Here is a 270,439-nt window from a genome sequence, read left to right as displayed (position 1 = left end):
GGAGGATAATGTTGCTCTGCTGTCGTGAATTGCACAGAGCTTTTATCATATAATGCAGACTGTGTTGTGGGGCTATTGGGTAAAAGCTGTGGGATTTGGCACAACAGAAGGAAAGAACAAAAGATGACAGAAAAGGCAAATGAAGGTTACAGTTTTTGTTAATTAACTTCCTCCCTGGCCTTTACTTTCACTCCTGCCAGCAAGCCCATTCCTGCTTTGTCCATAAAGCCCCGTAGTCACAGGTGACTGATCCTGGGGGGAGTTTATGTTACATTTAAGATAAACATAATGCCACAGGTAAAGCCAGAGGTAATGAGTTTGGAACCACTCCCAGAGCAGCTGGGTAAGGGAAGACTGAGAAAACTGGGGTAGTTCAGCCTGGAGAAGAGAAGGCTTGGAGTGAGCTAATTGTGACTTTCTTGTACATGAGAGGAGCCTACAAGAAAGATGGAGAGAGATTCTTTTATTTTTGTCTGGAGTGATGGGACGAGAGGGGATGGCTTCAAACTGAGAGTAGGCTTAGACTGAATATTACAAAGAAAAAATGTGGTGAGGCCCTGGCACAGATTTCCCAGAGAATTTGTGGCTGCCCCAGACCAGGCTGGAAAGGTGACCCTGCCAACGGCAGAGGATGAGCTTTAAAATCCTTCCCACCCAAACCATTCCGTGACTCTTTGATCACGCCAGCACCGCCACCATGATCACCACTACCCCGTGTCCCCAGGGGTCATATCCGTGGGTTTTCTGTCAGGGATGTGACTCCAGAGGCGGGAGCGGCGGGAAGGCGCCGCCGCCGCTCCCCTCAGCTCCCCTCAGCCCTCAGGGCCGCGCGCCAGCGGTGCCGCAGCCTCTGGCGCCCCCTGTCGGCCCGCGCCGCGCTCCCCTCACGGATCGATCCCGCTCCATTACCCGGGGCCGAACCTCGGGGTTTTAGAGCAGGTTCACCAAATTGTCAATTAAGTGCAAATCAATCCCCGGCCATTTATCACTGTGTTAATCCGCCCGCGCGCTGCGAGGCGAGAAATCGATCTGCTCGTGTCACCGGGGAGCAATCGCGGCGCGCTGGCAGCCCGGCAGCTGCCGGATCAGGGCGACCGCGGAAATTTATAATCCCGGAGAAAAATTGCGGCTCGCCAAGAGGCACATTAGGAACTCGGGGAAGTTGAGTGTGGGCAGGGGGAAGGGGCTGTGACAAAGAGGTTGTGTGGGGAGACCCGGCTCTCGAGGGGTCCTGCCGGGGGACTCGGGCCTGAGGAGCTGCTGATTTATCAAGGACATAAATAAAGATTATTGTTAACTCGGATCAATGCCTTAATACGAGGCTTTGGGGGAATGGCCCGTTCACCCTGCAGGGTGGGTGCAGATGTCCTCCAGTGTTTGGCTCCAGTCCTGGGAATCTCAAAGGGGAGCAACAAAATCTCTTCTGCCAAGTAACAAGCGACAGGAGCAGAGGAAACAGCCTCAGGTTGTGCCGGGGAAGGTTTAGGTTGGATATCAGGAAAAAGCTCTCTGTGGAAAGTGTTGGCACAGGGTGCCCAGGGAAGCAGTGGAGTCACCATTCCTGGCAGCGGTCCTGGACTCTTCCAGGGATGGGGCAGCCAGAGCTTCCTCTGGGCAACCTGTGCAGGGCCTCGCCACCCTCACGGGGAAGAATTTCTTTCTAATATCTCATCTGAACCTGTTCTCTTTCAGTTTGAAGCCATTCCTTCTTGTCCTGTCACTACACGCTCTTATGGGAAGTCCCTCTCCATCTTCCTTGTAGGCTGTCTTCATGTACATTTGGGCTTGATGATCTTAGAGGTCTTTTCCAACCTTAACAATTCCACGCTTCTTTGCCCATCATGGCTGTTTTTTAAAATGCTCCCAGAAAATTCCTCACTCCACATTTGAGAGGAAATAACACATCTCCATTATCTTACATGGATCTCCCAGAATTGCTGGAAAGGGCGTCCAAATGCCTTCCCTGGAGGTTTGCCAGAGGTCAGCGTGGGCAGAGCCTGCTCTGGAAAAGCCCACCAAGAGAAGTGACTCTTGGGGAGCTCATTTCTTGAGCTTTCTTTAGGGTCTTACTGAATGCAAAGCCTGAAATCATAAGCGCAAGCCAAGAGCTGGGGAATTAAAATGGTGATGTGGCTGTTAGCTTAAAGAGGTGAAGAGTTATTTCCTCTGGAAAAGAAGGGCTGTGCTGGACAACAGCCTGTAACTCCAGGGACGCAGCATCCTGGGCTGCCACTGCCACAGGATTTTGGGGTGGTGATTTCTCATTTCATAACTTCCTCTGGCTGCTTTTGGGAGCTGTCATTGCTTCTCACTGGAAGTGTGGAGAGATGAAACTGTGCTGGGTTCCCTTGGTGCGATACTGGGAATAAAAGAGCAACTCAGCTTGTAAAGGGAAATTGAAGCAGACAAGAGAAAGTGTAGTGAACCCTTGAGGTTTTCATTCCTTTAGTCTGACTGAAAAATCCTCCCTTTTATTTTCTTCATGGTTGTGTGAAGGTCAAGAAGTTTGGTTCGAGACTCGGATCAATAACTAAAAACCAAAACTCTGGTTTAAAATTTTACATGAGTTTTCAGTGCTGTGTTTCAATATAAACCAGACTGAAAATTGTCATTGTGTGTCTCAGTTTGTTCCCTGCCAGGACCATAATTGGGTAGGCACAGCTTTCTTGCAGAAAGGAAATCTATGTCCAATCAGGATTTGTATTTTTTGGCAATGCCAGCAATCTGGTCATAGATTAAAAAAAAAAAAATCTACTGATTATATTATTGAACTGTTTAGAAACTCCTATATTTCAGCTAAAGAAAAAAGTATTTGCTGGCTTCTTCTGACATTCAGGTGCTCTTTATCCATAATGCTGTGTAGTTCTTTGAGTTAAATGGGAGGAAGGCAGAGTAATGTGGATCTTCTCACTCCCAGTGACTTTCATTAGAACAAAAAAAAAAAAATATTGAAAAGGAATCAACCCATGTTTGTGTGTATTATATTTTTCTTGCAAAATCTGCTAAAATATCAGAATCAAGTTGGTTGGTCTTGGTTCCCAGATTAAGGAATTAAAGATCGACTAAACTCTTCTCAAGCACTTAAGAAAACGAACCATCTGTATAAGAATCTAGGACAGATTACACTTAACCTTATTCTGAAGCAAGAGATTAAGATGAGAACAGCTACTGTAATTAAGATGCTGCAGATGCTGTTCACTAAATATGCAGCAAAGGAGATCCTGGATGCTTGTGCTGCAAGAGAGTGAAAAATAACACAGGGTCTCTTCTGAAAAAGCCTCAATATTTTGTGAAAACTGTCCCACTCCAATCATTCTTGACTGAACCTGTTAAATTTTCTCAGCTGTGCTAGTGATTCACTGCTGGGGTCTCTACCCATGGGCTGTGGGGATGCTCCCCACTAAGTCTTTAAAACCAGGCCAGGTGTCTGTTGGAAGGTTGTTCTCTTGCCCCACTACTGCAAAAGCTTTTGGAAAAGGGTTTTATTCCTCTTGTGGGAGGCCAAAGGAAATGGGCAGGCTGTGCCATCCCAGATTTACAGTTTATTTTGGGATTCCCAGCTACAACAGGTCCTTATCTCGCCTTTTTCTGGGCAAAATTTACAATTTATAATAGGGACTGTGACTCAGGAGTAAGGAGGTCTTGGAACTAAGGTGGGAAGAAGGTTGGGTTGAGTTTTTTTGAGTTTCTTTTAGGGTTTTTTCTTTGTTTTCAATTTTTAAAGGTTATCCTGAAACCTTTCTTGAAAGTAAAGTAAATAATCAAATGACAGTATGAAATACTGTGTGGCCTGTATAGAATCTGTTTACCTTCTATTTTCCTGGACAAAAGGATTCCTTGCTGACGCCTGCAAGAACTCCAGGCTCCTCCTAACTGCACAGACTGCGAGCACACGGATATTGCCAAATCAGGGATTTTTCATGGATACCCACTCAAGCCATTTCCTGTGTGACCTTTGTATCTGGTAGCTAATGAAAGAATTTTGGCTACTCTGCCTCTTGGACAGAGCTGAAATACCAGAGCATCAATCTAACTGGCCTTGAGAAAACCACCAGCTGGGATCTGGTTCCTGTTGGGAAGCCCAGGCCTGGAAGTGAGCAGATCATTCCCAAGTGCTCATCTGTAAATCGTGCTGTAACTCATCAGTCTGGTGTTTAATGAAGTGTTTATTGAACAGCAAGCTTCCAAATTGTGCCAGTAAGAGACAACTAAATCCCGAGCAGTATTCTAGCAACTGGAACTCCCAAATGAGCCAGGAAGTAGAAATAAAACCAGGGTGTTTTTAAAAAACTTATTTACCTGCAGAGATCTAAGTATTAGCAGTAAGAATTTTCTTTTACTGTCCAAGTGGGAGATTTTTATTAAAAAAGAGAAATGACACCGAGGTGTTCCCTGAAGGAACTGAAGTTATTTGGCCACCCTGCCTGTGTTTTGTGGACCTTTCCTATTCCAAAAACCTCACCTGAAAAGAGGGGGAAACACCCTCAAAATATTATCTATACTTAATAGAAAGCAACACATTTGAAAGTGCTCCAGAAATCAGTTGTACATTATTTAAAAAGGGAAGAGTATTGCTGCTTTCCTTGGGTCTCACTCTTCTTGCCTATCAGATTATTATTTTTTTTTCCCCTGGGATGGCGGGGAGTTGCTTAAAATGAAAAATTGATCCCGATGAACAGCTGAAAACTGGTTTGCATAAGTCACAGTTATTATTCAGATGTTACAATGCAAGGCAGTGAGACCCATGAATACTTGCATGGAAGCATTTAAATATAAAAGCTTAGTACTTCCAACCCCAAACAATCCCTGCAGCCTGCCAACAAACGAGAATCTTACTGGAATACACATAAATCATCTTGTTTCTGACAAATCCTGAAGAAGCAGGGGGAGGGAGAACAGAATCCCTTGCTAATTCCCCCAAGCTGTTGTTTATTGAAATTAGGCAGCAAGGATAAACTATAGCTGGATCAATAATTATCTGTCTAATATAATCAAGTGCCTCCTATGAGAGTCTGTCGGTAAGCACAACTTCCTGCCAAAGCCTGGGACGATGTTTCATGCAAAGAGCTGTCGGGCGGTTCCAATGACGGGAATGCCAACTAGGGTCGTCCCGCTGGATGGCCGCGGTTCAGGAGAGGGACGCTGCCCTCAGTCTGTGCTGCAGCTTCTGCAGCTACTGCTCATTGTTTGCCCCGTGCCAGCACCGTGTAGGTGCAGCACCAACAGGTAGAGCTTGATGGACTCACAGGCTGCAAATCCCGCAGCAGGTTTGGCACTGGAGCGAGGCAGGAGTGGACAATCCCGTCATGTAACACAAAATGCCCACTTTTTAAAATGTGTTTTTTTTTGTTGTGTTCCTTCGGTTCAGTCCATTCTTTCTCCAAGTCTGAATTCTCCTGCCACCACCTAACTTTCTTGTCCTTGGAGGGGTAGAGTTGAGGACCTGTTCCCATGAGCGACTGGGTGCTCTGAAGGAGACTGACTCCATCTGTAGAGGAACAGGGAGTGCAGCTGCAAATCCTGGAGCACACTTAACCAGCACTTCTATTGAAACAAATGAACTGGGAGACAGAAATAAGCAGGAGACATTTCCGGTAGTGGGAAAATGAAGGGCAGAATCCATTTTGCCATATTCAAAGCCCTGTTGCTTGAAACAACCCTCTTTACCCTTCAGATGATGGTTGCTAAGACTGCAGAAATTCCTGTGATTAGATACCTGTACAGACAGAGCTAATTGCAACTCTGTGATGAGGATGAAAGCAGAAAAGTATTCTGGTTGTTTTCTCCTTCTCTAAACTGCTTTTAACATTCATCAAGAGGTTCCTTGCATTTTTCTGATTTTTAGGCTTCCTACTTGAAGTTTCACATCTGAGCATTATTTTGACAGACAGCCCACTTACACTGTGAATTAGGCATTTACAAGTGACTTTCTTCTGTTTCCACAGTTCAGCTGCAGAATATTAAAGGCTTGTAGGTGTTACTGATAGTCATATATTGCAGCAATAATGTGTCCTACTGCGATGAACGTCGCTGCAGAATTCATCAGATCCATGAAAAATAGTTCCACGTGCACGAGTGTGGAAGTTCACTGCAGTGCTTGTGCCTGGCCTGTGTCAGCAATAGCCATAGATCACTCCATGACACTGCTGAATGCTTCCCCACATCCATATGAAAATGTCTCCCTGAAATGGAATTCACAATTTTGGACCCTCCTCGACACCCCCACAGGTACATATGTTCCTGGAGTGACTTAATGTATGTTCTTGTGATAGGCACGGCCTTATCTTTATACATTCATTTAAGAGACTCTTTCCTGCCTGTTCTCAGCTTGGCTTGGAGTGTGGTGCAGGGCTGGAAATATCCAGAAGTTTGGGGTTATTATAGGTATTCTTATCTTCTTTGAAATTTTTTGTTTCACATAAATCAAAGATAATACACAATGATAATAAAAAGAAATACAGAGGCAAGTGGTTGGTGTTAGCTGCAGATGTAGCCACTCACTAGGTCCAGTCAGAGCTATGTGATTAAAAGCTTTTATGACTAATAACAGTAGCTATGAAGGGTCTCCCCTGTTGGAAAGGCCGCTTTTAATGCAGATATGCTTTCCCCAGAGAGCTTGTTGCAGACATTTAGACGTTACTAAAAGCAATAAGCAAATATATCTCTGTAACACATCCTCTTCAGTATTTGTGTTTCAGCTGGCAAAATAAAACCTGGTGTTCAGAAAAGGGATCCTTAAAATCTGTCAAGAATAGGAGAGTTTAATGCCTGAGCAGATAAAATCAGCTCCCAGCCTGTGAGATCTGCCTCCTCAGAAACTGCCTGCCAGGTGAGCGTGAGAAACATTTAATGTTTTGATGCTCCATGGCTACTTTCTGATCTAATTTTACACTTAGATGAGCAAGTTGAGCTGCTTTGAATTTAGCCAAGTAATTTAAATCATATTTTGTGGCCCCTTTTCTTCTGTACAGGTGTTGGGTAAAAGCTGGGATCCAGATCTGTGTGGAACAGGACAGGCACAGCTGTGGCCTGAATAAATCAGTAGGGGAGGTGTGGATGTCACCTGTGCTTTTTCACACTTTTCTTTATCATTTAGCTTTACTTAACAGGAGCTCTAGCAATAAAGGGCTAATCAACTTTTGATAGGCACCTATGATTAAAAATTAATTCAAATGTTCATTATTCCAGAGGGAGAAAAATGAACTTGGGTATCTCAGAGGAAACAGGAGTTTGCCTGTAGAGAAACCATGGAAATAGCTTTGAAACTGTTTGTAGTACTTAGACCTGGTGATTTGTGGTTCTGCTGTTCTGAAAGCTCTTATACTTCAAGTGCTTTATACAGCCAGAGGTCAATCCTGACTGACTTAGAAGACTATAAGTCAGCAGCAATAATATGTAACCTGAGAAAGATTTGACCTCTGGACTGTATTTAGAGATTTTCAGCCATACCTCAAAATAGGAACGTGCAAATAATAAGATACATTAAATTTAAGCCTACCAGTCTTTCACTACTGAGCCTTTATCCTGACTTATACTGGAAAATCTTTGCAAACAGAACTCCAGTGTAGCAATAAAGTGGCTGGGCTCAGTAGGAATATGTGTAAAGCCAAACATGCACATGTATATTTAGAAGGTTGAAGCCCTCCCCAAACATCCTGCTTGGTGAATAGTTGAAGCCATGAATAAAAGATCTCCATTTGGCTCAGGGGTCTCTCCAGGCTGGGTTCATTTCCACTTACAGATTATTACTCACCAAATGTATAGTCTATGGAAATCTAACTAATTTGTTGTTGTTTTCTGGTAGCTGCATCCCGCTGAGTTATTGATTGTCTGGACTCAAGGTATGCGTGTTATTGTAATAGGCTCCTGAGCTGTTAGCACACCATTGATTCAATATTTCTCTGGAGCAAAAGCCTACTGCCAAGGAATTTCCAGGCACTGAGGGGCTGTAACTATTCTTATAAATTTTATTCTTAGCACTTTGAACTCGAATGAAACTCTTCTAGTTGTTGCCAAAACATTTCTCGTTATTAGCAGTAGAAGCGGGAAGCTGAATAAAAAATGGGAGCAAAAGAAACTCGTCTGCTGAAGAGAAGCTTCTAAATGTGCTTTACTGACCACCCCTATGTTCTCTCTCTTTCCAGCCCCTAAATTAGGGAGGCAGGACATCCTGGTGAGGGGCAGAAGCAGTAAGTAAGTAATGGAATTCTCTCCCTGCCTGCCTGGTGCCAGCAGTGCTCCCAAAACTCTGCCTCCCATTTCACAGGATCACACACAGAGGCTTTCTCACTGAGCAAGGACTGAGTAAGGAGGCTGAGCAAGCCTTGTGCAATCTACTCCTCTTTGCTAGTGAGGCAATCTGGAGACATTTAGAAAAGGAGTGTGTTCATTACATTTGGTTGCAGGACTCTGCAAGATCATGGACACAGATTCTCTGATTTATTTCAGATACACTCATGCCCAACTCTGCGCTTGGCTTTGCTTTTTTTCCTAGGCAGAGTGCTGTTTGCAGGGGGTGTAACATCTCCCGTGGAATAAGTGACACTGGGTGGGGTGAGGGCTTTATAACCATAAGTAAGGATCAGCTCGTATTTGTCCATGGCTAATCCCTTGCCTGTTTCATCACTGATTCTCCCAGCTGAGCAACAAAGCCTGCAAGGAACCAACTTAAAAAAAAAAAAAAAGCTGCATGAAACTAAAGGAAATCAAAAGCAAATTATTTTCCAGATTATAGCCCTCCAGAGCTGCTGAGATATTGCCCATTTTTCACAGCAGACAAAAACATTTTCCTGGGGATCAATTTAGCTTCCAGAAGTCGGCTCCTTTCAACCCATAATCCATCATATTTCCCCATTTGCAATCTCTCTGTGTCTGAGTGTTTTAAGTTTCCTATGAATTATTTTATAAAGAGTATAAAGAGGCCTTTTTTCCTGCTGAAATGAGGGAGTTGCCTTTCTGCCCTATCAGGTCAGATACCATTAGACTGTTGTACAAGGGGGCCCTGCCATCCATACCTCCATATTGGCAACTACCTTAGTAGGCTCATCTGTCAAAGAGATCCAGTAATCAATCACTGCAGTGATCAATATGCAGCTTATGCATTCATCATTCCTTTGAGAAGACTATTAGGATGAAGTTGTCAGTGAAACAGGAACAAAGGGAGAAATATACTGAGATGGCTGAGGGGTGGGAATGTGTGTTGGGGCAAGAAAGAGGAGCTTAAAAGGAGGAAATACAGCTCTACTGAAAGAGGGAGAGAATTTTGCACCTTGAGGGAAGAAGTTTGTGACAGATTTATCTGGATGCCCAGGAACGTGGTGCAGAAGGTGACTCATCTTTCAAGAAGCAGAGTGGTGTAAAAATTTCCAGATCTCTTGATTGGTGTGTCACTATGATTTGTGGGCTGCTCTGCCAAGGTAAAACAGGTACCATGAGGAGCTGGGCACAAGCAAGGCAAGGAGGAAGACGCAGGAAAACTTGAGAATGAATCCATGAGAAGCACGTTGAGGCAGGGAGAGGACTATTTATTTATTGCTCAGAACTCATGCCTTTATTCCATTTAATCTGAGCCCAGGAATTATTGCAAACATTGATGACCACTTCTGCTTTGAAAAACACAGCAGGGTCCCTCCAGGTCTCAGCAGCACAGACACTTGGAGGCATTTCTGATGAACATAAACTCACTGCCTGGAGCACTCTGACCACAGCCCTCCCACCAAAGCCCACACTAAATCTTCCTCAGAGACAGGACTACGTGTCCCCTTTTCCAAAAGCAAAGGAGTTGGGCTGGTTCCCAATCCTCACACCAGGTCCAGTGGAGTCAGGGGAAAGGGTTAACACAGTTGGACCTTGGGACTTTTCAGGTTCACTTATGATTATTCCCTTATCTGATGCAGAGCCATTATTTAGTCACTGTAATAATTTACATTAATTGGATGTAATGCATAACAAATTTATGAGATAGAGGCTAGGCTCAGCTTTTGCATGAAACTCATCTTTGTGATGTGCTGACCAAGCACAACGGGCTGGGAGCTGCCGGTCAGAGAAGTGGTGCTGGCCCACATTGCCCAGGGACAGGAGGGAATGTGCTCAGCCCCAGCTGGATGCTGCTAAAAACCCTTCAGCTGTGACTGCTGTGTGGCTCTTACAGTCAGTATCAGTTATGGGTAAGTCTCTCCAGCAAATGGCCCCCGTAATTTGGATAGAGGGATAAAGGTGTGTTTGCCATGAATTGTCTCTTGTCTGGTTCCAAACTGGACTGAAAGAGGAAGAAGCCTGGATGTTTCTTCAGCTGAGTGTCTGAGCCAAGCCACAGGTCTGTCAGCCAGAAACCTGGAGGCAAGTGGTGACTGGGAGGCTCTGGCCAGAGGTCAGAGAGGACTCGGAAACAAAGAGGAAAGGGAAAAGCCTGCGATGTGATCCCTGGTGCTAATTAGCTTGACCCCAGGGATTGTGTCTTAAAGTAACACACATGACCTGTGACCGTGAGGTTCTCCAGCTGTGATCCAATAAAAGTTGCAGGAATGAATTTTGCTTTGCATGTATCCCCAGGGTGTTGTCTCTTAACTGATTCATAATAAACCTGGAAAAACATAGGGTCCTTCCCCTAACCTCCATATTCTTTACAAGACATGGTTTCCTTCTCACACCTGATAACCGATCTTAAAAACTTTGGTCATCTCTAAGATCTGAAGTCCTGCATGTGCCAAGGGTCAAGTCCTGCTGGTTAGCTCCATTCTGGTGCTTTCTTCCCCTGGTACCTCCACTCTTTTCCTTCCTAGGGTGTCCCTACAGTGGCTAGTGACCCCAGCCTTGAGTCGCCAGGGCTGGCAGGAGCAGGACTGGCTCTGCAGTCAGCTCATTCTGGACGTGCTGTAGCTGTCAGTGTTGTACTCACACACATTTACTTTCCCCAGGCTCTGTTCTGCTCCATGATGGTCCAGCCAGTGCCCAAGAGTCTCAAGTCCTTCTCTCTTGACAGTCTCTTCCACGGTGCAATGTATCTTAGTCATTTGTCCTTATAATTTATTACAGAATTAAGTGTATTGCCTAAGAAGCGTGCCAGTAATGCTCTGCCAGTATATGTACAACACTTTGTTAATTAAAAGTATTAGGCGATATAGACTGTATTGTTGTGAATTAATCAGTTTAATTACAAAGAGGATCAAGTATCATAGTTAAAATAATAGCTTTTGTCATGCGCCAAGGTGAACGCCTCGCATTTGGCAAATATTTTTTTCATCTAAGTAGTAAATCATTGCCCACATTCATGTTTCCCTTCCTTGCCACACTGTGTGGTCACCAAGCTGCTGCCAAGGTGGAGTGACAGGAACGGAATTCACTTTTTTCCTGTCTTTAGCCCACCAGGGTGGGACTGTTCCGGGGCTGGGAAGAGCAAGTGCCAGAGGTAGCCTGGAGGTCTCCCTCTTCAGACCCGCCGCTATTCATGTGCAGGGCTGGGAGCCGTGTGACAATCTCACAGGGCTGCCGGAGGTATCGAAATCTATTTCCCTTATTTATTTGGGGGATTACTGGTTTCTCTCGTGCAGGAGTGGAGCGCAGGGGGTTGAAGGAGGTTTAATCCCCGAGACAAGAGGAAACCTTGGAAAAGGTTAATTGCTGGGCTTTGCGTGTTGTGTCGTGTGGCTGCTCAGGTTACGGCAGCGATGCCATCTGCTCAGCACCCTGCCCTGCATAATTCACCAGCCTCGCATGTCGCTGTTGGGCTGAGCGTTCGGATGAGCGCTCCTGGGCTATTCATGAGGAAGTTACCTTTAGGCAGAGCTCAGGTAACCGGTTACCCGACACCCCAGACTGACTTCTGCTCTCTTGTCCTTTTGCCCTTATTGTTCCTGTCGCCGCATTGTGGGAGTTAAGAGCCAGTGGAGAGGAGCTGGCTGGGTGGTCTGTCCCCAGCCTCCTCCTCTGAAGGCACAGGGCCCTGTCCTGTCCCCAGCCATTCCTCCGAAGGCTGAGGCCACTCTTCTGTCCCCAAACTTCTCCAAAGGCACAGGGCCCTGTCACCCTGGGATGAAATACTGCTGCTCTCCACCTTGCCCTGCTCAAGCATCACCTGTTGGTGAATCACTCTTTCAGACTGGCACAGCAGGTTTGGTGCTATTCCCCACCCAACCCACCTCCTTTCCCTGTGTGTTTGGGCATGGACACGTGCAATGCAAGGACACTTCATTTTCCTTATCCCATTAAAAGCTCAACCTGTTTGGAAGTTCCTTCTGGCTTCTCTAACAGCCACAAGCTCAGGCAGTGTTTCACCTGACGCCAGAGCTGTGCTTTAGGGCTCCAGACTGCCACTTTATGGGTGACTGGGATGTTTTCCTACCTCTCCAGGCCTTATGTGGGGTAAACCATTTCCACAGGGTTTTTTAACTTGATATGGAGTCGGTCTCCTCTGCCAGAGCACCCTTCTCATCTCTGCTGTGTAACCTGAGTTCAACTGCTCCCTCCCCATGAATATTTAACTGAGGATTTTAGCAGATGAGCTCCAGCTAACATGTGGCAAACAGATTTCCAGTACAAAAGGGCCTGCTGACGTGATGATGCATGAAAGAAACCCTGGAAGGAAAGGGAAGGTTCACGTTCTGGAGAGGGAAGCGCAGTTGAGCTCAGTGAACTCCAACCAGCAGCTCCAGTGAGCTGAGCAAGAGGAGAAAGGAGCACCAGCGGCTCTGGCAGAGCAAATAAGGAGGACATTGGTGAGGGACAGAGACAAAACCAGCTCAGGCAGATAAACTGGAGCTCTCCTGGTTGGCCTCAACCCTTATCTATGTGAGCTTGGAGTGGTTTAATTGATATTGCAGCCTTCAGCAAACTGTTGATGAGAGACTCCTGGGTTAAAAGCAGTAGATGCACACATAATGCAAAAATTTGCATAGCTTTTTTTAGGTCCTTCACAGGAAAAACTTATGCAGATCCTCCAGCAGTGAGTTCCATCGTCCTGTAGTGCTCTGGGAGGAAAAATAATCAGCCTGATGATTTTACTGTGTTCCACTTAATTCTTCCACAAAAAGGAAACTATGTTTTATTATTTTCCTTGAATATTATCTTGATTATTTGCAGACAACTACTTTGTACAATTTCTCAATATACTCTACCCAGGTAAATCTGTGGTTCTGAGGTTCATTAACCACAAAATAGAGGATTAATTTCAGATCCAATGAGAGATTAATTTGGCAATTTCCCTTCACCGATGAGGTGAAAACCAGTAGTACTGTCAATAGCAAAAGGTCTTCCTGCACTATTGAACAACCTGAATATTAACAGTAATCTCTGCTGCTCTCTTCAGCCAAAAAAGAGATGCTCTGACCCCCACCCCCCAAGGACTCATTAATTATAAAGGGCCCAGATTACCAAATTAAACGGAATTGCTTTGACCCAAGTAAGGGCAACAGGTTAATTTTTGCATAAACCATGACCATGTTCCTGCCTGAATTGCTCTCCAGGCCCGTGCCTGGGTGTGGGGCTTGGGGACACTTAGAGGTGAAGGTCTCTGGGTGTCTGTGCTCCTGAAATATTGGCTATTTCACCAGGTCTCCCTCCTGAGAGGGATGAGCAGGATTTACAAGGCAGGGCTGTTTTGAACTGAAGCAGCCATTTGCACAGAATAATTTCCTTTTCAAGCCCTAAATTCAGACTTTATGGCTTCCCCTGCTCCTTTTGGTCTGATGTGTTTCCTCCCTCTGATCCCACTTGTCGTTCACCCAGCTCAAGGCAGAGGCTGCCCTGCCAGTGCCAAGGAGAGGAGACAGGAACCTGCAAATTGGGCACTTGTTTCCATGTGTAATCCCTGGATGTGCTTGTATTCCAAGAGGAAACACGCCAGCAAAGGCAGGCAGTGAGAAAGGAGCTGCACTGGACCCAGCTTGGAGGCTGGAAACCTTTAACAGAGCTGGGGTTTAGGGCTGTGAATAGAGGTGCAGCTTCTTGGGAGAAAATTCCAGCCACCAAGGAGATGGAGGCTTGGCCATGTCTGAGCAAGTCCAGCCAGGAATTCTGGCACAAAGCCTGGGTTCACTGCCGTGCTTCTGGGATCAACAAGACTCTCCTTCCTAATACTTTTTTAGAATTTAAAATGAATCTGCTGCCAGAAGGGGTGAAGAAATCCATTGGGGAAAATGTGAGGCTTTGGAAAAGGACCCTCAGCAGTTGGGGCTCGCAAGCAAGGAGCAGGGTCTGCCTAGCCCAGCCTGCTCCTACCCTCCTCCCCTCCCAGGGCCTCCTTGCTCCTCCCCAGTTGTTTGGAATCTTCTGCTCCACACCAGGCAAGGGATCCTCCAGGGATAACTGGGATTCCTCCGTGATGCAGAGCCTGGGGTGCTGCTGGGGGTGACCCAAGGCAAATGGGGTTCAGGCTGCTCCGTGAACAGCCTCCGGCTTCGTGCTAACCTGGGAATTTATTGGTGTTAGTCAGGTTAATGTCCTATTACTTTGCATATTAATAATCTCTTATTACATTTGTTCTTAAGAGTGGTATCATGTTGAGGCAATGAGGATTAATGGCACCTCGGTAATATTTACATATTTACATTATTAAAAAGCAATACATCTTTTAGACAGCCCTGGGCATGGTGTAGAATTGCAGATGCTGTTCTGAGCCCACCACAGCCTTCACCCTGTCCTGCCCAGAGTCACCTTTCCCAGGTGTTCAGCAGGTTCAGCCAGGGTAAGGAGGCTTGGGCACCCTCTGGGCAGAGCCAGACCCTCCTGCTGTCCCACCTGTTCCATCCTCCTGGCCAACCCCTCCCGCTCCATGGGCCCAGAGACCTCAGCTCTCCCAAAGGGTGCTCAAACCACCCCTCCCTCAGTGGCTGGGAGATGCTGGGGGGCTGCAGCAGGTGTTGGTTCCCTCCCTGGTGTGTCTAAGGACGATAGACAAGGGAGCAAAGGTTTCTCCCCCACCACGTCTCATCCCCAGGGAAAGGCTCTGTGACTTGGCTGGAGGCTCCCAATCACCTCTACAGTCCTAAACTTAATTAAAGCTGCCAGCTTCTAATTAAACTACTTAATTAAGTGCCACATTGTCACTAGGTAAAGATGGAACAGACTTAATTATTTAGCACAATGACATAGAAGAAAAAACTCACTTTAAAAGTGTGACATCTCCTAGGTGGGCAGGAGCTCACCATGCCCTGCCACGTGCCAACCCCAGTGCCAATGGCCCAGCCAGTGTTCCCAGCAGCAGCCTGGTGTGAAAAAGGCCTTTTAGAGCTGTTTTAAGTTTCTCCAGAAAGGAGACATCTAAAACTTCCAATGACATCACCAGCCCTGCCTGGGACACTCCAAGTGGAGTCAGCACCCATCTTCTTGCCATCTCTCGGCTCTCCTGAATCATCCCCCAATATGAAACATTAACCCCAGACCACAGAGGAGTCATCCTGACCCTGCTGAATCGATGAGCAGAGCCCAGCAGCCTCCCCAAGGTCAGGCTTGGCCTTCACACACTGGCAGAGGCTGCTGGCTGGGTGCTCTCCCTACCCCAGGGCCTCTCAGAGCAGCACTTGGCTTCACTCACCACCTTCTTCACCTCATTTCCATCTTCCTTTTAAAACTGTGGCTACAGGCTCCTGTCTGCAGGGTGATGTAACCTGAGTGACTCCCAGGCTGGCATGCTGCAGGGAAGATTAATGGGCACTGTCTTGTCAATAAATCCATAAAGACCCCAAATCCAGTGATGAACGGGCAGAAGGTAAAGGCAATGGTTAATATCTTCCAAATAGGCCCCAGAGCCTTTGAGTGCAGGCAAAGAGGAAAGCACTGGTGACCCTTGTTAATCTTTTCACTGGCTCCAGCAACTATTGGCACCTTTCGCTGGCCAGAAATTTGCAAGTCTTTGGGGAGCAATGATTCCACAGTCAGGGTCTCTTTGAGAGAGGAAAAAAATTCCCTTTGCTCCTAAAATGGGACCATTCTTCCAAATGAAAATTGACATTTTGGTTTGAACTTCATGACCTCCAGTAATCACACTAATGGCCTTAGCTGGCTGGCTGGGAGGGAGCTGGCTGTGGCCAGGACTGATGGGACCTGTATGGATCGTTGGAAATGGGAGATGAGGATGGCAGAGGCTGCTAACGCTGGGCTCTAACTGGCCAAGGCACTGCAGGGGATTTCTGACCTGCTCTGGAGACTTTGAACTGCAGCAGGTTTGATCTTGGCTATTGACAGGGTGGTCACTGAGTGCTCTGAGCCATCCATCCATCCACACCCCTGTCCATCCATCCATGCTGAGCTGCCAGAGCTAAGGAGCACTCATGGAGCTGTCAGAGGGCAGTTCCTGTGCTCTCCACAGCTCCCAGCCTTTCTCAGACACTGCCCCTGGGACTCCAGGACCAGAAGCACTGGAGAGAAGCTCCCTGCCAGCCCCTCAGCCCCAGGCTCTGACTCCAGCTGTGCACAATTGTCCAGGAAGAGCACCAGGATCCTGGTTCCCAGGGCAGAGCTGGAGTCATGTTTCCCTTTGCCCCCTCTGCAAACACACAGTGAGCAAATGTCCCCCCCTGTCCCCTCTCTTCCTCAGATGAAAATCCCCATTTCCCATTTGTTACCCACCTGCACCGTGGTAGCCGGGGTTGGGAATTGGCTGTAACTAAGAATGCAAGAAGGTCCTTTTATTTTATTTTTTTTAATACCTCATTTAGTAGGTTAATATTCCATGTTATTTTAGGCTGTTTGTTCTATACATCTGCCACCCAAGCCTGTACAGATGTTTTAGGATTCTTTAATCCTGACAAAGGACTTAGCGTTAAGGAAAAATGGGTTACATAAAGATCCTTATCTCCTTAAGAAATAAAGCATGTTTTGGGCATATTGTGTACAAAACAAGACTAAAATAGAGACAGAACATTCTGGGGCCACTTACCAGATGTCCAGGTTGGGAGATGTGGGTCTGGTTTGCCTGCAGTTTTCCTGCCTGGCTCCTACAGCCTGGGATGGGCTCTGGGATCCCTCTGGGATGAGGGAAGAGGGAGATGAATCTGTTGGAGGCAAAAGTGCCAGCTCGGTGTGGAACAGGGAATTACTGAGCTCATGTGACTTCCCACTAGCAGCAGCCTCCTGGATTAGATGGCATGAGTTTTGCTCGGGAGAGGACTTCTCCCAGGACACCAGCTCAGGCTGATGCTCTGCCCATGGCAGGAAAGGTGATCCCAAGCTAAAAACCTCTCCCAGCTGGAGCTGTTGGAGTTTGCAGGCTTGTGTACAGTATTTCATCCCATAATATTGACACAGTTCTCACATTTTTGTGACTCTGGTGATTGATCCAGCCCCTGTAAATTACAAAAAGGAGTCACAATCCTCTAGGGTCTGAAGCAGAATATCAAAAGAGCATGGGCTCATGCTGCCTTAATTAAAACTTCATTTAATTAAAAACCTTGAGAGCTTTATTAGACTCAGTAATTGATTTAATTTTCTTGTGGAATTCTATTACAAAACACTTCCAGCACATTGGCTTTGGGATCTCCACCACCATCCTCCTCCCTGAGCAGCACCTCTGCCCTCTCCAAGGGACAAATCCCAAGCTCCTTGGCCCAGCAGATCCCAGAGTCCCATGGGACATTCCTGCTCAGTGTGGGAATGAGGTCCTGGCTGGAACAGGCAGCACCTCAAAGCTCTCCCTTGTCAGGGGAGATTCTCTCTGTCCCTCAGCTGGTAGAGCAGCCAAACTGATCTCTCCTTCCAGAAGGAGTTGAGGAGTAACTGCATGTGAGATTTGTGCTCTCAAACACAGTCTGATCTCTCTGAGGTGATAGAAAACCCTCTGGCTTCTCCCTAGGGCTGAGCCTGCTTTGGCACCCCGGGATTTTTGCAAACAGAGGGAAGGCAAGAAAACCTAATCCCCATCACAAGAGGTTTTGCAGCAATTCCCAAAGGTGAGAGTACCCTGTGCCACCCAGACAGGCTGGCGTTGGCCTTCCTGAATTCCCTTTTTGCTCCCAGCTCTGCTCTTCACTTGCTGCCTCAGACCAAAGCGGGTGGTTCTGTGCTAGGAATCAGCTGCCACGTTTCCCCCAGCCCAGGCTGCATCTCTGTGCCAGGAAGGATTGGCAGGGAGAAGAACTCTGGGAATTGCCCCAACACCTCCTCCCCAGCCAGCTGGCAGTGGATACTCTGGAGAGATGATGGGTGTTAAAGCCTTTCTGGTCAGGACACAGGGAATCAAACAGTAAAATAAGAATAATAAAAAAAAACCCTTGCCACCACACAATGATTGTCTGATCTATATCTATTTCACAACATCCAGAATTAATAGGATACAGGAGTTAAAGCAACCATGGCAACTGAATGCAGAAAGGGCTGTCCTTGTAAATAAATGAATTCATAAATAACTCACAAGTGCTGATATAAAAAGTCATGGGAATCTAATGCAATGCTAATGCAATTCAAGCCTTCCTTTTTTTCCATGCAGAATTAGAATATTGGGTGCGCCTGGCTTTGCTCCGTGCTACAAGTGTCATTCTTAAGATAATAGAACTTGCTAATTGTACCAGGAGCCAGGCTGTGATTGATGAGGGCTTTGGGTTTTTTGTCTCCTTCACGTTATTCCGAGCAAAATGTTGCACCAGTAAGTTACAGGCTGGAAGTGAATTACAGAAAGTTAGGGAGCAAGGAGCAGGATTCATCCTGGCAGAGACACTCCAGCAAGATACATCCCTTGGGTGACCCTCAGTGTGGCATTTTTGGAAGAAATTAGCTCTTTTCCCTGTGCTTCCTGTGGTTATAATATATTTATATCATATTATTGGTGGAGGGGCAATTCTGCCATGGAGATCCACATAAGGAGAGGGGCAGTGCTGTGATCTACACCAAAATCAGTTTTATATCCTTGCAATGATTTCCCCCAGTTTGAAAATCGTTCTTGATAAATTTGAAGACGGTTTTGTCTTATAAACACTTTGTTCCTTTTTCCTGATAATTTTTATTGATATAGATTTTGTTACTGTTTGATGCTGGAAAGCCATTTTCTCCTCTGTACTACACAGTCTATGCATAATCAATGGCAAAAAGACTCTGAAAAGCTTTTGAGCACCAGAAGTTTCTCTCAAACTGTCAGCAAAGCGTTTTTCCAGGTTGCAGCCAAGCCCCTCCTCAGACCTCTTGGACTGCCAGTGCCCATTGCCCAGGGAACACAGGGACAACGTTCCACTTAGCAAAAGAGACAAAGGGTGTGGTTTGCCTCACAGAAACGTGAGAGTTTGGTTTACCCCCTCAAAAACAGAGGCGGAGAAGGCTCAGGGGCCGCAGTGGAGGATGGAGGATCCATCCCAGAGGATGCAGGGGGTTCCCGCTGATGGTCCTTCCGCAGGCACCGCTCCATCCCGCAGCTTTCATGTGTCAGGGCGAACGGGCCAGGGCACGACACGAGGGGGACATGCCCGCTTCGCACCGAGAGAGCCACGGGGGAGAGGTTTCGCCCTGAATTCGAGGCTTCCAACGTTTCGCAGTTGGTTTTCCCCCCCTCCCCGCCGCTCCCTGTCGGCTGCGGCGCGGCAGCCGCAGCATCCCTGGGGCAGGAGCACCGCCACGTGGGATGCGGCCGCAGGCACAGCCCCGGCTCGCCCCCGCCGCGGGGACCCTCGGGGGCTGCGGGGACCCTCGGGGGCTGCCCACGCCCCAGCCATCGGGGCTGACCCTCGCCCCACACGGGAGATGCTGCCCGGGGAGTTTGGGGTTCAGGGATGCTCACCTGCTCGTCCCTATTGGTTTTGAAAAAAATAATAATTTATAAAAGTGCTCGTACAGTAATGTACATTAAAATTAGGTTGTTAGAGATGTATTTAGGGCGCCCCATCGAAAAGCACGGGGTGTTTAGGGTTCCTGGCCCAGTGGACCCTCTCGTGCTGACAGCAATCATGGTTAATCCCAGGCAGTGAGGACTTGACACCAACTGATGTTCTGGAATGAAGCCTAAGAAACACGGGCAAACTCGGCTTTCCATTGATCCCACCGAGCTGGATGCTGTCCCTAAATCTGACACTTGGCCAGTGCCCAGGGTAGGTGAGTTCATTGATTCAGAGCTTGGGCACAAACCCCTTTGCCAAGCCAAGGTTTATCCCTGCTCTCTCCTGTCTCCCAGCACTGTGGGCGACACAAGAGGAGGATGCTGTGGCTAAAATTACCCCAGGGCACACAGATTTCATCCACACTGGTGGATCCTGAAGGGTCTATGCAATGAGTTTAACAGGACCCATCTGCACATGATATGATTGAGATATAGTATTGATGAATGGAAAATCAGGGAACTGAGATTCCCAGAGAAAAGCTGTTCCTTTGGCCTGAAATATCACCCTTAGAGAAGCACTTAGCAGAGCCAGAGGGTTTGGGAGGCTTTCTCAGCCATCCCACCAAAGCTCAGCTCCACAAGGCAGGGATGGATTGGGTTTTACTGCCTCCTGCTTAAATTAGACCCAGCCTACAAAGGAACAGAAGGCAATAATGACACTTCTCCTCGAGAGTTTTGTGCATAATAAGCAGTTTCTGACACCAGCCAGATCAGGACTCGCCAACATGATGCAGCAACAAGCTTTGGCAGGAATTCTGTCCCTGGCAAAGCATCCGATTCTATTTTCATTTGTTTTAGAGACAGTTACTCGCTCACCATATGTGTGCAGCTGGCTCCTGCTCCAGCCCCCACAGGTCAGCAGGAATCTTTCCATGACTCCAGCATCTTTAAAATAACAACCTTCCCATCTTCCAGAGGTGGAGGGAACAGCCAGCCCAGTGAGGCTCTGTCTTTCGGGGTAGTCAAGTGTCCCTGCTATAGGACAACACACATTTTTTACATGCATCAACCTTTTTGTGGGTTCACTGGGATCCCACCCACGCTGGTACCAGACTTTCCCTCCCTGTCCTGATCCCTGCAGCAGGGAGGGAGCAGTTTTCTGGGGCAGGGGGGAGGCAGGCAGCCCCCAGCCCCACGAGCATCCTCTGGTGTGTTTTTAGAGCAGCAGAGGCTGGCAGCAGCAGATTATTCTGCCCAAAAGCAGCCTGAGGTGTCACGTAGACGGAATACATCAGACATTACTGTCTCACCGAGCCTCACACCAATCATTTATTTCTTTAGAAACTGCAGACTGCTCTAGTTTTATATTTCGCAAGTCACCTGTAAAATATATATCCATAAAACTCTTCCAGGAGGAGGATTCCTGCAGGGACACGGCAGCCTGGCCTGGCTGAGCTCCACAACCCGACCATCTGCGCTGGCCCTGCTGCTCCCCAGCCTGCAGGGTGCTCAGTGCAGAGCTTGCTGCTCTGTACATCCCTCACTCCCTCCGGATGCAAAGCTGCCAAACCCCAAATGACACCCCAAAACTCGGCAGCCCTGGGGAGCTGGGAGAGCCGGGAGCTCGGAGCGCTGCACCTGGGGCTTGCAGGGCTGCAGAACTGGGAATTAGTTCCACTTTCGGCTAAAAATGTCTTTTTATTTGGTTAGTCTAAAAGGCTGTATTATTATTTACCACATGTGAATCTCCTCAAACTGATTAAAGCTGACATTTCCAGCCAAGAGATGAGATCTGGAAAGAAGTAATAAGAAAAATTATTTCACAAGATTTTGCACTTTAGATTTGCAGGGAGGATCAACTAAATTTAAAATTTAAGGGCCAGACTCAACCCTAAATCTCCTTTAAGGAAAAGGAAAGAGTTAATTCCCTCATTTGTTTTATTTCTTGCTCAGCAAAACCCAAGGGAGTTTAAGATGCCGCTGGTTTTGAATGGTGCTTTTGGATATGACTGGAAGGCAGCAGTGAATGCTTGAAAAACATCATGTTAACACTTTATTATCTTTAAAACCTGAAGAATTATGGATGTCTACATGGCTATGGAATTGCTGGGGAAGTAATTGTTTCTGGGTCACCCAAGGAAACTTGTTAACTATTTTTCTGCATATTTTCTTGAGCATGTGGATTTTTATTTACTGATTTCTGCTGGGGACCAAATGGTGCTGAGTGCCAGACATTTATAAAGCACAATCTCTATTTCAAATAAAAAGTGGCCAAAAATGGTCAGTTAGGCTGTGGAAAGCATATTTTTCAGAGACAGAGAGAAAGAGAGAGGAGGAGAGTTTTGCAATGAGTTCATTCCCCCGGCAGCTAGGTGGACATTGTTATTTTTTGTAAAACAGGTGTGGAAAGGTTAAAGACCAAATGTGGGTTTGATTTTTCTGAGGTTCAGGTATTTTATTGGGTTGAATACACCTTAAAGCCTCCTTCCCATGAACCTGTAAATGAGAACCTCTCCATAAAACCTTGCTTACGCCTGCAGAAGTGTAATGTTTAGCTCTCCACAAGTAATAGTATTGAAAGCTTTCCTAGGCAGGGGTCAGGCCCATTTTATTGTAAGTGCAGATCCATTCAAAGTGCAAAAGGACTGAGGTAAAGGACATCTCGATATTACAGGGCTGTTACTCCAGCTCCAGCCTAAACGACCTGAGCAGGCTGAAGGCAGCAGGGCTGGAGGTCACCGCCCCCAGGGAAAGATCACACTCACAAAATGACTCAAAAATGGGGAGGGGACAGCTCTGCAGGTTTGGCTCCTCTGCTCATCTCGGGCTGAAATGAGATTGACTCCATGGGCTAACACTGGGGCCATTCATCCACACAAGACAGGCATTTGCTGGCAAAAATCCCTTCCAAATGGGAAGAAAAAGATGTTTCCATTATAAAATGATTGTGACGACTCAGCTGCAGTTTTTTTTTGCCCTCAGCCTTGAAGGCATTTCTTGCATTCCTGCCTCAGCACACCACCTTAGCAGCCCTTCACGTGCAGCACCACAGCAATTCATCATTACCCAGTCTCCAAATTATTCTTGTGTTGATTAAATTAGTAAATGCAATCACAATCTGAAGCAAGTTAATTGAGAGAATTTATTTGGCCCTGACAGTTTTATGCATGTTTGATTAAGTATTATAAGGTTTGTTTTTGATTTTGCATAATTTAACTTTAAATCCTGCACCGGGTGGGGGAGGGAGCATCAACTATTAATGACCAAAATAAACCCTTTTAAGATGCATATATTTATGATTTATTTCTAAAGGCAGTATCTTCCAGATTTTTTTGTTCTGTTGCCAAAGTGACAAATATGTTTAAAGCAATATTTTGAACCGTCCGCTTCTCGCTATAAATCTTGCGAAATGTGCACAATTCATTAAAAGTTTTGAAAGAAGTACAAGTTAGCATTTATATTGCAACAAGTGACATATAAATGTGTATGTTTGTCTTCAGAGCGGGCCATAAAACATCCGAGGCCCCGCCGGCCGCGCTGACGGGGACTAATGGCCCGCTCCTGGGGCTGATGATGAGTTTCATCACAAATCTTCAACGCTGTCAGCACAAAACTGTTCAATCAACAGGAATATGAGTTGTGTCTTTAGTAAAATTAGCACGGGGAAGAAATACAGCCCCGAGGGCTGTGGGCGGGTTCCCTGCGGGCTCTGCTTGGAGCCCTCCCTCAGGATCTGATCTCTCTGAATGTCAAAGCTGCCATTCCTGCCTGTGAAAAACGCCAATCACTTGGTTTTTTTTTTTAATCTTAAAAGTTTATTAGTAATAAAATAGTTATTAAAAAATTAGAGTAATAAAAATTTGGACAGTGAGGGTTAGGACACTACAAGACAATAAAAAGTAAAGAATTACGGACGTCTGGATGTTTTTGGGCACTGAGCTGCCAAAAACATTCCTTGTGAACAAAGGAATAACCCTGAAAAGCAACAGCCTGTTGCATATTCATATATCTCATACACGATGCATAAATTCCTTGCAAATTAAGAATTTTTCTGGTTTTTGTCAACTTCTTCCCATTAATCCTGGTGGTTCCATAAAGATGGAGAGAAGGTGGAAGAATGTTTGTCTTTTCTGATAAGGAGGCCGTAACTCTTCAGGTTTCATGTTGCTGTTATCTCTGTGCTAAGAGTTTCTTGTTTATCTTATCCCTTTTCCTGAGCTACTAAAAAATATCTTACATCACAGAGTTTCTATTTTAACATTATGTTGCAACCTAAAACTATATTTAACACACCACTTAAAAAGGATTAATACAGTATTACAGAATAACCCTCCATAATACATACAGGATTCAATTTAATATTTGCGAAGAGCCAATCATAAAATACGCATTTTTCACACTGCCTGACCCCAGGGCAGCCCCTTCCTTACGGAGCATTTCAGCAGCAGAGAGGTCCAAATGCGCCAGGCAGAAAATGGAACGGGGCCGTGCTGGTTTTTGTCACAGAGTCAGGGAATGGTTTGGGTTGGAAGGGACTTAAAACCTCGCCTCAATCCACCCCTTGCCAGGGGCAGGGACACCTTCCACGGGACCTTGAGCTGAAGGTCTCCCTGACCTAACCAAAACTAGAAGGGTCGGCCTCGGCAGTGGTGCACACACGTGTTTGGGTTGTGGGGTCACTCAGAGGAACTCCCTGGGGTTTTCTGGAGGGTGGGAAGGACCTTTCCCACCCAGGGGATTCCTGCAGGACGCCGGGAGCCCCCACTGCCACGCTTCCATTCAGCAGCACCCTCATGATTCCCCGAGGCAAGACTGGAAGGACAAAGTGCCTTCATCCTTTTGTTGCTCGGGCTGAAATTCCCAGCTCTGGGTTACGGCTCCAGTCCCAAAGAAAGGCAAGGGGAAATAAATGGAATGTGGGTGGCTCTCCTGCTGATCCAAGTCACCAAACGGCTGTTCCCAGTTCCAAGCTACTGGGGAAATTTATCAGCCCCACAGGAGGGGCGTGGGGAACGTGGAGATGCCAATTTCCCAGGAGAACTCCCCAGAATTCCCTGATGCAGAATTCCCTCCGGTGTTTCGGGATCAAACTGCTCTGCAGGGCAGGGGAAGGGCCCGGCAGGAGCTCCAGGACACCGGGAGAGGTTTGGCCTGCGCAGAGCAGCAGCTCTGAGAGGTGACAGATGGCCTGAGTTATTATTATTTAATGTTTTTCCACCGTGGCACTGCCCAGACAGAAAGCAGGGCAGGGAGCCAATGCCAAAGTTGTGTCTTCTTTCCATTATGGAGAAGAATTCCTAATTAAATCTAAGGGGAAACAGCAGGGAGGAAGTTGTTTTCCTTCCCTTTATATTGCTTTCAACTTTTCTCCACCTGTTAGTTTTTTAAGAACTTTTTGGGTCTTTGGGGGATTCTCTGGACAACTCTTGGCTGCCGCTCTGGTTACGCTGGACACGGCACCTCAGCCTCAGCGTCACCTCCGGTGTGACCCCCGGTGTGACCCCCACCAGTGACCTCCAGTGTGACCCCCGGTGTGACCCCCGGTGTGACCCCCCACCAGTGACCTCCAGTGTGACCCCCGGTGTGACCCCCAGAGTGTCCCTGCCCGGTGTGACCCCCGGCGTGACCCCCGGTGTAACCCCCGGTGTGACCCCCGGTGTGACCCCCGCTGTCACCCCTGGTATGACCCCCGGTGTGACCCCCTCGGTGTGACCCCCGGTATGACCCCCTGTGTAACCTCCGGTGTGTGACGTCCTCTGTGTAATCCCCGTGTGACCCCCGGTGTGACCCCCAGTGTAACCCCCGGTGTAACCCCCGGTGTGACCCCCCACCAGTGACCTCCAGTGTAACCCCCGGTGTGACCCCCGCTGTCACCCCTGGTATGACCCCCGGTGTGACCCCCTCGGTGTGACCCCCGGTATGACCCCCTGTGTAACCTCCGGTGTGTGACGTCCTCTGTGTAATCCCCGTGTGACCCCCGGTGTGACCAGGCCCTGCCACCCCCCGTTGCCAGGGCAACGCGTCGCCGCCACTTCCGGCCGGGGCGGCGCGGTGCGATGACGCCATCACCGCGCGCCGCCGCTCCCCGCCCGCCGCCGCCGCCGGAACCGGAGGAACCGGAGCCGCCCCCGCACATGCGCAGAGCGGGCGCCCGGCGGCCCGGGCCTCGCTCCGCCCGGGCCCGGCGCGGCCATGGGCACCACGGTGAGTGCGGGGCGCGGCCCGGCGGGCGGCGGGGCCCGGCCTCGCCCTGCGGCGGCGGGAGCCCCGCCCCGGGGCCCGGCGGTGCGGCAGCGCTCGGTCACTGCCCGCCGGGCCCGGGGGTCCCCGTCCCCGGGGCGAGTCGCGGCCGTGCGGGGCTGCCGGGGAAGGCCGGGCCGAGCTCCCTCCCGCAGCTCCTTCGCCGAGCGGCGCGGCCCGCTGGGGATCGGTGCGGTGTAGGAGGAGTTGGCGTTTCCGCTCCTCCCGGCGCTCGCCCCTCGGCTCCAAGCTTTCTTTGTCATTGTCCCTAACGCCGTGCGGCTCCTCCCGGAGCGCTCGGGGCCCGCCGCGGAGTCCCGGCAGCTGCGGGCGGGCCGGAGGTGCCGGCGCTGCTCCTCCGGGCGTGGGGAGCGCCCCGAGCCCCGGCAGGTGCGGCCCCGGTGGGCGCGGGGGGTTCCGCTCCTCGCTCACCGTGCAGCCCCGCTTTAACGGAGAGGGAGTGAAAAGTCGGGACCAAGAGTCATTGGCGTTTTTAACGCCCCGGTGAGGCCACCACGAGCGTGGTGCCGGGCGTGCCTGGGGGGCACGGAGGTGCCGCCCGCTGGCATCCTCGGAGCTGTGGGGTGATGCAAAATACAAAAAATATTACCCAAAAATGGGGGATAATCACAGCATCACCGAAAGTTTGGGGTTGGAAGGGACTTAAAAACTCGTCCCATCCCGCCCCCTCCGTGGGCAGGGACACCTTGCACTGGCCCAGGCTGCTCCAAGCCCTGTCCAGCCTGGCTTTGGACACTGCCAGGGGTCCAGGGGCACCCACAGCTGCTCTGGGCACCCTGTGCCAGGGCCTGCCCAGCCTCCCAGGGGAGGATCTGCTATTCCACATTCAGTTTGGAAAGTCTGTGCTCCCTGCTTCGTGTTTCATTTTACAGTCTGTGGCAGGAGAAGGTGACCAGCACGGGTTGGTTGGGATTTTCTGTCCTGGCATTGAGTAGCAGCTCCCTGATTGTTCCCAGCATGGATCAGGAAGCTGGAATCCATCTTTTTAGAGTCTTCATGGGCTTAAAAATTCATGCTTGGGGAGAGGCCTGGTAATTGCGAGCATTTTAATGCACAAAATGAGCAAACTGAACATTACTGTGTCGTTTTGTCTTTTAGATCAGCTCCTGTGCAGAGAGTTGTGAGTTCATGAAGCACCTCAGCAGTTTCTGTCACTCTTCCTAGAAGGTGTCACAGGAGAACTTCACTCTTTTGTTCCAAGAATTCAGTGGCATCCCAGAACGGCAGCGACCTGCTGAGTTGGATGGCAGCACCCCTAAAATGTAATAATTCAGAGTTTGTTTTGTCCTCCCAGTGCTCCAGTGCTGATATTTGAGTTCATCCAAAGAGCATGAACCCACCGAAGGCTGTTGGTTCCCGTGGTGGGCACAGCAACTGTTCAAGGGTTTGCTGGGAAACTTTGTGAAGGAAGTTGCAGGGAGAGGCTGCATCGCCAGGAATGGAATGCTCTGAATCCCCAGCATGGGATTTTTGACCTGTCTTGCTTTAGTCCTCCAAAAATATCTCAGAGAGCAAACTCTGAGCAGTTCATAGCCATCATGTGGGAAGTGTGTGGGGTCACATGCTCCAGAGCTGGCTTGGGTTTAGGCACTGTCGGTTCAGTGTCTGAGCAGTTCCTGTGCCTGGCAAAAGCCACGTTTCTGATTGGCATTTCCTGGCTCCAGACAGGAAATAGGGCAAGAGGCACCTACAATTACGAGGGTGTCTGTGATGCTTGAGGAGAACCCTTGGTTTCCTAAATTCCTTAAATCTCAATTTAGCCCTCACCCCTTTTTGGTAGTCACTGATCCGTGTAGACCCAACACTGCCTCGAATTTCTGTAATGGCAAAAAGGATTTGGAACATGGAGCTGAGCGAGAGAGATCAGAACTGGAATTTCCATTTCCATGGAATTTGAGGCAGGAAGCAGGCAGAGACTTCCCCACTGATAGACATTGAATCAGAAAAGGATTTTGGTATCAAAAATACAATTTCCTGCAGCTTTATCGTTTGCTCTGTGGTTAGTTCTGTTAGTAATGAAACTAAAGAATTCTTGAAGTAACTCTTGAATTAATTTTAATTTTCAGAACAGTCAGATTTTTGGTTCAGCAAAGGAAAGATCTGCCTGGATCTGAACACTTGGGTGTGTGAGGGGTCTGGGGAGGTCCCCGTTGTTTTCCAGCATTATCTGATGAGTGCATTGTCGTTTCATAATTCCCGGAATTTGGCACATCAGAAGCCTGGGGTGAAGCAGAGAGCAGCTCAGAGGCTCCTGCTCATCACTCACACAACAACAATGGGTGTGTGGAAGGATGTTAAGATTATAAATCCTAAACACCGCAGAAGATCAAGATAATTTCACTTATCTCTGCAGGTCCCCAAGGGGAGAAATAAACTGGAGGGTGCCTTTGAAAGGCTGCCCGGCCTTGCCTTGCAGTGACAGTGAGAGCGCAAGGCTGGCCTGAGCCAGGGGAGGTACATCCTGTGGAGTGTGAAAAACATGATTGCCTCATTGTTCTTCCAAGACCTTCCATTATTTTCAGTTTGTTTATTTGGTGAAGCTTTGCCAAGTTTGGAAATGAGCACAAATCTGGAATCCACTTGCAAAAGTACTCAGAGAAATTTTTTTTTTAAAAGGAAATGTGACCCCATGCAAACACATATTTAATATTACTGCTCTCACATGAATATTATTGCTCGGGTGGGTGGGCTTTTGAGGGTGGCTGTTAGATTTAGGAAAGATCTATGAATTAGCCAGGATAATTTCAGACCAAACCTCTTTACTGCATTTACACTGGATAAAGTTTATAACGTGCTGTTGCTGGCTGGGGAATTTATTTGGAACTAGGCATGGAAATTAAGTGTATTTGTGTGGGGAATAAGCAGCAAAGAGGCAAAACTAAGATGTTTTAAGGGAAGAAGTTGAGGTTTGCGAAGCAGTTGTAAGGGAGCACTGATACTGAAATCAGCTGGGATAAGTTGCTCTATTCAGCAGCTCCAGGAGAACTGAAACTTTCTATTGTCTGTGATATTGAGAGAAAATTTCTCTTGCCTGTGTTACCTACCAGCACCAAACCCGTCTGCTCACTGTGCCTCCCCGCAGGTGTCTCCCTCGGCGCCCATCCAGCGCGGGGTTAGCTGTGCCGTGCCGCCGGCTGTGTCGCGCTGCCGTCTGATATGAGCCCTGCGGCTGGTGGCCTGGGCCGGGCTGCGTGGGGCCGGGCCCGATGCCGGTGATCCCCATTCCCCGGCGGGTGCGCTCGTTCCACGGCCCGCACACCACCTGCCTGCACTCCGCCTGCGGCCCCGTGCGCACCACGCACCTGGTGCGCACCAAGTACAACAACTTCGACATCTATCTCAAGTCGCGATGGATGTACGGCTTCATCCGCTTCCTGCTGTACTTCAGCTGCAGCCTCTTCACCTCCATCCTCTGGGTGGCTCTGTCGATCTTGTTTTGCCTTCAGTACCTCGGCATCCGCATCTTCCTGCGCTTCCAGTACAAACTCTCCATCATCCTGCTCTTGCTGGGGCGGAGGCGGGTGGACTTCAGCCTCATGAATGAACTGCTCATCTACGGGATCCATGTGACCATGCTGCTGGTGGGAGGGCTGGGCTGGTGTTTCATGGTCTTTGTGGATATGTAAATAAAACCAAGCGCATGTGGGATCAGGAGGTGACTTTTCTTCTAGCCCTGAAATGTCTCAATATCCTCTTCTTCTTTTTTTTTTTTTTTTCTAATATAAATTAATTTATTTCTCAGTGGTAAATTTTGTGCATAAATTAACATGCTTGTCTCTGGAATTTGTATCTATTTGAAGGTCGAGGTGGCATTTTGGTTATCAAAGTGCAACACTTGACTGGGTGTTTTATTCTTTGCACAGTGCAGGTTAGTGTAAGTTTCTTTTAATTAAGAGCTTATTTTGCTGCTGTTCCTGTATTCATGTGGCCATGAAAAAGGCAATGATTTATCTGGAGGACAGAAACCAGATAATTTTGCACTCCACACTCTTAACCCATCTTCACCATTTTCCTAAAAATGTTCCTTAATGTCTCAGGCATGTAATAAGTATCTTTCTTGTAGGTTTTCCTTTTGCATGTTCCCAATAAGAATCTGGGCCCAAAATTCAACAGACTGTAGGGCTTTGGGATTCTTTTCCTCTTTTATTTTTAGACTTATGCAAGACATACATTTGCCCCATTCTCCTGTTTCTCCACTTTAAGGTGATTATGTAGCTTTGAGTGGCTTTGTCCTTTTCAGGCATTTAGTGCTGAGTAATTGAGTCTTTCCCTAACAGCACAAATCCACAGGAGGGATGGGAGCAGGGCTTGCTGTCATGTGCTCCTGAAATTCCCAGTCACGGCAAATATGTTCTCATTTTGCAGTGATTCTGGGGGAGCCATTGCAATGATGCTCAGTGTTGAGATCCTGGCATTTGGTTCTACTTTTCCCTGAATTGATTCATTCCAGCGTTCTCACAGAGATTTTTCTGTCTCACGGAGCACAACGAGGTGAGGCTGTCTTACCTAGGAGAGACTGGAAGCAGAGTGCAGTCTGAGCTGGCAATAGCTGTTCCCTGAAATGACACAAATTGTTCTACCTCTGCAGCAGGAGAGGGAGGGTCGCTGCAGAGCGTTACCAACACCTCAAAAAGGCAGTTGAATTTTAAGCTCAGTTCTACTGGTCTTGATCTAAGATGCCACTGTGCAGTCAGTTAAGTAACTCTATTTATGGAGCCCAGAAGCTGGCCTAAAGTTTATTTTTATTCTGCTTTTGTTTGTTTGTTTTGCCTTATGATGGAATATTGCCTTTTTCCCTGCATTCTTTAAGGAACTGTTTGAAAACAAGTTGGCAAAAATTACGCAGAACCTTTTTCCCTCCCTCCACGAAATCTTTGGGGTCAATCATAGGAAAATAAGCAAGAGTGAAATTATGTAACTGGTTTTTTATCAGCTCCTTGGTCAGAGCTGTGAGTTCCAGCTACACACAGGGAAAGATCCTTCCCATTTCAGCTTGTGAGTGGTGCAGTCTGCTGCTGACATACTTTGGTTTGGAGGCTTGTGGATAGAAAATAGAGAAGCTTCTGTGTGGAGCCCAAAGCTGAAGCACTCCCCGAAATTCTCTCATTATGGAGTGTTGCAGATAATGCAGCTGAACAGCAGAGCTGAACAAATAATGGCCGCGGTGGTGTGAACTTTAGATTAGCCCCAAGAGAGCCAAAGGCTCTTTCTGCAGCAAAAAGATGTAGCATCAGCATCTGTCACAAACTGGTGTCTGGAACTTTCCTCCCAACAGAGAGCTCCCCAGAGCCTTTTCTGGGATTGCTCTGTGGGCCCCAGATGCTGAGTGTCCTGTAGGTGTGTGTGAGCTCCAGCTCGCTCTGTGTGCAGAGAGGGCTCCCAGTACTCCCCAGCCTGGTGCCTCCCTGCCCAGTACAGCTGCCAGCCCCGAGCGTTGCAGGCTGGGGAGGCTCTCGGGGTGGCTGTGCTCCAGAATTCCTGCAGAAAACCTGTCACAGCCCACAGCAAACAGCTCTGGAGTGGGCTGGGAAAGCAGCTGGCACCCTCTTTGGGTGCTGGGACCTGGTTTCACCTGGGAATGGCTGAACTTCAGCGCTCCTTGGGTAAAAGGGTGGTTAGTGCTGATTTGTGGTCCAGTGCCTGCCTGGTCCTCTGTGATGGACACACTCAACTGCCTGGCCAAACCTGGGGTGGTTTGAGGAGATAAAGGCCTGGGCAGTCGGCAGGTCGTGAACTCCTCTGGTTTCACGGTGTTCTTTGAAAACCCCCACAGGAACAGGGTGACACGGCCGGCTTTGATGTGTGTGAGCCTGTAAAGCGGAGCAGCGATCATGCGATTAACACATGAATAGCAGGTGGTTCTTCCAGCGCTAATTTGGTCAAGGAACAAAGGAGCTCGTGGGTACAAGGAGTCTCACAACCTTTTTCATCACTTGTAATTTGACTGCGAGCCAACTGCTTTATTCCATAAATATGACAGCCTGAGCGAGCCTTTTTTGAGTTGTCCCTGCTGAGCAGCTGCCAGGATGGGGGGATCTGCCCTGGAGCTGGAGCCTCACAAGGTCACTCCTGGGGGCTGAGAGACCCTTGCCAAGAGCAGATGTGGGTAAGTGACTGATGCTGAGTGAAACCTCGTGTTCACAGAGCATTAAAATCTCATCTTGGGAGCCTCGGGTCATTATCATGTCCTTGGTGAGCAGGAGATTGTGCCTCACTTTCACACCTTCCTTCAGTAAACCCACGTTGGCTGCTCAGATTTCCACTGGCCCTGTGTTCTGAGGAAGAAGAACGTGTCCTTGTTAAATCACAAAAAATAACCTGTGCCAAATGCCCAGATGTTCCTCCAGAGAGGCCCTTGGGGCTGAGCTGCGTTAGCTCAGGGACTCCCCAGCATCTTCTCCAAAGGTGGCTGAGTACCTGCACTGAGAATGCCCTGAGGGTCAGGTCTCCCGGGGCAAACAGTGTTAGACTACCCCAAAATTAAGTGATTGAGGTGGCCTCAAATGCACCATGATGTTCAAAAATCTCTGATTTTGGGTCATTACCAACACTTGGACACCTCGGTGGTGTGATCCTACCAGCACGTTGGGGAAGTGAAGTCCCTGTGAAGTCACGCTGGCAAGGAAGAGGAATTAATTTTCTAATTATTTGTTTTATGATGTAATAATTTAGACATTTTAGCTCTACCTGAGTGGAGCAATATTTGGCACTTTTCCTTTTCAAAGCCTTTTCCAACCGGAGCTAATTAAACCTCACAACATCCCCAGGAGGTTGCAGAGTAAGTAAGATCTTGGGAATGGTTCAGAATGTAAATTCATTGGTTTTAATTTTTAAAAAAAAGCTTACAGGATTATTTTGCCAAAGTATTTCTTTCTTGCAGAATTGAGATTCCAAAACTTTCTTAGAAGCTGAAAGGGAGCCAAGCCACAACTGAGGGAGGGAGAAAGAGGCAGACTAAATGTTGTATTAAGTTCATGAAAATAATAAGTTGAGCTTTCCCCGCCTTTAATTTCATTGAAAAAACTGGCATTATTAATAAAGGGACACACAAAATGTTGTAGAATACAAGTAAGGAAACGGGAAGTTGAACTTTCTTCTTTTCGAGAGTGGCTTATAATGATATTTGCCAGAAATATTTCATGTTGAGCAGGTTCTTGCAAACTGTGCCTCGTTGGGGAATTTCATGTTCTTTTGGATATTTCACTCTTTCCAAATTCAGTGTTGGGAGGAATGGATCAGGCTCTAAAATATATTACGTCTATTAAAGATATAAATGGCTTTAACTCTAAAATTACTGCAATTTCCATTTCATCATTCCTTCATGCAGATCCCATCTTGAACAGCGAGAGCAGATGGTTTGTTTGGATTGTTCCTTTCTTTCCATGTCTGGTCTTTAAACATTGCTATTCTACATCGTGGGTTAAAAACACCCTTAAGACTAATTAGGAAAAATATTAGAAATACTGATTTGGGAGAGTGTGTCCATTGCAGAGCTATTCCAAACCCTTTGGAGAATGAGCCCTGCTGGCTCCAGAGCTTTGGAATGTTTGGGTGCCAGGGGGATCCCTGAGGAGCCGTGCGGTGGCGAAGCTGCCTTGGGCCTGTTGTTCAGCCTGGGAACGTTGGAAGGAGACTGAAGTGTTGGAGTTTCACCTCGTTAACTCTTCAGAACATGGCACCAGCTGGTGTTTTGGGTGCCTGTAAGATTCTGTATGAAACATGCCACCTACATTAAACTTGGGTTGTTAACATGTTGGTGGATGGGTTGGAAAGAAAAAGGAAGAATTTCCTCTTCTCGTGGTGGCATCGTTGTGACGTGGGGATGTCCTGGTGGTGGGATGGCAGGGGGGGAGAACTGTTTGGGCTGAAGGTTGGACTTGATCTTGGAGGTCTTTTCCAAAATGAGTGACTTTGTGATTCTCCGAAACAGGGCAGCACAGGGTAGAGGGGATGGAAGGAGCTGCCACTTCCCACTGGGGGCACAGCAGTTAGTTCCTGGGAGGTGCTGCCTTTCCTCCTTTCCCTGGTGGAGCTGAACTTGCTGTGCAGAGCTGTAGTTTCAGGACACAGTTGTGATGCTTCCTATGGGAACAGAGGAATACTCCTGCTATGGTGGACACTGACATTCCTATTATCCTTGTGTGGAAAGTGCTGCTGTGATGTTCAACAGCATGAAGCCCTGAAACGGATGTTGGACAGGACTTCGCTCCAGCGACTGGCAAAGTTGGAGCACAGGTTTTGGAGAACCACAATGGTATGGACAGGACCATTACAGACCAAACTGGAGAGACATCTGTGTGGCTAGAGCAGCCCACCATCCCCACGTGTGTAGGAGAGGCTCCTTTCTGTTACCCCAAGAGCTGAAGAATCACAGGGGAGAACTTGAAGGGGAAGGAGGTTTCTGAGAAAGAGGAGGATTGGGAAAAGGGTGGATGTATTTTCACTTTCAGTAATATGTGAATATCGAGCCTTTGCCATCTCCTGGGGAAGAACTTGTTTGCCCAGTTCCTAGAGGGAGCTTTGGGGCCAAGTTTTGTCCCAGATTATAGCTGCAAGTCTCAAAAAGTCACCAGGAACAGACTGGAGAAGAAAACAGCCCCTCACCTGCCTGAAGGCTCACTGCAATTCTTCCCAGGGTTCTCCTACATCATTGGCTTGATTTCCCTCCCTCCTGGGGAGGTAGGAGACAGTTTTTGCTTCCAGTTGTGGAGAACAGCACAGCACATTTCCCTTCAGGAACAGCTTTGCCTGTTCTGGAGCCTCCAGCACACACAGATAGAACGCTGTTCCAGCAAACACATTGCTGGAAAATATGAAGCCTTGTTATCTTTCTGAGTTTTTATTTAGCCAAACAAGGTTTCCATAGCTCCTGGACAGCCCTGCTGCTGGGGGAAAGAAAAAAAACACCCTGTCATTTCTTCACCTGCCAACTCTCTGCACTAATTTTGTCTCCCTGCTTCAAAGCACTCGTCGTGCCCAGAAAACGTCAGTTCAAAGCGAAGTTTTGTCCAGTAATGAGCCAGTGAAAATTGTTCAGTGTAAGATCTCCTTGTGCAGCTCTCCGAGCTGTGCTGAGGTGGGAGCAGAGCCGGGCACTGGAGTCTGCTCTGAGCGCTCTGCTCTCGGGGGGCTGCAATCAGGGCTGGTGTTCCACAGGAGCAGCTTTAAGGTAACAGATGAAAGGAGCATCCCTGCACTTCCTGCATCTTCCCAAGTGATAAATTAATCTGCTGAGAGGAAAAAAAACCCCACCCCATCCCTTGCACAAGGGCTCTAGGAACTGGACACTTCTCTGTGCTGCTGCCTGTGGGGCTCTGCGGAGCCTCTTCCCCTGCTGACCTCCACCCCAAAACGTGGGACGTTGCCTGGGCTGGGGAAGTGTGTGAAAGGGAGCTGCTCCTGCCAGGGCTCAGCCTTGTGACACGGCCTGCAGGGGCCACGTCCTGACCTTGGATGCACAAGACTGTAGTAAATCAGAGCCTCGAATGCAGCCAAAAGCCAACTTCTCCCTGCAAGGAAAACACTGTATGTAACACCAAGAGACAAATACCAAAGTCCTTAGCTGGTTCTTGAAAAAAAGAAATAAATCTCCCATTGGCCCTGGTGAGAGTTTTGCCTGAGTAAGGACATCCAGATTATGCATGCTAATTAAATGAACGACCCATCCCTTCAGAGTCTGCTCTCTGCTGGGAATTCCCCTCTGAGTAACTTGTTCCCAGTGAGGAAAGGAGTTGCATGAAAAATTTCCCAGATGGTGAATCTGTTAGAGAAAATCACAATCTGTTTGTGCCTTTTTCAAACAAAAAAGAGCACAGGAGACGCTGCGGAATAAATTTGTTGTTGCAAACCATTTGCTCAGTAATGGGGAGAATTTAGATGGGCAAAGAGATTTTTTTTTTTTTTCCAGAGCAGTCTTATCTCCCTGCCTCGAAAAATGAGCCACGGTTTAAAAAATAAATCCCAGCGATGTATATTTGAAAAGCCCAACGCGGTTACTTTAATGCTGCCTGTTCGTTTGTTCTGACATCAAGGGTGTCTGAAGCCGCCGGGGGACAGCGGCCTCGTCCATGCAAAGCTCCCGAGGAACAATTGCCGCTATGTGCGGCACAAAGGGGCCGTTTCACAGCGCCGTGTCCCGCTCGGTGCCCTGCCAGCATCCCTGGGCACAGGGACCCACGCAGCCCCGGCCCCCGGCCAGCCCCGCCGGCTCCGGGCTCTGCGGCCGAAGCCAAGCCCGGGCAGCGCCGGGGGCTGGGCAGCGCTGGGCTGATGGAGCGGGGGGCAGCTGGGCAGTGGGGCCGGGCAGCATCAGCAGAGGAGAGCGTGTGGGGTGCCAGGCTGTGCCCCAGGGTCACTGCAGCCCCTCTGGAAGGGGACAAGGTGCAGGGAAGGGACTGGCCCTGGGGAGGGCTCGGCTCTGTCACAGCATCCCTGCCTGCACTCAGCCTCTGCTGCCCCACTGGTGTTGCCTGGCCACGTTTCACTTCAAATCTGAATTTCATAAAAAGCTCCGAGCCAAGAAAAATCCTTCCAAGTTTGTCTTTTTTTTTTTTTTTTTTTTTTTTTTCTCTCCTCTCTCGTTTAAACTTCAAATGAGCACTGCTTAATAGTTTCTTGGAAAGGCGTTTGCTTGCAGTTCTGTGCAATGTAGGCACTGTTACTTCCTTCTTCTCCATGTGAGGCTGACTGCAAACTGTCTGGTGGCAAACATGAAACCAGCGTTGTGCAACGGGGATGGGGATGGAGGGGAGGGAGGCGGGGAGCAGCACAGGCGGTGAAAAGGGCCGGAATTTTCAATGTGCAGCTTTCCCAGCAAAACTGATGGGGGATTCTTGCGCATACGTTGCTTTAATCAGCCCTTTTAATAACATCAGAAGTGATGGCAATTACATAACCACGCGCTGTCTGGGTTTTGCTGGGTTGTTGAGGAGAGATTTATGTGCCTTCAGGACTCGCTGAGCCTCAAGGACTGAAGGTCCAGCATGAGGCACGACAGGGAGTGCTGCCTAGAGTTCTGTGCTCCAGCTTTTCCTTGCAAACCGAGCTGGTAGTGCTGATTTGCCAACAAATTTCCTATTTACTGTTCACCAGAGCATCAGTTGTGACAAATAGACAGAAGAAGGCAGCATTTCACTGAAAGCGTTTTATGTACTGATTAAGACACTGTACAAAGAGCTCCTCTGGGTACGTGGGGAGTCTGGGTTGCAAAGCTGCTATTGCAGCGTTTGTGGGGGCTGCTGTCAGGTCAAAAATCACCCAGATTGATGCATTTCTACACTCTGGCTGCCCAGAGCCAGGGGAGTGCACCGACTGCTCTCTGCAAGAGCAGGGGGTGGTTTCCACAGAGATTGATTGCTTGAGTTGTGCCCGTGCTCACGCATTGTGAACGCCCTCGGAAAGGGCTGGATGCAGAGAAAACACAGGATAATTTTTCTGATCAGTAACGACATGATAGCGATGTGCTACAATAAGGACAGGAAAATTTCATGCTTCAAGGACTGTGGCTGCTTCCAGAGAGGGCAGGAGGGGGCTGGCAGGAGGGAGAATGAATGGTGGGCATGCAGGGAAGGGCTGGAGGATTTTTGGTCTCTTCCTTTAAAGCATCAAGCAGCAAAGAAGCAAGAACCAAGAGCTGAACCTCTGGTTATAACTCTGTAAATGTCTAATTCTGCTGCAATCAATGGCAAACTCTCAGTGCTTTCAGCAAGGTCAGGGTTTCACCTTGTTTCCTCTCAAACAAACCTGCTTTTTCTTGGGGAAATAAATAAACCAGTTGAAAGCAAAGCCTGGAAGGTCAAGTTGCAACACTCAAACCTACAGAAGATGTACATTGTTTGTGTCCTGTGTCACACAAGAAATATGAGGCCAGACCCTGAATTCCCTCATTTCAGGCCTCTGCTGTGGGATTTTCCCCAGGCTGACTGCTGTAATTCCTGGGTTGTGCTCCTTCCTGGCTGGTGCAAGGGTGCAGCCCATGGATGGGAGGAAGGTGAATTTGAAGGGTTGAGTTCAGCCCGGGTGTAAAAGCTGCACCTCCCTGGGGGTCCAAAAGCCCTCAGCATGATAAGAGAGTGGTTTGGAGAAACACCCCACTCCTGCAGGCGCTGCTGGGCCAAGGCCCCCAACCCCCATGGCTTGAGCTCCACTCTGGTGACAGAGTGCAGAGAGGCCACTGAGGACAGAGATGGGCAATGAACAGGTTTGTTCAGGAAGAATTTCTTCACAGAAAGGGTTGGAAGAGGCTGTCCAGGGGGGTGGTGGAGTCCCCACCCCTGCAGGTGTCCAGGGAAGGGCTGGATGTGTCCAGGGAAGGGCTGGAGGTGTCCAGGGAAGGGCTGGAGGTGTCCAAGGAAGGGCTGGATGTGTCCAAGGAAGGCGTGGATGTATCCAGGGAAGAGCTGGAGGTGTCCAGGGAAGGGCTGGAGGTGTCCAAGGAAGGGCTGGATGTGTCCAGGGAAGGGCTGGAGGTGTCCAAGGAAGGGCTGGAGGTGTCCAGGGAAGGGCTGGATGTATCCAGGGAAGGACTGCAGGTGTCCAGGGAAGGGCTGGAGGTGGCACTCAGTGCTCTGGGCTGGGTGACAAGGTGTGGATCGGTCACAGGCTGGACTCGGTGGTCTGGGAGGGCTTTCCCAGCCTCAGTGCTCCTGGGATTCTGCATTCTGTTCACAGCATGCCCATGACCTTGAACATCTTTTCCCTCCTTCCAGCACATGATTCGGGGGAGAAAGCAGGGACGGGGGCGGCGGCACAAGTATCGAAACGTTTGTTCAGCAATTGCTGCAAAAAGAAAAACTTGCTTCAATCCGCAGAGATGCCAACTGAATTTTTGTTTTGTTTTGGTGCTTTGGAGGCGAGCCAGGAGCGGGATGTTGTGAAGTCTTCGGCAGCTACTGCCTGCTTGTTCCATACCAAGCATAACTCTGGCTGTATTTTTATCGGCAAACTCAGTCCCACGCGCGGGGATGAGCAAACGGGAGCCGGGGCCGCTCCCGGGGCTGCTCCCGGGGCACCACCGGGCACAGCCCGCAGCCCGGAGATGCCCTGCGGAGGTTATCCCTCTTCCCTGCCAGCTCCAGGAGGAACAGCGGGTGGGTTGGTTGGGAAGGGGGAGAAAAAGCAGCTCTGTTCCTACCAAGGTCCCCATTCCTCGGTCTCAGGGCAGGTCCCGGCTGCGGCTCCGCGGGCTCGCAGGGAATTTCGGGGATTGCTGTTCGCATCTCACGCCGGGCCGAGGCGGTTTGTGCTTTGTCAGCAGAAGGGCCCGTTCTCTCCCTTGCACAATGGATCGCCGCGGGGTATAAATAGCCTTTGGTGCCTGTCACCTCGGTGACTTTAGCGGCGATGCCCTGATTTATCCCTGCGTCCAGAGGATGCTTCAGGTGCGCGCTCTGCCCCCGGGACCGAAGGCGCATTTAAATTAAACGCCTGTTTGATGAGGCTCGAAGCACTGGCACTCTAAGCCCGGCGTTTTAGCGTTTTCCAGAGCCGGGATGGCACGAGGGGGAGAAGCGAGGCTGCTGCCGCTGTTTAAGCACTACAACTGTTGCCTTCACAAAGGATCAGCGCTCAGAACGGGGAGACATCTTAAGAATGTCTGACAAATACATGTACATTCGGGGACCACGAGCCTCGCAGCCGTAATCTGATGAAGGGAATTGAACATGACAGAGCTCCACGGGGGGATTGAGCCGATGCTTTACCTGCCTCCAGCCAGCCCCCGGCATCTCTGGGGTGGGACAGAGGGGCAGGGGGGGAAATGGGGGCTCTCTGCTGTCCCTCCGCCTCTGTGTCCAGCTTCACATCTCGCTCTCATCGCTGTTTTCCACGTCACAGCCCCAGCATTGCCTGGGATCAGCGAGTGTTATCAATATATGATTTATCTCAGAGCATTGCAGAATCCCAGCGCGAGTGACAGGAGATCTGTGGTGACATCTGACCAGGTGGGCCAGTCCATCCCTCACCCTTTTGCCTTGCCTGCACCTTGGCTGCCCCTTTGTTCCCAAAAAAAGCCCCCGAGGTGACTATGGATGCCTTTTTAAATGCTCATCGTCACATTATCCATCAGATACATATTTACAATCATTCATTAAATTAGGATGTACGTTTCATTCTTCTTTCTTAGAATATTAATGCCTACTCCTGGCTGAAATGCCATATGAATATTCATTAAAAAATCAATCAATTCCTTTGCCAGGAATGATGTCATTTGAGCAATAACTGAAGCAGTAATCGAGCATGCTATGAAAAAACGATGAATGCCATCAGATCTAATGTTTATTGAATCCCGTGTGGGTAAATCACAGCAGGTTTTTTCCCATGCTTTTGTGTGCAGTCACTGGTGCTCCAGTCCCTCCTCCTGCCTGGTGCCGGGAGCCCAGCCCAGCCCCAGCAGGAGCAGGAGCACCTTGGAACAAGTGGGAGACATCCCACAGGGATGGATGGGGCTGGGGGCTGGCCAGGACATCACATCCCTGCCCAGCTCCTCCTGAAGAGTGGCTTAGAAATTTGTCTTATAACAATGGGAGACAAAAGCTCCCAAAATAGTTGTGGGAAACCTGGAAAATTAATCAGCTAAAGGCTTCTTTCCAGTAGATCTTCGGCTGGCAAAGCTCTCTCCCTCCCTTGGAGTGTTGTCCTGGGTGGGCTGAAGCAGTGGCTTTTCTTGGGGTGCCCTCTCTGCTTTAAAGGTGCAGCTACCAGGGCAAACACAGAATAGAGAGGAACAATATGCTTCGGGGGGGATCATTATTACTCTAAATTTTCGCAGACCAAGACTTTCTCAACAATAGCAAAGGAGCTGTGCCAATGCACAGGCCCTACTGCAGCTCCTGTGATAAGATCGCACTCGAGTTCTGTGGGAAATATGAAGAGATTTGGCTTAACTTCAGCACCGAGAGTCACCCACACTAAAAACCCAGACCCTCTCGTGTCCAGCAGCAATATTTCAGGGGACATCTGGGCTGCTCCATGCCCCTGCCTGGTCCACTGGCAGTGACCCAGCTTTGCTGGTTTCGCTGTCCCCGTGCTGCGGTGAGCGAGGAGAACCCTCCCTGTGCGTCTGCCCCTTTCCAGCGGGGACAGAGCCGCTCCCGGCAGCACCTGCCGGTGACACCGGATCCCAGGCTCCCAGCAGAGCAGGAGGAGGAGGAGGAGGAGGAGGAGGAGCAGGAGCCAAGGTTACCCGCTCCCACCCCCAGCACTGCAGCACCGACTCGTGAATCAGGCTCTGACAGCGCTGACTTGCTGCATCAGTCACATCACAGACACTTCAACCCAAAATATTCCTCTACAGAAAGGAAGGGGAAACACAGACCGATTATGCCAGTCTCATTTACATGCTTAGCTTAGAAAAAATCAAATGCCTGACTCTGTCTCTGGCAGTTTCACGCTCTCATCGGTGGTATCATCATCTCCTGCAGAGCAGACACGTGGCCACCTCCTCCTCCCCTTTCCACCCGGCCAGAGTTACTTGCCCTGCAAGGGTGACCTGAGCATCTTGATTTAAAGGCATCTTGCTTGTGTTCCTGAGCACCTGCATCAGAAACAGCGAGGGGTGTGAGAGGATCTGTAGGGAGAGCCTGAGCCCCATTTATTGGCTCAGCAGTCAACTGAGTGGTCAGCTTTAAATGAATTAAAATTATGAACCGAGAAAGACTTGGGAAAAGTGATGGTTGGTCACTTTCTCTGATCAAAAAAGTGATCAGAGAAATGAGCCACACTCTGTGAGAGGCCTGAGACAGTCTGCAGGGAGTTTGGGTTGAGATACATCATGAGGTGTTGCTCCATGTCCCCAAATCCCCCAGGCTGGCCCCCTCCACTTTACAGGGGTGCCCAGGAGCAGCTTTATCTCCTCTGCCAGACCCAAAAGAGAAGCTCCTTCCCAATTTTCCCAACTCTTTGAAGCAACCCCTGACTCCAATGCAGAGCTGCAGCAGGAGCGAGTCCCTTGGAGAGACAGAGTCTCCCAGGGCTCTTGGATCAGGCAGTAATGGGATGTCTGCTCCCACAGCCAAGTGTCAGATGGTTCATCTGGGGAGCAGAAATCATGGGCAGAGCTCAGAGAGAGAGCAGGCAGCCAGAGCAAGGCTGGTGGTGTCCTGTGAATTGCGCCAGCTCGATTTAAATACCACTTCTGAGTTTTAGAGGCAATTAAATATCAACACCATTTACCAGACGAGGCTCCATCCACCAGCACGTTGAGTCTTTAGGATGAAAGCAGATACTTTTATGGAAATTTATTTTAATGCTGCTCCTGGGAAAACAGTCTGCAGACTGTGTCCAGGGAGGTCAGAGGCTCCCAGGCCAGCAGCCTCAGCTGAGCCAGGCTCTGAGTACCTGCCACGAATTAACACAGCCAGAAAATGCCTCCCAGGGCTGGGCTTTGTCTTCTCCCGTTTGCCCAGGCACCCACCATTATATAATAAATAATTACTGATACAGGCCAATGATACATGATTTTCTGATGTTGTCCTGCTCTCACCTCGGGGGACCCAGCTGGAAACAAGCGGTGCCTCGCACTTCTGGAGCAATTCTCCCGGCAGGATCTGAAGGATTTCTCTATTTACTAACAAGTAAAGCCTTTTTACACACAGCCTTGTGCCAGTTTAGTCAGGACAATGCAGCTGCCTTGGAGACATCTCATTTCTGTTTGTTTTAACTTATTCCTAATCATTTTAATGTAAATCAAATAAGCCTGGCCGGAGTCACAATAATCCACATCTGCACCGTGTCAGCTGCGTGGCACAGGGCGGTGCTTGAGCCTTCTGTAGAGGCTTCATGTGAAGAACTCAGAGATTTATTTATGTTATTCATCAAAGACAACAACTTTAACTTCACCCATCCCTGGAAGTGTCCAACGCCAGGCTGGAAAGGGCTTGGAGCAGCCTGGGATGATGGAGGGTGTCACCGCCTTGGATTGGGATGGTCTTTAAGGTCCCTTCCACACCATTCTGGGATTCCATGAACATCTGATTCCATCCCATCACCCCACGAGTGACCCCACCGTGCTGATGTGAGAAAGCCCTGCCCAGAGCAGTGAGGTGGCAGAGCCTGCCAGCAGAGCTTCCCTCTCCTGGCTGACATCACAGGAGCTGGAGTGGATGGAGGGCTGGGAGGGCTGGAGCCATCACACCCCTTTCAGAGCTGGGAAGGAGAAAACCCCACTGAGAAAAAATGACAGAGCTGAACAGCCACCAAAGACAACAAACAAAAGGCTGTCTCGGGTAAGGAATTATCCCCCCGGGTGCTGTGGCTTTGGCTGAGCAAAGATTTCAGGGGCTTGTCCCAAAATGTGGTGTTAGCACCTCATCCCTCCTCCCATGTATGGCACTGGAGGCTGTGGGGGATGTCCACTGTCCGCTGTCCAGCTGCAGTGGCCATGGCTCTTGTCACGAGAGGGCTGCGTGGCAGAGACCTCGCAGGGTCACGGCCAGGTTCAGAGAGCTCAAACGCCATCAAAATGCCAATTCTGAGCCCCGAGCCTCCCGGGGGAGCTCTGGGGGCTGACATGAAAACATTGCTGGGCTGGAATGAGACCCCCCGTGACCCAGGAGAGATTCACTGCAGCAGGGTGAGAGCTTTCCCAGTGAAATGCACCCCAGCCAGGCTCCCTGATGGGAGCAGAGAGGAATCCTGGAACGGGAGGAGATGGAGACACCACAACACAGGAGGCAGGGCCAGCAGAAGTCCCAGCATGGCCACCAAACCTCTCAGTCTCCATTTTCCAGGAGGAGAGGCGGTGTAAGAGCTGCCTTCAGCCCTGCGGCTGACAGGGGTGCACCTGGAGAGTCACTGCTCTCCATGGCCAGAGCCTCTGCCCTGCTGGTTGCCACAAATCCCCAAGGAACCGGCTGTCCCCTCACCCACGGTGCTGTCTTTGGTTTTGAGGATTGCCTCTATTCCTGCAGGAGGGAGCACAACAAGCAGAACTCATCACCTGGCAAAGTTCACTGGGCGAGGAGAAGGCAGATCCCTCTGGCATGAATAAGTAGAGCACAGAAACGAGGGGCTCTGATGCATTTTGCCCTGTTGTTTGCCACCATTCTCGGTGTTATGCTAATCCCAGTGAACTTTGCTGGGCTGTAACAGAGCCGGGTGTCCTCTCCTCCCTCCATGAATATCAATTGTGCTGCAGTGGTGGCTAAGTGGGCCATCACAGGGAAGGCTTCTGGAGATTCTCTCCACCTTCCACAAGGCCTTGTAGTTCACAGCCCAGCACAAAAATTGGTCACGCCTTGGGCTGGGGGGATAAAACTTATTCTACCTACAAAGCAAACTACAAAAATTCTTCCTAATGCGACAGTTGACGTGCTTTGCGAAGTCCTCTGAAGGACTGCTGCAGGATAAGTGGTTTCCTGGCAGACTCCTGAATTTTTGCAGGTCTTCCAGCACCCCTTCCAGCCCCGTGGGTGCACAGGGTGATCCCCACCACCACCATCAGTCCAGGGGCATTCCCACCCCAGCATCTCTGGGGGCAGGAAGATTAGAAAGACCTTTTTGCTTTCCAAAGTTTGCTGGAAAGTCACGTCCCTGCACAAAATAAATCAGAGATTGGTGCAGAGATTTATGATTTGCCATGGGCTGGTCCCCAGCCAGGCTAGCTCCCTCACCCAGACATCCAAAAGTACACCTGGAAATCAAGCTGCAAAGTGTATTTTAGCCACCTTCAGTGGCCTTAGAGCCCAGAATTTGGAGAAGGAACAAAATGCCTAAAGCTTTGCAGTGAACAGCGAGAGTTCAGCTGAAGAGCTGCAGCCAGAAAGGGTTAAAGGGACGTGGGATGCTGCAGGATTGTTTCTTCTGCTTCACTAAACCACTGTTCAGATGGGAAAAAAATAAAAAAGTTAGCTGTTCTCCTGCAAGAATGTAAATGTTGGGTATTTTATCAAGTGATTTCTTCAGCCCTCAAGCCATTCTTCAATTTGAAATGCTAGATTGAAAAAAAACGCAGGCGAGAGAGAGAGAAAGAAAATATTTCCGCAGCCCAAGAACACTTTGCAGACATTATGGAAAATGTTGCCTGGTTTGTTTCCTCTACTCACTGAACCAATCTTTCGCATTAAAATCAGCAGAGTAGTAAATAAACATGTTTTCTCTAGCCCCGGAGCCATTCCGAGACATCAAATGGTACTTAAGAAATGTTTCTTTCTCCATCACAGAGCATTTTTAAAATGTCCATGGCTGAAGGGAGGCAGGATGCTCCTGGACTGGAGCATTAACAGGCTCTGCTGTCTCTCAAAGCTGGGGAGGCCCTGGGCGAGTCACAGAGCTCGGGTTTCCTCTCCTCTTGGAGCACTGGAGGAGGAGCAGGAGTTTTCCAGCTCTGCAGCTGGAATGTGGCTGGATTTTCAGGGAGGTGCTGGGGGCTTCCGAGCCCCAAATCCCTGCGCTGAGCCAGGGCACGGAGCCACTCAGTGAAGCACCTTGGGGCCACACGAGTTCCCTGAGCCGTGTCCCCACGTCCTCTGTGACACAGGGACATGCTGACGTGGCTGTGGTGCTCAGGGAGGGACAGGGGGATGGTGCTGGTCACCCCACAGAGGTGTTGGTCCCCCTGGAGCAGTGCTGTAGCCCCGGGAGGCGGTTTGGGGCATCTCCTGGGCCAGGGAAGTTCTTGCAGGAGATATTTCTCATATTTCACCTCTCCCTATGCCAGGTGGCTCCAAGCCCTGTCCAGCCTGGCCTGGGACACTTCCAGGGATCCAGGGGCAGCCACAGCTTCTCTGGGCATCCCCACCCTCACAGGCAAGGATTTCTTCCCAAAATCCCACCTAGCCCTGCTCTCTCTCAGCTGGAAGCCGTTCCCCCTTTTCCTATCACTCCTTCCAGGTGAACTGATGTGGAGATGCTTCAACGAAAAGCCAGGAAGAGGAGCTGGGATCTCACACTGGAAGAGTTCTAGGACTGCTCTGCCTCAGAACGCGGCTGGGGACATATTTCTCATGCATCATTTCTAAAAAAAGCCCCCGAATTTATCTTGAGCAGAAAAGCAAATGTGTTTGTCCTGACCTGACACTGTTTTTTAAAGTGTCAAGTGCTAATGAAATTCCTCAGCCTTGAGCAGTTCTAGGCATTCAATGCTGATTTTTAAAATATGGGGATATCTTGCTGCAGATTTTAAGGCAGCCTCGAAATGATGAATGTTGGTGAGTGTGAGAGGAGAGAAACTTCCAGATCCAAAGAAGTTCTGACATAATCTCGCATGCAAAGCAGACAGCAAGAGGCTCCTGCTTTAAAGAGGTTTTTTGTTACTCCTTTGAAATTCCTTTAGCAGACGTGGGGCCAACGCTGCACCCTTTCATCACGCAAATTTGCTGATTTTAACATTTTGGGCTTAGGGAGGCAACAAAGCAAAAGGACTTTTTAAATTTTTTAGGCTGTAGGATGAAATTTGGAAGGGAAATGTGCCCACAAGGCTCGAGTAGTCCCACCTCAGATTACTCTGCTTTTTGGGGTGCTTTAAAGGCTTTTCTGCAGGAGGAGGGTACGGAAAAGGGGCAGCCCTGGAGCTGTGGGTCAGCACAGGGCATCTCCCTGTGGCATCACATCTGGGCTGGGCTAAATACCAAAACTCCAGTGGGTTTTCCTGGGAATGGAAGCTCATTATATAATGAAATAATGAAGAAAATAAAGGCAAGCATAAATAAGTAACAGGAATGAGATGAAATGAAAAATATATTCAGTGAAGTGAAAAATAAAAGGCAAAAAAAAAATAAATTTTCAGGTAAAAAAAAGAAATGAAAAGGAAATTAGGAAGGAAATAATGAAATTAATTAGAGAGGAAAATAAAGTTACATAAAATATAACCAGACAAAATAAATGGAATGAAAAAACTGAAAGAGCAAAAGAAAATTAAAAATACAAACAGCAAAAAAGTAATAATATAAAATAAAAGAAAGACTAAAATGAGATGAAATATTAAACGATAATAAAATAAAATAAAAATTAAATAGACTAAAATAAAAATCAAATAAAATAGGCAAAAAATAAAATAAAAATAAACCAGAACATTTAAAAAATAAAAGATAAGAGAAAATAAATAATATTAAAAGATAATAGAATAAAATATTATTAAAATAGAATAAAATGAAAAAATAAAATCATAAAATAAATAAAATAAAAAATAAATAAAATAATAAAATAAATAAAATAATAAAATAATAAAATAAATTAAATTAAATTAAATTAAATTTAAAAAATAAAATTAAAAGAAAATAGAATAGAATAAAATAATATTAAAATAGAATAGAATAAAATAAATAAAATAAAATAATATTAACATAGAATAAAATAATATTAGAATAAAATAAATAGCATAATAAAATAAAATAATATTAAAAGAAAATAGAATAAAATACTATTAAAAGCTAATAGAATAAAATAAATAAAACAAAATCATAAAATAAAATAAAAGAAAATAAAATAATAAAATAAAATAAAATAAAATAAAATAATATTAAAAGAAAATAGAATAGAATAAAATAATATTAAAGTAGAATAGAAGATAATAAAATAATATTAAAGTAGAATAAAATAAAATAAAATAAAAGCAAATAAAATAAAATAAAAGCAAATGAAATACAATAAAATAAATGAAATACAATCAACCGCAGAGCCCATTCCGAGCCGAAGGCAGCAGCCCCAGCCCCGCGGTTCCCGCCCCGCTCCGGGCCGTGCCCGCCCCTCCCGCGGCCCGGGGCCGGGGGCAGCGGGCCCGGGGGGTTCGGGGTGTCCGCGGCCGGTCCCGCCCCCCGCGGCTCCTCCCGCGGCTCCCCCCGGGCCGGTGCCGCCCCCCGGCCGCCCCCGCCCCGCGGGCGGCCCTGGCGCGGAGCCGCTGCCGGTGCCGGTCCCGCCGGGCCGGTCTGTGCGGCGGCTGCCGGCGCTGCTGGGCGAGGTCAGGGAAAGTCCATGTGAGGAGCGGCTGGAATCACTTCCTGCCGCCGCCCGGCCCCGCCGCGTCAGGCCCAGGGCAGCCTCGGGGGCCGGCGCCCCGCAGGTGAGCGCAGCCCCGGGACCCCGGCCCGGCCCCGACCCCCGGCCCGGCCCCGGGACCGGCCCCGGCAGCGCCCGGGGCAGCGCCGAGCCCGCACGGCCCCCGGGCCGGGCCGGGCCGGGCTGGGCTGGGCTGGGGGCACACGCACATCGCTCCCTTCACCCGCAGCCCCGGGGGTCCCGGGGGTGCCGGTGTGCGGCGAGGGGAAGGGCAGGGCCGGACCGGAGCCCCCCCGGTACCCCCGTGGGAAGCGGCGTTTGGGGGCTCGGGGGGTTCCTGGCGGTCCTGCGGCAATGCGGGGATTGGGGTGAGCGGAGCTCCCGCTCGGGGGGCTGCGGGCTGGGGGCCGCGGGTGAGGGATAAACGCGGGCGCAGGCTCGGACTTTGGCTCCGCGGGGAGGGAAACGCTGCGAAACGGGAGAGATTGAAATCCAAAAGCCGGCCGAACCCCCAAACTGGGGTTTGGGGATGGACCTGCGAGCCGTGGGGCGGCGGGGGCTCACGGGGGGTCCCCTTGGACGGGCGGGGTGCGCCCCCATCCCAGCGGGGACCCCTCTGTCGCGGGGGGCTGGAGCCGCTCCGGTGGTGCAGAAAGTGGCGACGGGAGCTGGGCTGGGCTGGGCTGGGCTGGGGGAGCGCTCCCCTGCCCGCCGCAGCCGGCTGTAGTTCCAGCGCTCAAGGACTTCTGCAAACATCTTCCCTGCCCTAGGAAAACCCAACGCCAGCGTTACATCGCGTGCTGCTCCGCCGGCCCGGCCGACGGCGAAGTGCAGGATCACTTCCAGCCAAGTCTCCATTACCCGCCGGCTCATTAATTTGAATATTCCCTTTTTTTTTTTTTTTTTTTTTTTTCTTCCCCCCTCTCTCCCCCCTCCTCCTTTCCGGAGGCATTTGCGAGCCTTGTGGGCAGCTTGATGTGCTCGCTGCCTGCCAAGTGTTTGCCTCTCGCCCTGCGTAATTGAGGGGCTGGCGTGCCGGCTCACCTTCTCCAGCTGAAATATTAAACAGCAGGAGAAGCTGGGATCGGTAAACAAGCCGGGATGATTGCTGCTGCTGCTGCTGCTCCGTGGGGACACTGCCACTGGGGTCCTTGGGAGAAGCGGGGCTGCTCCAAAGTGCAGCATCCCAGCACGCCTCCCCCCAAATTTCCTGCCAGATTCACAGCCTGCTCTGAAATTCTGAAAGCTTTTAACTAAAAAGAGCAAAGCTGAGCTGTTCCTTAGGAGCTGACTTGCTGTGGCTTGCCCAGCTGAGGACAGTAAGGCTGTGACCCCAAGGTGAGGATGATGGAGGTGATAAATGCTTGGATTTGAAGTAAGTGGCAAGTATAAAAAAAATTGGGGGTCTCATCCTCTCCCTCCTGAGTGTAAATGCCCTTCTGTGGCTGTAACTGCTGTGTTTTGGGGTTTTTCCTCCTTCAGAGGCCTTTTAATTAAGGCTTCACCGGTTAAAAGCTGTCGTATTGGGACAGAGGAGGGTGGGGATGGATTTCTGAAATTTAAAATTTGTCAAAAAAAAACTTCCCAAGGCGGCTGGAATTACAGAGAGCGGAGTAAAGCCAGGCATCAGGGCAGGAGCAGGGGTCCCACGGGGGCCAGAGATGTGGTTTGTGTGCTGGTTGGCCTGTGGCTGTTTCTGTGCTCCCAAAACCTTGTCCAGGGCTCCCCAAGCTTTTCCCAGAGCCCCCCTTTGTTCTGAGAGATGGGTGCCATTAGCCGGGATGCGTGCGTTGATGCTGGATCACTTTGGAAGTGATATTTTTGGAGCCCTCTGGCAATATAAAAGCCTTTTAGCTCCCCCAGCCATGACTGTGCTTTCCTGAGGGAGCCTGCTGGAATTGGAGGCAGATTTTGGCTCCTGCTGGCTGGTGCCAGTGACAGGGCAGCATCCCCATGCTCGGGGGGGACGCGGAGCATCCTCACTGCTTGTAAGTCCAGAAAAGTAAAATCCCTTCTCCTTGAACTTGAGCCTGGCTGGAGCATCCAGGTGAGTCCCTCTGGACTGGGCTTTGGCTCAGATCCCAGCTGGAGGTGTCAGGAGGAGCGAGGCCACTTTGCAGCATTGCTGACCAGGGAAGGAGCACCAACAGAGCTCCTGCCAGAGCCTGATCCACCTGGAGATGGGTTTTTCCCACAAGCTTGGGAGAAACCTCCAGACTGTGCTTTCCTGGCTGGGGACACAGCCCAGCTCAGTGGAAATATTGCAGTGGAAATATTTATTTCAGGCTGTCTTGTTGCACAGCCCGTGGTCCCTGCCCGGCCTCCTGGAGGGCTGTGGGGTGGGCAAGGATGGGATCAGCACTGGGGTGGCATGGATTGGGGACAAACACCATGGAACGACCCGGGAAAGAGTGCTGGGACTCGGCTCCTGCTTTGCTCTGTGTTTAAAAATACTCGAGCCTGACAAAATGGGGTTAGAAGGAGGGTTCAGCCGTGGCTTTGAGTTTTTCCAGGTTTTCTGAGCCAGCAGTTTTCAGGTGGGGAAATAGGGTGGGATGTGCTGGGCCAAAGGGAACTGCTGTGAGACAGCTCCAGGGATGCTGAGGAGCAGGGGGGGCTGCACTTGAGTGGCTTTCCCCCCCCCCCCCCCTTTTCTAACCTTTGAGTTTACTTGAATGTAATGAAAGAAATAAAACCCAGGCATGCAGCTGGAGGAAATTAAAGGGAATTGTGAGTTCCCTGCCATACCTAATGGCCAGAGCGAGCATCGAGCATCGTATCTTGCTGCAATTAGGCTTCAAATCGAGCTGAGCCTGTGTTTGGCATCCAAAGATCAGCTTCCCAGCCCATTTACTCCTCATCCAGGGAAGTGGCAGCGGATCCGATGGCCCTCAGCACCCACTGGGATGGGCACACCTACAGGAGGGCGTGTGGGGTTTTTTTATTTTATTAAATCAAGCCTGTAGAACAGTTGAGAAATAGGTGAAGCGTGCTTAAAAGAGGGTGAGGCTGTTGGTTTTCTCTACCTGACTTTATTTGCGGAGTGACAGGAATTTTGACAGGCTTTGTGTCTTTTTTAGCAAATCAAGTGTCATGCCAGGTTTGCCTGTGGATGAGATCATTTGCAAAATATGTTTCCCAGCTTGCTTCAGGCATAATTCATTGTGTCAACTGCAATTGCTCATTTGCTAGGAACTGTGATTCATTAGTGGTTTATTTTTTGTTGGGGTTTTTGGGGTTTTTTTTAAGTTCAACTTGTTTTTAAGCAAATGTTTGGAGGCAGAACAGGGATCTGAAAAAAAAAAAAATTAAATATTACATTCTTTGTAGCCACAAATTCTGCTGTGAAGGGAAAACTTGCTGAAATGCCATGTTCCCGGGGAGGGAGAGGCAATCCCAGGCGAGCTCCCCGGGCAGGATTGCGCTCGGGTTTGTCATGTGGTTACTCCTAAATGGGGACGGAGGTAATAAAAATCAGACTGCTGGGACAGGGGATGGAAGCAGCGTGTGGAGCTTCCTCCTTCTCCCTGCTGGGAGGTTCAGCCCTGTGAAGGATCCCACGGATCCAGGCTGGGCTGGACAGGAGGGATGGGGGATGCTGGTGCTGTTGGGACAGTGGTGAGGAGAGCAGTTCTCTGGTACTGGGACCAAGACCCCCTGAAAGCTCCTGGCTCAATGGGATAAAATGAAGATAAATAGCCCTTGGCACAGGTTTTGTGCTGTGTGTGTTCCCGGGGCTGCTCGCAGCCTCAGGCTTTTCAGAGGTCCTCACGGCAGACTTTTCGCAGGATTTTGCGTGACAAGTACATTTTTTGGTGTTGCATTTCCTATGAAGACAAGTATTTCAGTGCGTTTTTTCCCCCTAGGTGGGTGGATGGTGGGGGGCAGGAATTGCAGCCACAAACTACCCTGCACTAACAAACCAGCCTGTGTGGGCTGAGTAAATTGATACACTTTTCACCAAAAGATTGATATTATTTTTTTCCTAAAACATCTAAGATTATGAAATGTACATTTAAGCATAAGCAACTTGACAGCCTTTTTTTTTTTTTCCCTGTGCAACAATTCTCTATAAAGCGCTCTTAAAATGTTTTAGGTTTTTTTTTTTTTTTCTTGAGTATTTGCACATTCTCTCTGGTTTTTAACTCATAAATGATTTTCAAAAGCCAGAAAAAAATTGGGAAAGGGGGAGAGAGAGCACAGGAACGTGGGGAGTCTGCTGACTTCTGGCGCGCCGGCGCCGTGCCCAGGCCCTGCCAGTTTGCTGCGGAGCCCAGTGCCAGGAGCCAAGGGCAGCAGAGCGTGAGCAGAGGGAGGTGGCTCCATCAGGGTGACCATATATAGTCACTGGGATGAGATTAAACCCTTCACCTCCCCGGTGCCATCCCCACAAAGCCATGGTCAGGATCTGTCCATCATTCATGAAAGCAGCAGGAGAGAATCCCTCTTTTCCCCCCTGCAGCGATCAGGGCTCCTCTGGATGATCAGGGATGTATGGACTGGGGGACAGCAGCCAGGTGTAGGGTGTTTAGGGGCAGGATTTCAGCAGCACAGCCTGTGCCAGGAGCTTGGGCTTCAGTGGGGCTGAGGTGGAGGTGGAGAAGGGTCCTGGCTGCGCTCCACAGAGTGTTCCTGCCGTGGTATCCACCGGGAAGCATATGGCAGCCTGGGATATATATATATATACATTTTGTGTGGGGGGACATGTTTTACATGCCAGTTCTCCCTGTCATAGGACAAACATTTACGCTTGGATTATAGGAAGCATTAGGGAGACAGGAGAGAACATCAGTGCTTGCAGGGAGGTTGCAGCAGAGGCTGGGCAGTGGTGGCAGGGCAAAGGGGTGGTCATGTTTTGGCCCTCCTGAGCTTTATGGGATTGTGCTCCACAGAGGTTTAACTGTGAGACGTCAGTGAAGGGTTGGTGTTTCGTGGTGTGCCATGCAGAAGGCAATGGCAAGGTGCCCAAAGGAGATGGGGAGTGAGGATTTACCCATTTGAAAGTGGATAAAAGGATTTGATTTCCCAGGGAAGAGGCAGATGGGGCTTGCTGGGAGACTTCCAGTGGGATGTATGAGCCTGGCTGCCCTGGGGGTGTACAGACCCCTCCTGGCTGAGATCCTATGGGATGAAATTCCCACAAGTAGGAATAACCTCTCTCCATAGGTGCCCCTTCACTAGAAACCTCCCTCAGCACCTTACCAGCTGCAGCAACCTTAAAGGCCTAAACCTGAATAGGATAATGAGCATTTTGGTCATTCTCTTGTGGCTGGAATCACATCCTCATGGCAAACTTAGGGATTATGATTTCCTAATGGGCATAAGGAGGCTTTGAATCCCTCTGACCGGATCTTCTGCCTTCTAAGAAGTTCTCATGGACAGGGAAGGAAAACTTTGTGGTTTTTGCATCACCCTTGCAGCTGCAGCTTGGCCTCAGGGCAGGTGACAGAACCATATCTCTCACTCATTTTACAAACCAAAGTTGTTTAAAACTTCTTCTGTCTGTTCCTCAATTATCTGCTCCTTCTGTGCCTCCATTTATCCATGCTAACATCATCAATACATGCCCATGCTTAATGAAACATTATTGCTTAAATTTAATTGTCTTCTAATTAAGTAAAATAAAATTTTGCACGGCAGTTGCAACAGCATCTTTCCTGTCTGGGAATTTTGCTTTGCTTGAGGTGCCTGAGCCCAGGGAGTGGTGACAACCGCAGCGGTGCCATTCCAGGGAGAATGGGATGGACAGCAGCAGCAACCTCCTCCCCTGAACCTGCTGCTCCTCTCTCTCACCCTGGTTAAATTAGATTAATTGCCAGCTTTTCTTTTTTGGATAAACCTGTGCATTTGATAAAGCTGCTGGAGTCGTTGCTTTATGTTTTTTTTTTTTTTTCCATAAAACTTCTAAGTCATTATGAAATGTAGATTTAAGCATAAGTAACTTGACAGGTTGGGGTTTTTTTTTTTTTTTCCCTGAAAGACACAACGTGGGGTTGTGCAGAGCACCTGGGGAAAGGTGCCCCTGTTCAAAGTCAGGGCATGCAAGTGTAGGGCTGAATTTTTGACTCTTGTGTGAGCACAGTTTCTACTCTTAATGCATCATTAACATGGTTTTCTGCATTTCATTCAGTTCCCATTACAGCACTCAGTTCCATCTGTTAATTTTGGTATGTTGATATTTTTGTTGTCAGCAGTTTTTTTCTTTTTTTCTTTTTTTTTTTTTGAAGCATATAAAAACCATTAGTGTGAAAGAAGATTAAAAAGATACATTACAATTAAAATGTTAATGAAATCGGCATCATACAACTTTTGAAACCATTTAGGCATTAATCTTTCTTGGTCTCATGTCCATTAACTCGGGCGATTCTTATTCCACACTGACCCCTGCTGAGAGAGTCGTGCTATAATTGGATTTTAAGAACTGGGGGGAAGAGAAGGAGGGAGAGAGAAAAGCCTTGGAAAAAAGGGCAAGTTGGGAAGGTTGCCTTGGCTTTCTGCGTGGTGTCCATGGAAATGAACCCGACAAAACCCAGCCCCGTTGCTCCATCACTCCCCAGGTCGTGTGTTCTGCCCAGGCCATGCCTGGGAATGTGGGAATGCCAGGTCAGGGGCTGGACAAGCCCTGGGAAGCTCCAGAAGCTCCAGGCTGGGCTCCTCCTGGGCTCTGGCTGTCACGGTGACCTTGGGCAGGACACAAGCACCACACTCTGCTTTGGTTGATCCCAGTGTAACGTGAGCAGGGCTGGAGTGGGATGGTGAGAAGCCTTTTTAAGGCCCTGGGAGGAAGGGAATGGGAGAACAACAAGGAATCATTTGTCATTATTGCTTCAGCTTTCCCCAGTTCCTCCAAAATACTATTTCTTCACTTTATCTGTTTGGGTTTGTTGGTTTTTTTTTAGGAGGCTCTTTTTCAGCTTACCCAATATTTGAATTGGGACCAGCCCCCCTCCCCAGGGGAAAGAGGAGGATTGACTAATTCTCAGGCTGTGTAGTGAGTCCAACATCAGGGCTTCTTGACTCACCACACAGCTCCCAGGATCCGTGCCATGGCTGCATCAGGGCCATGGGCTGTGCTCAGCCACTCCAGCCTCGCCAAGGCTCCAGCCCATCCAGAACACTCTGTGCTGCTCAGTCCCAGCCTTACACACTCCTGGACTCCTCCAGAGCTTTGCCTGTGCTGCCCAAGAGCCTTGCACCTCCTGTGGCCTGTTGGATAAGTTGGGAAGGGCAGGTCCTTTAGGGATGAGCATTGTCCTTGCCAGCATGGGGATGGGGTTTGGGGTTTTTGGGAGGGTGGTTGTGCTGCTGTCCAGGCAGTGATGCACCTCAGGGCTGGCTGAGCTGCAAGTCAAGGGATGAGCACATCCCACCGAGGGAGGAGTGGAGTACCAGCCCAGCTTGTGTTTATGCTGCAAGCATGAATTTTTATTTAGATATTTTCTTCCAAAAGCAAAAAGCTGAACAGACCCATGCAAGCCGCAGAGCTGCCGCCTCCCAGCCGCTCACGGCCTTCCGAGGCGGGCAGGAGAGGAGGGATGGCTGCTGGTGGGCTGGCCAGGGAGCCCAGTGGAGCTGAAACATCTGCAGGGCTGGGCAGAGCAGGAGAACACTGGGCTGGCAGTGCCCAGGGCTGGGTTCATGCCGTGGGCAGTGAGGCATGAAGCACAGAGCGTGCCGCTGGCACCGCATCACAGGGCAGCCTGGGCTGGGGAAGTGCTTCCTTGGAGCTCTGGAGTGCCTCTGCACACGCAGCAGAGCCTGGGGTTTAATTGTTTTGCTCCCTTTTTATGTGGGTTAAAAAAAAAAAAAAAAAGAATAATTTATAGTGGTGTTGTTTTGTTGTCGAGGCATCGCGTGAATTTATAACCTGAGAGAATCGGGGATGGGGATCCAAGATTGTGAAATAGTGGCAGGGGTGGGGGGGGGCCTTGCCAGAGTGGGACCCATCCTTGCCCCAGCTCAGCTGGTCAGGTGAACTGGAGGTGTGTTCTGGCCCCGGGGGGTGGTTTGTGCCTTTGGGTGAAACCTGCAGCATCTGTGCCAGTCAAGCTAAATATCCTTAGGGGAAGGGAAAGTTCTAGGCCCAGGAAGAGGGAGCAAGGAAAAGCAGCCCTGGACATTGCCAGTGAATTTTCTGGGCCAGCACACAGGTGGGATTTCCAGCAGGGTGAATTTCTGTGCTGCAGGCTGAGTGAGAGGCACACCAGAATCAATATCTCAGTAGTCCAATAAAACCTGTGGGAATTTCATTTCAGCTCATTTCAAGTGATCTAATAACTGGCCTTTGAGATGACTGCTGGGCGTTTGGTTTCTTTGTGCGACTGTAAAAATGTAGATGGAGCCCAGGGTACTTGCAGTGCTCTGGTTGGGCAGTGGGAGCCTCCATCCCAAGGTTTGCTCTGGGGTCAGGCACTGAGGGCTGGGACTGTGTCGCCAGACTGGGGGTTTGGCTCTGGGTGGTGTTCAGATCCACTGGTGGATTCTAATTCCAGGCTTGCAGCACTGATTTAATGTCCATCACACCTCTGCATTCCCTTGGGAGCCAGTGGGAGCTTCAGCAGAGCAGCTGGAGGTACCTGAGCCACGGGGTACCTTCATGAATATTTTTGCAATCAAGTTTAGGAAGTTTCCTCATTTACCTTCCCTTTAGGATCCCAAACTGGCAGTTGCTTTGTTCATGAGTGCCTTAGGAGAGGTGTATCCTGCAGTAGTTGCTGACTAATCTGCATTTGGCAGGAGAAATGATGGAGGAGGGAGGACTTAACTCTTTGCAGGGGAACAGGAGGGCAGCACAGCTTGGAGGGGGTGGAGAAACCAAGAGAACCTGCAGCCTGTGTGTGTCTGGTCCAGGCTGTCACCCCAGCACAGCTGGGCAGAGCATTGAGCTTATTTTTTTTTTTCTTGGCCATCATCAAAACATGGAGAACTCCGGCGCTGCCTTGGTGATGTCCACAGTGAAAGTGTTGCAAATGATTTTAAACAAAAATACTCCAGTGCCTTTTACCACTCTTCTGTAAGGTTCTGTAGAGTGACAGTCATGATTCCTTGGTTCTTTTCCGCACCTCCCAAGTGGTTTTTCCCCCAAAATCCTGGAAGCGCTGTCGGTGCAGTTCAGTTGCAATGCATTCATGAAGCATCACAAGTGATGCCCAGTGCCAGCCCCAGGGGAGCCATGCTCCTGCAGCCTCCCCTGGCTGTGCCTGAGGGATTTGTGCTGTTTGGGTGCTTTGGTGTCCACTCCCCGCCCTGCAGCCTGCTCCTGACCTCTCCTGTGTGCCTCAGGAATGTTGTCCAAGACCCAGGGTGCAGCATTAGCAATGGAAATATTTGGTGCAGGCGGTTCCCACACCCTGGTGCCCGCCCCGGCGCACGTGCCAGCGGCTGCGGTGTTTGCTGGGAGAAGTTTTCCCTCCAGGTGATGGCTGTCCAGGTGACAGGAGGTGGGTTGGGAGCTTAGGAGTTGTGTCTTGGTGGTACCACCCACCGGTATGGACGGATATGTCAGTTTGGGGGAAAAAGGGAGAGATCTGCTGGCAGTTTTTGAAGAAAAACCCAACCTCACAGTGCTTGCAAACTCATTTGAGGAAGCCTGGGATGAGGTGTAGCAAGGAACCGCTTGGAACTTGTTTCAAAAGGTATGAAAAGGGGAGATGGGATGGGGTGTTAAGGATTGTTCCCCTGCCTATCACTGGATGTAGTTGGACAAACCCTCCAAGTTACCAAGGAATGACCTCATGAGTCTGGGATGGTTTCATAGCCAGGGCAGTGCTTGAGCTGCCTCAGCGAGCTCAGACTGACATCCCAGAGGCTCTTTTCTCCTTGCCTTGGCTGCTCAGATCTGGTATTTGAATGTTAGTCTTCACTTTGTAGGTGGGACAAGAACCACCCACCATGCAGGCTGAATGATGGCCTGTTGTGTGTGTCACAGGCGTGGGTGGCACTGCGCTGTACGTGCTGCCCACTGTGCTCCTGAGGCTGCCGTGGGCACAGTGGCTCTCTGGGACACACTCTGGTGTTGGCACTGCCCTTGGGAGCACAGCCCACCCCGTGGATCCTGCTCCGTGCTTCACCCCAAATTGTCTCTTTGGTCCCAAAGTGTCTCTTTGCTCCTTGTCCCACTCCTGGTCCCACCTCCTCCTGTCCCAGGAACCTCCCTCTGTTCCTTGTAGCTCAGGGAAGGTTAGCTCAGGTTTTAACCACTTGCCTGTGGCTGTTAAGTCGTAGTGACATATGAAGTATTTAATATCCAAGTGCATTAGCTTCCCACCCACATCCCCTTTGGAGATGGGCTGAGGGAAATCTCCCTCATCTGACAGGATGCTGCCCAGCAGAGCTGTACAAATGGCTTCCTCCTGGACCTCTGCTCTTCTCTCTAGTTCCTGCCCTAATTAGCCACGAGCAGTGGCGAGAGCGGAGATCTCGTGGCTGCACCCAGCACCTCGTCCCTCGCAGAGATTTTGGGGAGATCCCTGCCTGCTGGGAGGGACACCTGGCCCCGGGGGGTTGTCACAGGCCGAATTGCCAGTGCTCCATCTGTGAGGCAGCCGGGCCAAAGCAGGAATCACCCAGGTAAACCAGTGTCCCCTGCACCTGGTGGCAGGCAGGGCATGCCCTGGTGCTGCCAGCTGCGCCTGCTGGCAGTGTGAGATGGGACAATCTGCCTAAATGGCCACGTCTGGTGCTGTTACAGCTTCATTTCTGGGCCCTTGCTTAACCCGTGCAGCACATCAGAGGCTCTTGTGAAATGTAATGTGCTGGAGCAGCAGCACAGGAAAAAGCTCTGCCTTCTGTGAAGCCAGACTGTTGCGGCGTAATTTGTTTTGTAAGATTTTGAAAGGCAGTGTTGCAATCTGTAACAGTAGAATAGTGGGAAGATGGTCAGGTGGTTCTTGGGACTTCAACAGACAGATTTCATGTCTGTGTGTTTTTGCAACACCTTTCTATAAAGGGAAACATAATTTAAAATATGATTACTTAGTGTTGTAACAGTCTTCTCAAACGTTTTTGCATTATGCAGAGATCATTATCAGAGGCTGATATTAACTTGCAAAGAATATTATGCAAATCATTCTCCTGTTCTTCTAAAAAGAAATTTCCTTCATAATGCAAAGCGTGACAAAAAAAATTGTGCAGAGGCTTTTGGCAAAATTACATTCAGAAGATGTAACAGTTTTTCTGCTTACTAGCACAATCCGTTTCTGCCTTTTGACTGGATTTGCTCAACTCAAGCTGATAAAGGCTGAATTTTAAAAGCAGGGCTGGGGCTGGGGGGAGTGCGTGGTACCTCGTGGGTTCAGGGATGGTCAGGGAGGGTTTTTGTGCTTGGATTGTTGTTTCAAATCCGCCCTGATGGCGATTACAGCCCCTGGTATTCTCAGCTGTTTGGTGCCTCGTGTTCCGTGGGGTGGGGATGCTCAGCACCAGCAGCACTTCCAAGGAACAGGCCTGGGGTAGATTCCACAGGGACAGACTCCCCAGGCGTCCAGGGCCACCAGAGTCAGCCTCTGGATCACTGGGACCAGTCAGTCCACCCTGGATGGGGGCACTGCAGGGGTGCTGGGAGGTTGGACACTGGGGGTGGGATGGGTGGTCCTGCCCCACGCAGCCTTCACAGGATCACCGAGGCTGGAAAAAACCTCTGGGATCATCGAGTCCAACCTGTGACCCACCCCAACCTTGTCCCCAGCCCAGAGCACTGAGTGCCACGTCCAGGCTTTCCTTGGACACCTCCAGGGATGGGCACTCCCTGGGCAGTGCCTGGCCACCCTTTCCATGGAGAAATTCCTGCTGATGTCCAAGCTGCCCCTCCCCTGGCACAGCTGGAGGCTGTTCCCTCTCTACCTGTTCCCTGGGAGCAGAGCCTGCCCAGCCCTGGCTGCTCCCTCCTGTCAGGAGCTGTGGAGAGCATTAAGATCTTCCCTGAGTCTCCTTTTCCAGCCTTGGCATCTCCCTGGTGTTTCTCCAAGCATCAGCACGTTCCTGGAGGTAATCCTGGCCCGGCTGAAGCCATTGAGGATTTTGCCACTGGCTTCATCCCTCCTGCATGTGTTTTTTGTGTGTGTTGCAAACTGGTTGTATCAGTTCAGAGCTGCCCCTTTCTCACAGGGAAAGCGGGCCGTGCTGAAATCGAGCGGATTGCTTTATAGGTACTGGCTCTTCTGCTCTTCTTATGGATTGATTGGCAGAAATAGAGCCTGATAAATATTGTAAACGACTAAAATACTTGCAAGCTGTGCATCACTTGCAGCTTTGGAGAGGCTCGTTTGCTGTGGAACCCCGTTTTCCAGGCTCTTAACACCATTTTGAGAAAACGAGGTCCTGATTTCTCAATACAAATGTGATTGAGAAAAGTCAGTAATATTCAGACATGTAGATTGAATTACGGCGGCAGGGAGAGTTTTCACCAACACGGGAAATTTTCAGGCTCTCTTTTTGTGTCTGGTTAGATAACTCAATCTTTAAAAATCAACCCAAATTAGATAAATAAGCTGGAAGTCATAGTTAGCATTCGTCAAGCAACTTAGGCTGGATGTTCCGGCACTGCCTGACTCCACCTCTAGCTGCAGGGTTTCCCTGTTATGAACGGGTGAATTCTAATCCTTGTTTATTCCCTGCTGCAGAGAAGTGGCTTTATCCGGAGTTTTCTGCCCTGAAAAGGAGTCCTGGGTGCAGCGGGGTTGGGTTGAAGAGTTGAAGAGTTCCACCCTTCACACCTTCCACCGACACCAAACCCTTCCTTTCGACACCAAATCAATCCTTTCGGTGACACAGGGAACTTTTAACACCCTGAAAGTGGCCCCAGGGTGTGGTTGTGACGCGAAAATCAGAGCAGTGAGGGGTTGCATGAGTTGGCTCTGCTTCCCTGGCATCTCCCGCGGTCAGGATGGGGGTGCTGGGGATCCCTGCTGTACCCCACTGGGTCGGTTACAGGAAAAGGCTGACTTTTTATTTTTTAAACATTGCAAGGAAGGCTGAATCAAAGTAGGGAGGTGTTTTATTCTGAACAGTGTGGCGGAAAGGAATCTTTTTATCTTCTGGGTTTCTTTGTTTCCGGAATGTTTTGTAGCACGGACTTGTAGCAGAGCGGTGTTAAGCACATTCCTGCAAATCTCTTTCTGGTAGCCTCTGGAAAAGGGTGATGCTGCCAAAATCAAATCAAATATTTAGCTCTAAACTCTTTTTTTCTTTTTTTGCTTCAGAGGATGCCTCTTTATGACTTTTTTTTTTTTTAAAGTTTTGTTGTATTTCTTAGAAGAGCATTTGCAGTGTTCATTGAGCTCCTTGCAGAGAAACTGTGGCTGCCCCATCCCTGGAAGTGTTCAAGGCCAGGCTGGACAGGGCTTGGAGCACCCTGGGACAGTGGAAGGTGTCCCTGCCCATGGCAGGGGTGAGACTGGGTGAGCTTTGATGTCCCTTCCAACCCAAACTGCTCCGGGATTCTGTGACTCCCTTTGTTTTCCCCATTTTCCCAATTAACCTTATTTTAGGCTGTGAGCATCAGCAGTGGCTTTTACCCTCTGCTGCCCTTCTGCAGGTGTCACATCCCCACCTGCCTCACTCCAGCCGTGCTCTTTCCACCAGGCATTAATAAAACCCAAGCAGAGGCCAGCGTGATCATCCCCTGCCTCAGTCTGCTGCAGGGAGACTCTTCCCAACAGAGTGAAAATTGCAAGTGGTTATGGAAATTATGGGGCAGCGAAGAAATAGCATTCCAGCCTGGTTTAATTTGTGAGTGGATGTCCTGGAAATAAGGTGTAGCAATGCATAGCACAGGTTGTTCTAACGTGGATGTTGGGCTCGCCCTTGTGCGAGCGTGATGCTGCCTCACGATGTGGGAGCAGATATTATAACCTTGAAGAATCTTGTAGGACATAAAAGTTTTAATTAAAAATCCAGCTTGGTTGAGGGTATTTTGGTTTGGTATGAACGTCTTCATTTCTTTTGAAAAAAGAATTAAATGAAACCCTTAGTATTCCTTTTTTTTTTTTTTTTTTTTTTTGATTCCTGCATATTTATTCTTGAAGTTGAAGCATTAGAAAATAATTGAGTAAAACAAAATCCACAAGGCTTCAAATTACCTCTAGCTTAATGTTTTATTTAAAAGGTTTGCTAACTGACATTCTTTGTAATGAATTAGGTCACGCGGCTCCGAAGAGTGTTGTCGGTTTTCTTTTTTACATTTAAATTTGAGGCTGCTTCCCTTGAAACTTGGGCTCTGCTGCCAGAGCCGTGCACGGCTGTGACTCCCCAGCTCAGGGAATCTCACTCTAATTATTCTCAATCACACCAGTGCAAATGAATATATCCATGTTTGGAGGATCGAGGTGGTGTTGTCATGGCAATCTCCGTAAGGTCATGAGAAACTCATGGCTATTGTTCACTTCCTCTCCTGGGAGCCTTCTCCTACCTTTGCAAGACTCTGGGTTTGGGGAATAACTTTGAAGCACGACCTTGCCGGGGTTTGGTTGGAAGGATTTGCTGTTTCCTGCTGGGAGTTCAGGGGAGGGTGGTGGAGCGCTTGTGGCTCGCTGCTCGTCCTCCTCTGGGCACCACATCCCAAGTCAGCATGGCACCAGGCTTGTTCTGGAATGTTCTGGAATGTGGGATCCTCCTGAATCCCAGGGGCAGCAGAAGGGGCCTGGGGTTGGTGCTGGTTGATGGGGCTCAGTGTGCTGGGATGAGCTTTGGAATGGGTGTTGTTGGGAGAGCTTTGCAACTTAAAAAAAAAAAAAACAACCCAACCCAAACCCCAAATAATAACAAGCCCCAAAACAATGACAAAATACCCAACCTTGATTTTCTTTAAGGCCGTGTTGGGTGGAGCAACCTGGTCTAGTGGAAGGTTCCCTGTGCACGGCAGCTCTGATGATTTTATAAATATCTGGTGTGGAAGGACAAAGGAATTCACTAAAATTGGAATTCACTAAAATTGGAATTCACTAAAACTGGTGTTTTGCAAGTCTTGGTTGAGGCGATCCATGTAGTTGTGGTTTTATGGTTTTGTATTTCTAAATTCTTTTTTGTTTAAAAAAACCCAAAAGAAAACATAACCAAAAAGAAGTGGTTTTGATAGACAGACATCAAAACATTTTAATTTGCCGCTAAATCCATGTTAAAACTGTAATTATTTCGCTAACCCAAGACATAGATACATACATGTATATAAATAAATATATGCATACACACCCCTATCTCTTTGAGCCTTCAGACAGCTTTAGCACGTCCCTGTGCCAGTTTTTTTTTTTTGTGCAGGTCGCTTGGTCTGAAAGATCTGACATTATTTAATGATTGATACCAATATTCTACAAAACCACTGAAAACTAAAAGAAAATCTTGCACTTTACTGGCTGTAGAGGAGCCGTGGCTGTGCCCGCAGGGTGTCAGGTGAGTCTCTTGCATTATTTGTGTTATCTGCACTTAATTGCTTCTAGCTGCTGAGTCTTTGGAGATGTTGAGCCTCCCTGATCTTGTCCTCTCACACCCAACGTGTTCTCACGCAGCAGGGGAAGCAAACAGGTTTCCACAGGGTTTTTCACCTGGCAGGTGTGCCCTGTTGGCCCATCCCTGCAAGGCCTGGCTTGCAGAGTCCCTGCCCTGCCCGGGTGTGCCCCTGTCCCCACAGGACACCCTGGGCTGGCACCTCTGCCCTGCCACTTGTCTGCCCACCGTGGAGCTGTTTTGGCCTGACTTTCTCTAGAACTTGGCACACGGGTTGGATGAAGGGGTTTTTAATAGGAATTTTTGGTTGGCAGAGCTGAAGTGTGGAGATGAGTTGGTGTTGAAACGCTCAACAAAGCACTAAGCAAGTGGAATTTACAATTAAAGACCTATTTGCATTTAAAAATCATTTCAGTTGACCTTCTGGCCCACAGGCTTTCTCACTGGCTGTGGGATATCCATTAACACTTCCAGGGCTCCAGGACTTGCCAAAAACACTCTGAGCAACTTACTCTGGTCCATTCTGCCTTGCCCACCCAGCACCTGGAGGAGTGGCCAGTGAGCTGTGAGGGGAAAAAAATGTGTCTGATGAGGTTAAAAAAGGCAAAGGGGAGCCTTTAATGCTGGGAAAACAATTAACTGCAGCTTCTGCAGTATTTAACAGGGCTTCAAACCCCTCTGATTATCCCTGGCATTGGCTTTTGTCGATCGTTTGGTTGACTAACATGTCCCTTTCAGCTTTGGTGACAATAAAATGTGAGTAAGCAGAAAACTCAAATTTCTGAACGATGGCTCGTGGCAATTTCCTAATTTCCTGAGTGAGCACAGGCTTCTTGGCGTTTCATTCCTGTGCCAGAAAGACTATTTGCTCATACAAAGTTCTTCATTGTAATAGGAAAAAATCAATTTGATTACTTTCATGTCAGCATGCATGTCTAATGGCTTAGAAGTTATTGCAGCCATAAAATATACAGTATCATTTCTCTCTCACTCTGAAATTTGACAGGATTAATATAGTCAGCATGAAATCTTAGTCATAAAGTCAACCATAAGTGATGGTAAAATTAGCTGCTGAAATCGTCTGCTTATGGAAAGCATCTTCTGTTTTTCCTTCAGGGAAAAAATATCAAGGGGCTGGCGTGCAGATGGGAAGGAAGGGTTTGCTCTGATTGGAAGATGTCCATTTTATTTCATCCTCATGGGTCTGTGATGTCCCTGACAGCCCCAAGTGTGGCTTCACCACCCGTTCATCTCTGCTGGTGCTGCTGGTGGGGCTGGGCTTCGTGTGCAGCACAGCCCTGCAAGTCATCCCCAGTGTGAGCTGCAGTGGAGCTCAGTGCAGGGCCTGGAGAGCATCATCCCCTGCAGGGGCAGGATTTTGGGTTGGAAATCAGGGCTTGAGGTGTGTCCATTGGCGCTGCGTGTTCCCCAGGGCAGGCGTGGCGTGTGCTGCTCTGATTGATCTCATGCGGAGCGAGCCCTGTGGTGGTTGAAAGCTGTTTATTTCCTTGGGTCAGTGAGGTTGGAGGGAGGAGAGGTGCAGGTGAGGTAGGTTTCACCCGTGGAATTGCGTGGATGCTCTTCCTCCTGGTGCTACCTGCTGCCACCTTTTTGGGCACCCGCTGTCCTCCTCGCACGGTCCCCTTGGGAAGTGGCTGAGCACCTCTGGGGATGCACAAAAGGAAGCTCTGAGCTGAGATTGAGAAAGCTCTGCCTGAAGTTGAGTTTCCTTCTGCGTGGCTGCCCTGTGAGGCTCAGCAGCCTCACCTTCCTGCTCACCCACTTCCAAACCTGCCCTTGGAAGTGGAGAGGAAGTGCTGGCTTAGGCAGATGTGTGATCCTGCACCAGCCCGGCCTCTGAACTCCTTCTTAATGGTTTTGTTTCATGATGTCTCATTTCAGCTGCATTGGGTAAGGTGCCCATGCTGCTTTTTCTGCTTATGAAGCTGATTACAGAAAGAATTAAGGAGCTTGCTATCTTTAATAGCAATGAGTTGCTATCTTTAATATCAACTTTAAAATTAAACCAAGGGAAGGCATCATCTTGCTTATGGACATTAATTGCCCATTCCAGGATGTCCCAGAGCTGGGTTTTATTGCCAGCCCTTGGCCTGCTTGCCTTTGCAAGGGGAAATTTCTCCTGTTCCTTGAGCAAAGACACAAAGTTTTACTGCTCTGGGAGGAATCAGGGGTCCCTCATGTTGCATCCAAATTTTCCAGCTTGGCTGGAAGCTGTGTCCTGCTGGTTTCACAAGTTCTGCCTGCCTTGGCAGCCCCTGGTGAAAAGTTAATATCTGGTCATTGGTTCTGGCTGCATCTCCAAGGCAACTTCATTCATAGGCAGCTCGGGGTTGATGCCATCCGGACATGCCTGGGTGACTAACTCCAGCTCCTGTTACATCCCAGAGGAGCTGTTAACTCCTTCAGCCCAGGTAGGGAGTACAGCAGGCAACGGGCACAGAGCAGGTGGATGCCATAAACACACAGCAAATCTGACCTGCTCTGTTTGGTTTCTTTCCCAGTGCCTTTTCCAGTGTGGAGAGAGCAAAGAGCTCGTCGCTGTTTAAGATCCTTCTCTGTGCAGAAAGGTCTCAGACTAAGTTTGTTTCTCCTGGAATTATTATGCTTCATTATCCTCTGGTTGCCTTTGGGATATGCACTTCCTGCAGAATTTCACTGGGGAAAAAGGAGCTTGGCTGCTCACTGCAACACACTCTGAAATGCAGGAAAAATGTAATTTTGCATTTCATGCAAAACCAAGGGAGGAATTTCCTCCAAGGGGCAGGTTGATGAGGTGAGACCACCACGTTCCCAGGTGTGTTCAGGATCCACGAGCCTGTGGGATGGAGGTGTGTAGGTTAAACGTGGAGATGTCCTGGTCCCTCACTGGTGTGCCTATTTCTGTGTGAGTTCTCCAGATCCAGATTTACAGCCTCCAGAGACTGCTTCGATTCTCACCAGAAGATGTAGGAAGGAGGAAAATGAGCCAAATTCTGGGCTTTTTGCTGTTTGTTTCTCTCACAGCAATGCAGAGAGGTGCTGTTCCAAGAGATGATGATTTGTCCTTAAAATCCACAGCGCTGGCTGGGATGGATCCTGAAGCAGCAGTCCCCAGGAAATCATCCATCTCCAGGGAGGAATGGGGCTGGGAGAGGGGCAGAAGAAGTCCAGCTCAAACCAGCGCCAAGCAAAGCTTGGCTTGAACTTGCTGAGCATTGTAAAACCATGGAATGGTTTGGTTTGGAAGAGACCTTAAAGCCTGTCTTGTTCCAAGGGCAGGGAACCTTCCACTGGACCAGGATGCTGGGCTGTGCCCTCTTCCATTGAGATGTGAGTCCATGCTCTACCCTGGATGTCTGGTGCTCTTTGGAGGCCCTGGTGGGGCATCTCAGCAGGGATCAAGGGTCAGGCTGGCTCTGGGGATAGCTGAGACACACAAACCTGGCACGCTGTTAATTCTTTAATGCATTTTGGGAGGTGTGTTATGCTCAGGCAGAGAGTGAGCATATGAAGGTGCTGGGACTCGGGGAGGTGCAGTGGGACAGGGTGGTACCTGTGGAAGAGGTCATTAGACATGGCACAGATTTTCCCAAAGACTTGGGGTGCAGCTAGGGTACCCTAAAACCTGGCTGGCCAACCTCCCTGCTCCAGATGCTGCTCTCCCCTCCTAGGGAGGAAAACCTGCTCTTAGACTCTTACGGAGTTGCCATAACTCTCAAATTTTAATAATAGATTACCATTAGTATCAGCCTTATATAATGCACAGCTCATTATTGCTTACTCAGAATAATTTTGCAGCCTCCTTATAGAACCTTGGAACTTTATTTGCTGAGTATAAAATATGCAGAAATGCATGAATAGTTTTAAGACTTGGTACCCTAAACTAATACAGTGTGCTGCTTTTTTTTTTCTCTGCACCATGATTGAAGTCAAATTAACATATTTACCTTCAGTGCTCCCAGGAGTAGCATTAAAAAATTCAAGAGGTGATTCAGAATAGTCTCCAATTTACTGTGTTTAAAGCTGGATTTCATTTCTTAGTAAAACCATGCAAACACTTGACTCCCCTTCAGCTTTCCAGCCTCTTTGCTCCTTGTGCAAGTCCTCGGGCTTATCAACAGATGGGGGTAATATTATTACCACTGCGTTCCCAAAAGGAAGCTTTTTGTTTTATTTTATTGGTTTTTCGGGTTGGTGGAGAAAGCAGGGGCAGAGAGTCAGGGAGGAAATGAGTTCTAACAAATGGCACAGAAGTGTAGCTGCTGTTTCAGTCTGAACTGAGGAGAAGGACGCAGTGTGGTTTCTGTTTTTCCTAGGTCAAATCATGGAGCCTGATTTTGGCTCTATGTTCCCAATTCCCCAGGAAAAAAAGCTGTGTAAAGGCCAGGGTAGGAAGCAGAAACTGTTTCTTTATTGCCCAGTAGTTTGTTTATTCTTACAAATGACACCTGTGCCATCCTGCTGCGCTTTGATTTATCCCTGCAGCTGTAGGGTGCAGCTCCTACAGCTCCGAGGATTTCAGACCCCACAACAGTCAGGTTCAGGGATGCAAATCCTGCTCCAAAGCCCCCAGGCTGTTCCACCATCATCTCTGTCTTTAAAACATGGAAGTGCTGCAGGAAAACCTTTGCCCTTAACACTTTTCCTGCCCCAGAGAATAAATATTCCAGGGAGAGGGTCTGTGAGAGGAGACTGAGTCAGTACCCTCTGAGCAGGACAAATCTGCCTGCTAATTCCCTTTACCATGCACTAGAGATACTGCAGTGGGTGTTTTCCATGCCTGCTGCTAGATTAGGAAGTTGTTTCAGCAGATGTTGTTTCCTAAGAAAATGGGTTAATTCTTGGTGGTTAGAACCGTGTGGCAAAAAAGCTTATTTGTGTGAGGTTTTGGCTAATTGCCTGGCAAGAGTTACAGAGAGTTGCAGCAAATTTCCTGGATTTCGCAATCGCCACGGCTCTGGTTTAACTGGCCAGAAAGATTTGCAAAAATACACAAATTAATTGAAATAGAGAGGCAAAAATCACTGGCTGGCTTGCTGCAAAAAGCTGGAGGGCCTTGTGAAGAGGTCTCCAGGTCTGAGCAAGTGGCTAAAACTTGGGACTGAGTGGATCTTGGGGTTTAATATAATTCCAGAATGATTTTTATTGGAAGGGACCTTAAAGCTCATCCCATTCAATCCCGTGCTATGGGCAGGGACACTTTCCACTGCCCCAGGTTGCTCCAAGCCCTGTCCTTGAACACTTCCAGGGATGGGACAGGACTGCTGCCCACTGTTGCCTCGGCTCATGGGCCTGGTCCCAGCACACTGATGGAGCTGGGAGCTGCTCTGAGCTGGGATCACAGGGAGGAGTTTCCATCTGAAGGCAGGGATTTGGTAAATTGGGCCAGGAAGATGCAAATCAAGTGTTGCTGTTTCTAAGGGTATCACCACGAAAATACTTTTACTGCATCAAAAAGCACCACGGTGGTAAACTGGTGGGGCTGGGAGGGACCTGGGGGGCTCTCCTGGGAGCCTTGGGATGCTCCAGGGAAGGGTGGCCACTCCTGCCATCCTGTGCCATGGATAAAACCTCTGTCTGGGCCAGAATTCCCAGAGCCACGTGCCAGCACAGCTCCAGGCTGGGGGCTCGGGCATGGGCCAGCACTGCATCCCCCAGTGCTGCTTAAATCACTGATTCAGTTCTGTCTGAGCAGCAGCCTAAATCAGGAATAAATGGACTTGGCTCCATAAACTTAGCACTTAAATATTTTCCCAGGCAGGGGGAAAAAAAAACCCACCAACATTTGCTTTCCATGCAAAACATATAAATCTTGGAAAAGTTCCCAAAGTTGTGTGTTTAACTGTTCATATCTGTGTGCTTGTAGGAGAGAAGTGGTTATTCCCCAGCATAATTATTTTCCTTTTTTAAAAGGAAGCTGGAATGTTTGTGAGGAAGGCATTTTAAGCCACTGATGGGGATGAAGGAGGGTGAGGGGAGAGTGAGGTTGGATGAGGAAAGGAAGCACATTCCCTCCCTGCCAGGACTAACCACAAATGCTGCTTGCTGTGTTTTGGGGCTGTTTCTGCTTGTCTGATGAGTTTTAGTGAAACACAGATCCAGTTGTTGGTTTCTTTTTACTCCTACCCCAGTGCCAGAGCTGTTAGTGGAGTTTGTTTAAAGTTAAAATTGTGGATGCTGCATAAAACTCAGCTCTTCCCTCCTTCCCAAAACCCTGCAGCAGGTGGATGCTCCTTTATTTCCTGCTCACCCCATGAGAGACCCCACTGTAATTATTCAAACAGAGATGCAGAGGTGGATTAATTTTTGTACCAAATCACTGTTTCTCAGAAAATCCCCGAGGAGATGCTGAGGAGACCCTTCCCTGGGGCTGGGGTGGTGCACAGCTCACATTGGCACCACCCTGTCCCCATCCTGGGGCTGCTGGTGGCACTGGAAAGGGGACTGGGGATGGAGGAGAGAGTCTGTGCTGACTGTCCTGCCTGCAGCAGGCCAGCTTGGAGATTTTCCAGCACACTGACCCTCCATGAGCACTGTGAACACACAGTGGATAGAAGCTGGGAGATAAACCCACCCAAATCTCCTCTGCGGAGGGAAAAATCCCAATAACCATCCTGCAGCTTCTCCCCACTGCACTCTGTGCCTTGCTGTCGTTGCAGTGCCCGTTCCAGAGCTGGAGATGTTGAATTTATTTGTGTTCTCCTAACACCTCTCTGTTTCATAACAGGAATCACTCCTGGGTTTGGCCGGGAGGCAGCGGAGCTGCCGCGCTCCTTGTAATCCAGGAGTGAATCAAAGCAACTTTTTACAAAACAAGATTCTCTCTCACTGTTGCAAAAGAGCTTTGGGGAAATCTGGTTTTTGTGGTTAAGGATCTTACTCTTGATGCACAAGGAAAATTATGTGTAGCTTTTATTTGGCCCAAAGGATTCTTACAACATTATCCGTATTTCCTTTAATTTGTGGGATTTCTAGTAAATGGGCTTAAAAATAGGTCTGGGCAAGATGCCAGGGTACATAAGGAGAGCAGAAAAGCTTTGCAGGCTGTGAGCTGCTTGCTTTCACTTCTCCCTGGGTGCAGGCTGGGGCACAGGGCGGTTGCTCACCTTTTGGGGTTAAATTTAATGATGCCTCTGGAATTCTTTGGAAGTCGATATGGCAGGAAAAAAATCTTTTAACTCTTTCTTAGAGCTGATGCAGTGTAGTTGCTGAGCTGGAGTCGAGTGTGGAAAGGGGCAGGATGGGCTGCAGCGCCAGAGGAGGGCAAGAACTGGGGAACTCTGGACCCATTCACTGATGGGATTTAGGGACCCTGGAAAACCAGCATACAAGTAGGAGCAGAATATGGCAGTGATAATATGGGAGTTCTTTTCCTTCTTTCCACTTTTCATTCTCAGAAGTCTCTTTCAGCCTTTTGTTAAGTGGGAGAAATCTCAGGAGGGAGAGGTGCCCAGCTCACTGTGGTGGTATTTAACTGATTCCTTCAAAATTAGTCTGTGTTCAAGTGACTTAAAAATGCCTTTTTCCCTGGGGACAGCCTTGCATTCAGGTGTGGTGGGTTTATGCAGCTAGAGCCCCAGTGGGAAAGGGAAGGTAAGTGGGAAAAAGATCCCTGTGGCATCCAGCCTTCCTCACTTCCTCTGCCAGGCCAGGGCACCTCGTGCCTTCCCAAAGAGTGGGATTTTTGTCCTGCTTTTGTACAATTCAGTTCATTTTATTTTAATTCAGTCTTTGGGCATAAGTCTGTAAAACTTTGAGTCTTGTGGATGCTGTGTCTCTCTGTTGTGAGTAGTTTCTTGGGAGGTGAAGAGGAGGAGTGGGGAGATGGATGAAGATCAGGAAGGTTTTGAGCTTCCTGGGAGCAGCAGCAGTGTTGAGCTGGGTTGAGTTGAGGTTGCAGTGCTCTTGAACTAAAAATGTGCATTTTCACATGGTGGTGGTGATGGACTTCTGTAAAATCAAGAGGATTTCCATTAACACTTTCCATAAAATCAAGAGAATTTTACGGTGCTTGATGCAGAAGCATCAAGGAAATGATTTGAGCCACCGTCAGGAATGTACTAATAACATTTTTTATCCAAGGATATCGAGGTGATTTGCAGATATAAAGTCTTCTGGTGCCTCTGTGAGCTGGGGGAGGTGGGGTCAGTTCATCTGTGCAGGTAAAAGCACCTCAAGGTGTTTGTTTGCCCCAAGGGTGCAGCCTCGGCTGATGCCACGCTTTTCCCTACAAGCTGATAAATTGTGCTGTTGTGGACCAATCCTCCAGGATTGTGGTGGCTGGGGACTGAAGTCTGCCAGCACCAGACAGTTCCCCAGGATCCTTTCTGGGGGAGGCAGGTGAATTTGCTGCAGCTCCCATAAAAAGGGCTGATATTTGGGATGTGTCTGGAGAGAGCTCAGGGCTCACTGATGCCAAACCTTTCCATGGCAGAGCATCAGCAGGGGTGGAATGGGGTCTTCAGCCTTTTCCACAGGACTGGTGCCCCACTGAGGGGCAGCTCCTGCCTCTGAGGGCTCTTCCATGTTCCAGGAGAAAACACAGCAGAGAAGAACACCCTGTGCTGCCTCTGCATGCTTTTGGTACATTGTGAGCAGGAATTGTTTGTTTCCTTCTGGACACGGAGCTGCTGAGTGCCAGCACCCCAAAACTTCCTCATTAAACCTTGGGATTGAGCAGCTCCCAGCCCCAGGGCCTTTCTCCTTCCCCCTCCCAAATCCAAAGCCCCGACCTCCAGCCAGCCCAATTAGCACAAGTTCAGATTTGAGCTGATGTTTCAAATTTACCTCCTTTGCCTGAGATCAGCTTTCCCAGGCACCCCGGAGCAAAAGGCTCCTGGTGTTCCTCCAAAGACCAAGGTTAAATGGGCAGCTGCAGCCCAGCCCCGTGGGAAGGGCAGCTTTTAGGGATGGTTTTGGGGAGATGGGCTGGCACTGGGAGGTCACGGCTGGGAATGCTGCTGGGTCCCTCACCAGGGCTGGGGCTGGGATGTGTCAGCTCCTCTTTAAAAACAGACAGCGTGATTCCCTTTGATTTTTCTTTTTAAAAATAATTGGGTTTGTGAGCACGATTTGGGGGGGGTGTGTGTTTAAAAGATTTTTAACAGAGAGCCAGCAAATTTATTATTTTCCGTGTCTTGGCTGTGTTGTGATTTACATTTGATTTTAGGCGTAATTAGAAATGCAAGTGGAGCGCTTTGTGTTTTACCTCTGCTCCAACTATTTATGGCATGATATGCAAATGAAGCAAGCTATGAATATTAAAGATTAGACTGTGTTACAAAGTATCACTGTCTTTAATGAGTTGGGTAATGGGCACAGGCTTTGGAATATGGAGGTGTTCGCTGTTGTGTGCCGGCTCGGCGCTCCGCAGCTCCGGCTCTGGTTGCATCCCAGGAGAGCAGGGCTGGGATTTAAAGCCTCTCCAGCCCCTGCCGGGCTGCAGTGGGTAGGTGAGATTCCCCAGCGTTCCCATGACAAAGGCGGCTGCGGCTGAGGGCTGGTGATGGATTATTTCACGGAGGCTGGTGCAGTTCTTGTCTAGGTCAATCCGCTTCGTCTGCGGCAGCGTCGGAGATGGATCTGAGAATATGAAAGCGCTCGCCGACCTTTCAAGGTGCTTTGCAGCGCTGGGAGGGAATCTTAAACACGCTCCTGCCAAAATGGAGCTGCTGCTCCCCCGGCACAGCCACCCCAAGAAATTCCTCCAGCTGCTCCTCGAGGATTAGGCTCGGTGGCAGGGAATTATTTGGGGGGTTATTGACACGTCTGGAGGAACATCTTATCCACTGGAGAGCAGAGAGGTGGGAATGGGGCTCCTTGGATTAACCCCTTGTCGGGGTAGGAGTCAGGGCAGCCTGGTTTTAGCTCTGAATCACTGCCTGGTTTTAGCTCTAAATCAGTAACCGGTTTTAATTCTAAATCAGCAACTGGTTTTAGCCCTAAATAAGTAACTGGTTTTAGCCCTAAATAAGTAACTGGTTTTAGCCCTAAATCAGTAACTGGTTTTAGCCCTAAATAAGTAACTGGTTTTAGCCCTAAATCAGTAACCGGTTTTAATTCTAAATCAGCAACTGGTTTTAGCCCTAAATAAGTAACTGGTTTTAGCCCTAAATCAGTAACCGGTTTTAATTCTAAATCAGCAACTGGTTTTAGCCCTGAATCATTAACTGGTTTTAGCCCTAAATCAGTAACTGGTTTTAACTCTAAATCACTAACTGGTTTTAGCCCCAGATCAGTCACTGGTTTTAGCCCTAAATCAGTAACTAGTTTTTGCCCTAAATCACTAACTGGTTTTGGCCCTAAATCACTAACTAGTTTTAGCTTTCAGTCAGTTACTGGTTTTAACTCTAAATCACTAACTGGTTTTAACTCTAAATCACTAACTGGTTTTAACTCTAAATCACTAACTGGTTTTAACCCTAAATCACTAATTGGACTTCGCTCTAAATCAGTGATTTTATCTCTAAACCAGTGACTGATCTTATCTTTAAACCAGTGACTGGTTTCATCTCTAAACCAGCCTCAAGAGCTGTGGAAGAGGAAGGGGGCTGTGTTTTGGGGTGCACACAGAGGCTCCATCCAGGGCTGCCCTGCAGAACCAGCTCTGCTGGGATCCCTGCGGGATGCAGCGGATGCTGGGGGGCTGCAGGAGGGGGGGAACGCCCTGCCAGATACGGAAAGCAACGGATTTTATTCCAAATGGGGCTTGGGGAGGGTGGGTGGTGGGGAGGGAGAATGAAGCAAGCCCCAGGGAGCGTGCTTTTCAGATTTGAGGTATTTAAATTACAAATTTTGATGAGGAAGATTGTCAGCAGTATTCAAAACAGTGCTTAAATTCTTTTGAAACACTGTCGAGCTGTGCTGTGGCAGTTGAAAAGTTTGGCACACAAGAACTTGGCCCAGAAGTTGCTGCTTGGGTTTTTTCCTTTAAAACTCAATTCATCTGTATTCAAGTATCCCACACGCTTAAGGAAGAATAACCCCACCAGGCTCATACTGGTTTGAGACAGACCCTTGCCTGCAGGAGAGGCTGCAGAAGTGATTGATCTCTAATATTAGAGGGTTCTGTGGTGGTTAATCAGCATTAATAAGTATTTATACTTGGAAAGAAGAAAGAGTTTTGCAGTGTGTGTGTCTACTCATGCAAACAACCAGCAAACTAAACTGGGGTTTGGCATTTCTTGTGATCCACTGCATTATGAGTCCACATGAATTAGATAGACCTATTTATATTTTTGGGGGGTTGGTCAGTGTTTGTTGGTGTGGGACCAGCTCAGGTCGTGAGCACTGGGGAGACTTTCTCACTCCAAGCTCTGACCTCTCTCTGCTGCAGAGATTGAAAAAACCCCGATTTTGGGGGCCTCTCCCAGCAGCTCAGAACTTGTCAGATGTTGGTGGACGTAGTTTAGCATATAATATATATATAAAAACCCCAAAATATTGATCATACATCATCTATATTATTATATTTCATATAGATAATCATCAGCAGCATATATATAATACAATCTTCTGGGCTGCAGTGTTGTCTGGGGGTGTTTTAGGGTGTGAAACAGAAATAGTCACATTCTGAAGCTTTGGGCACAATTTGTTGCCCCCTGTGAAGGGTTTTGTTGCAGGAGGAGAGGAGGCAGAAATGAAAAGTCAGTGTTGAGGCTCCTGTACTCGATGCTCCTGGGAGCAGGGATCAGTCTGGAGGGGTTTTCCCCCCCGGGAAAGGGGAGACAGGGAATTCTTTGCGGGAGTACAAGCAGTAAATGCAATATATAAAAAACGAGGTTTTCAGCTTTGCCTCCATCTGCCTGGGCAAAGTGGGTGTCAGGCTGCGGTGGCCACTTCGTGTCACCAATTTCGGATTTCTCAGGGTTTCTGCTGGATGATCGAGCCCCTCATTTTTTGAAGAAGCTCCTGTGCAGTCTCAGATTTGCCTGTCTGAACCCAGAAGCGCAGAGTTAAATTTCTGCAGTCTCTAACTTCCCTTGTCTGCAAGCTTCTATTTCCATTAAGGATCAAGCTCAGATGCAATCGTAGCTTTGCTTTATTGAGTATTAAAAGTTTAATGTATAAATGTCTCCCTTCACCAGAACTTTTTGGCAGCCCTGAAATTCCTACAAAAACACAAAGATCTCAATTGCTGCATGGGCTGAGCTGCCCTTGAAGGGTTAATTATACTATGTCTTTTTTTTTTTTTTTTTTTTTTTTTTTTTAAGCAGGGAGAATAAGCTGTAGCCAAAAGTAAAAGTCATTAATTTTAAGACAGAGATGTAAGCAAAGTTTCCTTCCCCTCTGCAGGTTGGTCAGGGTAGGCTATGCAGTAATTGAAAAGTAAAGGCAATTGAATTACAGGCTCCTGTCCAAACCGAGTGCGATTTCTTCTTCTGCTTCTTCTTTTTTTTTTTTTTACAACCTCCATTGCATCAGAACTAGGCAGTATTCCTGATGTTCTCATGTGTGTTAATGCTGACTCACAGACTAACTTGCACAAGAAAAAAAAACACACAGGCAGCTCCACCATACTAGGTAATGAGCTCTAGCGAGAAGCAGCGTCTGATGTTTTGTAAGCTTTTTTTAATTGACCTTTTAAGATATTTACTTTATTTTAAAGCTTTCTGTTCCGTAGTGGCACGGTGCTAGGACTGAGTCATGCATGTTATATATTGCTAGCTCTGCTGTTGTGTACTAGGAGTGAGGAGAATAGGATTCAGCATGGCACTTGTCTTTTTTGATGTGTTACGGATGGGAATTAGTGCTTGTGATGGGATGCTGCAGGCAGGGTGATGGGGTGCTCTGTGCTTTCCTGTGGCCGTAACTTACTCGGGGTCTTGACTTTTTGTTAGATGGCAAAAGAGTCCGTTCTGCAGAATAATTGTATTTTCTAGCCATGTCTCTCCCTTCCCCTTGCAGCAATCTGAGAGGGAAAAAAAAAATTAAAATGTTGCATTTTCTATTTTTGCTTCTCTTTGCTTTGAGAGCTCTTAAGATCAGTGTTAGGGAAGGGGGGAAGAAAGAAAAAAAAAAAAACAACAAAGCCTAATTAAATAATAATGGCAAAACCACGCTTTGCCTTGGCTGAATGACGGCACTTTTTGGAGCTGCCGGGTGGGTGACCTCGAGGAGCCGCGCTGCACCCGGGCTGCTGGTGACAGTGACTCACCTTGCAGCAGGACAGAGCCCGGGGCTGTGCTGGCACCGGGGGGGCACACGGGGCTGGGCCAGGGTCCCCACAAAGAGACCCTGGGGGCTGTGCCAGGGGATTGGGGTGAGACCCTCGGGGCTGTGCCAGGGAATTGGGGTGAGACCCTCGGGGCTGTGCCAGGGAACTGGGGAGAGACCCTCGGGGCTGTGCCAGGGAACTGGGGAGAGACCCTCGGGGTTGTGCCAGGGGATTGGGGTGAGACCCTCGGGGCTGTGCCAGGGAACTGGGGTGAGACCCTCGGGGTTGTGCCAAGGGATATTGGGGTGAGACCCTCGGGGCTGTGCCAGGGGATTGGGGTGAGACCCTCGGGGCTGTGCCAGGGGATTGGGGAGAGACCCTCGGGGCTGTGCCAGGGGATTGGGGTGAGACCCTCGGGGCTGTGCCAGGGAATTGGGGTGAGACCCTCGGGGCTGTGCCAGGGGATTGGGGAGAGACCCTCGGGGCTGTGCCAAAGGATTGGGGAGAGACCCTCGGGGCTGTGCCAGGGAACTGGGGAGAGACCCTCGGGGTTGTGCCAGGGAACTGGGGAGAGAACCTCGGGGCTGTGCCAGGGAATTGGGGTGAGACCCTCGGGGCTGTGCCAGGGAATTGAGTGAGACCCTCGGGGCTGTGCCAGGGAATTGGGGAGAGAACCTCGGGGTTGTGCCAGGGAATTGGGGTGAGACCCTCGGGGTTGTGCCAAAGGATTGGGGAGAGACCCTCGGGGCTGTGCCAGGGGATTGGGGTGAGACCCTCGGGGTTGTGCCAGGGAACTGGGGTGAGACCCTCGGGGCTGTGCCAGGGATTGGGGAGAGACCCTCGGGGTTGTGCCAGGGAATTGAGTGAGACCCTCGGGGCTGTGCCAGGGAATTGGGGAGAGAACCTCGGGGTTGTGCCAGGGGATTGGGGTGAGACCCTCGGGGTTGTGCCAAAGGATTGGGGAGAGACCCTCGGGGCTGTGCCAGGGGATTGGGGTGAGACCCTCGGGGCTGTGCCAGGGATTGGGGTGAGACCCTCAGGGTTGTGCCAGGGGATTGGGGTGAGACCCTCGGGGTTGTGCCAAAGGATTGGGGAGAGACCCTCGGGGCTGTGCCAGGGATTGGGGTGAGACTCTCGGGGCTGTGCCAGGGAATTGGGGTGAGACCCTCGGGGCTGTGCCAGGGATTGGGGAGAGACCCCTTGGGACTGTGCCAGGGTCCCTGGGACAGTGCTGGGGTCCCCACAAAGAGACCCTCAGGACTGTGCCAGGGATCAGGGTGAGACCGCTCGGAACTGTGCCAGGGTCCCCACAAAGAGACCCTTGGGGATGTGCCAGGGGATTGGGGGTGAGATCCCTCAGGGATGTGCCAGGGGATTGGGGGTGAGATCCCTTGGAGCTGTGCCAGGGGACTGGGGAGAGACCCTTAGGGCTGTGCTGGGGTCCCTGGGACTGTGCTGGGGTCCCCATAAAGAGACCCCTTGGAGCTGTGCAGAACAACCAGGAGAGACCCTCGGGGCTGTGCCAGGCACCAGGGAGGGACCCTGGGGCTGTTCTGGGGTCTCCAGGAAGAGTCCCCAGGACTGTTCCAGGGTCCCCAAGGAGAGACCCCTAAGGGCTCTGCCTGGGTCCCCATGGAGAGATGCTTGGGTCTGTGCAAGGGTCCCTGGGCAGAGACCCCGGGGTTGTGCCGGGGTCCCCAAAAAACGGAGCCAGTCCTGTGCCAGGGTCCTTGGGCAGAGACCCCTCAGGGCTGTCCTGGCATCCCTGTGGCTGTGCCAGGCTCTTCAGGGAGACCCCTCGGGGCTGTGCCAGGTCCCTAGAACCTGGCACAGAAGAGATGTTTGGAGCTTGGTTCCTAGGGAGAGCCCCCAGGGCAGTGCCAGGGTCCCACACTGAGCACCCAGTGCCCACCCTTGGCTGTGGGGCTGCCCACACCTCCTGAGCTGCACCATCAGCACGATTTTAATTCACTTTTCCATCTTTTCCCCCATTCCCTGCCCAGCCTCCGGGGCTGTACTTTCCTTAGGAACTTTGAGGGCTCTGGAGCTGTGGTGGCTCCGTGCTGCATGTCTGCTGCGTGTGGGCTGCCCGTGTGTTACTGAGTAATATTTGCAAATTCACTTTCTGCTCTTAATAAGGCAGAAATAATCTTCTTTCACCCATTGCCACTGGCTGCTACACTAAAAATAGGGTCCGTCCGCGCCGCTTGCCACTTGCAGCATTTCAAAAATAAATACTTTGGAGCTGCAGATACCAGTGCTGCAGGAGAGGAGGCTCACTGCCATTTGATTACTGAACTTAACCTTGTTTTCTCCCCCCCGCCAAACACTGTGCAGGAATCCAAACCTGTGCCTCAATCCCTCTCCCTTCCCCTCCTGGATTTTCTCACCTGGAAGAGGGGATGCTCAGTTGTTGGGGTGGGGGTGCAAAGACTTGGCATTTTGGCTCCTTGGCTCCCTGGCACAGCCTGTGATGCAGGGGTTGGGGCAATATGCTCAGCCTAGACCTGAAGTGCATTTCATTTGGCTTTATTTAGCTTTTTATTTTATTTAACTCTTTAGTTTACTGAGGTCTATTTTATTTAACTCTTTATTCTGTTTGAGGCATTACAGCACCTCCGGGCTCAGGGAATGACACTTGGCCACTGAATTTGCAGTGAGCTGTTGCATATTTTCCCCCGGGTTTTTACATTTCCTTTGCATTAAAAAATGGGGAAATAACCCCCAAACCCTGCAGTGAGAACAGGGCAGGTGCCACCCCTGTGCCTGGGGGGATTGGGTGGCTTTGGGGACCCCCTGCCCAGTTGGGTGACATCCCCCTGCTAGCCTCAAATCCAAGGGTGGGATTTTTCCCCCCCTCTCTCCTCATTTACAGAAGAAAGGGAAGTTTTCTTTGACCCTTTGGGGCCTTCAAGGGCAGGACTTTTCAGCTCTTTTCTTTCCCGGGGCTTTGGCTGGGGGGGTGAAAGCCTTTGGCTGCTTTGTCTCCCACCCCCCAGAGGGTCCCTGTCCCTTTGTCCCTGTCCCAGCTGCTGCCCAGCTCACCTTCCTGGGGAGCTGCAGGACTTGGGGGATATCTGGGGGGTTCTGGGGGAATGATTCTCCACCGAGTCTCTCTGTTGTTTGGCTAAGAAAAAGGACAATTTAAATACATTATCTAATTATTTCTGATTACTCCTGGGGGAGCTCTGATGGCAGCATCTTATTCTAGGTCGATGCTTTTTTCCTTTGTTGCTGTTGCCTCGCCCTGACCTTTCAGGCCTCGGAGCAGGGAATTAGTTTGGAAAAGAGCAAACCTGCTTTTTTCTTCTCCCCCAAAGCAGATGAATGCAGAAACTGAGAATTCCCAAACTCTCCTGGAAGTTGTCTCAAATAACAGCTGCATTTTTTATGAACATCTTGTGACAAAGGCTATGACTTTACAAAAATCAGGCAGAGATGTACAAATTATCCTCCTGTATCCACGAGCTGGAGAAAGAGGCTGCCATCAGAAAACAAAATGATGTTTTGCTTGAATGATCACATACGTGAAATGATCAAGGTGGGGGATGTTTGTCTGGTTTTAATCCAGTTTTATCCATGTTTTCCCATTTTGATATGTCCTGTTGATGGTCTGTCACCTGTAGGACACTCCAGCCCAAAAGGGGCTGGATTTTTTGGGGTGATGGTCATGCTGGGGGCTCCTCCTGCACCTTGGGACACAGCTCAGCTTGGGAGATGAGATTGGAAAAATACAGTTTACATCTGTAATTGCAGAGGTCATTTCTCCTGCAGCACAGCTCTTCTTGTGTCAGATGGGCTGAAGCCATTTCAAACCCTTCAAAAGTCATTTGGTGCTCTTTTTAAAAGAAAAAATATCATATTTAATCGAGGAATTTTAAAGTTAGGAATTATCAAGCTTTATTGCATTTGCTGTCTAATCACAGTAGATTTTTGTTGCTGTTGTTTTTAGGGAATGTGAGGTTTGGTGGTGAGCAGGTTCTCCTGGGCTTTCAAGACTGTTTTATTTTATTTCTTCATGATTTGGGGTTGTTGGTGGTTTGGGCTTGGGTTTTGGGAGGCTTTTTTATATATTCTGGTCATAAAAAGGAAGGGGCAGAGGGAGGAGGAAGGAAAAATTCCAGCAGTCCAGGCTGATGGTTTATTGGGGTGGTTTGGGATTTTGCAGTTTCCTTGTGCGGCTTTGCTCGTGTTCCTTGATGCTCTTTCTAAACCAAACACTGTTACTTCCTCCCCATTTCCCTGAGAGCTGCATTTTGGGAGGGACCAGTTGTGTGCAGCATCTTGGTTCAAACTCTCCTGTGAGGTTTTATCTGAGATTTGCCAAAGATTTGGGATGCTGGGGCACTTTGTGGCTTCTCTCTGGCTTAAACATGCCCTAAAACCAGCCCAGTGTGGTGTTTTCAGAGAGAGACAGGGGTTGCTCCTGACAAGCCTGTTTGTTTATAGAGCAAATTCTAAGTAATATTAATAATTGATATTTATTTTAAGTTTGGCTTGTTCTGTGCTACCGAGCTGTCCTTGGCTGGTCCCACACATCCTGCCCTGCTGGGTCCAAGGAGGTCCATCCAAAGCCTCCCTGGTGTCTTCTCCAGCTCTGAGGGAGCCCTTCCTGGAAGAGAAGAGGAGGAAATCCTTCTCCACCCTTGTTCTTCCCACCTCCATGGATGAGGCTTCCTTAGGGGCATGAGCAGTGATGTTTTTTCTGCCACTCAGGTTTTTTCTCAGTAATTTTCACAGATCCAGAGTGGATCTTTTTTTGCCAGGGCAGATTCCATCCTTTCTCCAGCAGAGGTGGGTGGTGTCATGGCTGGGAGAGGATTTGGGCTCTCAGCCTTGGTCGTTGTGGTGTCACCTCTGATCTCCTCCCGGGATGTCACCCTGGTCCCCTCTCAGCACCTTTATCTCAGCAGCACTAGGCAGGGACCCCAGTGACCTCCTGAGGGGTTTGGGTGAGTGTGTTGAGCATTCCCGAGGCAGGGAGCCCTGGTGTGGGAGCTCCGTGGCTCTGCAGGTCCTGTGGGGTTCGGGGCAGCCGTGTCGCAGGGGTTTGCTGGGAGCACAGCACTTCCCTGCCCTGGGCTTGAACTTAATGCACCAAGCATCCCTTTGGATGTGGAAGTGGAGCTGTGAGCAGGATCAGGAGGGAAGGGTCAGGCTGGAGCATCACCAGCCCTGTGCTCCCTGCAGTTATCCTGCTCTGGGGATGGCCTCACCTCTCATCCCTGGAATTTTAACTGCGTGTGACCATCAGAGCGCAGCAATTGAACCAAACCCGAGGCCAATGGCACAAGGGAAAACGCTCTGGGCAAGGGAGAAATAAGCAAAGGGAGGCCCCACCCTCTTTCCCAGAAAAAAGCACCAAACATGCTCAATAAATGCGAAGGTAATTTAAAATCTGAATCCAGGAGACAATGTGACTGGGATTTCATTACTTAAGCAAATGGATTTGCTTTTAGTGGATTCAGCCACAGACTGAAAGAAGCTTTCCCCAAGGGGTAAACATTTTTCCTGCGTTTGAAAGGCTTTCTTGTATTGGGGGGGGAATCTGGGGGGGCAGGAAGCAGGACTGTGGCTGCCCCAGGAGCACCTTTATTTTGGGCAGATTTGGGCGTTCCCAAAGCTGTGCTTTTGGGGAGCTCTTGGGGTGGGATGCTGGGCCAGGTGGGAGGATGCTGGATCAGGCAGGAGGATGCTGGGGGGGTGCAGGGGTTGTTGAGGGGATGCAGAGGATGCAGGAGGGATGCAGGACGATGCTGGGGGCATGTGGGGGTAGTGCAGGAGAATGTTGAGGCCATGCAGGGGTGATGCAGGAAGATGCTGGGGGGATGCTCGGGGATGCAGGAGGATGCTCAGGATGCAGGAGGATGCTGGGGGGATGCAGGGGGTACAGGAGGATGCTGGGGGGGTGCAGGGGATGCTCACCACCCCTGCTCCGTGCCTTCTTCCCCTGGCTGCAGGAGTTAACCGGCAGCAGTGCCAGCTCTGCAGACTGTTTGGAATAGTTTAAATGCTTTGACACTCTGGATGTACTAGATGGCAGGGGAGGCAGTTTACAGCGTAATTCATATGCAAAACTGCACTATAAATTTAAAACCTGTCTCAGTTGCCGTGGCACCACTAAGCATTTCATCAGCATACAGTACAGTATTTCTGCCATCTTTGTTTGCATTGCAGTGACTCATCAAAAGTCTGTCTTGTACCAACACTGAGAGCATTCCTCTGGCACTGATATTTCTCTGTTTTTAAAGCTTCGGTTTGAAACTGGCATTTACTTCAGGTCCCTAATCAAAGGGCTCTATTCATTGCAGAGAGCAGCCTGAATGTTAATCTGCATCCGGCCTATTCATTTAGATGCTGTGCGCTGCCGGGGAGATTTGACTTGGTAAAAGCTTGAGCTCCAGCAGATACAAACCTAGCGCTTGATACTATATTTTATTTTCCCCCTCCCCCGAGCACTCGGCGGTCGGGGGACGGGAGCCCCTCGGCAGTGGCCGCGCCGGGGACGCTGCTCAAGGTACGTTCGCTCCCGGCCAGGCGAAGGCACCGCGAACTTCCTCGCTTGGAAGAATTTTTTTTTTTTTTTTTTTTAACCATGCAGATACAATTAAATTGGCTCCGAGTGTGTTCCCTTTTCTTCCTGTTACCCTGTGGCCTTGCAGATAGGACTTTTTTTTTTTTTTTTTTTTTTTTTCCCTCGGCAATGGGAACAGAGCAGCTCTTTGTGGGTTATTATTTTCTTTCCAGAGATTTTTTTTTTCAGTCTTTCTCAGATAAACTTCTAATTTTTTTTTCCTTTTTTTTTTTTTTTTAAATTTTATTTAAATCGTTCTTCTGAGCTTTCAGTATTAGTTAAACGTAGTTTTTCTTCAGTAGTATTACAGGCAGGCAGGATTTAAAATCTCCTGGACTCTTTGGGGAGGGAGCAGGGGGGGTCTGGGCTCGGTGCATCCGCAGTGATTTGCTCCGCTGGAGTTTCAGCGCCCAGGCTGCACCAGCGCTACCTGCTCCGGCTTTGCGCACCGGCTCCCTTCCAACGCCAGGCTCTTTTTTTTGGGAGGTGGAAGCAGGAATTCTGCCCATGGCCGAAAGGTACAGCCGGCCCTGAAGAGCGGCCGTGGCGGGATGCGGAGCCGGAGCCGCTCGGAGGGTCCTCGCTGCCGGTACCCGGGGGCACCGGGCTGGGGCTGGGGGCTCTGCCTGCACCAGGGGCTGGGCTGGGGCTCCCCCTGCCCCGCTCGGGATCTGGGGGAGGAAAATAAGAAGACAACTTGGTAGGCGGCTCGCTGCGGCAGGCACGTTGGTTTGTTTTATTGGGGCTCAAATATCTGGCTTAATTTGGAGATAAGCCTCGTTTTGTTGGAGGATAAATCTGTTGAGAAGGGGTTTAACTGTTGAAATGCTCCCTCTTTCTGGTGCAAATGGGAAGATTGCTTTTCAAAGTGCTTTTTCCTGGGAGCTCTCGCTCCGGCAGAATCCTGTATTTATTTCGGGCAGAATGGCACATTGTTTTATAAATATCTTTTCTGTAGTTTCAACATAGCTGCTGGTTGTTGTGTTTCTTATATAATGCTACCGAGATCTGTCTGACTGCCTTTCGTGTGCTTTACTGTTCTCTCCCATTATCGTTCAGATTTTCCTGCATAAAGTAAAAACCCCCGGGGGAATAAATCAGTGGTGCTTATTTAAACAGACCACAACTTGAAGGAAATACTTGTTTTTTTGGAATATCCTTTGCCATCCACCAATGGCATTCCCAACGCCGCTCGAAACCATCGATAAGTAATTTTTGTAAGCGATTGCTTTTCCATGTTGGCTCTAGGAGCTCGGCTTGGAGCCTTTGATGTCGGGTGAGGTGGGTTCCTGTGCTCCTGCCTGCTTTGGTGAACTGTCTAAAAACCTTGTTCCTCTCTTCCCTGCCTTCTCCGTTTTTCAGATGTGCCCTACTTTGGATATTCCTGCATTGAATGCCTGAGGAGCTCCGGCCGATCCTGAGCCATGTCGCAGATGTTGCACATAGAGATTCCCAACTTTGGGAACACCGTTCTGGGCTGCCTGAACGAGCAGCGGCTGCTGGGGCTGTACTGCGATGTCTCCATCGTGGTGAAGGGCCAAGCCTTCAAGGCTCACCGGGCGGTGCTGGCCGCCAGCAGCCTCTACTTCCGAGACTTGTTCAGTGGGAACAGCAAAAACGCCTTTGAGCTGCCGGGGACCGTCCCCCCCGCTTGCTTCCAGCAGATCCTGTCCTTCTGCTACACCGGCAAGCTGACCATGGCGGCGAGCGAGCAGCTGGTGGTGATGTACACGGCGGGCTTCCTGCAGATCCAGCACATCGTGGAGAAAGGGACGGACTTGATGTTCAAGGTCAGCTCTCCCCACTGTGACTCTCAGACCACCATGATCGAAGACCCCAGCTCGGAGCCGCAGAGCCCCTGCAACCAGCTGCAGTCGGCCTCGGCGCCCTACGTCATGTCCCCCTCCATGCCCATCCCGCTCCTCACGCGCGTCAAACACGAGAACCTGGAGCTGCAGGCCCTGCCCGGCCTGCCCGGCAAGCGGCCCCTCGAGCCCGGCGCCCGGGACGGGCCCGGCGGCGCCGGCGGCGCCAACGCGGGGCCCCTGAAGCTGTCGCGCGTCTCCTACTACGGGATGCCCAACCTGGCCACGCTGATCCCCAACGTGCAGCAGGTGCAGTACTCGCAGGGGGAGCGCACCAGCCCCGGCGCCAGCAGCATCCCCACCACCGACAGCCCCACCTCCTACCACAACGAGGAGGACGAGGAGGACGACGAGGCCTACGACACCATGGTGGAGGAGCAGTACGGGCAGATGTACATCAAGTCCTCGGGAGGTTACTCTGGTAATGGATGGCTCTCTCTCCTCGGGGTTTCTGCTCCCTCGCGGTGGTTGTGTGGTCCTCGTCCAGCCACCGTGGGCAGATTTGGGTTGTTCACCAGGCTTTTGTCTTTGGGGGTTTCACTGGTTGGTTTTTTGCCCACACGGTGGGCTTGGTGCTGATGTCTAGGTGTGGCGTGGGCAGGTTCCCCCCGTGCCATCACTCTCCCCTTTAGATGAGAGAGAGGCTGCATCATCCACCAGGGTCAGATCAGCGTTTGCTTTTTGGCTGAGGCTGCCAGTGAGGAGCCTGGTGGTTGCACGAGCTCTGTGGTGGTGACATCCATCCCGAGATGATGGCTGAGCTCACCTGCCATGGGTCATCCATGGCCAGGGAAGCACCAGCCCTTTTGGCCCAGGGCGAGGTGGTCACTCTGGGAGCTGTCTTCCTTCCTGGCTTTTTAGAATAATAGTTTCCAAAAACGTGATGAACATGGGATATTTGGAGGAAGGGAGAACATCATCTAAATAATTTTTATTGAAGTTAACTAGGAATATCTGCAACAGGAAGGAAAGATGGACTTTTCTCCCCACTGCCTGAAGTGCCTCTCTCCCCTTTGCCAGCCTTGTCCCACACATCACTGTCAGAAAGGGAAAAGCATTTTTGGGGCTTAATGTTCTTTTATTTCCCCATTAGAAACACAATGCCCAGAACTAAGTAAAATCCCTCTGCTGCCCTTCCAGAATTTGGGATTAAAGGATGACTGTGGATCCCTCGATGGGCCTCAGACAGAGGAGGCAGCTTCACTTTGGTGGTGCTTGTCTGGGAGCTGCTGCTCTGCCCCAAGGTGGGCACAGGGACACGAGAGGTCTTTTCCTTCCCACTTCCTTGGGTACACAGCCCCTTTCCCTGGCACCTTGCAGGGCTCAGACCCTCCTGAGGAGCCAGGGCAGGTGGGTGCAGGAGCAGGGGCTCAGTTCCAGGGGCAGATGCCCGCTGGGTGCTGTCCTCTGTGCATCCCCCATGGAAGCAGCTCCCAGCACCCGGCACAGGTGGAGCTGGCAGTGTCCCTCGTGGAAGCTCAGCCTCACAGTGGCCTCCTCGTGGGAGCTGCAGGTGTTTGTGGCAGCAGCTTTGATCCTCAGGAGCTCCCCAGGGAGGGACAGCTTCCGGCCAGCTCCGACCGCACGCAGCATCCCCTCGCCTGGAGCTGGTCCCCTGCTCTGGCTCCTGGAATTGCTGCACTAATGTTGCAAATATTTGAACTCTGGTTCATTGATGGGCTTTCCTCAAAGCCATTTGATTTTAGTCTTCACCGAGGAACAAGATTTGGCAAGTAGGACAATTTTTTTTTTATATAAAACAGGTAGGCTTCCTTAGTACTGAGAATGGTCTCACCCCCACATCCCATCCCATCCCATCCCATCCCATCCCATCCCATCCCATCCCAGGGACAGGAGCTCAGCATCCTCTTGCCATGTTCCCCTGCCAGACAGCAAGCAGACAAGCAGCATTTTCCAAGGTGTTTTTTCACTAAGCCATATGAAAAAGGGGGAAAATACAGCGAATTTACTATTTTAATATTAGAGATATTTGTTAGGAGAAGTGGACAAGCAGTTGTAGGAAATGAACCTCAAAAGCCTGAGTATTCTCCCTGTCCTGCTTCAGGTCTCAGTGGTTGGGATGGGGCAGGAGAGGAGTGGGATCAGGGGTGGGACAAGGTCAGGGTCTCCTCCATGGCTGCTGTTGGAGCCAGACTGAACAGGAATTGTGCTGTTGCCCACTTGTTTTGAGTTTATTTTGCTTTTCACCCGCTGTAGAGCCTGTGGTGAGTAATGTGGGTTTGCCTCTTTGGAGCAGTGGGGTTATGCCCTTGGACTGTGTTTTCCATCCCTGTCACGGGGCCAGTTCCTGCAGGAACAGAACAAAACCAATTCAGAAGGCAAGGACAGGAGCAGCCCGGGGATGGTGCAGGCAGCAGCTCTGAGGCTGTTCCTAATCCATGTCGGGCAGCAATCATCCCAGCTGGAAAAGTGAAAATCCCAGCAGCTTTCTCAGGTGTCACTGGGAGATGCTGCAGCCCTTGTGCCAGAGCTGGGCATCCCACAGCCGAGTTTTCCTGCTTGTTTTCGGTAGGGAGAACCAGGCGGTGATGCCGGGGCCATGCAGGGAAGAGGCAGGTTGTAAGGCTCTAAATATCCCACATTTCTGCTGAAATTCCTCTTCTGCACCCGCACCTTTCAGGGGAGTTTCCTGTTTGAAATAAGGCAGCTGTAGGTATCAGGCTTCCTGGAAAGGGGGGCATGCAAAAAAGAGATTACAAAAAGTAAAACTTAAGCTGTTCCTTTATGGTTTGGACTTGTAGAGCTAACTGTGTTTTAATTACTCGGGATAAACTGTACCCTCTCAAAAGGTGCAGAATAATGAAACCATAAGATGGAAGAGAGAAGGCAGCTAATCCTGCTCCTGGCATGGAGATCCCGACAACCTCACAAAGGCCTGGGGGAGGGGGAGCCCTTTAAAATAGGGATTGCCAAGGTTTCCAAGAGCCCTGTTTGTGAAAACAAAAACAAAGCCAAAGAGGAGCAGAGCAGACGAAGCTCTGAATTTCAGAGAGGGTTGCTGGATTTTTCTTTTCCTTCTTTTTCTGTGCATTTTTGTTCCTCATCTGAAGTCTTGGTGCTGGTGGGGGTGTGGTGGGACACTAGTGGCTGACGCTCTTCACCTGCCTTCAGCACCACCCACCACCCTTGGAGGGGTCACCAATCCTCTTCTTGCCCCAAGGCTGGGGGTTTTTAATTTATTTTCTTCACCCCTTTTTGTAGTCAGAGCCATTCTGAATTTCCAAAGCTGGATCAGATCCACATCTCCAAATCACAGGATCATTAAGGTTGGAAAAGGCCTCCAAGATCAAACTTTGACCAAACACTACCAAGAGCACTGAGTGCCACGTCCGGTCATTCCTTGGGCACCTCCAGGGATGGGGACTCCAACACCTCCCTGAGCAGCCCCTTCCAATGCCTGAACACCTTTTCCGTGAAGAAACTCCTCCTGATGTCCAACTTGAACCTTCTCTGACACAGCTTGAGGCTGTTTTCCTCTTGTGGGACAAGAGGCCGGTGCCACCTGCAGTGGTGGCACTGGTGTGAGGGACCAGGACAAGTGTTGGACCTGCAGAAGGAACAGCAGGATGAGGCCAGGATTAAACACAGGAGGGTCAAGCTTAGGTGTTGGCAGACAGGGTGGCGGCAGCTGTGTGTAGGAAAAGCTGCCTCAGTTTCCCCCCAGGCTCTGGCCACGTTTGGTGGCCACGGCGTCGCCGGTGCCGCGCCGGGCTGGGAGCACTGCGGTAAAATGGCTCCTCACTCCATAACTAGGTCTGGTTGTGGAGAACATGTGGGCCTCGAGGACACGAGCGAGACTTAATGAGGTTTCCAGCATCTGATCTGAGGAACGCACAACTCCAGAAAATATTAAACAAAAGCAAAGTATTTTTATCCCTGTTAATTACAGCGTCGTGGGCCTGAGCTGAAGTGGGTTTCAGCAGGACTTGCAGATGCTCGGCGCTTTTCTGCACTGAGCCACGTTCTTGTCAGTCAGCTCTCTGCTGAGCAGATGCAGTTAATTTAATTTTGACAGGCACCAGCGAAGTTGTGCGAGGGTCCGTCCTCCTCCCCTGCTCCTGCTGCACCGGTTTGCAGGGAAAAGGGAAAATCTTTATGCAGCAAATGGCTGGAATGTAAAGGCTGGACTTGAAAGTTATGAAATCCTGAACTGACAAGAACACACTTCATTAAAGATTCATCTAAAATAGCCATTATAGAATAGTTGTGGTAATTAGCTGAGAGAATAGTTTTCTCTCCTGGCCTCTGATTCCTGACAGTGAGGAAAGAGGGCAAGGAACAACCCAGAATCCCAAATGATGCAGCCCGTGCAGCATCCCGAGCGGAGCCGGGCACGACGCGCCGCAGCGACGTAAATCACGGCAGCGACGCCGGGAATTGCAGCGGGATGGAGCAGCTGGCTGCCACTGCAGGCACAGGCACCTGATCCTGCCAGGTCCCACTGGTCCCTGTGGTGGCCAGGCTGTGCCCAGCCAGGATGCTCAGCAGCAAAGAGCTCGTGGATTTTTAGGGAATGAAGCGGTCGAGGGCTGCGCCGGTTATCCACCAGAGCGCTTTGGCTTTTTTGCAGAGGGATTCAAACACCTGGAAACTGCTGGAAGCCAGGCTGTGTGTGTCTTCATGTGACAAGGTGGAGACTGGTCACAGACTGGACTTGATGGTCTCGGGGGTCTTTTCCAGCCTGAGTGGCTCTGTGGTGGCACTGCCCCATCCCGACCCCGGCAGGGTCGGAGCCGAGCAGGGGGAAGGCTGAGCCCCACGCCGGGGGCACTCAGCCTCTGGCCTTTTTTGGCATTAGACTTCCAGCCCCATCTTCCTCCCTCTGAACCACAGATGTTTAATTTTAGGCTGGCAGATGTTTCACTCCTGGCTGAGATCTGAGGCGAAGGCAAGATAGGGGTATTTATAAACCAGTAATATTTTTCCTATACTAATTCCAGATTACCTCCCTGTATAAATAGGTCACAAATCAAACGGCTGCATTTCAGCACGTTGGTATAAATGTACTATTTGGGAAATGTAAACTCTCCCCGTTGGGACTCTGTGATGGATCTATCCCGTGGTGCTTGCGTGTGTCCTCTGCTACAGGTTTACATCTGCAGCAGATGCTGGTGATGCTGAGGCTGTGGAGGGAAGATATTTTTGAGGTGGTCCCACTGCCAGTGGAAAAGAGGCTGATGGGAGAGAAATGTTAAAATATTGCTGTTTGAAAAGAGACTTCTGGCCGTGTAGGGAGCAGGGGAGGATCATCCACGTGTTTGCATCCGTGGTGGAGCAGGTGGATGGGTTCTCCAGTCTTTTCTTCAGGGCTTGAGAAGTGTGGTTACATGTTGGGACTCTGTAAACATCAATTTTTGGGTGAGGCTCCATCACTCTGATCTTTCTGTATCTCCAAATGCTGTTTCTAAACCAGAAACAGTTGTTTCTTACCCACAGGAGCACCTTGATGTTTGTGTGCAGTTTGGAGAACCCAAACTGGTGGGAATTGGGGCTTCATGACTCATTTTGAAGCCCTGCTGTTTGGATTGTCAGGAAGGAAGGAGACAAGTGAGTGCTGGGGCCAGGTGTGTGTCCAGCAAGTCCCAGGCACTCACCTGAGCAGCCCATCCTCAGCAAATCCGGCCCCAAACACCTCAGGTGGGACATGCGGAAATCCCAATGTCACCAGACCATCATGGGCTTCAGCACTGAGGTGCTGTGAGGGATCTCTGGAGTGTGTTTTAGGGATGAGGAGGACACGTGCCCCAGCATCGTGCAGAGCCTGGATCCATGGAGCATGGACCAATGAGTTAGTCTGAGGCTGTTTCTTCTGCCAGAAAAATCCAGGAAAATGGATATTTCCCATTCTGCACCACCTGTTGCAGCTGCAGCATCCAGCTAAGTTTGGGATAAAAGGATATATCCAAATAAATAAAATATTCCAGTGTTTGGCTGGCAGCTCTCGTGGCTTCCTCTGTAATGATTTCCTGCCCCTCTCTGCTGGCTGGGAGCTCCTTTCTTGTTCAGGAACAAAACTGTATTTAACAATACTTCCCATTGTTTGCCCTTTCATTCAAAGGGAAGGAGCCGCTGCCCTCTGAAGATACAAATTAATTAGAAGCAAATACTCTCCTGTTCTCCGGAGCAGAAAGGCCAAACAGAGTGGCTTTCTATGGAAACATGGGACTAAAGTGGCTCTTGTGTCCTGCTCCTTTACATAACCGATTGCTATCTGCTCAGCTGAGGTGCCACTGAAAGCCCCAGACCTCTTTTTGGTTTGGTATCGTTGGTTTTGTGCTAATACTTAAATGGAAACAAACTCCCCCAGAATGATTCATGGCCGTGTTTAATAAGAGATTTATAGACAGTGAGCCAGCAGGACAAATGTAGCCAAAATCCAGCAGTAGGTTGAGTTGCACTTGGTCCTTTTAGCTGAATTTCAGTTTGGTTTATGAAGTATGGTGCTGGTGGATATTGTGGGTGCTTTTGACCTGAGTCATTGGTTAAAGTAAAAATGAAGTATTAAAAATTCAATTTTAATAACCTGGGCAGAGCCCTGTGCTGGGGTGGGATTGTGTAGGTCACATATACAGCTCCTAGGGGTTGTATATTTAATTTTACCTCTCAGCAAAATTTTACCTCTGGGAGATGACTGAGGTGTCCCTTCCTTCCCTCAAGCTGCCCTGGTGGGAAGGACAGCAGAGCAGGACTGGTTCCTCCATTCCCACTGTCCCTTTGCTTTTGGTTTCTTTAAGCTGGAAAATACCAGTATTTAATGGGAAATATATTTGCTTATCACTCTTTAAAAGCCTCAAAATAGAGCTGGTCTTTGAGATTCTCCCTCGGTGGGAGCTGACCCCCATGTCCAAGGGAATCTTGGATCTGGAATGCTGGGAATATTGCAGCTGGGAATGTCAATGGCACAGGTTTCACACTGATAATGGGGCTGTGATGGCACAAAGGGTTCAAAAACACCCTGTGAGTTGTACTGCTGCTGTTGGGTGCTGTCTCCCTGAGCAAGGGCCACCCTCCTTGTATTCCAGAATCCCTCCTGGCTGTTCCTCAGGGACAGAGGGAGCCCTGAGGGTGGGGATGCTCCCGGAGCCTGCGATAGGATGCCACAACCCAGCACGGCACCGGGCATGTCCTACTTAGAACACTGCTCCCTTTGTCCCCGAGCCATCGCCCTCGGTTACTGCAGCAACAAGTCTGCAGAACTTGTTATTTTATCTGCAGAGAGGAAAAGTGGCCCCCAGAACTCGGGGATAATGGCAGGACAAGACACCTCTGGAGCAGGGGACGTTTTGAGTTCAGAAACGCTCGTTGCTGGGGTTTCTGCTTCTCTCAGTGTTCACAGATATTCGAGCACAGAGCTGGCTTTGGGTTTGTACGTGGCACTTGCCATGTTATCAGACAGTTTTGGGGGAAAAAGGTGGATCATGGCAGGGCTGGGCTGCAGTTCAGCCCTGGAACTGTTCCCACCACGTCCTGAAGTTGATGCGCATGGTCAGCACGCGTTGCTGTCAAAAATTGGCATTTTAAGCAATCCGGTGGTCTTGGACTGTAAATGTGCTTTAGAAACCAATCCTCTGTGTGCCCACAATACCCAGATTTGGAGGTGCTGGCAGGACAGCCCAGTATTTCCAGCTTTTCCATGTTATTGGTTGCTCCTGGGCAGTGGTGGGATGTGGAGATGGTGCATCAGGGCGAGTTGGGAAAATCTGGTATTTTGGTTTTCAAGCTACATCTTAATAACATTTTTGGCCTTGTTGATGGGGGCTTCTTTTGTTTCTGAGAGGAAAAGTTGGCCTGCAGAAGGCAGAGGAAGAGAAGGTGGGCTGGAGGTGGCTGGAGGGTGCATCTCAGGAGAGGCTCTGCTGACATTTCTCAGAGCAGAGGAACCTGCAGGGTCTGGGTTTTAACTTCAGCAGGAAAAACCATCAAGAGATGTAAGGATGGAACTGCTGCAGATGTTCATCAAACTGGGGCAATTTGCTGCCTGTTTAAAACCCCCTGGTGGAATTCCTGCCACCCTCCTGGGGTGTTTGGGGCAGCAGCTCCGTGTGCTGCGCTTGCAGAGCGATGCCAGCTGGGCACAGCTGTCCATTTTCACAAATTATTAACTCAGGAGAAGTTAAAGCATAATTAGATTCTAAGAATCCCTTTTGCAGAACCTGAGGCTGCCGTGCAGGGGGAGACCAGGGGATTTTTCCAAGCTTTCAGGTGACACCCGCCCCGTGGTTGGACATCTGGAGGGGGGAATATTTCCAACTGCTGCGTGAAGAAGTCAAATCTGACCTTCTGTCAGCCTTGTGACAAGTTATTTTAACTGTTTTCCCTTTTCATTTCGAAGTTGCCCAAGAGAAGCCGGAGCAGATCCCGCTGGAGAACCGCTCCTGTGTCCTGATCCGACGGGATCTGGTGGCTCTCCCTGCCAGCCTCATCAGCCAGATCGGATACCGCTGCCACCCAAAGCTCTACTCGGAGGGAGACCCTGGAGAAAAACTCGAGCTTGTTGCAGGTAGCTTTTCTGCAGAATACCTTTGCATTGCTGCCGTTTTCCTTCTGGAATTGCGTCTCCATCTTGCTGCATCCTGTGTGCCCTTGCTGTGTCTTTCTGGATTATTCATCACCAGTTGTCTTTTGAAAAGTTCCGAGTTTCCTTTAATTTGCTGACGGAGAAATGTGTCATTAACAGGATTTATTCAATTGAATTAATTTAGCATTTTAATTGAATTCTGCAGCTTGTGTTCTTCCTGCTCGGTGTGGCTGCAGTGAGTGTGTTTTCATTTAGAATCACAGATCTAAAAACCCAACAAACCCCCCTCAAAAATGACCACATTATAAGATTTACAAAGCAAAGGAGATAAAATTTGTGTCAGTGAACAAGCTTTGAAAAACCTGTAAAAGTTTCTTTTTAAATTTACTAAGTGGTCAAATGCTGCAGTAGGAGAAGAAGGAATTTGGTTTGGTTCTTTCTTCTGTCTTTATTTTCATTTTGGGGGGAATTTACAATATTGGGAGAATTTGCTCCTCTATAAAAGATTTCTGGCCAGATGTGAGGTGGAAGGTGGTGCTGTTTAGAGAGTGTAGAGCTAGAGGAGTGAAACCAGGTGGCTGTGCCAGCCCAGGCACACCCAGCACTGCACAGAAAGTGTTTAACTGGCGTGACCAGGTCAAATTCCAGTGGAAATCATCATATTCTGCTTTTAGAAGTTCCCCCCAGCTTTGCTTTGCAGTGACCTGGCTGTGGGTTTTTCCCTTGGATGCAGCTGTGTGGGGATGACTGGGCAGGACATCCCTGACCTGCCCCAGGTGGGGAGGTTTAATTAATCCCTGCAAAGCCCTTGGTCCAAAAAGGACATGTGGCAGCACAGTCCATCCAAATCAGTTCTTCTTCCCTTCCAGTCATTTCTCCCTTGGTGAGTAGCATGATTTCATTTTCATTCTGGAGAAGGAGTCAGGATTTCAGGGGATGCCCTCAAAGGTTTGCAGCTGATGGAGGACGGGACTTTGATGGAGGGCAAAGCACAGCGTACAGCCACAAGTATTTATTTTGTATCTGGAATATTCATTTTGTACCCATTTCCATTTAATGTGAGACTTCTTAAAACCATCAAGTGGTGCAGGTTATTTTCACAGTGAGAGCTGCAAATTGGTTTGAGGCAACTCTGCTTGATTTACATTTTTCAATCTGGAAAAAAGTAGATTAATATCACTAACTGATAGTGGCTGCCTGGTTATTTTTCATTTATTAAAGTGAAAAGTTCCCCTTGCTGGTGGCTGGTGTTCACTCTGATGCCTTATCTCTTAAAATACAAAATAAACTCCCCTAATTCCTGTCTCAGACCTGGAGGGGGGGCTTGATCCTGCTGTGAAAGTTTTCCTCAACTCTCCAAGTGGGAGTGTTTTCCTTTTGTTTCTCGTTTTTCATGCTACAATTGATTCAGCAAACTTGAGCAGCCCTCTCTGAAAAAGGGTCTTTAACAAGGCTTGCAGTTACCACAGCTGAGGGAGGGACTGAGGCTGTTACTTAAAAAAAAAGGAACCAAAAAACTCATTAGATGGAAGAGAATACAAGGAAAATTCCTGGTGAGACGTGGCATGGCTCAGAGATGCAGAGGGATGCTGGATCCCGGGGCAGGATGAGTGTCCTGGGGTGCCTCTGGTGCCAGGGGAGGTGCAGAGGGTCAGGCTCAGGGGCTGCCCTGAGCTCCAGCTCCATCCAGAAGGTTAGGGACAATCATCTTCCCTGGAAATCCAGGAGGAGATATGACTTCTCCAGCAGATGCTTTTATATCTTGAGAACAGAGTGTGTTCTGGATCCAGCTATGACCCATTATTTAATCTTAATTAAAAGCAAATACCAAAACCCTCTCATGTAACAGAATGCCTGAAAAATGGGATAACCTCTCCGTGGAAGCAATGCTGAGGCAGGAGCAGCTTGGTCTGTGAGCAGAGTGAAAAGGTTTGATATAAAACCTGCTGTAAAGTACTGCCAGACCTCTGGACGTGTCCAGCTGCTTTGCACAGGGCTCCTTTTTCTTCCAGAAAACATCCTTAAAGGCAGCAGGTTCAAAGGCAGCAGTTCCTGTGCGTTAGAAGGAAAATTCCCTGCTCACCAGAGGTATCAAGAGGTGATGGGCTGGGGTTTTGGAAGCAGTTAGATCTGTGACCAAGTACCTCTTTCTGTGCTAGATGGGCTTTTTCTTTCCTTTCCAGCTCTGTGTTTTACAGTCCTGCACTGGAAAAAAAAAAAAAAAAAAGGCCAAATGGATTGGAGTTTTTTCACTTCAGAAAGAATAAATAATGTGATCTGTACATATCAAATCACAGTGTAAGCCTTGCACTGTGTGCATTGGTGAGAAAATAAGAATCCTTTCATTGGATTCCCATAGACTTCCTGTCTGTACAGATAAAATTAGGAGTTGTTATTGGATTTGCCAGGATTTTCCAGAAATCCCGCTGTCCTTGTTGCAGCAGGTGAAGAAGAGGTTCCCACCAGCGAGGAGGAGCTGTGGGTGGCTCAGGGGTGGCTCTGTGGCTGTGTCAGGGCTTCATTTTGGGTTGTCCCTCTGCACCCTTGCAGGCTCAGGTGTTTACATCACCCGGGGGCAGCTGATGAATTGCCATTTATGTGCTGGTGTCAAACACAAGGTGCTGCTGAGACGTCTCCTGGCCACCTTCTTCGATCGGTAGGTCCCGTCCCGCTGCTCCTCGTGCTCTCCCAGGGGATTCTTTGCCTTCACCTCCCAGGGGTTTAACCCTGTGCCACAAGTGCTCCATCCTCTGCACTCAGCTCTGTGCATTTTCTTCATGATGCTTGAGGACTTTATTCCATTTCCCATTCCTCACCTTAAAATCCGGGTGATGCCTCCAGCAGGAGCTGAAGGGAGGAGGGCAGGGCAGTGGCTCTCCCTTGGTCCCCTCTCCCAGGATCTCCCTTTGCCTTCCCCACAGGAACACACTTGCCAACAGCTGCGGAACTGGAATCAGGTCCTCCACGAGCGATCCCAGCAGGAAGCCCTTGGACAGCAGGGTCCTTAATGCAGTCAAATGTAAGGAGAGGGGTGTTCTGCTGCTGGGGTGGAACAGCATGGCCCAGCCCTGGGCAGGGAAGGTCACCCTGTTGTGTGATAATGGTGGAATTGGGTTGCAGGAAAATCAGTTTATTGTTTTAGTTTACATTGCTTTTTGATTGCCCAGAGAAGCTGTGGGTGGGATCTGCTCTACGTCAGCCACTTCCCCCTCAGTCACCTGTGGATACCTGGAGAGTTTTGGGACAGGAGGTGCCGGAGAGGGAGGAGCTGAAGGCTGGAGAAACCCTGAGGGCTGCAGAAAAATCTGTTCACCATGGGCTTCATATGCAGTGGAAATCACTGTGTTCTCTCACCTTGGCTGAATTCTGGGGAGTAAATCTATGTGTAAATATTACTGTGCTGGAAAACAAAACTCTAAGCAATTTTTAGAATTTAGTTTTTAAGATTTAGAAGAGAAATCTTTCCCCTCCCTAACTGTAAAGTCCAGGGGCCTTCCAGCTGCCCTGGGAGATCTGTGGCACGTGGGGAAAAGGGATAAGAGGGCAGATGTTCAGTAATGTGGCTGAACATGGTGGAGTCAGCTCCCTGTTAGCAGTTTTATCCTGGAGAGTCCCAGCTCTGGACTTTCCAGCCATGATCCTTCCTGAGGGAGGCTGGAAGGGCATTGCTGTTGTGTGCCAGGTTATGGGATGGGTTCCTTCTGCCTGGATTTGTCCCTGTGCATGAGCTTTAGCTGACAGTTATTCACCGTGGCAGTTCCTTGGATGCTGCTCCATAACATCAGGTGCTTGGCTCCCGCAGAGGAGCAGGACACAAGGGATTGCAGGGCTCCTGCAGCTCCCACTCCTGCTGGCTCCCAGTGGATGTGCCAGCAGAGGGATGCTGGAGCAGCCAGGCTGCTGGGCCTCGCAGGGGCGGCGTAAGGAGCGGGACAGGCAGAGGACAGTCCCTTGGATAACCCCTCGGCTCTGACATTTCCTGCAGCGCTGTGGGTTTGGAGCCATTAATGGAGCTGCTGCTGGGGAGTTTGTGGGATCTTTTCTTGTCCACCTCTGGTCTGGCCATCCCCACATGCTGTGGCTGTGGCTGTGAGGCTCCCCATGGAGTGAGGGGCCCTTCTGCATCCCCCTCCCTCTGCCACCCGGGGTGTTCATACCTTCAGCTCTTATCCCTTCCTGGTTGTCTCCAGCTGAGGAGCCCTGTGTGTGTGTGGAGAGCTCAGGTCCGTGGGTGAAGCTCCGCTGCCACCTGGGAGTCCGGGCTCACCTTTGTGCCGCTCCCCCCGGAGCCTGAGCTCTGTGTCTCCCTGTCTTTGCAGTGTATTGTCAGAATTTTGCCCCGAGCTTTAAGGAGAGCGAGATGAACGTGATCGCGGCCGACATGTGCACCAACGCGCGGCGCGTGCGCAAGCGCTGGCTGCCCAAGATCAAATCCATGCTGCCCGAGGGGATGGAGATGTACCGCACCGTCATGGGCTCCTCCACAAACACTGTCCCCCTGGAGCCCGACTTCCAGCCCAACACTGCTCAGGTCTTCGAGCAGCGCATCTATGCAGAGAGGAGGAGCGAGGCGGGGACTATAGTAGCCTTGAGAACTAACACAGTGAATGTAGAGCTGAGCAATGGATCCAACCAGTCCTTCGAGCAGAGCGAGGATGCCGAAGGCGCCGGCTCCGTGATCCAGGAGGCAGCTGCCACAGATGCCATGGCATCGGAAACCCAAAGCACTCCGCAACCTTTTGAACAAGGTTCGGGCTCCTCCAGCCGGCCCGAAACCCCCGTGAGAAGACAAGATGGTACTTATGGAGGGACTTTATAAAGAGAGCAAACATTTCATGACCTATAAGGGATCTGTAATACTAAAGCTGCTTGCATGCATTACTAATACAAAACAAAAAATGTGATCAAGCCACTTACCTACTGAACTGCTACTGTTGCCTGAAAAAAATGTGATTTTTATTCTGCTTGTATTTAAAATTTATGAAGGAAATAATCGCATTCGTTATACTGTAAACGACTAGGTCTGTGGCGACCTACTTAAAAAAATATTGGGCTCCTTTTTTGATATTCCTGAGGTTAGTCTATAAGATTGTAGCTTTTCCTTTTTTTTTTTTTTTTCCTTTCCTTTCCTTTCCTTTCTTCTTTTTTTTTTTTGGTTTTTTTTGGGGGTTTTTTTGTTTGTTTTAAGAAGGGGAGGAGAAAAGCTAGCCACCCCCCACCCACCACCACCCTGTCATCACCCCATCCATCACTCAGCTCAGAAGTAAAGCCATCGTTAACCTTGTCCTCTAAGGAGAGTTTTGTCACTGAACAGGAAAGCGAGGTGTGTTCGGGTGCAGGTGCTGTGACTGGCCGCGTTTGTCTCGGGAAGGGCTCGAGCCAAGTGGGATGGGCTGGGGGAAATCGTGGCAGTGATCGTGGCCAGACCCCTCTGGAGGCAGGGGGGAGCCCTGGCCGTGGGTGCTGTTGTCCCGGGGAGGTTCCTGCGGCTCCCTGGAGCAGGGATGGTTCAGGCTGGCGCGTGTCGGGAGGACTGCGTGGGATGCAGGTGGAGAGCCTGGCTGCCGTTGTGGTTGTGGTCTGGTTTTTGCCCAATACAGCTGGGTTTGGGTTTGGTTTCTCTCTCCCTCCCTCCCTTCCTCCCTCCCAGCCACTCCTTTTCCTTTGCTTCTCCGTGTTTGCGCCTTCACGTCCCCACTCCTGGGGGGCCGGGCTCTGCCACCCCTCTGTACCCCAGGACGTGCAGGTCCTGGGGCACCCTCTGGGAGGGGAGGAGCCCCCCTCAGCCTGTGAAGGGATTTAGGGAGGAATCTGAGCATGGAGAGCATGTTGTTCTTGCTCCAGAGGGTATGGAGTCGGGAGCTCTTGGTGTTGGCTCCTGGCAGCATCCGCACCGGAGGCAGAGCTCAGTGCGTGCAGAGCTCACCCTCTGCCCCCTCCCTCCTCTCCAGGCCAACCAAATTCTAATAATTTGGAGTGTACTGGATGCAAAAATTAAAAGAAAAAAAATGAGCTTTGAGCCCTTTTGTGAAGAGGTTTTGGGAAGGAGGAAGCGCTTTGCCTCCTGCTCACCCTCCCGCAGTCCCTTCTGGGGAAAACCCAATGTGGAGTTATTTGTCTTTATTTTTGTTGTTGCAGGCTGATGTCCCCAGGCTGTGGTGGCTTTGGTGGCCTCGGGATGGGACTTGTGGGTGTGCCTGGAGCCTGATGGGCAGCAGGTACCTGCTCTGTCCCTGGCCTTTACAAACCCCAAAGTGAGCGGAGTCTGTCCCGCGGAGCCGGCTCCAGCGGGACCCTGCAGCCTCCCCCGAGGGCTGGGGGTCCCACGGGGGATGGCACTGCTGGGGTGCCCCCAGGGGATGGGGACAGTGACATTAAAGCCAAGTTTGGCTTTTTCCTTTTTTTCCTTTCCTTTTTTAATGATGGTTATTTTTACTGTGACTTAACGACCTGCTTTAATGACACTTGCAGCTTGTTCTCTAACACGTTGGGGACTAGGAACAAGGTGCACAAAGAGTCACTTTTTGGCTGCTGTGGCTGTGCTCCTCTTTTCTTTCCTGCTTTGATTCCCTAATCCAGACAGCGCTTTGCTCAGGGTTTTCTTCTTTGTATTTCCATTGGGAAAGGGGGAGTGGGGAGAGGATAACCCAACTTTTGGCCATTTGTTTTGTTTTCTTTGATACTTGAAGCGGTTTTTTTTTTTTGCATCGTAACTAACGAGGCTGCCCAGCCTGTGCCACTGCTCCTGACACAACAAATCAGTGATGGGGGGGTCCTGCCCCACGTTGGGTTTTGGCACAGCTTTTTTGGGGGGGACTGTGACGCCCCAGCCAGGTTTGGGGACTGGTGCAGGTGCAGAGGTGTGGGATGCTTCGGAGAAGTGGGAATGGGCACAGCTCTATTTGCACTTTACCCACGTCACTAAACAAACCCGGGGACCACGGGCTGAGCTCGGGGGGTGCTTTGTCCCCAGCCATCCCTGGGGACACGGAGCAATTCCTTGGCCCTGGGGACAGCTGCTGGAGGGCAGCTCAGCCAGCTTGGTGGGGCTCAGGTTTGGCTGAGGACCCTCCTGATCCCCAAATCTTTGGGTTTGCCAAAACTTTGAGGCAAAGCTGGGAGCGGCTCCGGGTGCCGGAGATCAAAAGTCGTCCCTTGTGTGTGTGTCTGTGTGCATATATATAAATATAAATCTAGAGAGAAAAGATATTGCAGAGGATTCCTCCTCCTCCTCCTCCTTTTTGGCACTTGCTGGGGGTGGGGAGCAGGCTGAGCCCCCCAGCCGGGGGCTGCACTTGGCTGGAGGGATTCATCCTGGACCAAACCTGTTCCCAGACAGCCGGCGGGGCCACCGGGGGGGCAGCAGCAAAGTACTTGAATGGCTTAGGACAGAGAGTCTGGAGAGAGTCAAGTTGCACAGTGAAAATATATATTTTTATACCTAGCACAACTTCCTGTATATTTTGGGGTTTTTTTTCTTTCTTTTTTTTTTCTTTAATTTCTTTTTTTTTTCTTGATTTTGGGTTTGTTTTGTTAATTATTATTATTATTATTATTATTATTATTAGAAAGGCAAACTTCTAAAATGTGAAGGGCGTTGGGTTTTTCCTTATCTGGTAGATGAGGGCAAGCATTTTGCACTAATGTTTCCTGTGTGTGGAGGATTAATGATATGTTTGAAAATGTTATATGGTAATGATTGTATTCTTCCGAGAAAAAAAAACAACAAAAAAGCAAAAAAAAAAAAAAAAAAACCCTTAAAACTGAATGTAAGGTGAGAACAGAGCAGTCCATCGATTGTATGCGGCTTTCCTGAGTGCCTTAGAATTTTTTGATCATTTTTTTTCCAAGGAAAACAGATTAAGAAGATCAGATCATAACCAACTCCTTCCTCCTCTTTGTTTACGACACTATTTTAAATTCTAGAATTTTGGGGCTGCTTTATAATGTGAATAGGAAACTGCATTCATCTAGGTCTGACAGTGTAAAATCAGAGCATCAGTATTTATGGTATGTCTGCACCTTTATTCTTATGCTTGACTATTAGCAATATTACCTGTATATTCTATATCTAAAGTTATACCAAGCACCTTTAACGAGCGCAGAGTGTAAAAGCACCCGAGTTCCCCGCAGCTGCCGTAGCGTGGCACCAGCTCCTGTCCTCCTCGTTAGCGCTAATTAAACACCGCTTTGCCGAGGGGCTGCATGACCCTCCGCCACCCCCGCTGTCCCACGGGCCGGGGACACGGTGACATTCCCGGCCTTTCCCGGCGGTGAGGGCAGGAGCTGGGAGCGGCTCCTGGTGCTTGGATCCTTGGAGCTGCGATTTCCCTCTGCAGATTCCCCCGAGGATGCGGGCTGGGAACCGAGGGCTCCGAGCCCCCGCAGCGCCCCAAAACTGGAACTGCCCGCGGTGTCTGGGGAGCAGAGCCCCTCCGTGTGTCTCCAGGGGCTGTCCCCAGCCCTTGTCCCGCGGTGTTTTGGGAGCAGAGCCCCTCCGTGTGTCCCCAGGGGCTGTCCCCAGCCCTTGTCCCGCGGTGTTTGGGGTGCAGAGCCCCTCCGTGTGTCCCCAGGGGCTGTCCCCAGCCCTTGTCCCCTTTGTCCCGCGGTGTCTGGGGAGCAGAGCCCCTCCGTGTGTCCCCAGGGGCTGTCCCCAGCCCTTGTCCCGCGGTGTTTGGGAGCAGAGCCCCTCCGTGTGTCCCCAGGGGCTGTCCCCAGCCCTTGTCCCGCGGTGTTTTGGGAGCAGAGCCCCTCCGTGTGTCCCCAGGGGCTGTCCCCAGCCCTTGTCCCCCTTGTCCCGCGGTGTTTGGGGAGCAGAGCCCCTCCGTGTGTCCCCAGGGGCTGTCCCCAGCCCTTGTCCCGCGGTGTCTGGGGAGCAGAGCCCCTCCGTGTGTCCCCAGGGGCTGTCCCCAGCCCTTGTCCCCCTTGTCCCGCAGTGTTTGGGGAGCAGAGCCCCTCCGTGTGTCCCCAGGGGCTGTCCCCAGCCCTTGTCCCGCGGTGTTTGGGGAGCAGAGCCCCTCCGTGTGTCCCCAGGGGCTGTCCCCAGCCCTTGTCCCCTTTGTCCCGCGGTGTCTGGGGAGCAGAGCCCCTCCGTGTGTCCCCTGGGGCTGTCCCCAGCCCTTGTCCCCCTTGTCCCGCGGTGTTTGGGAGCAGAGCCCCTCCGTGTGTCCCCAGGGGCTGTCCCCAGCCCTTGTCCCGCGGTGTTTGGGGAGCAGAGCCCCTCCGTGTGTCCCCAGGGGCTGTCCCCAGCCCTTGTCCCGCGGTGTTTGGGGAGCGGAGCCCCTCCGTGTGTCCCCAGGGGCTGTCCCCAGCCCTTGTCCCGCGGTGTTTTGGGAGCAGAGCCCCTCCGTGTGTCCCCAGGGGCTGTCCCCAGCCCTTGTCCGCCGGGGCTGTGCTCTGATCCCTCGTTTTTCTGGCGGTCGCTCGCTGCGAATGGAGAAGGAGCCGTGGGAAGGCGGGCTGAGCCCCGGAGTGTCCCCAGAGTGTCCCCAGCTGTCCCCGCAGCCCCCCATGGCCAGTCCGCAGCCATCCCGGGATTCAACTGCTGTTCCAAGTGTTCCTGCTCCCCAAACCGTGCTGGGAGCGAGCGAGGGGGCGAGTGGGACGCGCTCGCTTTGGAAACCCCTCCACTCCTCCTCGAGTTTCTTCCACTGTTTAAAAGCGTTTTGCACACACACAAAAATAAAAAATAAAAAATAAAAAAATCGTGATTTTTATGTCAAGGTTATTAAAAAAAAAAAAAAAAGCCAAAACTTGCAATACTATTTTTAGCAGACAAGAATAAAGAAAAAAAAAAAGAAGTAAATAAAATAATTACTAAATGATAAAAAACAACTGAGTATAAATGTATAAATATTTTTGACTTGAACATTTGGATGGCACTTGATTCAAATAGAACATTAATCCTTTGGACAGAATGTTTGGGGAGGAAAAAGGACTTAAAGTACAAGGTTGTTTTTAAAGCGTCTTCATAGGGTATTAAGTAGTACTGTAATTCATGACTGTTAAAAATACTTTCTGTGCTGTAAGGAAATCTCACAGTACCACTGAATTATGTTCCTCAACTGTCTCAGCCACGAACGATGCTAGCTTCTTTTTTTTTTTTTTTAATTTTATTTTATTTTTTATCGTGCATTATTCACTAGTATTTATGTGCTCTTACTCTGTATAGTTCAGACTGTTATTTTGTAGCCATGGCTGACACGATATATCAGTAACTAAAAAAAAAAAAAAAAAAAAGAGAGAGAAAACATGAAGACCCCCCCCCTGCCCCGAGCTGGAACTGTGCTCATAGCTGTTTTCATATGATGAAAAAAGATCCATTAAAAAAAACAAAAAAAAGAAGAAAAAAAAACCAACCCAATGTGATCATTAATTGTAAAACGCTTTGTAAAATTCACATTTACAAAATAATAAAGTAAATTACAATTAAAGGTTTCCTCTGCTCTGTTTTCTGTCTTTCTGGGTGGTGGGCAGTGTTAAGCAGGGCGTTGTTAATAGATGCTGAAGGGGGTCTGGTGGCTCAGGCTCCACTTCAAGGTATGAAACAACACCCAGATTTGGCCAGTTGAAGGGTTTTGCCCAAATTTTGGGATTTTGGAGTTCCCTGCACTGCCCTGTGCTCTCCCCCCACTTCACCTGATGTGGTTTGGGCATCTTTTGGCTTTTTTACCTGGACACCACACACTCCCTCCCTCCCTCCACTTACAAACACTAATATTTGTTGTTATTATTATCATTGTTTTAAATTGAATTTGCAGCACTCCCAAATTAATCTGGGGCTTTGCAGAGAGTGGGGCCGAGACCGGAGGATGCGGCAGCAGCTGAAATAAATCCTCATCTCCCCTGCTCTGCTGGGAGCTCCCCACCTCTCCACCAGGGAAAAACCTTACCCAGGCTCCGAGAACGGGCAGGAGGGCTCCTGCCACCCACCCAGGGACACGTGTGACGAGTTTGCCAGGCCTCAGAGGGCATCCCAGGGCCCTGGGGCAGAGTGGGGATGCTCCTGGGGATGCTCGGGGGGATGCTCCTGGGGATGCTCGGGGGGATGCTCGGGGGGATGCTCGGGGGGATGCTCCTGGGGATGCTCCTGGGGATGCTCTTGGGGATGCTCGGGGGGATGTTCCTGGGGATGCCCCGGGGGATGCTCGGGAGGATGCTCGGGGGGATGCTCCTGGGGATGCTCGGGGGGATGCTCCTGGGGATGCTCCTGGGGATGCTCGGGGGGATGCTCCTGGGGATGCTCGGGGGGATGCTCCTGGGGATGCTCCTGGGGATGCTCGGGGGGATGCTCCTGGGGATGCTCCTGGGGATGCTCGGGGGGATGCTCCTGGGGATGCTCGGGGGGATGCTCCTGGGGATGCTCCTGGGGATGCTCGGGGGGATGCTCCTGGGGATGCTCCTGGGGATGCTCGGGGGGATGCTCCTGGGGATGCTCCTGGGGATGCTCGGGGGGATGCGCTGCCACCCCTGCTCCAGGGGGAGGGAGCCAGGCACCAGCAGGGGACATGGAGCACCAGGAGCTCCATGCAGCGTCCCAGGGCCCCTGGCTCTGCCCAGGATGGGGCTGTCGTGGGGTTGTTGTTGTCTTTAGGATGAGGACAGGGGAAAGGTCTCAAAGCAGAGAGGCTGAGCTGGAGCAGGGTCCTGCAGAGGGCTGGGGGTGGTGGTAATTCTCCTCTCTCTAATTTTTGCCCTCCCCCCCCCAACTCAATTGGCCATAAAATTGCTGAGAAGCTGCATTTCCTCAGCTTAGCAAAACAGAAGTGCCCAAAACCACTTGCATTTGGGGTTTCATTTAATCTCATCTCACTGAAAAGGGAAAACACAGAAACTTGGATGCTTCGCGTACGGCGCATTCCGCCGCGTTATATAAACCATTTCAAACTGATTTATTCTAAATGAGTTGTTATAATCAGAATTTTCCTTATGAGCAGCTTTCTTGCAAACGTCAGTATTTCAGGGGGGAAAAAAAAAATAAAAAACCCAACCCCAAGCCCATCGTACGCCCGCTCCAATATTTCAAACTGATTACTTCTAAACACCAGCGCTAAAATTAGGTCTTTGGTGTGCGGTATTGTCAGAGTGGGTGTATTATGATCTGCAGAGAGTATAAAAAGATAAATGAGTTATTTAACCAAGTAAACGACGTTGCTGTAGAAATGTGCTGAGGGAAAATGCACGGGGGGGGGTTGGCTCACGCCGGCTGGGCCCCGGGATTGCGGCAGCGACGCGAGGGGAGCTGCTGGAGCAAGCGTGAGGGGATGGAAAGGGATCTTTCTCTGCATTAATGTTATTATTTTTATTGCTCTTGTTGTAAAATAGGTGTTTTCCCCCCTGCCTGGGGTGGGGCTGTGATTTTGGCAGTGCCAAAATGAGAGGGAGGTGGCTGAGAGAGGCAATGGAGCACCCATGGGTGCACTCCTCCCCAGGGCATTGAAAATGGCTGGTTATTGGTGTGTTCTTAGGACTTAACCTGCCTTAATTTCCTTGGGATCTGCTCCAGAGGGAGAGATGTTGGAGCACTGCACCTGCTCCAACTCTTTGAGTCTGGCTCTTTATTCACACCCTCACAGCTGGGTGCTACAGGTGCAGATTGTCCCCACTGTGGGCCTCCAGGGACAAAAGTGGAGGGATCCTGGGATGAGGGATCACCAGCCCAGGGACAGAAGAGTCTGGGCATTGCAGGGGCTGGTCATTGCAGAAGGTGTTGGCCATTGCGGGTGTTGGTCATTTCATATATTGGCCATTGCACGTGTTGGTCATTTCAGCTGGCATTGGCCATTGCAGAAGTTGTTGGCCATTGCTAAAGGTGTTTGGTCATTGCAGACCCTGGCCATTGCAGGTGGCTCTGCTCGTTGCAGAAGTTGATCTTTTCAGGAGCTGGCCCTTTCAGGAGCTGGCTATTTCAGGAGCTGGCTGTTTCAGGAGCTGGCCATTGCAGGTGTTGGCCATTGCAGGTGGCTCTGGTCATTTCAGGAGCTGGCCCTTTCAGGAGCTGGCTATTTCAGGAGCTGGCCATTGCAGGTGTTGGCCATTGCAGACATTGGCCATTGCAGGTGGCTCTGGTCATTTCAGGAGTTGGTCTTTTCAGGAGCTGGCCCTTTCAGGAGTTGGCTATTTCAGGAGCTGGCTGTTTCAGGAGCTGGCCATTGCAGGTGTTGGCCATTGCAGACATTGGCCATTGCAGGTGGCTCTGCTCATTGCAGGAGTTGGTCTTTTCAGGAGCTGGCCCTTTCAAGAGCTGGCTATTTCAGGAGCTGGCCCTTTCAGGAGTTGACCATTGCAGATGATGGCCATTTCAGGGGTAGGTGGTTGCCACTGGCCACTGCAGGAGCTGTTGGTCCCTGCTCCTGCAGCCGGGGACCCCGGCAAAGGGAGCAAGAGCCGGGAATCCGTGCAGGGCTGGCTCCATCCCCCTCTTCCCCCTTTCCCAGGGCTGCTGCCCCGCAAGGTGTGAGCCTGGGGGCTCTGGGGGTGCCCCTCCTGCCCGGCCCGTGCGAGGGAAGTGGGAGATTGATGCCAGCCGGGCCCTGGAGCAGCTGCCATAAATCCCAGCCCCGCTCCAGGGCTGCTCTTATTGATATGCATCTTCTGCACCGAGCCTTTTATAATCGACTGTGGAGCGGCACTCCAGCGCCGGCGACGGCTCAGATGGATCGTGCAGGACACAAAATACAAATAAAGGGTGAGGAGTGGGAAGTGCATCATTCCTGCCGTGCCCGCCGCGCTCCGGGGCCGCTCCGCAGGAGTCACGGTGCCAGCAGCGCATCCATCAGCCGCGGGCAGGGCTGCAGGGAGAACTCTGGGGTGTTATTGCAGGCTAGCTTCAGGGTAGTAACGATAGGAATGATCATTCCGTGGTGAAGGGAGGGGATGGAGTGACGGCCACGTCCTTGGGGTGGCGACAGCAGCGGCACGGTGACAATGCAGACACTCGGACGGGAAAGCTGCCACCGGCGTGGGGGTAATGAGGGCTTGCTCAGGTGGGGCAGGAGCTTGAATTCTGGCTGGCTGTGCTGGGGCTGGGATGAGGCAGGCTTGGTGTTTTGGTACCCAAATCCCTCATGGTGGGTCTGGTCCTGGGCAGGGTCCTGTGAGACCAAACCTGATCCCTCTGGGGCTCTGGGAGAGGAATTAGATCAGTCCAGTTCAGGGACAGGGCAAAAAGAGGAGGGGAAAAAAAGGCAGAAATGCCAAGCCACAAACCACGGCAGATAAATCCAGGAAGACAATGTAATCTCACTCACCGGGCCTCACCAGAAGTTACAATACATAAATTATTGCACCTAAAAGCATCTCTAATTTCACTTGTGAGTGATTCACCAGGACGCAGCAGGCTGCCCTCTGCATCTCCCCATTTGATTAGACATTTGTACCAAGACAGAGCTCACGCTTACAATAACATTACTGGAATGGAGACGGACAAGAGAATTCATTTGAATGGAAATCAATTTGATTAGAAAAGTAAATTACCCGCAGTCTATGAGCAGCACATTGTGGCTCAGAATAATAATAATAATACTAATAAAAATAATAATACAAAAATAAATCGGTGGCAGCAAAGGATCTTAAATGTTTTTACAGACCTGGCAGTGACTGAGCTGTGGTCACGTCCCACATGGAAACAGGGCTGGATGCCCCACTCCTTGTGCTGGGACACTGCCAGGCAGAGCAGTCCCATGTCCCCAGGGGCCCTGTGCCCCAAAGTGACAGGGTGGGCAGCAGGAGCTGGGCATGGCTGGGCACACAGGGCTGTTAATGGGTTTGTGTGGCTGGAGGTGCCCTCAGAGCGGGGGTTTGATTTACCCAGGGGTGACGCTGGTCTGGACAAACCACTGGCACCAGTCTGGGTGTCACTGCTCCCACTTGGGTGGCGCTGGCATCCCAGCACGCCGGGGGAGGACAGCAATGTCCCTCCCTTTGTGTCACCCTCCGCTGCCAGTGTCACCACTGAGGTGACAAAGAGCCAGGGAGGCCATGGGTGCCCGGCAGGACCCCTGGGTGCCCCCTCCAGGTCCCTCCCCTGTGCCAGCTGCAGTGCAAGGAGCTGCACACTTTGCTGAGCTGTGCTACCTTCTAAATAATCAATTGGTATTTAATTCCCATGTGATAACTGTCTTATTAAATCTAAATTTAATGTGTATTTGGGAAACCCTAATTTAAAGTGTTACTGCATGCACCATCTGGTGTGCTCTCTAAATACAAATGCAATAACATAATTCAGAATTACATCATAAAAGTAAGTTATAAGAGATTAAAATGCACAACTCTGTTCTTCAGTCAAGGCAGCTTTTATGCTTTTGCTCCTGACTTAGACACAAATCACAGCCAAAACATCCCTACCCTGATTAAGTGATTTTCTGCTGGGATTTTGGGTTTAATGGGGAGCAGGAGTGCACAGGAGGGAGGCTGGGAGATCAGGAACTCTGGAGATGTGGAAGTGTTGCCCAGAGCAGCTGTGGCTGCCCCAGGAAGGGCCCAAGGCCAGGCTGCACAGGGTTTGGAGCACGCTGGGACAGTGGAAGGTGTCCCTGCCCATGGCAGGGGTGGCACTGGGTGAACTTTAAGGTCCCTTCCACCCAAACCATTCTGGGTTTCCATGAAATCCTCTTCTCCCTCGTGCCAGGGAGGTGCAGGGCTGGACACAGGGAGACTCAGCGACCCACTGTGCTGCCTTTTGTTGAAAAATCAGTCAAATATAGCCCAGAGCTGGGTGCATCAATGATCTTTTACAGTGGCAGTAAATCTAATATCTTTGCAAAACCCCCTACTTTCTCTCTACATTGAATGAAACATGAGATCCCTTAATAGAGAGGGAAATTAAAATCTAGCTTTATTGCAGTTCCTGTAACTGGTATCTAAGCTATTAATAATCAATCCATTCTTGCTTAAAAGCCAACATTTATCACCCCAGCTGAGCTGACGGGCACTGGGGGGAAAGTACAATTGACTGCAATTACACTTTGAAAAATGTTATCTGTGCCACTGACCACTGGGGATAAATGATGAGGCTCCAGTTGTTCCTCCCCTCTGCAGGTTCATTCCCCCAACTTTTATTATCGGGTGGTTTTGCTTCTCCTTCAGCCTCCAGGATGCCTTGAGGAAGGATCTGAGGGGAGGGATCTGTGTTGTCCCAAATTCAGGAGGATCCTCCTCGCTGTGTCCTGCTGAGAGCAGAGGGACCCCAAACCCTTCCAGATCCAGCAGAGCGACTCCAAATCTCTTTTAACAACCCCCCCCACACACAAGTTTATTGGTTTTACTCCTGCCCTTTCCAAGGGGGAGGAAGAGGCTGGTGCAGGAATTGATTTCCTGGAGTTCCTGGCATTAATGAAGCCGCTGACCGCAGATCTCCCACAGCAATATCCCGCTCCCCACCAGAATTCTCCAGACTCCAAACTTTTCAAATGAGTTTTTGCAATTTAAAATTAATAATTGTTCTGTCTAGAACAAGGATAATTAAATGCCTGTTCATCCTCATTATTGTCAGCCGTGTGATTTGTTGTTTTCCCCGTAATAAAATTAACCGGTTTAACTAATGGGTGCCAAAACTTGATAATTAAAGCTGAGCAAATAATTTGCAACAAATAATTTGCCCAGTGGGTTTGATGGGGTCTGTGGTGGGTCTGTGGCTGATGGTGAGGGGCTGGGAGCCACTGGTGGTGCCCAAACCCCCACAGGGCACCCCGGGGAACTTCCTTTTCATTACAATGGTCATTTTTAAATGAAAATTCTTTGGGTTTTTTTTTCTCTTTCAAAGGAAAAAGGTTCCCTCCACAGACTTTTGCTCACACCTGGAGCACGAGGCAGGTGTAGGGCTCACCTGTGGATGAAATCCCAGAGGAAAGAGCAGCTGCTCTCAGGTAAATCCCAGTGAGGACGTGGAGGTGGCCAAAAAATGGCAATTCCTGGGGAAGAGAGGAATTAAAATAATGAGCCAACAAAAGGAGCTTGGTCAGACACAGTCTTCTAAGAAGAATGGACTTTGAAATGATGGTTATTAGCCAGGTTTCATTCCAGCAGCAGTTAAAGAAGCTTTCGGAGGTAGGGCAATTAATTTGTGAGTTTATATTACACATTACAACGTGAGGGGCCATTAACGAGGCGGTGACATTAAATTTAATGTACTTGGTGAGTGGGACAGTTTGTCTCTCCCTCCTGGGTGTATTCCCTGGATGTTTGGGGCCTGGCACTGCCGGATTTCTCCGTGGGAGCTGCTGGAGAGGCTGGGGAGGAGCCGCCAGCACCGGGGGTGTCACTGAGGTGCCACACGGGGGACGCTGGGGGACACTGGGGGACACAGAGCTTTGCCCCCAGCTCCGTGGCACAGCCAGCAAGGCTCGGAGGAGCACAAGGAGGATATGGAGTGTCTCATACCTATAACTTTAAATTAAAAAAGCAATGTGCTGTTTATTGGCACTGCCGAGTGTCTCCGGAGCGGGAGGCTCATAAAGATCATATTACAGTACAAGCCATTATGCAAAGAGTTTACTATATATACATTTCTAAATGCTTCAGCAAACAGCAGCCTCCTTATGAGCAGAGCAGGATAACTGGTTCGTTTGGGGTAACAAATGATCCTTGATTTGATTTTAAATGCAATGACAGCAAAATTTATTTCTTATTTAATCACTTGCCAGAGCTGTTGAGGACGGGATGGTATTAAACTGCACAATGCAGCATATGACTACTGAATCAGTTGAAATAGGCATAAGAATATATTATGTTTATAGGATAGAAAAAGATTGTACAGCAATGCATATAACTAGAATGGGTATTTTTGTCATTTATACAGTAGCTTATATCATTATTCCTTCCCGCTTCCAATTTTTCAGTAATAAAAATACAGGGGATGTGATTCTCTTTGCATAAACCAACTTGATTCTTTATTAAATATTTTTATTAATCTGAAGTACTACAAAGCATTTGAGCAGATAAATCAGGCTCCGAATAGTCATTTCCTCTCAGCTATGGCTCTATAAAGTGGATTCATTTATGAGCGTGCACTACCCAAAAAGAAGGTTTCCATATTCATTAACATGCTCCCTCATGGTTCTGGTTTTTCATCCCACCGGACCACGCAGAAGGGTCTCCAAAAGAAGCAGGTCTTGGAAATGGGCTCTGTGATCCCTGCCTGGTTCCTTAGTGAGGAATCACCTCTTGTGTCTCTCAGGATGCTCTGGGTCTCTCCAGCTTTGGCTCCCCTCACACCCAGTTGGTGGACATCAGCACCTTTGGGGTGATTTGGGGATGGACCCAGCCCCAGAACTGTCCCACGTCACCCCAGCCACTCTCCCACCGGCTGTGGGGATCCCATTATTCCCCAGAGGGGGATTTATGGACCAGCCCCTCCTGCAAGGACGCCCCAATACCACGGGGCTCCTCTGGAGGCTTTTTGACCCCCTCAGGCATCCCTGGCCTCCTGCTACCGCTCCTCTCCCGTGACCCCACATCCTCCCACCCCACAGAAGGCAGCATTTGGCTGCAGCACCGCCCTTTGTGCCCCCCAAAGGCGCCCAGGCGGCTGCCAGCCCTGCCGGGGCTGCTCCCGGCGGGGCAGCCCGGAGCCGGCTCGTTCGGGCACCGGGGGGCAGCTGCGGCGAGGACTTAAAACTACTTAAAACCCAGCCAGGTGTGCAAACAAGTTTATCCTCTCGCAGCAGCTCGCGGGGAGCCGGGAGGGCTCCATAAAGGTCACGGCAGCCACGTGGATGCTTGGGGCTCCCTGGGAGAGGTGACATTCAGCGCCTGCCTTTGGGACCCGCCGGGACCCCCGGAGCTGCTGCCTTCAGCTGCAATTCCTGCCCTGTGCCGGGGTCGCCTCATCCTGCCCTCCCGCCTGCTGCACCCCGGGATCCGGCTTTGATTTCGGATTTTCCTGCAGCAGCTGTCTAAAACTGGTTTGCTGTTTGGGAGCAGGAATTATGGCACTCCGCGAAAAGCAGGGACCCTCCGGGGCTGCTGCTGGCGCAGCCCCGCGGCCTGGCATCCTAAAATATTCCTGCCATCTTCAAGGGGATTTAGCCATCCATCTGCTGCTTGTGCCTGCCCTGGAGCATTCCAGCAGGGCTGTGGATGACCGACGGGTGCAGCACTCGGGAATGAGCCCAGCAGCAGCACCAGGACACGGATTTGCCTTCCCTCCTTCCTTCCCCCATCCCACCGCGCTGGAATAAGGTGGAGCAGGGCTTTGTCCCCACAGGAGCAGGCTGGAGTCAATCCGGGCTGTTTCACCTCTCCTTGCTGGGAGCTGCTGGGGCTGCCCATAAATCCGCCCTCAGCAGCAACTGTGTCACAGATGTCCCAGGACATGAATTTTTTCTCTGGTTTTAGTGCTGGTGTAAAACTAAATTATGGTCGTTGTCAGCATTAGCAAAACCCGCCACCCCCATCCTGCCTGCAAAGCACAGCAGCGGGGCCAGGCAGAGATGGAGGAGAGGTGGGGCAGCTCCTGTTTTCGGGAACTGCAGGGTTTTCTGGAGCCGGGACTGGGAATTGCAGGGTTTTCTGGAGCCGGGACTGGGAATTGCAGGGTTTTTGGAGCCGGGACTGGGAATTGCAGGGTTTTCTGGAGCCGGGACTGGGAATTGCAGGGTTTGTGGAGCCGGGACTGGGAATTGCAGGGTTTTCTGGAGCCGGGACTGGGAATTGCAGGGGTTTTGTGGAGCCGGGACTGGGAATTGCAGGGTTTTGTGGAGCCGGGACTGGGAATTGCAGGGGTTTGTGGAGCCGGGACTGGGAATTGCAGGGTTTTGTGGAGCCGGGACTGGGAATTGCAGGGGTTTGTGGAGCCGGGACTGGGAATTGCAGGGATTTCTGGAGCCGGGACTGGGAATTGCAGGGTTTGTGGTGCTGGGACTGGGAATTGCAGGGTTTGTGGAGCCGGGACTGGGAATTGCAGGGTTTTCTGGAGCCGGGACTGGGAATTGCAGGGTTTGTGGTGCTGGGACTGGGAATTGCAGGGTTTGTGGCGCTGGGACTGGGAATTGCAGGGTTTGTGGCGCTGGGACTGGCGCTGGTGATTTTGCCACCAGCACGATGGCAGGAGTGGCAGTGCCGGCGCCTCGGCCACCGGGAGCTCTTTCCCATCCCTCCACCTCCCTCTGGAACGTGGGCTGCACACTCAGGGCCCACGAAGAGGAGGGTGAAGGTGTGTTTGAGCTCCATACAACCCAAAAACTCCTGGCTCTGCCCACGGACACCTTGGGAAGCACCAGAAGTTGGCACCTGAGTGGGCGCAGAGCACCGGCCCCTCCCAGGACGCGCTGACACCGCTCGGCACCGAGCCCGGAGAGGCCGGAAAGTTTCACACCTTTGCAAAACCCCCTCCGAGAAGGAAATGAGCAGCCAGCAGCTGTAATTGAGATGGATGAAAGGGCAGCTGCCTCCCCCCAAAGCGATCCAGGCACCAGACTTGAGAGGAATATGAAGTGCTGCCGCTCTCCAAAGATCGCCACGCTGCCGCTGAATTATTAATGAGCAGGAATGATTTCATATTTAATCTAAAGACTATTAATTACACTGCAGAAGAGCAACACGCCATCCTGAGAGCCCCTCTCGCCAACTGAATAATTTAGTGCTGCCCCATATTTTACCTCAATATCAGGGCAGGCAGGGAGACCCCTCCTGCCTGAGCAGACAGTGGTGGCCCTAGGGGTGGTGTTGAGGGCCCACCCCAACTTCTAAGCACCCCCACCCCGGGCAGAGAGGGATTATTTGGGGTCCCTTGGGGCTGGGGGCACTGCTGTCCCTCTGTCCCAGCCTCACTCGGAGGCCAGCAGCAACCCCAGCTGTGGGAGCACTGAAGACAGATGTTTATTTGTCCGGGATTATTCGCTGATCACTGTTAGAGTGATCCAAGATGATCATTAAAAAGGGAAATGGGCTGTTTAATAACGATGCGGGGAGCACGCAGTGTGCCTTGCATTACGAGGGTGTTTAAGCATGAGCCCAATTAAGTCCCTCGCATCCCTACAGAATTACCCCAGTTGTGCAGACTATTAGGCAAACTCCAGGCTCCTCGTACTCACAGGCAATCCTGGAGCCTGGCACTCTGCTAGAGACACATTTCTGTCCTGAAGTTAAATTAAAATCCTATTGTGCCAGCACCGCTAATATTTCCTGCTCTTGTTTCCAACAATTAAATTGTGACATTCTGCCAAACATACAAGGGAACGAGAAAATGATCAGCTGGGGAGAGAAGGCAAATCCTCCCAGCTGCCTCCTGCCACCCAGGTGCCACGGTGACAGTCACAGGTTAAGCGGCAGCTGATGGATGAGGCAGTGGCTGGTGGAGGTGGGGATTCATCCTTCTCTGTGGGAAGGGGGATTTTGGGACTCCAGATACGAAGGTGAAAGGTTTTTCTTCTCAGTCCAGGGGAGGAATATGGGAACTGGATCCATGCAGTGCCAAAAAGGAGAAGGCTGATGTACTGGGTTTGTGTGGCAAGGGTTTGGGGCTGGAGGGTTACGAGGGTGGCAGTGATGGAGCAGCTTTGGTGGCACCTGGAGCCCAGCTGGGGCCACCCCACCACAGCTGCTGCTGAGGAAGGACTTGAGGGACAATTCCCAGCCCTGCTGTGTCCCCAGCACCACCAGTGGCCTGATCCTGCCACCCTTCTCACACAGGTACTGCACATCCTTTTAAACATTCTCCTGAGCTCTAATCCTCTTCTCTCCCTCGCTCTGCTCCCCCCAGCACTCCTCGGGGAGGGCACAGCTGGCTCCCTGCCCCACACCCTCTGCAAACCCCCAAAGTGAGCCCATAATGCCCTCAGAGTGATGTCCCCCTGCTTGGGGTGGGCTGTGGCTGCTCTTGGGCAGGAAAGAGCCAGTGGGGACCCCGAGGGTGTTGGGGACACTCCAGTGGGACAAGGACGGACTGGCATCTGCAGAGCTGTGGTGAGATCACATTAACTGGTGGAGGAGAAAGGAGGGGAAAAAAAAACTGTTTAAGAAAGAAATGACTGTTTGGTCATGGCTTACAAGTTGGTACTTAGAAATTCCATGAATTTTAAAATAAAGAAATCGTGAGATTTGAACTTTCTTTTGAATACTCACAAACTGCAGTGCCTAATACCTTCCCTGGCCATTAAGGAGCTGTGCTGGGAAGCAGAGAGAGCTAAGTACTACACTGATAGAGCAGTTAAACACTGTAATGGAATTGTGTTTGGAGAGGCTGCAAAGCCAGGTAGAGAGCCCATACATAAACAAGGCCATTACCAGCCAGGGTAAGTGGTGATAGAATTTCATGAATATCCCCACAAAAAGCTTTGTATATTTATAACAACCTGCAGAGTCGTTTTGAACACAGTCAGGGGCCTTTCAGAGTGACTCTGGAGTTAAATTGTACAATAGATCTGTGTCCCTGCATGGGGATAGCAGCTCCAGGCAAAGCTGGATGGGCAGAGGGACCCCTGACCCTGACCGGGCACCCTCCAGGGGTGCTGGGGGTCCTGAAGCAGGGCTGCCAATTTGGTGGTTACTGCCCACAAAGTCCTCCAGTTTCCAGCTTAAAACACCCTTTTCAGAAAGGTTTTTGAGATGATTTTCTGTTTGCAGGGCAAGGGAAGCAGAAGGGCTCTGCTTCCCACCTGGGATGGAAAAGGGAGCAGGAGGAGTGGCTGCTCCTCTGCTGGCCGACTGGAGAAGTCACCCGAGGGCAAGAGACAGAAGTTTCCAGGTCTCAGGAAAAGGAGAAATAAATCTGGGAGCCATCAGACCCAAAAGAGCAGGATGGGGCTCTGCAAGAGCTGCACAGAGAAGACTCAGAGCCCAGTGGGGAGCAGGGGCAGAGCTCAGACCCCAAACTGGGGCTGTGGGGCACAGACTGGTCCTGCTGCTCCCCAGGGCTGCTTTGCTGATGATCCCCACCAATCCCACAGCATTCCTGGGACAGCCTGTCCATCACCAGCAGAACACGTGTGTGCTGCCAGAGCCCCAAAACCTCCCCACGAGAGACCCACACTGTCCACCTCTGCAGCTGGAGAACAGCAAAGCCAACCCGTGAGCATGCTTACCACTTTAATTTAAATAAATAGGTGCTTTAAACTTAGGAAAACTTTGCTCTGCAACTCTTGCAAAACCTGAACCCAAGTGATAGGCACAGCTCGGGCACGAGCCGTAATAAAATGCTAATTGCAATTCATAAATTATGTCGGGATGCCTGGGAATGTTGAAGCTCCTGGATGAAGTGTAGCATTCAATTTATCCTGTGCATGCTGCCGACAGTGCTGCCAGCCTCCTTCTTGTCCCCCTGTGTTGTTTTGTCATCTCTGTACTATCACCAATTCATCACAAAGGCAACTGAACTCGCCGATGTCCACCCACCGGGTGACTCTGTCTTCGCTACTCTATGACTTCTAAATTAAATTGTCAAAACACATTACTGAGAAAAATATCGTGAAGGGGAAGTTCTTCACCCTTTTCTCCCGGCTGAAGAGAGAAGGGGCTTGATTTGGAGAAAGCATGTCTGCTTCATTATCCTGCCCGTTATCATATTTCTTCCCTCGGCAGCAGCAGCAGAAGAGTGGATACACAAGTCTTGGATGACATGATGGAGCATCCCACAGGAGTTGTCTCGATAAATTCTGAGATTGCCCAGGAAAAGCTGTGGTGGGGGGAAGGTGTGTAATTTTCAGTCTCTTTTATTCCTCCCACTCTCAGACAATTTAAAAGAGATTACGGGGTTTGCTGGTGTGGATTCCCCCGAGCTGGATGTTCCCACTCTGCCAGCACTGCCTGGTTTGGAATCAGCTCCTTGGAGTCCTTGCAAGAGAAGAAACGAGCCCAGGAATGGGACTGGGGAGGGCACTGAGGTCCTGCTCCCACACCTCTGCTCCTTGGGTAGGGAGGGACCTTAAAGCTCATCCCATTCCACGCCGTGGGCAGGGACACCTCCCACTGTCCCAGGGTGCTCCAAGCCCCGTCCAACCTGACCTTGGACACTTCCAGGGATTTGGCAACCTGTGCCAGAGCCTCCCCACCCTCACAGAGAAGGATTCCTTCCTCAGATCCCATCTAACCCTGCTCTCTGTCAGTCTGAAGCCATTCCCCCTTGTCCTGGCTCTCCACCCCTGTGAAAAGCCTCTTTTTGTGTTCCTTGTCAGCTCCCTGGCATTTTGTTTCCTGCAGGAATCCACACAAATATTGAGCTGCTGCTCCCCCGCTATTCCCCTGCACTAGAGGGGGTGTTTGAGGGCTGTGGGTTCTGTCCCCCCAAAACTGGAGTAGAGCCAGGCCAAGGCTGGGGAACAGGGAAGGATCCTGCTGCTGGATGCAGCCACGGAAAATAATTCCCCTGGGGATGTGAAACAAGAAGAGCCTTTCCTCAGAGGGAAAGAGCTGTTGATCCCCCCTTTCTCATGCCCACGTTGGTCTCTGGGCATAATGGATCAGCCATAAAAAGCAAGTAACACCCTGTGCACTCATTCTTTTGGCTTGGGACAATACCAGCATAATAGACACATATTGTTTATTTATTCTGCTGTAGAGCAAGGCAAGGAGGCAGTGCCCAATGTTTCGATGGGGTATTTTTAAATGCTGCCATTCCCTGGGCCCTTATGATGCATTAGCCATCAGTAGTCAAATTGCCTCATATTTGCAATTTTATGGGTTCATTTTATCAAGCACACTGGAGCTGCATTCAAAGCACAGAAATAAAGTATTCCACTTTTGTTAGGCAAGAGCTGCTTCAATGCAAGAGATGGCCAGAAAGAAGAAATCTCTTTTTATTTCCCCTGCCTCTGCTCCAGATTCATCTCCAGATATTGCTTCTCCTTTGCAGCAGCGACTGCTGAGAGCCCCTTTATGGCAGTGGAAGGTCCTGTGCACACCAAGAGCTCCACACCTCTGGATTTATCCTGCTGGGAGATCACTCCCTGCTCCCTGGCTGCTTTAAAAGAACTCCCAGCAAAGCCTTACCCTGGTTGTCCCCAACTCCAGGGGCTCTGAGTGCCACCTCCCGAGCCACTCCCAGACTTCAGCTCCCTCCATGGGGCAGGGAAAGGTTGGAAGCAGCAAAACCACCGGGGATCAGCGGGAAAGAGAAGTCTTCAGCGTGGATTTGGTGTCGGGCAGATCGTGCTCAGCCCATCACAAGGACTTGGGGTCACCCAGTCTCGAGTCCGGGTGTCGAGGTGACCCCAAGAGTGTAAAAGTCCTCGTTTCCCAACCCGTGCAGCCAAAGAAGGAGTCTGGATGCGCAGGGTCGGCTTCTCAAGGTTGTTTATTTTCCCTTATCTATCACATTCTCTCTCTGCCCTGCTGAGCTCTGTCCAGCAGGTCGGCCATGGCATTCTGTCTGCCCTCAGGGCGGTGTTCACGTTTTATCCCAAAAACTCAGTGTGCCGTGTTTACAATGACGTGCCAATGTCTGTCATTTATATTGGACAGTGTGTCTGTACCTTAAACCAACAGAAAAGTGTCACCATCACAGCAAGACATGGAGGACAAGACAAAGGAGAAGAAGGTCAGGACACACCCAAATCCCTCTATCTTGTCCCCTGAACCCCATTCTAAAAGCCCTAAAATTCTACTTTTCCACCCTGTGTTAATTCAACTGCCACACTACTCAAACCCTTGTGGCTTGTAATTCCTCATCCAGAGTTGGCAGTTTTTTCCACGGGCTAAAACCGAAGCCACAGGTGTTTTTGACTTCGTGCCAAGGTCTCCAAGCCCCCTGCCAGGGTCTGGAGATAGCCAGGGCAGCCAGAGGGATGTGCTGGGTTCCCACAGCCCAGGATTTCCAGGGCCGCCTTTTTGGGGAAACTCGTGGGATTATTCCCAGCGGGAGCTGCTGCTGGAGGAGAGTTTGCAGAGCAGGAATTTGCTCCCTCTCGTGGGCTCTGGGGCTGGAGGCTGAGCTCAGCACAGCAGAAAGGGCTGGGATTCCTTGGCACGTTGGCAAACGAGATGGGAAATGTCCCGTTGGAGCTCTGGGAGCTTCTGCTCCAGCACAGAACAAGGGCAAACACCCCGGGACAGGCAGCCCTGGCAGCCCCAAATGAACTCTGCTTCACCATGGGGTCGAGTTCTGGCTCTCCAAAGCTCTCAGCTCCTCCTCACACAACACTTTATTGCCTTTATTGTCTCTGGGCCTAATTCCACTGGGATTTATTTCTGTTCCCGCTGCTGTTTAACCAGCTCCACACATGGACATTGCAGGGCTCGCTCTCAGGGGTGAATTTACCAGAGATTCCTCTAATTTTCGGAACAAGAACAGCTCCATCTCATAAATCCATAAAACCCCAGTGCCCTTTTTTCATTTCAAGCCCCCTTTAATGGGGTATTTCACACCAAAAAAAAACCCCACAGCATGTCAGGTGCAGGAAGGAGTGAGAAAACCAGTCAGAGCTTGTGTGGTGTGCAGGGAGAGCACGGCCAGCCCCTTTCTGTGGGGCTTTTGTGGTCGTGGCCAGGCACAGACAGATCCTGGTGCTTGGCAGAACTCCCCATCCAACACAGCTGGGACAGATGTGGCACAAGGGGACAGGTGTGGCACAGGGGGACAGGTGTGGCAAAGGAGGACAGGTGTGGCACAAGGAGACAGATGTGGCAAAGGAGGACAGGTGTGGCACAAGGAGACAGATGTGGCAAAGGAGGACAGGTGTGGCACAAGGGGGACAGGTGTGGCACAAGGGGACAGATGTGGCACAAGGGGGACAGGTGTGGCACAAGGGGACAGGTGTGGCACAGGGGGACAGGTGTGGCACAAGGAGACAGATGTGGCACAAGGAGACAGATGTGGCACAAGGGGACAGATGTGGCACAAGGGGACAGGTGTGGCACAGGGGGACAGGTGTGGCACAAGGGGGACAGGTGTGGCACAAGGGGACAGGTGTGGCACAAGGGGACAGGTGTGGCAAAGGAGGACAGATGTGGCACAAGGAGACAGATGTGGCACAAGGAGACAGGTGTGGCACAAGGAGACAGATGTAGCACAAGGGGACAGGTGTGGCACAGGGGGACGGGTGTGGCACAAGGGGACAGATGTGGCACAGGGGGACAGGTGTGGCACAAGGGGACAGGTGTGGCACAATGGGGACAGGTGTGGCACAAGGGGACAGGTGTGGCACAAGGGGGACAGGTGTGGCACAAGGGGACAGATGTGGCAAAGGAGGACAGATGTGGCACAAGGAGACAGATGTGGCAAAGGAGGACAGGTGTGGCACAAGGAGACAGATGTGGCACAAGGAGACAGGTGTGGCACAAGGGGACAGGTGTGGCACAAGGGGACAGATGTGGCACAGGGGGACAGATGTGGCACAAGGGGACAGGTGTGGCACAATGGGGACAGGTGTGGCACAAGGGGACAGGTGTGGCACAAGGGGGACAGGTGTGGCACAAGGGGACAGATGTGGCAAAGGAGGACAGATGTGGCACAAGGAGACAGATGTGGCAAAGGAGGACAGGTGTGGCACAAGGAGACAGATGTGGCACAAGGAGACAGGTGTGGCACAAGGGGACAGGTGTGGCACAAGGGGACAGATGTGGCACAGGGGGACAGATGTGGCACAAGGAGACAGGTGTGGCACAAGGGGACAGATGTGGCACAAGGGGGACAGGTGTGGCACAAGGGGACAGGTGTGGCACAAGGGGACAGATGTGGCACAAGGGGACAGATGTGGCACAGGGGGACAGGTGTGGCACAAGGGGACAGATGTGGCACAAGGGGACAGGCGTGGCACAAGGGGACAGGTGTGGCACAAGGGGACAGATGTGGCACAGGAGGACAGGTGTGGCACAAGGAGACAGGTGTGGCACAAGGGGACAGGTGTGGCACAAGGGGACAGATGTGGCACAAGGGGACAGATGTGGCACAGGGGGACAGGTGTGGCACAAGGGGACAGATGTGGCACAAGGGGACAGATGTGGCACAATGGGGACAGATGTGGCACAAGGAGACAGGTGTGGCACAATGGGGACAGATGTGGCACAAGGGGACAGGCGTGGCACAAGGGGACAGATGTGGCACAAGGAGACAGATGTGGCACAGGGGGACAGGTGTGGCACAGGGGGACAGGTGTGGCACAGGGGGACAGATGTGGCACAAGGGGACAGATGTGGCACAAGGAGACAGATGTGGCACAAGGAGACAGGTGTGGCACAATGGGGACAGATGTGGCACAAGGGGACAGATGTGGCACAAGGGGACAGATGTGTTCTGGGGCTGTCCGAGCCCCAAAATGCCTCCGCCAGAAACCCACCCTCTCAACCCCTGCAGCTGGAAAGCAGGAGAGCCACTTCTGGAGCGAATTTATGGATTTCATTGAAATAAACAGGTACTTTAAACAAAGTGAACGCTTTGCTCTCCAACTCTTGCTAAACCCGAACCCAAATGATGGGCGCAGCTCGGGCACGAGCCGTAGGGAATAACACGGGTCTAATCACACTTTAACATTAAAGTCGAAAACTTCGATATTAAGGTTTTAATAGTAAAATACAAAAAGAAGTCACTGCCGCTGCCCGGGAGCTGGACCCCACGGAGAAGGACGGGAGCGGGCCGGGAACCGGCGGCCCGCGGGCCCCCTCTAACGGCCCGCCGGGGAACGCCCGCTGCCCCCGGCCGCTCCGTCCCGCCCCGCTCGGGACAGCAGCATCGCCCCGGTGCCTCCCGGTGTCCCCGGAGTGTCCGCGACCCCTCAGCCCTGCCCGGGCCGCCGCGGGGACCCCCGAGAGCCCCGCGGGACGGAACTACAACTCCCGGCGTGCACCGGGCAGCGCCGCAGTCCCGGCGCGCCCCGGGAGGTGGGGAGAAACCGCGATCCCACAATGCATCGGGACAGCACCCTGTTGACTGCGGCGCGGAGGGGCCGTCGATAAACGGTCTTAAACGTCATTAAACGTCCTTCAGTGTCATTAATCGTTTATTGAAGATTTATGAAAGGTTTATGAGAGATTGAAAGCCTCAGGGGCGTGAAGGGGAGGGAGGGTTCTACGCCTTCACTTCCGGAGAAGCCCACCTGGGTAGAACTACAGCTCCCAGCATGCCCCCGCGCTGCACAGCGTTTCCGCTTCCGGCCGCGGCGGGAGCGCCGCCGTGTCCCCGGAGGGACGGCGGGGCCCGGGCGGTGACACCGGCGGTGACACGGGGCAGGGCCGGGCCGGGCACAGCCACCGCCGCGCTCCCCGCGCCGCCCGGGCCGGGCCGCCGCTCCCCCGGGCCGGGCGGGGTCACCTTCATGGGCGGGCGGGAGCGCACGGCGCTGCCCGGGGCCTGCTGAGGCGGCGGCGGCGGCGGCGAAGCGGCGGGAGCGGGAGCGATGTTCGTGCAGGAGGAGAAGATCTTTGCGGGGAAGGTGCTGAGGCTCCATGTGTGCACCATGGAGGGCGCCGAGTGGCTGGAGGAGGTGCCCGAGGACACCACGGTGGAGAAGCTCAAGGAGCGGTGCCTGAAGCACGTAAGGAGCGGGGGTCGGGACCGGGCTGAGGCGCCGGGAGCGCCCGGAGCTCTGCGGGGCTGGGGCTGCACATCATCGGGGGACGAGCGGGGTTAACAGTCCGGGGAAAAGGAAAACTGTCCCGTGAGGAAAACTGATTTTTTCCAACGCCCTGTAAACGGCTTTAAAGAGAGGGGGGGAAATCAGCTGAGGTGAGCAGGTGGCTTTGTGTCCTGGTTTGCTGTGTCTGCTTTCCCCCACGAATTGCCTGAAACTGTTCCATGTGGAAATAAAACCGCCTTTTGGAGAGTTTCGTGTGTTGGCAGAGGAGGATTTGGGCAGAGATCGCTTGGGAATGCTTGGTCCCAGAGTTTGGGGTGCGTTTTGCAGCGGTGTCAGAGGTGCCCGTGCTGTGTGAGTTCGACTCCAGCCTGGTTTCTTTCTGTGTCTGAACAAAGAAGGAAGGTGGGAACCGAGGAGGACAAATTGCCTGTTTTGTTAAAATGCGAGTGCAGCTTCCCCCTGGAACAGCTGGGGGTTTTATGGGGGAGATCAAAGCTCTTCTGACGCTCTCCCCGTGCTTTAAACAGGGAGATCTCGATGGGGGCGGCCACAGGGTCACGGCGAGGAAGGGAGAGCTGCCCGGGGGGCACAGGCAGGGCACAGGCAGGGCTGTGCTCCCCGAGCCCCTGGGCTGAGCTGGAAGCTCAGTGGGTTTGCTGTCCTGACTGACAGCAGCAGCGTGTGCCGTGGTGAGCCATGGCCAGGAGCCCGGGGCCAGCACAGCCTGGCCTGGCAGCTGCACTGCTGACCTGCTGCCTTTCTTCCTGAGGGACGTGGAACCCTGGAGCTGGCGAGAGCTGGAGCCTCAGCCCCTCCCTCTGGGAGCACAATTCACTGAATCCCATTTAATGGTCGGGGGTTTGCCTTTAGAGTGTTGCAAAGATTTTTTTTTTTTTTTTTTTTTTGCATAAAACCTGTGCAATAGGAGAAAATCCTGTAATTTGTAACCACTTAACTCCTGTTTGAAGGGGTAGAAGTTTTATTTCCTGGTGCCAAGGACCCTTCCAGTACCTGAAGGAAATAGGGAGAGAGGGATGGAGTTTTACAGGACCAGGAGGAATGGCCTCACACTGCCAGAGAGCAGGTTTAGGCACAATTTGATAACTCAGGGTGATATTTGATTTCAGTCTCTGCTGCTTTGTGCAAAAATCCATCCTGGGGTGGATTTCCATAACCATAATGGGTAATAAATAGTTTTATGGAGGGGGAAAATAGACCTGGAGAAATCATGGCTCCTGCTCATGGACTGAATCTTGATAACACCTTGAGATAATTTCTGCAGCCACCTCTTCCAAGAGACTGATGATTGTGTTCCTGAATGTCTCTGAAATCTTTGAAATCTTTCAGGAAGCAGAGGGAGATGTTTGTAACAGGTTGCAGCTGGGGAAGTGGCCACTTTTCCCTCCATAACCTTCAAATGCTGGCTGATCTCTGAAGTGCCACTCTTGATGTCCCCATCTCCCCCAGATGTGATGTTTTGGGCTCTTTAGTTAGGCAGAGAAATAAACCTCTCCCACTGTTTTTTTTCCTTACCTGTAACATTTGTTTAAACCACCCAAAGGAGTTTCAGGGCTAATTTCAAATGTTTCTGTTATTAAAAGCAAGGGAAAAAAAAAAAAGCTTTTCTGAATTTTAAAACAAACAAAGCCTTGTGGTTACCAGGATTCCAAGCTTTGCAAGAGGTGTTTGGCATCACCAGGGCTTAGGATTTCAGCAGTTGCTCGGGCACCTGTGACAAATGTTTGTCCCCTGCCAGGCAGAGTAGCCTGCTGGGAACTCCAAAATTAAAAAGCAAAGGTGAGAATGAGTAAAGGCACTGCTGGCCAGGTGTTTTTTTTTTCTATTTCCAGGGCATTTAAAATGTGAAGATAAGCCAAGTGTTCCACTCAGCAGCCTCTTTGGTGTCTCTAGTGCCCATATCTGCTCTGTTATTCTCTGCAGTTTTTATTAAAGTGGTTGGAAGAACAGGAAATAAGAATTGGTGGCCACAGAACTTTGATTTTTTTTTTGCTTAAATTTTTACCTGATTAGTTTTGTGATTAATTACTGCCCACATTTATTATGTGATTGTCCCCACATACTTTTTTATATGTGCTGGGGGAAATGGAAGTAGGTCTGTGTGTCCACCCCAAAAACACCTCCCAGCTGCCCTTTTCAGCTCCTCTTACCTCAGGATCTGTACCAGGAATATTCTGAGCTGGTTTGCAGAGATGTTCCACTGATGTCCCCAGGCATTTTGGGCACCTTATCAGATCCATTACAGGAGGTGCTCCCAGCTGCTAATGTGTTCTTTGGCCTTGGTTCAGCACTTCGTGGGCTGGAGGCTCCCTGAGAAGCTCCTGTCAGACAAAGCAGGACTCAGATATTCTCACCTCAGTCTCACTGAGGAATCAGAACCGAAGCCAGGTTCGGGTGAGAATCTGTGGAATCTGTGCTGGGAACAGGAGTGTTTTGTTGGACAAACAGCAGGGAGCTGAGTTTTCCATCAGTTGCAGGCAGCAGGAAAGGTGGTGATGGAGTTGAAAGGCTCCTTTGCAGGAGGCTGGTGATGAACAGCGCTAAATGCTCCACCAAAATTAGGATTTTCAGTGGGATTGCTGGGAATGGCTCTGCTGCACAAAAGGGGATCACTCTCTTTCTGCAGACATGGTGGAAGTGGCTTGGTAGGAACATTTGGAAGTGTCATTAAAAGCTGTTTGCTGTGGGCAGAGCAGGCAAGGTCAGTGTGAAGTGTCCTGTTTTGTGGTGAGAGCAGCAGCAGCAATTTCAGGTTGTTATTTCTAATTTTTGCCTTTCTGGAATTGCAAGCACTTTGCTCTCTTTTTTGCACTCAAACAAATTGGAAGCCTCTAGACGCAGTGATGGAATAATGTTCCTGAAATCTTTCACTGTGCATCTGGAGCCACTCTGGTGTGAGGAGGAGGCAGCTGAAGGCCTGTGTGAGCACTCTGTTCTTAAGATTTGAACTGATTTCCTGGTGAATTAATTGACATGCAATTTAGAATTGCAGTAAGGGAGTGAGCACAAAAAAGAATCCATTGTATTCTGATTATTTATGGTAGGGAGGAAGAGCTGTGAATGGAACTTTGGTTCAGCCCTTTCAGCAGGAGCCCAGGTTAGGGCTCTAGCAGCCAAATCTCTTGATTTCAGCTTGAAACAAGGTACAGGAACTGCCCAGTTTAAGGTCAGAGAAACCAAAATCACTGCTGGCACTGCCCTGTTTACTCAGAGAGTAAATAATAATTATGAGGTGAAGCAGGGAGTCTGTCCTGTTTGGACACTCCAAATGAGGACATGCATCATTCCAGCCTTCCCTTCTGTAAAACACTGCTGCTCTTGGTAGATCTGCATTTTTACTTTGTGGAACCAGTTTCTGAGGGACCTCAGTGATCAGAATTAATGTAGCAGTGGGTCCTGGAGCATCCTTGCTTTGCTCCAAATCTCCAGCACTTCCAGAGTTTCGTGTGAGAGAGATGTCCTGAGAAAGCACAAATCCACCCACACAGGCACAAATCAAACCTCATTTTCTTTAATAAAATGCTTTATGTGCACTGGCCTCTGGCTTAAGCTCTTGAGAAGCCAGGAAATGATGCAGAGTTTGTGAGTGGAGAATCCTGAGTGCCAGATGGTTCACAAGGAGCCTCATTTCTGTCCTCTGATCTGCAGTATTTATTGTCTCCTGCAGTGTCTTCCTGGGAGCTTGGAGGATCCCAAAACTGTGACACATCATAAGCTGATCCATGCTACTTCTGAGAAGGTGCTGACAGACACGAAAACAGTGTTGGAGGAGAACATTCAGGACAGAGGTGAGATTGTCTGGGTTTGAATTTTATCAGTCTGGAAGGAGGAGCTTGGGTTTCAGCTGGCAAATTCCAAACGTTTTTAAGATTTTCTCTCTGCTCTGACATAGGAAGCTAAATAAATGGAACTAATACAACATTCTTCTCCAGGAGCAGTTGAATTTGAGGGGTATCTTGCAGAGCTGCTCTCTCAGACCCTCTAACCTGTGGCAGTGTCCTTCCCTCTCTCACAGATGTGTTGCTGCTGGTCAAGAAGCGCGCGCCGACGCTGCTCCCCAAGATGTCAGATGTGGTTGCAGAGGAGAAAGTGAGTCTGGAACACTTTAACTACTTTATTGCTGATGTGTGAAAGGGTTTCTGTGATGGACTCTCCTTGCAGAGGCAGATGCTGCCAGTTAAATTCTACAGGAACTGCTTCTTATTTCTTCCAAACTTAGAGGAAGCTGATGTTGCATTTTTAACTGTCATTCTGAGAACATATGCCTTAAAATAAGACACACAGATACACTCTGTTAAAGTGTTACAGATTTGATCTTTGAACAAATGTCTAATAGCTAAAATACAGTTCAGCAAGTGCCTCAGTTTGTTAGAAAACCCAAAGAAATATGTTGGCTTGCTGTCAAGTTGTCTTCTCCTTTATCTCTGTGTGGCTTGTCACCATCTAACCAGCCTCTGGAGCTGGAATGTTGCCCTTTGCTGTTTTATTTTGTTTTATTGGAATTATTCCTGAGGGTCAGGATGGTGTTGATGTATCACATAAACTCAGAGGCCTCCAAGTTCTGTGAGATACATCACTGTCCCTCTTTGTGCTGGAATTTCCCTGCATGTTTAGGTGTAAGGACTGAGAGTGGGGCAGCCCAACAGGCCCAGCTGAGCTCTGCAATTGCAGGATGACACTGGCGCTGTTAATCCATGGCATTACAAGTGACAGAGCACTGCTTGGTGTCTTGGGAGGAACATGAAACTCTGTGCTGTGGCTAATGGGTTATGAAACCTTCTCCTGTTCCTTTCCCTGCAGAGGAAGCAGGAGCAGAAGGCTCCTGACAAGGATGCCATCCTCAAAGCCACTGCCAACCTGCCCGCCCGCAGCGTGGACCGCAGCGTGAGCCACCACAACATGAGGGATGTAAGTACTGCATCTGTTTGAACTCACACACCCATAGCCAAACAGGCTGGATTCTATTTATTTATTAATTTTTTTAAAAATATAGTTCTCTTTTTTCTATTAGAGAAACTTGGATGTCTGTAATGTGTATTAAATAGCTTAAGGTTTGGACACATGGTAATAAAATACCGTCCTAAATTATGATTTAAAACATTTTGTTTGTGCTTGGAAAAAGCCTCAGAGCATATTCAAGATCTGGAAAATGTGAAGTTATGGGGTTTTATTTCTTGAGTCTTAAATAATTCAGGGGTTTCCTGTGGTTTATTTCCCTTCCTTGACCACTGCCCATGGGGTGTGGTAGAAATAAAAGGACCTTTCTGCCCAGGAGCTTTTGCTTCCATGTAACACTTCACAGGAAGGTCCCAGACCTCCTGAGAGACTAAACAATGAAAATAAAGCCCTAATAAAGCAACTTTGTGTACCGAGGGCCAGGCTGCTGCTGTGTTACTAACAACAGATACATTAAGATTCACTGATGGCTGGTAACTTCCTGTCTAAATGCTTTGACAGTTTCCTTTCTTGCAGTTCCAGACAGAGCTCCGGAAGATTTTAGTGTCTCTCATAGAAGTGGCACAGAAATTGCTAGCACTGAACCCTGATGCAGTGGAACTGTTTAAGAAGGCAAATGGTATGAACATATCTTTATAGAGTTGTTGGTTCAATACTGGGAATTTGTTTTTGGAACATAGGAATGGGCTCAAAGGGAAGTTCAAACACTGATGTGGCAGCAAAGCTGCTGAAAACTTTGTGACAGAAGTTTCACCTTGTGGATAAAAATCATGGATATAAAAAGTCCCTTTGGGATGGGTGAGAAGTTCCATTTAAAAATTGTTAGTGGGGATGGTAAAGAACAGTTGAAAATTCACAAGGATGTAGTGAAATGAGGAGAAATGTTGATGGGGTTGGCAGGAAATGCTCATCCTTGAGATCTGCTACAGCCAGATCCAACTTAATTTCTAGAGAAATGCTTAATAGATCCTCAGTGAGTCTCATGTATTTAATTGTGTGGAAATCCCATGGTCATGTGGGAGTTAGTGGCCTTTTGTTTGAGATCTTGAACACATCTGGACAAAGTCTTTGTCCTGGAAGAATCAATCTGAGCCGGAGCGAGCTGAGTGCAGCGAATTACATGATGAGGTGGCAAACTGGGGGCAGAAACAAAAGAAGGGATGGGAGAGAGAATGGGGCTTGAACTTAACACATGCCTTTCCATTGACACGGGGGTTTATGTGAGGCTGGAATGAATCTGAGCTCTGTTTTGTTTGTGTGTGTGCAGCCATGCTGGATGAGGATGAGGAGGACAGGGTGGACGAGATCGCGCTGCGCCAGCTCACCGAGATGGGCTTCCCGGAGAGCAGAGCTGTCAAAGCCCTCCGCCTGAACCAGTGAGTGTGCAGCTCTGCCTGGCACTTTAACACAGGTCTATTTTAACACACATTTGCATCTTTTTTGTCTCCTTATATGGGTCACCTCAGTGGAGGTTGGAGAAGGCCTTAACTCCAAGAAGTGCTGCCTCAGGCACAGCGCAGGTGGCGCAGGAAGGGGGATCAGGGCTGGATGTGCTCTGCAAGGTCTGTGGGTCACAGGGCTGCCAGGCTGGCACTGTTTCCAAGTATCATACTCACATTTTCTTTAGCTTTCAAAGTCAGATTTTACAGAGGAAAGGGCAAACTTAGCCCATCCACACTGGCCTTTCAGCTGTAGAAATATGCTTTGTGCTGATCTTAAAAAAGTCCAAGAATATTGTGAAGTCCAGAGAGCAACTGCAGTAAAATAGGAGGTTATGTAGCTCTTCTCTTGCCCCAAGAACAGCCAGCTGTACTGCTCACTCCTCAGAGGGGTTTGTTAGGCCATTCTTGAAAAATTTTGGTGATAGAGTCCACAACATATTCCAATCACACTTTTCCAGTATCTCAGGAAGACTTTCTCCCCTGCTGTCCTGCAGCTTTCATGTTGTAACAGAAAAGCCAAATAGACAAAGACTTTCCCTTCCATGAATGTGCAATAATTCCTGTGTGTCAAATGGAATGACACATTCCTTGCACTATTGTTATCTTGGCTTTTTCCTTTCTACCTGATGGGGAGAGGTGTTTGGGAGCTCTGAGGATCCCCTAGCTGGAGCAGTAACACTGCACAGCAAGTGATGGTGTCACACCATGGTGTTCTACTCCCTCTTCCTGAGGAACAGAGCCCTTGGCACCTGAGATGTGGCTCCAGTGCTAATTTGGAATGTGCTTTGTTGGCAGTTCTGTCCACAGCTGCATACAGCCAGTTCTTTGGGAAACAAAGCAGATGCTGCAGAGAGTGAGGCGACTCCCGGAGAAGTGCCTTTCAAAATCTGGGTTGCAGGTCCAAGCTGGACTTGGAGCCTCTCTTTTCCTGAATTCAGAGACAATTGTGGATGCCCAGAGAACTGAGGTGTTCTGAGATTTGCTCCAAAACTTCCTTTATGAGTTTTCAGGTCCTAATGAACCTGCAGGTGCATCCAGCATGGGAGTAAATGGATGCACGTGGAGCGTGGCTGTCACATCCAGAGCGTTCCTCAGCGCTGTTCCCGTGTGTTTTGCAGCATGTCCGTGACCCAGGCCATGGAGTGGTTGATAGAACACGCTGATGACCCTTCTGTGGATGCTCCTCTGCCAGGTTCTGCTCCTGCAGAAGCCCCAGCTGAAGGTGCTGCCTCCTCTGCTGAGGCAGCTGCGGGTCCCAGCTCGGAGGAGGGCGGGGAGGAGGCCAAGGATGAGCTGACGGAAATCTTCAAGAAGATCCGGAGGAAAAGAGAGTTTCGTCCAGACCCACGGGTGGGTGCTGCTTATCCCCTGTGGGACTTGTGGGATTGGGAGGGATTTCATGGGCACCATAAAATCCAAATGTTTAGTTCATAAATGAAATGGGCCCTCTGGGTAGATGGGTGTTGTGCTGGCTTGGCAGTACTTCCCTGGAGGTGTTCAGGGAGTGCTTAAATTCAGGGATTTTACCTCAGGAATGCATTACTGTCTGGGATAGCAGGATCTACATGAAAGGCATAGTTACTTCTGCACCTGGAAACTCTCTGAGGGGATTGACATGAGCTCCAGAGCCCTGGCATTGCTGTTTTCACTTCAGCCTGGGAAGGAAGAGTGGCAGGACAGGAGTAGATCTTTGGCTGTAGAAAAGGCTGGATGGGGTTCAGGAAACCCTGGGGTAGTGCAAAGTGTCCCTGCTCCTGGCAGGGAGTCAAGGCTGGATGATCTCTAAGGTCCCTTCCAACCCAAACCATTCCATGATTCTGTGGAAGGGACAGAAGAACATTATTGTTTTAGGGAACAAGGCAAAGTACCACCAGCAGGTTGAAGTCTTGCAGCAAGGACAGAAGTTTCCCTTTCTTCAGAACACAGCATTACCTGCAGTGGGAATGTGTTGTTCTCCCACTGGGAACACATCAGGAGGGGCTCTGTGACATCTGGCACCTTGGGTTTACAGCTGGCTGCTCTGACATTCGGGTTAAGAGCTGCAAATGTGTTTGATGGCCTGGGTGCAATTTCTAAACAATGAAACCTTCTGGTACCATTGTCTGGGTATGTTTGTCTGAACACATCACACTCACCAGCAGTATGATAATCTGGGAAGTGAAATTAAATGGGCTGAATAGAACCACAAATGCACATCAAGGCTGATCTGTCAGTGAGATGTGAACAAGAGCTTTGTGACAGGAGAGGAGTTCCAAAATGAGGAGTTTTTCCTCATTTTCCTTCTCTTTTCTACCCCAGGTATACTTGCTCTTTGCCTTGCATTCAGCTTCCAGTGTTGAGGGTAGGAACTACCTTCACTCCTAAGATTTTTTTTGTTCTTCCATAATAAAGACACTTTTGATATAGAATATTTGAAAACTTAGTTGATAAAATTACTGAGTACTCTGCATGTGGAAATAATGAGGGGGTAAAGCTTTGCACAGAAGGTGAAGGGATATGATTGCTCTCATTTCTAATCTAAATGTAAGATTTGTTAAGCTCTGGGGTTCTGCTCTAGGCTGTCATTGCCCTGATGGAGATGGGATTTGATGAAAAGGAAGTGGTGGATGCACTCAGAGTGAACAACAACCAGCAAAATGCAGCTGTGAGTACAACATCCTTGCTGCTCCTTCCTGCTCCAAGGGTCTGTCCCACTGATGCTTCTCATCCTTGAACTGGATCATGTTTTGATCTGTCAGAAAGTCAGCTCCTACTGAAGATACAGGAGCACAAATTCTGTGCCTCCTTGAAATAGGATGCACAACTGGAATGACTGCAGAGGCTTTGGACTCCTCAGAGGAGCTCGGGGTCTGTGAGGCTGAGGCTGGGTTTTCAAAAAGCTTTTGAGAAACTCCCTCACCTCAGTCTGCAAAAGAGATTGTGCTGTCGTGAGAAAGGAGAAGGTATTCCCAAAAATAACTGGTTTAGGACAGGAATAAATGATCCAGGATAGATTCAAGCCATGCAGTGTGTAAATTACCATTTGGCAGCAATGCTTCCAGTTTCTGGAATAAGAAAACAGGAAGTTTTTCCAAGATTGATTAGTCCCCTGCTATATATTAAGGAAAATTTTGTGGACACAGCTGACAGCCAGGAAAGCCTCTCTTCAGTATCCAGTGCTGGCTACTGTTGGAGAGAGGATATTGGGTTGGATGGTACAAATGAACATGTGAAAAGAAATGTACAGCTCAGGCTTTAACTGGGAGAGGGAAAAGTATTTTTAAAATGCCACATTAGCAAAACTTTTGAGTAGAGACACTTTGGTTCTAATGAAATCTGATGTGCCTGCTGATTTCTTTCAGTGTGAGTGGCTGCTGGGAGACAGAAAACCTTCTCCAGAGGACTTAGATAAGGGCATTGACACCAACAGCCCTCTCTTCCAAGCCATCTTAGAAAACCCAGTGGTACAATTAGGGCTCACCAACCCTAAAACTCTACTAGGTAAGTCCTATGTGGGCTCCTGCTGGATTTGCCAGGAAATCCAAGCAGAGATGATGATGACAGCCCTCTTTGGGGGATAGGGCAGCTCTGGAGCCTGTTCCTCACTTGCATGAGCTCTGCTGTGTGTTTGCTTCATCCTGAACCCAGAGCAGGCCTTGGGGCTGTCCCAGAAATGGTTGTAATTCCCCAGGATTACACTTGCTGAACTCAGAACTTTAATAGCTGCTGGCTGCAATGCTTTTGTGGATTTAGGAGACCTTTTGTGTGCTCCCTTTGGCCACGAGGGGAAAAATCAGGAATGTCTGTCTAGAGCTCTGATTATTTCACAGAAAAAACAAGGCTGTCTCCAGCTGTGCAGCTCCCTGTGTGTGAGGCCTGATCACTGAGACAGAAGGGAACTTGTGGAAAAATATCCCAAACAAGAAGGTTGAGCTAAGGCTTTGCCTATCAAAATGGGGATAAAATGGGAAAACACCCTTCCCCTTGGTAGAGTCTGTATGCTCTGTGGTAAAGTCTGTGTGCTCAGGGTCAGAAAGGCTGTAGGCACAGTGTGTGCCCAGCTGAGGAGCCTGACAGAGCCTCAAATCCCTGAGGAATTGCTTTTTTGACAGCACAGAACAATGACTGGCTCTGCCATGTAGATATAAAAAGTTTTGTATTTGATCTTTAGCTTCAAAACTTATTTGAAGCAGTGCTTTTAAATAAAGGCTGTGTGCACAGCTCATTCAAGAGAGCCTTTAAAAATACTACTTTAAATGTAATCAGGAAAGTTTGCAAGCCTTTAAATAATTCAAGAGCAGAACCTTCCCACTCTTGATTTCTGAACAAATGGCCTCTTCATTTCCAACAGGGGTTCCACACTGCAGCTCAGAATATAAATAGAAAATGAAATGCCATTATAGGAGCTCGTGGAGCTTGGATGAATATCAGAGAATGTATTCCTAATGATACATCTGCAAATTGCTTATGTCACAGGTTTTAATAATGAGGGTTTGCATTTAATGAGTTCCTTACAGAATATCGATAATCTTTAGTTTTAAGCTTGTGAGTCTGTGTAAAAGAAAATAGTTCAAGTGCTGAAAGGGGAGATCTAGATTTTATTTTGGGCTTTCCTGGAGGCAAGTTGCATGACCTTGAGCAAGGTATTAGTGAGGAGCCTTTCAGAGGTGCTGGGCACTTCCAGCTCCCACTAATGGCACTTGAGCTTTGTGCACTGACACTCCTGGGAAAATTAACCCTGACCTTGGGCCAGGCTCTTACAACACTGACATTTTGGTGACTGTGCAGCTGCTTTTTTTGTCCCATTCTGTGATGACTGGCTCCACATGTCCAGGAGCCCAGCTCAGTGGCTGTCAAAGGGCTTAAATCAGTGTCTGGCCCATTCCTCTGCCAGATTGGCAGCTCAGCTCTTGCAGTGGCTGTCTGGTTCCTTCAGCGTGAGTAGAAGAGTCAAAACTAGAAACAGGACAAGAAAACAACAGAAAGGCAAACACACAGCAAAGCTTATTGTAAAGACAGATTATTAAATATTTGGGCCACTTAGCACAGGGAACAGGCAAGGGATGACTGTGCTTTCCATGAACTATCTTGCTTAAGTACCAGGGAGGAAAAAGATACTGGGGCAAGAAATCCAGGCTGGGATGTGGAAAAAGCTTTGGTCAGAGGAGTGGAGCTCCAGGAGATTGCTCAGGAAGGGACAAATTTCATGGCATGATCCTGGAGGCCTAGGCCTGGACACATTTGTTAAGGCTTTACCTTTTCAACCTCATGTCCTTGGGATTTTGTGGGCTGGCCTGTAATCCAGGCTGAGTATTTAATCACTGTCTGCAGTGAATTTAGTGCTGAGAAGGGAGGAAAGCACAAAGCCTGTAGCATCATCCCAGGCTGTGGACCCTTGGGAATGCACAGCGTGTATCCCCACCATTTCTGAGCACCGCCTTTGAGCTGTGGCTATTTCCCAGTGCCCTGCTGTTGAAACCTCCCAAACATTGAAGGACTAACTGTTGCAATCCCTGTTTCTTGGCAGCCTTCGAGGATATGCTTGAAAACCCCTTGAACAGCACTCAGTGGATGAACGATCCCGAAACGGGGCCGGTGATGTTACAGATCTCCCGAATCTTCCAGACACTGAATCGCACGTAGAGGGAACTGCCAGTGCACTGTGCCACTTCCCCCTGCCCCTCACTCCCCCTCCACCTCCACGGGAGGCTGCCTGGATGGCTGGGAAGGGGTGGAGGGAAGGGGGGAGATCCTGGCTGGAGGGGTCTCTCGCACGAGAGCTTTCGTAGTTACGGCCAACAGGAGTGAGTTGCCTTGTGGATTTAGTGTTAGTGGAAGAGGTTTGAGGATTTGTTTATGTTTTCAGGTATTAGGTTTAAAATAAAGTATATATATTACAAAAAAAAATAGGAAAAAGGTTTTGTGAAAACACTTAAGAATCTGATTGTTGGAAAGAAATATTGCTCGTTCAAAAGGCCTGTGACAGTTTTCTGGCCAGTTTTGCTCGGATCTGGCTGGTGTTTACAAAAGGTCACTGACCACTAGCATAGGATATTAATCATCTCCATACAGTATTAATTTATAGCTCTTATCAAATTGCAAAACTGCTTTTTACAAAAAAAAAAAAAAAATTGATTCTTAGGAAATGTTTTTTAAAAGCCCGAATCTTGGGAGAGCAAGCACATTTCTATCCAAGCTTGTTTATCTGGCATTCTAATTTAAGCAGAATCATTCAGAGATGGAATTCTAATAAATAGCATTACTTTTTCCTATTTATTTGCTGCATTAGTGTTGTTGCAGTCCCACTGGGGTTGTACTTGCAGGAGGTTCTCTGTCAGGTGCCATAAAGGTGCAGGATTTCTTTCACCACAGAATTCACCACATCAAGACTTGGATTCCCAAGTGGCTGCAATTCCTAAGCTCACTCTGCCATATCCCATTGCAAGGAGGGATATGTTCACACAGTGCTTTTTTTTTCCCATTTTTATGTGCACAATTTTGGCAAGGGGCTTTTGGGGGTTTTATTCTGTTTACAAAAGAAAAAAAAAAAGCAGCTGAATTGCATGCGGAGGTTGCTGGTGGTCTGTAAAGCAGCAGAACCACACAGGTTTTTATCTTGTTTAAGGTATTTAAAGCACGCTTGAAATTGCTATCTTTGAGTTAGAAGTGGGTTTTTCTTTATACTTATTTTTACCATGGTCATACCAAGAATGTCAGGCTGGGTCTTTCCTAATTTGCCAGAAGACTGACTTGAGATTTCAGAGAGGAATTCTGAGCTATTAAGAACAGAACTCACTGTGAATATCCAGCTGGTGTTTATGACTGGGCTCTGCAGGTGTTACTTTTTTAGCAGTCTGCTAAAAAAAGGGGTTTATTTTTCAACTTAGTGAAACGTGATTGACATCTGTCATCATCCCTGCCATGCCTTGTGCTTCACAGCCCTGCAGGAGAGGCAGAAGAGGCAAATCTTGCAGGAAAACCAGGTGGAGACCCTGTGCTTGAACAGCACAAAGGTGTCCTGTCAGACAGGGAGATCCTGGGCAGCTCTGCAAGTCACCTCTGAGGTGTGGGAGGGATTTATGTGCAGTTGGGGTTTTCTTAAACAAAAATGCAGCAAGATGCAACCCGAAACCCTACAACAAGTTTTGGCCTGAACTTGGCATCTGCTCTGTGCTGTTATGCAGCTGAGGCACTTAAGTTGCCAATTTCTCATAATTAATATGAAGGGTGGGGAAATCAAAACAGCCTGAGATTTTATCTTGTCTTACTATCCCAGGATTCTTTTTTTTTTTTTTTTAATTTTGTAATTTCATATTAAGCTTGACAGTTGATGACTGCTGAAATATTTACTTCTACATTTAGAAATTCCAAGCTTTATAGAGATGTTTCTTCTGTTCAAATTGGACAGTAAAACCATTTTTGTGGGCTCTTGCTAAGAATAGACTGACAACACGGCATGAAATTATAACCTTGTCCTGCACCCCAGTGAGCTCAGCGCAGCTACTCATGAGTAGCTGTGACTGAATATTGTGGTCTTATGAAAGGTTTTGATTATTTAATCCATTTTTTTTTGCATACTCCTGAAGCTTTTTGCCTGTAACAATACCAGAAGACTCTTGACTTGAAGCTCTTAAATGTTAGAGAGAAATGTCCTTCTCTACAGTCAGGATTGTGGTTAATATTCCTTCTAATGAGTGTTTTTAGAAGGCAGAGTTGGAAAAAACTACCCTGTAGTTTGATGGGAGGTTTATTGGCTCCTGAATGGATAAGGAGAGGTTCAGACTTAGCAAACAGATCTTTTGGTGCAGTTGTGGCTCTTGAAGAATGTAGAATTCCCAGCTTGGGAAATGCTGGGTTGGATTTCAGGAGTCCATGGTTGGACTGTGGAGCTCAGAGGGATAAAAGTGCTCAGAGCTGCCTCCCTTGGAATGGCAGCACCCCTCAGTGCCACTGAGCTGGTTATAAAGTGTGGGGAAAAGCATCAGTAAAACAGATTATCCTATGTGATAGAAGGTGAGAATGCCCAGGTTCAGCAGCAGCAGCTGGGAGACCATAGGGATAAAGGAATTCTGTATTTTAGGGTGCTTGGGAGGCTTGAGAAAATGTGGTTATTTCTGGATTTTGTTATTCCAGAGCTCAACACTTCCACAGCTGAGGTGTTGCTTGGGATGGCTTTAACAGAGCCCTGCTTGGCTTGTGAGAACTGAAGTTTACAGTGGCCAAAAGCTGAAGGAGACCACAATTTAGGAGGTGTGGTGTTTGCAGCAAGGCACGGGAGTTGATTTAAACCCAGCAAAAACTCCCCTGAGGCTGAAGGAATTGATGAAGACATCAGTGGTGCTGGGGTGTGAATTACACCAGGGGCTGTGTCCCATCACCCCAGGGCTGGGATTGCTGCTTCATCCCAGAAAATGCAGAGGGGAGTTGAGTCCACTGTGGCACAGATTGGCCCAGTTTTTAGAAAACCTGCAGAAGCTGAGGTGTCACCGCTCTGGAGCTGGAACGTGCAGCCGTGGGGCACAAGGAATGTGTGTGGCTTTGCCTGGTGAGGAACTGTGCTGTCCTTGTGTGCAGGGCTGGGGGATCTGCTCTGAGGGCCAGTGAGAGATCCCTGAACACACAGGAAAGATTTTTGTTAGATAAAACCAGCAGGTTTTGTGAGGAGGAACTGCTCCCAGCAGTGAGGATTTACAGGCTCGGGTCCTGTGCTTGCACCTCGGGTGTTCAAGTAGAAACTAGCACAGACATGTCAGAGTTAATTTTCTCTTAACATGGTCAAGGGAGTATTTGGAAGCCTGTGAGATGGAGCAGGAAAGGGATGGGGTGGTGGGTGACTAATAGTGTGATTCTTACAGTTCCTGCTCTGTGCCCCATTGGTAGCCAGACAATCTTTTACCTTTTGATGTTGCAGGCCTCTTGCAAGTAGCCAGCTATTTATTGAAATATATCTCACTTATAATTGTGTCATCAAAACACTGATATTTTTAATGGCAATGTACTATGTGGAAGTTTGTTCTCAGGGCTTCGTATTTATACTCTCTTTTTAGGGGGATGCATTTGAAGGGATGTATTTGGAAAATAGGCCAGTGGCTACTTTACAGCTTGGACCTTGATTGTTCTGACCTGCGAGCCCGAGCTAGTGTAACTCTCCTGCTGAACCTCTCTCCCTGGTCCAGCCCAAAGAGTCTGCCATTCCTCCTCTCCTGGTGGGCAGGGCCATGAGTCTTCCTTTAGGATTGCTGCATCCCTCCATGGGAATGGTCACATGGGATCACCCCGCTGGGCTTTGCACCATTTCAAGGACGTTTGTGTTCTCCATGCAGCTGCAAAATTGACTTGCACAGTTCCCAAAGCAGCCATCAGGGCACTCCTCCTCTGGGAAGGTGTGAGGTTCTCTCCTGCACCAGTCCCAAGGCCTCCAGCTCCTGGCTGCTTCTTGGCAGCTCCTGTCACAGACCTGACCCAAAGCTTGACCCCTCCTCCCTTTCTTTCCTCCTCTCCTGGAACCAAACTTGCATTTCAGAGGTTGATTTTCATATCCAAGCAACTCTTTAGTGGTTACTGAAATCCTTTTTAGTTAGGACTGTTACAATTACTTTTTTTAGGCGTTCACACCAAAACAAGCATCGCACCAAACGAATGTATAGCGACACTGTCAGCAAACATTGCCTGTGGAAGGGGCACGGGTTACTGTGAGCTCTGCTCCAGTGGCAGTTTTCCCAAAGGCTTGTGCACAGGATAGCCAGTGTTTCATCCAAAGGAACCATCCTGGTTTTCTACTTTTAATAATAAATACCATTTTTATTAACCAACAGAACAGCGGCGCTTCCAGCTGGTATTTCCATCCCACTGAGAGTCCTGGAGCTTTGGGGCTGGAGGTCCTGCCTGGATCCCCCTCTCTGGGACAGCTCCTTCTTGGAAGGATGTGTTCTGGCTGTGGCAGGGCAGTGGGGGCAATCCTCACCTCCCTGCACGGGGTGTTACGTCCACGTGAATGTTCTCATGGTGGTTCTTGCCTCCATCCCCACATCCAGTGTAGCAAAAGGGTTTTTTTAAGGACCTCTTGCCCTAGATTTGAAGATCTTCAATGCAGATCCTGTTCTCAGCATGTGAACTTCAATAAATGTAAATGCATTAAATTCTTACTGAATTTGGGTATAGTTTTATATCATGCTCTGGGGAGAGGGAGGAAATTGGATCACATTTTAAACGAAGCCCCACAAACCCAAGTGTCTCTGTTGCAGCAGGTAACAGAGGCCTGTAGAGATTTTTAATTTGCATATTTTTATCATGGCTTAATGAACTGTACACGAATGTGATTTGCTACCCAGCACTTCCCACGAGGCAGCACCAGTAAAATTACATTGCAAGGTACTGACTTCACATTTTCTCATTTCACCTGTGTATACAGCAATTAGGTACCGCGTAGAATAACTTTGATCTGGCTCTGATGCCGGTGTGTGGCATGCACAGCTCTTCCTAAGGTGTAACATTACTTTTCTGAAGCTTAAACTAGGGCAGACATCCCTGAGCCTGTGGAACTCGGGATTCATTCTGGCCAGGCTCGCGTGGGTCGCTGACCTCTCCCTGAGCAGGAAAACCAGCAGGATTTGCTCCCTGCAGAAATCCTCCAGGCCAAAAGCAAGGAATGCTGCTAATTTGTGATCATTTTAAGCAGTTGCTGTTCTGAAATACATTCCTGGAAGTCAGGGAGGTGTTGGCAAAGCCAGACCTGTTCCGCCTGGAATTGTTTTGTGTGGAGACGTGGAACCCACGGCTGGGGCTGGAATGAATGCTGAGGCTTTAAACCTGCTCACACATAACCCCAGACACTGATGTTGTATGTGCTGTACATTTATAATATATCTTCAAAATAAAGTTTTTTGATTTATTACAAGGTGTTCGGAGCCATCATTTGCAGGAGCAGCAAAGGTTTGTGGATCCGCGTTGTTCAGTGTTCCTTGTACCTGCAGGTTGCTGGAATTGTTCCTCAGAAAGTGGGGGATGAGAGCTGGTCATACAGAGTTTGTGCAGGAAATCCTGGCTCAGCAGCTGTTTCTGCACCTGGAAGGTATTTTTCTGTTTTTCAGGAAAAGTTGCACTTGGGGAGATTGATTGCAAGGGCTTTGTGAAACATGATCTGGTGATCCCCTGGGATGTTGCGATGCCACTGAGGATGGATTTATCCTGACAGTTGTTGACTGACAAATTGAAGTCTTTTCTTTCCCAACAAGGGAACCCTCATTAAGGAAAACAGCTCCAGCAAGCAGCAGCTGGTGGGATGCAGCAACTTGCACGTGACGTAACCAAAATTCCCATCTGGCTGTCGTGGTGCCAGCGCTGCTGTGGGAGATTGGGAAGCACTTCCAAGCCTTGGCCCCCTCTGTGGGTACCTTGGAGGCAGCTGATGGTGGTGTAAATGTGTGGATTTATTTCTGTAAAGGAGAGAGAATCTAAAGGAGAGTTCATTTGGGGTTTTTTAGCGGTTGGGTTGTTTAATTAATTAGCATTTTCTTCCATGTTCAGGGCAAGGAACCTGTCAGCAGCCTGTTTATTTAGCAGTTACAGCAACTGCTGAGGAGTTCAGAGTGATTTTCATTGTGACCCATGAGAGATGGAGGATTAGAGTGTGAGACATCAAAATGCTGCTTGCTCAGATCACGTTGGTAAATGTGGTGGTGTTAAGTGCAGGTGGTTGTGGTGTCAGGCCCTAACTCAGGTTTGCTGTAATGCACAGCACAGCAGCAGGACAATTCAAAGGTTTGGCTGTCCACTAATTTACAATTAAAACAAAAAAGAATTACCTTAAAGCAGCTTGGGATGTATCATTAGGTAATGACACTTGTGAACCTGAACTGGTACAGCAGGTCTGGACAGAAATCCACACCTTAAAAATGAAGAAGTGCTGCTGTGTGAGTGACAGGAGGGGCTGTAATTGGCGTGTGTTTGGCAGCTCCCGGTGCGCCCTCGGCGCAGGGACGTGTCCCGGGGTGCTCCAGCAGGGATGAGCAGCAGCTCCGGCCCAGGAGCCGCCTCCAGCAGGGCCCAAATCCATCCCAAAGGGCGGGGAAGGGAAGCACAGGTTGCACTTGGCTGTGCAGAAGCAGCTTGGTGTTGGCAAGGTGAGCCATTGCTGACAGCACAGCGGTGTGGCAAGAGTCGTTCCCAGCGCTCCGTGGGCGCTTTGCCAGTGCCATCCCAGGGCTGGGTTGGGTTTTCTCCTTCCCTGTGTTCACTGTCTCCCATGAATCCATGGTCATGGTCACACTGCCCCATAAAGGAGCAGAATATTGTACATTACCCATCAGCTCCTCTGGACCTCCTCCTGGAGAGGGTTCCAGCCACTGCCCAGAGAAGCTGTGGCTGCCTCATCCCTGGTTCAAGGCCAGGTTGGACTGGGCTTTGAACAGCCTGGTCTGGTGGCAGGGAGTGGAACAGGATGGTCTGTAAGGTCCCTTCCAATCCAAACCATTCTGTGACTGTGAAACAGATGGAAGCAGCAGATGCTTCCTCTGGGAGCTCCTGTGCCCCGAGAGCCCGGTGAGCTCAGACCAGGCTGCCGTCCCCTTGGTGACAATCCTGTCATGTGCTCTCTGCTTGATCATGCCTTTCTTTAGAATTGATTTTATTATAAGAGGAACTGGCCAAAGGAAGCAGCAGCTCTGGAAGCTGCTGGGAATGATTTGGTATAGGGAAATTGGTTTTGGAGCAGAATTAAGGGAGAAGTTACTTTCTCTTGTAATTCAAAAGCTTTCACTTCAGCTGTAGGACTTGTGAGCTGGATGTTGGTCCTGGAAAATGGCTGGAAGGAGGGCAGGGCTGCAGTGTACGTGTGTGAGCTCAGTCTGAGTGCCAGGGAGTGTGACCTGGGCTGGGACACAGCCCGAGCCCTGCGGATCCAGTGTCACCAGGAATCCGGGCACTGCTGGGGCTGGGGGAGGGACTCCAGTAACTCGAGATGTGCTGGACCAGACCACGCTGGACTGAAATAAACCTGGAGAGGTGACCAGCTCTGTAAGCCAGGGCTGTGATTTAGATGCCTGGCAGAGGAGCTGGTGCCCAAATAAAAGGCCTGAGTTCAGAGCTGTGATGCCAGGCTGGCTCCAGCAGCACATCCAGCTGTGGGCTGCAGGTGGGATGCAAACCCCATGTGGTCGGGTCCTGCACCAACCCTGCACCCTGGGATGCAGCACTGCAGCTTCCCCAGTGTCGTAGGGAGAGTCCCAGCTCTCCAGCAGGTTTTGTTACCCATCCATCAGCAGTTGCATAACGAGCTCTCCCACTCTGGGAAGCAGCGTGTGGAGCAGGAGCTGGTTCCAGCACAGGGTGCATGATGTGAGCGGTGGCTCCAGAGGCCTCACTCCTAATCCCTGGTGAGGGCTGCTGGAGCCTCTTGGGGCTGTGCAGGTGTGTGGCTGCTGCTGCACCCCGAGACTGAATTATTCATGGCAGACTTGCTGTGCTTATGCATGATGTGGTTTCTTGGCTTTTATGAGCCGTAGCTTGGGCATAAACCACATTTGTGTAGCTGTGAACCTTTTTGTCCTCTGAGGAAGAGCTGCTCCCCGGGGAATCTGTGCCCGGGAGCCCCGTACCCGCAGCAGCTCCCACGTGCCCCAAGTTTGGGTGAATTATTTATTGAGCTCCTCCTCGATGTGGCTGTGCAGGACAACCCCTGGAACTGTGAAACCCCAGGGCTGTGCTGACCCTGCTGCTTCAGCCACGCACAGCCTCAGCCCCTTCCTGCTGTGCAAGGCCTGGAGAGCAGTTTTGAACAACTCTCTGGATTTCTTGGCACATGGGATTAGATATTTCACTCTGTCCCCATGGCCTTAGTTGGGGTGAAGTGCTGTGAGCTGGACCCCCAGAAACTCCACACAGCTGCTCCATGAAGTGTGCAAGAGAAGGGAACAGTTCAGACCTTCAAAATCACCCTTCAGAGGACGCCAGCCGGCTGTTGCCATGCTGTTGGATCGGTGTTGCAGCATCCCTGTTCCATCTGTGTTTTCCCCTACACAGGAGCTGGTTGCCAGGCTGCCTGGGATGAATCACGGGGTGCTCTCTGCCTGTACCCCCTACTCCTGGCTTCCTCACAGACAGGCACTTAACTCCCCTGCTCCCACACATTGGGAACATTCACCAAAAAAAGAAAAACTGCACAATCCCCCCTGAAATCTGTGCTTTGGTCTCCAGTGAACCTTCCCCATCCCTCCTCTCCCCTTTCCTGTCAGCGAAAAGCAGCAGCCCACTCCTCCAGCCAGCCCCTTCTCCCCACTGCAGCAGCCCTGTGCCTGGTGCAGCCCAATCCATAAGTGGTTTGAAGTATTTCCATCCAGGCCAGGTGTCTGGAAGTAGGACAGAGCCCTTCCCGTTGGAGCCCTGGTGATGCAGCTCTGGCAGCCACGGGCTTCCCTGGTGCCGTCACTTCCCGGGCCGAGCAGTCGCTCAGATTCCCGTGGGTTACCGTGGGCTGTATTTATAGTTTGCTGGGCTAAAAATAAAAGCCCCAAGTGTTTGGTTCCCTGATCCCAGCCTCATGGAAGGAGGGATACCCAGGAGCCCCCAGGAGGGGTCTGGTGGGGGGGTGTTGCCTGGGGCTGTGATGCCTTGGGGGCTGCTCCCATGGAGAGTTGATCAAAGTTTATTTTTTGGAGATGGTGTAGCTGCTGCATCACTGGCTGCTCTTGCTCAGCACAGAGCCTCGTGCAGGACTCTCATCCCACTAAAAATACTTCCTCTATCTCATCAGGCTCAGTCTAACGGAGCCTGTGAGTGGAGGGGATGGAGCCATCAGTGCTCCTGGCTGTGGCTACCAGATGGCACGTGAGGAAGCCCCACACGGCCCAGCTCTGAGAAAATGTGCTGCCAAATCCCTCCGAAAAACGTCTGTATGTGCAGCATTGGTTTGTGCTGGTCCTGAACCCCCTGTGTGTGTGCCCAGTAAACATTCCTGCCTGCTCCGGACTGGTTTCCAAGCGAGGTCCCTTTTCAGCTCCCACCATGCCAGACACAAGTGCTGGACACTGCAGGGCAGTGTTCCAGAGGGAGGATGTGCAGGAGAAACCTGCCTGAACATGAGGGGCCCAATGCATCCCCTCTAAGCAGAGATCTTCACCCATTCCTGGTGCCAAGGGACGCCAAAGTAAGTAATTTCTCAACTGTTTCCTTAATCTGAGGCTTTGTGGACAGAGCTGAAGTCCAAGGGCAGTATGGGGGAGTGGGATCTCATCTGTCCCTCTGGCTCTGTCCCAGTCCCACCATGCCACCAGCACTGGGCAGCTTTCAGAGCCGATGGGCTCCAGCATCTTCCCCCCTCCTGACTCCGTGGCTCTCCTGCAAAAAAAAACCCAACAAGATCCCGGCGTGGCACTGCCTTGCGGGGCTGCATCTGAAAGCTTTCCCTGCACAAAACCTTGCAGCTTTAACCAAAACCAAAGCGGGAATATCTGCTCCCGGTATCGCCCCGCAGCCCCCGGCCCCCTCCTCCGCATCTCTGATGTCACTCGGAAGGAGCGTGAGTCAGCCGGCAGTTGCCGTGGTGATGCCAGCGATGCCGGGGAGCGCAGCGCTGCCCCGCTGCCCCCAGCCCTTCCCGGGGAGCGCAGGGCACCGAGCCCCCCGGCGCTGAGCCCCGGGACGTGCCATGGGCTCCCATGCCACGGGGAGCTGCCCAGAGCCCCCGGCGACCCCCGAGGCTGCGAGGATGTCGACGGCGGCCGGCGGTAAGTCAGTGCTGGTGGGGATTCACGCGGTCGCGGGCTGCTCCCGGGGCTCTTGGAGCGCTTGGGGGTCTCGGAGCAGCCGTGTGTCCGGTCAGCCGGACAGACAGCGGCACCCAGTGCCCCAGCCCCAGGGATAGGGCGTCCTTAGCAGCACCCCCTTCTCCACGTGCTCCTGGCTGCCCTGGGGGTCTCATCACCCCGGTTCCCAGGGCCAGCTGAGGGGTTCTCAGCCAGTTCCGAACCCCGGGGAGGGAATGGAGCCTGAGGCAGGGTGGTGCTGGGCAGGCAGCAGCCTTGGCACGCGTGGGGAGAGGGCTGGGATGGCACGGCACGGGGGCACCAGGGCCATGCAGCCCCACACGTGTGGGCAGCACCCACACCCGACGGCCCAAGTGAGCGGCGTGAATGGGGACAGAGGGGCCACCCCGTCACAGCAGGATGGGACCATCACGAGCCATGTTGTGGCTCATCCCCGGGTACTGCTCATGGTGTCGTGGTCACTCTCCTTGCTCAGACCCGTCCTGGTGTGGGGCTGTGTCCTGCCCGCATCTCTGCCAACCTCAGCAGGCGCCATAGCCATTGGAAGAGATTGTGGGGGAATCTGGGGATGGGCACCCCAGGGCATGCAGGACCCCCTCTGCGCCCAGCTCTGCAGCAGGGATGGACACACCATGTGCCCCTTTGGCATCCCTGCCAGGGGTGTGGGGACCAGGCTGGCCACTGCCCACCCCTGATCCTGGGAGTCTGCTCTGAGGTCCAATAGCCAGAGCTCACTGCCGGTGGATCAGAGGCTCTGGCACTGTTCGGTTTCCTGCTCGGTGTCTCAATTTTACAGCCGTCAAGTTCTTGCTGTAAATAAGACCTGGGTGAGCAGGATGGAGATGTTTCAATTCCTGTGACTAATTTGTACGTTCCCATATTTCTCTGGCTGCAGATTTAAGAGTGTTGGAGCATGTGCAAGCTGGCTGGGGCCCAAGCGGGTGAGGAGGGCAGTGTTTGCCTTGGCACCTCCCTGCAGGCAGGGCAGGAGGGGACAGGGCTGCCAGGTGAAGGCTTTGGCTGTGGCACAGAGCTGGCAGCAAGGGGAACTGGGAGCTGCATCCCACCAGAAGAGCAGGAGCTAAAAATACTGAATGGAAATGAGACAAAATGCAGTGGGAAGCCACTGCCCACCCCCGCCAGACCCTGCTGTGGGGGAATTAGAGGAGCTTTAATTTGCTTTTGAGGCAGTTTTTGCTGCACTGAAGCACAACAAAATCACCCAGAGCGAGTTTCTGTGCTGGCCACTCAGCCCAGGGCTGAAGGTTTATGTTTGTGGAAGAAGAAGCCTTAAAATCCAGGAATTACCGCCCTCTCCTCAAAATATCCCCTGTGTTGCAAGAGCACAGCTCAGATCTGCCACAGGGAATGGGAAGTGCTGGGTCGGGTACATCCCTCCTGAGGCTGGGATGGATTTTCCAGGACCTGGCAGGCAGTGTTTGCCTTTGTGCATCCCCTGGGGGACCTGGAACAAGGCAGCCATGGATTTGTTCCCTCCCTATGTGCGATGGATGCAGAACATTTTGGTGAAATCACCATGTTGTAACAGCTTTTTGGAAAGGGTTGGCTGAGTTGGCTGTGAATTCCCAAAGGTAATGCTTAGCAGGGGATCAGGATGTTGTTTTTGAGGATAACCACGTGCCAGCTCATGGCAAGAGGAGGGCTCTGTGCCGTGCTGATGGATGCCAGGCTATTCCTGTGCCAGGGATTTTCACTGCTCCGCTATCCCTACAGCATTTATTGGGATGATGATGCTGAGTATGTTCCATCTTGCTCTAGGCTCTTGCACCTTGCACAGCCAGGAGCAGGAGGAAGATGTTGCATTTTGGAATAAAATTCGATTTTTTTTCTTGCTTGTTTCTCCTGCCTTTCACTTATTCATTGATTTCCTGCAATGCTTAAGTGGTGAAAAAGTTGGGGATAAGTAATTCTGTTTTTGCATAGTTGTACAGTTGTGGTAAATATAGTTTTACTCAAAGTGTCCTTAGGAAAAAAATGCATTTTAGAAAGAAGTCATCTAGGAAAAGAAAACCAACAGTCCCCATTGAAACTGATTTGTTTGAGCACTACTTAAATGTGGTTGCTAAAAACGGTTTAATGAATATAAAGATACATGGAAAGATGGCAACATCTCATTTGCTCATTAATTAGATCATGACAACACTCAAAACCCTTTCAGTTCTCACCCAGCTCATCCCTGGGGTCTCCCTGCTTGGAGTTGCTTGAGGAATGACAAGGCATGGTGGGATGAGACTCCCAGGAGAACCTGGTGGGCTGTAAATGCTATTGACCTGTTATCCTCCTAAACATAGTCCAGGGACCTTAAAAATAAATAATCCTACGGATAAAAATATCTCACAAGCAAAACCCCCTCCTATTATTGATGCAGGCACTTAGAACCCACCAGCAGCACTTCCAGAGCTGTAATTGCTGGAGGTAACTGGAGGCCTGGGGATGGAGCATCCTGCTCGCCGCAGCAGGGGAAGGGAGCTCTGGCTCCCAGCAAGGAAGGCAGGCAGGGTGAGCTGTCACCCCTCCCTCAGCCAGCTCTTCCCCCTTGGCAATAACAGAGTCATTAATTAATGTTTGCACAGCACTTTGAAGATAAGTGCTGAACACAAGTATTCTTTTAAATGTGATGGGGCTTGTCCCTGGCTGGGGGGAAGCCCCTCTCTGTGAGGAGCAGAGCTGCCTGTGCTCCCTGCCCATCCCATTTCTTGGGTTTGATACACATCAAACACTCCAAGCAGTGGAAAAAGAAATAAATCTGAATAACTTGTTGCACTCATCAGCATAACAGCTGAGTTGCATATACATTACCTTTGAAATAATACAAAAGCATGAATGAAACAGAGTCCTACTACCTGCACTTCATTTGTTTTCTTTATTTACATGAAAAATGTTGCTCGTTGCCTGTGGTTCCCTGATGCACAAGGCCTTGCCACTGCATATTCCTGCCGAGCCACAGAAATGGAGATAAGGAGTTGCTGACAGCGGCGCTGTGCCTCAGAAACTGTTCCCATGCTGTTGGGAATGGCACTGAAGTGACGGTTCCATTACTAAGAATAATATCCTGCTCCGCTCCTCGAGGCTGGCTCCGTGATGGGCTGTCACAGGAAACTATTTTGTACAAGGCAGGAAAAGACATTTGGAGCTGTCGGAGCAGCAAGAGCATGAGGAGGCTGCCAGCCACCCCACTCCACCTCGTGTGATGGGACCCAGGCTCCAGTCAGTCAGGAGATATTTTAAGTGTGTTCCTGACCACATCTCCTTTTCCTTCTGGAATTTCTAGTAAGATGCACCTTTTGTTTTGATCCCTGCAGTATGGGCGTACGTTTAGGATACCAAATCCGATGGGCACAGAGGAGACAGACCCCTCTGCCCCCCAGGCAGGGCCAGCGTTGGCCCTACGCTGTGACCTCGGGGTGTGCCCAGGCTCTAAGTCAATCCTGGCTGGGGATATTAAGTGCTCAGCACCAGGGCAATCGAGGCCCTGCAGAACTAAGCACAGGGAAGCAGCTACAGCAGGGTTCAAAATTAGTCCAGGCTGAAAATAGGGCTCTGAGGAGAGAGTTGCAAGCAGCCAGGGCTGTGAGTGTGCATGAGCTGCTCGCTGCTCTGCTGGGGCCATCTCCAGCACTCGTGGCTGTCTTGGAAATTTTGCAAGGATAAGAGATAAAAATGTTCATTCATTTGAGTGTTTTCTCTCACTGCTCTGCAGAGCACAGGCAGCAGCTGTTGGGCAAGACCGAAGGCAAAAATCTCTTCCCAGAGAGAGCCACCTGCCTTTTTTGGCTGCTGAGGACAAGCTGTGGCTGCCCATCCTTGGAAATGTTCCAGGTCAGGTTGGATGGGGCGTGGAGAAACCTGGGATAGTGGAAGGTGTCCCTCCCACTGCAGGGGTTTGGGACAAAATGATCTTTAAGGTCTTTCCAACCCAAAAAATTCCAGGAATGGAAGCTCTTCCTCTACATACCCAGGACCAACTTCAGCCTGTAAGTCCCAGGCCACAGCACATTTATATTTTTACAGAAGATACTTTTTTTTACAGCATTAATTTAGATCTGCTGTCCTTGGGGACATCAGATATTCTGGGAACTAATACTCCTATTCATAGTCTCCCAATATTGATAGTTGAAACAAGGTGGAAGAAACCAAAATCCCAGGCTTTTATCCAGTATGGCAGAAAACAAGCACAAGGGTCCAGCTTTGCTACCTGCAATGAGTGTCATGCGTGATTACGGTGATTTCTCAAAGGAATTGCCTGCTAGTAATTAACCTCAGAGCTCTGCTGGAAGACAAGTTGTGTCAGTTCACGTGTACACCCACTCTCAGTGCGTGAGGAATCCAGGAGACTAATAGGAAAATTATTTCATGTAGAAAAGCAATGTATTACCATTTTCCAGAAGAAAAGCCTTGGAGCGTGTTTAGTAGTGGAGCACAGAAATAAGCAGCGCGCAAATTACAGATGAATTTGTTGCTGCTGAATATGGGAGAGTCATTTGTTTTCTCATGGAAAAGGCAAACACACTTAGCAATCCACTGGTGACCCTCCCACTTTAAATGCAGACTTTTTATCTCCAGGACAAGTTTGAGGATGCTGGTGTGGGATGATGCCAAGTTCTTGACAAACCACTTCATCATCACCTACAAAGTTTCCCAAAACATCAATTTTAGCTTCCACTTAAGGGCATGCAAATGCCCTCAATAGCAGAGTTTCAGGGAATTACCATAGAGGAAGAAGTGGCAGCACATTCCACACCAGACTGGAAGAGGTGCAGAGAGGAGAAAAAGGGGCAGAGCAAGAGGTAATTCCAAGGCCAGGATGCTATGTGCAGCAGAGGCCTGGGAAAGGAGAGCAGTCCCCTTGATGCTTTTTGCATTTTTCTATTCCAGGAGTTTCAGAAGTTGAGGTGGTACTGGCCTGGTTTTGTGGGGGTTTTCTGCTGCCTTCTTAGAGCATATTTTTGTTCCTGATAGGTTTAACAATTGGATTCATTCATTGCCTCAAGGATAAATATGTCAGAGGACGATGTAGGTCAGTTTTCTCACCCTCCACACAGGTCACCTGCTCCAGGAGTCCAAGGGCTGCTCTGTTCCTGCCGTGGGTCTATTGCCCAATCCACCAGGAAAATGAAAACATTCTTCTCAAATATAAGGGGATTTGGATTCAGCCTTAATGCTAAATCTACAAACAAGAGCAGCTTGTTCTGATGATAACGCCCCAAACTGACAGCCCATAACCACTGTGTTGAAAACCAAACCCTTCGAACAGAGATTATTAAACAACCAGCAAGTTGTTTGCAAAGACAATTTAATTGCACACAATTCTGCAATATGGGAGAGTGATAGAGGCTGGAATAACCTTTGGACACCAGATTGTATTTCCTGGTGACACAAACAAAGAATGTCCTCCCCCTGCACTTTGAGAAGACACAGAGAAATAAACGTTAAATCTTAAGACAGACCCTAATGAATCTTTAATGATTCTGAAATATTCATATAATCTACCAGTTACATGCAGCAGGAAAATAACTTATGAGAATCATAACAAAATTAGGTGGAATAAGGTCAGTCTGCTATCGCTGTTGTGCAGCTAAACTTATAATCATGGTTTCAGTAGATGGATATGAGGATAATTCTTCTGGCCAGCACAGGCATTAAAGGCTCGAAGCTCAATCATGCAGCTTCACTTTTCAGACGAGCCCTAAAACTCACTTGTCAAGTGAGCTAATCTGCAGGATTCGGTTTTGATCACGAGCCTGGTATGCAGTGGTGGCCAAAACTGCACAGAGTTTTGGGCACCACAAGATAAGCAGGACCTAAAGCTGTCAGAGAGCATCCAAAGGAGGCCGTGAGGATGGTCGGGTGTCTGTGCAGGGACACAGGCTGGACTCAGTGATCCCTGTGGGTTCCTTCCAGCTCAGGATATTCCATGGTTCTATTCTAGGGCTCTGTGACCCCTGCTTGCCGTGCGGACAGCGGGAGACAGGGCTGGGAGACAAGAGCGTGTCTAACAGCAAAAAAAAACCCCACATCTTGAACCCGTCACACATTTCTTGCTGTTGTTACAGATCATGACATAAAGCAGGGAAAGAAATTCTCTTTTTGCCAAGAAACATAAGATGTGTAAGTCAGGCTTTGGCCTGAAAATCCAATCCAACATCCTTTGATGGTGAGCAGGGAGTAACTCAGCAAATCTTGAAGGACATTATTTGTAATACCATGAAGAAAAGTATTGCTGATACTTTTTGATACAAACCCAATGTTTTATTGAGCTGCGCTGACAGCAGAGAGAAATTTCAACCCTTCCTGCACTTAAGAAAATGACTGCTTTGGTACAGAGGAATCTATCATGCACCTAAAAGTTCCCACAGCTGGTGGTTTTTGTGGAGAGGCAGTTTCTTTGGCATTTCTGTGCTTCCCTGCATCCAAAGGGAAGGCTGGGTGAAGATGCCGAGGGGTTGTGACTCTGCGGGGCGAGGATGGGATGGGGGCCCCGCAGCCCCAATTCCACCTTCTGCCCAGGAGCTGATTCCCCAAACCCCTGCAGACCCCACGTTTCCCCCGGGCTGTGGGCTGGGAGGGCCAGGACCGGCCTGACAGGTCACTGGAGTGGGACACAGCTCAAGTCACGCTCGTTCACCCCATTTTTAACCAAAGAGGCTCTTTCTCCATCATGACTCCCACAGGCTGGACCCCGGTGCTCCCCCGGCAGCCCTGGTCACCACCTGCCCCTCAAGATGGGGTAGGGGATGAGGGTGGCAGGGCTGTGAGGGCAGGAGGACCGTGATGGTCATGGGTCCGTGAGGTGGGGCGTAGGTCGGTGAGGGGCCGTGGTTCTATGAGGGGCCGTGGTTCCGTGAGGGGCCATGGTTCCGTGAGGGGCTGTGGGTCGGTGAGGGGCCGTGGTTCCGTGAGGGGCCGTGGTTCCGTGAGGGGCTGTGGGTCAGTGAGGATCCGTGGGTCGGTGAGGGGCTGTGGTTCTGTGAAGAGCCGTGATTCTATGAGGGGCTGTGGATACGTGAGGGGCCGTGGGTTGGTGAGGGGCTGTGGTTCCCTGAAGAGCCGTGATTCTATGAAGGGCCATGGTTCCGTGAGGGGCCGTGGTTCTATGAGGGGCCGTGGTTCCATGAGGGGCCGTGGATCCGTGAGGGGCCGTGGATCCGTGAGGGGCCATGATTCCATGGGGGGCCGTGGTTCCATGAGGTGCCGTGGTTCTATGAGGGGCCGTGGTTCCGTGAGGGGCCGTGGTTCATGAGGGGCCGTGGTTCTATGAGGGGCCGTGGTTATTTGAGGGGCTGTGGTTATTTGAGGGGCTGTGGTTCATGAGGGGCCGTGGTTCTATGAGGGGCCGTGGTTCCGTGAGGGGCCGTGGTTCGTGAGGGGCCGTGGTTCCGTGAGGGGCCGTGGTTCTGAGGGGCCGTGGATCCGTGAGGGGCCGTGGTTCCTTGAGGGGCCGTGGTTCTATGAGGGGCCGTGGTTCATGAGGGGCCGTGGTTCCGTGAGGGGCCGTGGTTCTATGAGGGGCCGTGGTTCATGAGGGGCCGTGGATCCGTGAGGGGCCGTGGATCCGTGAGGGGCCGTGGTTCTATGAGGGGCCGTGGATCCGTGAGGGGCCGTGGATCCGTGAGGGGCCGTGGATCCGTGAGGGGCCGTGGTTCCGTGAGGGGCCGTGGTTCGTGAGGGGCCGTGCGGGCGGCGGGGCCGCGAGGGGCGGGTCCGCGCTCCCGGGCCGGGCGCGGTCGCCATGGCAACGGCTGCCTGGCGGGGCGCGCGCGGGCGGCGGGAGGCCGTGCACCCCGCGCGCGCGCGCGCAGGCGCTCCCGCCTCTCCCTTTTCCCGCCGAGCGCGCGCGCGCGCCCCGGGCCGGGCGGGGCGGGAGCGGCGGGAGGGGAGGGGTGGGGAGGGGTGGGGGTGGGGGGGGTCGGAGAGACTGGGAGAGGGCGCGGGCGCGCGCGCGGAGCGGGAGGCGGGCGCATGCGCGCGCGCGCGCGCGGCCCCGAGCGCTGTGGCAGCCGCGGCCCCTCGGCGGCGGCGGCGGCGGCTCCGTCCGTGCCTCCCGCACCGGCAGCGGCGCCGGCGCCGGGCCCCGCCGAGCCTCCCCACCCCCGTCCCGCCGGGGCTCCGGGCACCGCCGTGCCCCCTTCTCGCGCCGGGGATGAGGCAGCGGTAGCGCGGCAAGGTGAGGCGGCGGGGCCTGCAGGCCGCGGCGGGCAAGGGGGGAGCGACGGCGGCGGCGGCGGGGGCTCGGCGGGGGCCTGCGCGGAGCCGGCGCCGGGTGGGCTGCGCCCCCCGCCTCCCCCGCCCTCGCCGCCGCCTCCTCCTCCTCCGCCCGGGTGGGGCGGGGATGCGGGGAGGGGGCGCCGCCGGCCCCCGGCGCTGCTCGGCCCGGCCATGGGCGTGCGGGCGCGGAGCCTCTGCTGCTTCTCCGGGGCGAGGCGGGGGAAGGAGCCGCAGGTGCTGCCCTGGCTCTGCCCCTGCCCCGGCGCGGCCCCGCGGGCGGGGAGGGGGCGGCGGTACCTGCCCGCATTGTTCGGGAGAGCCCCATCCTCCCTTTATCCCATCGGCAGGTGACGGGGCTGCGCCTTTCTCCGCTGCCTCGGCCCGGGGCTCGCCGAGCCAGGCCCTGCCCTTGACAATAAGGGATGCTCGCCCCGGGCTCCGATGCTTTTTGATTTCCGAGCGGGTTTGGAATCGCTACATCAGCCCTCCCGATGGATATCCCGAAGGATGTCGGGCCTGTTGTGTGCAGCCGGGCCAGCCCCTCTCCTGGGTGGCTTTAGAATCGTCGGCTCGTGTGAAAGTCTCTGCCTTTTGCTTTTGTTTTAGATGGTGGATGTTGATGTTTGTGCGGGTGGAGATAGTACCAGAAGAAAAATGGATGCTCTGACAGATAGTGCAGTTGAGATTGTCCCTTTGGAGCTCTACGATTCAGCCAGAGCAAAAATAGCTGCTAATCTACAATGGATCTGTGCTAAAGCCTACGGAATAGGTAAGATCACCTTTGTCAAGAAGTCATTCTTGATTTTGTTCTTGCTTTTTCTGTCTCCCCTGCTGTTTCAGGAGTAATTAAATTTGGCTTTGTTTTAAATATCAATAATATGGCAGCCTGTTCTCTTGTAATACTGTATCTTTGCTGGTACCTTAAACAGGAATAACGGGACTGTATGAGATGCCCTGAATCAGCAAACCTAATGGTGAACGCTCCCAGATGGTGCTTGGCAAGAACTGCCTGCCTCAAAATGTTTAAATCCTTGCTTTAGCTAAGCAGACTTTGTTCCACAGAGCTTTATGTCACTGCTTGCGGGCCCCAGGTCCCTCCAGGCTTTAGGTTCTTCCTTGTCTGGTCATCTTGGCCAGCAGATGCTGGCGCCTTGACACCCTTTGTATGCTCAGTTAGAACTTCTTTTTGTATCAGATTATGGTTTTACATTCAAAATGTTCTAAAAAATAATCCCTTTGTGTTCAGCAACCTTTTTCTTTTATGGAAAGAATTGTTGAATGAGCAGGTGTAGTTTGGGTGCTGTGACATTAAAGAGCAGGTTGTAGGGGATAGAGCAGTTCTTCCTTCCCTCACATTGTCATAAACTTTTACTGTCAAACGTGGAAAAATAAATATTCTTGGAGTATATTTGTACGGTGTTTTCCTGGCAGCTATTGAAATATGCTTTTTTTGTTTTGAACTAGATCTGTCTCGATGTACAAGATGCATCTCGGGTTTAAGTAGCTTCATTATGAAGAAATAGGATGCAATACTAGTGGGTCTGTTTTATCCAGAACAAAAAATATAATAAAAACATATATAGAGTCTTGTTTTGGAAAATGAGGTGGCCCTGTTAATCTAAGTCTAATTCTCCAAACTCATAATATGCTTAATGGATTAGCACTGGCTTACTTGGTGACAAGGCTGAAGAAAAGTGGTCCCTTCCTGCCATTAAATATTAATCCTTGCTGGAATATTTTTTTTTATTATTATTTTTCTTCTTAAACATTTCCAGCCCTGTCAGTGTCTCCCTCATCTTGGTGATTGTGGGCACAAAAAATCATGGGGTTTACAGTGTTCAATGTGTTTTGTTACAAGCAATAAGAGGCAAAAAAACCCCACGGATCAGATGACGCCTGAAAATGTGGGAATTTGGGGAGGGTGTCAGTGGAACATTGATAACTTGAAAGAACAGAACAGGCACTTCCTGATGTAAATATTTCTCAGTTACTGGAATTGTTTGTAACAGTTCCTGAAACTTTTTAGCCATCCATGATAAAACAGTTATTCCAGACCCGGGGATGCACTTTTTATATTGTGACTTTGTTTCGAAGCAAAGCTGATCCTAAATGGGAAGGGACTGGCACGGATCCTGCGCTGCAGAGAGGGCTCGATGGCCTCGTGCTGCTGGGTGGTGTCTGCTCCAGCACTCAGGCTTGTGTCTGAACCTCTTGGACCAGTTAATTGCTTAATGGCAAGTCTGTTTATGCTCCTGACAACACAGGTTGTAAAAGTATTTGGCTTTCCTGTGACTAAAAGCTAAAAAGAATCAGCTTTTCCCATGGCAGACCTGGGATCTCTGGCTGCAGCAGCCTCTGCCAGTGATTGTCCTTGCATTTAGGCTTGTTCAGATTACAAAGAAACAACATTTAAATGCCACAAACAATAGGGAAAAGTCATTTTTTCCCCTCAGTGAGTGAGGATTGGTGTCCGTGTGTGTCTTAGCAGGACTGTGGCCCGTGGAAATGTAGTTTGATTTTTGAAATGGCTCCTGCAAGTCTCTGTCACATGTTAGCCATTACTGCTGGAATAGCATTGCACAATCCCTAGAAATTTATAAGCCTCTTTAATTCATAGAGAGATGGGTTTAAGAAGGTTTCCTGTGTGATTATAATTATGAATAATACTTGAATTTAACACATTACTTGTCATCTCTCAGGATTGTGTTTTAGTTTTAAGACATTGGATGTTGTCCAATGAGTCTTGGGCAGCTGCAATCAATTGTGATTTTATTATTTAAAATCTGACTATGTAGATTAAAGGATTTGAGGAGTTTTTATTATTTTAGACTTGTTTCTGGTTAATTTGGTAAAAAAAAAAACTTATCTGTTTGTAACATTAAAACACTTCTGTTCTGAAGTAAATCTTACCAGGTTTCCATAACTGCCTTCAAATGAATGAATAGTTTTCTGAAATGTTAGATTTGGATTTGATTTATGAATTGACATAATTTTATGCCTTAATCCTTCAAATTCTGGTGCATTTCATTTTCATCTGGGTGAGGCTGAGCTCATGGTGAAGAGTGGAAAGGTCAAGACCAGGAATTTGATGCTGGTGTAGATTGTTACTGAAAGCCATTCCTCACTGCAGGTTCTACCTGCAAGTGTATTTCCTCTTTGCTGTTAAAGGATATTTGAATTCTCAGCTTCTAAGCTGGCATTTAAATAGCAAAATTCTTCATCCTTTGGGTTTTTTCCCTCAAGGACAAATCTCTGGGAGCATGCATTACAAATACTTTGAAGTCCTAGTTTGGGCTTTGTTTTATTTGATAATACAAGATGATGCAGTCCTCTTTTTTTTTTTTTTTTTTATCTTCTGGCCATGAAAATAGATTTTGGTAGCCAAACAACTGAGCAGCTACACAAACACTGTGAGACAGCTCCTCTTCTTGCACAGGAGTTGGGCTGGATGGCTTGTTCCTGGAAACCTGCAGCTCCTGGCTGTGGTGGAAGCCTGGCTGGCACAGATGGGCTCCAGAGGGAGGTCCTACAACTGTTTGTCTGAATTGCAGAAAGCAGAGGGGAAGGATGTCATGAAGGAAGGTCTTTCCCCATTTGCTGTCATCCATCTCCCCAAACAAATCTGGGAGTACTGACATGGATCACTCTCACTCTGAGCATATCTGGAAACCTTCTGTACCCTGGAAAGGTTCTAAGTCCCTTTAGCTTAGACAGTGGTTTGAGAAAATGGAGTTTAATTAGACCAGAATTATCTGTTTTCATCCTGAGACTTTGATGAGAACCAAACGGCCACTTCAGGGAATTCTAATTCCTAATGTTTAAAGGGTGGAGGAGCAAAGCTGCCACTGAGTGTGGGGAACTTCAGCTGTCAGAGGGTGAGTGTGGGAGGGCTGGGGAGCCTTGGCAAGCCCTGCATGGGGAGATCACTTTTCCACAGGGGTTGGAATGATCCAGATTGCCAGGCAGGAATGAGGCCACGCAGAGCAGTGGGAAGTGGACCTGGCCCTTCAGCCCCACTGGCCCCTGGGGCTCTGAGCAGCAGCAGTTGGAAAGAACAAACTCAGGATGGTTTTATTTGGTACCACTTGGGAAAATAGACAATGACAATGAAAAATCCAGATTTCTCAGCAGATTTAATGTGGCACTAATTTATGTGTGGAAATTATGTTTTCCATCATCATGGCTCTAATACTAAAATTTAGGTACTGAAGGATATGGAAGTGTCTCAGTGTTGCAGTTTGCTGTGAGCAGTGGGTTCTTTCCAACCCTTTCCATAGCAAATAATGTTGGTTCTGTAAAACAGTGTGCAGAATTCGGATTTTTCAAAAGGGACTTGATGGGTTTTACTTATTTATCAGGGCTGGGAGCTTTACATAGTTTCCAGACTTAATGCTGACAGTAGCCTGAAACCTTTGGCAAGATGCAGGCAGGAAAGCACAAGGACTGATGGAATGCATTGGAGGGGAAATGCAAGTTTGGTTTTTTGGTCTTTGAATACTTAGAACTTGCTTGCTAAATAAGGTTTTACAGTGCTGTAATAGCTCCCCACAGCTACCAGTTGGTAGAGGCAGTGTGAGGATGTTTCCTGGGCTAAATTCCCTAAATCCCTGGATTCCCTGCTTGTCTTTAGTCAGCTTTCTTCTCAGGCTGGTAGTAAAAATCCTTTTAAGAAAGCTGTTGTGTTTAGCAAATATTAACAGCTAAACATTTGTTTTTTGAATAGCACCTGTTTTATAAACACTGAGTATTATTGTGTGAAGTTTACAGGGGTAAAGGATTCCATAATTATTATTTTGTCTCTTCTGCTTTATCCAGGATTGTGGCTTTATCCTTGATCAAAAGATATGGTAATAAGTGCAGTCACTCTCTCAGCAGTTTGCAAAGCCTTTAGCTTGGGGTTTTCCTGCCTGTTGTATGTAAATTTTCATGTGTCCTATTACAGATCACTTACAGCCTTTAGAATTCAGTGCTGTAATGAGAACCAACACAAAATGTTTATATTCTGGTGGTCTTAGTGCTGAGAAGGTGAAGTTTGTGTTCAGCTTGGACATTCACCCAGTGCTGAATAATTCTGGGAACAGATCCTGATACTATTGAAATCCTACTCAGAATCTGAATAAGCTTCGTGCTGTTTACCAGGACAGGTTGGCTCCCTTTCCATGTGAAACCAGTTCTTCGTGCTTCTGGAGGTAAAATAACATCTGGGGTGGATCCACCCCGTCACTTCAAGGGATAAGTCAAATTTGTTCAGATTACTGTATTTTTCTTTATCAAGTCATAATCAGGTGGTTGTCTTTGAACAGGTTTTTGTAAGTGAGATGATAAAGAAATGCTCCCTCCCCTGAAGCAAGGAGAGTCTGGCAATAATTGTCTCTCTGACAGTTGTTGCAAGTTAAGTTATTTTTGTAATCCTCTCAAGGATTTTTTGTACTTGAAGATTTATGCTCAGAACTGACAGTTTTTGGGATATTAGAACTCATTGATACCATGGAACAGACCAAAATAATGGCTGAATGAAAAAAATTGTATTGGAGACTTCTTTATAAGCAAAAAAAAAAAAGGACATGATTTAATTTGGTTTTCTTTAGTATGATTTGTTAAACTTCTCAAGCAGAAATTTTTGTAGCTACGGCTCAGGTGTTAATTTCTCAGAAGTTAATTTTTCATGTTAATTTTCTCCAAAATCCAAGGCATAAATATGTAAAAACTCAAGTTTTGATGAACAGAACTTTTCTAACCTCCAAGTTCAGTTATAGGTCATGGAAAGAAGGTGTTGGAAAAGATGCTGATAGAAACTGGGGCTTGGAAAGCCTGGGACATTTTCTTCAAAAAGAGCATTGGCACATTGTGTAGTGAGACAAGCACAGAGCCTGTGACACCTTTGGTTTGTCTGATCCAGAAAAACTGGGGAGAAAAGGTGTCCATGATAGCAGGGGCTGCCTGTGTGTCCATGGTGTGTGATTTAATTTAGCACTGGGTAAATCTGATGGGGTGTGATTGTCTAAAAGTGACAACAGTATTCCTGGGATTTCTGGCAGTGTGGGAATTTTGCCATTTTTAAGGGGGGTTGGAGAAGGAGCAGCCCGGGTGCTGCAGGTAAGGATAATTAACAGGTGTGAAAGGTAAGATCAGCGTCTTCAGTTGCACTTTCAGGTGCAGATTTCAGATATTGAAGCCACCTCTCAATTAAAGCCCTTTTTTGTCTGTTCTGTGTTACCCCATTTGAGACAACTGCATTGAGTACACAACATCAATTCTATTTGGAAGTTTCCCAACTCAGAATTATACACTTACTTAGCATCCTGTTTACATTGCAAGTTTTCCTGCCATTTCTTTCTCATTTATTTGTGCCTGCCATTATGTCCAGCATGAAATAAATTTGTATGAAATAGTAAAATTAGTATTGTCACTCTTTGAGCTTTGATGTTGTTTTTATATCTTAATTTTTTGTGGCTCTTTAGTGAGGACATAAATGACCTACAAGCCTGTTCCTGTGTGTGACAGAAGTGTTCCATGTACTAATGTAAAAAATAAACCTGGGCAAGTGTGTACAGTGAAATAAATTACAATAATGTGAGAATTAATGTCGATGAATAACTTCCTATGTTAGTAGGAAGTCAAATTATTAATCCTGGTACTAAAAGTTATTCCCACCCAGCCCTACCCTTAATCCTGGTCAATCCAAATAATTCAGTCCTTAAGCAGTTATATGGAGATCAGAAACATGAAATTAGAGGATCCTTCAGTATAATAGAAAAAAGATTTCAGGTTTCTTGACTGGACTTTCAGATTGAATGACACAACACAAGTTGGGGTTTTTTTTCTTCATTTTGTTTGTGTGTTTTGGGTTGTTTGTTTATGTTTGTTTTTTTTTTTTTTTAACATATTGATTTCTGTGACATGGAATCTCCTCACTGAGAACTAGATCCATTTAGTGCTAGAAAAGGCTTTTAAAAATCGTTGAAATGGAGCTGGTTTAATCAGAAATTGATGTGGGAGATCTGCCTGCCCCAGTCACGCGGGGGGCTCAGCTCCCATGGCCTCTCCTGTGTTAGTAAAGACCCCAATCCTATAAAATGCTTCCCTCCTGGGTGTGTTAGTGTTGCAGGGAAACCTTTTTCCTTGCTGTGGTAACAGTCTATAAAATAATCACAGTCTCTCTCCCTTGTGGAGAAGGGAAAATCCCCAGGAAAATCCGGACTGAGGGGCAGGAGGGATTTCAGGGCTCTTTGTCCACCATTCGAGCCCAATTCCAGGCAGTCACCTCAGTTCCCAAGCTGGTGGAGAGCAGGTGTTGGAACTAAACCCCTCATCCAAGTGCTCCAGATTTCAGACTTTTGGAATTTGCATTTTTTGTGTTGTTTAAAAAAAAAGCCTTTAAAAATTGGAGTGGTGCTCATGCTCTGCCAGAGATGTACAACTTCATGGATATTTTATGAGCTTGTATTATTTCCTTTCACAAATAATTCTAGTACAAAGCAACGTGTCCTTGGTTGTTAAAGGTGTAGCTGCCTGTAATGAACCAAAATGTTGAATTACACGAGCCGGTTTGCATTTGGATTTTTGCATCTTTCCTCAGTCTTTAGAAATGGAAGCTTGAGCTCTCTATCTGGAAATGGAAATGGCCATTAATGGGAATGAGCTTTCAACAGCCTTTGATTTTAGGTCAGGTTGACTAATGTTAAGAAGATTAAGAATATCTGAATTTATTGTGTGCTTCACTGAAAATGGACATTCATGTTAACAAGTGCTACTTAGGTAGTGCCAGTGGGTTTTATTGTGTCTCTTCCAACCATCTTCAGTGAAAAGTCACATTCAGTGTCACAGAAAGGAAAAATAATTACCTTAATAAAAAAAAAACAAAACTTCAGAAAGCTTTTTAAACTTCCCATTTTGAAAGAGGGCCAGCACTGTCTGACTGACTGGAGCTGTTAGACAGCACTGGTTTACTGCATATTTTTATCTAAGTGAGATGTACTTGTAGCTCATGCAATAGCACTCTGTCTCCATTCTTCTTCTTCATGAGCATCAAGTGCTCTGCAGTATACAAATACTGTGTGGCTCATTTTGCAGCTCAAAGATATGGGTAGGAGTTTCTTGGAATGGGAAAATTTAATTATTCTGGAAATGAGCTGAATGAAAAGTAAATATGCTGCCAAATTAATAATTCTTTTAAGTGTAGATGTATATATTTAAAATGAACTGTTTAAGTGACTTTGGGGAAAGATATTCAGAGTGACTAGATAGCATCAGATAGAATTTTATGTTTGAAATTTAGGAAATGTCAGGCTTCTATTAAGACAATACACTTGAGGCTAGAAAATATTTTTCTTGGAGTTGCAGACTCCCATTATTCCTGCTTGGTTGTTATAAAGATCAATAGCTTCCAGGCTGATTACCCAATATGAGGAGAAGGATTTATTTTGGGCTATAGAGCAAGGGATGGATTTGAGATGTCTTGGACATATTTAGAGTGATTGGAATATTAGTTGTTGTTAGTGCCTTTCTCTCCTGGCAGCTCTGAGCTGTGCTGGGGAGTAGTAAAAATGTGTTTATGGCTGGTGGTGTGCAAGGGTGAGGCCTTCTGTGTTGCTAATTTTAGCTTCTTCTAAATTACTACACTCAGGGTCCAGACTCAGTTTGATAAAATCCTAACACAACTTGTGGAAATTGGGCCAAGGCAGAAGAAGTTCAATTTTAGACTTGGTTTAAAGCTCCTGCTTAATTCAAATGGAGTGGTTTTGCTTCCTAGGCTTGAATTATTTAAAGGCTGAAAGCTGCAAGAGTTTGATTAATGCTCTTGACAAAAAATAGATAATCAGCTCACTGGTTGGTTTGTAAAATGTTCAAGGTTTTTGTCAGATATTTTGGTCTTTTCCTTCTGAATTGCCAAAATTCATAAAAACATTGGTGGCTTGTTTTTGAGACTGGCCAGCCCCTCTTAGTGACAGAGCCTTGCAGGTGTCCAGTTGCTGTGCACGGATGCTTTGGGATTTTGCTTTGAGGATATGGATAAACCCTGCCCATTTTAACCTGTGATCTAACAGTGATAATCCCAAATAAAATGTGAATCCCACTGACATTCCCCAACCTCTCCTGGTGAGGCGTGGTGCCACGTGTCGCTCTTCTCTCCGCTGTTGCAGACAACGTCCCGGAGGAGCTGAAGGACCCGTTCTACATCGACCAGTACGAGCAGGAGCACATCAAACCCCCTGTGATCAAACTGCTGCTCTCCAGCGAGCTCTACTGCCGCGTCTGCAGCCTCATCCTCAAGGGGGATCAGGTGGCTGCTCTGCAGGGACACCAGTCCGTGATCCAGGCGCTGTCTCGGAAGGGGATTTACGTCATGGAGAGCGATGATACACCTGTGTCTGAATCTGATCTGGGCTCTGCACCAATCAAAATGGTTAGCTTAATTAAATCCACCTAATCATCTGCTTTTTATTTAACGCTATTTAAAATAGTAAATGGAGTGAGGAGCTCTTCATTTCTAGGTCGTTAACCTTAGGAATGTTTTGTTTTAAATACAGTAAGAACATACCGTTTTTTAAAAGGGGTTTTATTTTCCAGTCCTCTCTGTTTTCTTCTTTCAGAGTTCTCATATGGCAATGATTGATGCTCTTATGATGGCCTACACTGTAGAAATGATCAGCATTGAGAAGGTGGTTGCCAGTGTCAAGCGTTTCTCTACATTCAGTGCCTCAAAAGAACTGCCCTATGATTTGGAGGATGCCATGGTTTTCTGGATTAACAAGGTAAAAATTACTTTGGGAAAAGCCTGCCTGTCTTTTCTTGTCACCTTTCAGATTTTTAAAACGGATTCTGATGTGTGTCTTGCTTTCTTACTTGTTCATTTCTATAATCTCTTCTACTTTAGCAACTTGTTTTTCTTAGGGAAAAATAAAGCTGGTACGTTTAAAAATAAAGAAGATAATCAGGAACTAACTTAGAAAAACTGTAAAAATTGGATTCTTTGTTTTCATACAAATTGCTATGAGGTGTTGTTTTGGTTGATGGGGTTTCTTTGAGGTGAAGCCCTGTTTCGTGCTAAATAAGAGGATGGACTTCACTCTGACTAGATGGAACATTTAACAGAAATGCTGGGATTTTTCCAAGGGCAGCAGTTAGGTTACTCTAATTCTTTTGAGAGACAAGAGTCAAATTCCAAAGAGAATGTGTCCTTGCAAACCCAGGATTGTGATTTCAGCTACTGCTAATAGAGAGTTGGTCTAGAAAACTGCTGTACCATGCTTTTCTATGAACTTTTTATGTTTGTAGCATGAATTGACTATTAAGTAACAGGAGCAAGAAGGACGCTCGTGGAAACATATCCAGATGTATTTTAATTAATTTTCTGTGCTATGCCCTTTTAGGTGAACCTTAAAATGAGAGAGATAACAGAGAAAGAGATTAAATTAAAACAACAACTAATGGAAAGTCCAGGGCATCAAAAGGTAAAACAAATTTGTCTTCAGTTGTGATACTGTGTTTTGATGATGAATGGATTTAAATATCAGTATTTTCTTTGTCAGAGAAGTGTGAGGGCTCTAATCCTCAAAAGTGAGATTTTCTGCATGCAATTTGTTTTGTCTCTGTCATCAGTGCCCTTCCCTGCCTTTGAAGTCCACTGGTATCTCCTGACTTTCCTTTAAGTTTAAGTAGGATGAAAACAACTTGTTTCAACTAAAATAACCTGTATCAACTGTGTGTGGGTAAATATGACTCACCTGTCACAGCACAAAATATATGTTATATATTTTGAAAGCTCTTGGGGCATGTCCTTTTTGCATGTTATTTGTATAGTGTGTATTTGGGGACTTATTCAGGTTCTGTCCAGGAAGGATACTCTTGGCATTCAAATGTTATATGTGTGTGTTTGTAGTTTTTTCCAGCTTTTTCCCTTGAAATTATATTACAATGCACTAATATTGCAAAATATAGCACACTTTCATTTCTAGAGAATATCAAATAGATCTTTCTCCAACATAACGTCTATCTGAACTCCCAATTTGTGATTTCATAAAACCTTAAGGTAAATTATAAATAACATATTCTTTTCTCAAATTGGCATTGCTAGGCAAAGGGCTCAAAGTGTGACCTATGAACAAGGCACAGTTTAATTTTCATGTTAGTGGCAAAGGTTTTTTTATGTGCCTTTTATAGAAAATAATATCCTTCAGCAAAAAAGATCTGCTTAATTTACAAGTTGATCTGTGGTCTAAAGGATCTCTTGAATGATTTGACCCTATTGGCTACTGGGTCTCATTTAGTATCTTTAAATCTAAATTTCTAGGCTATAAGCCCTCTGAAATATGAAAGTGTTTATTGCTGAAGTGCATTTAAGTATTACTGCTTTTAACTTGCATTGCTGATGTTCCTTTCCTATTCCTACGTTCCTTTCCTTGCTTCCTGAGCAGTCTCCTTCCAAATGGTATTGGAAATTAGTACCTGTAAGTGAACTACTTTTACACCAGTTGTCATCCACAAAACCATGGCTTTTTAAACTTCCTCAGAGTGTTTGCTTCCATTGCAATGCTTCTCAGCTGCTCTTTGAAAAACACCTGTGTGAGCTTTTGGGTCATCGGGCTTTGTTTTCGTGACGTGCTTTTTGCATACTGTACAGCATACAGCATACTCACTTTGCAGCATCTCAAAATTGCTTCCACACTGCAGGAGTGAGGGAGGTGGAGTAGGAATAAAAAAAACAAAAACCTAGAGAATTACCAGTTGAAATGGTTGCATTTGCTGGGTTTGGTTGTAAGTAGGAACTGATGACAGCACTGAGGTGAGAGAAAAGCTGGGCGGCTTAAACGGCTGCCTAAGCTTGGAATCCATAGTTAAGATACTCAGATGTTTGTGCTTAAATAATGCTCTTACACTGCTCCTGCACCTGCTCTGGTGCAGATTTGTAAATCTGTCAGAGCCAGAGCACTGCTGTTCACTGAGGTGGGGTAGGAGATTGGCCAGACCAGTTTGGTGGGACGGTTGCTGGGATTGTGTGCTCAGTTGAGCCTGGAGCTGGCACAGTGGGAGGGAAGACAGTTTGCACATTGGAACAATCAGAATACTGATTTTTGTGCTGAAGTGTGAAATTGGAATATCAATTCCACTATATATTTAAAAAAACAACAACAACAGAATTGTGCTTCTAGAAATCTTGCTTTATTTTGTCAGAGTTTTCTGGGTTTATTTCAACTTGCAGAGATTTTCCTTTATTTCTTTGCTTTCCTTAGCTTTGATGCCCTTTCTCCCGCCCTTGCAGGAGCTGGTGTTACTCATTTTCTCTCTGGGAAGATGAGCTGTTGTCTCAGTTGTTAATTCCAAAGGGCAGAACACTTGGAAAAGGCAGGTGTGATCAGGCAGCCTCCCTATGATCTCTCTGCCTTCCCACAGAGAGCTCAGTCCCACTGCAGCCTCCTAATCCTTTGTTTGAGCCAGATCTGTTGGCTGGAGTAAAAACTTTAAATGTCTGAAATTAAAGGAAGGAGTAAACAAAGGTTGTCTCACTTCTGGTCCACTTAGATTTTAATGGTTTACTGGCAGGTTTTGCAGTCTCTCAAAGTTGTTGTCAGGTTCTGTCAGTTCTGTGCCTTTTTATTGTGATTTTTGTTTGGTTGGGGTATTTTTAATACAGAATTATCTCTATTTCAGTAGTACTGTTTCTGCAATTACTGCATACAAATGTCATTCATTGTATGCATGGGCAGGAGGGTTACAAACCACAGCATTCAGCTTAGAAAATAAGGAAGAATTCAGAATTTTCAGTATAAAAGACTGAAGGGTTAAGAGACTAACAACTGAGCAAAAAATAAGGAATTAAATTAAGTCCATAAAAACCCTCTTTGATAAATTTGTGGGGTTTTTCACCAAAGCCAAAAGAAACAAGGAATCTTTACAGATTTTAGTTCTTGGTATTGACTGTCGTTGATTTAAATTCCATTTAAGCCTATTGGAAAAGAAATATTTTTATCTACTTTAACTACAGGAGGAATTAAAGTTGAAAAAGAATTTCTGAAGGTTTCTTTTTTTAATGTGCTTACTTTAAGTGGATAAATGCTGACCCTTTCAAGCTAACCAGTTTACCTTGGTGTGCACACTTATTCTACCAGACTTAACAATCACATTTCTAGTGCATAATGGATGTTGCTGATGCCTTTGATTTGTTTCTTGTTTGAATAATCACCATCCTATATCTCACTGTTTCTCTCTGTGTAAGCCTGATCTGATGCATGCCCTATCGCACTGCATGCTGGAACCAGTGGAATATGCTCGTGTGGTACAGTATGATTCCCATTCCATTACATCTTCGTGGAGTGCTCCAGGCTGGGGAAAAACCCAATTTGCACCTGGGAAAAGGACAGGAAAAATAGCATTAGCATGCAGAGATAGCTTTGAGTTCCTTGGGAAACTTGGCGTAGCATATGCAAAATAAAGAAACTGGTTTTCATTGCTCCAAGTGATCTTCATTGCTCTGAACAGATTTTTTCACAGCCTGTGCCATCCTAAACTGACACCTAGGAGTGTGTGTGTGTCTAGAGCTTTCCCAGGCTGGCTTGGGAAGTGTAGGATGTTGGTAAAACCCACTTTCCTCTGATGATTCAATATGTGATTGGTGTGTCTGCACAGAGAAGAGATTCTGTTCAATCCCAGTGCTGTCAATGCCCTGAAGTGTCCAAGGGATGATTTCCCAGCACTGCCAGGTGTTTCTGCCAGGCCCTGCAGTGTATTCTGCTTTTGCTTTCCCACCTGCTTTGCTGCTCAGTTTAGACACAGCCTCCCATAGAGTGTGGATGCTCAGGAAACAGCAACCCTGGAACTTGCAAAACTTGCAAGAAGCAATGCCAAGATTTGTTCTTCAGCTGACTGGCTTTGGCAGCTCCAAATTCCCTGAGGGCTGCAGGGTGGTTTGCACCAGAGCTTGATTTTGATCTGTAGTAAATCAAGGGGAGTTTTGCTGGGGATGTCAAGGCCTCCTCCTCTCTGACTATTTTGGAAAAGGCCATGGTTTTTATTTTTGCACAACACCTGTGTTGCACACAGATGTGCCATGTTCTGGTTCTCTCTGAGAGAACTTTGCTGTCTGTGGATGCAACAGCAAATCCGTGGATTTGGGTAAGGTACGAGAGATCACCAGCCCATCAGAATGATTTTTGCTGTGTTTTGTTTTTTCCAAGCTATAAGTGTTCTCATGTAGTTCCCCATGTCTCTTTCTTTGGATCTGCTGCATTCATGAATCTGTGTGGAAGGGTTTTGAATTAAATTGATTATAAGAAGTTAAAATGTGTGAATGAAGTGAGGAATCCAGCAGCACAGATTGCTCCCGGGCATGAGGAGACTGAATAGCAGATGAGCAGCCTGCTCTAGTGCAAGGAAGTTGGGTGAGATGATCTTTAAGGTCCCTTCCAACCCAAACCATTTTAGGATTAAAAGGGAAACACCATTTCCTTCAGAATTGGCTTCCACAGGGAGAAAAGCACAACTTTGTCAGCTGGGCTTGACTTGGGGCAGAATGGCAGAAAGGATCCAGCGAAAAGAGTTTTCAATGCTTAACACAGATTCCTTTTTCTTTGCTTTTTTTGGTTCTCTTTGTCTTTTAGCCTCTTCAGCATGATGTGAACCCTTGTTTCTCTCTGTAGGTGCGTTACAGAAGGGACCACCTCTCCAGCAGGCAGTTACCCTATTTCCCTGTGCTGGAAGATCTGATGAAGGATGGTAGCGATGGTGCTGCTCTTCTAGCTGTGATTCACTATTACTGTCCAGAGCAAATGAAACTGGATGGTATGTAATAAAGGTTTTGAGGGAATAAAAGGAATAAAAGGCTTTCAGGCTTTGAAAGCTGAACTAGAAATACATGAAAAATTAAAAATGCAGCACATTTAATAGGTAGCGGACTATGGCAGGTTGGAGACAGGTCACATATGGAATCTGCATTTTAAAAATAATCTCTCTTGGATCTTGTTTTTTTTTACTTGCTGTATTTAGAACACTTACTGTGTTCTGTATATTATGAGCCACAAAAGAATCCTTTCTTTTCCAGTTTTAGATGATATGGCTTTCTTTGCTCAAATAACTGAGCTTGGTTTCAATGCCATAAAAATGGAGTACATGTCCACCAGTGTTAGCTGATAATTCTCATGTTTTTCTTGGCATAACTTGGCATTTTAAAATCTAGATTTTGAAATAGTTTATCTCAATCTGCAGAAATTGTCACTCTTGAGTATTGCAAAACTTGAGTTCTCTTCCCCAGAAAATGTTTTTCTTAATAAATCAATGTCCTTGTTGCATTAACTTCTGCAAATCAACATTTTGTATTGATTTTAAAATTCTCAGATATGTTGTACCTTGCAGAGCTCCTGAGTGTTTTCAGAAGGAACCAGCACTGTGAATCCTAGGAGTAACCCTTTATTATATGCAAATCAAGATGTCTGGTTTTAATTGCTTTTGTATTTTGTCATTATGTGTGTTCTCTGTAGCCTGTTTACCTTTTCTGTGGCTGTGATAGACAGAATCCCCTGTGGATTCAACAATGAATGCAGAACTGATACTGTTCTCTGTGGTTTTCTTCCTCCTTTTCCTGTCCCTCTGGTACTGAGCAGGTAGAGAAATGTCGCTGGTAGCCAGTAAATATATCCAGTGCTGGTGTAGAGTCTGTGAAGTTCCTGTATTTGGTGTTTCTATGAGGTGGGGGTGGAAGGGTGATCCCTTGCGACAGTGCCAGAGCTTACTCAGCCCTCTCTCCTTCCCAGATATCTGTTTGAAGGAGGTGACATCAATTGCAGACAGCCTCTATAACATTCAGCTCTTGAGAGAATTCTCAAATGAGTACCTAAACAAATGCTTTTACCTCACCTTGGAGGACATGTTGTATGCTCCTTTGGTTTTAAAGGTAAGAAACATAACAAAAGATGTATTTTTCAATAAGATGTGGGTAAATAAGGAATATTTTGTTAATGTGAGGTATAATTTTCCTTTTTTTCTGTTTCAGCCTAATGTCATGGTGTTCATTGCAGAACTCTTCTGGTGGTTTGAGAATGTCAAACCAGACTTTGTACAGCCAAGAGATATCCAGGAAATAAAAGATGGTAAGTTTACAACCACAGATAACTGATAGCATGTTATTTAGAAATTACTTACATTGCAGTGAAACTGTTGCCTAGTGGTGTTTCCTTGGAAGGTTTATTTCTACCCAAGGTTTATTTGTGCTGAGGATCTTTTAAAAACATTAAAGCAGAAGGAAAATTAGTCCTGGATCCTCTTGAGTTCTGATATTTTGGATGGATAATTTTTGAACAGGTAATTACCCCCCCCTAAACCCACTAATTTATTATTAACTTGTAACTTTCATTGAGCTCACCAGAAGACAGATATTTTAAATAAAGACCAGTACTTCAGTTTACACTGTAGACAAAGTTTCCATTCTACCTTCTGCAATCTGAGAGCTTCCTGTCCTGTTCTGCTCCTCCCCTGGCCACGGTGAGTGGTGCTGATGCTGTCCCTTTGTGCCCAGTCAAGGCAGTGATGCAGCAGAAGAGCAGCCGGCCCCCTGTCCCCATTTCCAACGCCACCAAGCGCAGTTTCCTGGCCGCTCCTGCCAGCCCAAGCCCAGCAGAGCTGCAGCCCCCAGCCCAGGCAGCCCCTGAAGCCTGCAGCAGGTACTACCTGCACCCCGAGGAGCCTGACTACCTGTGAGTCTGTCTTCATCTTGTTCCACCTTCTGTTTGTGCCTCTGTTTGGATAACCTGGGGATTTGTGCTGCTGAATGTTGTCATTTTGCACAAACTGAGTGACCTTAGAGTACGCAAAGGGGCTCCAGAAGAGCTGGCCAGGTGCTCGGAGCAAGCTGCTGTGGTGGAAGGTGTCCATGTCATGGCAGGGCCTGGAACTGAGTGGTCTTTAAGATCCCTTCCAACCCAAACCATTCTGGAGATCTGTGCAAACAAACTTCAGCATGATCTGATGTGGTTAATGAAAAGGGCTTCCAGCTGACATAAATTTCATGGTGACCTCTACATTATTTCAGCTGTTCCTTTGTCTTGAATTTACTATTTACATTAGCATAGTCTTAAATCTACTGCATTTAGAAACTTTGTTTGATTTCAGGTAATAGATTTACTTTTGTGTTGTTACATGTGAAAAACTTCTTGTTAAGGAAATTCTTAAAAATTAAGGATATTATGTTTTAAAGAGGATGAGAATAACTTACCAGTGTGACTTTGCAATTTGATTTTTTTTCTGATTATAGAAAAAAACATTCTTTGTAGTAATGAATTTTTACCTTTCTGAATTAGTGGCAAAGGAGGAAGCCCTGCCTTCAGCCCTTCCCACCCACTGCTCCCTTTGAGGCAAAAGCAACAAAAATCTTTACAGGGAGAAGACAGCCCTGGTAAGTCTGCCTTGAATTCACCTTTCAACAGACAGGGACTGTCAATAAAATCATTAAAATATAGGTTAATTTCTATAAGTTATTTAGAATTTAATTAATCTGCAGTAACACAAGTGGGTGAGCATGTTGAGTTTCAGTAAATCATAAAGATATTTTAAGAAATGTGATGGATTTTAATTTTTTTCAAGCTTTGACTGTGTCTGGTGGCAGCTGCAGCAAATCTGTTTTCTGCTGCCATCTGTTGGGGAAGGAGTTGATTCTGTTTCTGTGTTTGCTATGAAATGAGGCAAAAGTGCTGCTTTAAAGACCATTTCTGAACTATTGTCAATTAAAAACCATTTCAGGCCATCGGCACCGTTCGAATTCTCTGACCCGTGTTGATGGGCAGCCACGAGGGGCAGTTCTGGCATGGCCAGAGAAGAAACCCAGGTAATTATTTATTACAGCATTGCTTGAGGAAGTGATACTGCGACAACTTGATTGTGGTAGTGTGGTATCACTGCCCTGGAACTGCACTGACAGTCACTTAACTTTGTTTTCTCCTTATGTGCACTTTCAGAGCTGACTGATTTTAGATTTGCAGTTGAAAATACGTTAACCGTGATTTTCAGGAATTGCTGTTGAAAGTGGAAGTTTCTGAAGTTGCTGCTTGGTACTGCTGGTCACTTGTGGTACAGGATGCATTTTTAAAATAAAACAACAATTTTAGCTGTCTGTATCATGGTCTTTATTTCAACGAATTGTACCTTGTAGTGCTTGAGTGTCAGTAGATTCTTCTTATGTTTTCTAGGCCTCTGTCTCAGCCAACACCATTTGCCCTTCATCATTCTGCCAGTACTGATGTGGACCCTGGCTCTGGGGACAGCATTAGCCTGGCCAGGTCCATCAGCAAGGACAGTCTTGCTTCCAACATTGTCAATGTGACCCCCAAAAATCAGCCCCACCCTCCATCGGTGAAAGCTAACGGGAAGAGCTTGCTGAACAACGTAGAAATGGAGGATGAAGATGAAGAGCTCATTGCAATCATCAGATCTGAAGAAAGGCCAAACCGTGGTGACCCTGAGGTGCAGAATGCAGCAGTCAGGGTGCCCAGCATAGCGGCCACAGCGTGGTCTCCAAAAACAAACAGCGACCCTTCAGACAGCAAGCCTGACAGTTTTTACCTGGAGCCTTTAATGCCTGCAGTCCTGAAACCAGCCAAGGAAAAACAGGTCATCAATAAAGAGGATGAGTGTGGGGAGGGAAAACAGAGGAGTTTTGTAACAAAGAGGTTAAATGAAGGACACTTGTCTTTGATCCGCAAGAAAGCGACGAGCAGTCATGGTGAGCATGACCTCAATAGGACTTTTACTCCAATTTCTAGCTCTGATTTCACTCCAGTTGCAGATCCCAGTTCTGCGGATGCAATGGCCCTGGGGGAAGCAGGTGTAGAAGCTTCCAGACCTTTGGCTAGTAGCAGTTTAGATCCTTCCTCTCAGGAGCTATCCACTGGAGGATTCTTTCTTCACGCTGCTAAACCTGATGATGAGGTAACAAGTAAAGTCAATGTGAGTTACGGGAAAGGTCTCAGCTTGCACGTTCAGGATACCACCTGGACCATGGTGAGGCAGGACTCGGAGCCGGATCTCTTGGACATGGAAGATGCTGACCAGGATTTGGTGGCCATAGACAACCATCCTCTAGTCACTAAGTACATTGGTGAGGAGGAATCTGCCAAGCTGCAGGAGGACATGAAGGTGAAGGAACACGAGGACAAGGACGACGCCAGCGGCCGCTCCAGCCCCTGCCTGAGCACCATTTCCCAGGTGAGCAGCGTGTCCATGGCCAGCGGCAGTGTCCGCATGACCAGCTTTGCAGAAAGGAAGCTGCAGAGGCTCAACAGCTACGAGACCAAGTCCAGCACGAGTAGTTCCCAAAAAACCACCCCAGATGGGTCAGAAAGCTGCCCAGCACCGCTGACCACGTGGAAACAAAAGCGAGAACAGAGCCCCAACAGACAGAACAAAGACAATGTTAATCTTTTAGCTTCGGAGCTGGTGCAGCTCCACATGCAGCTGGAAGAGAAACGCAGGGCCATAGAGGCTCAGAAGAAGAAGATGGAAGCCTTATCAGCAAGGCAGAGACTAAAATTGGGCAAGGCAGCTTTCCTGCATGTTGTTAAAAAAGGGAAGTCTCCCGATGGTCCACAACCTCTTAAACCAGAACACTTTGCAAAAGAATATTCCCGGCACAATGGGGAAGATTTAGATGAAGTTTCTTTGGGTTCCAAATCTGAGGAGTTTCTTGTGAAAGAGGAGGAGAGAGAAGAAATGCTCAACGATTCTCAAGAAGTAGCAAAAGTAAAAATGCAGGAAAGCTTGGCTTTTGCCGAGCAACACAAACCAAAAGACCCTGCTGCTATACACGATTTGGAAAAAAGTAAAATTATTTCTGTTGCCCTCCTAGAAGACAACGTGACTGAAGCAGATATAAATGAATGTGATCTTTCAATCGAGAAGCTGAATGAAACAATCAGCACCCTGCAGCAGGCCATCTTAAAGATATCCCAGCAGCAGGAGCTGCTCATGAAATCTCCAACAGTGCCATCCCCAGGAACCAGAAGTAACTCTCAGGACCAAAAGGTGAAACCTTCGATTCATTTTGTTGAGCCCCTGTCTCCAACTGGAATGAACAGCCTGCGGAAACCGCCGCGGCTTGGCCAAGGAAGGACTCCCCGGCCAGGAAGGCCTTCAGAGCTGAAAGTCCCAAAGGACAGGCAGCAGAATTCAGCACGTGTTAAAACCCCAACGCCCAGCCTAGAAAACCTTCCACATTTGAGACCTTTCCCACCCAATAGCTTGGCAAAGACACCCACGGAAGTGGGACTGGAAAGCAGCCCTGATCATGGAAGTGGTTCCCAAGAGAAGTGTTTCTTTGATACCTATAGACTTCATGATGAGAGCAATCAAAGGGCACTTGTTCTCTCCACCTCCAAAGATGCAAATATTCTGTCTGAAATGAGCAAAGAGGTGAATAACAGCTTCAAGGAAACAGGGTTGAATTCTTCTGATGGCTCAGGAAAAGAAAATGTCCCAGTGGATGAGCCCCTGAGAAGCAAGGCTAATCTCATTGAAGTAGATTTGTCTGACTTAAAAGCTCCAGATGAAGGAGAACTTGAAAACCAGGATAGCTCCACGGATATGATTAGTGAAGGTGATCAGAAGTCTGGTGTGGGTTTTTTCTTCAAGGTAAACGTGTTACCTTTCTCTCTCTCGTTCCTGTTACACACTCACCCAGCATTAGAGCTGGTGTTTCCCAGTCTCCTGATGGAGCACAGCCCTCATTAGTTGCAGTATTGGGATATAAAAAAGCTGTCCTGGAAAGCAATTACTTTTAGAAAAAAGAGAGAGGTCTGCTCTCAAAACATTTAGTGTCTTAATTTGTGTTTAGCAATGACTGTTGTCAATACCACAAGTGTGCTGACATGATACTTTCTCTTAATTTCTCTTTCAAGAAAGTCTAACTAGTCTCAATCTCAGGGAATTTAACTTTTGGGGTCTTTGTAGTGTGATTAATTTGGACTGATTGCCATTCACTGGGATTATTTGTGGTGTCCATCCTGGCCCACATCATAGTTACATTGTACTTTGCAGGTCTAGAAGGTTTTGTGCTGATTAAAGATATTTAAAACAAGTCAGAGTAAGATGAGCCCCTTTTTTTTCCTCACAGACTTAAGGGAGCACTAAAACTGTCTCTTAATATTTTCTTGAGCAATAAGAGGTTTTGATTTATGCTCATCAATTCTAAAAACGTAAAGATTTCCAAAAGTAATAGCTTTTCTTCAAATTTTCCTGGAATCATCAGCAATCTTGTGATGCCCAGCTTAATATATTGTCCACTATTCCTTAAAACTTCCATCCCTCTGGGTTTTTCAGGATGAACAGAAGGCAGAGGATGAGCTGGCCAAGAAGCGTGCGGCGTTCCTCCTGAAACAGCAGCGCAAGGCCGAGGAGGCTCGGCTGCGGAAGCAGCAGCTGGAGGCTGAGGTGGAACAAAAAAGGGATGAAGCTCGGTAATGATGCACAGAAAAGAATTTCTCTTTATTTTAACACGAGGAGGCTGTTCCATGCTGAGTGCTCTGTCCTTGTGCTCTGTGGCAGCCGCAAAGCCGAGGAGGACCGGATACGGAAAGAAGAGGAGAAGGCTCGGCGAGAACTCATCAAGCAGGAATATCTAAGGAAAAAACAGCAGCAGATTTTGGAGGAGCAAGGGCTTGGGAAGCCCAAATCCAAGCCCAAAAAACCCAGGCCAAAGTCGGTCCATCGTGAGGAATCTTACAGTGATTCAGGCACAAAGTGTTCTTCCACACGTAAGGATCTGGATTTGTTTGCTCTCCCTGAGCTTCAAATCTGCTGTAACCAAATGTGTTTGACATTGTCTCTCCTGTTTTGTAGCTGATAATTTGAGCAGTGCTCAGTCTGGTTCCAGTCTGTCTTTGGCCTCAGCAGCAACAACTGAGCCTGAAAGCGTTCACTCTGGTGGCACTCCCTCACAGAGGTACAGCCAGTTTCTCTTGGGTTTCTCTGGTCCTGGGGGATGAAACAGTTTTGGGCTTCAGTGCTGTTTGCTTCACCTCCCTGGCAGAGGAGCACAGTCAGCATTGCTGAATTCATCTGGTTTATGTGGCTGCCAACTGCAGTGTTCTGTACAAACTTGCAATTCTGTTTTATTTTCACCCAGAGGAGTCAGAGTTTTGCTTTGATTTCTAGCAAGGAGAATCTGACTGTTCTGGGGAGGATAAGGGAGAATATTCTGTTCCATTCAGGGACAGCAGCATTTATGTGAGATTACAGGGCCAAACCCCAAAATCTTGGCATATAATTTTTTATTTATTTCCCTCCCAGAGTTGAATCCATGGAGTCCTTGCCCATTCTGAGCAGAAATCCCAGCAGAAACACAGAGAGAGACTGGGAGAATGCTTCCACAGCATCTTCTATTGCTTCAGTGGCAGAATACACAGGTGCCTGCTTTGTTTTAGTTTCATTTTGTTTCATTTGTTTTATTCATTTATTATGAATACCAGGTCAGGAAGAATTGTGATGTGTTTCATGTTATTTTTGAGACGTTGTCAGGTATATTTTCTTCTGCTTAATATCTCTAAAATTAAGTCATTCTAGAAAAATAATGAGGTGGGTTTTTTTTGTTTTTTTCGCTTTGAATGAAAATCTTAGTGTTCATAAGTGTAAGGCAGATAATTTTGATTTATTTGTCTTCCTTAGGTCCAAAATTATTTAAGGAACCCAGCAGCAAATCCAACAAACCTATTATTCACAATGCTATATCTCACTGCTGTCTTGCTGGAAAAGTGAATGAACCACATAAGAACTCAATATTAGAGGTAAACATTGAAGTTATTAATGCACTCTCAATCACATGGGTCTGTGATGCTGATTTCATAATCCCACTGCTGTGCAGTGTGAATTCCATTCCCTATCGTGTAGCTGTGTAGAGCATTTTTGCTTTCCATGCGGAAAACACAATCCTGTATTTAGAGTTCTGCTTTTAAGTTTATAAAGGGACTAGAAAATTATGCTAAGAGGAACAACTATTCAGCTTAAAGCTCAGCATGGTTCTCCCCGTGACCAGCCCCTGAACCTGGTTGTTTTTGCTGCAGGAGCTGGAGAAATGTGATGCCAACCACTACATCATCTTGTTCCGCGACGCCGGCTGCCAGTTCCGAGCACTTTACTGCTACTACCCCGACACGGAGGAGATCTACAAGCTCACTGGGACAGGGCCAAAGAGCATCACCAAGAAAATGATTGATAAACTCTATAAGTACAGCTCGGACAGAAAACAGTTTAACGTGATCCCAGCCAAAACCATGTCTGTGAGCGTGGATGCTCTCACCATCCACAACCACTTGTGGCAGGCCAAGCGACCCGCGGTGCCAAAGAAGAGCCAGACTCGGAAATGACACCCAGCTCCTGGGGAGAAGGTTGGCTCACTGGGATTGCATTGAGAGAAGACATGTTTACCATTTTCCTCCAGTTTGGTATGAAATGTGCAGAACCATAGACATTTTTTAAGAAGCTTCGGGACAGAGAACCGTGGATGCAAGTTCTTGAGGATGAAGGAACGTTGCCAGTGTTTTTTATGAATGATGAATCTGCTGTTACACCCAATGCTAACTACTGTGGCTTTCAGCTGACGAGGGACTATGCATGTAGCAAGATCTTGAACAAGTGGATTTCCTTTTACTTGAAGCTTTTCATCGGTACAAATTGGGAATAATTTGATTCTCTTTCCTCTCCACCTCATTCCCTCCTTTTTCCTGGCATTCTTAAAAGTTGGCAAGTTCTGAACTTGGGTAGAAGGATTGAACAGATCTTGGGTGAAGTGCTTTGGGTTTGGTTTGGTTTTTTTAAACAGTCTTTAGGGAAATCTTCCTTTCAGACCTTTTTGAGGAACTCTTGAATACATCCAGTTGTTGTACCGTACCTACTGCCAACGTAAGTCCAGCTCTCAGATTTCTGAAAAAAGCCCCAACTTGTGCTGCTCAGAGCAGAGTTTACTTGCAGGATCTGTGTAGGATAAGCATTGCAAGGATTGCAAAAGCCAGTCTTTTTCTAAAAAAAAAAAAGAAAAAAAATTGTTCACAAATGTAAAAGATCTCTGGAATACAATCATGAAGAGGCATAACAGGTGCTACTAGCTGGAATGTGCCTGACTGAAACTTAAGGCGAGCTGAATGGAGCCCAGTGATTACTGATTTCAGTTTCAGGCAGTGTCCTAAAGATTTGTTTGCTTTAATAAAGGTGGATGCTGGTAGGTATAGAACATTTCCACTCTGAGCACGCTACTCCTGTACGATGGTGCACTTAATGATCACAGATTTTAATGTTTTTATTACATCATGAAATGTAATTCTACTTTCTTTGTCCTGTCTTTATTCTGAATGAGCAGCATGCTCTACAATGAAGAGTGTGTTATGTTTTTTATTTTGGGTGATATATTAATATATATTGATTTGTTTTTCTCATTTGAAAGCAATTTTTAAACAGAGACATTTGCATTTGTTTCAAAAGCCCAAATAAGTCGAATGGCTTGGATTTCTTTTCATGTTGAAATATTAAATCTTGAGTTATGACCTTAAAAGTCTTCGTGTTTTGGCAGATTAAATTTTTGTCTGTGGTAACAGGGTACATTTGCAGTTCCTTTTCTTTTTTGGTTTTTTTGTTTTGTTTTTGTTTTTGTGGGTTTTTATTTTTAACCACTTCCATGTCTCATTCTTGGCCCCAGCTGGTTCCCAAGTAGGTTTCTGTAGCTATTCCCTAATTAATTTAATCTGCTAACGAGCTCCTGCTCCGTGGCTTTGACACTTACTACCTGCAGCTCCTGTAGGTTCTGACGTGGGTTTGCACATGTTTACTTTTCTTTGAAGTGTTACTTGAATTTGTGTCTCTCGAGTGCAGAAGGTCCTGCCTGTCGTCGAGAGGAACTGAGCTCTAAATCCAGTGTAATTACTGACCCTGGAGATGATGGAAGGTGCAGAGAGTTATTGTACATAGGGGGATTGGGGGATGGGATAAAGTGCTGGGTAGCTAGAGCAAAGTGAAGGTCTTCCAGTGCAGTCTCTCCGTGTTTTTTCCCCTTCCAGGACTCCCTGACTAGGCTGCTGCAACGTTGTAAATTATGTTAGATAGTTTGCTGCTTGTAAATAATTAAAGGCTTTATGGTTTCTAAAGTGCTGAGTATTAAACACCGTCATGAGTGTAACTTTTGTTACCATGCTTTTCATGCTTGTGCTTTATTTCTCACTGTTTGATATTATAAACCATATTTATTTTATGAAACACTGAAATTTAATAAAAATCATTAACTGATTTCCTTTTTATTTCATGTGTACTTTTGTTGGTGTGACACTCCATCCCCTCCAAGAACTAATACACTTTAAAGATGTGCTGTTCTGTTTGGTAAAGCTTCACCTGCAGGGAGCTGCAATAACTTTGTGACAAGAGTTTGCAGTGGGCAAGAATGGGACCAAAAAGCTCTCAGAAAATTGGGAAATAGTTTAAGGATTTATTTCATCAGACTTGAATCTGTCTGCTGGGGCTCCTTTGATCTGTGCAGTCAGTCAGTGGCAGAATTTTGGTAATTTTCTAGTCAGTGTTGAGGTTTGGGTTAAATTTATGGACTTTCTGACTGTGGTTTTAGTGACCTCATGTTTAACCCTTCCCTCCCAAGGACAGAAAATCCTGATGTCCTAATAAGGACATAATAAAATCCTAATAAGCTGATCTGGACCCTAATAACTTCTAAAAATCCCTGTTTAGAGACGGGTTTTTGTCCTTGCGGAGCACAGTGTGAATCCCTGAAATGAGGGAGATGTGTGGGAATCACCTGTTCCCTCAGCCCCGGGGGCTGTGATCCCTGCAGGTAAATGGAATTAATTTGGCAGCTTAAGCTGCTTGTTTGGGTTGGTTTTCCCCAGGATTAGCTGGAGCCAGGGTTGTTCCCTCTCAGCTCAGTCCAAACAAGCAGAACTGGATAAAAACTCTTCCAGCTGCTCCCAGAGGTTCTGGTTGTGCTTCCTGGGAAGGAGGAGGAGAAAGTGGGAGCTCTGCTGTGACCTCTCTCTGCCTCTGACTAACAAATCCAAGAATGTGCATCTTTAAAGTGCTTTCAAGTGCAATTTCTGCCTCTCTGTCCATCAGTCTGTGTGTGCCATGTGCTGTTTGCATTTGTGCTTGGTGTGGTTTTGTCCCGTTTTCATCCTGCTCTCAGGTGGGAGAAGAGTTCAAGCCAAAATAGTCTGAATTTGGAAAACACTAACTTATTTTGGAAGCCTTCACCTACACTGGGAGGGCTGAGGGTGCCAAGAAAATAAAGCTGATTTTTGTCCCCACTGCACTGGGGAGTTGAGTGTAGAAATCTCTGGAGTTTCTCCTCCTACACCCAGGGGTTTGGGGCTGTAGTTTGAGGTAAGAATGACAGGAATGAGTTCTCAGCACTTGAATTTTCCATTCCTTTTGCTTTTCCCCCCACAAATCCCCAGAACTGATGACTAGAGCCATGTCAGACCACCCCAAACCCCCTCACTTTCTATTTTATTTGATTTATTGTTTCAATATAGCAACGAATGAGGTGTCTCCTGTTCCTTCTGAGCTGACTGCCCTGGGAATTTGGTCCTGGTCCCACCCCTTGTGGATGTGGACTAAGCTGCTATCCATGCTGTGCTTATCCAATTAAGTGGCTTGCAGTTAATTAGGGGGTTAAATGTAATTAATTTTCAGCAGTTGAGGGAGAGGCAGGTGGCTGAGGGGGCTGGGTTTGGGGGTCAGGACATGCCAAGCATTCTTGGGATGAGGCTGTGCTGGGATTCTCCAAGGACATCACTCCAAAAAGAAGATTTTGGAGAAATTTGGTACCATTTTACTGCTATTTGTCTGCAGAAGTGAAGAAATCTGGGGAGGATTTTGGGGTTGTATGCTTCAGATAAGGGAAATTTTACTAAATAAAGTTCTTCAGGCCAGGTCAAAATTGGAATATTCATATGGTCCACTATAATTAAGTGTATTTTCCACAATGCATTGAAAATTTTACAATTAATTCCAGGTTACCACTCAGACACTGGACTTCTTTTACCGTGTAGTAAGTAAAAAAATAATTATAGGTTTTAAAATTTTGATATTCTAAAAAGAAAATATTTCCCTGAGTTTTCTGTTGCAGGTTTAAGGCTTGGTTTGGTTTTAGAGGGTTTGAAGATTTCATGCTTCCCGTGGGTCTATGAAAAGGTGCAGTTTTTACTCTTCTGCTGCAAGTGGTAAGTTCAGCTCTTCTTTGTAGAAAATTAACCCAAATTTTTAAGGAAAATGCCAGTCCAGAACTGGAATTTTATGTCCCTTCCTTCTCCAGCCTGTGCTGAGCACAGGTACCTTCCTGTTGTAGCAATTACAGGGTGGATTTAATTTGCTTGCCTCTGCTAAATATAAATTCACTTTTATCTTGCTGCTGAAATCCTGTCATAGTTTTCTGATCCGTCCCTCTGAATTTGGCAGGAAATAACACATTTATTGTAGTGGGGGAAAAAAAACAAACCTCTGGGGAAGTGTGTGCAGCAGGGGTCATGAAATATTCAATCTCCAGCATTTGTTAAAATTCAAATGAAGCACTTGGAAGAATGGTTTGAAGCCCATAAACCTTCCCAAATTATTGTGGTCTTACCTGGAAATCTTAGCAAAGGAAAACCTTTTTTTTTTTTTTTACTCTGTTTCCCAAGGAATAACCATAAAAACTGAATTTGGAGCAAAAATTAAAAATCCTTCCTGGGTTTGGTTTCCTTTTTGTTTCCCAGCCACACCAACCTCATTCTTTTTAATGCATATTTTAGTGCTCTAGTTTTTTGGGGTTTTTTTTGTTTTTTTTTTTTTTCTCTGCTATAAGGAATTTAGTGTTAGAAGTTGGTTTTCCTCAACTGGGGCAAATATTTGAATGAATTTTGGTTCATTTTGCAGAGTTTTTCCCTCTTCTTTTCAGTGTCTGCTGCTGTGGAAGGTGGAACAAGAGGAAAAAATGAAGAATCCACTGTTGGGAAGTGCTGAAATCCCTTTGTGCAGAGCATTAAATCCTGTTCTGCAGCCTTGGATGGGTTTTTATCCAGTGAGAGCTGCTCTTGGTGGTGTTGAAATCACCTTATTTTGGGTGTAATCATTGCAATTTGGATGTCCTGGAAAATCAAGAGGATTTTGTTCTCCATGTAGAGCTTTGTCCGGATTAAAGCAAATAATTAAAAAGTAATTTAGCAGGGCCTTGGCTTCCTGCTGTCCTTTTACTTCCAGCTTCCTCACGTGTATGTTCAGCCCAGAATTATCTTCCCTATTTAAGGGATATTGTTTGTGTCCTTCTGTGTGATTTTAAATAAATAGATTTTTACAGTATTTGCCTAAAATGCTGAATTAAAACTATCTCTGCTTACCTGCATTTGATGTCCAAGCTAAAATCTTTGTGTATGAGTGTAGCACACTCTAGAAATGTTGGGATCTTCCCTGAAAATCTTGGAAACTTTGGAGGAGCCAGTGACAAAATTTGAAGTGTTGGGAGAAGAACATGTACTGAATCTTGGCTAAACATTAGTTAAAAAAAAAAAAAACAACCTTAAATACCTACAAATTTTAATGCATTTATTAAATGATAGAAATTAGGATTAAATACATTACTTTAATAATCTTTGAAAGCTTCTCTACTGCACCAGGCCCTTTGTGCCTGAAGGCACAAAGAGTTTGAAAATGAAGTTAAAAAATAAAGTTGGGAAGAGCTGCCTTGAGCCTCAGCTTAAACCACATCTTCCCACAAATTTTAAACCAGACTCCCTGAAAAACAGAAAAATCAGACAGCAGTGTCTCCTGTTGCTGCATGCAGCTCTTTTATTTTCATTTATCTTTACAGAAATGTGAAGCATCTTCACAAGAATTGTACAAAACCCTCTCCCCTTGGCTGGCTGCATCCCAGCAGAGCAGCTCCCGGAATCCGGTCTCCGAGAGGAAAGACGGGAGTTGCTGTTGCTGATAAAAATCCATGCAGGAGCTGAGCTTGGAATAAAACTGTCCTGTTCTATAGAGGTTAAATAAAAAGGGGGATAACAGGAAATAAATATACTCATAACATTGGTTGGAGTAGTTGAGTTTAATGCAGGATATGTGGGTTTAGTCCATACTGAGCGTATCAAACCGTTAGTGGACACGGAACATGCGCCGGAGCCGCTGCTGGAAAAGCCCAAAACATCCCAGCTGTCCTCGTTTCTGCATCCCCCAGATGCACTGGAACACAACTATTTCCTCCAGAAAATGGGATTTTTCCATGGCTGGAAGCAATAGCCATTCTCCTGTTCCCATGGAAGCTCCTTGTGGGCCCTTTCAGCGGCAGGAGCGACTCTTTGTCGCTGCATCAACGTTCCCAGGACCATTAGAAAAATAAACTGCTTTTGTTTTTACATTAGTATCGTAACTGAGGCTAAGGAATTAGAAAAGTGAACCCTTGGTTCTCAGACTTGCATTGCCCACGGGTGAGTATTTACAGGGCTTTCCCCATCCCATGGGAAGGTTGGATGGAAATTTACACCAGAGAAGGAACCCGAGGGTTTGTACACGGAGCTTCCGTTTCAAATACAGGGATTTTGTACACTGAACGAACAGAAGCGTGGTCAAAACACAGGAATATCGGGGACATTTTGATAATATCCCAAACCACACAGGGGCTTCAGTCCTTGTGGCGTGTGGTTTCCTCTTGGGATCATTTTCTCCTCGGATTAAGGGCAGGAAGGAGCTGTGTGTGCCCGCTGAGGAAGGAGGGACCCAACACCACGGCCAGTGCAGCCTCTGGAACACAGACCCTGCATTTGGCCACGTGGCTGACCTGGCTGCTCAGGGCTGGGGGGTGAAAGTTTAAGTAAATTAAGGGTTTTTAAAAGAAATTTAATTTTCTTGCCAAGGGAGGGTTGAGCTGAGGAGGTGCGCTCGCTTCCCTGCGCTCTCACACACAGCTCACAGCCAAACAAACAAACAAAAACATAAACATTGTATGTTCTCAGTAAATATAGTCAAATAATCACACCTTTTGTTTTATTTGGGGTCTGGGCTGTTGGTTGTTTGCTGTTTTTTTTTTTTTTTTAACCTGTAATACTACTTTGTTCCACTCTCCCTTGAAAGCAAAGTGGGGTTTGGAAAATGATCCATATTAAATGCAGACACTTAAATACATCCACACTCCACGATCTGAGCATCCTGAGACTTCAACTTAGCACAGAGCCCATGTGTCCTTTTGTACTTCAACCACACCCACTTTTTAGCCTGTAATTTCTTTTTGCCATTTTTAAATGACAGATTTGGCATGTGAAGCTACAAACAGAAATAAATAAAACATTGTGCCTGTCTTAACCAAACAGATCCAAAACTAATCATTAAAAATCCATCAAAACAACCCAAAAAAATCTTTAAAGACAGTTTCTGTTCGTGCCCACAGCTCAGCAGGGGGGGAGGGGTGCACTCATTGCTTTTACCTGTGGTACCTCACTGAGCCTGGGATTGCCACCACTCAGGGGCTCCTGCCTGGCACTTCAGGAAAAAAACAACAATAAAAAAAATAAAAGCTGGACCCAAACCTTATCCAGGCACAGCAGGTCTCTGTCAACCTCCCCTCCAGGTGATACCAGCCTTGGCACTGCTCCTACCCTGGGCATCTCTGTTCTCCCTCAGGGCCACGGGCAGGATGGGCAGCACATCCCTATAGGCTGGGGCATCTCCCCAGCTGTTTAAAACTCATTTAAATCAGGTTTTGGCTTGTTTTCTATTTTGTTTTCTTTGTAAACATCGATTGGGGGTGCATTGGGGAGCAAACAGTGAATGGTAATGGCAATAAACCATTCAGCTGGCAGCGAGTGCAGGAAGCTGATGGGGTTTCATGGCCATGTTGTACTTTACAAGCTCCTTGCTAAAAAAAAAATAAATCCCATTAGAATTGTAAGATATGAACATAAAAGTATGGGAAGTTAACGACTCAGATTTTCACCTGGCAATCAAATCAACCCTTTCCACATCCATGTAGTAGAATGTGCAAAAGCAGACGGAAAACACATCTGGTGTTTGTGGTGGTGCCAGGTCCCTGCGGGTCGGGGGGGACGTTCATGCACCTCAGCTGCAGGGGAAGCTGGGGGCACAGGGGGTACAGAGTCGAGCAGGGGGGGCTGGAGCTGCCAGGGGGCCGTGGTGGCCAGGGGGGACAGGCAGAACCCGCTGCCTTGATAGCATCACCGAGCTGTGACCGCGGGGAGGGGAAGGACAGCGGGCCAAGGCCAGGACAGGGGGGTTGGACCCCAGAGTGCCCTGGCCGGAGGGGAAAGGGCGAGTGGAGCCACCAAACCACCACGTCCCTGGCCAGCCCAGCCCGTCCACCCCGGACAAGCATCCCCGAGCCCCCCAGGCAGCTCAGCTCCAGCAGCAGCACAGGGGGACACAAACCCGGGGCTCCGAGGCACCGCCACAGAGCTGGCCCGGCTTTCGGTCCCCTGGGCTTGGCGTGTTTTGGTTTGTGAGATGCTGGGGGCAGAGCAGCCCCTGCCGTGCCCGGTCCCCTCCATCCCGTCTGTCCCACGGCCACCAGAGTCCTTGCCCAGCACCCGGCGCGGCCACCCGGAACAGAAACCCAGCAGAGGATGAAGAACGGAGGTTGGGTGAAAGAGCAGAAGTTTGGGTACCTTGGGGAACACCTGGCGAAGGAGGAGGAGGAAGAGGAGCAGGGTTTCGGTGCGGTTTCAATCTCGTCCTTACCAACCTGCACCGTCCAGGCCGATACCAAGCACAGCCCTGCTCCCCCGGGGCCATCGGCGTCTGGGCTCAGCCACGTCCCACCAGCACCAGCGAAGACTTTCTCACTAGTTGCGGTATCGGTATAAAAAGTTAAAATCCCTGGGGCGCACGGCCACCGGCTGCGGGTGTGTCCGGCTGTGCCGCCCCTCGCGGGGCTCCGGGCATCCCTCCCGCGGCGCAGAGCCAGGTTGGGCATCGCCTTCTCCGGGGCACCGCGGGCAGCAGCCGCCTTCCCCGGGGCTGGGCCGTGCTCTCCTTCCCCGCCCGCCCCGGAGCCCTGGGCCCGCGGGGACCGGCGCTCGGGGGCCGCTCACAGCTGGGTCTCGTCGCGCGTTTCGGGGTTGCCGGAGCCCAGCTTGTTGCTGCAGCTGCTCTTGCGGCTGTGGCCGTCGTTGGCCACGTGGGCCAGCGGGTCGGAGCGGATCAGGTACCTGCGGGACACAGCCTGGTCACGCTGCTGGAACGTCCCCAGCTCCCCCTGGAATGGAGGCCAGGACACACAAGGGTGCCCCACGGAGCTGTGCCGCTTGCAGAGCACTAGTTGTTTGAATGAGGGGTGTTAAATAATAAGAGTTGTTCATGTAAATGCCATAAAATAATATAATAAATAATCAGGAGTCATTCCTCAGCTGCTCAGTGGCCAAAGCCAAAGGAAAATCCCATGCTGCCCATGGGAGCTAAGATGGGGCTGGGGTGGTTTGAGCTCTGCTCAGGAGCACAGGGAGTTGGAATGGCCTGGGAAAGAGGCAAAAGCCGTGGGTATTTATAAGAAATCCTGGGAAACAACGGGATGGGGGCAGCTCATGGCACTGGGGGCAGTCTGGGGACGGGGTGAGGTGACACTTACACGATGTCGTTGAGCTCCAGCCGCGTGTCCGGGGGGGGGTTGATCAGGACGTAGGACAAGGTGTTCTGGTGGTCGTTCATCTCATCTGCAAGAGGAGGGGCAGGCCTGGTGAGGGAGGGACACCCCCACAGACACCCCAACAGGCAAGGTGGCAGATCCCATCCAGGCAAACGGGGCCCTTCACCAGGGGAAGCCGTGGGCAATGTCACTGCCACCAGGAGGGCACCAAGAACGCCACTGCCACCTCCCTCCTCACCTCCCCACCACAGCATGGCCCAGGGGACTGGCAGAGGTAACTCTTCAAAGTCCCCACTCCCTCCCCAAAAATAAAGTGAGATGTCTTACCTTGGTGCAGTGCAAAAGAGGGAACAGGTTAGTCCTGCTGTGTCAGGTACAGCACAAGTCCAACCACGGGCTCAGGGCAGCTGAACCCCCCCGGGGCCGCCCCAGTGCTCTGCCCACCTCTCCCCTTCAATTGCTCCATTTTGCACCATCCAGGCCCAGGATTAGTCCAGGGATTGCTTCTTTCCCCTGCCCAGGGGAAATCTCCTCCACGGAGTTTCAGAGATGTCGATGCCATTTTGGGGATGGCTCTAAACCACAGCGACCTCCCAGGGGGGGCTCAGGGCCACCACGAGCAGCACCCACGGGGGCAAACAGGGGGTTCTTGGTGACAGGGGGGGCCCTGTGCTCCCCAAAATAGCCAAGAACAAGATCATGGTGAGATGGATGGGGGTGCAAGGCTGCGGGTGCCAGGGAGGGGTGGAAGCTGCGACAGGTGACACCATTTCCAGACAGGGTAATGGGGTGTGGATGGACAGGGTGGGGAGGGGACGGACACACGGACACCGGGGCAGCATGAGGAGCACGGGGGGGACACCAGCTCGCTGCAAGGCTTGTCACTGGGACACCTCTCCAGGCTTTTGGAAAGGCCTCTCTGAGGTGCAAATGGAGCAAATGGAGCTGCCTTGGGGGCAGCAGGACCAGGACCTGGCACTGGGATGGGCATTAACTCCAGCCTGGGGGCTGCTCCTGTGGCCTGTCCTGCTGCTCCCACCACCCCTTCCCTGCTGTCCCCCTGCCTGGTGTGGGGGATCCCCCAGTCAGAGGCTGCCCTGCCCCATGGTGGGCACAGCCGGGGTCTCCTGCCTCAGCAATGACAACGGGTGCCAGGTCACCCTGGCACGGGGGTGAAACTGCTTTTCTCCAGCCCTCAGATGCAGCTCCAGCCACCACGGGCACGCAGCACAGGAATGCAGACAGCTTCCTCCGGAGGTATCCTTGCCAGGGCACCCCCAGATGAGCCCCGGGGCATCCCCAGGGCTGTGCCACATCCAGCAGTGCTTGCAGGGGGACACCAGAACTTTGTGCTGCTGCTCAGACACATCCCTGTCACCTCTGAGACCACAGAAGCTGCTGCAGCCAGGGGGGACCTGGGACCACCCTTGGGGAGATGCTGCCTGGGACCCCCAGCCTGTGCCAGGGTGTCCTGTCCTGGAGCCACGGGGGCGTTTTGGCCATCCCAGTGCTCAGCCTTACAGGGAGACAGGGATGGCGGTGGCAATGCCGGGGCAAGGGTGGCACACAGACCCTGGGACCCGACGGGACACACGGGGTTTGACATGACAGGGAGGTGGGGACGGGCTCTGGCTCTGGGCAGGTTTCCCTGCCCCATGGAAGTTTCCTGACCCCATGCAGCCAAGCCAGGCCCTGCTGAGCACACCGAGTATATTGCTGCACCTCCACTGCCCCGGGCAATATACTCTGCTGGCCTGGGGCTTCCATGAGCCCCAGCTGGGGCTGCCTGGCTGATGAAGGACACACTTTGTAAGGAAAATGCCAACGTTTCACCTTAAGCCTGGGCTAGTGAAGCCAAAAAATGAAGCCGGGATGGGCCGTTGCTAATCTTGGGGCTGCTGCAGTAAAAAAGAGCCTTTCCAGGGCATGTTCCACCGTGGTGTAAAGGTGAAAAAAAGATGGGAAAACCTGGCAGGTCCCACAGAGCCCCACAAGGTGCCCAGGGCGGCTGCAGCACCAGTGGCCCCTGTGGCTACTGTTGCTGCCTCGGGCTGAGCCCAGCACCCCTGGTCAGAAAATGGGGTCTTCTAATGCTAGAGAGGGGTCCAGAAGGCAAACCAAGGGTGCAAAGGGATTTTTAAAGCGCTGCCTTGCCCTGGACTGACCCAGCAGGAGCTCCAGCATCTCATCACAACATGCACAGGCAGCTCTGGTGCACTTGAACCCTTCCTTGTCCCCTCCTCAAGCTGCCAGTGGCTGTACAGCCCAAAACCCCTCACGGAGCTGTGGAGGGAGGGTTTTGTTAAAGAAAGCCAAGGGCTGTGATTTCCCTGTAGGAATTCCGATAAAAAAGGGTCCCTGAGGTTTCTATCTCCCTGATCAGGCGGAGCCCTGAGCTTGCACCACCACCACAGGACACTGATGGGTTTTCCAACGCCACCCAACAAATTAGTGCTGAAAGCTCGGGGATCTAAGGTGAAAACTGGCAAGGGTGAGGTTTGGGCTTAGCTGGCATGATCTTGTTGTACGCTGCACGCCATGAGTCACGCGGGACTCCCAGGGAAAGGGAATTACCTTGCAAATATCCCAGGTTTACCCGATTCATCACATCACTGGCTGTTAAATTTGCTACATCCTCTACAGAACATACAGGGAAAGGCACAGACATAAACAGAGAGAGAGAGAGAGGTCAGCAAGCCATGGTTTGGCAAATATCAGAGACGAGCTCCTGCGCTGCAGCCATAACGTGAGCAAAAGAAAAAGGAAAGGGGCAGAAGGCAGAGCAACGTTTTTCCATGGGTGTCCAGACACTGACGGTGACACAAGGTGACAACACACAGTCCCAGCACCGCTGGATGCCCAAGGAGCTGCTGGTCCCCACACTGTGTCCTGTGCCCCACTGTTTGCTTCAACCAGAATCTGCCAGATGGGCCAGGACAAGGATGCCAGCCCTAAGCTGACCCCAAGCTGTGCCCCAAGCCTCACCGAAGCCAGACAGCCCCCTGGAGCTGCAACAGAAACTGCTGGGACTGGGAATGTAGGGGGAAAAGGAGAGGGGGGTACACCACTGCAAGCCCTTGCCTGCCAGTTCCTGTCCTCGCTCCATCCCACCCAAGCCACCTCTCCTGCCTCTCTCCCTGAGGACGCTGGCAGTGCCACAGCCACCCCCTGGGCCCCCACTCCACTCCAAACCCCTCCTGCACTGCACTTCTGGACATTTTCTCCTCCTCTTTCCCGTGCCTAAAGCCAAGATGGGAAAGGAGGAATCCCACCCCCAAAATCAGCTCCCATCCCACCTGGGGCTCACTGCCAGCCTGAGTGTGGGCAGGGGCCAGCACGGGGTGGACAGACACTCCTGGAGGATGGAGCAAACAAGCAGCAGCACAGGATGGCTTCAAAGAAAGAAAGAAAGAAAAGAAACCAAAACCAAACCAACCAAACAAAGGGAGCTGTGGGCTACAGAGTTTGTCATAACCAAGGGGTGGGAGCTGTCCAGGGGGACACAGATGCCAGCACCGACGGGCAGGTCAGAAGCTTGACGAGAGATGCGGCTGCACAGAGGGACCCTGAGCGCTGTGGCTGTCACAGCCACACACCGGTGTCACACGCAATGAAAGCAACTCAGCCCTGCAGCTACCGAAAGGTTTTCCACGAAGTTTATGACAGATTAAAGTCCATAACAAAAGGGGGCTGCGCCAGCTGACGGGGTTTGGCCTCTCCCTGCCGAACTACGAGGGCTCTTGGGCACAAGGGTTGTGCTGACCTGGGGTTGGGTTGTCCTGAACCACCATCTCTGCATGGCCGGAAAGTGGGGGACAAACGGGGCCTCGTGCCCCGAGGCTGTGTGGGGACACTGGGTCCTGCTGCAGGCACAAGGGCCACTCTGCCACTGCCAACTCCTGCCTGGAGCCATCCCAGAGCCCAGAGATGGGGGGGCTGCCTGCAGCTGGCCGGGGGCAGCAGGGGAGGGGGTTCTGCGTGGCGGGACCCCAGCCTGGAGCCGCTGGTCTGCACAAGCACAAGCAAGCCGGGGAATGAGGCGCCGCTCGGAGCACGGCCGGCAGCGCCCGCTGGGACAGGCTCAGCGCGGCGCTAAGCTCGGCATGGGGTTAGGCTGGGCATGGGGTTAGGCTGGCTCGGGGGTCGGGCTTGGCGCAGGGTTAGGCTCGGCCGGGGGTTACCTGAGGAGCCCGCGGGCGGGAGGCAGCACCGCAGAGCGGCTCGGCCGGACGGCACTTACCGTACCCGGTGGTGGGCAAGCCCAGGTGCTTCATACGGTTTTTGACGAGCTCGGACAGCTCCTGCCGCTCGGAGCGCCGGTACAGGCTGAGGCGCTGCTGGCTGATCCACTCGGCCGTCTTGCTGGAGTGCTTGTTGCCCTTCCTGCTGAGCCGCCGTGCCCACTGCATGCTCTTGCGCCGCAGCAGCGGGTGCTCCGACTGGTCGCTGGAACACGAGTTCCGGTGGTGGCTCGTCTTGATGCCCCAGTGCTCCTTGACGTCCTTGGTGTCCTCGCAGTCCTCAACATTGATTGAGATCTGTGACTAGAAGCCCAGCAGGTCACGCGGGATGGGGGGTGGCCAAGAGGGGTTTGGCCTGTGCCTGGCAGGGTGGGATCTCTCCCACGGGGTAAGGTCCTTCCTCTGACCCAAATGGGCTCTCCCAGCGCTTCGTCTCTGCACTGCAAGAACCGCCACGCTGGCAGATTTCACAGAATCTCACAGTGGTTTGGATTGGAGGGAGCATAAAGCTCATCTGGTTCCACTCCTTGCCATCGTCCACCAGACCAGGTTGCTCCAAGTCCTGTCCAACCTGGCCTTGAACTTCCAGGGATGGGGCAGCCACAGCTTCCCTTGGATAAGCTGAGGGGAGTCTTGTGGGCACCTGACACCTCACACAGGATCACCTCTGGGACATCTGCCCAAGGAACAGCCATGCCCTCATCTCCTTCTCTTCCCTCTTACAGCATCTGTGCTGCCACATGTCTGACCCAGCAATCCCCAGTGGTGAGCCGGAATTTATTAATAAAGCCTTTTAAAGCGTCTCAAGGAGCTGGGTTGCATTTAATTAAATGTCAGCTTTCAGCTCCCTGTCACTGCTTCCTTACAAAGTTGAAAACTGAAGGTATTTAAAAGGGACACCGGCTCACTCCCTTGCTCCTGATCCCAGTTAATTACATCAGGGCTCTGAGGCTCAGCCAGTTTCTCCCTTCCGTGGGGACAGGCAGCGCTGTGCTGGCACCAGGGCTGAGAGCTGGCACAAAGCACGGGGTGGCTCTCGGTGGCCAGAGCCAGCCCAGGGATCAGCCACGGGGTGTGAGGACAGGGAGGCAGCACCCGAGCGCGCGGCCGGACACGAGCGGCACTCACCTGCGCTCGGATGTCGTGGGGCTGCAGCGGGGGGGAGGAAAGGAAAACCACGGGTCAGTCCAGCAAAGGGGCAGCCCTGCTGTGCCCACCCTGCTCCCCAAGGTGCCCAGGGGCGTGGCAGAGCCGTGCCAAGAACATCCATCACTGCCCGGAGAGAGGGGCACCGGCCCTGACCCAGCTGGGGATCCAGGACGCCACCACCCAGCTCAGCCGCTCTAACAAAGTGAACACAAAAATTCCCCTTCCCCTGTTCTCCCCTCCCCACTGCTGCTGCAGCCAGGCCTGAGGTGCGCCAGGGACCCTCCGGGATCCCAGCTTGGCTGGCACCACCAGCAGCCCCTTCCCAGCCCGTGCCAGCACCGTGCCCTACCTCGGAGGTGGCGAACATGTGCGACTCCGTCCTGTAAATCCCGATGGGGATCTCGGCGCTGGAGGAGCAGAGCTTCTGGAAGAGGCGGCCGTACGTCCGGATCCACAGGTCATCCTCAGTGATCTTCATCTGAGGAACACAGCACAAACATGGACCCCCCTCTGCACCCTGGGCTGTTCCCGAGCTTCACCCCAGCTCATTCACAACCATCCCAAGAGCGAGCTGGACTCCACAAGAAAATCAGGGGCAATTTCTGACCTCAGCCTTCAAAACAGGGAGTTTGGTCCTTGGCAGCTTTTGGTAGCACTGAGGCTCCCCAAAATGGAAGGGAACAATGACCTGGCAATGCTGCTCCCGCCCCAGTTCTGCAGAAGAGGGGAACCCCAACCCCATGCACAGGGTGACAAATGCCACCAGATCCAGGCCAGCTTGGCCTGATGGTTTCACCCCAAGGGGACCTGGCACGTACCGCACAGAGGTACCCAGAGCCTGGCGTGGTGTCGAGGCCCAGCAGCAGCCGAGTGATGGTGATCATGTAATCCTTCACGAACGACTGGGGAGACATTTGGGCAGGAAACCAGGGAAAGGTTTGCTCAGCTGCTCCCTGGGGGATGCCAAGGGGAGGCCACAGCTGCAGGGCTGCGTCTCACCTGGTAGAGCAGCGTGTCCAGCATGCTGATGCTGAACACCCTCCCAGCCGCGAAGGGCAGCCGGAACATGAAGGCCAGGTTGGAGCCGTTCTCTCGCTCTCTCTGCAAGAAGAAGGGGAAGTTTGAGCTCAGGTTGCACAGAAACTTAGAGGACTCATGGCAACGGGAGGGCACAGGTGTAATATTTCTGGTGGGTGTGCCAGGAGGAAGCCAGGGCAGCATCTTTGCACTGTAGAAAAAGAGGATATTTTTTTCTCCATGGAAATGTGTGAGACATGATTGGGTTTCCTGGACATGGGAAAAGCACAGGACTTCAAGGAGCTCAAATGCAGTCAGTCACTGTCAGTGTCGACTTCCCAGGCCCCTGTGCAGGGAACGACCTCCTCTTACCTTTTCTAGCTTGGAAAGGGCCAGAGAGTAACTGTCCTTTGCTCTGAACTGCATGAACCTCATGTTGGAGGGGTGGGTCAGCTCCGTGATAATGCTGAGGCTGGGGAAGAGCCTGCAATGGAAAGAGATCTGTTGTCCTGCAGCTGTCTCAGAGGATTGAAAGCCCGAGGAAGACCACAGTCATCCCTGTCCTGTCTGAGGTCAGAAATAGCTGGTTACATGCTGCTTCCTACAGCAAACCCAGTGCCAGACGTGTCCCACTGTCCGTAGCCGCCACCCCAGGCACTGGCACCCTTCCTGGTCTTGTCCCCAGCAGTGGTCACCCCTCACCTGAACATGGTCTGGACGTTGACAATCGTCTTGGCATCTGCCATGTAGTCCTCCTCGGCACTCATGGTGCTCTCCTTGTCCACCACCACCAAGTTGTCGGCGTAGATGATGCCACACTGCAGCAAACTGTCCAGGCTGGGCAGTTCCCAAAGAGAAGAGCGCAGGGTCAGCCCTTGGAAACGACACAGGGAAGCAGCACAGGGGTTCCACGGCGAGCCCAGGCTGCTCCCGACCTGCTCTTCACCTGCTCCCATCTCCCAAGGAGGGGTGGACAACTTGAGAAGCCCAAGGTGGGCTCAGCTCTATGCTACCAACCCTGGGGCTTCTCACGGGGCGACTGAACAGTCAGGGCTGGGGCAAATGCAACAATTCAGGCACGACAGCCACACGTGGAAACACCTACTTGTCAATGGTGCCCTCCATGTAGTAAACCATGGGGAAACAGCAGATGGCCTCCAGAAAGTGGTGCTCAGGCCTGGGGGGAGAGCCACAGAGAGCGAGGTGGTTCAGCATGTCCATGCAGCAAAGACAGACACAAACTCCCAGGGCCGACCAGCGCAGGGACCCAGCGGTGGCACTGCTGCTCCCTCACACTCCCACCCTGCAGCATGAGGGGCCCAGGGCACCGCAGGGAGGGTTCTGTGGGAGGGAGAACACCCGTGGAAAAGTACTTGCTTGTTGTCCAGCAGCAGCACGATGGGGTTGAGCTCCTTGCGGGAGCGGTAGTACGCCCGCAGCGGGACGATGAAGTTGTAGAGGCCGTTCCCAGCTGTCTCTGCAGAAACGATGATCAGTTTGTTCTTGAACCCGTAGGCTTTGGCGTCCTCAAAGCTGTTGTGCTTGCAGCCCTGTGCGTGGGACAGCACAGGGACTCAGTGGACACGTCCTGGGGGGTCAGCCCCAGGCAGCCCCACAGCCCCTCCACACCTTGTCCAGCCTCAGGCAGCAGAACGGGGCTTTCTCAGGCAGAAGGTGGCACAGGGTCGGGGAGCTCCCGATGTAGGGCGAGTTTGGGGGGTAGCCCTTCACGTACCTGCAGCAGAGAGAAATCTGTGTGAGGACACGGGGAGAGCTTTCCATTTATCCAACGCTCAGATGCTGGGGAAGACATTCAACAGCAACACTAGCAAATGCCCTGCAAAACTGTCCTGCAGCAGCTGGGAATTCCCTGAATATACACATTTAGGGGTAGTTTTTGCTATGCAAAGGGCCATGAGGTTGTAAAGATGCAGGGACAGAGCGCTCGTGGAAAAGCCAGGAGGGGCTGAGCCTGAGCATCCCCGGGCACCACTGAGCACCTGTCAAGTGCCATGGTCCCAGTGCCTCTGAAACTGGAACAAACTGGGTGCAGCCACAATGAACCAGACAAAGAAGGTCTCCATCAACAGAGAGCCACTCACTCCACCACCGCCGACCCCTCCTCGTCCGACTGCGTCATCTCGTCCTCGGACTGGTCGCTGAGGAGGTCACAGGGCAGCAGGGACGAGGTGTCAGCCAGCTCCAGGACAGGGGCGATGCTGGGCCGGCGCGTGCCCGAGCCGTTCTCGGCCGGCAGCGCCAGCTTGCTGCTGTTGGCAGGGCGGCACTCGGTGTTCTGCAGGTCCATGGCCACTGTACCTGGACACAGGGGGAGGGAGCACAGCAAACACGCTCTAAGGGGGGGGAATGTCACAAAAGCCTCCTGTCCCCAAGCCCTGCTCCATTGTAAAATGAAGGTGAACCCAGTGGGAAGAAATGATGATGTTTAACTCCAGTTTAGAAGGCTGAATGCTTTATTTATTATAACTATGCTGTAATACATTAACATACTACATAAAGGGGATACTAAAACTACATACTTACTTTCTCTATTATATCTAACTAACTACAAACTCGTGACCGTCAGAGTCCAGACACAGGTGGATCTCATTGGCCATCAGGCTCAAACAATCCTCACCAGAATTCAATCAAGCAATCACCCCAGGTAAACAATTCTCCAAACACATTCCACATGGGAAAAACAAGGAGCAGAAATAGAAATAGTTTTCTCTTTCTTCTCTCTGCGCACCTCTATGAAAAATCCTGAGAGAGAGAGAAATGTGCTGCCACACTGCTCAGGGATGAGACAGCCCAGCTGAAGCTCAACCGTTCGTGGGCACAGGGGGTGCAGGTAAAGCCCCCCCAGGTGAGCTCCACCTGTGTGCAGCACCTCGCCAGGGCTCAGCTGTCTCTGGGGTCTGTCCCTCTCTCCATTCCCCTCACAGCTCCAGGGCCAGCTGAACCACTCCCCCACCTGCTGCTCCCTGAACTGCCAAACTGGGCTCTGCAGGAGTTTTTGTCACGCTGATGTATCTCTGAGATGACAACCCTGCAGCCCAACCCCTGCCCACAGCTCCTCGGGGGCTCTGGGAGACACCAGCCAGGTTAGGAACCACATCTGCCCTTCCCATGGACGTCCTTTTGCCCCAGGGAGAGGCAGGCAGGCAGCAATGCCCTCATCCACCTCCCACACCCCTCCTGAGCAGCTCCAGGTCTTCGAACCTCAGAATCCTTAAGGATAGAAAAGTCCTTTAAGATTGAATGCAACCATTCCCCCAGCACTCTCAACCTGCCACCAAATCATGTTCCCAAATGCCACATCTACGTGTCGTTTAAATCCCTCCAGGCATGATGACTCCACCGCTGCCCTGGGCAGCCTGTGCCAATGCTTCACAGCCTTTTCTGTGAAGGAATTCTTCCCAATATCCAACAGGGGACAAGAGAGACTTCGTCATCGTGTCCTCCAGCAGCTTCCAAAAACCAAACACATTGATGGAGTGTCCCAAGAAGCAGAGCCCAGGCGTTGGCCTTGCCAAACACCACTGCCCTGCTGGCACTCACGTCATTCCTGTCCCTCTCATCACCTCTGCCAAAGGTCCCTCTGTGTAGGAGCTGTGTGACGAGAACTGTGACAAACACGGCTCAGCAAAGCACTCTGAGGCTTGCTGGGGGATAATCTATGCAAATTGGTGCTCAGGAGTACAAACACATAAATTATTTGCTTGAAATATAATGTGCTCGTGTGGCTCAGCTCCTCCAAAACTTGTTCTCCCCAGATACAAGAGGGAAGTAATGACTCATGGTATTTTTCACTTGCACAAATGCACCGCTGGCTGCAGAGAGAACCACGCTCTTCCTCGGCTTGGGAATCATAAACGTGATTTAGGATGTGCCCCAGGGCATTTCTTCTTCCAGCCTTGGAAATAATTGGGGGTTAAATCCAGGCTTGGGGCATTTATGCAAATACCCTTAATGATAATAGACATTACGAGGTTTAATAATGATATTTGAGCTTGCTGAGAGCACCCAGGGTGCAAGGAAACATGTATTTTACTGGTGAGATGGCTGGGAGAGAGCATGGAAAGGGCTTTTCGGGGAGGGGGGGAGCGTGGCAAGGAGCGTGCAAAACACAAAATAAACCCAAACGTGGGGGAGGAAACGAACCCAAAGGGGAGGAGGTGATGGAGTGGGGTGTGCCGGCTCCTGCTGCCCCCCGAGCCCCCCGACTCACCCATGCTGGCGATGATGCTGTGCACGGGCAGCCGGGAGGGGCCGTCGTAGCTGCCCCTGCCCGCAAAGCCCTTCTTCTTCTGCTTCTCCTCCTGCTTGAAGATGAAGGCAGAGTTCTCCTCCTTGGTGATGTTGATGTAGAAGCAGGTGTCCGACGCTGCCATGATGTGCCGCGGCCCGGGGTTCAGCAGGATGCTTTTGTTCTCTTCCCTGCGGATGCCGATCAGGCAGACGCCGTACCTGCGCCGGGAGCAGGGGGTGAGCATTCCCAGCTGCAGAAAAACCCCTCCGGGGCGTTGTCCCCGCACCAAGCACCGGCAGCAGCCCCAGCCCTGACCCCAGGCACCCCGAGCAGCAGATCCCCCTGGCAGCAGCCCCAGCCCTGACCCCAGGCACCCCGAGCAGCAGATCCCCCTGGCAGCAGCCCCAGCCCTGACCCCAGGCACCCCGAGCAGCAGATCCCCCTGGCAGCAGCCCCAGCCCTGACCCCAGGCACCCCGAGCAGCAGATCCCCCTGGCAGCAGCCCCAGTCCTGACCCCAGGCACCCCGAGCAGCAGATCCCCCTGGCAGCAGCTCCAGTCCTGACCCCAAGCACCCCGAGCAGCAGATCCCCCTGGCAGCAGCCCCAGTCCTGACCCCAGGCACCCCAAGCAGCGGATCCCCCCGCCCGTCCCCTGCCCTCACTTCTTGTGCGCGTGGAAGGCGGCGTAGGTGAAGCTCTTCCCCTCGTACTCCATGAAGAATTTGCTGTCCCCCATGCGGATGTGATAGACCTCATTGCCCGAGCAGCGCCCGTACATCCGCTGCCACTGCTCTGGCGACTCCTGGCCCTCCCTACAAGCGCAGCAGCAGCGTCAGGAGGGATCCACCGGGGCTGGGATGGGGCCCTGGAGCTGGGATGGGACCCCTGGAGTTGTGATAGACCCCTGGAGCTGGGATGGGACTCCTGGAGCTGAAATGGGACCCCCTGGATCTGGGATGGGACCCCCACGGATGGAATGGGACCCCTGGAGCCGTGATAGACATCTGGAGCTGGAATGGGACCCCTGGAGCTGGGATGGGACCCCAGGGCTGGGATGGGACCCCCAAGGCTGGAATGGGACCCCTGGAGCTGTGATAGACACCTGGAGCTGGAATGGGACCCCTGGAGCTGGGATGGGACCCCAGGGCTGAAATGGGACCCCCAGGGCTGGCACAGATCCCAGAACTCCAGCCAGTTCCCAGGACAGAGCACCATTAATCTCTGGAGCTGCCCCGGAGCCCGACAGCAGGGAGGTGACAGTGACACATGGCCACGAGCTGTCGGTGCTCGCCGAGGATGAGCTCGTTTTCATTTTGGGTTTTAAGTGCCTTTTTATTTAACGAGGGCTCCTGCAGAGTGCAGGGGGTGGGTGCAGAGCCTGTGTTGGCAAACAGCTCTGAGCATGGGGCGAGAGGCATCTGGCAAGGATGTTTCATGACTGTTTTGATGGCACTTTACCCAAAATTCAGACAATTCTGACTGGCTAAGGAGTGCAGGGCACACACCACTGCTCTCCCGTGCTGGCAGAGCTCCTTCCAGCCATGCTGGATATAAACCCACCAAAAAACCCTGCAGGGTCTGGGGCAACTTGTGCTGTGAATTCACCTTCCTGCCAGCAGGACCGTGCCAATACAAAGATATTTTTATCTCCAGTCTCTGGAAAGTTGGCATTGCCCAGCCCACCTGCACTGGTGTGGTCCCCTTACAAAATGAGCTTTTGCTCTTGACCTGGATGGGGGCCCCAGACCCCACTGTGCTCAGAGGCCTCAGTTCTGCCATCCCTCCAGGCTCAGGCAGGGGTAGGGGAGGGCAGGGACAGGCAGGGACAGCGAGGGACAGCACTCACTGGCCACGGGAGGTGTGCACCAGCAGCGTGATGAGGGTGGAGGTGGCAGGGCAGACACAGTTCAGTGCCAGCATGGCGTATTTGCACTCCTCCTCACACACAACGTGATCTGAAAGGCAGAGGGAGCCATCACAGAGGGGAGGGGGACAGATGGGTTCCCTGGCTGGCAGGGCCCGGGAATGTGGTTGTTTTGGGGTGGTGCTGGGCACTGGGTGTTTCCTCCTCCTGCCAGTCCAGGAGGGCTCTCAGCTGACCAAGAGCTGATGTGCAGCTGCTCCAACTCACCGGCAAATTTGACATGAAATTTATTTTCTGGCTTTAAGATCTGAACGTAGAGAGGACAGTTTGGAGCAAAGTCTTTGACAGCCCAGGCCCTCAGGATGGTTTGGTGGTCCTGGACAGGGACAAGAGCAACAAGAGCTGCTTGGTTGATGGTTTCTTTTCCCCAAGGCTTCTACACCTGGGATGAACTGCGAAGCACCCAGCCCCCCTGGAGATGTACAGCAAGGGCTCCTCCTGACCCTGGCGCTCCCTGAGACCCAGCACTGATGGGAGACCAGCAGAAGAAAGGTGAGCCCACAGGGGCTCAACCAGCAGTGTGCTGCTGCGTGTCTCTGTGCCATCCCCAAGGTTCTCCATGGCACTCAGCCCCTTCCCAGCACCCTCCTTTGCTGGGCACAGGTGGCATCAACACCACCCCAGTCCCTTCTGCCTGAAAAATGCCCCATCCCCAGCCCAGACTGGACTCACCGCCGCTGTTCTGTCCACCTCGTTTCTGCTGCTGAGAATGAAGCAAGCTTCTCCGTTGTCCATCCTGCCAGGAGAGAGCAACAACCCCATGAACAGCAGGGGCCCACAGGGCTGGGCACTGCCCACCCCAGCCAGGCCACTGCCAGCCCCCCCAGACCCAGCAAAGGCACACGGGGACAACAGCTGGGGTGCCACTCCTCGCCAGGGATGTGCAGTGTGTCCCTCTGCTCACTTGGCTCTCATGAGGTCCTGGTCCTTGAGCGCGGAGCCCTGGAGGTAGATCACCCTCTGGGACCACAGGGGGATCTGCAGCACGCGCCGCACCTGGATGTCCATCTCCGTTGGGCAAAGGATCACCACGTAGTAATCCTGAGAGAGAGAGGCCGCCGTGGCTGGGGGCCCCGCGGGCCAGCGAGGCTGCGACCCGGCAGGTGACCCGGCAGCGCGCGAGCACAGCCTGGAGCTCACCTGCAGGCGTGGGTGGGCGTAGAACTCGTTGAGGAAGTCCATGAGCAGGTCGATCTTGAGGGAGCTGACGCACAGGACCACGTGCTTCTCGGTCTGCGCGCGGTGCCGGCTGTAATTCCCCCCCGACTTCTGCCGCTCCATCCACAGGTAGACGAGCTCCTCGAACTGCAGAGGGCACGGAGGTGACGTCCCCACCGGCAGGGCTGCCCTGGGGCGGGCTGGGAGTCCCTCCCCACCCTCAGCTGTGCAGGTCTCACCTGCAGCGGCAGCACCACCAGGGCCACGCAGATCATGATCACCACGAGGAGCTGGGAAGGCCAAATCTTTGGTGTCACATCTCCGTAGCCCACGGTGGAAAAGGTGACGATGCAGAAATAGAAGGACTTGAAGAGGGAGAGCTTCTCACCTGCTCTTTCTAAGTGCTGGATGCCACAGGTCCTGGAAGGGAAAAGCCCCATCACAGCAGGGGCTGGCCCTGCAGCAGAACCCCACACACCTGCAGCTCAAAGCCATCCTGCTGGACACAAGTGTCACCCTGCCTTCCTGGGCCTAAGTTGTACCCCTTCCACCCCAAACTCATCCAGCAGCAGGGCTGGGAGCACCACGGAGCTCTGAAATAGCATTAGTCATCCACATCAGAGCATCATCTTTATTGCCAAAAACTCATGAGCCTAAAAGCCTCATTTCCTCTCCAATCAGCAACTTAATAGTTTAATATGCCTCAAACCCAGACCAAGGCAGGCAGAGGAGAATTCAAAGCCTAATTCAGAGCTAAATAGCCAGTGATGAGCCCTGCTCTCCTGCCCAAAGGAACACCCTTGATGCTGGCAATGGCAGGGAAAGGGCCCAGTTAATTAGCAGGAGCCTCAGTGGCCAATTACACAAATGAACTCAGGAGCTGTGACGTGTGGGGGAGGAAGAGCTCGGCTGGAGCCTGGGAGTGATGGGTTCTGGTGAATGAACCATCCCTGGTGAATGAGCCATCCCTCACCTGTCCCTGGGGGAAGCTGCTGTCCCTGCCCTCGTGTCCACATCCCCCAGCTGCCTCTGACAACACCCTCTCCCTCACTAAAAACTTCCTGCTAAAACCCTGGAATAAGGCAGGATCATTAGTTTGTCTTAGAAGCCCTCTCACAGAGCTCAGTGTGCTGGGGGATGGAGCAAAGCGGGGGAAGGTGGGAGCCCTGCTAGAGCCCAGCTCTGCCAGCTGCCCCAGATGGGCACAGCTGGATTCCCGGGGTGGGCACAGCTGGATTCCCGGGGTGGGCACTGCTGGATTCCCGGGATCAGGAAGGGGGTTCAGAGAAACGGAGAACAACACTCACCCCGTGAAAACGAGACACAGGAGGGTGCAGATCAGGATGAGCACCTGGTTGAACATGGCTGACTGCGTCCTTTGGATGGCTCGGTGCAGATCGTTCTGGGGAGACAGGGGAGGGCTCCCACCAGCTCACAGAGCCTGGGGGAAAATCCCCTCCAGGCACCAACTGCTGCCTTGCTGGCTCCAGCAGTGCCCTCCCCAGTGAAGGGCAAGCCTGGATTCAGCCCTTGGGAAGGGATGTGCATTCCCATCAGCAGGTCTGGGATCTGCTGCCAGGAGAGACGGCTCCGGTGGGAACAGGGGAATGGCTGGAACACCTCACCCCTGACCACCCCGTCACTGTGGCTCAGACACGGAGGGATTCCTGGTCACAGCCTGGCATTCCCAGCCTGGGAATCCCTGGCACAGCTGCACACACCAAGCTCCAAATCCTGCCCCAGAGCTGAGGACAGCCAAGGGTCCCTTCCCAGTCCTGCTGCCCTGCACATCCCCGAGGAGCTGGACAAAAGGGATCACTCACAATCATGTTCTCCAGGGCGTACTTGGCCAGCCAGCAGTTCAGAAACACAGGAATGAACAAATTCCGCAAAGGAGGCCAGAATATCTACAAAAGCAAGGGTTATTCACAGAGAAATCCATGCTCCTTTGAAAAATAGAGCTATAAGCAGCCAATCCTCCCTGTCTGGAAGGATTCAAATCCAAGCTGAGCAGAAGCTGCCACCAAACACTGCCCTGCTTCCCTGGCTGCAGCAGAGCAGCTGGAAAGGGAGGATGGGTTTTGGGATAACACTCCAGAGAAAGTCATTATATTGTCAAATATTGAAGGGGAAATTTCCTGCCAGCCTTAAAAACCACTTGGCCAGAAACCCATTTGTCTTTATTTCAGCACCAAAATACAGCACTGACTACACTTGGAGCTGCTTTCAAATGTCACCGGGACGCACTCACCGTGATGATGAACGGCACCGTGTTGATCATCTCCAGGACGAAGGAAATGCGAAAAATCTGCTCCCAGATGTTCCCCTGAGGAATTAAAAGCAAAGAATAAATAAATAACCTTAAAAGCTTGCCAGAGGAGAATTAAAATGATCCCACTCTGCCACAGACCCTGCTGGATGAGGGAAATACGGTGCAGGAGAGGTGCAGTGGTGGTGGCAGACACTCTGGGAGCAGGAAGCATTCCCAAACTCCTCAGTCCTCTCCACTACATCCCTCCATCTGTCACTGCTGCCACCCTGAGCTGGGGGACAACAACACTTCATGCAAGGATGGCGAGTGACAGTGACAGGGACAGACCGCTGGCACTCAGAGCAGGGGGTGACGCAGGGTCTGAGTCTCTGCTGCCAGCCCTCCCCTGCCCCTGAGAAGATGCCATTTGTCAAGGTCACTTTTTCTGGCCATTTTAGGTGGCTTTGGTCCAAAGGAGTCAGCTTGTGCCTCTCCTTGCCTGGCTTGGAGCGGTGCCACTCCCTCCGGAGGAGCGGGGCACGAGCAGGAGTCACCCTGCTGAGCTCAGGAAATCTGGGGTGTGTCAGCCTGACACCAAAAACAGTGAGCCTGCATTAAACGGGTCTGAATCCTGAGAAAGCACAAAAGGAAGAGATTCTGCTCTGCTCAACGCTTATCCAGCAGCCCGAGGGGGAATGAGAATGGAAAACATCTAGAGACATCGGCCAGACAAACATCCTCCCGGGATGCTGCGGGCTCCAGGCAGCTCTGAGGCGGAGAAATCAATTCCTGCTGAGGGCAGAGGCAGGCTGAGCCCTCCCGGCCCGGCCTCTCACCTTGTAGCTGAGATAGGTGAGCAGCATGGTCTCCAGGAAGCTGATGAGGGCGATGCTGACCTGCAGGGACACACAGGGGAGGCTCCGAGGGTTCTCTCCAGGTGCTGACAGCGGATCGGAGCTCGCCGAGCCCCCCCTGCCCCGGGGAGCCCCTGGGGGTGTCACGGGTGGGGCAGAGCTCCCAGCCCAGCTCCTCCGGGCTCCTGCACGCCCAGCAAGGGCTGCTCACCTGCACGGCCCACAGAGGGGTTTTTCTGTCCACCCAAAAGATGTGTGACCTGCAAAGAAAACCCAGAGGGGATCTGAGCTTTGGCCCGGCTGTCAGGGTTTTCACCCCACAAAATGCAAACCCGAGGCCATCCCTGATTCGGGAGCTGCTGCTCCCTCCTGCACAGTTTGCTCGAGCAGCCCCTGCACTGGGAATCAGCCATTGCCAAGGGTGCGGCCACTGGCACTTGCCAATGGATTTGGTTCTGGGATGCTGCTCCACATCCCCCGAGCAGCCCCACGACCAAGAAATGGCCTCAGGCAGCTGCCAGCAGCAGCCGCCTCCATCCCCTTGCTCCCACAGCCTGGCAGAGCTGGCCCAGAGCACTGGAGCAGCTCCCACTCACCAGTTGATGTTCGTGGACTGGTTGAAGGCTGTGTAATTCTGCTTTTCGCATTCCCAGCTGGGAGAGAAAGAGCAGGGAAGAGCAGTCAGTGGGGGAACAGGGATGCTGGGATTGACTCCCTGGCATCACTGGAGAGCATTTCCATGGATCCAGACACCCTGATTCCTGTAGCCAGGGCTTTGCACAGGAAAAGTCTCACCCAGGCAGCCTTGAACATCTCATTACTGGAGGACAAAACCCCCTCAGGTGCTCCAGCCCCTACCAGAGATGCTGTGGAACGCTGACTCTCCCTGGCACACTGCAGAACACAGGGCTGCAGGGAGCTGGGAATTACCAGGTTACAACTAGCAAAAATCGCTGAGCTGCAGCTTCTGGGACAAGGCTGGCTGGGCCCCAGCACCCTGCCAGGCAGGCAGCACCGAGCTGAGCTCTCCCTGCCTTGCTGTGAGGGATGTGCTCCTGCTGGCCAGCCTTGCTGGTGCCACACTCCCTCAGGAAAATGGAGTTCCCTGAGCTGCAGCTGTGCTAAACCTCTCAAGGATGAGCATCTGTGTCCTGCTTCATTCTCACAGGTCTGAAAGCACTTTCAGAATGGGCAGATGTGCTTGGTAGTCTGCAGCCTTTACAAGGAGAAAACCAAATTGCCAATTATCCAAGCTCTTGGGGAAAAAAAATCACATTGTACATGAGCTAAACGAGGCAAGGACACATTAAAAATGGGCTTATACTGAAACCCAGCACAAAGCTGATGTGTGGAATCATCCATCACCTCAAGGATCCACACAGTACACCGTATTTCCCTCTCAAATGCTTAAATGGGATTTAGTGTTAATGTCTTCAAGAGCATCAGCCTTCAGAAAACATTTGCATGGTGATGCCCTGGAGTGGCTGAGCTCTTGCCTGTGTCTGAAGGCCACGCTGAGCCCCCGACAGAGTCAGAGAGAATTTGGAAATGAACGTGACCTGAACTTCTCCACCATGCTCTGCTCAGGGCCAGTAGATACCCCCACACCACCCTCAGGGTTTGAGCAGGGGCCTCCAGCCTGGCAAGTTTTGTTAAAGCACCAATCCAAACAGTTTGGGGGGAAGAAAAAAACCCATCCTCACAGCTGCCACATCCCCACTGAGCCCTGCCTGGGCAGCCTGGGGGCTCGGGGGCACTCACCAGCCGATGCCCTCCTCGGGGTTGTCGAGCAGGACACGGACGATGTACAGGAGGCACGTGAGCAGCTTCAGGGAGAAGTTGAAGAGCCGGATCCTCAGGCCTGCAGGGAGGGCAGCAGGGATGGGGCAGCATTCCCAGGCATCCCGAGCACCCCACGGACCCCAAACACCCCGGGTGCCCTGTGCGTGCTGGGCAGACCCACAGCACAGCCCCACAGCACGGGAGCCCTCTGATCCCCCGGGGGCTGCAGGAGCCCCAGGCCAGCAGCACTGCCCAGGCTTTGCCCAGCTCCACGTGTCCTGCCCAGGGTCAGGACACAGGAGACAACACAGGAATAAATAACCATGAGTCAGCTCCCTGCTGACCCCAATAAATGTGAGAGACAAATGAGGAGCTGCTGGAGTGTATCCCCCTCATTAGCAAGTATCCATTTAGAAGCACCAGAGCAGCACTGACCACATCACAAGCACCTTGCAGGAGCAGGGATGGTGAGGAAAAGCTGCTGCTTTATCGACTCTGCCACCCCAGCCAGTTCATGGGGTTATTACTCAGATTACAAGTGAGAAATTCATCACATTTTCATTAAAAACTTCCCCGTGGGCACCCTGTTGTGCTGCACTCCAGCTTTTTAGCGAGACAACGGGATGCAGGCAGGAAAAGAAAAGGCGAATTTATAAATTAACGAGCAGGCCCCCTCCAGACAGCTAATGACATCTCGGAGGAAGAAAATAAAAACACTATTAGTCAAGTGGAGACTAATCCCGATGGCTGGAGCAGGAGAGGGTAACTCACAGCCTGCCCCGGCTGTCCCCACAGCCTCAGAGAGGCACAGCCAGCTTCGTGACGGGGACATTGGCTCCCTGACACCCCCCCTGCTCCCAGCCAGCTTGTCACAGCTGTTTGTCGCGCTGTGGCTGTCCCCGGGGAGCAGAGGTGGCAGGAGGCATCCTCTCCTCCCCGTGCAAAGCATCCCCCAAACCAAGCTGGCCAACCCCCAGAAAAGGGGCCAGGAGGCAGCAGCAGCCTCGGGCTGGGGACACGCGGGGACAAGGCCACCAGCAGATGGCAATGGCTTCTCATCCCTCGGGACGGAGCGCGGCTCTCCCGGCTCGGGCAGGGCTGGGTTCTCCCGGCGGCCGCGCACCCCGTGCCCGGAGCACTCACTCGATCGCTGGTTTTTGATGAAGAAGAGCTTCAGCCGCTCCTTGAAGGTGTTTTCATTCACGTAGAACTCGACCTGCACCCTGCGGGGAAAGTCCCCAGCGGGGCCATCAGTGGGGTGGCAGGGCAGGGGTCCCCTGTCCCCCATCCCAGCTGGGTGACCCCGCTGACATCCCGCAGTGACCCAGGCTCCCGGCTGTCCCCGCAGTCCCAAACCAGCAGCGCCAGCAGCCGGCAGCCCCAGGGACCACCAAAGCAGCCGATGTGACCCCGGGGCCAGCTCTGCTGGGGACCCGGGGCTTGGCTTTCGTTCACACACAACCAGCTGACGGCAGAGCCACAAACTTCTCCCTTCACACACATTTCACAAGGCCCAAGACCTCCCGAAGAGCAGCGGCCCTGGAGCAGCCTTTCCCCGTTCATCTGCTCCAGCAGAGCAGGAGCTGGCGAGGACAATGTCCCCAGTGTCCCCACTATGTCCTGGCTCTGTCCGTGCCCTGCCTCTGCCTGGGGAGGAGAAACACTCTGCATGGAAGCTGTTAAAAAACAATTCTGCTCTGAAAGGAGAAAATTTCCCTTTGTTGCTAAGATACCACTCTTGGTCATTCCAGAAAAACCCAGGAGCTGACAACCAACTCCAAACATTGCTTGGCATCCAGGGCCACTGGTGGTGGCTGGTGGCACGGGGTTGGTGCCAGGGCAGAGCGTCACCTACCAGGGCACTTCACAGCACCCGGCAGGGAGGAGCAGCAGCTGGATCTGGAATGTCCCATCCCCGCCTTCCTTGGCTGCTCCTGCCTCCCCACCGGCCCCTGGCAGAGAAAACCTCCTGCAGGGATGTCAGCAGGGTCTGGGACCCTGGATGGATCCTGGTGTGCAGGTAAAGCGGTGCCAGCTCAGCTCATCTCCTCCCATGGTACTTTAAAGTCATTATTCATCACCCTGAACCGCGCTGCTCCTGCTGAGCGCCGGGGAAACGCGAGCGGCTCCTCCTGCCAAGCTTTGGACCGAGCAGGACCAGCTCTGCTCCTCACTGTCTGGCCCACAGGGCAGCTCGGTGCCGTGAGCCAGCCCTCGCTTCCCCACTCGCTGCTTTCAGCAGGTCCCTAGGCAGTGCCCCTGCCATTGCTCCTTCTCTAACTGCTCCTCAACAATCAGGCTGTCCCCCAGCCCAGACACAGATCAAGGGCAGCGAATTCCCGGTGACAGTCGCTGCCGCCCCACTCCATCCCACAGGTGCCAGGCCCGATCCTGATTTACTGGGGAGCTGCCTTATCAGGCAGCAAATTGGGAAGGGGTTTTACAAGATCTTCATCCCCTGCTCCACCCCAGCCGGCCTAAGGGCTGGGGAGGTGGCCAGAGGGGCTCTGCACCACACCTGGTGCAGGGTGGACAACCCCAGACCCCACTGCAGGGAGAGAGCAGGAGAATTTACAAGCCCTGGCTCATCAGTACGATGCTTGAGGAGCAAAGAGTGTTAATGCAGAGCCTCAGAGCCCAGCCTTTACACGTGCTAAAATTAATCGTTTCCAGAGCCAGACTCGGCAAATCATTTTTCCGTGCCAGGGCATAAATCAGCTGTCACAACTGCTCACAATGCTGCACACAAGATAATTGCTCCTTCTCCTTATTAAAAATGCCCAGGAAGTGCTGGGAACTGGCTTTCAGCTCCGATAGCAGCGCTGAGCACCCCATTCATCAGAGTCCCCGAGGATTGAGCGCCTTGAGGAGCCGGAGACTTCAGGGAGCACGATTCCTCTGCCAGACATTTGTCTCATATCAAAGCAACAAACAGCTAAATAAATCTCTGCCATCAGACAGATGGTTCACTGATCTGTGGAGCTGTGGCCCACCTCGAGACAATGACTGTAATTGCTGATGGATAAAAGGACTAAATGATTAGATCTAACTCTTTATGATAAAGTGGCCCACGTGTTCATCCATCCTGATGGCAGCAGGAAGCAGGAACACTGGGAAAACAATAAAGCAACAAAAAGCCATGTCTTGACTGGGGGGAACAGGGTGTTTAACACTGCAAAGAGATGAAGAAATAAAAGAATGTGGAGGGAACATGTTCCTGTGCAACCTGCCGAGGCTGATCTTTGTGGGGGTCCCACTCTGCAGGTGAATCCAACACCCCACAGCTGAACGAGGGGTGGCTCTTCCCAGGCAGCAGCACCATCCCAAAGTATCAAAGCTCCTACTCCATTTCCAGCTGAGGGAAGGAGATGATATCATGTAAAACGTACCCTTTAATTTCATTGTCAGGAAGTTAACTGGGAATAAAAACTCTGACTGCATTGTTACCACCCCAAAACACACCGTGACAGCTCTGCCTTCGCAGCAGCTCAGCCAGGATGGGGTGCTCAAAGTGTCCCCTCCCTGCTGCCATGGCTGGGCATCCTTCCCACCTGGAGCACCCTTCCCACCTGGAGCATTGTCCCCACTGCCCAAGCATCCTGGTGCCAGCCCATCCCAGGCCACTCCAAGGGTCCCCAGCTCCACCACCTCACCCCCGCTGAACCCCCCCAGGCCATGCAAACAATGATCCTGGTACGAGTTCAGTCACAACCCCTCTGCTTGGAAGTGTAATTACTGCTATTATGCACTTCATAATGCCTGAGCGACTTCGTTTTCTTCACTCAGTTATTTATTGTACTTTATTAATCTAAGATTAGAGGCAATTTGTTGTAAGATGATGAGTTCCCAAAAAAAGACACAATAGTTTGTTCAGAAAAGTGCAGGATGAAAGGCCAGGACGAGCACATCACAGCCCACCAGCATTAAAATAGACACTGAGGGGCACAGCCCCTGCTCCATCCTTTCCATTTCCCCAGAGAGCTGGGACAGCTCTCCTAAAAAGGAGGAAAACACAAAAAATATGAACCCATACAGGGATTTCTTGTCCCAGGAAGCGTCTCAAGGAATTTCTCCCATCATGTAGCAGGTTGCAAACAAGACTCTTCTGATTTTTTTTTTTTTTTTTTTTTTTGGTGGGGGGAAGTACCCAACAAACCAGCAAAACCTCAGAAACCTCTGCAGTCTGGTGGGTGCCAGCACCCACCTCTGCAAGGCAGCCAAAGTGAGACCCCACTTCACCCCTCCGCTCCAGCTCAGCTCAGCTGACAGCTCTGCACCCTCCATGCAAACCCACACGGCTCAAACACACAAAAAATGTGGCTGCAGCCACGCTGGAACTACAGAAATGTGCTGCTGGCCCAGCTGGGCTCCCTGGGGATGGGCTGTGGGCACCAGACACAGCTCAGAGGAAGGTGAGGAGCAGGGCTGGCAGCGCAGGTCTGCAGCACTTCCTCTCCCAGCAGCCCGAGGAGCTGTGCAGGATGCTCTGAAGGCACCGTGCCATGGCCAGGCTGCCTCCAGCCCTCGCTCAGCACCGGGAGCAGCCGGTGCCAGCTGGAACCCGAGCAGAGCCAAAATCCTCCCCAGATAAACCACAAAACCTGCCGGGCTGGGGCTCGGGTACCTGCTGATGAAACACCCAGGCAGCTCCAGCCTTCCTGATTCCCCTTTGGGATGTTTTTCCTTTTCCCGCACCATTTTCGTGACGGTAACGGGTGTTTGGACGCAGAAGCTTCAGCGGGTGAGCCGCGTGCCCTGTGTTTGCCAACCTCCGTCCACCCGGGGTGAGCAGAGGACGGCGACAGCTCCAGCCCTGCCCAGCCGAGCTCCCAGAGCAGGTTTTGGGGACGGGAATGGGGATGGCTGTGCAGCTGTGTGCGCACGGACAGCCCGGGCGCCTGCCGAGGGCAGACACGGGCAGCGAGCTGCCCCCGCGCCCGCACGCTGCGATTGAACGATTGCTCAGAGGAGGAGGGCTGTGCTTTCGGCAGGGCTGAACGGCTCCAAACCGCGGGGCGATCGGCTCCGGGGGCTTCTCTTGCCTCCCCGGGCTGGGGATGGCCGGGTTCACCCTCCTGGCACGGGTGATGCTCTGCCCAGGGCTCTGCAGCCCGGAGCTTCCCCGGGAGTGCCTCGGATTCTCAGGGCACCATCGAGCACCCGCGGAGCTCTCCCCCTGCGGCAGCTCCTCCGGTGAATCTGGGGCACGTTTTTAAACAAGAAAGCACAAAACAGCCAGGGAGGGACGGGGAGCTGAGGCTGGCTGTGCCTGCTTTGGGGGCAGAGCCCCCCTGCCAACGCCCCGGAACCACGGAGGGGAGAGGGGAGATCTCTCAGGGGGGGTTTCAGGTGCTGAGGGACAGGAGAGCACTGGGGACACCGCTGACAGGGCCAGCATGGTCCAAGAGGCCAAGTACTGGAAACAGGGCAGATCTGCCCGCTTGTAGTGAATTTTCTCATCCCACGTCCCTTAGTAGGTGCAACACTGAAGCTGCTCTCCCCCTCAGCCCAGAATCCCAGATGATCCTCACGGACCACAGCAGCACCCAGCCCCGAGGTGCTCAGTTTGTCCCACACCAGCATAGGACAGGCACTGTCACAGCCACCACGGCACAGCCACCCTGCCACCATCACAGCCACCATGGCACTGTCACAGCCACCACGGCACTGTCACAGCCACCACGGCACTGTCACAGCCACTGTGGCACTGTCATAGCCACTGTGGCACCGTCACAGCCACCACGGCACTGTCACAGCCACTGTGGCACTGTCACAGCCACTGTGGCACCGTCACAGCCACCACGGCACTGCCACAGCCACTGTGGCACCGTCACAGCCACTGTGGCACTATCACAGCCACCGTGCCACCATCATAGCCACTGTGGCACTGTCATAGCCACTGTGGCACCGTCACAGCCACCATGGCACTGTCACAGCCACCACGGCACTGTCATAGCCACTGTGGCACTGTCATAGCCACTGTGGCACCATCACAGCCACCATGGCACTGTCACAGCCACCACGGCACTGTCACAACCCTGACAGGAAAGGCAGCTGCCCCTCCTGGCCCCTGCAGCACCAGGAACGATTTCCCTGGCACAGCACATGCTGAGGCTCATCACAGACCACGACCAGCAGAATCCAGTCCCACATCAATAAACACTGCCCAGGGAGCCAGGATGCTGTGGCACATCTCGCCCCTCAAGCCCAAGGACTCATTTCTTCAAGGTTTCATGCATTTACCATGGGAATCAACCAGAAAAACCCCTCCTGTTTTATTAGAGAGTGTGATTTTTTTTTTTTTTTTTGCCCAAAGAAAGAATTGATATTGCTAACCACTCTGCAGCAAATCAAACCCAGCTGGGTGCAGGTAATGTCATCCTGGCTCCAGCAGTAATGCTGCAGTTGTATTTTTGGGGATGAAAAGCAAATTGCAAACAGCCAGTACAGGAAAAACCCTTCCCAAGAATAGGTTTGGCCTCCAGAGCCATTTATCTCTCACCATGCCCTGAACCCATCCTGGTGTGCCAGTGGGACAAGGGCTGGCACAGACTGCAGGAAGGGCTTCATGGCCCTGAAGAGATGCAGCAGAAATCTCCTGCTTGACTTTTAGTTCTTTTATATATATATATATGTATATAATTTTTTATTAGGGAGGACATTGCAATGGAAATGGGATTTTTAACGATTCCTCATTCCCTGAAGGCAGCTGTAATCCCTCTCCTACTGTGTTCAGCAGCTGCAGAGCTCATTTCCAGGCACCAAACCAAACACTGGAGGAAACAGGGACATGCTCAGGGCTTCAAGATGTAGATAATAAAATACTTTGGGCTGGAAGGACTTTAAAGTTCCTCCTGTTCCAACCCTTGCCGTGGGCAGGGACACCTTCCACTATCCCAGGGTGCTCCAAGCCCCATCCAACCTGGGCTTGGACACTGCCAGGATGGGGCAGCATCTCCCATCCAAGGTTTGGATGGTGCCCATGGCTGGGCAGTGGCACCACTTGCTCCTCAATAAAATGATTATACTTCTACAAAAGGTTAAAACCCCAAAAGGCAAGCAGCAATGAGATGACAGGCTGTGTTGCCTTTAGCCTATTTGTTTTGCAACATTGGAGACCAACACTCATGAGTCTGCTCCTGTAATTGCTTGTGCTGATGAATCTACATTGTTTAATTAGGGCTGTGCATGGAGCTCATCGTTAATGGATAATTGCTGATTTGCTGCTATCAATTCTTCCTCAATAAACTTATTATTCTTTCTTTTAGTTACTGTTAATAAAGCTTTCTTTATACCCTTTTAAAGTTTTGAGCCTGCCTTGCCTTCCTCCTAATCCTATCTCACAGTAGGAAATGAGTAAGTAAATTCTAGTGTGTGCGCTGGCGTTTGTCCCTGGGAGCAGGCAATCCTCCCCATGGAGGAATTGTTGAAGGATTTGCTGCCCCCATACACAATTCCTTGGTGCCCAGGGCAGCAAAGGACAAATCTTGTGCTTATTGGCTCCCTTAAAAGCAGGATCATCGTGGAACCCCAGACTGGTTGGGGTTGGAAGGGACCTTTAAATGTCACCTGGCTCCAGCTGTGGGCAGGGACAATCCCACTAGACCAAAAACCAATTCCACTAGATCAGGATGTTCCAACCCCCATCCATCCTGGCCTGGAACACCTCCATGGATGGACCATCCACTCTAACCCACAGTGACTTAGAGCCAAGGTTAACCACTGCTCTCAGCAGCAGGTACTGCCCAAAAAACTCAGCTCAAACACCCCAAATTCCAAGGGGTTTTTGCCCTCTGGAGAGCAGGATCAGCTTTACCCCAGGGCAAGCAAGGGTCCCTTGTCCCTCCCCACGGGAAATGCAGGCAGAGAACTTACTGTGAGAAGGAGGAATCCACGCTGAAATCCTCGGCGTGAGGCCTAAGAGTGAGAGCAGCACAGAGGGTGAGGGAATGCAGAGCCCCAGCCCCAAAACAGCCCTGCTGGGGGTGTCCCACCGGGGCTGTCCCTCCGGGGATGTCCCACTGGGGATGTGCCTCTGGGGATGTCCCACCAGGGATGTCCCTCCGGGGATGTCCCTCCGGGGATGTCCCTCCAGGGATGTCCCACCAGGGCTGTCCCACCAGGGCTGTCCCTCTGGGGATGTCCCACCAGGGATGTCCCACCAGGGCTGTCCCTCCAGGGATGTCCCACCGGGGCTGTCCCACCAGGGCTGTCCCACCGGGGATGTCCCTCCAGGGATGTCCCACCGGGGATGTCCCTCCAGGGCTGTCCCTCCGGGGATGTCCCTCCAGGGCTGTCCCTCCAGGGATGTCCCTCCAGGGCTGTCCCTCCAGGGCTGTCCCACCAGGGCTGTCCCTCCAGGGCTGTCCCTCCGGGGATGTCCCTCCGGGGATGTCCCACCGGGGCTGTCCCTCCAGGGATCTCCCACCGGGGCTGTCCCTCCGGGGATGTCCCACCGGGGCTGTCCCTCCAGGGATGTACCACCGGGCCTGTCCCTCCAGGGATGTCCCACCAGGGCTGTCCCTCCAGGGCTGTCCCTCTGGGGATGTCCCACCAGGGCTGTCCCTCCAGGGCTGTCCCACCGGGGATGTCCCACTGGGGATGTCCCTCCAGGGATGTCCCACTGGGGATGTCCCTCCAGGGATGTCCCACTGGGGATGTCCCTCCGGGGATGTCCCTCCAGGGCTGTCCCTCCGGGGCTGTCCCTCCGGGGATGTCCTAATGTTTTGTCTCTTCGAGCCAGGTCTCATAAGCTCTCATAGACAAACATCACACCCTTGATAGCTCAGCTACCTCAGGTGGCATAAAAGTAGCAGGATGGCTCCTGTGACAGCGTTGGAAACAAAAAGGTTTTAATAAAAGGCAAAATAAAAAAGCTCTTTACAGAGAAAAACCGAGCCAGGGCAAGAGGTTCTTCCTCCTGCTAAAACACTTCACAAAAGCCATTAACTCTTTTGTTCTCTTCTTTTCTAGGGAATTGCTTAGGCGGGACTTTTTGGCTGCTGCCCAATTGGCTGTCCTTAAGTTTGAGGTGAAGTCCCCAAGGTCCTATGAGGTGTCTTTTAACCAAACTGAGGAGTGAAACTTCTGGGCTTTTGTCCTTTTTAAGGGAGACAAAGGGTAACTTGTTTACTCCATCAACAGGGGCACATTCCTACACTGTCCCACCAGGGATGTCCCACGGGGCTGTCCCAGCACCACAGGGACCAGAGGCCACCCAAGTGTTCGGCCGAGGCCACACCACGCCTGGGATGTGTCCCAGTGATGCTCTGCCAATTGCAGCCCCTTCAAGGACTCGGCTCAGTGGGTAAAACCAGGTTTTATGGCTGTTTTATGCCTTTTGTTTCTTAAATGGTTCTCACGAACTGCTTGGCTGCTCTGCCTCTAATCTGTGCCACGCTTGGTGCAGAGAAATTGGGCTTTGAAGGGTTGGTGCTTTCAGGAATCAGCATTGTGCCTCTCCTGGGCTGGTTTTGCAGACACGAGCGATGAGCAGAGAAGGGGAAAGAAAATAGAGTAAAAAATAACCCAAAAATCAAATCAAATAACAAAGGAACAATGAGGGGGATGAGGGGTTCAAGGCAAGGGGAGGAAGAACACAGAGAAAAAGAAGAGTGGGTGGGAGGCAAAGGGCCTGTGCTCGTGTACTGTACATCCCACAGACAGACAGACAGACAGCACAGGGCTATCAAACACCGCAATCCCACCTGCAAAGCAAAAAATCCCCTTGTGAAAATGCTGCTGTCACCAAGACACACATCCCTGAGTCCCCATCTTTAACTGAGCCTGCCTGAGCCCTTCCCTGTTCCAGCAGTTCCCTCTCTCCTTTCCTGATTTACTGCGAGCCAGGGACACCAAGAAATATCATCTCAGCCAAGGGGGCCACTGCAGACCATAAAGATTTTTCTTGCATTTTGCTTTTGCTTTACAAGGCTGCAGCACTCCAGCACAGTTCAAACTAAATAAAAGCAATAAATTCATCCCTCAGCTTCGAGGAGCAGCCTCCCTGGGACAGGATTTATTTTGCTCCTGGGCTCTGGTCTGTGCAGAGCCTGAGAGGAGCTCATTGCTCCTTCCTCTGTCCCAGGCTGCTCCAAGCCCTGTCCAGCCTGGCCTTGGACACTCCCAGAGATGGGGCACCCTGTGCCAGGGCCTCCCCACCCTCACAGGGAAGGATTTCTCCCCACTATTTAATCTAGCCCTGCTTTCTGTCAGTGTGAAGCCATTCCCCCTCGTCCTGTCACTCCAAGCCCTTATCCAAAGTCCCTCTCCAGCTCTTTTGGAGCCCCTTTTACTGGAGGCTGCTGTAGGATCTCCCCAGAGCCTTTTCTTCCCTGGGCTCACCTCCTACCCTGCTCCCTCCTGCTGTTTCCCCCTCGTCCCTGCTCATTTCCAGCTTTGTCCTGGAGCGTTAAGTTAATTCACACCAAAGTGGTCTCTTGTGCCACCTCCCACAGCAAGAACAAGCCCTGGGGTGGCTGTGCTGTGCCTCGGAGCAGCCCTGGCATTTATTCCTGCCCAGCAGCCCGGATTTTCTCCAGCTGCAGAGCCTGGGGAAGGAGCCTGCCAGCTCAGGCTCCCTCCAGCTCAATTGGATTATCCCACGCTAGCAGCAGGGGCTGGTCGGGCCCCTCGCCTGCCTCTGGTTTTGAGCAGTGGCCTTTCCTGCCTCACAGAGATGTTTATGGGGACAGAATCAGCAGATGATTTGGTTTTCTCCTAATCTGGTGCCAGCTGGCAGCCGGGAAGGATGGGGGAACAGGAGCTAATTCCAGCTGCAGAGCAGCCCTCCCGAAAGCCAAACAGCAAAGGCACAAAACCACACAGATCAGCGGGGTCCTGCAGAACCTGCAGAACCTCCTTCTCCCTGGGGTGAGCCAGGGAGATTCCCAGGATTCCTTCCCCCAAATCCACGGGCTCAGGAGGACAATAAACACCTCACTCACATGGACACATCACGGGCAAAAGGGATTCCAAAGTCATGGACAGACATAAACCTCCCCAAGGGTGGCTTTGGCCACTCTGTGCCGTGGTTAAAGCACATGCAATAAAATAATCTTTTTTTGGCTACAGAAAGGTGCTTTTGGCTCCCAAATGAGTGAAATTCACTGTGCTGGTCACAGAGGGAAGAAGTGATTTGAGGTATCCCACTGAAAGTTCTCCTTCTTCCCACCAGGCACCCAAATTCTCACAACAATTGCTGAGAAAATATGGAGACTTCTCTAAGAAAACTAAAAACCATTCCAAATCTCATCTGGAGATCCCAAAAACGCTTTAACAGTGATTTATACTGTACAGAACCTAAGCCACTTAATGGAGTCAGAAAGGTTATGCTGGCTTTTAATGTGTTTTAGATAATCTATTTCAAATTGACCTTTTTATTCCATCCAGACCTGGCTCCATGAGAGCAGACAAACCTCGGCTCACCTCATTCCCATGGAAAACATGGATCCAGGGCTGGGAGAGCAGAGCTGTCCCCACACAGGGCAAGCTGAGGCCCCTGGGTGCTGCCAAGCATCAACCACCATGCCAGGCTGGTGGCTGGCACCAGCAGCACCTCCCAGACAGAAGAGCAGAGCAGGGAAGGGTGGGAGAAAGGAGAGGAGCAGAGGGGGAAGGAACTTCTTGGCTGCTTCAGAGACAGGTCTGCCCCCACCTTTCAAGCTACAGCCCCTGACAAAAGGGGAAGGACTTATTAGAAGGTGAGGAGACAAAGGCACATTTATTATTAGAACAAAGCCATAATAAAGCTTGCTTATGTAAAAGAGAGAGCAATCACCTGCCCACCCATGCTGGAGGCAGCTCCTCGGCTGAGCAGCACCTTCCACCTCATCCTGCCTCCTCAGCTCTGCCTCCAGCTCCTCCCAGCAGAGGCAGGTCCCCCCTGAGCTCTGGGCTCCAGTACCCCGAGAACTGGGCCAGCAGAACCAGCTCCCTCCTCTCCTGGGGGGAAGGCAGCCAGCCCCAAGCCTCAGCTCTCCTCCAGCTCTGCCAGGGCGCTGTGGGACATGGGTGGCATTTAGCTCGTGTGCCTCACGCAGATAATTTGAGGCTAAATGCTGTCCCTGTGTCCCAAGTGCTCCAGGATGCTGAGGGAGAGAGTAGCACAGCCCAGCCCAGCCCAGCTCACACAGGGACCTGTTCCCTCCCAGCAAACTCTGCGCCTTCACCACTGGCTCCCCAGTTTTTGGTAAATGAAGAGCATTAAAAATTCACTTCTGGTGGTGCATTTCCTATTCAATTTACAGCCATCCTTTCCAAGCAAACAAACAAAAACATTCATGCCCTGACTTGAAGCCTCTGGAAGTTGCAGACACAAGTAATGACCTGCCAACAGCACTCTTGGCTTCAGGCTGCTTTAATAACCACTTGCAAGGCTCAGAGGCATTTCAAGACCGAGGTGGAAAGGTATTAAATCTGATGACTTTCTCCCCTGGCTCTGGGAAGGATTAAAAATGCCTTTTCACCCTGATCTGGAAATGCCTTCATGACAGGGTCAAGGCAGGGGGGTGAAGATGAGCCAAGCAAGGTAAAGGCCTGGGGAGGCTTCCCAAAGCAGTGTTCATCCTCTAGAGACAGGAGCTGCACCACGGTTCCTACCATATTGACAGTGAGAAACTCAGCCCAAAATAGCCTGATGTGAGAAGGACAGATGGGAGGAGATGAAAAAAGAAAGTAAAGAGGGGGAGAAGGAACGAGCAAGAGGAAGGGGAAAGTGAGAGGAAGAGGCACACGTCTGCTCACGAACCTCTGCGAGAGGGGAGGGAAGGGCAGCTCCCCTTCCCGCTGTGGGATGGAGCAGGGATGACCCCAGGGAAGGGGCTTGAGACTCCAGCACCCCTGGTGTGGAGGAACTCAGCCAGCTGTGCTGGTGGACACCTGGAAAAGCCAGCAGCACCTGCAGACAGCTGCAGAGGTGCCCCAGGGACGGGCGGCGCCGCCTCTGGCACCGGAGCGGCCACACGGGCAGAGCAGCTCAGCGAGGGTGGGCTCAGCTGCCTCCCTGGGGTGCTGCTTTAATCACAGGAGTCCCTTTCCTTGGCATTCCTCTGCAAAAGCCATTTCACAGCTCAAACACATGAAGTTTGGGCAGCAGCGGGCGCGGTGCCAGAGCCGCAGCAGCGCTCGCTGCAGCCGGACAGGCTGTTCCCAGCCCAGTGTCCAGCCTGGCCTGTAGTTGCCTTCCAGAAAGTTGTGCCTCTCCCAGAATCAGCCACAGATTCACTGAGGTTGGAAAGGACCTCTGAGGTCACCAAATCCATCATCAAACCTTACCCCCAGCACTGCCAAGCCCACCGCCCCAATCACATCATTCAGATCCCTCCAGGCATGGGGACTCCACCTATGCCAGGGCTGGACAACCCCTTTGGTAAAGAAATATTGCCCCTAATCCAACCCAAATCTCCCCTGGCAAACTTGAGGCCATTTCCTCTTCTCCTAGTGATTCTTTCTTGGAAGAAGAGTCCGACCACACCTGGCTACAAGGTAGATGGAGAGGGCAGGCACTGCCAAGACTGGGCAAAAAGGCCCTGCAGATGCTCAGGCTGCTCTGACACACAGCTCCCTGCCTTTGCTAATGAGCTAAATGAGTCCCTGCAGTCCTGCCAAGTGACTGATCCTTGTTGGGGAAGGACTGTGGGCAAGTTTGGAGCTGGGATATGAGACCCTGGCATGCCATGGACCCTCACGGCCCACTCAGAGGGGTGCCACTCTTACAGCAAGCAGGAAAGCCTCCCCTGAGGGGGGAACATGCTAATCCCTGTGCCCTGATGGGACCTGATGGGGATGAGGATCCTAAAATAGACAGAGCAGGAGCCCAAGTGCGAGTGCCGAGCGTGGCATCCTTAGGTGAGGATCGTGTCTGCCTGTCAGGGCTATGTAGGGCACCGAGATCCTCAGCGGTGCTGGCGGCTCCCCAGGGCCGTGGGAGGAGAGCTCAGCACTTCCAAACCTCGTCCTGCTCCCCCCAGCACCCAGCTCGGGGCTGGCATCGCCCCGTGCCCACAGGGCAAGCCCTTTCTGCCAGAGTGAGCCTGGGCTTGGAGAAATGGACCACAGGCACAGGAGCAGCCACCAGCACATCCGAAAGCTGGAGGGAGCTCAGGGTGGGACACCGGGGTGTCAGGGCTGTCCCTGCAGAGGAGCGGCCACGAAGCTGGCAGCAGGAGCAGGGCTCGGGGCCGTTCCGGCACTTTGGGGAAGTTCCAGCAGCTCCAGGGCAAGGAAAAGCAGCAGCCGGGCTCGAGCCCCCACTCTGCAGCCCGGGGAGGAATCGCTGCCGTGCTGATGAACGGCTCTGCTCAGAGTGAGGGATGGTGGCTGACAGCAGCGTTTGGGATCGTGTCCTGATCATCAGGATCCCCACATTTACATATTGCCCTGGTAGCCGAGCCCAGCACTGAGCTCCCTGTCCTGAGAACACCCTCAGCATCCCTCAAAGAAGTGCCCAGAAGCGCCAGCAGGGCCGCCTCCCTGGCCTGACACGAGGAGCCCAAGGGAAGCACAGCCAAGGCTGGCAGGAGAGGAGATGCTCAACCCTCCCCGGGCACAGCGGGCACAGACCCAGGGGAGAGCTGGGTGCTTGGACCCCAAGGTTGGGAGATGCTCCAGCGTGGGCAGAGATCAACACGCTGCCAGCAAACAGGCACAGCCCACAGCCCAGCCCAGTGCCCTGCACCCAGAGATACCCCAAAAATCACATCCCAGCCTGGGCTGCCCAGCCCAGCAGAGCAAAGCACATCAAAGCCAAAGAGCTGCATGAGCAAAACGTGTCAGATCCCCCAGATTCTCTTTTTCTCCATAAAGGCTCCCCCGGCCACGCTGGTCCTGCCCTCCCTCACAAAGTGACGCCGATGGCCCCAGCTCAGAGAGGGCACTGCAGGGGCCAGGTCGGGCACAGACCATCCTGACACCTCCAGCCACAGCCTGCTCGGATTTCTGGCACAAACCCTCATCCCCAGCCAGCAGAGAAGCAGCAGAAGACCCAAGGCTGGAGCTGGGCAGGGGTGGCCAAACCCCACACAGGGGCTGTCCCTGGCACAGCATTTCTCCTGCGCAAAACCCCCTTACCGGGAGCTGAGGCAGCAAACCAGCACATGGCATTTGCTGAGGACAGAAAGAGGGCTCTGAAAGGTCTTTGCTGGAAAAAGCTTTTGTTAAAGAAACGTTAAAAATAAATAAATTGACTTCTTGTCCCCGCAGGAGGGAGTTCCGCAGCACGGCAATGGTTCAGCAGGGAATTGTGTCCTACGGAGAGCCTCACCTGGAGAACTCCTGCAACCACTGAGTGGCTGTAGTGGTTGCACTGGCCAAACTGGACCTCTCTGTGCTTCCTTTGTGTGCAAATGTCAGGCAAAAAGAACCACATTTAGCTGCTTGTTAATTCCAGGCTGCCCCTGAGGGGGAACAAACATCCATCGGTCAGAAATTCTATTTTTGGACACATTTGGGTGAATTCCTCACTCTGTGGAGTGCTTTACCTCCAAGAACCTCGCATTAAGCTCAGCCTAGCAGAGTGCTGCTCTTTCCCACTGAGGAGACTCCAGCCACCTTGTTGAGCTGAAGCAGAGTCCCATTTATTCCTGCCAAAAATATCTCAAACTGAGAGACGAGGCAAGGCTGTGGGGGGTGGGAGTGTGCAGCCTGAAGGAGAAAGAAAGGGAAGGAAGGATCCAACTGCTGCCTTGGGCTGCCCAACGGGAAAGGAGCAGCCAGGCTCCTCTGGGACACACAGCAAAAGGACAAGAGGGAACAGGTACAAGATGCAGCAAGGGAACAATTATTCAGCTGAGAATGAACAAACCCAGCACCCTAAGAAGCTGAGAAATGTCCAGTGAGATGTTCAAAACTCAGCAGGACTGGTCCTGAACCAGCTGGGACAACTTTTAAACCAGTCCAGCTTTGGAGCAGAGCCCTGCAGGTCCTGTCCAAGCCCAGCTCTTCTGCAATGCTAATCCTCCTCCCAAACCTCAGCAGCTCACAATTCTGTTCCCAGCAGCTCAACAAACACAGCTGAAGGAGCTGAGGTGGGGCCCACGGGACAGGGAGGGGACACAGAGCCCTGCCAAGGGCTGAGGCAGGGCATCCAAACCAGACACCAAACAGGAATGCTTGCAATCCCTCCGGAGCCCCAGTGTGCCCTGGGGACAGGCAGTGGTCAGAGCTTCCCCTGCCTCCAGCAGAGCTGCACAAACAGGACATGGTTTTCTTGTAAAAACCTTTGTTTGTGTTTTTAAACCCACACCTCGCGTGCTACAGGGAGATCACCGGTCCATGAAATGGGATCCAAACTGATGTTTGCATGTCCTGCCCCCTGCCAGCAACTCCTTCCCAAACACAGAGTGTTCTGTGCAGCTCGGCTTCCCCTCACACCTTTCCCTTTCAATCCCCCCAGCACAAGGGACAAACCTGCCTCAGGAAAAGCCTGGCTTGCAGGGAAGAGACTCAGCCTCTCCTGGCTGGTTCCAGTCACTATCACCTGGTGCCAGGGGAGTCTCAGTGCCCAGGCAGCTGGTCTGTGTGGCCAGGAGGCTCCCAGCTCCATCCCCATCTCACAGCAATCCCTGGCACACAGAAATAACTCCAAGCCTCTTTGCTGGAGGATACTTCCACATGGGCTTGTCCCATCTCACCTGCAGGTCGCCAGACACAGGAAAACATCCTTGTCCTGGATGCCCAGGGGCAGTCCTGAATTCCCCTTTTTGCTCCCAAGGTGTGGAGTGGTTTTTCCTCAGATGAATTCAAATCCTTTCCTCCTGTTTTGACTGGGAACCCCTAAAAGCTCTGAGATGCTGCAGTGACTCAGAGACAGAGTAAGGAGGTAAATAAAGTAGGTGAGAATAGATTTCCCTGGCTTCAATCATCAGGAGGAATCATTTGCATCCTGAGAACACCCTGTAACACACATCTCCTACCACCATCACCTGGAAATTCGCTCCCAGGGACAATTGTCGCTGCTGACTTGGTAACGCTGCTGGAGTCTGGCTTTGGGAGACACAGAGCGTCTCAAACTCGCTGCTCATCTCTTCCAAACCAAACTTCCTGCCTTTGTTGCAGCAGGGGAAGAGAAGTGCAGAAATCTTAACCTTAATTGCCAACTCATTGTTGGGAAGCAGTGCCCAGGGAAGGAGGAGATCCTGGCAGAAGGAATCCAGGCACCGCAGGCTGCGGCTCGCAGGGCTCTGCACAGGGGTGTCAAAGAGTTCCACCAATTTCTCCACCTCACAGCAGCAGTCTCTTACAAGAAGATTGCATCAAATCACTCAAAATCCCTGTGAAACCCAGGGAATTTGGTTTTTATACAGCCCTGGGGCACCTACTCTCAAGGGTCCACCAAAACACTGTAGTGATGTGATTTTTGGAATTGTTGCCCTCCAGATCCAATAGCGCCTTGCAGCGTCCCTACTTTATGCTGTGCTCCCACAAAAGACAAGGAGGATCAGCCCTGGGATGAAGGTTTGGTCCCCTGGACTTGGGCAGGAATCCACCAAACCCCTGGGTGCCAGAGAGAAGCAGCCCCTCTTGGATGTTTAATCACTGCTGATCCGTGATTAAAGGAGTTTGTAGCAGTCTCCCAGATGTATTTTTCTGGCCCCTACACATCTGGTTTGACCACTGACCCTGTCCTGAGGGGACACCACCAGAACTTGGAAGAGCACAGAGAGGAAGCAGTCTTGCTCCAAAGGCTTTGCCCACAGTGGTGCTCAGGATGTGCGCTCAGAGATCCAGGTACCCCCAGGACAGGTCCAGCTTTCGTGCCTTTTTACAGCAATGAAACAAGGCACAAAACCAGACCACAAACAGCCTGACCAGCACCGGGAGCAGACCCAGACTGCCAAAACATTCTGAGACCACACCAGCTCCAGGGATTTAGTCCCACTGCACCCCACGATGCCCACTCTCAGCCTTCACACGTGGAAGCCCTTGCCTGGCAGAGTCAGAGGCAGTGCCCCACCAGCTCCCAGTGTTTGCTCACCAGAGCCCCGGCACTGGAGCCATCTGGAGCGCTGGCACACCACACCAGGGACACACACTGCCAGCTCCTCAGTGTGCCAGGACTCTACCTCCCAGACCTGGAGACTGGAGCGTGTGCCCGGCACGGCTCGGCACCAGCAGCAGCCGCGCCGGCGCTCCCCAGCACACACCTCCCTCCTCGGCTTCCCCGGCGGGCACCTCAGCTGCTGGTCCTGGCTCGGTGCCACCCTCCCCCCAGATATGCCAAGAGGCAGAAGCTGAGGCATTAATTCACTCTAGCCTAAATCAAACAAGTAAAATTCCCCCCGAGCAGGAGCTTTCCTACCGTGCTCATTTGCACCAAATTACATCCTAGCAGACATACAGTACACAGTCACAGGTGAGGCAGCACGGATGGGCTGAAGGGCTGGGTAGATGGTGGGAAAAGAATGAAACAGAAAATGGAACGAACAGAACGAGAACTGAATTAGTGACATTTGCATCCTCATCGTAACTAGGGGACCTGGCTCCTTCTGAATCACTGAGATCCCAGTGCAGCGCAAAGCGTTCTCCTCCTCCTGGAAAACAGCTCCTTCCTCGCTCTACACTCAGCTCTGTGCTTGCAGGAAGGCTGCAGCATTTCCTGTGGCAGCTTTTTTTGTGGTTGTTGTTTTTTTGTTTTTTTTTTAATTGCAGTTACAGATGAATTATTGCTCAGATGGGGGACCGAGCATCTCTCCTGCCACACAAACATGGTGCTAATGCACAGTGCATACCGTGGCGTTAGCAGTGTCAATAAGCTCGGGGTTTATACTGCACAGGGAAGGTGCAGTGCAAGTTAACAGTGGTGTGTGGCAGCCCCACGGTCTTAGGCTGTCATTCAGACATGCTTTAGGCATATAAAAGATAAAAAAATCAAGAAGCACCTATAAAAAATTTAAAGGAACTGGTTTCCTTCTGCTACAGCTCCCTATTTCATAACACAACTTTAGAGCTGGCGTGGCTCTTTAACATAGCTCTCCAAAGGATTTGATCCACCACCCCTCCAGCCCGTGGAGGCACTAATCCTTTCCCTCTCATTTAAAAGATAAAAGGTGCAGCCTCCCCCACCCAGCCTCCCCACGCAGCACTGCAGTCCTGCAATACCTTTGTCCGACATCACTCCCCATGGATCCCATCCTCCGAGACGGTAACAAGGGGCTCACCCCGTGGGCATCTTCTGTCGTCGCTGGTGGGACAGTTTTGACATGGGAATTGCTCTCTGATGGGGAATTCTTCAGCTTGGCTCTCGCCATCTTGCGAGCCTTGGCTGCCTCTGTGACTTCCTCCTGTTTCCCCCCTGAACTCTCTCATACATAGCAATCCTCACCGCAATCAGTTTAGAGCTGTTGGCACGTACCATCTCCTTCCTTCTTCTCTCTCCCCAGTCACGGCTGCTCAGTGGAACAATCCTGCCCTGTACATTTATTTTGGTAGTGAGGGGAGTCAAGGCAAACTCTCTGGCCCTGCTGCTGCAACAAATTTGGTGCAAAACCGCCGAGAAAACGTCCACAATGCAGAAATTTCTGAAAGGGCTTTGTTTGCTAAATAATGAAATTGCCTCGCCTGACTCTGTCAAAAGAAGGATTGCACTGTTCTTATCACCACAGGCAGGGCAGGGGCTGAAGGATTTTTTTTTCCCCATCACTGTTTTTCGGTAGCAACATGAGGAGGAGGAAGCTATTTTATCTTATTCCTCTGTGTACAGAGCAGCGTGCACACTGCGTGCCAGGGAACAGACTCAGCAGGTTTGGCTCTCTCAGACACGAAGCAGCAGAGCTCTGTCCCCTCCTAAATGCATCCTCTGGGAACCAAGCCAGAGAGGAACTTACTGCTGTTCCCTCAGAGTAGCCAGCAGGGCTCAGTTCCTGCTCACCTGGCCAGGCAGGTGCATGTCACCTGTCCCGGAGTGACTCACGATTCCCTCTTCAGGTGACAGCAAAAGCTGCTGCTCCTTCAGCACTCTTGGCATCGATTTCTCAAGGTATCCAACAGAAAAGGGAATTCACCGCGGCCAGAGGAGAGCTGAGCTGGAGAGAACCCCTGAGTGCACAGGTGGGATTGCAAAGGACTGGGGGGAAAGGATCGTGGATCCTTCCCTGCTTTGGGAATGCCACCAGCCCAGAGCTGCTCCTGCTTGTGTTTGATGGCAGCCAGGAGCAAAAAGCACCTTGGAGGTGCCGCAGCCTGGGTGGGGCACAGGGCTCAGCACCACGGACAGCAGTGTCACCACGGCACGGCGGCGTCCGTGCCACCCAGCTCCTGCCGTGCCACCCCCAGCGTGCCAACCCCACCCCAAGTGGTGCCAACGCACCACACCAGGGCTGCCCCACGGCCCAGCCCCACTGCAGGGCGGTGCTGCCCCTTTGCAGGCTGGAAATAAAGGATAAATTCACTGATGGTCACCAGGTCGTGACCTAAACCAATGCGAATAGTCAGGCTCCAGCACAGGATTTCTTTAAATGTTGCTGTACAAAAAGTCAATGCATTGACTGGAAGGGTCAGGGCAGAGCCCGGGACCTGCAGCTGTGACAAGGCTGGCTGGGAGAGCGGGACAGGAGCTGCCCTGGATGGGAATTCTGGGATCCAAAGTACTTTCCTTTCAGAATGAAACGCTGACAATTCCCTTTGGCACGGCTCCATGCCCTAACCACACCTTCCACCCCCCTGCCAGGCTGCCAGAACACCCAGAATCACCGTCCTGTGCCAAATGCTGGGAAGAAAAGGCCAGTCCTTTGCTTCCTCTCTGCTGCCAGGAGCTGCCAGGCACGCTGAGCTCTGCCCTCTGCTCTTCCCCCTGACATCAGTACCCAGCCATCATTTGCCCCATGGCACAAAGGCAGTCCCCAAGTCCACATTTCCCGTTAACCAAATCCTGCTTTCCCTGCTCACAGCATTATTTCTTAATGGGATTTCACCATCCGACACACTTTGTTTCTGCATTTTGAAATGCAGAATGGATAAAAACCCACAGCCCTTTTCTTAATGTGCCAGCTTTCAGCGTATATTTAATTTCTTGTTTTGCCTCGAAATGATTCATTAGCTCAATACATTAATTTTCTACCCAAGTCATTCCTTTCTGCTTCATGGTTTGATTCAGACTCTTCAACTTATTGCTGCACTTCTCTTAACTTCGGGGTGCTGTCCTCAAACACTTCAAATGTGATCTGTCAGCCCTCTGGGTTGGAGTGTGTCTTGATAAATCCTCCTGGACCACAGAGCCACTGGGATGGGGCAATCAGGTGTCTCTTTTTGGATGGACTCTACATTTTATTGTACTCCTAATTGCAGAAGAACATTAATTTTAGGCTTGAGATTAGATGTGAAAAGGGGCTTAGGCTTAAGTTATTCGTCTCAGCACTAATGCCCTCACACAGTAGCAGGAACAGAAGAGGATTAGGGAAAGACCTGGGGAATTTTAACAGAACATATAAACTCTCCTGTCATACTTGTGCTGTGCAGAAGGTGACAAAAAGCACAAAGAGCCCCGTGAGGAGCTCAGATCCTGCCCACAGAAGCCTCTCCATGAAGTTGCCTTTTCTGTCAAGTGCTTAAACATGAACCAAGACAGGAAAACAGAGAGAAGGGAATGATCTGACCCCAGGCCACGAGAAACTGCAACCAGGGCTGTGGGTCAGAGCAAATATTCCCCTTCTGGGGGAGAAGAGATGTGTCCCAACGCTGAGCAAAACCTCTGAGAGCCCCACTGATCCCCCAGGGCGACTCGGAGCGCTCAGCCCTGCCCTGAGCTGCCAGAGCAGCTGCTCTGCTGAGCTTCCATCAGAAAACACTCCTCTCTCAGCAATGCAGCGTGTTCCCCACTTCACCCAGAGACCCAGAGCCCAGCAGCCTCTCCCCTCCCGGCCCCCACAGCAGGCTCCTCTTGTGTCCAGAAGAGCAGTGGGAGCAGAGGTGAAGCAGAAACTCCGAGCAAAGGCAGCCCAGCACATCCAGTACACCCAGAACACTCCCTCTGGCAGGGAAACAGCCTGTTCCTAGAAAGAGCCGTGGCTGTCACCTGAGCCAGCTCTGCAGGGACACATCCTCTGTGCCTCTGCCCAGGGGACACAGCAGCAAGCTCCACATGGAGCACCTTGTTTGTACGGCACGTCCTCCGAGGGAGTCCGGGGGGAAACCCAACAAAACACAGCCTCGGCAACATCAAAGCCCAAAGAATTCCTCTGGTCCAGAAACACTTCCCGGGCCAGCTGAATGCCAACCATCTGACTGCAAGCCAGGAAATAGATGTTTAATTTTAGTTTGAGAGCCCATTACAAAGTGCTGATTTCTCATTTCAGCATCCACATCATGCAGAGACCACTGCTGTGCCGGGGGCTGGAGAGATGGCTGGGAACTGCCGAGCAGCAGTTGCAGGGGTAATAACATTTCAGAAAATAAGATTAAGAAAGAAGCAGATTCTTCATTGCTCTTAATTGAATCCACAGCAACTGCATTGTTAAATATTCTCCCTTTTATCCAGGCCACTTTCAGTCCTGGCTGCCAAAACTCCCTTTACTCACATATCCAACTTATTAATAATAAAGCATCACCCTGTCCATTAGAAGTAGCTGATGATACAGGAAGGGGTTGAGTTTTTCCCATTTTCTGGCAAACAAACCTGCTCTGTTGAGATGCAACCCAAGGGTGTTAGTTTGCATGACCTCTTCAGGGAAAGCCAGGTTAATGTATTGTAAAATCTTGAAAGGAATCAGCTCTGCAAAGACCATTCCAAGCCCACAACTAACCTGGGTGGGAAAATACACTTTGGAAGAAGAGCTTGTGCTCACGAGCAGTCAGAGCCTCACAGGAGACATTATCAGAGCTGCTGCTCTAAGGAGGGGCTGTGTTCATACAAATAAAGTGTTAACTCCAGGGACCCCGAGCTGAAAAGCCATTAATGCTCATTATTATCCCTCCAGGAACCCCTGGCCACACTTGGCAAGCAGCTCTAGGTAAATCACCTTTCCCTGCATGGCCCCTCTGTGTTTCTGTGCCTTTGCAGAGCAACCCTGACCTCCCTTTATTTAATAACAGCGAGGAAAAACAAGATCCCACGTAATTTATGACTGCCACAAACACCTCCTGTATTTCAAGACCCCAACAAATGTCACAGCATGACATTATCAGCTCAATAAACCTCTGAGGGCCACTAATGCTCAGTTAAATGCACAAAGCTGCCTGGCACAGCCTCTTGCAGGAGTGTCTTTCTCAAAGTGCACATGCACCAGCTCTGCCCCGAGCTGCCAGGGAATGCCCTCCGTTGTCACCAGGCACTCTGCAAAATTGCTTCTCGAAAGCTGCCAAGGTTTGGAGGCTGCCAAGGCTCAGGCAGAGCCCTGCAAAAACCACCCCCCATCCCACCGAGGACCCTGCAGCCAAGCCACAAAATACACCAGCTGAAATATCCCTCTGCAGCAGAACTGCCTGGAAATGCCCATGTTTCTCAGGAACTCTAAAGATTTGATTTTTTTTCTCTATTCACTAATCGTTCTCTATCCCAATGGGAAGTTAAAATCACAGAAAAAGGAGCTTCTGCTTCCTCACCAGAATGTTTTTTTCCTCTGACATTTGGCTCAGTGAAAATAGCAAATTTGCCAAAAAGAAAAAAATAAATTTAAAAAAAAAAAAAGAAAGAAAAAATGTTGGTGCTTCATCCTCTTTCTCTGTGTAGAACTTGGCCTTTCCCTGCCTGTGCAGAGCCAGAGCTGCTCCCACACACACATGGACACCCTCAGAGCCCCCTGGGACAGCCAGGATCCCCTCACCTGCCCCCCCAACAGCACACCCTGCTCAAGAGTGCCCCAAGGGACTCTTTTCCTAACTAAACAGGTCCTTCTGCCAGGATTTCTGACTATCCAACAGCTCCTGGAATCACAGTTAGAGAGTTGAACCCAAATAGCTCCAGTTCCTTTCACAGGCAAACATACAATACCAATACATTTATTAACTCAGATTGTAGATATTACAACATACAGCAGATGCCTGGGAAGGGATTTATGTAGGTATTTATAAATAAAGGTGCTTTTAGGAAATACTTTTATCTATTGATCCCGAGTCAGTTAAAAAAACTTCTCTCCATTTTCTTTCCATTAGCCTGGAGAGGAAGGTCCTCCTTGGCATGGGAGCAGGAGCTCAGCACTGCTGGGAGAGCCAGCAGGGCTCTGTCAAAGATGAAATTTGAAATGCACAGAGCATCAAATCCCTCCTGAGGGGCTGCAGAAAGCCGGGGTGGAGGAAGACTCCTACCTGCCACTCCCAGAGAGGTGCATCCAGGTGAGCTGGGGCTGTCCTGGGGCTGATCCCCCTGGGAGAGACACAGATCTGGAGCATCCAGGTGAGCTGGGGCTGATCCCCCTGGGAGAGACACAGATCTGTGGAGCATCCAGGTGAGCTGGGGCTGATCCCCCTGGGAGAGACACAGATCTGTGGAGCATCCAGGTGAGCTGGGGCTGATCCCCCTGGGAGAGACACAGATCTGTGGAGCATCCAGGTGAGCTGGGGCTGATCCCCAATCCGTGGGGCTGGTGCTGCTGGAGCAGGGCAGGGCCAGGGGACGTGCCAGCCACGCTTTGCAATTCAAAGCACTTGCACACGAGTCCTGCCCTGAAGCTCCTGTACCCTCTGTGCCCCAGGGTGGTGGGTCCTGCCTTCCCCACTCCCTGCAGCTGAGTAACAAAGGTAATGGGAGGATTTCCCAGGATTTCGGCATCCTTGGAGGCAAGTCCCTCTGGTAATGGGCTGTGAGCAGCAGGGCAGCACTGAAAGCATCTCAGGGGCTCTCCCACCTGCACTCACAGGCCTTGGTCACTGCCCATTACCTGCCTGGGCTCCCTGCAGGCTGGAGAGGGCCAGGATGCACCAGGGGGACGTAGAGCAGGAAGAGAAGAGGGGGAGAACACCCAAAACTCAGTGACTTCACAGGAAGAGGTTATGGCCTCTTTGAGTCCTCCCACTAAGAAACTAATCAATGACTAAAGTAATTATTTCAATGGAATTTCTCCATGCACTACACGGAGAGCACTAAGGATCAGAGGACACTCAGGAGCTGGGAGAATATTCCCAAGCAATGGGGCTTTGAGCAGCTGGAGAGGGGAAGGACAGGGGGGATAACACACAACAGGGCTGGGGCAGCAGCAGCTTTCAGAAACACCCCCTCAGCAGGACCCAGGGCACCAGCAAACCCACACTGTGCCCTGCCTTGCCTCGCCTTTCTGCTCCCTCCTCCCTCTGCCTTGGCAGGGTTAATGCCTTTGCACCACAGGCTCTGACGAGTTCCCTGAGAAGCCATCAGATGGATCTACACCACTTCGAGCTCTCTAGGACTCCTTTCTGACATTTGTCTTTAAAAAGCAACGCCATTCATATGAAAAGTTGATTAATTCCACTTGTTATAATTAGGCTCACAAATAAAAGCAGCTATCCCCCCCTGCTCACAGGGGGGATAATGGTCCCTACCCTTCTCACGAAAGCCTTGCACTTCCAGGGGTGAGAAGCTCTGTGCCGAGCACTAAGTGTTATTATTAAACTGTCATTAAAAGCATTTCAGGGAAAGTTCACAAACTGCAGGGATTTCTGTCATCACAGCATCTGGCTGGGACAGCAGCTGGGCTGAGTGCTACTGCCAAAATCACAATGGAACCAAATTCCCTCTCTCCATCCCAGAGTCTCAGCCGCAGCCACTTCCACCTTTGGAGGGGACTCGCCTCCAAGGATCTCAGTGGGATCAGCTCCCGCCACGGTGGGCCTGGGGGGCTGCTCTATCCCCACTGCACTTCTGGGAGGTCCTTGGCATCCTGGCAAACCAAACAAACCCACCAGGAGAGTGGGGGAACACCGATATTCACTGACACCATCACACATCTGCGCAAACCTTTGGCCAAGTGGGACCACAGCAAACACCAGGAAGATTTGCATGACACAGGCAGAAATTCACTGCCTGTGTTTTGTTCCCTCACTTTCCCCATTTAGCCTTGGCAGCTGAACCAGGCAGCACAACCAAACAGCTCCAGGCAGCAGCTCCTGCATCACCCAGCGACCCCTCAGCAGAGTTTGGGTGACGTCTCCAATAAACTGGAGCAATGGAATCTTGGGGAAGGAGGAACACTTTGGAAAGCATAGAGGAGAGTGCATTTAGCAGCTGCAAGAGAGCTGGAAACAGAAGGAAGCCTTTGAAGAGCTGGGCTGATGGAGAGAGATGGAAAAATTATGTAAAGTAAGAAAACACATCCAGAGCTGGCAGGCAGGCTGTGAGCCCAGAGGGGGACGGGCTGATACCAGAAGAGCCTTTGATTTCTCTCCTCTTGCCAGTGTACTCTGCATTAACATTTCAAATGTTGACAACTTCCAAATGTTAGGGTTTAAAGGAGAGGACCAAGAACTCCAGATACTGCCCAGTAATTGGAGCAGTGCCCTGAAATCTCCCTCCCACCCGGAGCCAGGAGGCTGCTCCCACTGCTGGGGGCTCAGCTGGTGCCCAGCAGCCGTGTCCTCAAGGGTGGAGGCGATTCCCAACCAGAACCCCTCTTTTTGGCTGGCAGGGAGCAGGGAGGGCAGCTCCCCTTCCCCGGGTGGCTCCTCGGGAGTCAGAGCAGCCCTTATGTAACTGCTGAATCCCAGAACTGTCACCGCAGCCTTTGCAAAGCCATTTTTACCTCTCTAAGTGTGGCTCATCAGCGACGAACACGAAAGCTGCAAACCCAGTGTGGCAACGCGGGACTGCATAGCAGGGAGAAGGAGAAATAGAGCACGCCCGAGCAGCTGCTGAACAAACCTCCCTACAAAGCCACGATGCTGCTGACACCGTTCCCACTCCTGGGTGCATTTGACAGGCTCACGAGCAGAGCAATGAGACCCTGAAGCGTTTCAGTGACTCCCAATCCCTTCCTGCTCCTTAACAAAGCCGGTGGCAGGTTAAAATGGCCGGAGGAAAAGGGAAGGTAAGTGTGTACCTGTCGCAGCTGCTCAAGCCAGCGAGGAAATTAAAAGCCCTCGGGTAAAATCTAAATATATATCTGCAAGGGAAGCATGAGAAGCCTCCAGGCAGAGCACAGTAATGAGGCACGGCCAAGTCACTTTTCCAGGTGAGTACATAACGGGGTCACTCTCTGCTTCCCAAGATTTAATGAGAGCGGCGCCGGGTCCTCACCCAGGCAGGGCTGGCAGCCGGGGCCGGGCAGCGCTCCCCGAGCATGAGTCAGCCCCGGCTGCGCAGCGAGCGGAGCAATGCGGGCACGGCGGCCAGGGGAGGCGGCGATGCGCAGAGGAGGTGCCAGGGCAGCACCCAGACCCGGCCGGGAGGAGCTGAGCAGGGCAGCACCCAAATCCAGCCGGGAGGAGCTGAGCAGGGCAGCACCCAAATCCAGCCGGGAGGAGGTGCCAGGGCAGCACCCAAATCCAGCCGTGGGGAGATGAGCAGGTGCCAGGGCAGCACCCAAACCCGGCTGGGAGGAGCTAAGCAGGTGCCAGGGCAGCACCCAAACCCGGCCGGGAGGAGCTGAGCAGGGCAGCACCCAAATCCAGCCGGGGGGAGGTGCCAGGGCAGCACCCAAACCTGGCCGGGAGGAGGTGCCAGGGCAGCACCCAGATCCGGCCGGGAGGAGCTGAGCAGGGCAGCACCCAAATCCAGCCGGGAGGAGGTGCCAGGGCAGCACCCAAACCTGGCCGGGAGGAGCTGAGCAGGGCAGCGCCCAAATCCAGCCGTGGGGAGATGAGCAGGTGCCAGGGCAGCACCCAGACCCGGCTGGGAGGAGCTGAGCAGGTGCCAGGGCAGCACCCAAACCCGGCTGGGAGGAGCTGAGCAGGGCAGCACCCAAATCCAGCCGGAGGGAGCTGAGCAGGGCAGCACCCAAATCCAGCCGGGAGGAGCTGAGCAGGGCAGCGCCCAAATCCAGCCGGGAGGAGGTGCCAGGGCAGCACCCAAACCCGGCCGGGAGGAGCTGGGGGGCTCCGGGCTCCCCCAGCCCCAAAGCATCGCCCTCCCCCGCCAGCAGCTGCTGTTCGCTGCCTCCCAGCAGGGACGATCTTTGCACCATAAATGTTTATGGCTTTAAGCGTTTGTGCAGCGCTTTCCCACCTGTCTGAAAACACCTTGGAAACGCCCCTGGGTACCGCTGGCGATGCCCGCAGGAGGAGCGGGGCAGGAGGGGCCCCGTGCCCGAGCTGTGGGGCAGGAGGAGCAGAAAAAACCACCTCGCGTGGCAGAATTACCGTGGCAATTCCTTAATGTCCCTCCAGCCTCTCCCAGGCCTGAGCTCCGCGGGTGCCTGCGAGGCCGGGATTCCCCCCTCGGTGTCCTCCTCCTGCAGGGGGCTGAGCCAGCACCAGGAGAAAGGACAGGAGTGCTCTGGGCACCCTCAGTGGCCAAGGGCAGGACAGGCAGCAGCCACAGCCCCTGCGGCACCTTTCCACCACAGCCAGCCCCAGGGGGACACCCTGCTCCCCCGGGATTCACCTCAGCTTCTCCCAGGGGATGTCAGGCTGGAGAGGCGCCTCGTGCTCCCCACGCACCTCTCACGAACCCTTCTGGAATTTGGTTTCGTGCCCAGCAGCAAAGTGCCTGGAGGAGCCGGTGATGCTGGGACGGAGACGAGCACCCTCACTGCTGCAAACACCCCTGAGCCGCCTGGCAGAGCTCACCAGGAAGCAATTTCACAGGGACTTTCAAAATGCCAGAGTGATTCCCACTCTGCAGTTTTAAAAGATTCCAAGCTTTTTTTTTTTTTTTTTTTTTTTTTTTTCCCAATATGTTCTTGCAGCAGCTTTGCTTTTAAAGTATTGAAATTGTAATGTGGTGCAGAGCAGTGTCTGCCTATTAAATGGTGCTAAGGGTTTCTGCTGAAAAATGTGGAGAATTTTAGCATCTAAAAACTTCCATAAAACTTCTAAAAAAATCCAAGGAGAATGATTGACGTTCAAAGATGAAATTTTGGCTTTAGGGCTCTCCATCAGCACTGCCAATTATGTGTCATGGTAATAACATTTTCTTCCCTCCCCAGGGTCACTGGATGATGCCAGGTACCATTTCCCAAACCTTTTTTCATTTCTCTCAGCATTCTTTTTGTAATACATTATATAAGACAGAGAAAATGGCAAGTCCCCATAAAGAGGAATTCACAGTGTGCTGCAGAAATGAGGCATGAACTCCATGGAGTCTGTGACAGCCTCATCAGGCTGTGTGGGCAGGACTAGAACAGGGGGTTGTGCCAGACCATTGATCTCCAAGAACATTTCTTATTTTAACTTCAATGAGGAAAAATTTGCTTACCCGTCAACATCCTGCTGTAGCTGTGGGTTCTGCTGTGAGCCAGGAGGCCCTGCAGCCAGGTGAAGTGCCAGAGTCACCTGCAGCCAGGTGATTGCAATGCCCAAGTCACACAGGTGCTGTCGTGGGTGTGACAAAAACACAAAAACCGCCTCTCTTTCCACATCCAGCCAAACAAAGGGGTCGGCCCTGAGGCATTAAAAGGAAAAGGCAAGGATGTGTGAAACTGTGTCCCTGAGGAAGAGGCTCCAGGAAGTTTTGCACTCCTGGAAAACTCCTGGAATTCCCCCCAGAGGTGCCTCACACGTGTCAGAGCTGCCTGCCCAGCCAGGACAGGAGCCAAAGGTGAACTAAAGCCACAAAAGGACTTTAAATTATTATCGACCATTGCTCTTATCTGCCCATCAGCTTTTGGTTCAACTGCCATGACCAAATCATGTGGTGGAAAGGGAATATCCCCCCCAGGAGCTGGTGTGACAGCAAATGCTGTTTCACAGATCTTGGCTGCCTCGAACATTTACAGTAGAAAGCACAGCAAAAAAATGCCTTGGCCTATTCTCATCTCTCACATAAAGACACAAAAATGAAAAAGAGAAGGCTGCAATTTTTTACACAGTGTCTCCTTAAAGACTGAACTGCAAACATCATCCTCTCCATTTATATCCATCCTGGCCAGGCAAAGGCTTTTAGGACGAAGGATGGTTAAATAAACAGACATTTATAACAAGTGACAGAGCTTGCAGCTTCATCATCTGGAAAAGAGTCGATTAAACAAAGTGAGAAACTCCCTGATCACTAAAGGTGTCTAATGGAATTAAAATTGAATTAGATCATGATTAATATCTTCACCAGCATGTTCTGCTGTACTCCTTTCCCTCCCTAGAATCTGCCTGTGGGAAACAGAGCATAAAAAGCTGAGAGGGGGGAAAAAGGCCTTAAAAGTTTGGGTAATTGTTCCAGCTCACCAAAGTTTCTCAGTAAAAGCAGCCATGAGGTCCCAAAGAGGATCTTGGTGCTCTCCTGTGCTCACTAACCTGTGCTGGAACAGCAGCACTCGCTGTGCCTCTTGTGAACCCTCCTCCTTTGAAAGGGAACAGGGGATTCCAGCAGCACATCCAAACACAGCGCTGGAAAAGGGCACGGGACTCACCCAGCCTCTGCTCTCAGTCTCACAATTCCCTGCTACAGAGAGGATCATCCCTTCTCTGCCTCCTTCCTCCTGCTGAAATCCCAATCCTCACTCACTTTGCTCACTCCCTGGGGTCTGAGATCCAAGCTTTGCTCTTTGTCGGAGTTTTTGGTGGGGTTTTTTTTGAACTCTCACTGCTGGGAAGGAACGCAGCCCTCGTGAATGCACAGTGAGGTCAGCACACGTCTGCAAGCAGAAACATTTGTACTGCTGAACGCTGGAAGGCTGAACATTCCTGAGGCACAGAGCACAGCATCCAGCACTAAAAACCATTTACAAGTTCTTAGCATGAAAGAAATATTTCCCATTAGAGGCCTAACAAGAGCAGCCTAGAAAATTGTTTTTCCTCTCAATTTTCGCACAATAGCTGCTGGCAATAAATCTCCCCATCAGCACCGGGCAGTTCTAAGTGCAGTTACTGTGTGAGAAGAATCCAAACAAAGTGACAATACCGAGCTTTAAAAGCATTTTGGAAGAAGATGAAAAGGAAAAAATTGTTAAACTACAGCTCTGGAAGAGGCTGAGGAGCTATAAAGGATTTTGTGTGACCATCTCACACTCTCAGTGACCTCACAGAGCAGCAGCTCCTGCAGCAGAGCCTCCAGCTCATGGCAGTCCCTGAACAGCTCCGAGATGACAGCTTGAGGTACCTCCACTCTGGAAAGAGACTGTAAAATCTTTTTCCACACAGAAAAACCTCATGGTGCTGATTTACTGACCTGGAACTGATGGGTCTTGAGAGACGTGAGAGAAGCAGGGAGGAAAGGCTGGGTAGAGAACATGGACTTCCCCTTCCTTGTGTGCTGGCTCATGAGTGAGCACATTCCTGCACACGTGTGTGCGAGCACCTCAGGACAGGGATGTCCCCGTGCCAAGGAGCTGGAGCTGCTCCAGATGAGCAGAAAGACCCATCCCAAATCATCTGAAGTGGGAACTGAATTGTCAGAGATGGCCTCGACTCTCAGCAGCGTGGGTGTGATTGCATCAAACTGTAATGAAGCAAATCCATCTCCAAAATCCAACTTCAAGAACAGTAACTGAACAGCTTCCTCCAATAAATGCCTTCCCAGAGCCCAGCTGCAACTTCTTGCTGAGAAATATGGGCACCACCTAATCCCCACTTCTGTTCTTGAGCAAACACCGTGACTGTGCATTAGAAACACTAAACTAAATTAGCACGAGTGTCCGTGCCAATTATTCCAATTAAACTCTCTTCTAAGAGCCAATTACCACCCATTTTATTAAATGAGAAAATTTTCAAACAATACTCCCATACGGAGCTCTCAGCCCAGATGCAATTATGCACTTCACACATTGATGCTGGACACTGGGCAAACGAGTTTCTCTCGGTTTCTGCAATGCCACCACAAGCAGAGTTTGTCTGAAAGGAGTTTTAGGCAGTGTTTTAGCTTTGAAAAGCTGTATTTGGTACCCATCTGCAGGACCCTTTTCTGTTTAAACTGCTTTTTGCTCACCTACAAACCAACACGGTGCATCAGTGGAAAGGCCACTCGCATTCAGTCGCTCTGGGGAGTGATTGAGGCGTTCGGCACTAAGGCAGAGTGGCTCAGCCAGATAAGAGTGATGCGAGCTGGAGCAGGATTCCCACTGCTCCGAGGAGCTCATGCTCCGTGAGGCTCCGTGGTGGAAAAACGCCCACTTTTGGCAAAGCCCTGCCTCGCTCGTAAACATTTCCCTGGGGGGATTTTTTTGCTGCTTTCTGACAGCATAACACATTTCTCAGCAATGTCACTCCAGCCCACAGGATGGCAAGGTCTCAAGCTGACATTTGCTAAACATCTTCACCACCTGCTCCCCAGAAATATTCATCTCTCCTAGACAGAGGAGACCTTTTCCCTGACAGCTCCTGCCACCAGGGAGGTGGCACATACCTGCACGGAGCCACCGAGCCGCAGCTGCTCCCTGGCACCCCAGCAGCGGGTGCTGGAGCCACAGGGGCACTGCCCCGTGGCCGAGGCTCACATAGGGCTGGGAGCAGCAAAGTCCACTTCTGAAGGCAGAAACTCTTCGCAGCAAAGCTCAAGGAAAGGAATGACTTTGCCAATAGCCACCCGCGGCACTTCGGGAATGAGCCGCGCAGAGCAGCTCCGTGGCTCTGCCCACGGCCCAGAAAGGAGAGCTCCCTGCCTGGAGGGAGCTGCTAAATTTGCAGAGCCACGCTCGGCTGCGCTGGAGGCTGCGTGGGCTGCAGGAAGCGCGGCAGAGGTGTCTAATCCAAACACAGCCGCAGCCTCCCCGCAGCGCTCCTGCCGAGCCCCAGCGCTCCGGGATGGGGAAACACCAGCCCGACAGCCCGGGAATGGGAACGGGAACGGGAACGAGCTGGGGAACTTCCCCTGGGAGCCACAGGCTGCGGGGCAGGGGGAGCACCGCCCAAAGAAATCCACACCCAAACGCCACGAACCCCTGCAGATCCCAGTCACGGTCACTCACAGAGGGCGTGCTTGGGGTTAGCCTCGCCTTAAAGCGAAGCTTTTTTTAAGAATTCTGCTGTTGAAGCAGCGCCTGAGAGCGCACAGCACCCGTGTCCATCGCCAGCGGTGCAGGAGAGGGACACAGCCCATCCTGGAGAGAGGAACTCATCACAGCCCTCTGCAGACCCGGACCGGGTTTGAGGGAACCTGGGGGTTCCCTCAAATGGGAAGAGGAGAAAGCAGCACACGAGGAAGGCAGGATTCAACCTGCAGACCCATGTGTAACTCCAAGAATTTGGGACGTGCAGAGAGGAGGATGGCAGCATCTTCCTCAGGACCCTCGCTGGGTGGAGGATCCCAGTTTCCAGCCTCGGCAGAGTGGCTGGGGTGGCTGCCTGGACAGGAGATGAGGACAGACCCACTCCTCACTCCCCTAGATCCCACAGACAGCGTATCCAGCATCTCAGGACAAACATTCCACAAGAGCCAGCTTTACTTAAATCTACCACCAAAAGCTCAAAGACAGGTGACAACAGAGGGTCCAGGAGAGAATAAGAAAATGCCAATTTGCCTGGATTTGTGGAGGAGCTGGACAGGAGTGATGAGTGCGTTGGCCTGCAGAGGGCCCCTCCGCAGTGAGATGGCAGAGCAGCAGCGAAAACCATCCGTGACAAAGGAACCGGTGACAGCAGCAACACGAAATCCTGCCCAGCAAAGCAGTGGCAGCGGGGCAGAGAGAGGGGGAGAGACTCTGGCAGCCCCAGCGAGTCAGGGCAGAGATGTCACACAAGGGACAGCTCGTGTCTGAGAGGGACACCCGCAGTGACAGCAGGAGGTGTGCAGAGCACAGGGGACACCTGTCCCTGCTCCACCCCTTCGTGTGACACCCAGACCCCCGGCCAGGGACACAAACCCCTCTCTGGGCGGCAGAAGGCTCCCGAGGGGAGAGTCCTAGCCCTGCTCCTCACCCTACAGCAGCCCCAGTGCCAGGGAGCTCCAGCTCCAGCCCACCAGAGTGTGCCACACACACAAGGGCACGGTGACACGGTGACACGGTGGCACAGTGACATGGGGCAGGCAGGCAGCTCCTCACCAGAGCCCACTCCATGGAGAACACCAGGATATTTCTGCACCAACACAGGTACACACCCAACCCTCCCTATTTCTTATCTCGCATCTGGCGAGATTTGAGTTCATCAGAAGAGCAGCGCCACGAAGGAAAGATGTGATTGAAGTTCCCAGCTTCACGGAGGGACGCCTGGCTGTGTCCCCACACTTCAGTCAGTCACCTCCCCCGTTAATTCTTGGCTGTTTCACTCCACATTCCCCCGCTGACCTCAGAGCCACCCGCCCCCGGCAGCGTGTGCTGCTGTCCCTCCCCACCATCCCTCCTTCCTTCCTCCCTTCCCTCCGCTGCGCCCACGGCCTGGCCCGGCTCTGAACCCGGCATGGCTCCTCGTGCATCGTGTTCCACATCCCTGCACTCCCACACACCTGCTGCAGGCAGGGAAAACAAGCAGGCCATCGGGATGGGGAGAGCACCCGCAGGACGTGCCCTCTCCGTGGCTGGAGGGATCCTGTTCCACGGGGGAAAACATCACAGGAAAAACACGGGGCAAACACCAGCGCTAGGTACCCTGACATACAGAAAATGCATCTGGCTGCAGAAACTTCCATCCCTACACTGAGGGCTGGCACCCAGCACGTTGGGACTGACCACAGAGGGATGGCCCTGGGGATGTCCCAACCCCGAGGTGTTATGCCCATCCACAAACTTTGCTCCTCACCTTCCTCTCACAAAACATCATTTCCGTGTCCTGTTTGGTGGTCAGCAAGCACTCCAGGCTGTCTCCTGAAGGAAGATGAGCAGATGGTCTGTCTGGAGCAAGGCAGAAACAAGACCAAGCAATTGTGGCCCCAGTGCAAGTCCAACGAGGCAAAGCCAACCCAAAGCTCCTGGAGTTCTTCCAGAAAGCCACGGATGGCCCTTGCAGAGCCCGTCTGCCCCTGCACCACATGGCTGATGGAGTTTTAGAACAGAAAATAACTCTTAAAAACACTTGTAAGCATTGCTTCACCCACTAGTCCAGGCCTCAGGCTTTAAAGGACAAGTTTTCTGAGTTTGAGAAGTTTGGAAAACATTGAACATTGGAAAACATTCTCCTAATCTGCTGGTAATGTGCTAACACCTGTGGCATTTTTGTCTCACCAAGGCCCTGCATTTTAACTCCATCACCACAAACTTCTTCATTATCAATTATTTATTGCCTAGAATAATTAAAGGGGAAATGCTGAACCTGCCAGGGGATTTGCAGCCCTGAAAACCTCCTTCCAGCCCTCTGGCTGTGCAGGGGAGATCTTAAGATATTGCCAATGAGGTTGTGGGGACAGAACAGAGAGCAGAGTCTGCCACCTCCCCACAGACTGGCACCACAGGGACCTGCCTGCTCCAGCAGGCTGGACTCCGATCATCTCCCTGCAGTAAAACAGCCAGCCATAAATTTGCTAAAATGGCAACAAAATCTTCACAAAGAGAAGAAATGAGGTCACGGAGCCGATGAAATTCAACGTTATTAATTGATACAAAGTGTGATGTAGCAACGGAATCTAAACTCTGAACTTTCTGAAAGATTTTTTTTTTTTTTTTTAACTGCAGCAATGCAGCAAATTAATGGACTGATAATGGAGGAAATCTCTGGATTTGGGGACTGGGAGGCTGCACTGCCAACCCTTAGTGGGCAGCCTGAGAGCAGCTGGCAAGAGCCTTGCCCAGAGCCTGTGTGACCCACTCTGAGCTGTCAGCCAGGAGCAAGATGAGGTCTTTTATTTGCACATGAACACCTCCACCTCTGCTCTGGATCCAGGCAAGTGCCAGCGGAGCAGAGGCAAATGCAGCATGGCAGGGAAATCTGTGCTCGCTGCAGGGCTTCACTGGCAACGTGTTCTTGTCTCTCTTGATAAGCAGTGCTGAAACAGTAAAGGATTGCTCAGTGGGACTTCTCAGAATCAGAGATGTTTGGATTCAAATTCCAGCCTTTTATTCCTGTCTGAGCCCCTCTGCTGCACAGACTACAATAAAATGAGTGACATGCCTCACAGGAGCATGTACAGCAGCACTCACTAGCCAAGTTATTCAGGCTCTGCTGGTGATCCCTTTCCTCACGGCCACACAGGGTTCTGAGGGAGAGCAGCTCACACCTGAGCAGGGCTGGCACCAGCACAGGGCTGGGTACAGAGGGAGTGGAACCTCTGTGTCCCCCAAGGCGGCGAGCGGGGGATGCCCGAGCTGCCTGCACACAGCCAGGCACTGAACAGGTTGTGCAGAGGAAAAGCAATGAGCAACACCTTCAGAACAGCAATAAATTATTTCCCTTGGGAACAAAGATGCAACTGTGATGAGAGAAAGCGGTGGGAAAACACAGCAGTAAAATTTAATGCATTCTCTGCAATTACAGATACAGCTGCCAAGTTGTTTCTCGTGCTGTCACTACAGCGGTGGTGACAGCTTTGGTCTCAGCCCGACCTTCCAGCCTCACCCAAAGCAGCACATCCCAGGTTTTCCAGCAGGAAACCCTGCTGGGATTCCTGCAGGCACAGGGCCTTGCTGTGCTGACAAACACCAGCGTTGCCTCAGCAGGAGCGTGCACCCCGACTCACACTCGTGGTACATCCCTGAGCTGAAGAGACCCTGGGAGATCCCTGCCAAGCTTTAGCATCCAACCAGGCTTCTCCCCTGGCTCCCATCTGGGAGCTGCTCCCTGCCCTTTCCCAGCAGCTGAAGTGGCACGGGAGCTCCAAGGAGCCCCTGGCAGAGAGATGCACCAAGGCCACAACAGCAAACAGCAAACAACAGGAGCCACCAGAGATGCCCACCAGGCTCCAGAGCCATGCCAAGACCACGTGGAAGGAGCTTTGTCCCAGTTAGCCATGGCAGGAGCCAAGACTCCAGCATTTCTCATGCCCCTCTGTGCTCTGCTTGCCAGGAAATTTTCCAGTCAGGACTTTCAGTGCGTCCTGTACGGCTGGTTGAGGGGAGTAAAACAATTCCTCTTGCCCATGTGTTTTATTTGCCATGAGTTAGGTCAACACCAGCCCCCAGGGGCTGCCCAGGGAACGTGCCCACCTCACCAAGCACCTGCAGACCCCCTGCCCGTGCTCCCCCCGTCACTCAGACAGGTATCTTCAACACCTTGAAGTGCTGTTTTCTCTTTCAAGCCCATTCCCCCAACAAACAGAAATGAAACCAACGGGAAAGTAAATAAATGGGAAAAGAAAACCACCCCAGGGAGGGATGGAAATTTGAGCCCACAGTGTTAAATTGCACTAAATAACTGAAAATCAATGTTGTTCTTCCTTTTCCTCAGGGCACAGCCATACACAGCAGCACTCCAGGGACACCTCTGCTCATTCCACCAGCCTGCTACGTGCACTTTCTTTTATTGCAAGCAAAGGCCCACTGCTGACAGTGAAAACAATATCCCTGGAAAAAAAGCAATGGCCATTTTTTAAAATAAAATAATAGTTATAATTACAAGAGAACTGGGTTTCTTCTTTGCTCTATTACTTCCATAATTTTCCTAATACTCCTGCTAATGTCCAGGGGTACCTGCCTTAGGATGAAGACACAAGAGCACACCAATAGCTACAAGGAAACATCAATTAAAAAACTCCAAGCAGCACTGCAATTAAGACACGGCATTGGGAATCATCCCTGCAGCCTTTCAGAACAACTGGAAAAACAAACCTCAATTAAGAATGCTATCATTAAAAAATCTGCAAACACAAGAAAAGCCAAATCAATTTTCTAAAGCTGCCTCAGGCTTCCAATGTTCTCCATCCCGGTGTGTCCCACCTGGAGCTGGGCTGAGGAACCCAGTGGCAACATCTGTTGGTTTTGCCTCTGTAGAGGGTGAGGAGCTGCTGGAGAGGAGGTGCCCACACCAGGCAGGGCTGTGCAGTGTGGGTTTCATGGTTACTCCTCCCTGTCAGGGGACAGCAGATTTAGGAACACCGACACGCTGCCCTAGGAGATTTCCCCACCCTGCCCTAAGCTCTGCTGCTCTAGACCCACCACAGCATGTTCCTCAAGAGCCATGGGGATGACTGGAGGCCTGGGATGCTCCTTCCCCCTTGATCCAGGAGCAGGAATGAGCCTCTCTGGAGGAGCACGGTGTGTCCAGCCTGCTGCTCCTGACCAGCAGCTTCTCCAACAGCTCAGATGGATCTGGGGACTGAATTCAGCCTTGCCCACAGCCTTGGCTGGCACAGCAGAGCTGTTGGCATCTGCTGTGGAAAGAGCCACACCTGCACGTGCCACGTGCCTGCCTGGCCATGCTCCCTGGGTCAGGAGCACACAGGGATGGCCCCAGAGGGAGCAGGGATGGCCCCAGAGGGAGCAGGGATGGCCCCAGAGGGAGCACACAGGGATGGCCCCAGAGGGAGCACACAGGGATGGCCCCAGAAGGGAGCACACAGGGATGGCCCCAGAGGGAGCAGGGATGGCCCCAGAGGAAGCAGGGATGGCCCCAGAAGGGAGCAGGGATGGCCCCAGAAGGGAGCAGAGCTCCTCCCAAAGGCTGGCTGGGCTGGCAGGGGCAAACTCCTGCTTGTGCTGTCACACAGAAACTTCCTGACAAAGCCTTGGCTCAGGGAAACAGCCTAATCTAACTAATAACTGTTTTGGTTTTGCTTTTCCAGGTGGAAAAAGCAGAGGAGAAGCAATTTAATTCTGCTGGACAGACGGGAACTCCCAAGCTCCTGTTTGGGATCCCACCACCTTCACCAGTGAATTTTGTTACTTGGCTTGCCCAGGCATCATCACCGAGCTGCCCCTTGAGAGATTCTGCACCCAGGGATGATGGGAATGGGTCTAAACACCATTATTGAGGGAAGGGATATTAGCAATAATATCCATCCTTCTTTACGAGCAAAGGGTCAGACTGCTGGGGGATGAAGAGCCTTTCCCAGGGGAATTTTGTGGCACAAAGGCACCAGGGCTGAATCTCCTAATCCCAGGTACAAACGTTCACTGGCACAGATGCTACAGCCTGAGCAGACTTTGCACTGCCTTAAAATATTGGCCATTACCTCGCCAGCAGAGAAATAAATGTCTCTAATTTCTGGAAACAAATTAGAATTTTCAAATTGGTGTCTGCATCTCCCAAATAAAATGAGGAAAATTGCCCATTAAATCAAATAGCAATGAAGTGAGGATTCAGCCACAGAACCTGCCTCGGGAACACAAAACTACCCAGCTCCATTAATGTAATGATGCATTTTGATGAGGAAGTCACTTGGGGCATGTTAGCATGAAAACTGCAGGGATAAGATCCTCCAAGGCTGATATTGCAGCACTTCACTTTGCTCATGCCAAGCATAATCTGACCTAAGATTTAGAGCCACCACTTAGTGACAAATTAAAGAGACAAAGACCAATGTCAGGTCACAGACAAAGAAGTTGCAAGACACTAAAAAAACTGAAAGCAGAAACTTAAAAGATTTGCCCTGGTTGTCAAAATCCTCTTTTCTTGGTTATGCAACATCCAAAATATCTTTGATTTGAAGTAGGAGATGTTAAAATTTTATAGAGAAGTTGCTGAATTCTTCCACACAAGGAGCTTTTCCAAACATTCTCATCCATCAAAATGATTTTTTGCTGATAATTAGCCTCAGAAAAATGCACTTAATCAAAGTGACATCCATTACTTCTCGCTCCTGTAAATAGGACTGTGGCTTCTGACGATGATTTTCTGGAAAGTGTTCAGACTATTCAAATTAGGCAACAAATAAGCTCCTAATGACACTTTTTTCTGAGATACAGTTTAATTTTATTTATGGACTTTTTTTATACATGTCCCAACCCAGCTGTCAGCACTACCCAAGAAAAGAGAATGCAGATTAAAAACTGCCATAGTCAGGACAGCAAACATCAAAGGGATGCCACAGCTTGGGGTATGAAACAATATTTATCCATCCAGCAGATGTGCTTTCTCAGCTGCCTTTAATCAGCACTTGCAGCATCACTTCAGAACAGGAGCCTCGCTGGCAGCCCCAGCCCCAGCTCCAGGGATGCTGTGCTCAGCTCCTGCTCCCTTCCCCAGCACCCCTGGCCTTGCTCCCACAGCTGCCTGGCACAGAGGATTCCCTTGCCCACAGGAGCCCCGTGCCAGGAAGGTGAAAAGGCAGCCAGGCCCCAGCAGGGTTTGTGCCCCCAGTTCTTCACCTTCTCTTTGTTACAGGCTCAACATCTCAAACTCTGCCTTTGCTGGTGCATCCCAGGGGCTCTGGGTGCTTTCGTGTCCACAAAACATCAGCGAGATAAGAAAGGCAGCCAGGAGCAAGCAGAACAAATCCATTTTTCTCCCAGTATTGACACTGGCAGCACCTTCCAAATGGGAAAGAAACTTCTGAACTAGGCAGGACTAATACCAGACAACGGAGGCAACTGCAAGGTTCCAAAGCCAACCTTCCCTCCCCAAAGCAGAAATCACCTCCCAGGCCCTAGCAGTCGGATCCTTGCCCTGAGAGCAGTTTGTAACCTCTGGGAATTCAGAGCTGAATGACACCAAATCCTGCTTCTCCAGCCCTGAGACCTGCCTGGCAGAAATGTCAAGCCCACAATTTAAACACAGCTGAGCCCAAAGCCTTCCACCATCTCGTGGCACTGAGCTCCAGAGACAGTAAGATGATCCTGGAAGGAGCACTTGGACTTGACAACTCTAGATTTGCTTGTCATTAGGCTTTTCTCTCTCTGTCTCACAAATCCATTTTCCTCCCACATTCCCTTCCCAGCCAGCCGTTTCCTATTTGCTTCCTGGCCAATTTATTGCATCCACCACAGGATGTTCAAAGTGTTATTTAATTCTCCTGTCAATCCGTCCACCTGCCAAAGAGCAAGCCCTGCTCAGATCGACTGCGTTCATCTTTCACACTACAAAAACAAGAGTAAATTAGGAGCAGACTAATTTACCCATTCCACCTCACTTTCACTGATTAGTTCCTTCTGTTTCAGAGGTTATCTGGACCCACTCTCTCCTCCTGCTGTACCACAGCTCTCTAATTATCTACTTGTTCCAGTGAGCTCTCATCTCCTCAAGCTCCAGCATTACCTCATTCCAGGGTTGGTGTCTCTTCAGCATCCTCTGTGATGAGGATGCACTAATTCATCTCTAGCAGGAACAGTTTTAACTCTCCAGAAGCAGCAAAACCCAGGCTCCCCTTTGGCCTCCCATCCTTTTAGTCATTGCTGACCCCAGAAACCTCCTCACTCCCAGCAGCACACACATTCCAGGGTAATGTTCAAAAGCAGATATTTGAGACACTAATTTTAAGCTTCCCTTTGTCAAATAAACGAGATATTCAGCATTGTGGGTGTTTTCCTTCAGTGTTCCATCTCCAAGTCCAGCGAGCTCTGCTTTACCGCTCATGGTTCCCTGCAGAGTTTCCGTGGGGGGATTTTCCTCAGCACATCCCTGCCAGACTAACAAAGCTCTTCAGAGCACAGCTCTGAGCTGCTTGTCATCCACAAGCACAGCAAAACCAAAAAGTCTTTCTGCTTCTCATTTTTTTCTTCACCAGCCTAAATCAGCTCCTGATTCAGTGGGTTTGGAGCAGGCTAATGAACTAGTCATAATTACTCCAGCGAGCTTGATTCAGCCACAAGGTCCCCCTGTTATTAATGACTTGGACTGGAATTTAGGCCTAACAGCAACATTTCCCAAAGCCCACAGCTCATCTCAGCTCCCAGGGAAGTCAAGTGGACTCCAGTGAACAGCAAAGTGGGCTCAGAGATCTGCATGCCCCCACACAATGAAATTATCAGCATTTGCCAGATGAAGGGGAAATCAAACAACTCAAGGAAACAGCGCAGAGCCAGTGAAACTGAGATATCTTGAGAAATAATGCTAATGAATTCTTGAGAAACAGGGCTAGTGAATTAACAAAACAACCCAGAGTATCTCCACATTAAAATTAAAGAGAGATGCTGAATCAGAAAGACTCAAATCTAGAGGAAAATGAAGGTTAAGGGGTGTAACCAGAGAAACGCAGAAAAAACGCAATCTGCAATTGCCATCTTCCATAGTTCAGATGCTTCCAAACACTTAAATATGAAAACTATTAAATCTTCAGACCTGACCAAATGAGCCATATCACAACCATTCTGAAACCCAGACATTTTCCGCAGCAGGAATTTCCTGTCAACGTCTCACTTGGTGTCATAAAACTCTATTAATGTTTAAGTGTCTGTTAAGGAAATCTGGGCTTTAAAACCTCCAGGATCACAGATTCCTTTTTGAGCCAGACCAATTTTATGCAGCGATAAAAGTTAGGAACACTTATAGAGTACATTTGTAAAACCCACATTCACAGTCTCAAAGCCAAATTCACTCTTTTTTTTTTATGATACTTGTACATATAAAAAAAAAAAATTAACAGAGATGCACAAAAGCCTTGATGCAGGTGTACCAGGCACATAGAAGCTAGTCAAAGGCTAACCAGTAATTGAAAGGGTTGTTGTTTTGTTTGTTTTTTTTTTTTTCAACAATAATTACATCTCTCTTTGTTTGCATCACACAATTAATTGGTGGGGAAAGATAAAAATCTGACTCCCCATCAGCACTGCAGCTCTGGGTATTTATGATATGAGCAGAGTTGAAGGGAAGGTGCTTGTTCCTCTTGATTTAACTGCTCTGCCCATGGAATTCTCTTGCCACTCATGGCATTCCCTCTGTTGCTCACTCAACCTGGGGATAAATCCCAGCCAAGCAGGAACAGCAGGCTGGTGCTCAGCACAAAAAAGCCATTCCTCTGTTCATCCCAAGGAGAGGAGAGTGGCACCACAACCCCAGCAGCTCTTCAGAGTCACCCTGCTGCCAAGACAGCACCCGAGGAGAGCCTGGAGGAGCCGTCCCTGCTCAATAAATGATCGTCAGCCCAAATTCCACCCATGGTGTCACAGAGAGTTCCACCGGCCCCTCACTATGCCACAACTCTCCCAGACATCGCTCCCTTCTCCTGCTTGCCAGCCCCTGATGGGACTCCAGGACGCAGCAAGCTGCCCACACAGCTCGGCTGGCCCAGCACACCCACAGCTCCCCGCACCTCCAGCGCGCCGGGGCCCCCCAGATGTGCCCGAGCCGCTCTCCGAGGCACCCGCGGCCTCCACCCGCCGCACACCCGCACATCCCAGCGGAGCCCCGCTCCAGCACATCCCAGCGCCCGCAGGCTCCGAGCAGCCCCGGACACCCCCGGGCCTCTCCTGCCGCCAGCACCGCGGAGAGCTCCGCGCCGGGCGGGCTCCGGCTCCGCGCCCGCGGGAGCAGCACCGCGGAGAGCTCCGCGTCCCCTCCGGCCGCGCCGCGGTCCCGCGGGTGTCCCCCCACCCCAGCCGTGTGTCCCCGTCCTCGGCAGCGCCCCAGGTCCGTGTGTCCCCGCCGGCGGGTCGCTGTCCCCGCGCCCTCCACCCCGCTGTCGCCGCGGTGCGCCCCGAACATCCCCGAACCTGTCGTCGCTCTGGAAGGACTGGTCCCCCAGCAGCAGATCGCGGAAGCGGTACCGGGGCGGCAGGGGCAGCACCTCGGACTCCAGCTCCGTCATCTTCAGGGAGGCGATGTCCAGAATGACCCCGCTCTTGCGGCTCCCGCCGCCGTCCCCGCCGCCGCAGCCGCCGGGCGACGAGAGCCTGCGGGAGAGAAGGGACAGCGGCGATGGGGGGGCGAAGGGGGGCCCTGCCCTGCCCTGCCCGCCCCCAGCGCCTCCTCCGGGGCCGGCCCCGCGCCACCCCCCGCACCCCCGGCCGCGATTACATTGCGGGGCAGGCGGCCGTGCCCCCCCTGCAGAGCGCTCCCCCCGGGGGCATGGGTGGCTCGGGGCTCCGCCGGCTCAGGAGAGGGGCCGGCGGGGTGGGCAGGGTCCCCCGGAGCGCCCCGCACGGCGGCGCCGGGCACAGGACATGTGCTGCTCAGCAGGCGACCGGCGGAGAGCAAGAGGAGCCAATGGAAAAGCCCAGTTGCCGGGAGGAAATAAAACTGCTCGCAAGACAATCGAGAGCTGACAGCCAAACCCAGATCCACCCCCAGCCTCCCCCCGCGACGAAAAGTAGGGATGGGAGGCAGGCAAGGCGATGGCTCCACAACCGTGCTGGAAGCAGAAGCACAACCTCCTCTCCGGACTGCTGGCACTTAAATCATCTGAACAACCCCGGGATTAAATGAGAAACCGCGAAGGCTGATGACTCAGTCGCCTGTCCGGCTGCCAAGTGTCGTGGCCAGGAGGATACATCACCCATCCCCTGGCATGTCCGTGCCTCCGATCGGGGGTGGGCAGTGCCAAGGTGATGGCTCACAGACAGCTGCGTGCGGCCACTACACACAGAGAGGAGATTAAACCCAGCCAGCCCTCAGGAGGTTATTTCAGAGGGTTAAAGGCTTTCTTTGGTCTCTTTTCTCAGAGCACATTTACCACCAGAACGTGGGTATGCCCCTGCTGCCCGCATCAGCTCGAGCTACTGACCACAGCAGATTGGGGTTAGACTGAAACTTCACAAAGCAGCAAAGCCATTCATTGCAGAGACCCCAAAGGCAGCACCCCAGGTCCTGATCCTTCCTGCTTGGGCTTCATCACTGAAATTCATCCATGCCATGACAGGAGCACCAATTTCACAAACTCTCTGTGGGAAGAGGGAAGGACAGGGCTTGGAAGAGCAGATGTGGTGCCTCTGAGCTGATTCTTCGTCCCTCACATGTAACTCGGGAGTGTGAGGCAGCAAAGAGCTGAAAGACTCCAACTCCTGTCTGATGTACTTCCAAGAGTCTCTCCATGTTCATCCAAAGCCTCTCCAACTCATTCCCAGCATCTTCCCACAGCTTTGCCTCCAGCACCCCCTGCACAAGCTAAAGGCAAAAGAGCCTCCGGCAGCTGGATGCCGAACTGGCACTGAGCACAGACCCAGGGACTGCCGCAGGGATGGGAGCTCAGGCTCCTCACATCATCTTCTATCTTTAACAACTCACGCCCCTGTAAATCAGCTCCCAGCTGACCGGGCTCCAGAGCCCTGCTCAGCTGCTGTTCCCGAGTTTCCAGAAGAGCAATGGGCGTGCAGAATTTCTGCTGAACACAGCCCCAGAAGACAGCCCAGCCCGCCCTCAGCGCTTCAGATGGTTCTCACTGCTGTTATTTGCCACTTAATTCTGTCCCCCCAGAGCTTTCCAGCTCCTTTCAGCTGCCCTATGCGCAGGGCAGCCAAGGCTCTGCACTGACTAACGCAGCTGTGCAGGGCCTTGGGCATCAGGGAGGTTATTCTGTGCTACTCATTGATCCAAAATTTGGTCTTTAAGATCAATCAAGCCAAGCTCCTGTCAACTCAAGCACTCCCTCCGGATCCACTGATATAAACAGCAAAGTTTGCTGACCCCCTCTAGCTCGTGTTGCAAAGGAGGATCTAACATTAAGCACAAAAAAAATAAAAAAAGGCAAGCCACAATTAAGTCTTTCCTCTTAGAGCCTAACTATGATAAATTAGGCCAAAAACATACTGTTTCTAGGCCATCAGGACAGCATTCTGAAACTCAAATTTTTAAAAATCATCCACCCTCTTACTGTAACCGTGGTTTAAAGAGGGGGGCCAGGTGCCTGGCTCCAAATGGGGGCGATTATAATTGTGTTTGAAGGGGACTGTCACACCCAGTGCTCTCCAGTGATTATGAAGTGCCTGCTTAAAGGAGCACCTTGCTTCCTTTCCCAGAGGAAAGGAGTGCTGCAGCTGCAGAGCCCTGGACACACTGCCTGCCACGTGGAAAGGGCATCTTTACCCCCAGCTGCCACCCTGGCTGACACCCCACAGCTCCTGTGGGTCTGGACAGGCAGGGCCATCCTTACCCTGCACCCTCTGGGAGCTGTGGATGCTCACAGCTATTCCCAGCCATTCTCCTGGATATCAAACACGCATCTTTTGGGGTTTGGGTGCTGTTTGGTTTTTTTATTTCCACATGATTCTTTTCCAGCTCAATTAATCCATCTCTCCTGGCCTCAGATCATGAAACAAAGCAAATATTCACCACTGTCCTTTATCAGCATTTAGAAACTGTAGTAAAATCCAATTATATCAGTAGCTCTGGAAACACAATTTCTGCTATTTGCATCTGAGCTTCTCCTCCCATTGGCAGTAGCAGCTACACTTTGAATGTATTTTCTCTTATTCTTGCATACAAAATCATTCAGAATTTTTAAATTTTGGCACATTTGTTTATTCTGCATGAAGCTTCACTACAAGAAATACTGTATGTGCTTGTTTGTCACAATGTCTTTATCAATTGCACAGTGACTTTGAGATGATGCACATCAATGTCTTAGACAAAAGTGCTCCTGCAAGGCACACAAATCTCCTGACACTGGCACAGAGAATTTACAACCTCTCCTCCCAAACACAGGGATCCTGAGCTATGGAAATGCCACAGCAACCTGGCTACTTCTTCAAAGCTGTAGTGGTATAAAATAAAAAATTCATGAACAAGCTCATTTATTGCATAGTCTTCCAATACTACCAAAAAAAAAAAAAAAATCCTGGAGTGGTTTATAGCTAAATACAGATCTGCAGCTTTATTTTTATCATCCCTTTCCTTCCTTCCTCCAGAACCATGTACCACTAAAACAGCGTGCTGCCATCAGCATATGGAAACCTCCACACTCTGCCACTCTCTGCTACGGCAGCGTCTCCCTCCCAGCTTGGCCAGCTCCCTGCTGCCATGGGGAGGGGGACACGGCCCTGCTCAGCCTCCTGGGAGCGCTGGAGCTGGGCCGAGCCCTGTGTGACCCAGGCCAGACTGCCCTGCTGCTCTCTGCTCCCCTTAAAGCCCAGCCAGACCCGTCACTGCCCGCTTCAGCAAACACACAGCCCCGGAGGCACGCCTGCCTCGGCTCCTTCCATCCTGTCCTGGGCCCGGCCACCTTCTGCCCTTGCTGGTCCCACCTGGCACAGCCAGGGAAGCCTCGCTGCCGACAGCACCGTGCCCAGGGCTGGGAATGCCGGCACAAAACCAGAGAGAGACAAGGAGCTCAGTGTGGCTCTGCAGTGCCACGTGCTCCCTGGGGCTCCTCAGATCCAAGAGGCAGCTTTGCCTCAGAGGAAAATCCACAGGCGGGGAGCTTCTTGTAAGGAATCTCAGGATTTCCATTATTATTTGTAGCTATGTCTGTCAAAGAAGAGGAAGGACACAACCCGAGTTCCTCCTCCGCCTCCTTGCACACTACACACCACAAAAACCACAGGGCACCTTCCTGCTTCCCACCACAAACCAGTCCCAAACCACAGACACCACGCTTGTGCTGTGGGATGGAGCTGCCCACACCTGCCAGGTACCTTCAGGAGCCCCAAAGCTCTCAGGGACACCTCTGCTCTTTCAGCACCCAAAGTTACTGAAGGATATGCTCTTCCTCTCCTCCTGAGGGCTGGGCTGTGCAAATAGGACAGGTGAACCTACATTTGGGGCAAGTTCTTGCATAACCTCCAATCTAAACCTCTCCTCTCCCACTCCAAGCTGTAAAAGGAGCCAGAGGCACCAGGCCCTGCTGGCAACCATCTGTTCTGACTCCATCCTTCCCCAGGAGGATGGCCAGGGAGCCTGGATGTGCCGCCAGGAAAGTGAGTACCTCGTGTCCAACATCAACATCCCCTCCTCAGGCAAAGCCACTTCAGGTTTTGGGACCCAGCACTCCCTGCAGCACCCCAGGCAGCTGCTGCTGTGCCTCTGTCACCTCTAAGGGCATGGAAAGGACAATCCCTGGCTGAAACAGTGGAGCAGAATCACACACAGGGTCTGACCTTTCTCTTGCTGTTGGCACCGACACAGGGCACAATCTGCTGGCAGAGCCCAAGCTCTGGGCAGCAAACAGGCACTGGCCGGGCAGGAGCCTCCAGCTGCTCTTTGCTGGCCCAGACCATCATAGGGTGAGAGTGTCTGGATGGCACTCAAGGGCTGGGACGCTTCTCCAGAGGGTCCTTGGGTGCTCCAGGACAGCAAGGACTGCCATGCCCTGTCCTCCCTGAGCCAGCCAAGGCTGCAGAGTCTTGTCCTGCATCCTGGTCCATCCTTGGCAAGCCCAGCCACCACCAGGCTCTCTGAGCCTCTCCAGGGAGCCAAGCCATACAGGAAACGCTGCCCTTTCTTTTCCTATAGTTATTTAAATATATACAATCATCTCGTGTTTGTTTCTCCTCCCACAGCTCTTCTGGTTACCAGGTTACAGTTGTTCTCCCCTGTCTTCTTAGTTTGGGGTTTTTTTTTTCCTCTCTGAGTGACATCCCTATGGGGTCTCCTAATGGCTGGAGTGCTTGGGGACACAGATTTGGTCCCTAGAGCCAGGCTGGAAGGCAGCACATCCCTCCCTTACAGGCACTGCAGCAGGGCCGGCACGGATTTTGGCGTAGAGGGGTGGCAGAGCTGGCACAGCCGAGGAGAGGGCAAGGCCCAGGCAGGGAGGGAAGGCAGCAGCTCTGCACACACGTGTGGGTGAGCACACGTGCAGGACAGGCCTCCCACAGCAGCACAGCATCTCCTGCCCAGGCATTGCCCTTCCTGCCCCAGCCCTGCAGGGACATCCCCATGGAAGAGTCGGGGTGCTCATTTCAGAGCTGACTTCTCTGCCAGCTCCTCCTCTCCCTGAGAGCAGCAGCCAAGTCACTGCTGGTTCTGTCTTGCCTTGTTGAGGAAGAGCCCCAGGTTCTCATCCCCCTGTCCCTCCCCTGAGGTCCCACAGTGGCCCACGGTCACTGCTCATTGAGACACACGTACTCCTACCATGGGTGTGGGTTTGGTATTTTTGGATTCAAAGAGTTTGAAGAGCTCTGAGGGATGTCAACAGGCCCATCCCAACCCAAGTCATTATTCCCATGAGCAGCTTTGGCTCAAGTGCTGGTTTTGGGTACAAACCTGCAGAACACACCCTCACACATCTCCATATACGCACTCACAGCGCATGAAGTGCTCCGTCTCCCACATTAAATTCCTGCATCCCAATTCCCATCTCCACAGACAGCTGGACTGTCCACGTCAGGAGCTGCTGTTGCTCAGAACTTCTCCAGAACTGCTGAGCCCTGTGACAAATCCATCCATCGCTTCGCTTCCAGCAAGCACAGGCAATTTAGCACCACAGGCCTCACACAGAAATTAGCATTTTGTGTGTTTCACGTGGAAAATGAACAGGAAGAGTGAGTCAGTGCAAAGCTCCACAAGCCTTTCCCCCGCTGGCAAATGCTATTTTCTAGAAGATAAAAGCAGAAATTGTACCTTCCAGGTCCAGAGCCACTTTTCTCATTAGACAGCCCTGCCTTAGCAATTGAGCCCCACATCTCCCCATCCCCTCTGGCCTGGTGCACACCAAGGTTTGTGTGACAGGCTCACAGGAGGCACAACCCCATGGAGAAGCCTTTTCCCTCTTCTTTGATCCAACAGCAGCACATGAGTGGCAGAGGCAGCCCAACACCCCCAGCCCCAGTGAAATTTTCCAGTGCTGGCCCTCCCAGGGGGAAGAGACCCAGTGGGACAGAGCCACAGCCATCCCCCTTGTCCAGAGCATCCTGTCTGGAAGGGCTGGCAGTGCTGGGGGGTCCCAGCAGGCACAAAGGCAAACAAGCCATGCTGATGTCCCTGGAGGCTGCAAAGCCCAAATAACACTGGGAAAAAGGAGGGAGGGAGGGAGGGAAAGCACATCCTGGGCTCCTGGCAGGTGAGGGGACCAGCTCCCACTCCTCAGGCCTGGGCTGGGGCCTCCTCATCTCCATAATAAGAAAAACCAGCCTGGAGTAGGGCAAGGTCTGGTGGAACCATCCTGAGCAGCCTGGGCTGTGGAAGGGTCCCTGCCCATGGCAGGGGGTTGGAACTGCAGGACCTTTAAGGTTCATTCACCCCGAATCCTTCTGTGATTCTGTGACTTGCAACCAGTCTACTCTATTGTGTAAATATGCAAATTAGCTCAGCTGATCACTTGCAGCACAACATCCCAAGCCTGTTTGCCTGAGGACACAGCTCTGCTCCCCATCCCAGTGTTCCTGGGCAGAGGGCTCCGAGGGCTCATTCCCAGCATCTCACCCAGGAACGGCCCTGGGAGAAGGGGCAAACCCAAAACGCTCAGCCTGCCGAGCCAAGGTCACCAGCCCTGCCAGGAAACTCCTGACTCAGCCATCTCCAGGGCTATTTGTGGAGTACATCAGGCCCCACTCTGCTGTGGGAGCTGTTTGCTGAGGAGCAGGATTCCCAGAGTGTCCAGCCCTTTCCCAGCAAGGACATCACCCCTTTTTCTGCCTGGGTTTGTAGGGTGGCCTGGGAGCATACACAAATTCTTCTAAAAGCTAAATCAACCCCAGTGCTCAAGAAATGAAGCAAGCAGGACTCGCTGCTGGAGAAACAATCCCTCGGGGGAGGCCCTGCCAATCCCACTGAGAATTTTGGAGGCTGTGCACACCAGATTCCTCAGGAAAACCACCCAGCCTTTAACAAGAGGGTGCTGGGATAACTCCGGGCTCACGATTCACGCCAACCAGCCATGACAAATCTTAAACCTAAACAGATTATTAAACTAAAAAGAGAACAATTCCCTTGCCACAGCCTCCAGAGCTGCTCCTAGAGAGCCAGTGGCCAACCCTCCACTCCTGCCTGTGTCTGTGATATCCCAAGGGACACAATCCTGGCAGTATCTCACTCCCCCTCACCCCAGGCCGTTACATCCTCAGCCATGTTTGTCAGTGCCCAGTAGCTTTCAGGCTCATGTGAAAATAAAAAGACTGCAAGATGAGGAAAGTGCTAATTCTTGCTAATAAACTGCTGGGAAAATCCTCCCTTCTGCCCAGCCCCAAGCTGCTACAAGCAGCAAGGGCTGGAGCATGGAGAAAAAAAAAACTTCTTTATGCTCCAGACTCCTGCAGAACAGTCCCTGCTATGGAAGCAGAAAATAATAGAGGGATGTGGGAGGAGGAAGAGTCTCTTTACACTTTTCAAAACCACAAAGACTTGCAGAAATAAACCCCCAGGGGCAGGTTTGTCACCACACCTGCCGGGCCAGGATGTGATGGGATGAAGGGAGATGTCTCCTGGATTGGAAGGCAGGAGACAAACAGAAGGGGAGCACTGAAGCAAAGATCAGGGGGGTCCCACAAGGCTCTCCACGATTGCATGGCTTCAGAAGGGATGGGGATGACTGCAAATTACCCAGTGTAGCCAAAACAAAACCAACTGTAAACAGGAAGATCTTGTGGCACTGACCGACCTTGTGATAAAATGTCAGACAAAAATTAGCATCAATAAATTCCAGCTGATCCAGAGGGAGAGGGGGGCAATCATCTTCCTGCACAGGCACAAAAAGGTCTGCAAATCAGCACTCAGAAAGGAGCCAGAGTCACAGCAGATGATGCCACAAAGCCAACAGCTCCCAGTGGTGGTCCAAACCCCAAATTTTAGGGAAGGATTTTTATTCCAGAATAAGCCCACCGTGGAGTCACACACACTTCCGGCTCCCCTCCTCAGAGCTGAAAGAGCCAGAGAAGGGCACCAGAGGCAACTGTGGGTTATAAAAGTGGTTTGTGCACGGCGAGGCCAAATAGACCAGGAGGAGTCTCCAGCCTGGAAAGAGACATGATGAAAAGCAGATAAAACCAGAGAGGACAACCAGGGAGCAAGAGCATCACAGGAGCTGCAGGAGCACAGGGAAATCACAGGCAGCAGCTCAAAGGAACAGCAGCATGTTCTGTCACAGAGCAGCTGCATCACAGAGCTCCCGTCCCCTTGTGGAAGCAGAAAGTGCCAATGGCTTCAGGAGGGAGCAGGTGAATGCCCAGGGAAGTGCCCAGGCTGGTACAGCCCCTGGCACAACCTCCAGCCCTGGGAAGGGCTGCTCCCTCCTGCCCTCTGTCCCTGCCACAGAATCCCACAATGGTTTGGGTTGGAAGGGGCCCAAAATCCCAGCTCATTCCCATGGGCAGGGACACCTCCCACTACCCCAGGCTGCTCCAAGCCCCCTCCAAGCTGGCCTGGGACACTTCCAGGGATGGGGCATCCACAGCTGCTCTGGGCACCCTGTGCCTCCCCACCCTCACAGGGAAGAATTCCTTCCTCAGCTCCCATCTGAACCTTCCCTCCTGCAGTTCCTGTCACCAGGCACTGCCAAGGGACACCGCGCCAGAGGCACCTGTGCTCAGAGCTCGCCTGGCTCCTGGCCTGGCTTTATTCATGAGAAGGATGAATGAGATGTTCCACACTCCAGCCCAGCCTGGCAGGGGTGCAAGAGGAACGTTCAGAGGCTCCAAAACAAATTGCGTGCAGCACTCGGGACCAGGCGTGGGGGTCAGGGAGAGGTCGCTGCAGGAGGACTGGGAGGATTCAAATAGATGCTGTAAATATTTTTGCAGAGCAGAAAGAGCCCTGAGCACAGGCAGTGACCTACTTTGCTGTTCTCCAGTGAAGGGTGACACGGCCGTGCCAGAGCGCAAGGGCAGCTCCTAAGAAGGACATTCAGCACACTGGGGGTCCTTTTATGAACAGAGTAGTCCAAAACCTCTTCCCACTGAGCCAGGTGTGCTGGTGGGTGCACCCCTGCAGCAGTCCAGAGCCTCACAGTTCCCTTTCCTAACCATCTGAGGAAAACAAGAGCAGAATTCTATCTTATCTCTGCTACATAAACACCCTGAAAATACAGGATGTTTGGCCCTGTAGTATTGTGGCTCCCCATTCCAATTTCTCCCGGAACAGCAGGGCCCGGATGCCCATGGGCAGCCAAAGCAACAGTTGTTGCAATCCACAAGGCTGACTTTCTGGAAGCTGACAAATGTCCAAGCTAGCAATCACGCCTGGAGGAACTGATTACAAATTAGCTACAGAGTCGGGGTCAGTGCAAGCTCCGCCAAAGAAGCATCTTCTCATTCATTTCCAGAAAATTGAAAACTTAGGAGACAACAACAGGCTGTCAGCTGCAGGGACCATCCTTGTGCTAAACTGAGACAGTTCCTTGGATTCATTGAAAGATTAGCAGGAGAAGCCATGGGAAAGCTGTCCTGGACCTGGATGAGTGCTGACATTTAGCAAGAATCCCATTTAATCAGTGCTTTTTTTCTTTTCTCCTGCCCTTGGACTCAGGCAGAGGCTTTAACCAGAGTGGCAGAAGGTGCCTATGGGCATTTTTAACCTGGCTGCCACTGCTCCAAATCTTGCTGTGATTTCTAGGGCCAAAAGCCCTGTCCCAGCCAGGTGGGACTGAGCACAACCCCTGCCAAACTCAGCCCCCTGGAGCCGACGTTCCACAGGAACATCCCGAGTCTGGCAGGCTGCTGCTGTCCAGCCCCCAAGCTCAGCCTCTGTGCCACTGGAGCAGCTGGGACCCACCTCCCCTCCACATCCCACGGCACAGGATGCACCCAAACCCCTGCTCCCACGGGCTACAAACAGCAGCAGCCACACAGATCCCCCAAAAGAGCCATTTAGAGCACGAGAAAAGCCACGTACTTCTAAGGCAAAGCCATGACCTCCCTAAGCAGCTGCTCCAGGTAGCCCCGTGTGCGCCGCCTTCCTCCAGCCTCTCCTTCTCAGACGAGCCATGGGAGCAGGAGGCAGGGGAAGGAAAAAATCCGAGCCTCCTCCCGCCCATCCCTGCCTCTCCCGCTGGCCCCCTGACTCGGGCAGGATATTTTTGTGTGAGTCCTTCCATCTGGCTGCTCATCCATCACTCGTGCCCGCAGTGCCCTTACATGGGCAGGCGGAGGAAGAGGAGCCGCTGGCCGGAGGAAATCCTGAGTTCCCCGAAGTGACAGGCTGGATCCTTGTGCAAACATTTACCCAGATTTCCCACGAGGTAGGAAAGCGAAATTTAGGCTCTTTGTACCCTCTGGGTGCCAGAAATGTGTATTTGCTCTCCAAACAAACTCTCGAGTGCTTTTACAATTAACCCTTTGCTTGCCACCTGGGAGGGACTTTCGAGACCACCGCCCCCTTATAAAGAGGGCCAGGAGAAAGCTCACAGACATTTCCACACACATCTCCACTCTCAGGAAACCAAGCAGATGGAATTTCTCTTTAACAGCTTTTAAGCCAGCTCTAGATTTGCTAAGTGAAGGGATAATTGAGTTTCCCACTTATTTCTGCGGGGTCAGCCCAGCTGAGGCCCCTTGAGCACTCAGCAGAAGGTTCAGTGGATGTGTTCTACATCTTTGCTGCTCTACCCTGGCTCTCACATCCCTCACACACATCTCTGGTGCCAGCTCTGCTTGTCTGCCATCACACCTACAGCTCCTCACCCGGAAGCACAGGGAGGAGAGAAGGAGATGGTGTTGGACTGCTGAGCCCTGGTCTGCCCAGGGGCTGTGCACAAACCCCTGGAGAGGAGGGGAAACACAGGGGACGTGAGGGAGAAACTCTTGTGCCAGGCAGAGGCTGAGAGAGCAGATGGTTAAATGTGGATGATCATTTGTGACAGGATTTGTGCCCCCAGCCCAAGCTGCAGAGGAGGAAAGCAAAGAGCAGATCAGCCAGGGGCCCCTGGGAGGTTCTCATGGTGCTCATTGCCTGCTCCTGCCCTTTCTCTTTAGCCTGTCTGCAACAATCCTCTCCTGCTTCTTCAGCTGATCAGCTCTGAAAAAGTGCATTAGACACCAGTCTGCTCTGAGCTGGAGCTGGGGAAACTGCCGAGTCCTGAGGGCTCCAGGCAGCTTTTTTAATATCTCCAGAAGGGCAGCAAAGGGCTGAGCACAAGGGCAGGCAAGACAAGCCATGGAAAGCAATGGCATTTCAACCTCTCCGGAGCCTGAGGGGGTTAGAAACACATCGAGCTGCAGAGCAATAATTAGGAAACAAAGTTCCCCTATCCAGATTGAAAGAGACAGGCAGGAGGACCTTTGGGCAAGGATTTTGTGGTGCATTAGGTGAGGATAAATCACCCTGGACAGGGCTGCGGTGTCAGTAATGAGGAGCGACTCCTCATCTTCCTGTAATGTTGAGGTGGGAAATCTCCAGGAGCTGCTGTCTCCAACCCGATCCCTGATCTTCACAGACACAAAAACCCCCTAAAGGTGTCATTTCTGCAGACACATCAAGCACAGCTGCAAAATGAGGCAGGTTGAGGGTTGGGGAAGGCACTGTGCTCTGCAGCCACCCTGCTGTGCCCAAAGTAACCAAATGGAGTCACCCAGAGTTGGGGGTCCTGAGGCACCACGGAGCCTTCGACGTTGTGTCACTGTCAGAGAGAAGGTAATAATGAGGGTCTTAACCCTAAAAACAATATCCAAGTATTTTATTAATTACCCACCTCAGTGGCAATGTACTGAGAGTTAAGGAACAGACTGTTTCTTCTTTTTTTCATTTAGGTTTTTAGGAATAAAAGATGGTTTCCCTAAATCATGGCGAGCAGATGAAGACATAGAAAATCCCAGCTGGGCAGCCCAGGGCACAAACCCAGCTAAGATCCTTATCTGCCAAGCATGAACTGATACACACGACTCGTCTGCACACTTCAGCTGGCATTGGATGAGTGTGACAGTCAGAAGAGCCACACTAGTAAATTTAATCAGAACAATGATAATACACAGCATTATTCAGGAAAAACTGGGATACTTCAGCAAGGACCACTTGTGAGAAACAGGTGCTGCTGCCAGGCACAAGAGGATGATGGCACCGAGTCCCCCTGATCTCAAGCAGCTCTGCCCCTCCTTCACACTGGACATGGCAACTTTGGCATAAAACCAGCCCAGAAATGGAGCAGGGGCTGGGCAGCACCTACAGGAACACAGCCTTTTCCGGGGTGTATTTTAGCCCCTTGGCTTTGGGGTGGCCCCAGGGCTCAGCTGAGCACTGCCTCACCCTCACACCCCGGAGCACAGCCTCGGCCAGAGGGATCAGCACGGACCCTCTTCCCATGAAGGATGGGACTGCTCAGGGATCTCCAAGCGCCCCTTCCCCATACGCAGGCAGCTCCCGACCGCCCCATTCGCGAGGTGCTGTGCCCACAGGGCATCCGCAGGGACCCCGGCCAGGTCTTGCGAGTGCCGCAGAAACTTTCCTCCAGGCTCGGGGCACGGGGAGAGCGGTGGGGATGGGGGACGGGGTCCTGCCGGCCGCGCCCGGCTGCCCCCGAGAGGGGAAGGGGCTCCTCCGGCTGCAGCGGGAGCCCCGCGCTCCAGCAGCCCCGCTGCTCGCCACGACAGCAGCGCGGGCAGCCCCGGGGACCCTCCCCAGCCCCGCAGCCCCGGTACCTGTGGGCGCTGCCATCGTCGTAGACGAAGGAACGGTTGGTGTAGCACTCGGAGCAGACCGGCCGCCCCTCCGCCGGCCCCGCCGGTTTGTAGATCCCCTGCAGGCTCCGCTCCTCGCCCGAGAACGGCATCGGCGCGGCGGCGCGGGGGTCCGGAGCGGCGAGGCGGGGCAGAGCATGGGCGCCCCGCGCTGCCGGGGGCGCGGGCCGGGGGCTGCCGGCCGCGGGCAGAGCCAGCGCCGCCGTCCCGCTGCCGGGGCCGCTGCCGGGGCCGCTGCCGGCCGCCCATCACGGCGCGCCCCGCAGCCGCCGCCGCGGCAGCCCGCGGGCCGCTCGGGCGCTCCGCATGCCGGGGCCGGGCGGCACCGCGGGGAGCCCGGCGGGGAGCGGGCGGCAACAGGTGCGGGATGCGCGGGGATGGGCGGGCCGGGCCGCACCGGGCGGGGCCGGGCTCCGCCCAACGCGCACCGGCGGCCGCGCTCGCCTCCTCCCCTGGAGCTGCCCCCGCCGGCCTCGCCCCGGCCCCCGCGACCCCCGGGCTGGGGCAGCAGCCGGTGATCCCCCCGCGGTCCGCGTCCCTTCGCCTCTGGCCTCTGTCAGCACCACCTTTGGGTGGCTTGCTTGATTTTCCTTTTTCCTCTCCTTTTTCCCTATCTTTTCCCCGTCATTTCCCCTTTTCCTTTCCTTTCTCCTCTCTTTCCCTTTATGCTTTCCTTTCTTCCTTTCCTTTTCTTTTTCTTTTCTTTTTTATTTGGTCGGATTTTTTTTTTTCCACTACCCACACAAATATTTATGTTGAGCGCTGCTGCGCCTCGGAGTTGTGCCGAAAGCAAACAGCGCGGCCAAGCCCCGGCAATTCCTGTGGCGTGCTGCGCGGCCGGGCCGGGAGCGTTGATCTTCCCGGGGGTCCTGCTGCAAAAACACGGCCCCGCTGGGGAATGGCCCCGAGCCAGGGACAGCGTGGGCAGCCTGGAAGCCAGCCGGCCTCCTCCAGGAAAGGGTTAACGGGATGGGCTCCAAGGTGCCTCCCCTCCCCTCCAAGTTCAGCCCCATGTGCCAGGAGGCAGGAGGTGCCACCAGTAATGATGCGGCCAAAGGTGAAGCGCCCCAAAACTGTCCCCTCGCAAAGGGAGCGGCTCCGAGCAGGGTCCCACAGCGGCGGGCAGCAGCACCCGGGGCTCGTTCTGCCCCAGCTCGGCTACACTCCTCTCCTTTTTGCTTCTTTCTTCGTTTCTCTCTCCGAGCCCAGGCCGTTGTGTGGGCGCTGGGGAGCTCGCTATGGTGCCATTTTGTGGGACCCCGGAGCTGTGCTAGTGAGCAGATACCCCAGTAAAGGAACTGCTCCCACAGAAGCGCAGTGGCCACACAGCCCCCTGGTCAGTCACCCAACACAGCACTTCAGTCACACCCAGGGCAGGTGACACCACCCACGCTGGGATCCCGCTGCTCCCAGAGCTTTGGTTTCTCTCCGGCAGCTCCCGGTCCCGCTTACCCCGGAGTACCCCACCCTCGCACTCCGCACCCGCCGCTCCCGGGCTCGTGTGATCCACCGGCACTCGGTGGATGCCGCGGCCCCCGCTGTGCCACAGCCTCCGGATCCAGAGGGAAGTGCCCCCACTCGGATGCGCTGGGCTTTGCGCTTCTCTCCGGCACTGGAGACTTCGTTTCTCCCGCAGCATCTCTTCCTCCTCCTCCCTCTCCATATGGACTCTCCTACACCAGGAGTCATTGGAGAGAAAAGCAATTAATACTCCCCGTGCAATCCACCCGTGTGATGCTTCCCAAGCCATCCTGCTTTTAAGTGGGAAGGTTATTCTCCATTCACTAATTGCCTCACATTATCTGGTGCAAAGTGTTAACGTGCAGCTCGGCGAGGAGAGGGGTGGGTGGCACAGCAGCGTATTGACATGCTGGGTGATAACACAGGCGTGGGGGAGGAATTATTTAAAACAGTCAGAAGCTGAGAGAAATGAAAAATGAAAGAGAAAGAGCCAGAAGAAGAGGACATCCCCATCCAAATGCTGGAGTTTGAACGGCAGCGTGGGGCTGGTTCCGCCTGCCCCTGACACTGGTGCCACCACAGTCTCACCATGAACAGGGCAGCTGCTCAGGCCACCACAGGGACAAGCTGAGCAATCTGGTGGCATTCTACCTGAGGAAACAGCTCTGGTCCTGGGGACTGCTCCCAGCTGCAGCACAGAGCAATTCCCTGCACCCCTGAAACCAGGAGGGAAAGGCCTCAGTGCCCTCAGCAAAGGTGTCATTCAGAATTCTGGGGACATGGGGCTAAGCTGGTCCTTCCTGCCTCCAACTGCAGCACTCCCCAAAATGCTATCGATGCCACAAGCCCTCGTTTCCCAGCAGACATTGTCACAAAATACAATTGATGAGGATTTCATGTGCCTCCTACTACAGGGCCATTCTCCCGATTCCCTCAGTCCTGACAGCTCAGCTGGGGAGCCCCCTCAGCACCCCGACATTCCTGCCACACCCAGAGCAGGAGAGCACACATTGCAAGGGGCTGCTCTCGGCCTGGGCAGGGAATGAGCAGCACACCCGGGGACGGGCACACCCCACGATGCCGAGGTGAACACAGAGCCCTCTGCTCTCTGCTCTGCAGAGCAGAGCCAGGCTCGGGGGGCAGCACAGGGGGGCTCCCGGGGAAGGCAAACCCCCAGGGATGGGTGCGGGGGAAGGCCTGGCTGCTCTGAGAGATCCCAGCCCAGCTGCCCGAGAAGGGGCCCGGCACAGGGCAGGGAGACTCAACTCTGCTGTTTCTGCGTCTGGGAGAACAATAAATAAATCTGTGGGAGGCAACAGTGGGATGAGTCAGAGGCGAGAGTGAGAGAAAGTCGTCATCTGCAGAGCACATCATCCGTGTCCAGAGATCCACAGGGCTCCAGGGACTCGTGTCAGGGGGGTCCCTGTGCTGTTCCAGCCCCCCGTTAACCCCCTGCCAGGAGGGTGATGGGGACAGCCCCACCAGCGGGAGCTTTGGACATGCTTGGGGGGCTGCAGCCCCTCCCCAGCCCTGGGGCACCAGTGGCAGCACAGCTGGATCCATTCAGCACCTGGAGAGGATGGGCTGGGGGCATCACTTAAGCCCCAGGATCTGCATCCAGCTCGTTTCCCCCCACAACCTTGGGCAAGCTTTGCCTTTTTGGGTACATCAGGCAGGGACCCCATCACCCCGGGGCAAGGAGGTGCCCAGGAGAAATGCTCCAGCTGAAATTTCTCCCAGAAGAAATGCCCAGTGCAGGGCAGAGCAGCCACGGTGTCGGAAACAGCGACACCAGATCTGCTCCCAGCTGGAAATGTTGTCAGAGCGTGGACTGAATTTAATCACAGCAGAGCCTGAGCCGAGACTCCGACGCTGCGGATGTTGTGTGTGTCAAATGAATTTCATGTGAATCTCCATTTGCCAGGCACAAATACAGCCTGCAGGGAATGAAAGAACAAGGAAAAAAGCACCAAAAAAGCATCAAAAAAGCAACTCACATGGCACAGTCTGAGAATTAATAACAACCAGGAAACTTCTGATCCACTGCAAAATAAGCAACTTTTCTGTCAAGTTGACATCTTGGCAGGGAGACCACTTGGGGAACCTGCTCAGCCCTGTGGCCTCACAGCTCAGCATTTCACACAAGTTTATGCTCTTTCCACTCAGCTCTTGTTAAACTCAGGGTTCCCGAGGCTGACTGCAGCACTTGCAGAACACACAGGGGATTGAGGCTGTCGTTACCCAGGAATGCAGAGGTAGGGAATTGTCAAAGCTGTCATTAACCTCAAGAAGGAATAATGAAACTTGCCATAAAAAAGGAGAGAGCTCTGTAACTCCTAGACTGATGTATGCAAAACAAAAAGAAGAATGCAGGAAACTTGGCTATAAAGACATGGATTTAGTCTCATCAACCGAGCCATTAAATCAGAAGCAAAGACACCTTCATCTGCACATTGGGAGCCACAGAGATATTTGTCTGCTCTGTCAGTGCTCAGGTTTCCTGGCTTGGTTTTCAGTTTTCTACTTTTATTTAATACCCAAAGGGACATTAAATATCAAATAACAAGTGAAACACACACTGTAGAACTCTTACAAAGCCTCTTCTTCCATCATTTCTCAAAGCCCATGGAGAATGTGAGGAGAAGAACTGCCTGCAAGAGCTGAATCATGTCTTCAAGCACAAACATTGCTATTAGGTGACTAAGACCTAAACAACCATCTCTACTTATTGCAACTGATGCTGTTATTAAATACAGACAGGTCCCTTTGCAGCCCCTCGTGCTCTCAGGCCTGTGTGTGCTGGTGAAACTGCAAAAGGCAGGTCGGAATAAAGAAGATCCTTAGTGTAGCATCCAAAACACTTTGGAAACCTGGGAGTGCTTGGTGTTCCCAGAGCATCCTGGCTGCGGACTGCTGGGGTGACAAGGGGCATCTCTGAGCCTTAGAATCAGACAAGTGAATCCACGAGAGCACAGCATCCCTCGTGGAAAGGGATGTTGTGCCAGGTGGGGTCCACAGAGGGGTTCTGAGCTGTTTCTGGAGCAGGAGGCAGCAAGTGAATGTGGGAATCAACCTGGCTTTGGGAAGAGCCTGAGAGCAGGGCCACCATGGTGGGCACAGAGAGGGGTGTCCACCCTGCCCAGAAGGACATCTAGGGCAGGCTGAGCTCAAGCTTTCACATTTGAACAAATTCTTATGGGAAAACCTGATTTTCACTGGATTTTCCCCATCAATCCCATCCATCCACCCTCTCCTGCTCATCTCCTGAGAACGGTGCGTCATCCAAAGCCTTCGCATTTTCACAAAGTGAAGTCGAGCAGAACTGAGGGAAGCCAGGCTCTGCTCCCCCTTCCAAATGTTCCCAGCACCGGGAGGCAAGCCAGGAGACTTTAGGAGACGTTTTAAGGAGCTGCAGGTTGGGCTGCTCCCCTGCAGCACCCACTGCCTGCCCCGGGCTCCTCCTGCTCAACAGCATCTCCCACCACCCTCCTGGCAGCTCTGCTTTGATCTTTGGATATCACAAAATACGTGCTCTCCAAAAAATCAAACCCAAATATCCTTCAGTCTGAGCACTCACAGCTTTAGGACAGCTCAAATTGCTCACAGTGTTACATCCCTGCTCCTGTAATGAGGTTTTTGTGGACATAAAATGAAATGAAAATGTGAAAACATTTCACAGAAAGCAAATTCCAGCCCCGTGGCTCAGGAAAATCTGCTCTCCTGGTTGACTGCCTAATGTACACCCCAGGACTGTGCACGGTCTCAGTGCAGCTGTAGGAACAGTGTTCCCATCCCCACTGACCTGACTGCAGCCATGCCAGGATCCTGAATTCACTCCTCTCCAGGAAACTCTTGGGTCTCCCTGGGAGTGAAGATTTCCCCAAACGAGCTTCACTTCACCCTTCTGAAAAGTGAGAGAAGGTCACACATGAGCTGCTGGGTGTTGTGTTTGCCTGAAACCTGGGGTTAAAGGTGATGGAGGGATCACCCCCAGGCAAACTTCCTGGAGCTGAGGGACTCAGTTATTTTCCCCTTCAGCAATCTTTGCCTTGCAGTTCCTCAGCTTTCTCCCAGTGGGACTCCACCAGGCCCTGTGGATAAATAAAAACCCACATCCAAGAGCTGCCTGTGCCGTGGCTGGGGTTGGAGAGTGTTAATTTTATATATTTGGTATCAAAGTTGCTGCTGCCACCACAGAGCAGTGCTAAAGGAATGGCTTCAGCAGTGCTGCCAGCACCACGCTGGGCCTAATTGCACAAGGGATGATACACATGTGGGGCTTATTATTATTATTATTTTATTATTCTAAAGATACTCAATTTTTAATGGAAGAGGTTTCAAACGCTGGTATTATTTGCTAATTAGATGATTCAGCTGGAGACAGAGTACCTTCAAAGAAGGAATTTTTTTTTTCCCAGAATGGGTATCTGGAATTGCAGGGCTGTATTACTGTACATGAAAAATATTTCCTAATTAGCCTTTTATTTCAGGGCGCACATTTAACTGACACTTCCTGTGCTGACAGCTCACCCAGCTTCAAAGCACAACTTCTGTGAGGATTGCAGAGTGTGAGCCTGGGCAGGATAAAGCTGTGGCCCAGCTGACACACAAGCCCTGGGGAAGTTTTCCCTCTTTTTGGAGAGCCTGAAGCAGAAATCCACATTGGGACTTGCACACTGTGTTTTGGGGTTTTTCAGTAGGGTAAGATGTACTTCCAAGTTGTGAGCAGATTTTGGGAACCTAGTTTCTTCTGTAATTCCTCTGTTCCCTCTATCAACACAGCTGGGAGAGCTGAGCAGCTCAGCCAGAGCTGGGGATTAACCCTGGACCCCTCGAGGCAGAAATCAAAGCACTTCTCCATGTCCCTGGGACATTGGGCTAATCCAGGCTGCCCCAACGATGCTGCAGGGAGCCTTGCAATGGTCCAGCCAAGACAAATCAGAGCAGTGCTGTGTTCTCCTCTCACCCAAGGATGCAGAACAGAAATGCACTCTGACCTCTGAGAAATCTCAAAATTAAGAAGAAACCATGATCTCCCTGCTGTACCGTGGAGGCTGGAGTTCCCACAAGGCTGACCACCTCAATCCACCCCTCAAACAGCAGCGTTGCCATCACCCAACCTTCCCTGCCCCGCCAGGGCTCTGCTGGGGACCCACAAGCCCCTCTCCCCTCAGTGCTCCCCAGCCCCACTGCCAAAGCCAACTCTCCCCCTGCTGACAGCTCCATCCTGTTTGTGGTGTCTTTGGCACTTCCCCCTGCAGCACTTCCAGGCCCCTGTGGCTCCCCAGCCCCCGCGGCTCCGGCACAGCTGTGGCTGAGCCAACAGCAACACGCGGAGGCTGCGGAGCAGCCCAAGGCAGAGCCTGCCCAGGGCACAGCCCCAGCGCTGGAGCCAGCCTGGCCCAGCAGCACCCACGGCCTCACGGTGCCCTCCACCACCCCACACAAGGCAAACCCACAAGTTCACCCCCCAAAGCTCCAGCTCAGGAGATGCAGAGTGCCCAGCAACTGCCCCGGACTGGGGGACCAACACCACAATGGCACAGCTGTGAAAAACACAACCCCTGGGGCCAGCAGCAAACTGGCAGGTCACGGACAGACGCAACAGTACCAGGGATTCCTCTGACCAAGCAAAGCCCAGCATTTGCTTCACTTACTCCTCAGAATGCCAGAAACTAAAGAAGGGGAAGGCCAGGGGTTTGTTAGCTTTGTTTTTTATGTGGCTGCAACACGATCAGCCCCAGGGATCATCTTTCCTCTGCCCAGGCAGGTGAGGTGGAAGCCACAGGCTGCAGGTACTGGGCAGTAACTGGATCCTGCAGACCCAGATACAGCCACTGCCAGGAGAAACTGCCCAGAGAGCCCCTGCTGCAGGGACAGCTCCCAGCACCATGCAGGTAAGTGCTGCAGCCTCTTACAGCTTTCACAGGATTGGGCTTGGAAGGGACCTTAAAGATCATCTCATTCCACCCCCTGGCCATAGGCAGGGACGCCTTCCACTTTCCCATGTTGCTCCAAACCCCATCCAACCTGGTCTTTCCCTCTGGATTCTAACCCTGACAGCTTTCACAGGGCAGTGTCAGGGCAAGTATCAAAAGTTCTCCTTCAAGGACATATTAAGGGGCACCTCAAGCCCTCATTAGCATGTTAAAAATAGTCAAAAATTATTCAGAGCAAGTCATTCTTCAGTATTTCCACACATGGATGCAGAGAGAGAAGCTTTTAACATGGTAATGTCCTTCTCAGTTTGGGATCTCACTGTGCCTCAAGTAGATTTTTTTAAGTTTCTAGGAGAAAAAAACCCTCACACTAATAATACAAAGACCACGGTCTAAAAGTCGTGACTGATTTGCATGGATACATTGTAAAATGAGGGAAAGCCTTTTGGGTTGAGAGGCAAGAGAATTCAGTGTCCACGTTCCTGTTCCCCAGCTGACACTCTGCAGGCTCCGCACACACCAGTGGTGCTTCATCCTCTTCAATGTCCTGCTTTTCCACGTGCTGCTTTTTGGGGCAGATTTACTGGAGCAATACTTCCTGCAGTCCCTGCCTCTCCCTTACACCGACGCAAAGGCTCTGGAGATCAGGGACAGGGCCAGGAAGCTGGATCTGGATCCTCTGAAGGCCAACCTCTCTTACACCAGCAGCAGTGCAGTGACTTGCTCCAACCAAGAGATATTTCTGCTCATTATTGTCTGCAGCAGTCCAGAAAACAGGACAAGGCGCAACGTGATCAGGCAGACCTGGGGCAACGCGACAGGCTCCAGGGGTTACGGTGTCCTCACTCTGTTTGCTGTAGGAAAGGCAGCTTCAGCAAGCACCCAGCTGGAGATCAGTGAGGAGGCTCAAAAGCACCGAGACATTATTGAAGGCAGTTTCATCGATTCCCCCCAGACGCAGACACAGAAGATGCTGATGAGCGTGGAGTGGACAGTGGCTTTCTGTCCCCGTGCCAGGTACATCCTTCACACAGCCCAGGACGTGTTTGTGGGTGTTCCCAGCCTGGCTGGGTACCTGCTGAGCTTAACCCAGCAGGAGGACATCTACCTTGGCAGGGTGGTTCATCACGGAGTGCCTGACAGGGACCCTCAGAGCCCTGGATTTGTCCCCATCCATCAATACCCCGAGGAGTTCTACCCGGATTTCTGCCACGGCAGCGCTTTCCTCATGTCCCAGGACGTGGCTCGCAAGGTTTACGTGGCTGCCAGGGAGGTGCCACTGGCGCTGCCCCCCGCTGCTTTTGTAGGAATCTGTGCTAAAAGAGCTGGCATCACTGCCAGGCACAGCTCCCGCTTCGCTGGGGAGAAGCACATCAGCTACAACCCATGCTGCTATAAATTCATTTTCACCTCTTCCGACATGAGAGAGGATGAGCTATTTAAAGACTGGAAGGAAACGAGCGATGGGGAGGATTGTTCCTTACTGGAAACCTACTACAGCCTGGTGTCCTGCAAGGTTCTGACCTACATTGATAAGTTCAAACAGTTCAGCTTGGATAGGATAAAAAATGAGCTCCTTCATTTTGTCAATTAATGGTTAACTTCTGCAAGAAGAGGCTGCATTTTCTTTCATCAGCTGTGTTATCCTGTTAACGTTCTGTACAAAGGATGCCCTCCCCGAGTTTGCTCTTTTCCCTTCAGCAGCAAATGAATTCTCGCTGTTACACTGTGACGAAACAGAACTGAATGTCCTCTGTCTCTCTAAGTACCTACAAGTGCATGCATGGAAGTAAAAAAGAGTATTCCAACAGACTTGTCTATATCCAGGGTTTTTCAGACTTTTGAGTCTTCAAAACTCCTTTTTTATGTGAGTGAGGCATCACCTACTTCCAAAGAATTCTGTAACAAAGGGGAAGCTTTCCATCCACAAAAGGAGCTGCTTCTGAGCAGGCTGGCTCACAGAGAAACAGAGCAGCTCCAGCAGGAACAGACACTGAGCCATCATGGAAACTCCTCAATTAATGCTGTTTGTTAACATCCATCAAACGACAAGGTTTGGTTTGGGCTTTTTTTGGTTTTTAAACCAAATGCTCAGCATGTTACCTCAATCCTCCAGCATTTTGTGGTTTTCCTCAATTATCTCCACCTGTTACTTTAAGGGGGGATGACAAAAACAACACACTTCAAAATTGTAATTTATATCAGATACAGCAGCAGCATGTAATCCATATGGCAATGTACAGAATGGGCAGGGAACTGCATCTGAGTAATAAGGGGAAAGTGATCAATTAATCAATCAACACTGAGCTCAAAGCTCAACAAAATAAAGCATATGTGTATACATAAAAAAATCCCCTTGTT

General features: G+C 50.7%; 6 protein-coding genes and 1 long non-coding RNA gene across 29 annotated transcripts; 5 read left to right on the top strand and 2 right to left on the bottom strand.

Moving 5' to 3' along the window:
- The first annotated feature begins 25,775 nt into the window (after positions 1 to 25,775).
- On the top strand, positions 25,776 to 29,641 carry TMEM250 (transmembrane protein 250). Of its 2 annotated transcripts, none has more exons than XR_011005571.1 (3): positions 25,776 to 25,936; positions 27,092 to 27,255; positions 28,347 to 28,654. XR_011005571.1 is itself a non-coding variant. In XM_068211047.1 (3 exons), the coding sequence occupies exon 3, from the start codon at positions 29,200 to 29,202 to the stop codon at positions 29,617 to 29,619; it is 420 nt and encodes a 139-aa protein (XP_068067148.1). In that variant the 5' UTR covers positions 25,789 to 25,936; positions 27,092 to 27,255; positions 29,076 to 29,199; the 3' UTR covers positions 29,620 to 29,641. The 2 variants fall into 2 exon arrangements, 1 of the variants encoding a protein (XP_068067148.1); XM_068211047.1 differs by lacking the exon at positions 28,347 to 28,654 and adding an exon at positions 29,076 to 29,641 and having other exon boundaries at positions 25,789 to 25,936.
- An 18,154-nt stretch (positions 29,642 to 47,795) lies between these two features.
- NACC2 (NACC family member 2) lies at positions 47,796 to 98,569 on the top strand. 6 transcript variants are annotated; one of them, XM_068211040.1, is made up of 6 exons: positions 47,796 to 47,987; positions 84,454 to 85,377; positions 93,310 to 93,477; positions 96,046 to 96,151; positions 96,417 to 96,514; positions 97,815 to 98,569. In XM_068211040.1, exons 2-6 carry the CDS (start codon positions 84,516 to 84,518, stop codon positions 98,312 to 98,314), a joined length of 1,734 nt encoding a protein of 577 aa, XP_068067141.1. In that variant the 5' UTR covers positions 47,796 to 47,987; positions 84,454 to 84,515; the 3' UTR covers positions 98,315 to 98,569. The 6 variants fall into 6 exon arrangements, with proteins under 6 accessions (XP_068067141.1, XP_068067147.1, XP_068067144.1 ...); XM_068211046.1 differs by lacking the exon at positions 47,796 to 47,987 and adding an exon at positions 75,548 to 75,883; XM_068211043.1 differs by lacking the exon at positions 47,796 to 47,987 and adding an exon at positions 75,798 to 75,920.
- KCNT1 (potassium sodium-activated channel subfamily T member 1) lies at positions 48,085 to 260,997 on the bottom strand. Of its 13 annotated transcripts, none has more exons than XM_068211027.1 (33): positions 260,640 to 260,995; positions 247,917 to 248,096; positions 205,684 to 205,763; positions 204,520 to 204,619; positions 203,355 to 203,411; positions 202,970 to 203,018; positions 202,741 to 202,800; positions 201,905 to 201,979; positions 201,477 to 201,560; positions 200,961 to 201,055; positions 199,893 to 200,073; positions 199,636 to 199,800; positions 199,400 to 199,536; positions 199,168 to 199,231; positions 198,703 to 198,811; positions 198,418 to 198,526; positions 197,234 to 197,383; positions 196,550 to 196,788; positions 194,421 to 194,637; positions 193,948 to 194,053; positions 193,696 to 193,868; positions 193,424 to 193,495; positions 193,021 to 193,155; positions 192,691 to 192,802; positions 192,301 to 192,402; positions 192,120 to 192,203; positions 191,651 to 191,779; positions 191,281 to 191,301; positions 190,152 to 190,455; positions 188,486 to 188,548; positions 185,894 to 185,978; positions 185,340 to 185,477; positions 48,085 to 48,106 (listed from the first exon to the last, which is right to left on the bottom strand). In XM_068211027.1, the coding sequence occupies exons 1-32, from the start codon at positions 260,768 to 260,770 to the stop codon at positions 185,357 to 185,359; spliced, it is 3,789 nt and encodes a 1,262-aa protein (XP_068067128.1). In that variant the 5' UTR covers positions 260,771 to 260,995; the 3' UTR covers positions 48,085 to 48,106; positions 185,340 to 185,356. The 13 variants fall into 13 exon arrangements, with proteins under 13 accessions (XP_068067128.1, XP_068067131.1, XP_068067129.1 ...); XM_068211030.1 differs by lacking the exon at positions 48,085 to 48,106 and adding an exon at positions 182,083 to 185,301 and having other exon boundaries at positions 194,421 to 194,631; positions 260,640 to 260,997; XM_068211028.1 differs by lacking the exon at positions 48,085 to 48,106 and adding an exon at positions 182,083 to 185,301 and having other exon boundaries at positions 190,152 to 190,449; positions 260,640 to 260,996.
- On the top strand, positions 122,517 to 140,231 carry UBAC1 (UBA domain containing 1). 2 transcript variants are annotated; one of them, XM_068211024.1, is made up of 10 exons: positions 122,517 to 122,897; positions 126,625 to 126,745; positions 126,973 to 127,046; positions 127,758 to 127,865; positions 128,430 to 128,532; positions 129,181 to 129,289; positions 130,474 to 130,705; positions 131,913 to 131,999; positions 132,697 to 132,835; positions 134,862 to 140,231. In XM_068211024.1, the coding sequence occupies exons 1-10, from the start codon at positions 122,760 to 122,762 to the stop codon at positions 134,975 to 134,977; spliced, it is 1,227 nt and encodes a 408-aa protein (XP_068067125.1). In that variant the 5' UTR covers positions 122,517 to 122,759; the 3' UTR covers positions 134,978 to 140,231. The 2 variants fall into 2 exon arrangements, with proteins under 2 accessions (XP_068067125.1, XP_068067124.1); XM_068211023.1 differs by having other exon boundaries at positions 122,522 to 122,897; positions 128,415 to 128,532.
- LOC137486079 (uncharacterized) lies at positions 127,944 to 131,543 on the bottom strand. The gene is made up of 2 exons (XR_011005570.1): positions 131,288 to 131,543; positions 127,944 to 131,172 (listed from the first exon to the last, which is right to left on the bottom strand). It is a non-coding gene; the product is annotated as an uncharacterized lncRNA (long non-coding RNA).
- On the top strand, positions 144,845 to 177,888 carry CAMSAP1 (calmodulin regulated spectrin associated protein 1). Of its 4 annotated transcripts, none has more exons than XM_068211018.1 (19): positions 144,845 to 145,056; positions 153,928 to 154,090; positions 162,465 to 162,727; positions 162,915 to 163,076; positions 163,695 to 163,775; positions 164,739 to 164,771; positions 167,958 to 168,099; positions 169,068 to 169,207; positions 169,307 to 169,403; positions 169,829 to 170,006; positions 170,610 to 170,704; positions 171,049 to 171,133; positions 171,495 to 173,931; positions 174,619 to 174,755; positions 174,844 to 175,052; positions 175,138 to 175,240; positions 175,588 to 175,703; positions 175,963 to 176,081; positions 176,358 to 177,888. In XM_068211018.1, exons 1-19 carry the CDS (start codon positions 144,988 to 144,990, stop codon positions 176,658 to 176,660), a joined length of 4,932 nt encoding a protein of 1,643 aa, XP_068067119.1. In that variant the 5' UTR covers positions 144,845 to 144,987; the 3' UTR covers positions 176,661 to 177,888. The 4 variants fall into 4 exon arrangements, with proteins under 4 accessions (XP_068067119.1, XP_068067122.1, XP_068067123.1 ...); XM_068211022.1 differs by lacking the exon at positions 144,845 to 145,056 and adding an exon at positions 153,066 to 153,280; XM_068211020.1 differs by lacking the exon at positions 144,845 to 145,056 and adding an exon at positions 153,466 to 153,555.
- A 7,033-nt stretch (positions 260,998 to 268,030) lies between the features above and the next one.
- B3GALT9 (beta-1,3-galactosyltransferase 9) lies at positions 268,031 to 269,817 on the top strand. Its single transcript, XM_068211733.1, has 2 exons — positions 268,031 to 268,036; positions 268,572 to 269,817. The coding sequence occupies exons 1-2, from the start codon at positions 268,031 to 268,033 to the stop codon at positions 269,670 to 269,672; spliced, it is 1,107 nt and encodes a 368-aa protein (XP_068067834.1). The 3' UTR covers positions 269,673 to 269,817.
- Positions 269,818 to 270,439: the final 622 nt, after the last annotated feature.

This window comes from Anomalospiza imberbis, chromosome 21, assembly GCF_031753505.1.
Source record: "Anomalospiza imberbis isolate Cuckoo-Finch-1a 21T00152 chromosome 21, ASM3175350v1, whole genome shotgun sequence".
NCBI classification, from domain to species: Eukaryota; Metazoa; Chordata; class Aves; order Passeriformes; family Viduidae; genus Anomalospiza; species Anomalospiza imberbis.
Note: the sequence above shows the minus strand (reverse complement) of the source record. Positions and strands in the feature narration are given on the sequence as shown.

Coding starts and splice junctions, on each gene's coding strand:
- TMEM250 (XM_068211047.1), top strand. CDS start 29,200: ATGCCGGTGATCCCCATTCCCCGGCGGGTGCGCTCGTTCCACGGCCCG.
- NACC2 (XM_068211040.1), top strand. CDS start 84,516: ATGTCGCAGATGTTGCACATAGAGATTCCCAACTTTGGGAACACCGTT. Junction 85,378..93,309: donor GTCCTCGGGAGGTTACTCTG/GTAATGGATGGC, acceptor TTCATTTCGAAG/TTGCCCAAGAGAAGCCGGAG. Junction 96,515..97,814: donor GGTCCTTAATGCAGTCAAAT/GTAAGGAGAGGG, acceptor CTGTCTTTGCAG/TGTATTGTCAGAATTTTGCC.
- UBAC1 (XM_068211023.1), top strand. CDS start 122,760: ATGTTCGTGCAGGAGGAGAAGATCTTTGCGGGGAAGGTGCTGAGGCTC. Junction 126,746..126,972: donor GGAGAACATTCAGGACAGAG/GTGAGATTGTCT, acceptor CCTCTCTCACAG/ATGTGTTGCTGCTGGTCAAG. Junction 127,047..127,757: donor ATGTGGTTGCAGAGGAGAAA/GTGAGTCTGGAA, acceptor CTTTCCCTGCAG/AGGAAGCAGGAGCAGAAGGC.
- CAMSAP1 (XM_068211018.1), top strand. CDS start 144,988: ATGCCACGGGGAGCTGCCCAGAGCCCCCGGCGACCCCCGAGGCTGCGA. Junction 170,705..171,048: donor ACAGGGAGAAGACAGCCCTG/GTAAGTCTGCCT, acceptor AAACCATTTCAG/GCCATCGGCACCGTTCGAAT. Junction 175,241..175,587: donor GGTGGCACTCCCTCACAGAG/GTACAGCCAGTT, acceptor TTTCCCTCCCAG/AGTTGAATCCATGGAGTCCT.
- KCNT1 (XM_068211027.1), bottom strand. CDS start 260,770: ATGCCGTTCTCGGGCGAGGAGCGGAGCCTGCAGGGGATCTACAAACCG. Junction 205,764..247,916: donor TCCTTCCAGAGCGACGACAG/GTTCGGGGATGT, acceptor CTTTCCCCGCAG/GGTGCAGGTCGAGTTCTACG. Junction 199,232..199,399: donor CAGGACCTCATGAGAGCCAA/GTGAGCAGAGGG, acceptor CTCTCCTGGCAG/GATGGACAACGGAGAAGCTT.